General features: G+C 38.5%; 2 protein-coding genes and 1 pseudogene across 7 annotated transcripts; 2 read left to right on the top strand and 1 right to left on the bottom strand.

The window, feature by feature from the left end:
* Nucleotides 1–2,727: 2,727 nt before the first annotated feature.
* HSBP1L1 (heat shock factor binding protein 1 like 1) lies at nucleotides 2,728–11,537 on the bottom strand. The gene is made up of 4 exons (XM_072604032.1): nucleotides 11,245–11,537; nucleotides 8,386–8,452; nucleotides 6,781–6,875; nucleotides 2,728–4,618 (listed from the first exon to the last, which is right to left on the bottom strand). The coding sequence occupies exons 1-4, from the start codon at nucleotides 11,287–11,289 to the stop codon at nucleotides 4,613–4,615; spliced, it is 213 nt and encodes a 70-aa protein (XP_072460133.1). The 5' UTR covers nucleotides 11,290–11,537; the 3' UTR covers nucleotides 2,728–4,612.
* A 14,208-nt stretch (nucleotides 11,538–25,745) lies between these two features.
* Nucleotides 25,746–26,515, top strand: LOC140498319 (large ribosomal subunit protein uL30 pseudogene; annotated as a pseudogene).
* A 26,879-nt stretch (nucleotides 26,516–53,394) lies between these two features.
* On the top strand, nucleotides 53,395–237,014 carry SLC66A2 (solute carrier family 66 member 2). 6 transcript variants are annotated; one of them, XM_072604038.1, is made up of 7 exons: nucleotides 53,578–53,714; nucleotides 54,655–55,015; nucleotides 79,553–79,686; nucleotides 95,519–95,572; nucleotides 162,823–163,039; nucleotides 180,166–180,265; nucleotides 233,424–233,493. In XM_072604038.1, the coding sequence occupies exons 2-6, from the start codon at nucleotides 54,801–54,803 to the stop codon at nucleotides 180,236–180,238; spliced, it is 693 nt and encodes a 230-aa protein (XP_072460139.1). In that variant the 5' UTR covers nucleotides 53,578–53,714; nucleotides 54,655–54,800; the 3' UTR covers nucleotides 180,239–180,265; nucleotides 233,424–233,493. The 6 variants fall into 6 exon arrangements, with proteins under 6 accessions (XP_072460138.1, XP_072460139.1, XP_072460134.1 ...); XM_072604033.1 differs by lacking the exon at nucleotides 180,166–180,265 and having other exon boundaries at nucleotides 233,424–237,014; XM_072604034.1 differs by lacking the exons at nucleotides 53,578–53,714; nucleotides 180,166–180,265 and adding an exon at nucleotides 53,880–54,047 and having other exon boundaries at nucleotides 233,424–237,014.
* Nucleotides 237,015–248,150: the final 11,136 nt, after the last annotated feature.

Genomic DNA, 248,150 nt, shown 5'->3' on the forward strand with positions numbered 1-248,150 from the left:
CAAATAACTGGCTGGGAAAATGCCCCAAAAAGGGGAAAAAATAAGACTATGTACGGCTACTTTCTTGGTGAACAGATGTTTTCTTCCATCCTTTCCGTTGAGGAAGAACAATGAATACCATCAGAGGAAGAGCCAAAAGTCAAGGCTTCTGCATCCAAAACCTCCAAAATAAATATGAAGTGGTCTCAGGCCATGGAAGAGCTCAAAAAGGATTTTGAAAATCAAGTAAGAGGTGGAGGAAAAGTTGGGAAGAGAAATGCAAGAAAATCATGAAAAGCGGGTCAACAGCTTGCTAAAGATGATCCAAAAAATGCTGAAGAAAATAACACCTTTAAAAATATGCTAACTCAACTGGCAAAAGAGGTCCAAAAAGCCAATGAGAAGAATGCCTTAAAAAGCAAAATTAGCCAGATGGAAAAGGAGACGCAAAAGCTCACTGAAGAAAATAGCTCTTTAAAAATTAGAATGGAGCAGATGAAAACTAATGGCTTTATGAGAAACCAAGAAATTACAAAACAAAAGCAAAAGAATGAAAAATAGAAGACAATGTGAAATATCTCATTGGAAAAACAACTGACCTGGAAAATAGATCCAGGAGAGACAATTTAAAAATTATGGGACTACCAGAAAGCCATAATCAAAAAAAAAAAAGCCTAGACATCATCTTTCATGAAATTATCAAGGAAAACTGCCCTGATATTCTAGAACCAGAGGGCAAAATAAATATTGGAAGAATCCACTGATCACCTCCTGAAAGAGATCCAAAAAGAGAAACTCCTAGGAATATTATAGTCAAATTCCAGAGTTCCCAGGTCAAGGAGAAAATATTGCAAGCAACTAGAAAGAAACAATTTGAGTATTGTGGAAATACAATCAGGATAACACAAGATCTAGCAGCTTCTACATTAAGGGGTCAAAAGGCTTGGAATATGATATTCCAGAAGGCAAAGGAACTAGGATTAAAACCAAGAATCACCTATCCAGCAAAACTGAGTATAATACTTCAGGGCAAAACATGGTCATTCAATGAAATAGAGGACTTTCAAGCATTCTTGATGAAAAGATCAGAGTTGAATAGAAAAATCTGACTTTCAAACACAAGAATGAAGAGAAGCAGGAAAAGGTAAACAGGAAAGAGAAATCATAAGGGACTTACTAAACTTGAACTGTTTACATTCCTACATGGAAAGATAATATTTGTAATACTTGAAACTTTTCTCAGTATTTGGGTAGTTGGAGGGATTAGACATACAGATATACATATATATGTATATATAATATGTATACATACACACACACACACACACACACACACACACACACATAGGGCAGCTAGGTGGTGCAGTGAATAGAGCACCAGTGCAGGAGTCAGGAGGACCTGAGTTCAAATCTCAACTCAGACACTTGACACTCACTAGCTGTATGACCTTGGGCAAGTCACTTAACCCCAGTTGCCTCATTCTGGGTCATTTCCAGTCATCCTGATGAATATCTGGTCACTGGATTCAGATGGCTCTGGAGGAGAAGTTAAGCTAGTGACCTGCACAGCCTTCCTTCAAAACAAAGTCAAGTGCAAGTCATGTCATTATTTCTCTGATAGCATGGTCTTCAGCAACAAAGGATGAACACACAGATAGACAGGTAGATAGATGGATGGATAGATAGATGGAGAGATAGATAGAGAGATAGATAGAGGGCACAGGGTGAGTTGAATAGGAAGGGATGATATCTAAAAACAAAATTAAGGTATGAGAAAGGAATATATTGGGAGGAGAAAGGAAGAAATAGAATGGGGCAAAATTCTCTCTCATAAAAGGCCAGAAAAAGCTTTTTCAAAGGGGAAAAGGGGGTAAGTGAGAGGGGAAAAGTGAAGCTTATTCTCATCACATTTGGCTTAAGGAGGGAATAACATGCACACTCAATCTGGTATGAAAGTCTATCTTACACTACAGGAAAGTAGGGGAGAAGGGGATAAGTGGGGTGGAGGGAAGATAGAAGGGAGAGCAAATGGGAGGAGGTAGTAATAAGTAATCACTTTAAGGGAGGGATAAGGTTTAAAGAGAGAATAGAATAAATAGGAGACAGGATAGGATGGAGGGAAATACAATTAGTCTTTCACAACATGACTGTTGTGGAAGTCTTTAGCAAAACTACACATATAGCCTGTATTGAATTGCTTGCCTTCTCAATGGGGATGGGTGGGGAGGGAGGGAGGGAGAGAAGTTGGAACTCAAAGTTTAAGGAATGAATGTTGAGAATTGTTTTTGCATGTAACTGGGAAATAAGAAATACAGGTAATGGGTTATAGAAATCTATCTTGCCCTACAAGAAAAGAGAGAAGATGGGGATAAGGGAAGGGAGGAGTGTGATAGAAGGGAGAGCAGATTAGGGGAAAGGGTAATCAGAATGCACGGTGTCTTTGGGTGGGGGAGGGGAGAGATGGAGAGAAAATTTGGAACTCAAAATCTTGTGGAAATGAATGTTGGAAACTAAAAATAAAATAAATAAAAATTAAAAAAAATAGTTTGGCATTTTAGTCCATGTATATTGACTTTCTTAAAATTAGCTATTGGAAAAACATAGAGCAAAACTCTTTGTTGTCTAGATAGTAAATCCCCTGAATTCCTTCTTCATATTTCTTAAAGTGCCTTTGAGGTAAAGTCTTTAAAGCTTATTCCATATACTCTGATAATATTATCTTATATATAATAAACTTACTAACATAAGTTTAAGAAGACAATTTTATTTCTTATAAAGTAGATACAAAGGAAATATGCATTGTTATAAACATTAAAACATTGAAAAGCTATAAAGCAACACAGTTCTGAGAAACAATAATGTAGTACTTAGTACAATATAATATTTTCCCTGCAGTGTTAACATTTTTAAAACTAATAATCATCTAATCTTTTAAATTTGCATGTGGCATTTTCACATTTAAATGAAGTTATTCAAAATTAGCAGAAACATACCTACTAGATATATACTAAGCTAATTTTTTATCTTCTGGAATACCCTCTAAAGGATTTAAAGTTGAGGACATCAAAATAGCCTTTTCTCATGCAGAAGCCATATTTTTCTTCCAGTTCTGTTAATAGTTATGTCCTTTTATAAACCTTATTTGAAAAAGGGAGAAGGGAGTATCAGTTCTCATTCCTACTTATGGCAAATTTCTTTGAAATTTAAAATAGTATTTACCATGTAAATAAAATAGTTTTCATGATAATCTGGGGATACTTCTTCATTTCATAAATTCAGAAACTGACTTTGCAGATGTTTGTTTCCATGTTTCCAATAATTTCCCCACATATTTTTGGAATAGTACCAGCATTTCTAATGTCCAATTCTTTCTTCTTCATATAAAATGATGTTCATAAAAAATTTTTTTCAAATGTAAGTGTACTTTTTGAACACATTTGGAAAAAATAAGATATTTTAATTAAAAGTATGAATGTTATCGGATGTGGGTATGGTATAAACTGTCTCATACTTAAAACTTGTGTTCAGCTATAACTATAGCTACTTAAATAAAGTGAATCTGGTGATAAGAACTTCTAGGTTGCTTAAACAGCTTTAAATATTATGCACTACATGTGTTCTCATGCTTATAAGAGGACATTCTAATCTTGTAATAGGGTGCTAGGAAAAACAATTATTGTAGAAAGATCAAATTAGTAAAAGTGGGTACCATTGTATAATCATTTCAGATAATTACCCAACTGGATTTCCCATAAAAGTGGGTGTGTTGAGTTTAGATGAATGAATGAAGAAATGTAGAATGTCAGTACATAATAGGAGATTGGCTTAATTTGACAGTTTCTTTTTAAAAGACCTCATTATATTTTTGATAGCCCACGATGAACAATGTATTAGTATGTTTCAAAATCACTAGATAGAGCAGCAAGTGCTATTTCACTTATTCAATTGATTCCTTGAAGCTTTTGGACATCTTAGCCATGGTAAATTGGTAAATCATAACTCATTCTTCAAGATTCCATGCCCCCCCTCAGAAGATTAGCACTAAACTATCATGAGTATGAAAGGTAAGGATGTTATACCATAGAATAGAAAGTGAGCATCCATTTTTAAGAGACTGACTGGGTATCTCATTTAAAGATAATGACTTTTTTTCTGGGGGCCAAGGGTCTATTTGTAATAATGGCTTAGAGCTTTTCTTCAGCTTCCTCATTTGTAAAATAGGTATAATTATACTTATAGTACCTCCCTCACAGGATTGTGATGAGAAATAAATGTGATCATACATATCAAAAGCGCTCGCACATTTTTAAGCATTATGTGAATATCAACTATTATCTTTGATGAAAATATTTATGAATTGATAAAAGTGCTCCCTGAATGACATTTTTATAAACATTCTTATCAATCTTAAAAGGTACTCTAAGAACTAAATTTTTACAAACAAATCTAATTAGTTACAAACATACATACATTTTAACATACAAACAAACATACATTTAAAATAGTAGTATCATCATATTGTATGCTTATTTTCAAATTGCTTTGACAAGATTTCTTTTGTAGGAACAACTTCTGTGCAGCAGAATCTTTATCCATAAAGAATGCATTTTGCATCTTTTAACATTACAGTAATTCAGGTCTGTTTGGGAAAAGTTGAAATAGATGTTATTTACATCTTTTCATACATGGTTAAACTAAACATCTTAAAATTTAATTTCCAGGTAACTATATAATTAAGTTCAGTTCCTTGCACTAAATATTAAACTGCTGTGCTTGATACTGGGGGAAATACACAATTTAGTTAAGATTTCTTGTTTTTATAGAGCTTACAGCATCATGGGGAATAAGTCATATACATAGATAACTGTAATAGGGATAGGTACTCAACCTATATATCTATGGTGCAGTAAATTCTCAGATGAGGAAACTGTCTTTGCTAATAGCAGGTCTGCCCCTTATCTGCCTCTTACAGTCTCAGGAACCCAGAGTCCTAAAAGAAGATAAGTAACTTGCCAAGGATCACATATCATACTGGCATATGGATCAGAATTGGAATTCAAACCCAGGTGTTTCTGGTTCAGAGACTAGCTCATTATCCACTACTCATATACAATGGCTTTGGAGGAATGAGAATGAAGAATTGCTATGTGAAATCAATTTATACCATTCAGGTTGCATCTTTGTTGGTGATTATCTTTTCTGTCCCTCACCTTAGTGTGATCTTTTGAGACTTCAGTGTTAATATTAATGACCTTTTAAATAGCCTGACCACATAATTACTGTTTCTTCACTTGCAACAACCTCTTGTATTGCACTTCCATCACATCTTAGACTTAACACCTCTTGAAATTTTGCCACCTCCAAGAACCAGAACTTTAAAAGTCTACTCTCTGTATTGTCTGTTCTTATTGTTACCTCTGGTCCCTTGATCTATACTTATTCTTTTACACTCTTTCCATCATATCCAGTCTTGAGCCCATGGTCTGTCACTTTAATGCTTCTCTAGCCACTACTTTAGAATGCCCTTTCTCATTGACCTAGCATTCCTAAATAGCTTACCCCTTCTGCTTTGAGGTTAATCCCAGCTGTCTAGTTTTGTCACTCTTGGTCCCACTTTGTCCCAGGCTGCCATTGCCAGAAGCACTGATTTAACCCACTACACCTAACCACAGCTGGGCCCTCATTTTCTTCTGCCTCTGTTCCTACTCTTATTACTTATTTAATTTTCAAAAGTACCTATTTCATTCTTCCTTGTGTCTCAAACCCAAACTATACTCTTGCAGCAAATGACTTAACTACCTGACAAGTTTGAAGCCCTCAGTTCCTTCAAAAATTTTCAGCATCTTTTCCCCTCTGAAATTCTTTTCCTTACTAACACTAATCATTCTACCTGATTTTGTATGTGATTATAATCTAGTTATTTTACAGGAAAGTTAACACAGGCATTGAAAAATGGACCCTCTTGAATTCAGTATTCATGAAAATATTTGTAAGTTGAATTAGGAAAGCTGCCATCAAATATTACAAGCTAAGTCAGTAGCAAATATGCATAATTATTTATAATGAAACATGCCTGTTTCCAAGTATATATTTTCAAAGCATATTAATATGATGCCATAAGCTGAAAATAGGAAATTCCTCAGACTAAAAATGCCACACTAACAAGGTGGTCTTTAAATCTGTAGCAGAAAAAACTAAAACCATGGTGTATCCATCCACATACAATGGAAATTCTTTAAGATGCATCACAGACTGTATTATGGACCTAATTTATAAAGTTTTTCTTGAAGGTTACATGAATATATTCTCTCAAAACTAGCTATTTTTCTAAATACCTGTTCCAAAGTGATTTATCTGAGGGTTAAGTATGAAAACATTAACTCATTCCTGTTTAAGGAGAAAATAATAAGCACTCAAGTTCTTTAGGACAAAGTGACAATTGATAACTATAAGGATAAATCAGCACTGGAAATGTCTATAGCTTTATAACTTGAAATAATTACAGATTTCAAGATTTTTATTTTAGCATACAGGTGGTAATCTCAAGACTGTAAAAACAAATGTGTTGTCATTTTTTTTTTTTGGAGGGGGAAAGACAAGGTAATTGGGGTTAGGTGACTTGCCCAAGGTCACACAGCTAGTAGTGTGTCAAGTATCTGAAGCTGGATTTGAACTCAGGTCCTCCTGATTCCAAGGCCAGTACACTGTGCCACTTAGCTGCCCCTGTGATGTCATTTTTTAAAGAGAAAAACAAATAATGGCCTTTAAAAACATCAAACAAAAAATTTTAATGGTCCTTACCATTTGCTCTTTGTCTGTATTTTGGATTCCTGCTTCTACCATGAGATCAGTTACATTATTCTGTAAGTCATCAATCCGATTCCCCATTTCTTCCAGTATAAAGTTAAAGAAAATTGTATAGTGCAGATTAATTTCATTAGCGTAACAACTTCTCCATTAGATACTTTAGAGTAGTCCTTTAGTTTGCATATCTAATGTCGCCTTTGAACTGTTGGTCAAAAAACCCTCTTCAAAGGCCCCTTTTTTATTAGCGCTTTTAACAAATCCTGATAATTTGTTTAAATTATACAAGTTTAAAGCAAAGTAAGAAGACAAGTCATAGCAAATTAACTTACCTCTACTGTCTAATCTGTGGAAAGGAAAAAAAACCTTCATCTAATTTTTTCCCCAACTGATATTGCCAAATAACTGAAGCATAAGCATAGTCATTGCTATATTAAAAACTATTAAAAAGCTGAAATCCAGTGGATTTAATTTAATTGAATGGAGTCAGGAATAACATTCAGGGAAATAGGAATTAAGTATGGTGTGTTTTAATATGTAACTGTAAACATTTAAACATTCTGAAGACTTAATCTTTTTAACTAAATTATCTTGCCCAGTTGTGTGGGACAAAATCTGTCTCTTTTTATACAGCACATTTAAGTGTTAATTTCATTATGCCTTAGGATCAGTGTTTTTCCCCTTATGGAAACTAATTCCTAAATTTGCAGTATAAGTTAGTGAGAAAGTACTGTACAGATGTTTTGCACACAATATTCAAGATTTTGGTTTTTGAAGTGAGGCAAAATTTGTTTTCAGCAAATATGTTGTTTTTCTTCTGGTTTTGTACAAACTAGAAATAACCTGTTGTACTTGATTATTTCTAAGTCAAAGCCACAAGTAGAAAGAGTTGAAGCAAAATCAAAATTGTATTGTTGAAAATGTCTGATGCTTATTAGTGTAAATAATGGGATTCAGATCATACAGAACTAGGGATTTCTTTCTACAATACTTTATAAATGTAAGATCATAGGTTGATAGAGTTAAGAGACTTTTAGGTCTTTACAATCCAGTCCTTTCAAGACCTTGCCAGATTTCATGTCAGGGTCTCTGATTCCAAATCCAGCATTCTTTGTAGTGGACCACAATGCCTACTTACAGTTAACTTGGCACAGTGTGCAGGGTAGAGACTAGAGCTAGGAAGTTCTGAATTCAAATCCCTCCTCTGACCCATGCTAGCTCTGTAAAAAAAGGGCAAATCATTTAACATCCCTAAGTCTCAGGCAGCTGGTGGAAGGAATTTCCACAATGACAGAATCACATATCTTTGACCTATTGAGAACAATATATATAAATTTTTATTTTATCCTTGAAAAATACATACCAGCTTTTTCCACTTCTTGACAAAATATGAAATAATCTTCCATCCTATAGATGAATATTAATATATTTCCAGATATGCTACCAAAATGCAAATATGTACTTTGTATAAAAAATATGCATACTGGAAAAGTTATATGGAAAGAAAAAAAATGGCCAGAAATGTTGATCATGAAAACATTTCTTATTCACTATGAAATTTCAAAGTAATGCTGTACATTCTTTTAAAATATAAAAGGATATTTTTGAGAGTTATTGTCTCAGTCAGCGCTTGAAAGTGTACCTGAAGTTCCTGTAATAAATCTTCTGCCTGGAAAAATAAAAGATCATTGAATATAAGGTTTAATATACATTTCTGAATTTTGGGGTGAGATTTCCCTTGGGAAATTGTAAAACTTGTTTATTGATTCCAGAAATAAAAGCCCTTTTTCATATAAATAGTCTACTCATGCTGTTGTATGACTTAGTAACAGAATAGTATGGCAAATAAAGATTTAAAAATTACTCAGAGTGAAAGGCACAAGGTGCCTATGAGCAGGCTGCAAAATATTACAAGGAACTAAAAAGACTGAAATAAATAATGCTGTCAGAAATGTAGCTTTGGGGGGAAAAAAAGCTAATCACATGGCAAGAGGGAGGAGGGATAACTGGTGTTCCAGTTTCAGGAGAAATCCAAGAAGTGCTCCCTCCCAAGCATTTTTGATGGGTCCCCTTTTGGCAAACTGGAAGGACATGAACAAGAGTTAAATAGGATGGGTAGGCTTGGATGGAAGGAATAACATGTTGGTGAGATCCATTTAAATATTTGAAAAGACTTTAAAAACCAGTATTTGCTCTTTTGAACTAGATATCATCCATTTTATGATTGTGGGACACTAACAGTTGATACAGTAATTGGTGAGACTTTCAGCAGCTCATGGAAAAATCTTGTCCCTGATTGCCAAATTCAATTATATCTCTTAAACCACACTCTCTACATCTAATCACTACTACTTAAAGTGCTTACAACATTAAAATTTATAGCACCTGCTATCTTGTTTCAAAGATAAAAGTCAAATCTTATGAACAGGTAACATGTATTTGTGCTTTGGTCCTTTGTCTATACTAAATATTCATAAAGACATTGGACGTAATGTCATGTTAAGAGTTGTGCAGAATTTCCCAACTAAGAGGTTTATACATGTAATTATGACAGTAAGTGTATATCATACTGATCTCCCATTTGTTGATACTGTTCTTGGAATTGCAAACTATGTTCTCAGATTTTTTTACATAGGCTTGTGATTATCCATGCTTTCTCTATCCCTTAGGACCACATTAATGATCTGGCCACAGAACCAATTAGTTCCTGTTTGAAGGATGGAAAAGAATTGCCCTAAAAAACATTCATACCACGTTAAAAATGGAAATTATCTTAAATTTTGTATAGCCTACCTCTTTTCTCAGGTTTATAGATGAAGAGCAGGAGGCCTAAACAGATCAAACTACATGACCAAGGTCATACAATTTGTGGCAGTGCTAAGGCAAATTTTGATTCCTTCTACAATGCTCTTGTTAGTACATCATGCTACCTTCTTCCACAATATGTTTACTTTTCAAAACAAAACATAGATGCCTAAAAGTTAAACTTACTAACAAACTTCTCTAAGCACCAGAAACATCTCTAGCTCTAAAAGTTATATGAAAAACTGTTTAATTGAATTATTAACATCTTGTCCTTTTTTTCTTACTGCCAGGTTGTAAGATTTCATGAAAATGGTCAATAAGAGAGCATTTGTCTCATTGTCTTTAGGAAGAGGACACAGTCAGCACTCTACAGTTAAACCTGTTTCAGACTTGAATCTGTTAAACTTCAGATTGTACATCACTTTGGGGAGGGGAGGGGAGCGGTAATGTTCACTTATTTTTTGTAATTGCTCTATATACTATAAAGTCCCAGTAGGCAATTCATTTTGAGGACTGGTGAAATATCCACACTTTTCAATTTTATGTTACAATGTCCAAACTGCTGCCATAGTTAGTATTGCATTTAGAACCTAAATCTTAGTTGTCACTTAAAGGAAAGAGAAGAGGGAGGGTGTAGTTGGCAAAGCCAATCCAGTTCTGCTAGAACAGTCTCACAGAGCCCTTCAAATAATAGATCCTTTCATCTGGTTGCCTGTCTAGGGAAAAAATGCTGAATCACTGAATTGAAAGGGATGTTTAACACCCTCCCCCAGTTGTAAGATCATGAAATCATTTCAAGAAAAAGTTATGCGACCTAATTTTCAGGCAAGCTTTTTCTGACAACCATTCCTGTTATGAGAGGCTACCAGCAAAAGGTCCCAAACGCTAATGATGAGATAGGGCTGAATCCCGAGGGCGGAGAGGAGTTGGGGGTGGGGGTGGGGGGTGGAGCAACACGGAAAACCGTGATGAAATTGATTTGGGATCAGACGAGTTAACTCAGCTCTGCTTTTAACTAGAAGGATGCATCTTTGGGTGAGGGAAAACTCAGTTCTCTGGGCTTCACTTCTTAAATGTAAATACAGAGTTGAGTCAAAGGATCATTTCATTCCTTTGGGCTTAAAAGTTCTATGATAATGATTTTCCTTTTATTAAGAACCTCAGGTCCTATTTCCCCTCACCCATCCTTTAGCTCTAAGCTTTCAGATTCCAGTCTCCTGAACTAGAAGTAGGAAGGATAAGAAAAGACACGGTTGTTCTACTTTTCCTGTTAATATAAAAAGTTAAGCCTTTCTGCAGATTCAGATGCCCGGCTGAAAGATGCAAAATTTCCCAAGAAGGAGGCTCTCATCACCCACTGCATGCATATATGTATAGCTATTAGAGTAAACCGAAGAAATAAAAGGCAGTGAGCCCAGCTAGGCATTAGCCCTCACATCTGGGTAGGATTTTCGAGAAAGTCGAGAGCAGATAATTTCACTCTGCACAAACAGCGGGTGCCTAGGTCCCGGCTGCACAACTTTTTCCTTTAAAGACTCGGGAGTAGTACCGCGTTGCTATCCCGAATCCCGGGGAAGCCTAATTCCCAAGAAGAGGAGGGGACAAGGACGAGGGAAGAATGCGGCCGAGGAGTTGTGGGCGAAGTTCGAAACTTACAAAGTCGGAGAGCGCCCGCCCGCCCGGGGTATCGATGTCAGCCATCTGCCACCTCTCCCCGCGTAGGTAGCCCCCCTACAGGGCCGGCCCTGGCGGCGCCCGGCAGCCCAAGTGTATGAAGGAGACGGCCCTCGGAGCTCCTCCGCCAGAGCTAACACAGGCGGCGTCCCAAGCGGCAGCCTCCCACTCTCCTGCTGGTGGAAGGCAACACCCGCCTAGTCACATAGCACCCGCCAGCACTAACCGAGTCTGACAGCCCTCTTTGCTCGGCTGGCCCTCCTTCCTCTTCCTGGTAGAGTTGAGGTCATTCCCACTTACCTTATTTATAAATCCCAAGACGAAATAAGCCAGCGTGAATCTTAATGAGCTCTTCGAGTTCTATGAGCAAGCATGTCTATCTGTGCCACGATCGAATTTAAAAAAAGATTCTCGTTGGGAAAAGTCTCACCCAAACTCCTGATTTCTTCAAGACCCTACCTACTACAGGAGGTGTCAAGGAGTGATGACTGAAGGTGTGAGTAATAGCAGGGATGGGGATGCACCAAACCTGAAGCTTCTGGTTTACAAAGTAAAGTGCTAGTAGGGATCTGGATGTGCTCCTGATATTTTAACCTGCAGTAAAAAGAAAAAAAAAGAATTAGAACTCAGAAATTAAACTCCTGCACTTTTCACCTCAAATGACCCTTCTTTAATTCCCAAGCAAAGTTAAAGAGCTTAAAAAATAACAGTAAACAAACAAAAAAAAGAGGTTTTAAAGGAACAAATCCAGTGACTGGTTTATCTGATTTGGCTGATGAAATCAGGAAGGAGATAATCTCTAGAGGAAATGACTAGTCTGGTGAAGAAGGAAAAGATGACTGTAAGGGTGTAACTGGTTGTTACCTTGTATGTTTTCATTTGACTTACTGTATTGGGAGGAGTTGTTGTCTCCCAAAGCTGAATACGAGGCCCTCCCTTTCACAAAAACCAGGAACCCATCAGGTTTTGCAGCCTAACACTGAAACTTCTTTAATAACCTGGTGGACTGCCAAGTAATGAGCTGTGGTTTCCATTCTTACATCACAAATGATTAAAGATGTTACCTGAAGGGGGCTGGTAGCCTCCAAGAGTATGACTTAGTTTCTATTCAAAATGGGTGCCCTTTCTAATCTCCCACCTTCTCTGGAACCACAAAGCATTTCTTGAAGTGGGTTTGTTCAGATTTGTGTGTGTAATCCTGAGATCAGGAAATAGTCTCTTGATATTTGGTTGCTCTACTCTGCTCCCCTAAAGTATGCAGCCTGTATTCAATATTGTAATAGCACAACTACAGAAGCAATCAAGACTATAATCCAACCCCATGCCCTTCTTTACACATACTTGCAATTAGACCAGTCTCCAAATGCAGTAAATGGGTTTTTTAAAAATCTCTTCATGTACCTATTTTGAATTTCATTTGAGGTAATGTTTACAAGACTTGTAGAATTCTCTTTTTCTGTTAGTGACAAACTCTGGCAGATTATTTTTTGTGCTTAATGCATTGGGAAAGGAACAATTTGAATTGGTCATGAATATTCCATTCTCTGGTTCCTTTAATTAAAGAGGCCCCACTTGGTGAAGTAATTCTTATGGTATCTTATTGACTGGACCCTTATTTTCATTGAATTCCCTGATAACATATCACCCAAATTTGATTTCTTCATGATGCATAAATGCACTGTGATAGTACCAGTTTTAATCAGTCAGTCAACAAGATTTTATTAAGAGCCTATGTTCAAGCAGTTGAAATGTGGATTACAATACTGAGAAAATTGTTGTCTTTCTCACTTCTTGTTTTCCTAAGTAACTTTGGATATTTCAATAAGGGAAGAATTTAGGGCCAAACAAGAGGTAGAGAGCATTGTGAAATATAAAATGGATCATTTTGATTATATTAAATTTAATAACTTTTGCACAAACAAAACCAGTGCAACCAAAATTAGAGGGAAAATAGAAAATTGAGAAAAAAATTTACAGCAAGTATCTTTGATAAAAGTCTCGTTTCTCAGATATATAGAAAATGGAGTCAAATTTATAAGAATACAAGTCATTCCCCAATTGATAATGACCAAAAGCCAAAACTAGCACAGGCAGCAGAGAATTGACCCATGCTTTGTTGCATCTCAGCTTCAGAGGCTGCATTGAATGCACAATCATCTGCAAACAGAAAATCATGCACCAGCACTCCCTCCACTTTGGTCTTGGCTTGTAGCCTTTTCAAATTGTAGAACTTACCATCAGTACAGTAGTTGTTCTTGATGCCGTGTTCATCCTCATTGAAAGCATTTGACAACATGGCGGAAAACATCATGCTAAAAGCACGGGAGCAAGCATGCAGTCCTGTTTCACTCCATTGTTGACTCAGAAGGCACAGGGGCATTGTCCACCATCCAGAACCTGGGCAAACATCCATCATGAAATTGATGTACAATATTGATGAACTTCTCAGGGCAACCAAATTTTGACATAATTTTCCATAAGCCCTCACGACCAACACCAAGAAAACACAGGGCTTTATCAGCCACCATCACACCATCCATATGTGGAACCATTGATTGCAACAGATGGAGAAGTTTTGAATGCTGTGGATAAATTCACTTACTTTGGTAGTATACTCTCCAGGGATGTACACATTGACAATGAGGTTGATGCATGCATTGCCAGAACTAGCTTAGTGTTTGGGAGGCTCTGAAGAAAAGTTTGGGAGAGAAGAGGTGTTAAACTGACTACCAAACTGAAGGTCTACAGAGCCGTTGTGCTGACTTCATTGTTATATGCTCGTGAAACATGAACAGTCTACCAGAGCCGTACCATAAAACTGAATCACTTCCATTTCAACTGTCATAGGAAGATTCTGAGGATCACCTGGCAGGATAAGTTACCAGACACTGAAGTACTTGCCCAAGCTGAACTGCCAAGCATTCAAACTATGCTTCAGAGAGCACAACTCTGATGGACTGGACACATTGTTCAAATGCAAAATATACACTTGCCAAAAAGACTATTTTATGGTCAGAAGAAGCGACACAAGGACACTCTCAAGGTCCCTCTCAAGAACTTTGGATTTGACTTTGCGACATGGGAGACACTGACACAGGACTGCTCAGCGTAGCGTGCCCACATCAGAAAGTGTACTGAGCTCTTCGAGGAAAGCAGAATTGAGACAGCATAAAGTAAACATAGGATGTGTAAATTTGGGGTATCCACCCCAAATATTCACATAAACCTGTGGTAGAGCATTCCAAGCTTGTATTGGTTTGATCAGCCATAGTCAGAGACACTGAAATTTCACTTTATCATGGTGAGGTCATTTTGGTCCTCTTTGAAGATGAAGGACAACAACTGACCAATCAATGACCAAAGGATATAAATAGGCAGTTTTCAGACCAAAAAATCAAAGCTTTCTATAGTCAGACAAAAATCTTTGAAATCACTATTAACTAGAGAAATGCAAGTAAAAACAACTCTGAAGTATTATCTCACACCTGTCAGATTGGCTAATATGACAGAAGAAAGAAAATGATAAATGTTGGAGGGAATTGAGACACTAATGCATTGTCGGTGGAGTTGTGAACTGATCCAACAATTCTAGAAAGTAATTTGGAGCTATGCCCAAAGAACTATAAAATTGTGTATACACTTTGACCCAGCAATAGACTACTATATATAATAGACTACTAGATCTATATCCCAAAGAGAGTTTTTAAAAGGGTGAGAGGGAGACCTGTTTGTACAAAAATATTTATAGTAATTCTTTGTGTGGTGACAAAGAATTGGAAATTGAGGGAAGGCCCATCAGTTGGGCAATGACTGAACAAGTTGTGGCATATTATTGTGATGGAATACTACTATGCTATAAGAAATGACAAACAGGAGAATTTCAGAAAAACCTGGAAAAACTATGAACTGATGCAGAATAAAGTGAGAGGAACCCAGATAACATTTTATACAGTAATAGCAGTATTGTATTATAAATAACTGAATAACTTAGCTATTCTCAGCAATACAATGATCCAAACAATTCCAAAGGGCTTGTGATGAAAAATATGATCTGCCTCCAGAGAAGGAACTGATGGCATCTGAACACAGACCAAAGCATACTACTTTCACTTTCATTCATCCTTTCTTTTTTCTTTCTATTTTCTTAATTTTTTTTTTTGGTTTAAATTTTCTTCCACAAAATGACTAACGAATAAATATGTTTTACATGACTACACATATATAACCTATATCAGATGCTTACAGTCTTAGAGAGAGGTAACAGGACAAAAGGAAAAACGGAATTTGGAATTTAATATTTACAGCAGATCTTTTTGTGGTAGCAAAGAATTGGAAACCAAGGGGTGCCCATCAATTGGGGAAAGGCTAAAAAAATAATGGTGTGAGTGTGTGTGTGTGTGTGTGTATAAATTCCAAAGGACTCATGATAAAACATGCCACCCATCTCCATACCCCCTTTCTCTCTTTGTTCCTCCTTCTTTCCTCCCTCCCTCCCTCCCTCCCTCCCTCTCTCTCTCTCTCTCTCTCTCTCTCTCTCTCTCTGTCCCCTTCCCTTCTTCCAGTCAACTAAGTAACAATTTCTTTTGCATGATTACACATATTGCAATGGGTTTTGTTTTTTTATTGCCTTCTCAATGTGGGGGAAGGAAAAAAGGAAAGAATTTGGAACCAAAAGTAAAAGTAAAAATTTTTTAAAAGATAAAAACAATTTATGGTATTTGAAGATGATGGAATGCTATTGTGCTGCAAGAAACAATGAATGAGTGATTTCAGAAAAGCCTTTGGAACGCAGGTATGAACCAATGTAAAGTTAAGTGAGTAAACCAGGAGAACCATCTATGTGATAATAACAATGTTGTAAAGATGAACAAATTTGAAAGACTTAGTAGCTATACAATTACCAATCACAACTTCAAAGGACTCATGATCAAAAGTGCTATCCACTTGGAGTTAGAGAACTGATGGACTCAGAGTGCAGAGTGAAGATGCTTTCTTCTGATTTGGTTTGGGCAGGAGGGGAGAGGGAGGGTGTGGGGGAACATAACCAACGTGGGCATTTGTTTTGCTTGATTATGTTCACAACTCTATTTCTTACCTTCTCAAAGGGGGAGATGGGAGAGAAAGAATTCAGAACTGAACATTTAAAAATTGAATTGATTTCTTGAGACAGCATTGTAGAAAATACAAAGTCAATACTCTCTCTTTTAGAATTTTCTCAAAGTCTCATTTCTCTTTCTTACTTCTATGCAACCTTTCTGGGCTGACTCATGACTGAAAGTATTTCTTCCCTTCCCACCTCTGCCCCCTGCTGGAGAAAGAGAATCCTCAAAGAAAGATGTTGAAGAATGAAACTGGAATTCCATCCATGAATCAGGTCATAGGCCATAGAATGTTTACTTTGGAAGGCCGGGGAATGTTTCCATTTACAGACTGGTTCAGAGGAAGTTGAAATGACTTGCCTAGTGTCACATAGTTAATAATTTCTATTTTACCTTCTTATTTTATATATTCCTGTGCTTATTTTGTTTCACTTAAATTTTAGGATGATGAGACAAGCAACAACTGCCCCATCACCTCCTTAATATCCTAGTAGCACTAACCTCAGTATAAATCTCTAAAAATAAGGGACAAGGCTAAGGTAGAATGGAGCCAGGCCCAGTATCATGGAAGTGCAAGTCTTTTAACATTAATTTAGTTGATAAAATATTAAATTTCAGAATCTATGTGAGAGAATCAAAATATAATATGATGGGTAATTTCAACTGATTTATCGAAGATAATTTTAAACATTCATTATCTTTTTATTTTATGGACTTTAGATCTGAAAATAATTAAAAATAAATGCATTTTGCTTTTGTTTTTTTCTCTTTTAGACCTATGATTTTATTGGTGTGAGGTACAACCTCCTCTAAAAGATCTGGAACTGAAAGTCTTAGAGGGTTGCCTGGGGTATTAATAATTAATAATTAGGTGGCATGTTCATGCCCTTCTAGCTAGTGTGTATCACAGCCAAAACTTGGAACCCACATCTTTGTAAATTACTCCACTCTGTTAAAATCACACAAACATGTATGTGTGTATGTAGAAGTATAAGTACAAGTATACATCTATTTGTAGATATAGATAGGGATAGGAACTGAATCTATGATTTCATTAAATAAGGAAATCCTGGATAAAGAAGACTCCCTTTATCAATACAGTTTTGCACCTTCTAAAAAATTTAAAATTTTAGAGAATTTTCTAGCCTAGAGCACTGAGGCATTAGGGGAATTACTTGACCAAGACCACACACATACACACCCACACACACATACACACACGCTATATGTTTACATATGTACAGTTATTTAACTTTGAATTTGAAAGAAATTTTTATTTCATGAGGTTTTTCCATGAGTCTCCTTCCTTGACTAAATAGTTCAGGTAAAATGCAATGAGGAGCTGAATTAGAGAGGTAGATGTCAAAGACATTTTAGAAGTAGAGTTAACAACCCAACTACTCTGTAATACACTAGCCTTGCTATTCACTGCACAAGACAGTTCATCTCCTGATTCCATGCATTTTCACTGGCTGCCTCCCATGCCTGGAATTCTTTCTCTACTTCTCTGCTTCCTGGCTTCCCTGCTTTTTCTTCATCTTCTAAAATCCTGTCTTTTACAAGAAGTCTGTTCTGATTTCCCTTAATGCTAGTGACTTCTCTCTTGATTATCTCCAACTTAACCTGAATATACAATATCTTGTTTGTACATAGTTGTCTGAATGTTGTCTTCCCCATTAGATTAAGTTCCTTGAGAGCAGGAACTGTCTTTTGTCTGTCTTTGTGTCCCCAACACTTAGTGCATTGACTGGAACATAATAGGTACATGATAAATGCTTCCTGACTTGCTTGTCTATTTGGCAACTCTTTACATATAGGGAATGAGGAAGAGGGAAGAGAAAAAAATGACCCTGAGTGGTAGAACTGTGGTCAATTAGAATGAGCAGCTGGTTTCTGTAGGAAGGTGATGAGTTTAGTTAGGAATACATGAAGTTTGAGGTATTAATTAGATTTCCATATAGATATATCAAACAGGCAGTCAGAAACATGAACTTTACCTGTGCTAGGGTAGGTGCTACAGCAAACTAATACAATGTTACTAAAATTTCGATATGAGAACTTATACCTCAGAAGTCAGCAAATATAAAAAATTCAGGGACTGAGTTATTGTTTTGTTGATTGTGCAGTCTTAAGAAAGTAGTAGATAAAATGTGAATAATGAAGATTAAACTTTAAAATGTGTTTAAATAAAAACCCCTGTGAACTGGTAAAATAGAAGAAACACCAGGTCCAAAAGTGGGGCCTGAAATGAACTAGAGTCTGATCACAGTTTACAAAGATTATAACTGCATTTATTTCCTGAAAAGGAGTTTGCAGGCTGGAGTGGTGAGACAAGGTTCACATCTGCCAGGAGAGGAGTTGGAAAGGGTGAGGTATTTATACATTTTATGAAGTATTTAGGATTTATGGCTATTTGGATTAAGGAAGAATTGGGAAATCAGGCAGGAAGTGGGGGTCTAGGGAGAAAATATCTGCAAATACAATAAATCAGAAAGCAGGATGTTTGCTGCTCTTTAGATGAGTTAGGAGCTAAGATGTCTGCTTCCCCTTAAATAAGTCAAAAATTAAAAATGTTTGCTTTTCTCTCTGAGCTGGTCAAGGCTGGTTTCAGCAGTTGCAGGCATCTCCAAATTCAGCTAAAGATTACTTCGTAAAGGATCCAACAGGTATGTCAAACAGCCCTGGGCATCAGAGGTCCTCCTGATTGGCTACTTGTTGTGCTATTCCATTGTCTGGTTCCCCCGTGAAAAAAGAAAGCTCTAGCATATTTAATGGGGGTTAGCACAAGCATTACAGAGCCCATGTTCACAAGTGTATCAGGCTTACTTTTTTTTTTGAGAACCTTGCAGTGAGGGGAGGGAAAGATTGAATATCTTTTAAAATTTTTATTCATTTTGAACTTAAATACAAACAGATCCCCCAAAAAGCACAGCACAACAAAAAAAGATCAATATGAAACAATGAATCTCCATTTCATAATATTTACTTTAAAAAGACTATGTAATAAATACTACACATGATTTTCAAAGCTACCCTGCTTATCTGTGCTTGCTTCTGAGTTATTCTCTGCTGTTCACTTTTAATTTTTTTTCTCCCTCCCCACCACACACTAGAGAAGACCACTATGAGACACAGATATATTAAAGAAAAACGAAGTGGGGGTAATGGGGAGAGTAAAATACTAAAGAAACTAGGAAGGAAATGAGATTAAGAAGAGAGCTGTGTATTGAGGGAAATTAGATAGGGGAAAAGACACTTCTCTAGACTAAAATAAAGAAAAGTTAATGTATGAAATGGGGCAGCTAAGTGATGCAGTGGATAGAGCACTGGGTTTGCAATTAGGAAGACTCAAGTTCAAATCCAACCTCAGAAACTTCCTAGCTTTGTGACCTTGGGCAAATCACTTAACCTCTGTCACTGGAGAAGGGAATGGCAAATGACTCCATTATCTTTGCCAAGATAATCCTATGGACAGAAGTTTACCGGGTCATGAAGTCAGACATAATTGAAACAAGACTGAATGACATATGAAAGTGAAATAAACAAACATGAAATCAACATACACAATGACTACCATAATACAAATGGAATGACACTCAAAACTGATCAGGGTGGGTTCAGTGGATAGGAAGCACCCTGCATCTTGAGTGTGGTATAGGTCAGGGAAGAGGAACCTATGGCCTGAGAACTCATATGGCCCTCAAGGTCCTCAACTGTAGCCTTTTGACTGAATCCAAACTTTATAGAACAAATCCCCTTAATAAAAGGATTTATTCTGTAAACTTGGACTCAAAAGGCCACACCCAAAGATCTAAAAGGCCACATGTGGCCTTGAAGCCACAGGTTCCCCACTCCTGTTCTAGGTAAAGTCTCTCCAAGTCAGGCCAGAGCAGTACTTTTTGTATGAAATTGAGTTCTTTGAGAACAAGGTCAGCAATTGGATCTTGCACAGGTGTCAACCAATGGTTTAGCACTTAGGTGTTAAACAACAGATAAAGCCAAATTAGGGAATTCTGCCAGCTGAGTTCAGGAAGAGTTTAGTACACGTCTGTTTAAAGGGACCCTTTGTTTAACCTGTTTTCCCTTAAATAGTTCCACAGAATTCTTTGCCTTTTAGAGATAGGGACAGAATGGGTTTTGAGAAGTATGGGACTGAACTAGATAGGAATGAGAGTATGGGAGGAGATAGCTGGGCAAGATATGAATGATAAGAATGAAGGATGTTGGAGGTAGAGACTGGAGTGGGTTTGGCATGGATTAGATGTTGAATAGAAAGAATAATGTTACTGGAGGAATAATGTTCCATAGAGCTAAGTAGATTAAAGGTTCCAACTGGAATGTTGGCATGAAGTTATCCCTGCAAGGTACATCCTCCAAATCTGTCCTGCTGGTTCCCCTTGATCTAGCATTTCCTACTCCCTTTCTGATGATTTATATCAATATAATTTCCCCTTGCTTGCTGATTTTTATCTTCTACAAAAACAGCAAAATGAAGCAACTGGGGTCCATTAGAATAAGCTTTGTTGCTACTCATTAAATGCTGTTTAAACATTTAAAGTTTGAAGTCCAACACAAAACCCTGTTCAAAACACACAGGGACATGGAAAATAGCTGCTATAAAAGTATGTAATATATAACCTGATTGCTGCCATGGTGTAGTGTAATAGGCTAACTATACCTTATAAGTCCACTATTTTTCTCTCACTAGAAAGCCCAACCCTGAGCTCACCTGATTCACTCCTCAAGTTTCTAAGTGTCACTGCTACTTATTCCGTGGAGTTTCCAAACCCTTGTGTCTCCTTCAGGCAGCACTACACCCATTCTGTTGTCTAATCACAGCTCATTAGCTTCTTCAAGATTTCGACAAGATCTACTATGTAGCATTGAAGACAAGGGCAGTGAGGAGGATAGAGCACTAGGCCTGGAGTTAGGAAGACTCATCAGCCTGAGTTCAAATTTGACATCTGACACTAGCTGTGCGACCCTGGACAAGTTGCTTAATCCTATTTGCCTTAGTTCTTCATCTGTAAAATGAACTGGAGGAGGAAATGGCAGACCACTCCAATATCTTTACCAAGAAAACCCCAAATGAGGTGTGACGTTTAAAAAAGAGACATAATTTCTGAGTAGTTTAATAATTTTATGAACAAGGCCAGTAGGTTATCAATAAAAGGTCATTTGACCAACAATCATGGTGGGCAGGCTTACAGTTTATATACCCTTTGGAAGTCTAGGTGTTCAATGTGGGACTAAGAGTGACATCATGGCGAAAATATCTCTATGCTCAGACCACCTGCAGCCTTGGGCTATCTAGATAAAAGGATCTCTCTCCATTCAAACTTGAGTAGAAGAACACAATGGGCTTCCCCATGTTAGATTAAATTCCTTGTAAATTTGGGTGGGGGTCTGATTAAGATTCAGGAAAGTTAATTCAATCTTGTTATCAGTAATGTTCTTCAAAAGACTGAATTTTTTAAAATCAAAAATTTGCTAAAAGAGGAGAACTCTGCATCTCCCTAAGATATTGATTATTAACAATCATTTCTCTCAGAAGTCACAAAAGAGTCAGACATGACTAAAATGACTGAACAAATTGCAGACGATCCTACAGTGGAAAGAGGGCTAGAGTAGGAATCAAGAGACCTCAATTTAAGTCCCAGTTTTGACGTTAGGGAGCTGTGTGCTCTTGGGAAGTTATTTTCCCTCTCTTAGTTTCTATGTCTTTATAAAATAGGGATAATTTTACCTGTGGGACCTATTTCACTGGTTTCTTGTGTGACTCAAATGAGATAATATATAAAAGCACATCGATACTTCATAGTACTATATAGATGTTAGTTTTTACTGTTATTCATGTCATTCCTCTCATCTTTTCTGATGAAACTCAGATACAAATGGTCATGGGGTGAATTACCTTTTTGTTATTATTCTTTTATGTTCATATGTACTGCAGACTATTATAGTGTTGGATAAAATAACTGCTTTTTGTAACTGGAAATTTTGAAATGACCCAAGATTTTTTTTATAATTACCAAGTTTTAATTTCTTTGGAACTGGGAATTTTTGTCATTGGAAAGGGTTGAGATGTCAGCTTATTGGAAGCATCATTAAGAGAACTCTAGCAGCTGATACAACAATGGAGATAATATGCACCTCAGCCCGATTTGACAGGGTTTAGAATTTTTTTCTGCTTTGTTTATATATTTTTTAAAAATTTTGTTCCACATAACTTGGAGAGTACGCATATTTAATATGGTGACTTATTTGAAAACATTGTTTTAAAGTTTTTTATGAAGTCTCTGTTGGGGCAGTTGTTAGCCACAGTTCTGCCTCTGATTACGGGAAGCTTCTGATATCATTTATTTGTTGAATTTTCAAAAACATTTTGATGTTTATATTTGTGTTGTTGTCCATTTGTATCTGACTCTGTGACCCCACTTGGAGATTTTTTGGCAAAGATACTGGAGTGGCTTGTCATTTCCTTGTCGAGCTCATTTTACAGATACAAAAACTGAGGCAAACAGGGTAAATGACTTGCCCAGGGTCACATAGGTAGGAAGTCTCTAAGTTTACATTTTAACTCGGATCTTCCTGACTCTAGACTTGGCATTTTATCCACTGAATCACCTAGCTGCCCATCTGTAATATACGGATTTATCATCTATTATGAAAGTTGACAAAGTTCTAATGTATAATTCTAGCCACCAGATCGTGTTTTGTTATTTAATAAGGTGACAATTTGTACCCTGCAGTGATGTATTACCCAGTTTCCACCTTTTTCTTAAATAATCTACACTGACAATTACCTCATGCTAGATTGTCATTGTAAATGTCTTCATTTCTATAGGAAAATCTTCAAGGCCTGGTGCTTTTTTTTTTTTTTTTTTTGTCAACATGCTGTTGGATGAATTAATATGGGTATTTTGATTCTGTTCTTACATTTTATACATTTCATGGGCTTCATCCAAAGATATGTTACTTTTGGTTACATTTGATAAACCTAATGATGTTCATTTATTGTCAGTCTTTTCTGTAGACTGGTAAAATTATGTCTACTTATTCTTAAAAAAAAACCTTTTATGGAAGTTTTAACCTGTTTAAGAGACTATATTATTCTTTTTATTATTATTAGTCTTTGACATGGAAGCTTTGGTTTTGGCTATGATATTCCTGGGAGTTTTCATTTTGTGATTTCTTTCTGGAAGTGAATTCTTTATATTTTCACTTTGTCCTCTTCTTCTAATATGTCTGGGTATATCTTTTATGATTTCTTGAAATAGGATATCAAGGTCCTTTTTTGTAATCTTTCATTTGGCTTTCAGGGAATCCAATAATTTTTCCATTTTCTCTCCTTGATCTTTTTTCTAGGTCAGTTGTTTTTTTATATGAAACACCTTACATTCTTCTATTTTGTAAATCTCTTGACTTCAATATTTCTTGTCATCTCATGGATTCACTAATATCTGTTTGGTCCATTCTAATTTTCAAGAAATCTGATGAGCTGTATAAGGTTTTCTACCTCTCATACAAAGCTATTAATTCTCTTTCCAAGTCTCTACTCCAAAGCTCTTGTTTCTCTTCCAATCTTTCCCTCTATTGCTCTTATTTCATTTATATAATTTTTAACTATTTAACTCATTTCTTTTCTTCTGGGAATTCTAATTGATCTTGTAGAGAAGATGTATTCTTCTTTGAGGCTTTGCTTTTAGTTAATTTGGAGTTATTTTCTTCTTTTGGTTTGTGTCTCAGGCATTCCTGGCATCATAAGAAGTCTATATATTTGGTTGCCAATGTTTGCTGCGAGGGTGCATCCATGAAGTTTTATTGCATTTAGGTAAATGGAAGGTAGTATTGGTGATGAGAAGGTCATGAGATGCATGTCTTCAGTAGTAAGTGACCATTGCTATTGCTGTTTCCAATTCCATTCCTCCCTAGGACTCCCTTCTAAGTCTGGTAGTCTGAGCCTACTGTAGTATTAAAATCATCCAGAATTATAAGCTTGGCTTCTTTTGGCATATTGATGATAAGTGTCTCCATAAGGGTATGACAACTTCAGAAGAAATGCCAGGAGCAGAGCAGAGGTCTGTACACAACATTTGTAGATCTGATCGAGGTTGATACTGTTAGTTGTGAGGGATTATGGAAAATTATGTCAAAATTTGGTTGCCTGGAGAAGTTCAGCATCATTGTACATCAGTTTCATGATGGACAAGTTTTCGTGACTTTCCAGTCACCCATGGAGTGAAACAAGGCTGTGTGTTTGCTCCCAGGCTTTTTGGCATGATATTTTCAGGCATGTTGACAAATGCTTTCAATGAGGATGAACATGGTGTCAAGGTCATCTGCTGCACTGATGGTAAATTCTTCAACCTGAAAAGACTAGAAGTCAAGACCAAAGTGGGGGGAATGTGAGTAAAATGTCTGTTTTTTGTAACCAGACTACTGTTATTCAAATTTATTGTTTGTAGGCTCAATAAAAGTGTCTTTAAGACAATTCCAGTAACAGACAGAATTATAGAGAAGACACGTATTTCATCCTGCTTCCATGTTTTTCATTTTATTTTCTGGATGTCAGTATTTTGAAAGCTTTTCATTCAGTGAGTATTTGGTATGTCAGCATTTATTAAAAGCATTGTTCTTAAATCTGTTTTGGATCAATGTTATGTCTGTCATGATGCTCCAATCCAGTAAAGTTTATATGCTAGACTCTCCAGGATATTTGTGGGGTTGCTTTTGCAGGACAAGGATTTGTCATCTCTTTACAAAAGATAACAAGCTTCTTGTGCCTAATTCTAATGACCTGATTGTATTCCAGGTATCTTGTAGATACTAAATGTTTACAGCCTACAGTGATATGTTGCACAATTTCCTCTATTTCACTGAATCACTGTATCAATCATCAAGCCTATGTTCCTTAAGGACAACCTTTCAGTAATAGCAGTGACCTGATCCTGCATTGCTATTGTAAGTCTGTTTCTCAAAACACATACGCATGACTCAACCATTTTTTGACACCTTGTTGACATGATGTCAATTGAATTCATGTGGATATTGTTGATGAAGTTCCTTTTGATTCCACTCTTGGATTTTAACCATTTTGTAGGTTATGTGTGGAGATAAGCCACTTACTTTTGTGTTCAACAAAGCATTTTCTTCTGCTTTGGGAATTGAGGTCTGTTTGTTCCAAAAATATATCTGTAAATTTTTAACCTATCTGTCATGTGCTCTGAGAAGATCTTCCTCTTGGATGAGGAAGTATTCCTCTTTCTATAGCTGTCTGGGGACAATGAACCCTGTGTTTCATCAATAGTGTACACATTTATATTTGTACACCTGTTTGATCAGTTGTTATCCATCTTACATTCTTATAAGTATACATTAAAACTGGTATCACAGCCTGCTCTTTTTCCAGCTGGAATCATGGCAGGCATAGAAGAAAAGAAGAAGCTACCATCTGTTCCAGAATCCCTTCTGAAAAAGCAAAAGGCTTTCACAATACTGAAGGCCAAATGCTTCAAGAAGATAATAGCTATAAAAAAACTCCACAAAACAAAGAGAAAAGTTATCTACGAAAAAGCTAAAGCCTACCATGAGGAATACAGACAGGTCTACTGAAATGAAATCTGTTGGCTAGAATGGCATAAAAAGCTGACAACTATAATGTACCTGCTGAACCCAACTTAGCTTTTGTGATCAGAATCAGAGATAGCAATGGTGTTAGCCCAATGGTCCAAAAAGTATTTCAGCTTCTTCGTCTTCACCAAATCTTCCCTGGCACTTTTGTTAAGTTTAACAAGGCTTCGATTAACATGCTGAGGAACCATATATTACATGAGATTACCTAAACCTGAAGTCTGAGTGACTTGATTTACAAACGTGGTAATGGCAAGATCAAGAAACAGAGAATTGCCCTGATGGATAATGCCCTTATTGCAAAATCTCTTGGTAAATATGGAATTTTCTACATGGAGGACTTGATCCATGAGATCTACACTGTTGGCAAGCACTTCAAAACTGCCAACAACTTCCTGTGGTTCTTCAAATTATCTTCTCCATGAGGTGAAATGAAGAAAACGACTACACATTTTGTGGAAGGTAGAAATGCTGGCAACAGGGAAGATCAGATCAACAGGCTTACTAGAAGAATGAGCTAAAGGTCTCTACCGTCATTATTTTACTAATCGTCTGTTAATAAAGATGCCTATGGCAAAACAACAACTATAACAACTGGTATCACACAGGTCTTCATTGCTCTAAATGTGTTCTTTCCATTATACTTTGACTTGAGGATGCTGGTCATTCTCTTAATATGCAGAGTTTCTGATTTCCCTTTGATAAGCTCATTAACATGTCTTGCCTGGACATGACCATTATATTTATTTGTAAGTATAGCTTTCATCCATTAGTTTATTTTGGCCTCCAGAATTAAGTGCAAATTCTTTAATCTATCATCTTCCATGGTGGACACTACGAATTTCATACTTGGGAGTTCCAATGAGCTGGGAGTATTCTTTACTTTTTATGTATCACCAAGATACCAGTGGAATATAAGAATTATCTATTCCTTTTCATCACCACATGAGCAGCATATATTCTTTTCTAATTATAATTGTTTTGATTAAACTCTTCACTCCAATTTTTTGTAGTTACTTTTTTTTGCTATTTTTTAAAAATTCTGAATTTAACTAATGCCAAATAAAATGAGCATTTCTATATGCATAGTAGAACAAAAAAAGGATTGTACATAAAATTGGGAACTTTTATTATGTATGGTTTGCTTTTCTTTTCAAATAGTAAATTCAACATATATATTCAAATTTATTCTGCTTTTCTGGTGAGCCTTTATGATCTTCCTTCTGTTGTTTTCTATGCATTCTTCCTCCAATTACTTCAATGACTCTTCCTTCTTCCCTTCTGCTCTATTTTTCTCTCTCCCTCTTTTTTCTTTTCTTTCCTTCCTCCTTCCTTTTCTTTCTTTCTCTTTCCTTTCTTCATATTGTGAGGATTACATGAGATATTTATAAAGCATTTAGTACAGTCCTTGGCACACAGTAGATGCTTAATAAGTGCTCTTTTCTTTCTTTCCCACTCCCACACAATGCAGGGATGGGGGAGAGAACAATTCCTTGTAAAAAATAACAACATCTATCAATTACGTAGCACTTTACTATTCACAGGGCCTTTATATATGTATATGTAACATGCACATATACATACATATATAAATAATTTCATTTGATCCTCACAACAACCTTGTGAGGTAAATGCCATTATGTCTGTTTTACAGATGAGGAGGATGAATCTAGCAAAGGTTAAGTGATTTGCTCATAGCCACAAAGCTAAATATTGGAGGAAGAATTTGAACAGTAGTGTTCTCAACTGCAAGACCAGCGTGCCCATTGTTCTGCCTAGCTGTTTCAACATGCACCATCAAGCAAAACTAATTTTCCTATTGTGTATGACCAAAAATATATGTGTTATTTTGTATCTTGAATCTGTCATTTTTCCGTCAGGAGTCTGTTAGGCAACAAGTATTTATCGAGGGCCAGGCATTGTGGTAAGTTCTGTAGATACCATGAGAGGCAAAAACATGATCCCTGAGCTTAAGAAGGTCCCATTCTAATTGGTGAGACAACAAAAATTATATGTACGAGATACATACTTGTAAATAGAAGGTAAACTTAGAGAAAAGGAAGTAGCATTAGGCCAAGAGAGATCTTCTGCAAAAGATGGATTTTGAGTTATTTCTTGAAGGAATCCAGGAAAGCCAGGAGAAGAAAGTGAGAAAATAGAACCTTCCAGGTAAAAGACATTCTTCAACCACTTGATTTTTCCTCTGTGGATTATTTGGCTAAACTCTTTTGAGTAGTTAGAAATTTCATTCGTGAATCTCTATGATATTCCAAGGCTTGATGTAATCAACATAATGTCATTTATAAAAAGGAGTATTTGAAGGATCTCCTTGTCCTTAGGGAATCTTTCTTTTACTTTGGCTCTGTGTTGGATAGCCTTGAAGATAGTGGCAAGCCCTCCATTTTTAATAAAAATACAATATCAAAGACACAGTTTTCAAAGGATTATACCTTCATGATTTGATGGGAGGGAATGGGTGTATATAAAAAGAGCAGTACCATCTGTAATAACAAAAATCCAGAAACAACCCATGTGTCCAATAGAGAGTAGCTGATATAGTAAATTACTATAGAGAAATATTATAAGAAATGCAAATATGAAGATAATAAAGAAATGAGATACTTTATACGAAGTGATGCAGTGAAGAAACCAAAACCAAAACAATGTACATACTGATTATAATTGTGTGCTATAATAATAATAAAAGTTACCAAAAATAATACTCAGCAGAAAAAATGTTAAAGGATACATGGAAATATACTAGATTTTATTCAGTAGGATTCTGTTAAAATTTATACATGCATTTAAACATTAAAAAAAATTAAACTGTAGTTGATATTTCAAAATTTTAAAATTAATTATAAAACTTCCTTTAAATTTCTTTTTATGGGAGAGGGTCTTATTTAAGTATGCGAATTTTTTTTGATAGTTGCCATTTTTAGCAAAAAAAATTATTCAAAATTAACATACAAAGTTTCTTGTATGATTAGTTTAACCTTGGTTTTTTACCAACTGCAAGACCTTTCCCTTTATACTAAAGTGTTCCTTTTAGTGTTAGACCTTTATATCAATTCAGGTTTAATTCCATGGAATTGGCTGCCTTTCACATATATATGGAAGGTAATAAAAGTAGTAACAATGGCAGAAACTTTCCATTAAAAAGACTTTAGACAAGACTGGAGGATCAACTTAAAATATTCTAGTGTAAGTAAGACTTATGAGTATGACATAAGAAAATCACTCTTCACTTTTCTAATACCACACATATGCACTCTAGATCTTACCTTTGATGAAATAGTTTTCAGTCTTTATTATGCTCCCTATTTGACTCTACTTCCATTTCTCTTGCTTCCTTTCATTCCTGACCCTTTCAACCAGGGGTGTATTGGTAAATGTTTAGCAACAGGCTTTATGGGGGGGGGGGGGGGGGAAGTAGGCAGGATGCTCTTAAATTTAATCTGCATTAACATTTTCTACATCACTCTAAACAATTAAGAAAATAATATATCAACTCCTAATTTGTAGTTTTCAGGTTTCCAAGGTATAAATGCTCACTGAAAAGTTAACAGGTTCTTTAAACAGGTGATAGTTGGCTCCACCCACAACTTGCCTGTCAGCCTCATGTTTTTCCTGCTTACAGTGGGTTCCTGACCTCATTATTAATGTTGAGAGACTCCTGAGGAAAAATCTTTGAAGTGAAGACAAGCAGTCCCACAGCTGTCCACAATCAATCATTTTCTTCAGGTAAAACATGCCTGAAGAACATTTCATATGAAAAACATTTCATACTTGCCCAATGTGTTGATTTTTTTGCTTGATTATACCTTTTGGTTATGAAAGATGACTTTTTTTGTGGGAGGGAGGAAGGGGTAAATGGAACAGTGATAGTGATACCTCCCCAAAGAAGATAAATAAGAAGTAAAAGTGACAATGAATTGTTTAAAAAATACACAGAGTATGCAGAATGTGGTTTTACACACACAGAGACACAGAGACATCATACATACATATATATATACATATATATATGATATATGGGGTATATATATGGTGTGTTCAGGGAGGACCAGTACCAATACCTTTGGTGTGAGGGCTGCAGAGCCCCTTTTGTGACTCTTTCCACCTTTGGTGTCTACCTGTTCCACCTAACTCTCACCTGTGGCTTCAAGAAGCTGCAGCAAGCACAGTGGCCACATCCCGGTAAAAGTTTCCGCAGACGAGTCAAATCAGGTTGAGGGTAACCAAGGGTTCTCAAATCCATTGGTGAATTAGGGGGTGTCTACCCCCAGCATGCAAGGACTTCATCAGGTGGAATGGGTGGATGAGAACCATTTGTTCCAACAGCCATGAAGGCAGATAAAGCAGGTGATGTGGAGCACTTAGAGCTTGGTTAGACACCAAAGATGCCAACGTCAGCCACTGCATCCTGAGCCGTCGCCAGCTGTCTTGACTCTGTCCTGCCACTGGACTGTGATGACTCTGGAGGAGAGAGTGAGGCTGACAACTTCGTGCAGCTCTGCCTCACTTAAATCCAATTTACGCATGAATCAAAAGACATCACCCATACCATTTCACTATGATGCCTCAAAGTCCTGTGGCGATAGGCAAGTGATGAAGCAGCAGGTGCGGATACACTGGGAGCTGTACTCACAACCCTGCACACAGGCAGCCCAGGCCATGGGGTTGTTTCTCAGTGGAAGCAGCAGTGGGACTCGGCAGCCCCCTGGGTGTCTGAGCAGCCTTTTAAGGATCACACTGCTCACCTCCTGGTGTGAGGAAGGGGGCTAGAAAAGGTGCCCTAAACATTGCGTGCTTACGCAACCCTGGTCTGATTACCATGGCAGGCAGGGAATCCCACTATGAGGTCAAAACACAAAAAAATGTACAAAAACATCTGCAAAGATGATTCCACTCACCGTTAGCATGTGGAACGTGTGCACATTAATAGACAGCACAAAATCCAGTAGACCTGAAAGAGCTGCTCTTGTTGCAAGAGATCTCAACAGATATCACATCCAAATAGCAGCCCTGAGTGAAACAAGGTTGGCAAATCAAGGCCAGCTTACTGAAGTTGGAGCTGGATACACCTTTTTCTGGAGTGGCTGCCATGAAGGGGAGCGCCATGAAGCTGGCGTGGGTTTTGCAAACAAAACCAATCTAATCAGCAAGCTGGCACGCCTGCCAAAAGGAGTGAATGACAGACTCATGACAATGTGATTGCCATTCACAGGAAAATGCCATGTCACCATCATCACTGCCTATGCTCCCACCGTGACCAACTCTGATGAAGTCAAACACAAATTTTATGAAGAACTAGAGACCCTTATCATCAATGTGCCAAAAGAGGACAAGCTTATAATTCTGAGTGACTTTAATGCTAGAGTAGGCTCAGACTACCAGACTTGGAAGGGAGTCCTAGGGAGGAATGGAGTTGGAAACAGCAACAGCAATGGTCATTTACTGCTGAAGACTTGTACATCGCATGACCTTCCCATTACCCACACTGTCTTCTGTTTACCTAAATGCAATAAAACTTCATGGATGCACCCTTGTGGCAAACACTGGCATCTAATAGATTATGTGACTGTAAGGAGAAGAGACAGACAAGATATGAGAGTGACAAAGGCAGTGTGTGATGCAGAGTGCTGGACTGATCATAGACTTATCCTTTCTAAGTTAAATATTCTCATTCATCAAAAGTGCCGACTCCAAGGCAAAATGACTACCAAAAGAATTAATGTCAACAAATAGAGCTCTTCTCTGAGCGTGAACAGTTTGCTGCTGACATGGAGGGAAAGTTGAGCCAACACACAGTTGGCAATAGAAGAGCAGAAAAGGAGTCGGCAGCTTTCAGAGATTTGGTGTACAGCACTGCATTGGCTCATCTGGGTCAGAACACTTGCAAACACCAAGACTGGTTTGATGAAAATGATCGGGAAATTCAGAAGCTGCTAAATGAAAAATGAGAACACAGGATTTACCAGCAGGATGGTTCATCCATCTCTAAGAAGGCAGCATTTAATTCCATCAAAAGCAAACTACAAGCAAAGCTTAGAGAGATGCAGGATTCCTGGCTCAGTAAGAAGACAGATGAAATTCAGTTTTGTGCTGATGGTAACAATCCAAAGCACTTTTATGATTCCCTCAAAGCTATTTATGGACCAAAAACCTATGGTGCATCACAACTACTCAGTGCTGATGGAGCCACATTGATTAGAGATAAGGACATGATTCTAGAGAGATGGGCTGAACACTTCCATAGTGTTCTCAACAGACCATCATCAATCAATGCTGAGGCCATTGACCATTTACCTCAGGTTGAAGTCAATCCCTCCTTAGCTGAACTTCCAACTGAAGAAGAGGTTTTGAGGGCCATTAGGCTCCTTTCATATGGCAAAGTATCTGGTACTGATTCTATTCCAGCTGAGATTTACAAGGTAGGGATATTTACAAGGTATTTTGCTCATACAAAAGCTGACTGAAATTTTCCAGGTTATATGGCAAGAGGAGGTTATCCTCCAGGAGTTCAAGGATGCCTCCATTGTCCATCTCTATAAGGATAAAGGGAATAGATAGTCTTGTGACAATCACAGGGGGATCTCTCTCTTAGTCATTGCTGGCAAAATTCTTGCTAGAGTCCTTTTTAATAGGCTGATCCTACACCTGGAAGATGGTTATATACCTGAGAGCCAGTGTGGCTTCAGAAAGGGCCAAGGAACAGTCAATATGGTGTTTGCTGCCCAACAACTCTAGAAGAAATGCCAGGAGCAGAACAGAGGTCTGTACACAATGTTTGACACTATTAGTTGTGAGGGCTTATGGAAAATTATGTCAAAATTTGGTTGCCTGGAGAAGTTCATCAATATTGTACGTCAATTTCATGATGGCATGTTTGACTGGGGTTCTGGATAATGGACAATGCTCTCATGCCTTCTCAGTCACCAATGGAATGAAACAGGACTATGTGCTTGCTCCCATGCTTTTTAGCATGATGTTTTCAGCCATATTGACAAATGCTTTCAATGAGGATGAACACGGCATCAAGGTCAACTACTGTATTGATGGTAAGTTCTTCAGTTTGAAAAGGCTACACAAGCTAAGACCAAAGTGGAGCTAGTGTTGGTGCATGATTTTCTGTTTGCAGATGATTGTGCCCTCAATGCAGCCTCTGAAGCTGAGATGCAACAAAGTATGGATCAATTCTCTGCTGCCTGTGCTAATTTTAGCTTAATAATTAACACCAAAAGAATACCACCGCACCATCCATATGTGGAACCCTTGGTTACAACAAATGGAGAAGTTTTGAATGCTGTAGATAACCTTGGTAGTGTACTTTCCAGGGATGTACACATTGACGATGAAGCTGATGCACACATTACCAGAGCTAGCTCAGTGTTTGGGAGGCTCTGAAGAAAAGTTTGGGAGAGAAGAGGTATTAGACTGACTACCAAATTGAAGGGCTACAGAACCATTTTGCTGACCTCATTGTTGTATGCCTGTGAAACATGGACAGTCTACCAGTGCCATGCCAGGAAACTGAATCACTTCCATTTGAACTATCATAGGAAGATTCTGAGGATCACCTGGCAGGATAAGGTACCAGACTCTGAAGTTCTTGCTCCAGCTGAACTGCCAAGTATTCAAACTATACTTCAGAGGGCGCAACTCTGATGGGCAGGCTACGTTGTTCGAATGCCAAGTGTAGGCTTGCCAAAAAGACGATTTTAGGGAGAACTTGCATGGGGCAGGTGATCACATGGTGGCCAGAAGAAACTATACAAAGACACTCTCAAGGTCTCTCTCAAGAATTTTGGATTTGACTGTGCAACATGGGAGACCCTGGCACAGGACCACGTAGCGTGGCGTGCCCACATGAGGAAGGTACTATGCTCTTTGAGCAAAGCAGAATTGAGACAGCACAAAGTAAATGCAGGATGTGCAGATTTGGGATATTCACCCTAAATATTCACACGGACTATCTGTGCCCAACCTGTGGTAGAGCATTCTGAGCTTACATTGGTCTGATCAGCCACAGTTGGATGCACTGAAATTTCTCTTTACAATGGTGATTTCATTTTGGTCCTCTTAGAAGACAAAGGACAACAACCAACCAACCAACCAACCAATATAATAGATACAATATATAATACATATGTAATATATATAATATAGATGTAATATATTGTGTGTGTATATATATACATATACATATATGTATATATGTATGTCAAATGGTGGCCTTCTCTAGTGTAAGGTGGGGACAGAGGGAAGGAAATAGTTCAGAACTTAAAATGTAAAAAATAAAATGAAACAAAATAAAAATACACAGAACATGGCAGAAGGAAGTTCAGAAAGTTCCCAGACAAGTAGTATGTTAAACATGAAATATGTTTACAAAAATAACCCAAGATGTATCTAGTAAAGATTTGATTTTATATTCAATCAGTACTCTTTTTCCTGTTCTTTGCATGGGGAAATGTTTATGTCTTTTGATATTTGTCAAATTCCTAATAATAAATAGGAAAACAAAAAAATATTCTTCAGCTTCTTTAAAGAGTGTCAATATATTTCTGTTGTGCTGGTAAAGCATCATGGTTTGGCCTGGGAGCAAGATGAGGTTTTGTGGTAGAGTACAGAATGGTTATTCAATGAGTGAAGCTAGAACAGATTATGATCAAGAAAGAAAGCTTGAAAGAGCTTTTGAATGTTTGTGGAGGGCTCATAAGGAAGAAAGAGTGTCTAAATATGGGGCCCTTAGAGTGGATGTTGTATACATGGGCGATAAGGGCAGACAGAGGCAGGTACCCCTGCCTATGTAGTTGGAGAGAAATCATGGAGCCTAAATCCTATACTGTTCTTCATAAAGCAAAATCAGTATGTTAGGAACTGTGATGACCCAGCTCTGGAATTTTTAAATATCTGATTGGCACAATCGAGAGCTCTCAAGAACTTCCATTTGAAAAAGGAGGGAATTTAGAATTTATATAAACACAATTACATAAATTATATAATCATATGAACACAATTTATATAAACCACTTTTTACAGAAGCAAATGACAAATAATCAGAGGTCTACTAATTAATTGGGTCATGTCGATATAATTAAAATGTCAATGGTACCTAAGCTAATTTTCAGATTTATTGTGACAGCAAGGCATTATTTTTCTAGAACTAGAGGAAATAATAATAAAATTCATCAAGAAAAACAACAAATCAAAAAATCTCAGGGGAAATAATGAAAAAAGTAGGCATGGAGTGGGTCTAACAGTACTAGATCTCAAACTATACTATAAAGCAGTAATTATCAAAACTGTTTATTGATTAAAGGCATAAGGTCAGGTAACCAGCTCCAGAAACAATCAAACAGTACATAGACAAAGTCAAAGATATTATTTGATATGGTCCTGGTTTAGGGCAGTCCCCTAGCAGTTTATGTTTAATATTGGGACAAAATACAACATTCATGTGTCATTTACCACTTAGCAAAAAGAGATTAATCTAGACCTAGCAGAAAGATATTCAACAAGGCATTCAGAACTCATCAAGTTGAGGCTCTTTTGCTTGAATTACCCATTGTTTTTCACCAGTCAAACCTCAGACATGGCGTGAAGGTCTTCCTGTCTGTTTTATATTTGGTGGCAATGTTGACAGTCTGACTCTTTGGTACCTTGAGGTAATCAATTCTGGAAGATGGTTTCGATGCATTTTAAGGAAAAACTAATCTAATTTATGTGAGAGAAGGGGCCAGGATATTGTTCCCACCTCATTCCACCCTTTTATGATAAAATCCTTAAGGTCATCTAAGGTAGTATAATCAAATTCAAGTGGAAAAGACCACTGAATTCAAATAGAAAATAATCACTGAAGGCAGCATATTGACTTGGGAAATCACAAATCAGTGCTGTGTTGTATTATATTTTTATTTGTTTTGCTAAACATTTCCTAATTATTTTTTAATCTGGTTCCCAAACTAGGGAATTAAGAGCGGGAGGGGGCTGTGAATTTGACACCTCTTTTCTAAAGGACGTTTCAGCACTTAAATGATTCTAGGATTGTAATTGTTCAGCCTTACCTGATATAGGCAGCACTAAAGAAGGAAATGAAAAGCTAAAACAAAAAGATAGGAGAAATCAAACAGAACAATGTACTGAGGCCAGATCTCTGTGTTCTGTGCACGGTCAACCACTGTACCTCTCTCTCTCCCCTCACCCCCAGGATTGGGAGCCTCTAAAGACCCTGTTACTGCTGGGCCCTGACTCTGTCCTCTCATGCTGGGGCTGGCTAGAATGTCACTGCCTCTGACTGGTCCATCCCAGTTGATGATGTCAAACCTACCAAGATGGCTTAGGAAGCTCCAAAGGATCTTTGCCAATCATTGCAAGATTTGAGCTCCTCTTCTTGTCATCATTGTTTCTAATGAAGGAAATTCTTCCTGCAGCTAGTCAGCCCTCATTGAGGGCCCCGAGAGCTCCTATCTCAAATTCATAAGGCTGCCACCAAGACTAGGAATGTTTAGCTCAGGAATGCCCACTTATCTACGATGGGAGAGCATGACTAAAGTATGAGCTCAATAAAGACCCAGAGAGAGACAGAGACACAGAGAGTAGAATTTTTTCAAAAACGGAGTCAGCAGCCATGCCTGCCCTGGCCCATTTATCCATACCCCACTTTCTAGAGAGAACTCTGGTTCTTGGGAAAAATGAAACATTGTTCTTTCAAGTGCTTTCTGTAATGGTATGCAATGGACATGGTAAAATCATATGATATAATTTCATTTGTCCTCTCAAATGTCAATTCTTTAAAATATCTCAAGCAGTTCCTTCAACCTCGTTGTTAGACACACACACACATACACACACACACACACACACATAAACACACACAAATGTATGAGGATGACTAGGCAATCTGGGGATGTATGTGAAAGAAGGGTATTTGATTCCCCCCACACCCCCACCCATCCCCTCCAGAAGCTCAGAAAATATCTTTATTCCTCATGGCCAGCAGGAAGAAGAGTACTTTAGAGACAAAGATTGTCCCATGGGTACATCCATGGAGTCCCTGCTCAGCAGCCAGTTTAAAGAACTTATGGCCCAAAGGAATGATATCTGCCTGCCTGCTCTGAAGTGGACATTACCAAGAGAATGCTACACAAGCAATAATCTCCCCTTCATGAAATGGCTACCTCATCTACTCTACCTTTTACAACGATTAGGGTATGATCACACAGCATAAAAGTAGTACGCTCATTAAAACAGCAGATGTAATTGTTGTACCCTTCTGTCCTGTTTTATTTGCAACGATCATGTCCAGTGAAAACAAGGAAAGCCTCACCCACAATGAAGGAGATGGTGGACACACCCCAGCAGCTGGTGCTGACCCTGCGGAAAGTGGCATACCTCCTAACACAACCATATCTGCTGAAGAGTAGAAGAGATAGGAGGGGGAAAAAAAAGAAGCTTCTGAGGAGGAATCAGATGAGGAATATCTTTTGTACCATGCTGAATAAAAAGCTGAACTAAAAAAAAAAAAGGCAGGGGGAGGCATGATAGCTTATTGTCCAGTGGCTTGCTCACAATTCTTGGGGCTCACCAGACCCCAAATCCCTGTCCTGCCTGCTACTCTCCTTTGCATGGAGAAATTAGAGGAAATATACAAGACTTGTACATAATAAAAAAAGCACAACTGGGTTGTAATCTGCAAGATTAAAGGGAGTATCCCAATTAGTGAAATCATAAATCTATTGAAGTACAGTGAACTGCATATTTGCAGAGAGGGAGTAATCTCTAGATACTGAAGGTTATAATGCAAACATTTCTCTACATTTCACAGATGGTTGCTATGGTCAAGGTGAGTAGCGAAATCTCCTAATGTATCCCTAGGGCCTTCTTGTCATGTGAGTCTCTGATGTAGGGTTACATATAGAAAATAGATAGTAGATTATTTCACCCCTAGAAATAATGCTACTAATAATTATTATACCTGATTTTTATATAACACTTCAACATTTCATTTGGGTGGGGGTGGAGTAGGGTTTGAAACCCTACTTGAAGCTGGGGCAGTGACTCTGTACCTTGGAATGAGGAAGGTGATTGGATCTCTTGCTGAGAACTTGGGCTAGGGGTCTGATTTCTATTTGTGTATATGTGTATGTACACATGCATACATGTACACATATACATATATGTACACACATACAGTATCTATTGATACATTTCTATGTCTTCATAATTATATAAATTATTTACATACTGACTTATTTTAAGTATTGCTATATTGTTGTGTTCCTCCTTCATTTCTGAAGAAGACCACACCATGAGAGAAATGGTGAAATGACTTGCACTTGACTTTCTTTGGAGTGAGTGAGGGCTGTGAAAGGTTTCCAGCCTCACTTTCTCTTCCTGAGCCATGTGGATCCAGTGACCAGATATCAGGATGACTAGATATGACCCAAGATTCAATGCGAGACCTTGTCCGCTTTAGGCCAAGGCCTATTCATGTACTCAGAGTGAGGTAATACCCATTCAGTGAATTGGCCTGTTTAATAAGTAGTCAGGGGTATAAAATATAATACACATAGGTATGCATGTATGTATAAGTGTATATATACATATATATTCATACATACACACACATATATGTTAAAAGTGATTACCTAGAACTGGATAATGGGCAACAGAGCTGCCAGATGGTAACCAATCATGCTCCTGGTACCAGTTTAAGAGTCCCCTGAGACCTCTTTCTGACTCAGTGCTTCCTGCCCTCATGTTCAGCTTCAGCCCCTTTATCATTTCTGGGTGCTGGGATATACCTGGCAGGGTCAGTAGCTTGTGCTCCTTTCCAGCCCCCACCACAGTATCTGCAGATCTCTCTCTCTCTAGCTTCCTAAGCAATCCTCAACTGAAAAAAAATTTACTCACTGTGACTTTTTCTTGGCTTTGTTAATCAGAATTCAGTCTGACAAATTTTCTAGGTTGTTGTGGAGAAGATAATGCCAAGTTAATGAGAGTTGCTTTATTTGGGGAGGCTTGTTTTGTAGAAAGGCCCAAACCTTTTGTTAATTTCAAATGAGGCACTGAGTCATGAGGGTCGTGATGCCTTCTGGCTCTGAAAAGTATATATATATATATATATATATATATATATATGTACTCTGAGGTGAGGTTTTGCTTTGGGACTTACTCTTTGGAAGAAGGTTTGTGTGCCAGACGAGACTTCTGGGTAGCCATTAGGGAGCCCCCACCCCCACCTCCCCGATTTTGAAAACCCAGATGTTGGTGCTTCTCTCTCTGGTAACTATATATGTATGTAATGGTCAGACAGTTGGATCTGTCTGTTGATCTGTTATGTATGTATTGCTTATGGTCAGACAGTAGCCATGTCTGTTGGTCTTCATTTCTCTGCTCATATTTTCTCTGTTAGTATATGTGATTAAAGAAGATTGCTGACCCCTCAAAAGTTGCTTTACTTTTAGAAAAGCAGATATAAGAACCTGTGCTAGCAGGCCATCCTGGATGTGTCAGGGTACCTGCTGCTACAAGGTATGTTGAGCAAAATACTTTCTCTCAGTCCATTATCTTGACTGTACTTCAGCTCCCATGTTTTCAATGATCATCTCTATGCTAATGATTCTCATAATATTTATCCAACTCTTACTTCTCTCCTAATCTCCAGACTCGTATCTCCAAATACCTATTAGAAATCTATAAATGCACTCCTAGATTTCATAAGGGTCTCCAGAAACTTATTATCTTATAAGATCACAAATTCATAGCTCCTTAGTACCACTCCAGTGGAGAGTTCCTCTCAGATCTTCCATTTAAGGAGGTACTTAAGGATTTTCTTAATGCTTCAGGACCAGTACCCTCTCCCCTGCTTCTTTTCAGCTTCCTTTTATATGTTGTCTTCCCCCATTAGATTGTGAGGTCCTTGAGGGCAGGGATAATCTTTTGCTTTTCTTTATATCCCAGGTGGTTAATAAATACTTTTTGATGGACTAACTCCTGTGATTCCCTGAGAACTTTTTCAACTAAGCTGACTTGCTGGATCTATAGGTTGCACATAGAAAGCAGTTAGGAATAGCTACCCCTTTCTTCACAGGAATTGCTTCCCTAGCTGATGAGTTGGGGTGTGCTAGTGGTTTGAGGGATGCCACCATTCCCAAGGCTTTTGGGTTAATAATAATAATAATGTTAACATTTATATAGTGCCTACTATGTGCTAGGCACTATGTTAAGTGCTTTACAAATATTATCTCATTTGATCTTGATAACTCTGGAAGGCAGGTGCTATATTTATATATCCTCATTTTACAGATGAGGAAAGTTAGGCACACAGATTAAGTGACTTGTTTAGAGTCATACAATTAAGAAGCATCTGAAACTGAATTTGAACTTAGGTCTTCCTGTCTCCAAATCCAGCCCCTCTATCCAATGAGCCACTCTACCCCTTCCTTCCTTCAGGATCATGTACTATCTCCATTGGGTTCTGAAGCAGGGTAGTAGTTTGAATTGCCTGATATCAAAACTTGATCTTAAACTAGGACAAGGTTTTATGAGCCCAGTGGTTTACCTGTTTCTAGTAATAATTTGCATTTCCATAACTTTAAAGTTTGCAAAGCACTTTATATCATCTTATTTATTAATTGTAACAATCCAGTGAGGTAAATTCTATAGATGCCATTATCTCCATGTTACCAAGGAGAAAAAATGAGGCCCAGAGAGGTTAGGTGACTTGTCCATCACATAATGATAAAACCAGTAAGTTTCATGGAAGGTATTTGAATCCAGAATTTCCTGGCACTAAGTCCTGCACCCTCCACTCTTGTCATGTGAAATACAAAGTGTATAGTGGAGGCAGAGCTCTGTACCCATTTCTGTTTTGAGTGTCCTTGACCTGCCACCATTTACACATTCATCTTCATTCTTCCTCCCAATATTTGGGATACTATATATGATACTGCAACTAGATCAATATCAGTATCCGCTGGACTTGATGATCAGGTGTACTTAGCGTTGGTGGTTCTTGAAAGTGTCACCGCCCCTCCCCTCCTCGGCCATAATTGTTTCACAACCTTAATGATACTGTTGTTTTCTTTTTTGCTTTGTTCCATATTCTCACATTTGTGGCTTTTAATATCATAGTCTTGTCTTGCAATGCATCGTAACCTCAGATGTCTGGCTCACTGACAGATATAGACCTGCGATGAACTAGATTCATGGTCAGCAATGGCTAGCAGCAAACCTTTCTATATACTTTTCAGAGATGATGTATTGGTCTCTGTGTGGTAGGAGAAATATCTACCAGGGTTCCTACTAGCCTAGGCTAGTTTTTCTTTTTTTTCCTCTTTTTTTCTAAAAGTCAAAGAAGCTGTGAGTGCTAAGGTTTGAACTACTTGCATGACTTCTTGTATGAATAAGGGCATAGAAGAAGCCAGACCCTGAAATAGTGCCCATCAGACTTCGAAGATGTCACATTACATGTGAGTCATAGTACCCTGTTGGCTTCTATATGAAGGTGATAAAAGACTGCCTAACTGAACCAATGCTGTATCCTTGCTGAGCATCTTTTCCATGTTATGGAAAAGTGTAGCCCTCCTTTCATTAACTGTCAAGATGGTTTATGATTTTATGATATTTATTTATAATTTATAATATTATCATTTTATTCCATTATTGAACCTGAAGTAAAAGACTCACCTTAGGCAAGCCTAGCCTCCAATATTTTGACATAGTCAGCAGAGTTGGATGGAAATGACAACATGGTTCATACTGTCATTGAAATGGGAGAAGGATATTGCAGATATGGAGAATGAGATGATTAAATTGCCAGCCATGGCAGCATGGTATGCTATAATGAAGGCTTTCCTGGTGGCATATGAAGACTCCTCCCACAGGGACAAAGGGAATCCCCTTTCCCCTCTCCCCCACTGCAATGAGATGATTAGCTCAGTGAATGCAGAAAGAGGTCTTCACAGAATTTCTCTACTGCCTTATCTTTTGCAACAGATGCTGGAACATAAATTGCAATTATCTTCATGGTAGTCTTTTTACAAATCCTTATCATGGACACTAAAATAATATGATCAAATTTTCTGTGAAATAATGTTCAGTGTTGCCTTTAGAGCCATGACAAAATCAGCTCTGCCAATTCCTGTATTTTTCTCTCCAAAAAGTTCCTCTGAGCCATCCTTTTATTCAGTTGAAGCTTGTCTTTTGGTTTCAGCTATAGTAAGAATGTCAACATTGTTTTGATTCACTTCTTTCCCAATTATATCTATCATTAGTTGGTCACTGGATGGGGACCTCAGGTTTGGAATACCAACAACCAAGTTAATGTTTACAGATGGTTTAAAAACTGTGATTCGTTGCACCCTCTGTCCCTTTTCTGACCCTCTGTCCCCTATCATTGTAGAACTGGAAGGTAGCTACATAGGACTGAGATCCACTCTGTATTTTTCTTTGTTTCATCTGTTGTCATGGCAAAGGAGCTCATCTGCAAGTGGCCAGCCTATGAATAATGAGCCTCTTTGTATTTAGTTGGGTCCTGGGAAAGCAGGCATAGGATGTTGCTAGGACCATACTCACAATCTTTCCTGTAAGGTAGAACCTGGAAGAGCTTGCATTTCATGGAATAATCTTTGAGAAGTTGGGTTCCTTTCCATATTATGATGAAATATTAGAGTAGAAATTTATTTATACAACCCTTGCTGTAGTATTACTCTTCTCCAAAGACTCAAAGCTCATTATCTGGTTTTGATTTTAGGAGATGATCCCCCAAAGGTCAATTTTTATTTTTGGCCATTTTTCTCGCTAAATAAAGGTACAGTTCTTACCTAGGTTTCCCCCCACTTGTGGGTAACAGGGTCTGCATCTCTGCATAGGCTCTCTATGCATAATTTGAATGCGTAATTTGTTGTTGTTCATCCTTCATGGAAAAGGACCAATGACATTATGTAGTGCTGTCTTGTCTCTGTGTGAAGTGGATTTAAGTGAAGCAAAGTTATACATAATTTATGTATTTTATTTGGGACAGCCCTTTAGATTTTACCTTACAGAATATTCCTGAGACCTAGAGGACTGAAGAGATTCACAAGAGCCCCGGATAAGTATAGAAACATAAAGCACTCAAAGAGGGCATCCACAAACTACACTTCGAGGTTGCTGTCGGGTAACACTTTGTCATTTTTGGGACTCTCTTTCTCCCACAGTCTCCCCAACACTTGCAGTACCATCCTGTGGTTTAGACTGCCCCTGGGAGGTGAATATAGTTTGGAGATTGCTGTATCCCCTGCTCATCAAAACAGCAGTGGTGTAGTAACTTCAATTAGCTCTCCAAATAGGACCCTGTGCCAAAACCATGCACACCAAATACTTCTTCAAGGTGCAGGCTAGCTAAGGAAATATCCCTCATAATTGGGGTTCATAAACATTGTTTATAATCTAACCTCTCAGTCTGTGTGCAAACACATGCCAGTAAAGGGCATGTGTTTCTTTGTAAGACATCACCACTGGTTAGTTGCTGTCCTTCGTTCTCAAAGAGGATCAAAATGACATCACCATGATAAAATGAAGTTTCAATGTGTACGACTGTGGCTGATCAGACCAATACAAGCCCGGAATGCTCTATCACAGATTGGGCACAGATAGTCCATATGAATATTTGGGATGGATATCCCAAATTTGCACATCCTGCGTTTACTTTGTACTGTCTCGATTCTGCTTTGCTCAAAGAGCACAGCACCTTTTCTCATGTGGGCACACCATGCTGAGCGGTCCTGTGCCAGTGTCTCCCATGTCCCACAATCAAATCCAAAGTTCTTGAGAGAGACCTTGAGAGTGTTCTTGTATCACTTTTTATGACCACCATGTGATTGCCTGCCCCACTCAAATTCTCCATAAAATAATCTTTTTGGCAGGTATACATTTTGCATTGGAACAATGTGGCCAGCCCATTGGAGTTGAGCTCTCTGAAGCATAGTTTGAATGCTTGGTAGTTTAATTTGAGCAAGGACCTCAGTGTCTGGTACCTTATCCTGTCAGGTGATCTTCAGAATCTTCCTAAGATAGTTCAAATGGAAGTGATTCAGTTTCCTGGCATGGCGCTGGTAAACTGTCCATGTTTCACAGGCATACAACAATGAGGTCAGCACAATGGCTCTGTAGACCTTCAGTTTGGTAGTCAGTCTAATACCCCTTCTTTCCCAAACTTTTCTTTGGAGCTTCCCAAACACTGAGCTAGCTCTAGCAATGCGTGTGTCAACCTCATTGTCAATGTGTACATTCCTGGAAAGTATGCTACCAAAGTAAGTGAACTTATCTACAGCATTCAAAACTTCTCCATTTGTTGTAACCAATGGTTCCACATATGGATGGTGTGGTGGTGGCTGATGGAGCACCTGTGTTTTCTTGGTGTTGATTATTAGGCCAAAATTAGCACAGGCAGCAGAGAACTGATGCATCTCAGTTTCAGAGGCTGCATTGAGGGCACAATCATCTGCAAACAGAAAATCATGCATCAATACTCCCTCCACTTTGGTCTTGGCTTGTGTAGCCTTTTCAAATTGAAGAACTTACCATCAGTATGGTAGTTGACCTTGACACCACGTTCATTCTCACCGAAAGCATTTGACACCACCACTACTCTTGGGTTGGAGGAAGGAAGAGATCCTCTCCTTGCCCTTCTGTCTTTCATGTACTCTGGAAGAAGGCATAAAGGAAAGGATAAAGAGGGAAGCCCTAAACAGTGAGAGAAAGTGAAAATAAAGCTGAATGGGGTTTTGCAGCTAGCTTTTATATACCATTGGAATGGGCACTGATTCTCAGTCAGCCACTCATGAGGAAGCAGTCCTAGTCACTGGAACCAGCAGGCAAGCTCATATTTCATTGCCTCTATACATTGGTCCCTAGTCCATAATCTCAGCAAGTCGATTAGGGAACTCTTCTGACTAATTGTTGACACTCTTGAAAACATCTTTACTTAAATAATGATTTATTATCATTAATTATTAATGATATAACACCGCTATGGGCTCATTCCTCAACTCGCACCACCACCACCTCTCTCCAGGGGTATGGCAATTACTATTTTCAATGTTCTAAGAGTAACCCTGGGGGTAACTGTCTTCTTACGTATGCGCTTATGAACCCCTAAAAGTGCATTTTTCCTTTACAATAAGCCAGAAGATTCAGTTCTATAGTAAAGGCATTTATTTATTCAAATAGCATAACAAGAATAATATTTAAAAAGCATTCCTAATAGTTGTTACAAAGCATTTCTTCCCAACACCAGGGGGCATGCTCACCCTCAAATACATTCTGAGTCAAACAAGGGGGAAAAGTGAGCATAAACTTTAAGTATTATGGCAATGAGGCCCTTGTGCAGGGAATACATATGGCACAGCAACTGGATTAACTCATCAGGGCTTGTTGCTCATAGGGTATGACATCTTGGCTAAATGAGTCAATCAATAACTAAACATTTATTAACCAGTGTTCCAGGCATGGTGGTCAGCCAAAGGAAATGCTGGGTCTTGGTTGGAAAATAGCCAGGAAACCTGTGTCACTGGATCAAAGAGTATATGTTGGGGGGCAAGGTGTAAGAAAATTAGAAAGGTAGGATGAGGTAAGGTTATGAAGGGTGTTGAATGGCAAACAGAGCATTTTGCATTTGATCCTGGAAGCAAAAGGGAGCCACTATGGTTTATTGAGAGACTGTGTGTATGTGACATGATTGGACCCGTGCTTCACTTTAGTGACTGAAGGGAGGATGGATTGGAGTTGTGAGAAACTTGAGGGAGGAAGAACCACCAGCAGGCTATTATAATAATCCAAGTATGAGGTGACAATGTTAGAGTGGTGGCCGTGTCCGAGAGCAGGGGTCCGATCTGAGATACGATGCAAAAATGCAACAACAAAAAAAAGGCCTTAATAACAGATTGGAAATGGGCAAGGGGAATGAGTGAGAGATGGTGGGGAGACAGACCTAGGTTTTGAGCTTCAGGGACTGGGATAGTGTTGTCTTTTACAGTAATAAGGAAGGTAGAAGAGGTGAGGGTTTAGGGAGAAAGGTAATGAATTCTATCTTGGACATATTTAGTTTAAGATATTTACTGAATAGTACTATTCAGCACTACTACCTATTACTACATTTGCCCACTACTACTACCCATTCGAGATACGTGAAAGGCAGTTGGAGATGAGAAATTAGAAGTCAGAAGGGGGATGGGGAAGGAGAGGCAGATTTGAGAATCATCAGCATAGAGATAGTAATTGAATCCCTGGGAGCTGATGAGATCACCAAGTGAAGTAGCATAGAGAGAGAAGACAGAACCCTAAGGGACATCTGCAGCAGGAAGGCATGATCTGGAGGAAGATCCAGAAAAAGGACAAAGAAGGAGCAGTCAGAGGTAAGATGAGAACCAGGAGAGAAAAATCTAGAGAAAAGAATACCAAGGAGAACGATCAAGCTGCTGCTGGGATGGACAACGTGCGTCCCTAACAGACTAGGGGCACATGCGCCTTTGTAATTTATCCCCTTGAGGCAAATTCATTGTCTTGTTGGCCACAGCATTTACCATCTAGGTATTTAAGCTTTTCATTCTTTTATGATGAAGATGGTCTATTTTGCGTCGCCTTTACATTTTAATGTCTCTTTTTCAATCCCTACAGACCTTAGCTTTTGCTGAAGTTTCAAAGGGGCAACATAGTAGCAGATATAATTTTATCAGTAATGATAATAAATGATAGAACTGAGTTGAAAGGAATCTCAGAAGTCATTTAGTTTAGAATCCATTCTGTAGCATCTCTGACAAGAATTTATCTAGCCTCAGTATACAACCTATTTAGGAAGCAAACAAGCAGCAGCGACAATAACTTAATTCATTCTGTAGAGTCAATCATTAAACATTTATTAAAGTCCTACTATGTGCCAGTCACTATTCTAGGTGGTAGGAATACAAAGAAAGTCAAAAGACAGTCCCTGTTCCCCAGGAGCTCATTGTCTAATGGAGGAAATTACATCCAAACAATTATGTACAAATGAGATATACAGAGGATAAATTGAAGATAATCCACAAAAGGAAGGCACTAGCACTACAGGGCATTGGGATTCATTCAGATTCAAGTAAGACTCAGCATCGGAAGCTTTGTAGCTTCACTGAAGCTCCCAGAGGAAAATCAGAGCTTATGTTTCTGATAATCGGAGATGGAGGATCAGATTCCAGAGCAGTCTCTTAAAAAAATAATAAGAATTGAGAGCTGTAAGTACATGTGGTTAAGAGGAAATCATCTGAGAACAGCTGCTGCTTCTCTCCCAGTCATCGTACAGTGTTTTTTTTCACTGTATTTTATTTCCCGCACAAACATAGCACTGCATTTCAAGTTATTCCCTTTGGAAATGTTAAGCAGTGCCGAGTCAGGAATGTGCAAGGGCAGAATCATAACTTAGGTGAAAGAAGCAGGGTGGTTAGGTCTGGGTTGTTTTAAAGGGTTCTTCAGAATCTGAGAATCATAAAATGTGAGAATCATAGATTGTCTGAATTGGAAGGGACCTCAGAAGCCATCTAGACCAGCTTATACCCAAATAAGACAACACAGTTAATAGTTGTCTAGCTTCTTTCTGCTTGAAAACCTTCAATGAGGGGAACCCAGTAACTCTTAGGCATCTCTTTCTGGGTTTGATGAACTGTACATTTTAGGAATATTTTCCTTACACCAACCTTAAATGTTCCTTTTTTCAACTTCTATCCACTATTTCCAATTTTGCCAACTGGAGCCAGGAGAACAAATTTCAGCTTTCTTCTACTTGAAGAAAGCTGTCATGATCCTCTTCTAGAGAAGTTTTCTCTATTCAGTTCCTTCATTCAATCTTCATATGACATAATCTTGAGGCCTTTTCATATTTTTGCCCTTCTCCGGACATTCATCAGTTTATCGATATCCTTTTTAAAAGTAGTGCCCAGAGCTGAACACAATGTTGTAGGTGTCCTGTTCTTCCTTAAGCTGTCTGTACCCCTTTTTAGGAAGCCTACGAACATATTAACATTTGTGGTTTTGCTTCATCACACTGACTCATCTTGAAGCTATAGTCCACTACTAGCTCCAGATAATTTTTCCCAGAAGATTCATGCCTTCCCACATGGTACTTGTGAAACTAGAGAAGGTGTTGCAAAATAGCTTGCTTTATGATAGCTTTTGCTTACATTGTTTCACACCCTCCTTGGAAAATCAACAATGAGTAAGCAACCATAGATTCAGAAAAGATGCACAATGATAAAGGTAACTCCCAAAAAAACTAGTTAAGGCAACTTTTTTCTTTTTAAATCTTAGTTGGATATTTATGTTAAAGAAGTTTAGTTACATCAGGATGGTTCTAATGCAGAGCTGTAGTTTGATATATTGATTTTTTCTGTTTTTTACATCAGCATAGTAATCCCATGTATCCCTCCCAGTTTTAGTGAAGAAAAAAATGCAACACAACTGACTAATACAATGAAAAGGTCTGAAAACACATGCAATGTATAACACCTATGGACCTTCCACCTCCACAAAGGTTGGGAGTATCTTTTCATACTTCTTCATTTGAATCCCATTTGTTCTTTATAACTTTTTTGTAATGTTTCCTTTTGGATTTTTTGTGTCATTGTTCTTCTCATTTACATTGTTTCAGTTACTGTAAATATTTTCCTTGGCTCTGCTTAACTGTGTATCAGGTCATGTAGATCTTTTCATGCTTCTTTGTATTTGTCACACACAGTTTCTTATAGTACAGTAATATTCCATTTCATTCATGTACCACAATTTATTTTTATTTTGTGGCTGTTTAGTCATTTTTCAATTGTGTTTGACTCTTTGTGACCCCTTTTGGGATTTTCTTGGCAAAGATATTGGAGTGGTTTGCCATTTCCTTCTCTATTTTATTTCACAGATGAAGAAACTGAGGTAAATAGAATTAAGTGATTTGCCCGAGGTCACACAGCTAGTAAGTGTTGAGCCCAGATTAGAACTCAGGAAGAGGGATCTTTCTGACTTGAGGCCCAATACTCTATCCACTGGCACCACCTAGTTGCCCTACAGTTTTCCATTCCCTAATTGATGGAAATGACAGCGAGGTGATTGGAGTCAGGAAGACCTAAGTTCAAATTTGGCCTCAGTCACTTGTTAGCTGTATGACCCTGGACAAGTCAAGCGACCTTAGATTCCTCATCTGTAAAATGACCTGGAGAAGGAAATGGCAAACCACTCCAGTATTTTTGCCAAGAAGACCCCAAGTAGGGTCACAAAGAATTGAACAAACCTGATTAACAACTGATGGGTATCTATTTTGTTTCCAATTCTTAGCTATTACAAAAAAATTCTGCTGTAAATATTTCAGAGTATACGGGGACTTTTTTCTTATCCGTGGCTTCCTTGAGACCAGTAAAGGAGTCTCTGGTTCAAAGAATATGGCCATTTTAGTCACTTTCACATTTCACAGCTCCACCAAAATGTATTGGTGTCCCTACTTTTCTTTTTCTATTATCCATCACACACTGTTGCCATCTTTGGCCACTTTTGCCAATTTTCAGGGTATAAGGTGAAATCTCAGGGTTGTTTTGGTTTGCATTTCTATTATTATTAATGGTTTGGAACATTTTTTTCATGTTGTGAATTACTCTGTAGCTCTTTTGAAAACTTAATATCTTTTGACCATTTATCTCTTAGGGAATGACTATATGAGTTATTAATTGTTTATACATCTTAGACCAAAACTTATCACAGAAATTTGACATAAGATTCCCTCCCCCCAATTTGGCCACTTCTCTTATCTTAGATACTTGAATGTTGACTGTGCAAAAGCTTTTCAGTGCCAAGTAATCAAAACTATCTATTTTATCTTTTTTAATTGCCTCTATCTCTTATTTGGTTAAGAATATATCTTCTGCCCAAAGCTATGAGAGGTATTTCCATTTTAAGGTCAAGCGCCATTTAGAATATATTGTGCAGTGTGTTGTAAGATGTTGGTCTAAGTGTAATTTCTGACACACTGCTTTCCAATTTTCCCAGAAGTTTTCATCAAATAGGGAGCTTACCTTAGGTAATTTGCATTTTCCACTTTATCAAAGACTGGATTATTGAATCCTAACTGAATTTTCCTTGTCTAGTCAGTTCCATTGCTCTATCTCTGTATTCTTTAACCAATACAGAAGGTTTTGATGACTACTGCTTTACAATATAGTTTATGGTCTAGAAGTGCTATTTCTCCTCTATCCTTACTTCTTTTCTTAATTTCCCTTGACATTTTAGATATTTTTCCCCCAATTACCTTTAAATCTGGTTTGGGTCTTACTGAGAAGTGTTGTGGGCACCTCTACTCTAGACTATGACCACTTCTTATCAAAATTTGTTGGCCCTGTGTCCCTCAGTTTTAAGCTATGATTCCTGCTAACCCAGGTGACAGATGGATATTAAGATGATGATAATAACTAATTATAGATTTGGTCCTTTTCAGGAATTTGAAACAAGAGACTCAGTACCTTAACTGAAATGAATCTAATCATGGGATTTCAGATATTATAGAAGGCTGTCGGGGGAAATATTTTTGGGCACGAGAACCTTTCAGTGTCATTGAAAATCACACTTGCTGCATTACTTACTGCAAGTTATTTTGTCTCTTTGGACCTCAGTTTCCTCATCTGTAAAATGAGGGAGTTGGAGGAGATATGGCAATAATGTATAGGCTACTGCACATGGGTTCAGGAAGACTTGGATTCAAATTCCTTCTCTGATACTTACTAACTGTATGACCATGAGCAAGCCATTTAACCCCACTAAGCCTTAGTTTCTTCATTTGTAAAATGGGATAAATGTGTTTAGTGCTTACCTCATAGGCTTACAGGGAAGCTTAACTTAAACATTCTTAAACATGGTAATAGGTAAATCTCATTAAGATCATTATTAAGTGATCTCCCAGGATCCTTCTGGCTCTAACACTAGGATACTTTTAGTGAAAACATTGTGGAAGTAGTTTCTTATTAACACCTAAATATATTGTTAATTCTGTATGTCAGACACCATTTCTTTTGCTATTTACTTCCTCTGTAACTTTTGAGATTCTGATGTCAGTTGATTTTTCCTACCATGGGTTGGTGAAAGTTGTTACATAAGACTGAAGCTGCTCTCTCTTATTGCTGTTAGTCCTTCATTTAGGAAGAGACCCGTGATACTAGGAAAGTGATACCATGACTTGCAAGTGAACTGGATTTAAGTGAGGGAGGGGTGTGTGGTCATTAGCTTCACTTTCTCCTCCAGTGGCAGGATATGGACTAGGATGATTGGGGATGGCTGGGATGCAGTGGGAGGCCTCTTCAAGCTAAGGTTTTTCCCAGGTCTCAGTTTGACTGAGACAATGCCCATTTAGTGATTAAGGCTAGGTAAAAAATGAGGCAAAGAATGGCCTCTTTTACTTAGTTTAAAGAAAAATCAGTCTGGGAGGGAAAGACTGCAACACCCATGTGATACTCACAGCAGCTGCTATGAATATGCATGTGAATTTCCAGGGTAAATTCACAAAATATAAATAACTCTCCTACTCAAAGACAAAACTAAGACATTTATTTAGATACCAGAAAGCCAAATCCACCATGGCAACAAAGAGGTCTATCTATACATACCACCAATCCAGGGAGCACCAACATCCCCAAGCTTTCCCTCCCCTAAGCCTCCCCACAAACCAGTTCCCCTAAAGAAAATTCCTCCCTTTCTCACTCAGGCTAGCTGATGTTCCTCAAGCTCTGCCTCCCTCTCACTTCCTGCTCCATCCAACGGGCAAGCAAGCTCCTCCCACCAAACACTCCATGTGACTCAAGCCGGGCTAAAGCTCAAAGCAGGTCACATGGGCCTATTAAGGGGCAGGGAAGATCTTCAAATTCCCTTAACATCTCAAAGACACTCTAAGTTTCTGGCCAAAACAGAAACCATTGCTATTTACATCCACTCTGAGCCATCGGAACACAAACAATGACCAAGTGGGGCTTGGGCTGGGACCTAGGATTGGTCAGTCCATTAGTCCCAGAGTGATTTGGGTTTAAGGCATGGTCCTTAAGAAAGTGAGCTCTCTCATATAAATAAGTGTAGAGATATATATTCAAATTACAGGGTCTAATTAAGGAAGAATTTCCTAAAAATTGGAACAGTGCGTAGTCAATAGTCAATAAACATTTATTAAGCATCTACCATTTTTGAGGCAGTGAGCTAGGAAAACAAATGAAAAGACAATTCCTGACTTCAATAAGCTTAAAAATTTAATGAGTAAAGACAACACATGAAGCTACATCACCTGCCAGTATGACGATGCCCAAAAAGTGCCAACGCAGTACAGATGATGGGAAATGGGGAGAAGACCATATTGGGCCCCCTCCTTAAATGGAGGTTTTGGAGTTCATGGCTCTGCCCTCCAGTCAGAAGCTCTAATGAGAGAGACAGAGTACCGATTCTATATTTTAGGACAAAGAGGTTATCCTCCGTAGATACTAGCCTGGGGACTCTAGGCAAGGTGCTTTACACCTCTCTCAGCCTCAGCTCCCTCATCTGTAAAACTGAGATAACACCTCCTAGGATCGTTGTGAGGAAAAGTGAAAGACTTTGAAGTGATTCTCCTAAGAATCAGGCTGGGAGAACTAGAGGGGGTTTTGGAGATCCTATGGTCCAGTTCTCTTATCTGTAGATGAGATAACCGAGACCCAGAGGGATAAATCGGATAGCACCCTTCAGCCCCGCAGCACTAAATTCCAGCTATCATTACGGTCCATCCCCACTTGAACAGCATTTGGCTTCAACTTTCACATCGCCTGCTCTCGTGAAGTATGCGCTTAATACAAGTTTGCTGAGTGGACTGAATGTATGTATGGTCTTAAGCAAGTCACTTAAGAACGTCCTTATCTGTAAGCATTTATTAAGCGCCTACCAGGTGCCAGGCACTGCGTTAAGTAAGCACCGGATACAGGACCTTCTTCGTGTTGGGGTGGGGGAGCGAGGACGGGGGTGGGAGGAAGAAGTCCTTTGCCCAGTGGGGAATCTCCCTCCGGGAGAGCTCCCGGAGTCCGGCCGCTTCGGCCGTCCTGGCCCGGGCTCTCGGCCCCCTCCGGGTCTGGGACGCTCGGCTGCCGCTTCACAGTCACCCGTGTCACACGCCGCTCGGGCATCGCGCGAGAAGGTTCAGGTTCGTCCTCCAGCCCGCCGGCCCCAGGCACAGAACGCTCACCGGGAGAAGGTGGCGCCAGCCCGGGCTGGGCAGCAGCCGAGCGCCGGCTCCCCCGCCCCGCCGAGGCGCACGCCCTCGGTGTCCTCGCCCCCGCCCCCTCACGCGGCGCTCTCTAGGACCCAGCGCGCAGGAACCGGGGGCTTTTCGATCCTCGCCCGAAGGTGGGCGGAGTTTCGGGTTCCCGTGAGGCCGCGGGAGCTGGGCTCCAGTCCTCCCTGCGCGATGTTGCTGGCTCGTGGCACCAATCGCGGGGCCGCGGCCGAGGTAGGTGGGGAGGGGTGGGGGTAGGGAAGGAGGGGGGCGGTGCGCGGGGCTGGGCGGGGCCGCGGGGCTGGGCCGGGCGGGGGCGCGGAGATGGGGGGGCGGCGGCGGCGGCTGAGGTGAGAGCCGCGGGCAGAGGGCCGGGGCCGGGGCACGGCAGGGGTCGGGGCACGGACGTCCCGGCTCCCGGGCGGCGGCGGCGGAGAAGGGGCCGTGAGGTGAGCAAGGAGGAACGTGCTCTGCGGGCTCCGGGCAGAGGGGCGGCGGCGGGCTGGAGGGGGAGGAGGAGGAGGATGGAAGGAGGGACGGATTGCGCTGCAGCCGCTGCTCCAGAAGGTGCCTCTCTCCGGATGGGTGCCTGCAGTGTCCCCCTCAGCTGGCCCGAGGCGGGGCTCCGGTGCGCGGGCGCGCGTGGGTCTGCAGCCCCCTCCCTCCACAAAGTTTTTTCCCTCTGCCCTTCTCCTTGCTTTGTCTCCCTCCCCCGGGCTGGAGGTTCTCCGGGAGAGCTGCCGCAGCAGCTGCTGGCGGGGCCCTGGAGGACGTGGGGGAAGGTGGGCTTCTCTAGCGACCGTCCCCCTCCCCTGCCCCTCGGACACCGCAGGAGTCCTCCCCGGAGCCTCCGCTTTGGCCGGGGGGCGCGTGTGGGAGCTGGTGGCCCTCCCGCCCTCTGCCAGGCCGGGATCAGGTTCCCCCCGGGGTGGTGGGGTGGCTGGCTCCTCAGCACTAATGAGGTCAGAGGCGCCCTCGTGGCGTGTTTAACCGCGGGGAGGCCGCGGGCGCCCCCCCCCCCCCCCCTTCGTTCATTCATTCATTCTCCAGGACGAGGTGTGGCTGCTGCTTGCTGCATGCAGCTCACCTGGGCGGCTTTGCCCTTCTCCTGGCTGGGGACACACAGGTGGAGGACCCGGCTGGGTCGGCTCTCTCGGCCGCTCTTCTCCCTGGGGAAGGAAGTCGGGGTGCCCGGGGTGGAGCCCGACTTTGATTCTGGCCTGTTGCTAGTGTGGAGAGAGGGGAAGGTAGAAGCCACCTCGTGTGTGTATGTGTGTGTGTGTGTGTGTGTGTCTGTCTGTCTGTGTTGGGAGGGAGGGTTGGAGTTGGGTCCTTGTGGAACTCCTCTCAAGTTATTTATTTACGTTTCCCTCCTGTTTTCTCTGGTAGCCATCCGTCGGTGGAGGATTATTACAGCAGGATGACTCCAGCTGTTGGGAAATAACTGAGCAACTTCTGAAGTGCCCTGGCCTCGGCAGTAAGGGAAGGGGTCTTGCAATCTCCTGGACAGTAATTTGGGTACTTCAAGGTCACCCATGATCTTCAGGATGGAAGCAGATGGTCTGGACTGGCTCTTCATCCCTTTACACCAAATAGTGTCGTGGGGTGCCTCAGGAGCCATGGTGTTTGGAGGCGTTGTGCCATATATACCCCAGTACAGAGACATCAAAAGAACTCAGAATGCTGAGGGGTTTTCCACTTACGTGTGTCTAGTGTTATTAGTAGCTAATATTTTACGGATCCTGTTCTGGTAAGTCTAGGTTGTTTTCATAGCTTGTTTGTGTAAAACTGGGTTCTTCCATTTCATTGTCCTGTTTGAATGGAAATATGAAAGGGTGTAGAAACTGGATCAATTTGTCTTTTATTTTCGTTAAGCTCCCTTTTGGCTCCCTCCAGAATGTCTGTGACTAGTGAATTGTGCTTTAAAGCTATTTTAATCTGTAGTCAAGCCCTTCCTGTGTCTAAAATTATCTGAGCCCAAACTAGCCACTCATATACTTTGGGTCTGAGTTCTTTTACTTCAGTTAGTTTCTGTTCAAGGATATCAACTTGAATATTATTAGACAAAGACATAGAGAACTGAGCAGGTAAATTTGCTGCTGCTGCAAAAAAGAAAAAAAATGCATCTCAAGTCCAAATAATAATGACTTTTGGATTATCTGTCCTGGATTATTCCAAACTATGGAAACTTCAATTAATGAAGGTGGCTTGAAAGAGTTTTAAATGATTCTTATAAGAATCATAGACTGAGAACTAGATGGAGCTTTGGAGATCATCTGGTCTAATTTTCTTATTTTGTAGATGAGAAAACTGAGGCCTGGAAGGATAAATAGATCATCCAAAGGTCATGCATCTCTTTCATGAAACAAAAATTAAATGAAAATATCTAGAGGTATGGGCAGCAATGAGGTTCATTGGATAGAGTGCTGGACATGAAGCTTCATCTTCTTGAGTTCATACTGGCCTCACCCTTATTAGCCATCTGATCTATCTGGGCAAATCACTTAAACTGTTTGCCTTACTCCATTAGAGAAGGGAAAGGCAAACTACTCTAGTGTCCTTATTAAGAACCCTCCTGGACAGTATTGGCCTGATATGGTTCATGGGGTAATGAAGGGTTGGTACATGACTGAACAACAACCACCACAAAATCTAGGGGAAAAACAGATAAAAATAAGTGGTGGGAATATTCTGAGCTCAAATGATGGAAGACTTTGCCTGTTTTGTGTGCCTTCCCTTAAGGGATAGTTTGCTGTACTCATCTTCTGAGTTTCAGGAGTCTGTTTCAGGAGGGATTTTAAAAGAATGCCAGGAGCCCCTAAGAGTGACTGTCCTTGTTCCATTATTTTGATAGAGAGATTGAACCTTCTCAATTTGCCTAACTGGTGCTTCCTTTAAGTACATTCTTATGAAAGTCATGCGATTTTGGGAGGGGCATGGCTGCCCTGATAATGATAACTCAGTACAGGTGCTTGTTTTTGTACAACATAAGTGAAATCTACATTTTAAAGATTCCTTCCCTTCCTTTCTTTTTTGCTCTATTTTGACTGTGACCAGAGAACAATCTAACATTGAAGTAGTTTCCAATTAAGGTTAATGTTGAAAGGAAGCAGCGGTCCAAAATGTAATTGTTTCTGATAATGTTATTTACTCTGAGTTTGTTGATGGGGATTGAAATAAAAGGTGGTTTAACTATAGGGGAAAACAGAAGGGAAAGAATGGAAGACCAGACAACAGTGACTATCCCCAAATTTAAGTTATAAGTTTTATTCACCTGAACAGTCAGTTTTTATCACTAGTAAATAAATTTTTTTAAACTTAAACAAGGAAAGCACTTTCATAAACTATGAACTGGACTATAATAAGACTCCTTGAAATATTTTAACTGTTGTCTAAAACAGAATTACTTCATGAAAACTAACCAACATGTCAGTTTTAACTAAATTATTATTTGTCCCAAGCAGTTCCAGAACTGTTCATCATAACACAAAATCCATGTGTTCCCTTTTACCTACAAACAGCCTGTAGCAAAGTTCTAAACTTGTAATTCTAAAACTGGAAGGATAACTAAGTGAAGTCTAGGGACTTGAGATAGCTAAAAAAAAGTGAAAAAGCATGGGAGGTGGTGTATATGTAAAGGCTGGAAATGGAGGTAGGAAGAGATAGAGCCATCAATAAATAACAAAGGCTGTCTATCACAATCTAAATTTAACATCAGTCACTAAAGCCCTCTTAAATGCAAGGATTAATGAGCATAATCCTTGGATAGTAACATTCTGCTGCTTAGGACTGGGTTCTAATATTAAAGAGGGATGTGGGTTCATAAGTCCTCCGAGACTAGATTTGTAGCATTATTTTGGTGACTCAATAGGTGTATCTCTTCGAAGGCTTTCAGGCCTACTGAATGTGTTGTGGTCATACTATTCATTACATGCCAGTAGAGAAATATTCATTTTATTTGGATCCGTTCTTGCCATACAAGTTTAAATTATAAATCCACTGAATACCAGAACTGGTTGGTGCATTTATGCCTACTGTTTCCATAACTCTTTGAAGAGTACATGCCATCAAGTTTTTAGTCTCCCAGTCAGGGGAAGAGAAGGGAAGGAGAAAAAACCAAAACAAACATTTGTTAAAGGCCTACTTTGTGCCAGGCACTGTGCTAAAAACTCTTTACAAATTCTATGTATAACACTCACAATCCTGGGAGATAGGTGCTATTATTATCTGCATTTTAGAGTTGAGGAAACTGAAGTAGACTGAATTGATTTGTTCAGGGTTACATAGCTAATAAATGTCAGTTGATGTTAACAGTAGCATCTCTGTAATCCTACACATTTTGAAAAGGAAGCCAATACCTGCTTTATAGGCTCACCCTGCATGTTACCTGTTTTTTACTTTTTTGTTTTATTTTGTTGGGGTACAGTCTGTGTCAAGATAGACCTGAAGTCTGCTGGAATTGGTGTCATGAGTAAGATTGTATTGGAGTTCTAAATTAAGAAGATATTCTTGGATAGTAAATAGAAGATTGTAATGAATCATAATCTGCTTTCCAGTGCCTCAGCATGCTTCACTGTCAGACTGAAGTTTTGGAGCATTTTCCTTTACATTACTGTGGTCATTACACACACACACACACACACACACACACACACACGTAATATATATATATATATATATATATATATATATCTCAATATCAGTTTTGCTTACTTCACTCTGTCTTAGTTCATGCAAGTATTGTCAACATTCTCCGAATTCTTCATATTCATAATTTTTGATGTTTCATATGATATTTCAACAATACCCCTTTCCATTCATATACCATTGAGTGTTCACCATTCCCAAGGATAAACATTCATTTTCCTTTCATTTCTTTGCTGTTGTTATGAAGACTACTACTAATGTGTGTGTGTGTGTGTGTGTGTGTGTGTGTGTGTGTGTGTGTGTGTGTGTGTGTGTATCGAGAATGGGGAATAATTTAAAACACTTAGGTTCAGAACTTCTCTTTGAATGTCTTCACAAGCTAAAAATAGAAGTGCTCTTTTGTTCAGAATGGCATAAGATCATGTATATTCAAGTTAGCTAGAAATGAGCTTTTCTAGTTGAGAGGATGTAGGTGCTGGATACTCAGTCTTTTATAGAATAGGTTAAGCATCATTTATATTGATCATGTTTCTTCCCTGATCAAGAACTTTACATTGTCCAATTTTGACTAAAGTCTTTTCTAGCTTAAACATTTTCCGTTTTAATTAAATGTTTGTCATTCTACCTCAGCCTCCTCATTTACACTTGAAGGAACCAAGGACTGAGAGGTCATATGTTTTCTTTAAGGTTTCACAACTAGTTAGCAGTAGAACATGTGCTAAACTCTCAACCCCACCAATCCAGTGTTTCCATTCCCATTGAGTGAGATGTTCATCTTTTGCTTCTGTTAATCAGCAATCTAATCTTGGGTTCCAACCAGGCAGTCTCCCTATATGATTACTAATTTTTGAAATTAGGGGAGTATCTGGAAAATTATAGAATTGGAGATAGAAGAATGTTATTTAGTATTATTATTTGGTCATGTGTTTTCTGTTTGTTTTTGCAAAGAGGTCAGATGATTTGCCCAAAGCCATATAAGCCAGTTTGTAGCAGGGTTGGAGTCCGAAACTCTGGATACAGGTCACTCCTCACTTTTAATTTATAATAATGTTCTTAACTTTTTTTTGGGGGGGGTGGGGGTGGTATTTTGAATCTTGGAAGTCCATTGAAATCCATGGACCCCCTTCTCAGAATAGTATTTCCAAAAGTATTATGTAAAATACATAGGATTATATAGGATTATATTGAAATACACTTATTTTTTTTATTTTAAATTTTAATTCAATTTTAATTTGACAGGTAAGGGAAACTGAGACTCAGGCACAGGGTTAGTAATTGGCAAGACTAGTATTAGAACTTATTCTACCTTAATTGTTAACCCTCTCTATATGGTAACAAACATTTCTGTTAGGAAAGGAATAAGGAAATCTATGCAAATAAATATGGTTGTCAGGAAGGTAGCTACATTTGTTACAAAAATATAATGCATCTTAACGCTAAATACCATACCTCTTTGCATTTGTACAGCATTATTTCTAAAGCGTTTTCATATAAAATTTTTTTTAAAAGGTCATAGACCCCAAATTTAGAACTCCTACAGTATAACTTTTTCTTTACCTGTAACACACTTTGTTCATTCTTCTGTGAGTTGTTGAACTTCAAGACTGACTCATTTTTTTTTCAGGATATTCTTTGTCATTAAGCCCACTCTTGTCCCTTCATTTAGTCTTTTTCCTCAACTCTTCCTAATTGGTAGGATGTCGTTTTTCATTTGTTGTACTACTTTTTACTTTTTCTTTTGTAGTTTTGAGAGTTTTGCTTTCCTTGACATAACTGAGAGGAAGGGAGGAAATACAGGCCTGAAGAGCTATGTCTGTATACTTGCCTCAAAGAGCTTTTGGTTTCCTGCAGTGCTAGTAAGTGTTGATGAATGAATATTGAAGTCGTTTGCTGGCAAGAATCAACTGGTACCTTGTGAATGTTAGAAAGAGTCCACTCTCTAAATCACATCACCTTCTGTTCCTGTGGAGCAGTTATTTACCTGAGTTGCCCAGCTTCCTACTCCCCCAAATCATAACTGCCTTAGGCAGACCAGTCTTCTAACTGGATTGTAAACCTGGGTCCTGCAGTGACTATGGTAATTAGTGCTAAGGTGATTTGAATAAAGTCAGAATAGTCACCCTCATTTTTAGTTTTAGATGCATTTTATCATAGTAAAAAAAAACATTTTGTGCCTGTGCTTTCTAGAGGTTATTTTTCCTTAGCATAAATCAAAGCCCTTCTCTGCCTGTATTTGTAGATTGAATGCTTTGGGATTTTTTTTGTTTTTATAAACTTTCTTTAAAAAAGATTAGTTTTATTTTTAAACATTATTGTCATTTAATGACATTAAATGAGGTTAAATGACATTGAACCTCTTACTAATCTTTCCCTCATGTAAATAAAAGGAGGCAAAACTAAGCAAAGTAGGCAGAGTCATTGACTACATCTGACAGGTTATGCCATGCTCTGAACCTGTGGTGCTTTGTCCCTCTTCAGAGAGGGAATGGGAAGGGGATGTGGCTCAGTTCTCTGGTGTCAAAACTAGAAATTGCATTGCTCTAAATTCTGATGTTTTTAGTGTCCCCCCCTTGATGTTATCAGTAATTTTGTATATTAGTTCTTGTTTGTGATTACTTTGCTCTACGGGAGGCCTAACATCATGCCAACTTGCTTGACTACTTGTCTGCTCTTCTCATAATAATATTCCAGTACTTCACATACCACAATTTGTATAATTATTTCTCAGGTGCCTACTTGATTTCCAGTCTTTTGTTAACCCCAAATTTTTTACCTTTCTTTTCCTAAACATTTTTTTTTTGGATACTCTTCTGTTTTTCCTTTAGCTTTTTAACATTTTCTCTCAGCTGTAAAAAACTGGCCAGCCACTGGGACATATGGTAGAGAGTAGGGCTTAGGTAGATATCAAGTGAAATGAATTGAAAGGGAACAGCCATGCTTCTCATGGCTAGGGCCACATGTAATCTTAGAGAATTGTTTCAGGAGTCAAAGTTCTATCTTCGTTAAATAGGCAGACCTCTTCTCACTGCTTGCCAGTGAAACATTCCCTAATGTCTTTTGCCTCAAAGGCTATGTCTTAGTAGCTGGGTACTGTGTTCTCCTGAAAAATCTACTGATTTGGCTTTTATTTACTTTGGCAGTGAGTCTTCCTTTTTGTCATTTTTCAGAAGACTGTCAGTGACCATTTATTTTTCTGAAGTGCTGTTTGTTTATACTGCTGGTGTGTGGATACCCTACACAGTTGCCCTCCCCAAAGTGAAATGGTTTCTGCCAGGGCTTGCTGGGAGGAAGGAAGGCGCAAGGGAATCTGATTTATAATGCTAATCCTCCCTTGGCAGTTGTAGAAGTTATGTGACAACTTCAAACTCGCAAATTTTCAGGGTTCTGTGTGAGTAGGATTCAGGTTAGTCAGATTGAGAATGTTGGCGAACATTCTCATTTTGGTGAGGTTGAGGATTCTGGCAAATTCAGTTATGTGGTATTGCTAAAGCACATGTTTGATCTTGCCAGTCTCCCTTCCCCCATGCTTAAAGAGTTCCACTGGCTCCCTATTGCCTCTAGGCTATAATACATACTCCTCTGTTTGTCATTTAAAGCCCTTCACAGTCTGGCTGTAGTTGTCTTTCTGGGCATCTTTACTTGGTGTTCCTTCTCAGTGTCAAACTGTGTTACCTGTCAGTGTGCTTCTTCACAAGCTGCCCTTCATGCTTGGAATTCATTCCCGCCTCTCTTTGCTTCTTAGTAGCCCTAGCTCCAGCCACTTCTGCTTGAGCCCTTTTTTGATTTTCATGCCTTCCCTACCTCAAATTACCTTGTGTTTGCTTTATGTACACTTTGCATGTGTTAAATGCTTTCTCCTCTGATGGAATGTGAGCTACTTTAGGGTAAGGATTTTCTTGTTAGTATCAGGAACAGAAAGTTCTTAATAAATGTTTGATTGTCTTGCAGCATCAGGTTTAGATGCCCTCCTCCTCCACCCCGCACCCCTTGAATTGTTAATTTTATTGTCCTTCTGACATTTTGACATTAGTTTTTTTTTTTTAAAAGAAACCCTCATCACTTTGGGAACTTTTACTCTTTTTGATTATTCTTGTTCTAAGCTCCATTTCTTTTAAGATCCCTTGCCTATACTTTGAGAGTTTCTGCATTTTTTTTCCTTTTTTTTAGTGTTTCCATTGCTCTATTATGATGGGAATTTTGAGGAAGTAGTCTCTTCTGTCCAGTCAGTCCTTCCTCTTCTCGGAAATCAGACAAGAATTGTCTGACTTGATTATTAGTGCTTTTAAAGTTACTTTTTAATGGAAAGGTTCACAGAATTCACTTTTTAAAAAATCCTGTAGGCTTTTAAGTAAATATTAACTTAAATCTTATAGAATTTGGACTTGTGTGATTTTTGACTTATTTTACACCCTGTCTTAGCTGTCTGCTCTACTGATACTTTTTGTGTAATGTGTTTTAGGGGAGACAATTCTTTTGTAGCCTTTATCCAACAGGTAGGATAATGCAGTTCGACAAACGTTTATTTCTTTTTCTTTTTGAATTGGCCAGTTTTGCTTTACTGTTTTACCTTGTAATGAAGGAAGGTTCTAGAAGGTGTGGGAGTAAGAGATATTATTGTGATTTAAAAAACAAAGATATTAATAAAAGTAAAGTATATGCTACTCATTACCCTTTTACCTATTTTGGTCTTTATTTTTTAAAAGAATTAATTTATTTTTAGTTTTCAACATTCACTTCCATAAAATTTTGAGTTTTAAATTTTCTCTCTCCCTTTCCTCCCCTTCCCCAAGACGGCATGCAGTCTGATATAGGCTCTACTTATATATTCATATTAAACAAATTTTTACATTAGTCATTATGTAAAGAAGAATTAGAACTAATGGGAGGAATCATGAGAAAGAAGAAACAAAACAAAAGGTGAGCAAATAGTATGCTTCCATCTGCATTCAGACTTCAGATTTCTTATTCTGGGTGTGGATAGTATTTTCCACCCTGAGTCTTTTGGAGTTGTCTTAGATCCTTGCATTGCTGAGAAGAGCTGAGTCTGTCAAGGTCAGTCATCAAACTATGAGGCTGTTCCTGTGTGCAATCAAGAAATGTTAGACAAATTACCTATTTAAGGGTTCTGAGGATTAAAAAAACCCCCCAAATATCCTCAAGGAGCTTACTTTCTTTTGGTGGGGAGTGAATGCCACAAGTTCGTGGATATGTGTATTATGATGCAATTTGAAGAGGGAGGGAGGACTGGTGCGGTATAAGGTTTGTTTTATGGATGAGGCACAGAGAGGCTGAATCTTGCCATCTTTTTTTGAATGAAAAAAATTCTGAACTTAACAAATAAGATGAACATTCCCATAAATGTTGTGGAACAGAGGAGGATCACATGTGAAATTGTGAATCTGTTTTGTAGAGCTTGCTTTTCTTCTTAGGTATGTAATTCAACCTGTAATTTCAGAGTTGTTGTGCTTGTTTCTTATTCTTTCTAGCCCTTCTCCTTTTCTCCTCTCATTTTTTGAGGGAGGTCATATCCTTTCTGTTCCTTCTTCCAATTGAGGGATGGGGAGAAAAGTAAAAACAATATACTCAGTATGCATAGTCAAACACAACAAACTTCCACATTGGTGATGTCTAAAAATCTATTTATTTTGCATTTTGACTCTCTGACAGGAGGTCAGTATTCTTTTGTTTCTGCTAATTTCACTCCCATCAACACACATATGTCTTCCTGGGTATCTCTGAAATTATTTGTCTGTGATACAATAATATTTCATCATGTTCACGTTTCATAATTTGTTCAGCCGTTCCCCATTAACCTTTTAGTTTTCAGTTCTTTGCCATAGTACAAAAGAGCTACTATCAGTATTTTGGGGTCTTTTTTTTCTCTTTAATCTTTTTAGAATCTTTTTTTAATTGTGTACAACTTGGGTCAAAAAATAAACACATTTTAGTAACTATTTGGGCATAGTTCCAAATTGCTTTATAGAATGAGCAGACCAATTCCCAAATCCACCAGCAGTTCATCAGTGGGTCTTCCTCAACCCCACAGTTCCATCATTTGTTATTTTCCTTTTTTGTTGTCTTTTTCTATCTGATGGATCTGAGGTAGGACCTCAGGGTCTCTATAATTATCATTTCTTTGATTACTGGTCATTTGAAATACTTTCCATATGGGTTTTTTTTTTTTGACATTTTATTTTTTTAAATTTATTTTCAGTGTTCTACAATCACTACCATATAACTTAGATTTTTTTTCCCCCTCCCTCTCCCCTACTTTCCCCCTCCCTCCCTGAAACAACATACAATTCTATATAGGTTCTACACAGACATTCCTATTAAATACATTTTCACCATAGTCCTGTTGCATATAAGAATTAAAGTGAATGGGAGAAATCATATAACAAACCAAAACATAACACAAAAGAAAATGATCTGCTAAATTCTGCAATTGAATTCCATAGTTCTTTCTCTGAATGTGGAAGGTATTTTGCCTTAAAACACCATTGGGAATTTTTTAAGTCCTTGCATTGCTACGAAGTTCCAAGTCTACAGAAAAAGCTCTCGCACACTGTGGTCGTTGCTGTGCACAGAGTTCTCCTGGTTCTGCTCCTTTTGCTCAGCATCAGATCATATAAGTCTTTCCAGGCCTCTCTGAAGTCTTCCTGTTCATCATTTCTTATAGCGCAATAATATTCCATTACATTCATATGCCATAACTTATTCAGGCATTCACCAGTTGATCATATGGTCTTTGATACCTTGGGTTTCTTTCTTTGAAAATTCCCTACTTATGCTTTGATTATTTTGGAGAATGCTTGCCTCCTAATTAGATATTCTGGACTTGCTAGTTCTGACTGTATCTTTCAAACCTGAACTGGAATTATTTTACCAGTTTTGAGTACTGTAGATAAATGTGATCCTTTTAGATGAAGTATTGCAAAGAAAAGACAAAGTAGAAAGTTCCTGCAGGGATGAAGTCCTCATCCGAATGGTTGAAGACTTGACATGTCTTTGAAAATTTTTAAGAGATTTATGTATATTACACATATATATTATGTATATTACATGATTTCTAATTACTTGTTATAACAGCGGAGTAGTATTATTAAAAAATCACTGGACTTCACATTAGAAGACATGCTGTTGAGTCTATGCTCTTTTATAGCAGAAAGATTTTGGACAAGCAACTTAACTGAGTCTCTTAAAATAGTTGTAACGTTTGAACTACCTACCTTACAATGTTCTGTGATGGTCAGAAAGAGATAATGTATTTAAATGCTTTGTTATAGCAGCTATATTAATCTAAGCTTTTCTTTAATCATCATTGTATCATATTGCCTTTTTAAATTTTGGGAGGGACTTTAGAATTCATTTTAATACCCTATTACAGATGAGGAAACTTGAAGCCCATAGTTTTGTGACATGCCCAAAGATTGATTTATTACTTTTTTGTCATGTGAGGATTGTAGTGGATAGAAACCTAGAAACCAGGAATACTTGTGTTTAGCTTTTTCACACATATTGGCTGTGTGACCCTGGGCAAGAACCTTTCAGGGCTCTAGGTTACTCTCTAAGGCTAAGCTGGAGAGGAGGTGTTGACTTGCATTGGTAGAGGAAGTTTCCCTCTCCCCACCCTGCCCAAGTTACTGAAATCAGTGTGATTATATTATTTGTAAACATCTAAGTGCATTTTAGAGTGATTTTCTAAACTTTATCTTTGTCTTTTTTTGAAAGCTCTATTCTAACTTTTATTTTCACTTTAACAAATTTATAGTGGAAACCTTTTTGATATGGTTGTAGTTCCACTTCAGTGAAGAGCAGAAAATGTTTTTTCTAGGTAGAGAGCATGATGAGAACTTGAAGTTTTTATTTTTGTTTTCACAACTGACTAGCAGGCATTTTACTTGATAGCCTGAGTTTCCCCATCTGTAAAATGAATGAATGAGTTAGACTAAATGATCTCTTAGTTCTCTTTCCAGCCTTAAAATTCTATTACTCTTAAATTGTGATTGATTTGGAATTCCATAGTCCAGTGATTATCACTTACTTTTGGCCTAATATTTATTCCTAGTTTCTAAGGTAGCAGATAAATCCCTAGGTGCTGAGCAGTAGCATCAATGGATCAGATTTTTATTAAATCAGTCAACACTTAATGAGCATTAACTACTTACTGTGTGTTAGGCATTGTTCTAAGTACTGAGAATGTAAAGCTTGCTCCCAAGCTCATGATGGGGAAAACAATACCCGAACATCTATGTAGAAAGAAGATATGTACAAGGGTAAATTGAAAATAAACTCAGAGGGAAGATTAAGGAGGACTGGGAAAGACTTTTATTCAAGAGAGGACTAGCTGAGACTTGCAGGAAACCACCATGTGTTTTGTCAAATTTGAGGAATAGCAAGGAGGCCAGAGTCATCGGATCAAAGAGTACATAGAAGAGGACGGGAAAGTTAGGAATAGGCCAGATTATGGAGGCCTTTAAAAGCCAAACAGGAGATTTTTATACTAAGGCTTTCTATGTGATCCTCAGTATTGTATTAAGTACTTCAAGGATTTCCAAAGAATCAGGACTTGAACCCTTCAGGGAGCTTTTAGGCTAGTTGGGAGAAGACAATACTGCCACATGACACCATTATTTCAGTTCAGGCATTTATTTTGTATTAGGTGCCAGGGATACAAAGACAGAAATTTAGATTTTATTAGACAACAGATGAGCACTGAATGTATTCATGATTATAAATACAAGGGAACCTAAGGAGATGGAATTTATTTGAGATGAATTTAAAGGCTTAAAGTGAGTTTCAAGAAAGGGACTTCACAAGTACAAAATGAAAAAGGCATGGTTAGGTAGCAGTTTGTCTGAAAAAGATCTGGAAATCATAGTGTACAGACTTACTATGTGTCAGCAGTGTTTTATGTGCGATGAGAACCTAAAATGCTACCTTGAGTTGCATTAAGAGAAAATATGTTCTAGGAATCCAGAGGTAATAGTTTTTTTATACTCTGCTCAGGTCAGACCAGTCTAGAGTTTTGTGTTTACTTCTGAGCACTATGATTTAGGGAAGGATGTGAAAAAGCTGGAAACTGTTGAAAAGTACCAGGATAGTGAATGGCCTTGGTATCATGCCATATGACTGCTGGTTGAAGAAATTGGGGATATCTGACTTGAAGGTGAGAAGACTTAATGGGGACATACATGCTAACTGTCTTAGGGGTTAGATTTGTTTAGCATCAGAAATTAAATCTAAGGGTCCTGGTTGGAAGTTGTGAAGAAGAAAATTTTGATTTGATGTAAAGAAAAAAGTTCTCACAATTCATGTTATCTTAAAGTGGAATGTACTCTCTCAGAAGGTAGTAAGGTCTCTTCCTTAGGAGACTTTAAAATAAATACTTAATTATAAATAGCTTCTGAGTTCTCTTTCAACTCAATAATTCTGTGAACTTCAGAGGAGAGAAATATTGGAGTAGGCTGAATTAATTTAGGGAGGTACACGAACTGTACTGTAAGGAGGACAAAACCCTAGAGGACATATCTGTTCTACTTGTCCTTGAATCAGGTGGGCTATCTAGATTTTTTAATTCAGTTATAAGAGAGGCAGCCTGGTTAGTGGATAGTAGCTGGTCTCAGAGTCAGAGTTCAAGTCCAGCCCATGACTGATTTTGTGACTCTAGACAATCTGTCTTAAACTAGCAATTCCTTAGGGCAATTCTCTGAGACCTTATGTTGCAGAAAGCTAACTGCACTGATAGAGGGAGTTTTGAAATCTACTAAGTGTGGTTTAATTCAGTAACAAACATATGTTGGTGACTTTTCATGTTCAGAGCACTGTATTAGTAGTGCTAAGGAGGGGAATACCACATTAAGGTAAGATATGGCCCTCATGGGGTTTACAGGTTGCTGTCATTTTGATAGTAGAATGCCCAAGGTGAGCAGTGATGACCTTTTGATTCACATAACACTTTGTACCTCTTTAATTGTATCTCTTTTTGACTGTGTCATTCTTTTACGAGATGAGGAGATAAGAAGCTCACTGAAAGAACTCTCTTTATCCAAGTTTTGCATCTCCCTTTGTGCCAAATGCAGTTCTCTGTGCAGAGCAGGAACTTGATAAATTTTGAATGAATGTATGTTTGTGTGATAGTCACTTTATCTTGCTCTTTCCACTCATGCTTTATGGAGTTCTGAATAGCTGCCATTGCTTGGCAGCTTTACCAGTTGTTTGTGTTGTTCAAGCTGGAGGCAGCTGTTCATAAAGTGGTTTTCCTGTGTATGTCTGTAATTCACAGGAAGTGACTTCAGGAGTTTGGCCTTGTTGGTCAGAGGTCAGAAGAGACTTCTCTATTTTAAGTATCCAGTTGCTTCCTTTTCTGTTAGATAAAAGGGGATCTTGAGGAGGATAGAAGTCATGGAAGAACAGATGACTTAAGCAGGAGAATTAGGGTCCAAGTCTTAATTGCCATTTACCATATGATCTTAGACAAGTCATCTCACATTTTCAAAACTGTTTTCTTTCTTTCTTTTTTTTAATGTGTAATTTATTTATTTTTCAGTTTTCAACATTCACTTCTACAAGAATTTGAATTTGAAATTTTCTCCCCATATCTCCCCATCCGCCGCCCCAGGACAGCATGTACCCCAACTACCCCTCCCTCCAGTTTGTCCTCCTTTCTATCACCCTTCCTTCTTCTGGGCCTCTCCCATCTATTTTCCTGTAGGGCAAAATAGATTTCTATCCCCCATTGCCTGTACATCTTATTTCCCAGTTGCATGCAAAAACAATTTTTAACATTCATTTTTAAAGCTTGGAGTTCCATATTTTCTCCCTCCCTTCTCACCCACCATCATTGAGAAAGCAAGCAGTTCAATATAGGTCATACATGTGTAGCCATGCAAAACATTTCCATAGCAGTTATGTTGAGAAAGACTAACCACATTTCCTTCTGTCCTATCCTGCCCTCCATTTATTCCATTCTCTCCCTTGACCTGTCCTCCCACAATTATTCCCTCTAATTTCCCTAATACTGAGAAGGGTCTCATGAGTTACAAATATCATCTTTGCATGTAGGAATGTAAACAGTTCAACTTTAATGAGTTCCTTATGGCTTCTCTTTCCTGTTTACCTTTTCACAGTTCTTTTGATTCTTGTATATGCAAGTCAAATTTTTTTCAGCTCTTGTCTTTGCAACAGGAATGCTTGGAAGTCTGTTATTTCACTGAAGTTCCATTTTTTCCCCCTGAAGTATTAGACCCAGTTTTTCTTGGTTTTAATCCTAGCTCCTTTGACCTCTGGAATATCATATTCCAAGCTCTTTGATCCCTTAGTATAGAAGCTGCTAAATCCTGTGTCATCCTGATTGTATTTCCACAATACTTGAATTGCTTATTTCTGGCTGCTGGTAATATTTTCTCCTTGACCTGGGAACTCTGAAATTTGGCTACAATATTCTTAGGAGTTTTCCTTTTGGAGTCTCTTTCAGGAGGTGATCGGTGAATTCTTTCCATTTCTCTTTTACCCTCTGGTTCTAGAATATCAGGGCAGTTTTCTTTGATAATTTCTTGGAAGATGATGTCTAGGCCTTTTTTTTTGATCATGGTTTTCAGGTAGACAAATAATTTTTAAATTATCTCTCTTGGATCTGTTTTCTAGGTCATTGGTTTTTCCAAAGAGATATTTCACAGTGTCTTCTATTTTTTCATTCTTTTGGTTTTGTTTTATAATTTCTTGAGTTCTCATAAAGTCATTAGCTTCCATCTGCTCCATTCTAATTTTTAAAGAGCTATTTTCTTCAGTGAGCTTTTGGACCTCCTTTTCCATTTGGTCAATTCTGCTTTTTAAGGCATTCTTCTCCTCATTGGCTTTTTGGACTTCTTTTGCCATTTGGGTTAGTCTATTTTTAAAGGTGTTATTTTCTTTAGCATTTTTTGGGTCTCCTTTAGCAAGGTGTTGACTCGCTTTTCGTGATTTTTTTGCATTGCTCTCATTTCTCTTCCCAATTTTTTCTCCACCTCTTACTTGATTTTCAAAGTCCTTTTTGAGCTCTTCCATGGCTGAGACCATTTCATTATTTTTTTAGAGGCTTTGTATGTAGGAGCCTTTACCTTGCTATCTTCCTCCCGTTGTATGCCTTGGTCTTCCTCTAGTTGTATGCTTTGATCTTCCTCATCTGAAAGGATGGAAGAAAATACTTTTTCCCCAAAAAAGTAACCTTCTATTTTTTTCCCCCTTTGGGGCATTTTCCCAGCCAGTTACTTAATTTTTGAGCCCTTTGTCAAGTGGAGAGTATACTGCCCCACGCTTCAGAGGTTTTGTGCAGCTGTTCTCCAAGATATCTCTAGGGATATGTAATTTTTCAGTTCCTCCAATATGGTATGATCTGAGGAGAGGTGTTTACTCCTCTCCTGACCTGCACTGTGGTCTGTGAGCAATCCCAAGCACTCTTTTCTGCTGTGGAATTGCAAGTAGGACTCTCTTTCTACAGCTGCCACCAACTCTGCACCTCAGTGCTCCTTCTCATCCCAGGACTGCCACTCAGGACTGAGACCTAGATCAGCTGCTTGATTTCCCTGCTGAGAGCTCCAAAAGTGGCTGCTGCTGTAGAGCCATCTCCCTGAGACTGGGGCCTAAGCACTTTCCCCTCTCACTCAGTTGAAAGAGCTTTCTCACTGACTTTTGAAGCTGTTTTTGGCATTTGCAGGTTGAGAAATCTGGAAACTGCAGCAGCTGCCTGTGATTCAGTGCCTTGAAGCCCGCACCAGTTCTGTCTGTGCTCCTCTCTGAGCACGGAGCAGTAGACCCTTCCTGTTAGCCTTCCAGGTTGTCTTGGGCTGGAAATCTGTTTCACTCTGTCATTTTGTGGCTTCTGCTGCTCTAGAATTTGCTTAGAGTCATATTTTACAGGTATTTTAAAGTCTTTGGGGGGAGAGCTAGAGCAAGTCCATGCTTGTACTCCACCATCTTGGCTCTACTCTCTCTGAAAGCTCTGTTTTCTTGTGGAAGAATTGGACTAGGTGATTTCTAAAATCCCTTCCAGTTCCGAAATGCCATGATTTTTCTTTTTTTTAAATTTAATCTAATTTTATTATTTTTTTTAATGTTCTACAATCACTACCATAAAATTAAGATTTTATCCCCCCTACACCTACCCCCCACTACCCCCCTCCCTCCCCACAACAGCATACAGTTCTGTATAGGCTCTACATATACTTTCCTATTGAGTATGTTTTCACTATAGTCATGCTATGTAGTCGAACTAAAATAAATGGAAGAAATCATATAACAAATCAAAACATAATACATAAGAACACCCACACACACAAACATGATCTGCTACATTCTGCGAATGACTTCCATATTTCTTTCTCTGAGTGTGGAAGGCATTTTGCCTTAGAAAACCACCATTGGGATTTTTTTTTTTAAGTCCTTGCATTGCTATGAAGATCCAAGTCTACCAGAAAAAATTCTCACACACTGTGGTTGTTGCTGTGCACAAAGTTCTCCTGGTTCTGCTCCTTTCACTCAGCATCAGATCATGTAAGTCCTTCCAGGCCTCTCTGAAGTCTTCTTGTTCATCATTTCTTATGGCACAATAGTACTCCATTACATTCATATTCCTTAATTTATTCAGCCATTCCCCAATTGATGGGCATCCCCTTGACTTTCAGTTTTTGGCAACTACAAAGAGTGCTGCTATAAATATTTTTGTACATGTGGGACCCTTTCCCATTTTTTTGATCTCCTGGGGATATAGTCCTAGTAGCAATATTGCTGGGTCAAAGGGTATGCACATTTTTGTAGCCCTTTGGGCATAGTTCCAAACCGCTCTCCAGAGTGGTTGGATGAGCTCACAGCTCCACCAACAATGAATTAGTGTTCCAACTCTCCCACATCCTCTCCAGCATTTATCATTTTCTTGTTCTGTCATGTTTACCAATCTTATAGGTGTGATGTGGTACCTCAGAGTTGTTTTGATTTGTATCTCTCTAATCAATAGTGATTTAGAGCAATTTTCATATGATTATAGATATCTTTAATTTCTTCCTTTGAAAATTGCCTGTTCATATCCTTTGACCATTTATCAACTGAGGAATGACTTGTATAGTTATACATTTGAGTCAGTTCTCTATATATTCTAGAAATGAGGCCTTTATCCCCAAGCTTAGCCGTAAAAATTCTTTCCCAATTTACTACATCCCTCTGAATTTTGGTTGCATTGGGTTTGATTGTGCAAAAACTTTTCAGTTTAATCAAAATTATCCATCTTGCATTTCATAATGCTTTCTGTCTCTTCTTTAGTAAAAAATTCTTCCCTTTTCCATAAATCTGATAAATACACTATTCTTTCCTTCTCCACTTTATTCATGGTATCAATCTTTATACCTAAATCATGTACCCATTTGGACTTTATTCTTGTGTGCGGTGTCAGGCATGGGTCTATACCTAATTTCTGCCACACTGTTATCCAGTTTTCCCAGCAATTTTTGTCAAACAATGAGTTCTTATCCCAGAAGCTGGGGTCCTTGGGTTTATCAAACAGGAGGTTGCTATATTCCTTGCCTACTGTGTCTTGAGTGCCAAGTCTATTCCACTTGTCTACCCCTGTGTTTCTTAGCCAATACCAAGTGGTTTTGATAATTGCTGCTTTATAATACAATTTGAGGTCTAGTAGCGCTAGGCCACCTTCCCAAACATTTCTTTTCATTAGTCCCTTTGATATTCTGGACCTTTTGTTCTTCCAAATGAATTTTGATATTATTTTATCCAGCTCTAGAAAATAATTATCTGATAGTTAAATTGGTATGGCACTAAATAAGTAAATTAATTTAGGTAGAATTGTCATTTTTATTATATTAGCTCAGCCTACCCATGAACAACTGATGTTTTTCCACTTAAGTCTGACTTTATTTGTGCAAAAAGTGTCTTGTAATTGTGTTCATATAATCCCTGGGTTTGTTTTGGCAGGTAAACTCCTAAGTGTTTTATAGTGTCTACCCTAGCTTTAAATGGGATTTCTCTTTCTATCTCTTGCTGTTGGACTTTGTTGCTAATATACAGGAATGCAGAAGATTTGTGTGGGTTTATTTTGTAACCTGCAACTTTGCCAAAGTTGTTTATTATTTCAAGTAGATTTTTACTTGAATCTCTGGGATTCTCTAAGTATATCATCATATTATCTGCAAAGAGTGATAACTTAGTTTCTTCTTTGGCTATTCTTATTCCTTCAATTTCTTTATCCTGTCTAATTGCTACAACTAACATTTCTAGTACCATATTGAATAATAGTGGTGATAATGGACATCCTTGTTTCACCCCTGATCTTATTGGGAATGCATCTAGCTTATCCCCATTGCATAAAATGCTTGCTAAAGGTTTTAGGCAGATACTGCTTATTATTTTATGGAAAGTTCCCTTTATTCTTATGTTCTCCAGTGTTTTTAATAGGAATGGGTGTTGTATTTTGTCCAAAGCTTTTTCTGCATCTATTGAGATAATCATGTGGTTTATGTTAGTTTTGTTGTTGATATGATCAATAATGCTAATAGTTTTCCTAATATTGAACCAGCCCTGCATTCCTGATATGAATCCTACCTGATCATAATGTATTAATCTTGTGATAAGATGCTGTATTTGTTTTGCTAAAATTTTATTTAAAATTTTTGCATCTATATTCATTAGAGAAATTGGTCTATAATTTTCTTTTTCTGTTTTGTCTCTTCCTGGTTTGGGTATAAAAATCATATTTCTATCATAGAAAGAATTTGGGAGGACTCCTTCTTCCCCAATTTTCAAAAATAGTCTATATAGTATTGGAATTAACTGTTCTTTAAATGTTTGATAGAATTCACTTGTGAATCCATCTGGCCCTGGAGATTTTTTCCTAGGGAGTTCATTGATGGCTTGTTCCAATTTCTTTTTCTGAGATGGGGTTGTTTAAGTATTCAACTTCCTCTTCTGTTAATCTGGACAATTTGTGTTTTTTAAAATATTCATCTGTCTCATTTAGATTATCGAATTTGTGGGCATAAAGTTGGGCAAAGTAATTTCTAATTATTGTTTTAATTTCCTCCTCATTGGATGTGAGTTCACTCCTTTCATTTTTAATATTAATAATTTGATTTTCTTCTTTTTTTAAATCAAATTGACCAAAGGTTTATCAATTTTATTAGTTTTTTCATAAAACCAACTATTGGTTTTATTTATTAATTCAGTAGTTTTCTTAATTTCAATTTTATTAATCTCTCCTTTGGTTTTCAGTTTTTCTAATTTGGTATTTACTTGGGGATTTTCAGTTTGTTCTTTTTCTGGCTTTTTCAGCTGCATGCCCAAGTCATTGATCTCCTCTTTCTCTATTTTATTTATGTAGGCATTCAAAGATATAAAACTTCCCCTAAGAACTGCTTTTGCAGTATCCCATAAGATTTGGTATGTTGTCTCATTATTGTCTTTCTCTCGAATGAAGTTGTTGATTGTTTCTATGATTTTCTTCTCTAACCCATTCCTTCTTTAGGATTAGATTATTTAGTTTCCAATTGATTTTTGGTTTATCTTTCCATGGCCTTTTATTACATGTAATTTTTATTGCATTATGATCTGAGAAGGATGTATTGATTATCTCTGCCTTTCTGCACTGGATTATGAGATTTTTATGTCCTAGTACATGGTCAGTTTTTGTAAATATTCCATGTACCACTGAGAAAAAGGTGTATTCCTTTCTATTCCCATTCAGTTTTCTCCAGAGATCTATCATATCTACCTTATCTAGAGTTTTATTTACCTCCTTAACCTCTTTCATGTTTATTTTGAGGTTAGATTTATCAAGTTCAGAGAGGGGGAGTTTGAGGTCCCCCACTAGTATAGTTTTGCTGTCAATTTCTTCCTTCAGCTCCCCCAACCTCTCCTCTAAGAATCTGGATGCTATACCACTTGGAGCAAACGTTTAGTAATGATATTGCTTCATTGTCTCTGGTGCCTTTTAGCAGGATATAGTTTCCACCCTTATTCCTTTTGATTAGATCTATTTCTGCTTTTGTTTTGTCTGAGATTAGGATTGCTACTTCTGCCTTTCTTACATCTTACATGAAGCACAATATATTCTGTTCCATCCTTTGACCTTTATTCTATGTGTATCCCGCCGTTTCAAATGTGTTTCTTGTAAGCAGCATATTGTTGGATTATAGCTTTTAATCCATTCTGCGGTCAGTCTCTGTTTTATGGGAGAATTCATTCCATTCACATTCACAGTTTTGATTACAATCTGTGTATTTCCCTCCATCCTCTTTCCCACCATTTGTGCTTTTAGCTCTCCCGTCTCCCTTCCCCTCATCAATAGTATTCACTTTTCACCACCTCCTCCTGCAGCTTTCCCCTTCTTCTTTTAGCCCCCCTCCCTTTTACTCCCCTTTACTCTTATTGCTTCTTCCCTCCCTTTTAGCCTCCCCCCCCTTTCTTCCCCCTTCCCCTCCTACTGCCTATAGAGCTAGTTAGGATCATCTACTTAAGTTTATTGTTCCCTCCTTGAAATAAATGAGAGTACCTCTCAAACAATGCTCATCTCCCTCCCCTCATTCCCTCTACTATAATTTTGTACTTCTTCCTGTGATGCAATTTGCCATTTTCTGCTTCTTCCTTTTCACACCTCCAATTACATTCCCTTCTCATATGTAAATCATATTTTTAACATGACATCATTTACTTTATACCCGTTCCCTCCATGTATATCCCTTTTATATTTCATAATAGCTGCACAATTCTCAAGATTAACAGGTATCATCTTCCCTTATAGGGAGGTAAACAGTTTGCCCTAATTGAGTAACAAGTTTTTGTTTCTGTTTTTCTTTTCCCCACTGTTTACCTTTTTAAGATTCTCTTGAGACCTGCATTTGAAGATCAAATTGTCTATTGAGTTCTGGCATTTTGGTCAGGAAGTTCTAGAAATCCCTTACTTCATTGAATGACTTTCTCCTTGCCTGAAATGATATGCTGAACTTTGCTGGGTAATTGATCCTTGGTTGTAGTCCCAGCTCCTTTGCCTTACGGAATATTGGATTCCAATTCTTTCGATCTTTTAATGTAGAAGCTGCAAGGTCCTGTGTGATCCTGACTGTATGTCCTTGATATTTGAATTGTTTCTTTCTGGCTGCTTGTAGTATTTTCTCCTTCACTTGATAGCTGTGGAATTTGGCAACAATATTTCTTGGGGTTTTGAGTTTGGGATCCCTTTCGTGAGGGGAATTATGGATTCTTTCAATGACTATTTTGCCCTCTGAATCTAACACTTCTGGGCAGTTTTCCTTAATTATTTCCTGGAAGATATTGTCCAGGCTCTTTTCTCCATCATGGGTTTCTGGCAGGCCAATAATTCTTAAATTTTCTCTCCTGATCTATTTTCCAGGTCAGTTGTTTTTCCAATTAGATATTTTACATTTTCTTCTATCTTTTCATTCTTTAGATTTTGGTTGACTGATTCTTGCTATCTCATTGAGTCATTAATTTCTACTTGCCCAATTCTAATCTTTATCAAATTGTTTTCTTCAGTTAACTTTTGCATCTCCTTTTCCATCTGTCCAATTTTTCCTTTTAAGGAGCTATTTTCTCCAGTTAATTTTTGAACTTCCTTTTCCATTTGTTCAATTTTTCTTTTCAAAGAGATGTTCTCATCAGTGAATTCTTTTTTTATAATTTTAAAATCATTGGCCAGTTTTCTTCTATTTCCTTCTTTAGCTGTTCCAGGAGAGCTGCTTGTGCTTGTGAGCAGTTCATAGTCCCTTCTGAAGTTTCAGATGGAAGTACAGTCTCAGCTCTGACCTCTTTGGTGTTTGTGTTTTGGTCCTTATCCCCATAGAAAGATTCTATGGTTTTTTCACCCTTCATCTGCTTTTTCTTGTCCATGATGTTGACTGAGTGTTGTGGCTTCTGGTTCTTTCAGTCAGAAGGTATAGAACTTTGTGTTGAGCTGATGTGTGAAAAAGCTAAAAGCAGGTTTTTGTTTTTTTGTTTCCCTGATCAACCCTGGGGTTAGCTTGTTAAGTGTGGGGGAGGAGTGGTCTGGTCACAGAAGATCTCCTCATCTGAACTGAGGCAAAGGCAAGCTCAGGGGATGGTGATCCCAGCTTACTTATTGTCTTCCCATTTCCCCTGGAGTGCTGAGGCACTCCTAGATGCTAATCCATGTTCCCACCCATCCTGGGGCTCCTCTCCTGGTGCTGAGGCTTGCCTGGGTCCTAGTGCAAGTTTTCTCTGCCCTCAGAGTTTCCTCTGTCCTTCTGGTTTGCCTCCACCACAGTAGGAGGATTTCCCCTTAGCTATTTTCCTAGCCTCAGGTGTTATGAGACTATTGGCCCCTTCTGCTGTTTCTGCTGATCCAGGATTTTTCTGGGAAAATATTTTATGGTTCTTTCACAGTCATCAAGGGGAGAGGAAAGAGCATTTACTGATCACTCTGCCATCCTGGCTCCGGGAAGTTCAAGTAGGTGACTTTACCGATGTTTAATCTTCGGGGTGAAAGTCTCGGGAGCTGCTGCGCTGATATCTGGCACTCAATGGCTCTCACTGGCTGGGCTAGGCTTGTCTCCGGCCCTTGGGTGCTGCTCTGCCAGTTCAGCCTGCTCGGGTTTCCTGAGACCCTTTTGCTCCGCTGCGCTAGACACGCTGAGTTGTGCGCTGGTGGCTCACCCCCGCAGAACAGATCCTTCCCGTGGACCTTCCAGTCTAACCTGGGCTCTGAATCCGTCACAGTCTGTCTCCCACTGGATTCCTCACCTCCAAAATTTGGTCAGATTCTCCTTTCAGAAGTATCTGAAGGAGTTTGTCCAAGAGCTTAGGTGAGTCGTTGCTCTCACTCTGCCATCTTGGCTCCGCCCAATTGCCACGATGTTTCTAAGCAAAGTAGGTATAGGGTGGTGCTCTTGGAGTCCAGAAGATCCAAATTCAAATCGTGTCTCAGACACATACTAGGTGTGTGAACCTGGGGGGAGTCACGTAACCTGTTTGTCTTAATCCACTGGAGAAGGAAATGGCAAACCTCTCCAGTATCTTTACCAAGGAAACCCTACGGACAGTAAGGTCAATGGGGCCATGCAGAGCTGGACACAACTGAATGAAACCACCACAAGAACAATAATAACACTTTATCAAAGAGTTTATTGTGTCATAAGTCATGCCTGAGACTGGATTGTGGACAGTACAAAACTATGTATTTACTTTTATATACTGTGTTCAGTCATTCAACAACCATTTACTAAATGTTTACTATGTTCCAGCACTGGAGACAGACAAAAAAGCATAAACAGCCCCTACTGTCAGATTGTTCATATTTTTATGGGGGAGACAATATGTATACCTAAAGGTACACATAAAATACATGCAAACAAGGTGGTAGTGGTAGGAAGGCACTGACAGCTGTGGGACCTGGGAGAGACCTCTTCCAGAAGGTGGCATTTAAGCAGAGTCTTGAAGGTAACTTGGGATTCTCAGAGGAAGAGCATTCCTGGAATGGGAGAGGAGTGGGGTGGGGCAGCCAGGGCCTTGTCGAGGAGAAGGGAAGACACAAAGTGTTGTTTTCAGAAAGTAGCAAGGAGGCCAGGGGAATCAATCATGTAGGAATACTGGAAAGACAGAAAGTGGCCAGGTTGTGAAGAGCTTTATATACTCACACCTACAATCCATATCTAAGGCTTCATGAATCAGTAAATGAAGTAGGATTTTTTTCTTTCTGTCTTAGTTAGATGGAAACAGATATGAAGGAATATAAGGCATTTAATAATAACAATAGCTAGCATTTATATGCCATTTTAAAGTTTGAGAAACACATTATTTTTTTCAGCCTTGCAGAAACCCTGTTAGGTAGATGTTAGAGGTATTATTATTTTCGTTTTACACATGATCAAATTGGGGCCTAAAGAGATTAAATGATTTACCTATGGTCACACAGCTAGTAATAACAAAAGAAATTATTTTAACCTAGGTCTTATAGATACCAGGCCCAGAACTCTTACCTCTTCTGGCATGACATAGCACAAAGAGAACTAGTTCTGGAGTTAGAGGAGCTGAGTTGAAATCCTGATTCTGCTGCTACCTGTGTGACCTGGGGCAAGTCATTTAACCTTGTTACCTCCTCTGCAGATGTTCCCTCTTTTGTAAAAGGGTGAGATTGGATTAGATGGTCTGAGGTCTTTTCCCAGTTTTAAGCCCAAGTTCCAAGTAAATCCACTAATGAGGCAAATGCAATATATCGTTGTTAGGTAGGGCTTCTTAACCTATGGTTCACAAGCACTGGAAGGATTCTGGGAGGTGGGAGAGGGGGGTGTTTGTTAGATGGGGAAAAATTCATTTTTATTTTCACTAACTTCTAAGTGAAATTTAGCATTCCTTCAATTATAAATGTAGGCAAATTACAAATACTATTCTGAGGAGAACATAGGTTTTCCCCAGACTCTCAGAATTATCCATGACACAAAAAGGGTTAAAAGCCCCTGCTCTAAGGTTTACCTAAGTGTTCTTACCAAAGCCTGTGCATCACTGCTGGTGGCCATCATAGGTACTGTTGTTAATGAAAAAACTTGGAAATAGGGGAGGGTAAAAAAAAGGGGGATAAAGGGTTGCTTGTGACTTGATGCCTCCTGATGTATTTTCTTTATCTCCCTAGGTTTGGAAGGCATTTTGAATCTCCCCTTCTGTGGCAAAGCATTGTTATGATCTTTACTATGTTACTGATGTTGAAACTCTGTACTGAAGTTCGAGTGACAAATGAGCTGAATTTAAAACGTCGTTCCTTTGCAGGTTGGTGATTAATAACTAGTTATCATTGCATTTATATATAAGAATAATCCTAAATTAGCATATAAAACATTTCTCATTATCATCTGGATTACATAAGAATTTTTATATGTCTTCTTGGAAAGGTCACTTTCCAATCACTGACTTAAAACGTAGGTTGGATATTGGCTAAACCTAACACCTCTTCAAAGGACAATTATGTCCGAATTCTGGGAAGCTCAGCATGACATGTAGCCCTAACTAACCTTTGTTTCATGAAAATTCAGGACTAGAAAAGGGAGTGTGTTACTTTGCAGCTGTTTTTTCTGGCCAAGCTTGTAGGTCAGCAAAGGTTGTTGACCAAGCAGACTAAGGAATGATGATTTAATATCTCACTAAGCTTAGGTGCAGCTTGTAAATAAAATACTTCCTTGACATCTCACCCTTGACTGTTTAGCCTCTGTTAATACAATCTTATTCTGTGCTTGTAGGTTGTGTTGTGTGTACGCAGGTAAATCCATGGTTAAAGTGGAGCTAGGGTTAACTATTTATTTTTTTGGACTGTGGTTTTACTTTAGCAGGAGCACCTGGTAAGAATCTTCCTTTACCAAAGTATATTGACACCTGCTCTGCAGCTTATTATAGGAACAGGGGTTCTTAACCTGAGGTCTTTGAACTTGTTTTAAAAAAATATTTTGATAGCTGTGTGATTGGTTTCCATAATCTAAATATGTTATTATGTGCATTTTAAAAATACTAGGCTTTATCAGACTGCCAAAATGGTCCATGATACGCAAAAGAGATCTTGGGGTATTAGAGATTAATTGACTTACTCAGGGTCACATAGCCAGTGTGTCAGAAGCTGGATTTTCACCCAGGTTTTCCAAACTACAAAACTTCAGGGCTAGTCACAGGTTTTAAAATTTTAACTTCAGCAAATTATTGCTGCTGTTGTAGTCCTGTAAGTGGAAAGCATTTTTCTTTATGAGAAGTCTTGGCTTCTCCTGTAGAGTTACGAAAAAGTCTAGACTGGTTTTTCTTGACACTTGCAGACTACCGTCTTTATTTATCCCTTCTATGTTTTTGCCATATTCTGAGATTTTTTTTTTCATATGATATGGATCTTAGATTTTAGATGTCCTCAGTAGCAAGCCAACTCTTCATCTAACGTATTCCTTCTCTTAGGTATTTGAGCTTGGAATTGTCTGGGGTGACTTTCTGCCTGGTTGTCCCTTAATTTCTGTTCCTAACATTCCTGGTCTCTTCAGCTGACCTCACTCTTTATTTTTTTTTCTTTCCATGCTTTTTTTCCATTAAGAGAAATCTTTGGTCTGTCTAAGCTGTCCCCATTTTAGTGGAAGATAGGGTAGATACTTGATGAATTCAGTGTCCTTTGAACTATTAATGATAGCAATGATTGTCATTAATTCCCTATAATATTTTCTGCTGGTTTTCAGCAGGCTAACTGATTGGTTAGCAGCCTCTTTTTTTCCTGTTTTTTTTAAAATAATGACTTTTGTTTAAAGTTGTACAAGATGAAAATAAGCTCAACCATGTCGCATTCTACCAAGCAAGCATAAAGGGCGAATGAAACTTCTCATTATTTCTAATCACCTTTTAAGTGATTTATGCTTTTAAATATCTGCCTTGATAGTTTTTATTTTCCTTATGGACTTCCATTTGCCCCCTTTTTTTTTTTTTCTGTTTTTTCATTTCAACCTGTTCCATAACCTTTGTGGACTTTGTGGGACTGCTCAAGACGCACTGGGTTCCCAGCCAGCAGTCACGTAACTGACTGAAATATCATCAGGTTGCCCATTATCGGGGCGGCAGGGGTGGTGGTGGAGAGAAGCTTTTCTACTAGTAACAAATTAGTATAACCATGGGAAATAACACAAAAGCCTTAGTTCTGTTTTTATCCAGTGACACTAGGCAAATTGCTTTCTTTTCATGTTGCCCACTGTATCTGAAATGATTAGAAACAGACTCTCATTACCTTTATCTGAAACGACATCCAGGGTTTAATAGCTTAAAAAAACCAAAGAAGCAAGTTTCTGAAACGAAATAGAATGCAGCAAGGTTAGACATTTACATGACATTAGACATTATTGAACTGCTTGCATATTGCAGGAGACCCTTAGCCCTAAGAGTTGATTGCCCCTTGTACACTTGTTTGACACTTGGCATGTTTTTCAGCTAGCTGCTTCTAGGTTGCAAAGCTGGGCATGAGTGAAGGCAGAGATGACTTGACATTTATAAAGCAGTATGTACTTTTTTTTCTTGTTTTCTCTCAGCAGAGTAGATTGTTGAAAAACATATATAACAAGAAATTAGGTGATTGTCTATATCAAACTTAGTTTTTATCACTCACTTGCTACTTCAGAAATGATTCTTTAAAGAAGAGGTGTTGTGTTTTGATTCAAAACAAAAACTAACATTGGTGATTTATCTTTGTTGGCAGGTGAACTGTCATACTGACCTAAATATATTCAGGACTGCTGGGGCAGATATGTCACTCAATCACAAGCAGATATATAACAGTTATGGAATATTTTGACCTATGAACTTTTTGTTATTTGTATGAATTAATACAAAACTTGGAATTAACTCCTAAACTTACTTTCTATTAAAAAATTTTGATGTACTGAATATCATAGGAAAAACATGTTGAGCACTCCAATTTTGCGTCTGAATTAAATCAGCAACTATTACTTGATTGTCTATTTTGTAAAAGAAGCACGTAGCTCATAGTGGATTCCAGAGAGAAACAGAAATGTGTCAATATAGAAAATCAAAGGAAAACACTTTATTTTAAAGTGAATACAATGCAGTTTGATTTTAGGCTAACCTTTCTTTTCTAACCTGTGTCCTCTAAAGTACTGAGTTCGATGAACTCATCAGCATCAGTTTTCCTCTCACATGTTTCCACATCTCTTTGAGAAGTTTGCCAGCTCCTGACCCATTATCTGTCTTCTATCTGGATGAGCCACAGAAGATTGGCTTGTCCTTAACCTGAAAGGTGAAGCTCTTGTTAAAGTGGATGCAAGCAGGAGAACAATTTACCAGGAAGCTGCTGGAGCCACTTACAGCTAAAGACTTCCATAGGAAAGTCAATCTTTCTAAAGAAAAGGGCAGGAGGGGACGCTTAAACATTTGAGGACAATTGTAACTTTCAGTTTTATAGGTGACAAGTTTGCTTCTACTCTTCTTTGAAAATCATATTGTGAAAGGATAGACAGCTTGAAGTTGAACAGAGCAGGAGTTCTTAACCTTTTTTGTGTTTTCGATGCCTTTTTCAATCTGATGAAGTCTCTGGATCTCTATTAGAATAATGTTTTTAAATGTGTTAAAGAAAATACATGGGATCATAAAGGAAATAAGTTATATTGAAGTACAATGATCAAAATGTATTTTAGAAAACAATTTCTTGGATTCCAGGTCAAGAACTGCTCTAGATGTTTCTAATGGTATAAGAGGACATGACCAGCTAGTCCTACATCACAGAGATTCTTGTTTTCCTGTGCCTGCCTACAAAATTTGTCTTACCATCAACTGAATTTGCTGTTGATTGTCCCCTGTCAGTAAGGTTTTAAATTCTAGGCTGAGACTTCAGAAGATTCAAAAGAAAGAAGTTTAATAATTGGGTAGAATGTTGGCTTTAAAACATCATTTCATGTACTCCCTTGACTTTTATTTTTAGTGCCAGGGGGAATTCGGTCAAGGTCCTGTGTGTTGGTGGGTTCTCCACTACATGGACTTGTACAGCTATCAATTGGGGAATAAATCTCCATGTGGTTAGTCTTTGTAGTGGTATTTGCCCTCTTGATTTCTTTCCAGGAGCTTATTAGACTGAGAGCAACTGCATATAACTGAAAGGAAATGATAATAGAGTTTATCTTTGAAATTGTCTTCAGTCATTATACACAGTATTGGTTCCAACATGAATTTGGCCCCTCCTGCCTGAACCATGATGAGTTACTGAGTATGAGAAATTGGAGATGTATTGTTTTGGAGAGGAAAAATTTGCTGGAGATAGAAAGAAGTGGGGGAGGCAGGGAGGTAGAGTACCTATTAATTGATGAGATTTAACATTTTATTACCTATATCTTACTTCCACTTCCTTCCTAGGTATTGAATTATAATTTTCCATTACAAGAAAAATTCATGCATGTTCTGGAAGGGAGAAAAATTTAATGTAGAATTTTAATAGCATGCACATATCCTAAATTTCCTCCATATGTGTGGTTCAAAATGGTGTTTTTCAAAGTGGTCTTCTTGAAACAGCAGGCTCTGCCTTTGCTGCTAGAAACTGAATTCTGACCCAATAAATTTTTTTTTGTACCAGTGGACCATCTTCTTTAGAGCACTTATCTCTCTTCTCCAAGGTGAAATATGTTTAGAAAAATACATTAGAAGAAATTTGAAATCAGTCTTTCTCTAGTCTTATTGTAACTATTTGGAGGAAGGAAATAAAACTAATATTCTATTTGCTCTATTGGGTTTTACAGAACAATGTTAGGTGTTTTAAAAAAAAAAATCTGAAGGATACCGCTCTCCCCCATCTCTGTGGTCTCTTTAAAGTTCACATCTAGTTTCTTCCTGCTTCTGTTGACTAGTAGTTAACTTAGAAAAATGTTGTGGGTCGCATTTTTCAAATTTCCTGTTTATCTACATTTCCCACATGATTTCTTCTAGGCTTGGGCTTGTATCACTTATGTAGTTTGTCTGGAAATAAATTCAATTCATCTTTTTCTGATGGACTGAGAATTTTTAGGAACAAACCAGTCTTACTTGGATGAGAACATTTAACTTAGATCGTCTGTGATCTAAAAGTTTCCATCAACATCTTCAAACAAATCAGCATAGAAGAAAATAGGAGAAAGAAGGAATTGTCTGATCAGTATAAGGAATTAACCTTAGTGCCTAGGTCAAGCAGTCAAGAAGAAGGTTAAATGTATTCATCACACATGAATTTACGTATATGAAGAATATCGTGTTCTGTTACTTCCATGCCTAGTTTTGGACTAATTTCACAGTCCAAATAATTCTTAGAACCATTTTTTCCCTGTTTATAAAGTAAGGAGGATGATCTAGGATTTTAGCATGGAATGGAAAAAAAAAACTTGAAGAAAATTGAAATGGTATCTTTTATCCTATGGGATTCGTTTTTGTGATTCCAGGCTGGGATAATCTTCTAGTCTGTGGGCTGGTATGGCTAACGGTAAACAGGACTGAGCATAACAACCAGCAGGAAGCATTTCTTGGTTTGAATTTTCCTACAACTAGAGCATACATTCCTTTCCTTGTTTTCTGAGACATGGGAACAAAAAACTTCCCACAACTCTATCAGACTTTTATGTGTGAATGTATTCTTTCCCTCTCGCTCTTCCTGTATACTTTCCTCGCTTGAACTAATTTGAGGGAGATTGAGCAGATGTGAAGCTACTTAGTTTCATAGTCACATATAGAATGGGAAGAACATTGCAACCAAAGGACCTTGCGGGATCTGAGTCGTAGCTAATCTGCTCTGCAATAGTGGTTCCCATCATAGTTTGGTTGATTCTCCTAAAACAGTTTTGGCTCTTTCCTGAGTGGAACTTTGTTGATAAATCTCAGCTTTGTGATAGGAAAAGATAAGTTCCCTCTATTTTTATTTTCTCACAGATCTTCTTGGAGGTGATACTGTTCTTTTTCTGGCTACCAGAGAGGCAGTAGATTATTAAATGTCAGTCATTCTTCTTTGCCCTCCTTCCATTAACTTTTAAAATTTTATCAATTTTATTTTTCATTTCTGAATATATCCTTCTCTCCCTCCCATTTCCAATGAATCTTCCCTTGTAACAAGATCTTAATAAAGAGGAAAAAAAAATCAACACATATAACAGCCAACAGTTCCTGCATCTGAGAGCATATGCCATTTTCAAAACACATAGTTTCCCCACATCTCCAGGAAAGGGAGGGAACTGCATCTTCTCGTTTCTGTTCTAGGACCAAGCTTGATCACTCTGTGTACTTTTATTCTTAATATTTACATTGTTGTAGCCTTTGCGTGTTTTGTTTACTGTGGTTTACCTGGTTCTGTTTACTGTGTCAGTTCATATAATATTCCCTTGCTTCCCCGAGTCCTTTATATTCATCTTTTTCTTTGTGGCATAGGAATATTTATTTATCATTGTTTGTTTCACCATTTACAAGTTGATTCCTAACTCCTCTTTTTTTTTTTTAAATGAGACAGTCAGGAAGAGGAGTAATAATATTCATTATGTATAACTGTGTGTAAGGACTACCTTGTTCTTTCTACTTGCATGATTTGTTTGGAACACTCATTGTTTTCTGAACATTAGGCATTTAAGGTCTGTGGCTCTGATCCCAGGGCATCTTCAAATCTCAATAAATGTTCACACACACACTGCACCTCCTGCACGCCGCGCCCCCCCCCCCCCCCCCCCCCCCTTCCCCTTACAGCAAGGATTCTTAATCTGGGGTCTGGGAGAGGCTTCTTCTTCTTCCTTATTTCAGTATATTTGGATTCCATTGTAGTCCTAGGTTTTTTATTTTTTGGTAAAAAAATCTGAAAAGAGGTCTCTGAGTTTTACCAGACTGCCAAAGGGGTCCCTGGCACAAAAATGGTTAAGAAATCTTGTTCTAGAGCCACTATCACGTAACTCAGGTTGAGATTTTTCTCACCCTTTTAGATTCCTTTGACTAATCTGTTGAGGACAGAACAAATGAATAGAAAATTGGTCAGAAGATAGGAAACTGGACATAGAAGAAATAAAAGCTAAAGGCCCAGATAATTATATTTTTATAATCATGGCAAACTTTATAAGATAATTTTTAAGATTGCAAGGTGCTTTATTTACAAAGATTATATCATTTTATCCTCACAAGATTGTTAGGTGTTGTTATTGTCCTAATTTTATAGATGAGGAAACTGAGGCAGGCCGAGGTTAAATGACATGCCCAGGGTGACATAGCTAAGTAAGTGTCCAAGGCCGAATTTGAACTCAGATTTTCTTGACTCTGGGCCCAGTACTCTGGTCACTGCCCTCAGCTCTGGACTGGTAGTCTGGATACCTGGTTTGTTCTGGTTGTATGTCAGTAATTCTCTTACATCAGATCATCTCTGAGTTACTGTGTACCTCTATGACTTTATATCTTTATGTTTCATTTATTGGTTCCTAGAGGGAGAGAGACAGCTGATCATTGGATAGAGTGCTAGGTTGGGAGTCAGGAAGACCTGAGTTCTGATCTGGCCTTGGATACTTAACTAGCTGCATGACCTTGGGCAAGTCACTCAACCTCTGTTTGCCTTAGTTTTCTTCATTTTACAAATGAGGATGATAATAATAATACCTATTTCACAGGATTTGTTAATGAAGAGCAAATAAGATAATATTTATAAAATAGTACTCAGTACCTGGCACATAATAGGTACAAAATAAATTGTTCTTCCCTGCCCTTCCCCTGTTAATCAGAAACCCAATAACGTAGGAGTTTTTGTAATGTTCAGATACAGCACATTAATCATTGAGAGAAAGGGAACCCAAGCGAGGAAAGGAGGATATTTGGGTATGTGTTCTACTTTTTTTTTTTTAGTTTTGGTCCCTTCCTGAAGGCAGAACCCATCAGAAGTCATTTAGTGAGTGCCTGCTCTGTGTGTTGAATGCTGCTGTAGGAAATGGTAGTTGTTAAATTTGGGTTTGTCTTTGCTTAGAGTTATTTGCTAAAGAAACTTCATTTCAAAGGCAGCCAAATCTAATATTGTCTTACAGAAATGATGCATAACTCTGGTCAGACATTTTCTTTATGGTTCCAATAAGTCTGAGTTATTGCTTTTAACTTTTTTCGTTCTGTTCTTCTCCACAAACAAAATGAAATAAAACCCAAATACTTGTGTTGTTTCCAGCTTGGTGCTTTTTGCAATACGGTTAATTTTAGGACTGTGGCTAGTATTTCTTTGTAAGTTATTAGAATACTTCAAATGAGGTTTTAGAGCAATAGGTGTGCGGGAGTGGAGAGATGTGTTTGAGCTCCTCTCCAAAAAATGATACCAAGGGAGTTCTAAGGCAGAATTTTCTAACCTTTTGTATCCTGGATCCCTTGAGCAGTTAGGTGAAGAAGCATATGGACTCCTCAAAACAATGTTTTTAAATGCATAAAATAAAATACTTGAGATTACAAAGGAAACCAATTATATTGAAATTCAGTTTTCAAAAAAAATTTTTTTTTTCAGTTTTCAGAATTTTGGGAAAAAGAAACATTCTCCCTCCACCCCCAGACCCAGGTTAAGAACCCATGTTCTAGGGTATAGTCGATTCACTGCTAAGACTGGATTCTTCCCCAGTTATTACTAATTCTCTTTTATGTACTTAGTCTTCAAAGATGGGCATTAGACTCTGGCCCATAGACTTATTAAAATAAATAGGTAGTATTTACCCATTTACAACTGGCATTTAGTTTAATGTGTCCTTGAAAATAGTTTTATGGGGCCAATTTTGTTAATTTATATCAGATTCTATATTTTGCAAAGCACTTTCTTCACAACATACCTGTGAGAAGTAGTTAGTACAAATATTTTTATCCTTACTTTGTGTGATGGGCTAGGTGCAGGGGTAGGGAACCTGCAGCCTCAAGGCCACATGTGGCCCTGTAGGTCCTCAAGTATGGCCCTTTGACTGAATCCAGACTTCACAAGACAAGTCCCCTTAACAGAAGGGTTTGTTCTGTAAAACTTGGGCTCAGTCGAAGGGCTACACCCAGGGACCTAGAAGGACCTACCCTGATAGGGTCCTTAGTAAGTGGTAAATCTAGGTTTTTTGAAGAGCTCTCTGTTTTGATAAATAAATAGATGCTTAGACTTGTGGAGGAAGAGAAGGCAGTTTGTACTAAGTGGGTGCTGGAGGTCACCTGCCTCACCAGCTCTCATTGACTAGTAATGTGCCTGCAGTAGTTTAGAGGGAGGAAGTTGCTATGACTGTAGCATTGTAACTATTTCACTTAGGCTGTCAACCTTGTATTTATACAACTGGGGAAACTGAGGCACAGGGAGATTAAAGGCTGTCTAACTAATGGAGATAGCTTGGTGAATAGCATGCTGAGCCTGGAGTCAGAAAGACGAGTTCAAATGTGGCCTCAGACTCTTAAAGCTATATAATCTTGGCAAGTCACTTAACCTCTATTTATTTCATGTTCCTTATCTATAAAATGGATATAATCATAGCACTTACCTCCCAGGGTTGTTGTAAGGATCAAATGAAATAATATTTGTAAAGTGATTGGTAGTATAGTGCCTGGTGTATGGTAGGTGTTACGCAAACTACTGCTACTATATAAAATGCTGCTAACAACTTACCGCCACCACCGCTGTTACTACTGCTGCTCTGATGAAGATGACGTCTCCAGAGTATAGCCTTTTTTCCCACTCTGCCATGTTGCTGCTGTCTCTCAGATCTTTATTCTTTACAAGTGGGTATGTGGTATGTTCAGGGAAGACTAGCATCTCTGATGTGAGGGCTGCTGAGCCCTTCTCAGGGCTGTTTTCTACCTTTGGTATCCATCTGATTCACCTAACTCTCACTTGTGGCTCCAAGAAGCTGTATGTAGCATGTATAGCGGCCACACCCCAGTAAACCATTTAGACAGGCTAAATCATGATGAGAGTAACTGAGGGTTCTCAAACCCATGGATGAATTAGGGGAATGTTTACCCCAAGCATGTGAAGACTTCCTCTGGTGAAATGGGTGGTTGAGAATAGATTGTTCCAGTGGCCACGAAGACAGCTAAAGCAGGTACTGTTGAGTGCTTAGAGCTTGTTTAGATGTGGAAGATGCCAAGGTCATCCACTGCATCCTGAGCCATCACCAGTTGTCTTGAGTCTGTTCTGCCACTGGACTGTGATGACTCTGGAAGAGAGAGTGAGGCTGATGACTTCGTGCAACTCTGCCTCACTTAAATCCTAGTTAGGCAGAAATCAAGAGACAACACATGCCATTTTACCCTTTTTACCCATCTCAAAGTCCTGTGGCAACAGGCAAGTGATGAAGCAGCAGGTGCAGATACATTGGGAGCTGTAATCACAATCCTGCACACAGGCAGCACAGGCCATAGGATTGTTTCTCACTGGAAGCAGCAGTGGGAATCGGCAGCCCCCCTGGGTGTCTGAGCAGCCTTTTAAGGATCACACTGCTCACCTCCTGGTGTGAGGAAGGGACTAGAAAAGGTGCCCTAAAAATTGTATGCTTACTCAATCCTGGCCTGATTACTGCAGCAGGCAGGAATCCTACCCTGCAGTTGAAACACCAAAAAATGTACAAAAACTTCTGCAAAGATAATTGTTCTTTCCATTGTTACATGGAATGTGCACACTCTTATAGCCAACACAAAATCCAGTAGATCTGAAAGATGAACAGCTCTTGTTGAGAGAGAACTCAGCAGGTTTCATATCCAAACAGCAAAAGAAGGCTGGCAAATGAAGGCCAGCTTACTGAAGTTGGAGCTGCATGTACGATTTTCTGTAGTGAACCATGGTGAAGGTGAGCACTGTGAAACTGGTGTAGGTTTTGCAATCAAAACTAATGTAGTCAACTAGCTTGTATGCCTACCAAAAGGAGTGTACAAAAATCTCATGACAGTTGGATTGCCACTTGTAAGAAAATACCATGCTACCATCAACCTTGATGAGGTCAAAGAAAAATTTTATGAAGACCTGGAGACCCTTATCATCAATGTGCTAAAAGAAGAATAGTTTATAATTCCTGGTGACTTTAATGCTAGAATAGACTCAGAGTATCAGACATGTTGGGGAGTCCTTGGGAGGGATGGAGTTGGAAACAGCTACAGCAGTGGTCACTTACTACCGAAGATTTGTGCATCTCATGACCTCATCACCAATGTAGTCTTCCATTTATGTAAACACAATAAAATTTCATGGATGTACCATCGTAGTAAACTTTGGCATTTAATAGACTATGTGATTTTAAGGAGAAAAGATAAGACAGGATGTGAGAGTGACAAAGGTAGTATATGGTGAAAAGAACTGGACTGATCATAGACTTTTCCTCTCTAAGCTAACTATTCACATTCAACAAAAGCTGTGGCCCCAAGGCAAAATAACTACCAGAAGAATTAATGTAAATGGATTAGAGTACTTCTCTAAGTGGGAAGAGTTTGTTGTTGACTTGGAGGGAAACACACAGTTGGCAACAATGGAACAGAAAAGGAGTGGGCAGCTTTCAGAGATTTGGTGTATTCCACTGCATTTGCTCATCTGGGTCAGAACAGTTGCAAACATAAAGATTGGTTTGATGAAAATGATAGGGAAATTCAGAAACTGTTAAACGAAAAAAGAGAACTCCACAGGGTTTACCAGCAAGATAGTTCATCTCTCTCTGAGAAGGCAGCATTTAATTTCATCAGAAGTAAAGTATAAGCAAAGCTTAGAGAAATGCAGAATTCTTGGCTCAGTAAGAAGGGAGATAAAATTCAGTTTGATGCTAATAGTAACAATCCAAAGCCCTTTAGCCCTGAAGGCTATTTATGAGCCAAACATCTATGGTACATGTCAGCTACTCAGTGCTAATAGAGCCACACTGATTAGTGTTAAGGACATGTTCCTAGAGAGATGGGCTGAACACTTCCATAGTGTTCTTAACAGTCTGTCCTCAATCAGTGCTTAAGCCATTTACTGTTTACCTCAGGTTGAAGTCACTCCATCTCTAACTGAAGTTCCAGCTGAAGTTGCCGTTAGGCAACTTCCATGTGGCAAAGCACCTTGTGCTGATTCTGTTCTAGCTGAGATTTACAAGGTGTGTGTGTGGGTGTCCATTACTCATATAAATGCTTACTGAAATTTTCTGGGTTATAAAAGCAAGAGGAGGTTATTCCCCAGGAGTTCAGAAGTTCAAGGATTCCTCCGTTGTCCATCTCTAAAGGTAAAGGCAATAGATTGTCCTGTGACAATCACAGAATGTGGGGCAAGGGTCTCTCTCTTAGTCATTGCTGACAGAATTCTTGCCAGAATCTTCCTTAATAGACTGATCCTTCACCTGGAACATGGTAACATACCTGAGAGCCAGTGTGACTTAAGAAAGATTTGAGAAACAATTGATATAGTGTTTCCAGCCCGATAACTGCAGGAGAAATGCCATGAGCAAAACAGAAGTCTATACACAATGTTTGTAGATCTTACCCAAGGCCTTTGATACTGTCAGTCATGATGGTTTATGGAAATCTATGTCAAAATTTGGTTGCCCGGAGAAGTCCATCTGTATTATACGTCAATTTTACTATGGTATGCTTGCCCAGGTTCTGGATAGTGAATGACGTTCTTGTGTTTTCCCAGTCACCAGTGGAGTGAAACAAGGCTGTGTGCTTGCTCCCATGCTTTTTTAGCATGATGTTTTCAGTCATGTTGTCAAACAACTTCATTGGGGACAGACACAGCCTCAAGGTCATCTGTTGCACTGATGGTAAATTCTTCAACTTAAGAAGGCTACAATCCAAGACTATAGTGGAGGGAGTGTTGGTGCATGATTTTTTTGTTTACAGATGATTGCGCACTCAGTATAGACTCTGAGGTTGGATCTATTCTCTACTCCTTGTGCTGATTTTGATCTAATAAAACCAAGAAAACACAGGTGCTCCATCAACCAGAATCACCATCCATATGTGAAACCATTGATTACAGCAAGTGGAGAAGTTTTGAATTCTGTGGATAAGTTAACTTACCTTGGCAGTATACTTTCCGGGAACATACTCTTTGATAATGAGGTTGACACATGCATTGCCTAAGCTAAGTGAGTGTTTGCGAGGCTCCAAAGAGCCTATTAAGGAAGATTTTGACAAGAATTTTGTCAGCAATGACTAAGAGAGAGACCCTAGCCCTACATCCTGTGATTGTCACAGGAGACTCTATTGCCTTTACCTTTATAGAGATGGACAATGGAGGAGTCCTTGAACTCCCGGGGGATAACCTCCTCTTGCCTTATAACCCAGAAAATTTCAGTAAGCATTTGTATGAGCAATGGACACCCCCACACACATACCTTGTAAATCTCAGCTGAAACATAATCAGCACTAGGTGCTTTGCCACATGAGAGTTGCCTAATGGCAACTTCAGCTGGAACTTCAGTTAGGGATGGAGTGACTTCAACCTGAGGTATTGGGAGAGCAGAGGTATTAGACTGACTACCAAACTGAAGGTTTACAGTTATTATGCTGACCTCATTTACATTGCCTGTGAAACCTGGACTATATACCAGCACCATGCCAGGAAACAGAATCATTTCCATTTGAATTATCTTAGGAAGATTGTAAAGATCACCTGACAAGATAAGATACCAGACCCTGAGGGCCTTTCTCCAATTAAACTGCCAAGCATTCAGACTCTACTGCAGAGAGGGCAACTCCAATGGGCTGGCTACATCGTTCAAATGCTAAACGTACGCTTGCCAAAAAAGACTTTTATAGAGAACTCACACTGGGAAGGTGCTCGACATGGTGGTCAGAAAAAACAATACAAGGACACTCAGTGTCCCTCTTGAGAACTTTGGAATTGTGTGACATTGCAGACACTGACCCACGACTGCTCATGCAGTGTGACATGCCCTCATCAAACAAAGTGCTGTACTCTGTGAGCAAAGCAGAATTGAAGTAGCTCAAAAGAAACAGTGAGATGCACAGATTTAGAGAATCCACACCAAATGTTCACGTGGACTATTTGTGCCCTACTGTGGTAGAGAATTTCAAGCTGTTATTGATCTCTTCTCTTCAAGTTACACTGTAACTTGAGTCTAACATAGTGCTATCATTTTGGTCCCCTTCGAGAATGAAGGACAATAACCAACGAACCAGCTCTTTATAAGTGCTCAGCTGTTGATTTATAGTTATTTTGTTACTTGAGTCTATTCCTTGATATTCCTGAAGGCCATAACAGATGAGTGTCTTATGGAGTAGATGGAGGAAAAAGCATCAGGAATGGGCTTCTTGACTTCACTTAGAGAATGTATCGGATGCTCACTGCAGTAGTAGGAAAGATGAAAATGAAAAGTTGTGTTTTATAGTGAACTGGGCAACTTGGGACATTTCTGTAATTATAATAGAATCTTCATCCAGGGAGAAGGAAGGAGAAAATAGTTGACATTTTTAGTCGGGAGAATGACGAGATTTTCTTTCTGAGGTGACATATTCCATCATATCTCTGCATTTCCTTTTTTTTTTTTTAGGTTTTATTGATATGTTTTATTTTACGTTACATAAATTTACAGATTGCTTCTACTTTGTGGGAGGTCTCTTGTAACAAAGTAAACTAGCTAAGTAAAACTAACAACATGGTGTTCTGCTCTGAAAGTGCATGCAGCACTTCACGTCTGTTAACAACCCTACCATCTCTCATTTTTTTTTTAATTAACAAAATTCTTTTTTCTTTCCCTTGCACTTCCCAAATATGTGTGATTAAATACAACAAATTCCTTTAACAGCTGTATTAAAAAATTTATATGTCTCATTCTGTAGCTTTAATCAGTCATGTTTCAGTGATGGATATAGCATGTTTCTTTATTGGTCCTCTGAAATCTCTAATAGTCAGTTGTATTGATCATAGTTCTTATTTTCCAGTTATTTGTTTTTTATAGCATTGTTGCTATTGTATAAATTGTTCTGGTTCCACTCATTTCATTTTTCATCAGTTTATAAAGGTCCTCAGAATTTTTATTTTTATAATACTGATTTTATGGCATAAATTGTTCTCCTGGTTCTGCTCATTTCACTCTGCTTCAGTTCATACAAATCTTTCCACATCTTTTTGAAATCATCTATTTCCTCATTTCTTGTAGCACAATAACATTCCATCACATATATATATATATATATATGTATATATAATTTATAACTTATTCAGCCATTCCTCAGTTGTTGAAGATCCTCTTAGTTTCTGGCCTTTTGCTACCACAAAAAGAGCTGCTATAAATATTTTTGGATATAAAAACCCTTTACTTTTTCTTTTTTTGGGGGGGTAGGGAAGAAGGTATAGGCCTAGCAGTGGTATAGGTAGCTCAGAAGGCATAGATAGTTTAGTAATTTTCTATATATAATTCCAGATTTCTCTCCAGAATGTACTTATTGACAGGCCCTCTAATGGTGCATAAATTTGCTTGTTTTCCCACAGACTCTCCAACATTTATCATTTTTGCTTTTTTTGTTATTTTTGCCACTCTAGATTTAGGTTGGATGGACTCAGAATTGTTTTTATTTGCATTTCTTTAATAGTGATTTGGAGCGTTTTTTCACACGGCCATAGATAGCCTGCATTTCTTCCCTTGAAAATAGCCTGTTTGTATCCTTAGACCGTTTATCAGTTGGGGAATGGGTCTTTTTCTTACAAATTTGAATCAGTTTTTTATATATTTTGAGTATGAGATCTTTATCAGAGAATCTTGATGTGTTTTTTTCTCAGTTTGTTTCACTTTTAATTTTCTTTTCTCTTAACTCACTGAAGAGTTAAGCTAGGTAACTTTATTTTCATTTCAGACTGTCAAATCTGCATTAGGACTTTTTGCTCTGTCTTTCCCTTTCAGTGTTGGAAGATGAAGGAATGAAAGTATAGGGGAACAGGTGAGGAGGGGGTGGATGGGTGTTGTGTGTGGGTATGGAATAAGGTGTTTGGAGTGATGGGTCAGTGAGCAGGAAAGATAATTCTACAAAGTACAGAAATCTCAAGAATTATGGCTTGGTTCTGTTAGAGTATTCAAGAGAAGAAAAGGGTGGGGACATAAAACCACTTACTTGCCTCTCAAACTTGTCTGTTTTTTTGTCTTTTCTTCCTTTTTTGTTATTTTTTTTAATTTTTAAAATATAGCTGCAGATAGTAAGGATGAAGAAATCAAAGTTCCACCCAGGCGATCCTATCTGGGTATGTATGATGCAAACTCATGCTGCATGAAAATGCCATCTGAACACATTTTGGTTTTCATTTCTATTAGACTGCTTTTTTCCTGCTTACCAGTTCCTCACCTCTAGCTTCTCCTTCCCAAGGCATTTCCCCATTTCTATCATTATTATTTCATTTCTATTTGGTTTTTCTGTTATTCTAGATATGGTTGCATGCAAGTCATTTCTACCAAGAATCCAGTTAAGCCAATTTGCAAATTTATCAACTTTTAACTTGACTCTTTCAAGCATGAAGTAGTTCTATAGAAAGACCTGTTTTTCTGTTTATGTGTGGCTAATGTTCTTTTGATGGGGGGTGGGGGTTGGAGGGTTGTGGAGCATTGGAATGAAGATAGGATTATTGATGATATTTCTTTTTGTGGGTTTGTCCTTGTCCACGTTTACCTTCATTCGTTTTCCATATCTGGTTTGCCAGAAAGTATTGAATTGGTGTACGCCAAAGTACAAGGTTTACTTTTATTCTCCTTTATATTCTTTTATAAGCTAAGATGACAGCTTTATATCATTCTTCAGGATGAGTGCAGTCTGCTTGGGTTTTTTACTCTCTGTGAAATTCCCTTGCACAAGCACTTAGGAAAAGGCAGTGGTTTTTTGGTTCCAATTTATTCCTTACCCCTAATTTTCTTTTTCTTTCCTCAGCACTTTCTTTTTCTGTTCCTGGGCATTTGAAAAAAATAGCATTAAAGTACTTGTGAATTTGCTGATTATTAAGTGCACATTTCTTCCTTCCACTTCCCCAACTTTATTCTCCTAGAGACTACCATCCTTGCCTCATTCATACTTCAGATTCTTTATGAATTGAAGTTTGCTTGGTCTGGTACAAATAGGCTGAAATTTACACTTGGTACCTGTATATGATACTACCTACCAAGCCCAAAGGAGAATTTTTTTTTGGAATTTATGACTTTCAGTAGTCCTAATTCCTAAGGAGAAAGATACATTTGGGAATATAAAGTATAGCATAATATAGCAGAATACCTTTTCTCAGATTCTGTCTAGCAGGGTGAACTTGTTTTACTGTAAAGAAAAAATGTAAAATTCTAAAGAAAATGTGAATGAAAGATGATTTGTACTTTTCAAGCCCTACAAATAGCATATTAGTATATATTGACTAATAATATAATTTGCAATGCTCTTTTTGCTTTTGTTATTTCTTTCCAACTTTCTTTCTTGGTATTTTAACTCAAATAGATTGTTTGTCTCTTTATAATCTGTTTGTAATCCTTGTGAGTTTGAAAATTTATGTGTAAAAAGTAAGAAATCTGATTCTAACCTATTGACTTTTTTTTTTTTTTTTTGCTATCCGCTAATGTTTCATCATTGAGGATATTTATAGGACCACAACCTGTTGAGTTTTCTTAGTAGGAAAGTAAGCTTTGGGATCTAATTAGAGGGCAGAAATGATAATTGTCTTCTTTAAGCATTTATTTTCTGCCGAAATTGATTTTTGTTGAATTAAATGATCTCATTCAGTTCATGTATCTTGTAAACAGAGAGAAGATGAAAGTGTATTCCAACTTAACTCTTCTAGCTGCTTTGTTAGTTTCCTGCAGTTTTCTTGATTTCATTGTGTGGTTTCTTAACTCCCTAACTTAGAGATCTGATCAGGTTATTCCACTCCTCAGAAATCTTATAAGATTCCCTCTTGGTAATGAAATAATCCATTAGCCTGTCATTCAGTGCCCTCTGCCCCTCCATAGTCTGGCTCTACCCTACCTTTCCAGCTTTGCTTTGCACTCATCCCTTCCACGTATTCTGTATCTTCTATATTCTGTATTTGTGCAAAATGAGATTGCTCACTATTTTTTGGCCATAGTCCAAGCTTCTTTCCCCAGCCTATGGGGAAATCATACCTGTGGAAATCATACGCATCATATGCATCTGTCAAAACTCAGGTCACATGTCACCTTTTCAGTGAAGGCTTTTCTGATTTTTTTACTCCATTTTTTCCAAGATAGAAATTGTTTTTCACTCCTTGGGATTCTTGTAGTACTTTGTACCTCTTCTATGTATTTGTGTACTTCGTCTTCCTTGATTGTAATCTTCTTGAGGGTACTAAGTGCCTTGACTTACTATTTATTTATGTTGAATGAATCTGTGATTTAAGATAAAATGAACATCCTCTAACCAGAATTTCACTGACTTGAAAACTAGACTAATATAAGAATAGATTGAATCTTCCCTTTTTTTGTGAAATAGAAAAAGTAACTTTTGTAAACTGTCCTCCAAACTTAGTGCTTAAAAACATCCTGAGGAGTAGGATTGATGTTTTTTCATTATGGCCCTCTTTTGGGGTAGAGGTGGAATTATTTTTTAATGACTGTTTTACCTTTAACTTAACAAATTTTTTATGTGTTTACTGTTGAATTAGAGACAGCATGGGTTCTAGTGGCATGCCCTCCACTTTGTGAACTTTGCTTAGTGCAGCTTTTCTCTAGTTTTAAGTCTCAAAGCCTTTCCCAGAATTTGATGTCGATTTGACTAATGCACATCTTGATCTCAGAGGTCCATATTTTTCAAAGTCATGATTCCACCTATTTCTCAGTGCCTCTTACCCTTTTGCATCAGTAGTTATAATCTGAATTTGTTCTGTGTCCTTGTTATAGGGTTTGAAGTATGTAAGAATATAAATGCCTATGTATACCAAAGGTTATAGCCTTTTAAGTAAATTATGGACTCTCCACAAAATCTGAAATGTTTAAGGTAGTAAATTCTTTGGGGGCAGGGAAGAAGTTTGTAAGTTTGTGTGTAATTTATATACCTTTTATCTTTAAAGATAGGATATCCTTTATGGGGTGACCTTGTGTATAGTTACTTGTCCATAGCTGACAAGTAGGGAAGTATATTGATGGTGGAAGAATGAATTGTTAAAAATGAATAGAATAAGTTAAAATAGGCACATTTTTCTAAACTTCACTGGTAGGCTGCTTTAGGGGTTTTAGAAATATGTATATAAAATTTCTCCTGAAAGCAGGAGAATTGAGTATTAAAAACAAGGGGATAGCATTTTTTTTAGTGTACATGCTTACTTTTGAAGATTGTCAAAGTCACCAAATGGATTTAAGAAATAGTCTTTCCTAGTTAGTAGAGTGGTCACTCATTTCATTTAGAGTGTTACATGGAAATTTAGAGTTAGAAAGAACTTGAGAGATTATTTAAGGGACACATCAGTGGTGTTATAGAAATAGCATGGACATACAAGTTCAATGGCCAGAGTTTTAGTCCTATCTCTCCTAATTAGCTTTGTAATTTGGAATTACAAAGAACTTGTTAATTTTACCCCTGGAAACCACAGCTTCCATATCTAGAAAGTGAGAGGCTTATATTTTCATGCCTAAGCATCCACTGTGCTACCTTACTGCTGGTTGGGAGCCTGCCTGCAGGCACCCTGCCAGTGAATTCTGATGGTTAGTGGGAGCATCTGCTAGGGAGCCATCCCATTATCCTAGCCAGCCCCCTAGTGTTACTGTTTGTGTTCATAGCCATTAATTGCACTTGGAGTCTTGTGGGAGTGAAGAATGTTTAGTTGGTTTTTTTTTTTTATACCAAGAGATACCTTCTATTTTGAATAGCTTGTGGCCTTGTAAGGCAGGTATTTTGAAGAAAATTTCAGGCTAATAAAAATAATAAAAATAAAAATAAAGTATTCTGTATGCAATACATATGCAATGTATTATAGTATATAAATATTACATATGGAATGTATAAGATTGCCAGATTATGAGTTGGAGATGGAATAGAAGCATCTATGAGTTCCTGTTGTCAGTTCTTTAAAAAAAAAAAGTCACTTTTAAAAATACTTTTTTGGGGAAAATTCTCATATGTTGAAAAACCGCTTATCACAATGACATATGGGCAAAGGACAGTTTCTGTGTTATTTGTGTTTAATAGTTAGCATTATGTGGTTATATAACCAGTTAAATAGCAACAGAGCAACTAGTACTGGGTTTCTTGCATCTGTTGAAAAAAATTGTGATCAATTTTTGAACTGGAATGAACCTTACACTATGTGTTTTATAATTCAGAGTGCTCTAAGTCAAACAAAACTTTGGACTTTCCTCATCCTTTATCAGGCATTCATTTCCTGGCAGTGTGAGTTCCTTCTGTTCTGAGGGAACAGGAAAAGAAGTGTCTGGAGATTTAGAAACCTGTGGTTGATTTGATGAAGTTAGAGAGAGCTTGGTAACACAATGGGTGGAGCCAAGGCTTAGAATCAGGGAGACCCAAGTTCAAATTCTGCCTCAGACACCGAACCTGGGTCTTTTGTATCCTCTTGATCAGTAAATATAATCATGATTGAGTGTTCACTCAGGGTTAGGTGTTGTCCTGGGCAGGGTACTGATGTCGCTCTGCCCTCTACAAGCTTTTGATCTAAGATGAATACATTGGGCATGGAGTATATGGCATGGGAACTGTCATTGTAAAAATTTAAGTAAAAATTATATTATGTGTACCAGAGTTAAGAGAATTTAATGATGATAATAAATAAAGGAATTTGGTTAAAATTGGAAAAGCTATTTTTGGATCCTATGTTTTTATATTCTGTAATCACAGGTATCTTTCCCTCAAGTAAAGAAGCTCATGAGATTTTTTGGGAGGATTTAATTTAAAATCAATACAACCATTAACAAATGTGAACTTAGCACATACATTTTTCTACAGTGGTGTGTGCCAGTGGAGTGAAAACTCTGTCAAGTCTCACCTGAATGGCTATGGGCCCAGGAATAGACTCTCTCTGTCCTAGACCATCTTGTTTTAACCTTGAAGAGGCTCATCACCAGATGACTGGCGCTTAGGTTATGTCTTGTTGGCCAAAGAAATTAATGAAAGATTATCTCCTAAGTATAGCAGTGATTGTAGTTCTTGTCTGTGAAGGAAGTACTCAAATTCATGAGATCACAGCTCTTTATTGAAGCATTTAAATATTTGTTCACAGAACCTTATCAGTTATAAAATTACTTTCCGCGTATATTCTCGTTTGATCATCACAACAATTCTGTGAGGTAGGTGCTATTGTTATCTCCATTTTACAGACTGAGGAAACTGAGGCTAAGAGAGGTTAAATAACTTGCTCAGGGTCACACAATTACTGTCTGAGGCAGTATTTGAACTCAGGTCTTTCTGATTAAGTCTCACATTATTCACTGCATCACCCAACTGTCTAAAGCACATATCATTGATTTAAATTTTTATTTAAATTTACAGATGAATATCAGATTACTTATTATCTTAGGGAGAGAATTTAGAACTCAAAATTTAAAAAAATGAATGTTAAGAATTGGTTTTACATGTAATTGTGAAAAATAAACTATTAAAATAAGCTTACAGATGAGGAAACTTAGATTTGGAGAAGTAATTTTACTTGTCTAAGGTCACATACCAAGTATCAATCAAGACTAGAATCCAGGTTTTCCCCTTATCCACTGCCCATTCTGTGATATCATATGATAAAGAAAAAAAATACAGATCTTCTTGGTTATATTGCTGCCTTTTCCCCTTCCTCCCCAACTCTCACCACAGAGGATATGACCCCATTAATCTATTGCTAGCCACATTCTGAACTCTGCCTCAGCTCTGCTAGAACAGCAGAAAACCATGGGTTTTTCCTCTAGAAAGGATGGAGAGTAGGGAGAATTTTGCAGTGACCTATTGTAGTACACTGTGGCCAGGACTTGTGTATAAATGCTTCACAAGAGAAGGAGCAGGTCCTGGGGAGCAGCTGGGATTTCAAGGGGGAAATTGTTAGGCTATGAAATAGATAGGATTAAAGACACATAGGAATTATCGGATTTGGCTTACCCAGTGCCCTTGTCAGGTAGGCAGTTAGAGCAGAATGTTATGCATATTGGAAGGTTTTTGTGTTATTGATGTCGTTCCTGTGCAGAGAGCATCCACTGAGACTGACTTCTCAGACCTGGCTGATTCTCTGCTTTGTGCTGGACACTCACCTCTGTTACCACTAAAGCCTTCTCTCCTTGGAGAAAAAGAGAGAGACAAGGGAAGTCCTTGGCACTCACCTGAACCAGAACTATTAACATATATCCTAAGCTCTGTTTGACAACTGTATTCTTAAAAGCTAAGGAAACCTTCTTTTGTATTCCTTGCCTGTGTTGTAAGTAAATCATATTGTCCTTGATATCTAAAGTTAGGACTGCTGTTAACAGCCCTCCACTATACATGGAAAGAGTTTGTCATGTTTCTTCTTTCTACCATGGCCAGGTGGTTGTTATCTGTGCTCTGAGGGAATGCTGGCCTCCTTCCTGAAAGAGACTTTGGAGAGGTGTGATCAGTGCTGTGAATCAGTGCTTTTCCACTCTGGAGATATCAGGGAGAATGAAATGTTCCTTTAAAAAAAAAGTGGAAAGGGGGCATTATTGTGAAAACTAAGAACAAAGGATTAGGGGACAGGGAATCCTGATCTATGTCAGGAGGTGGAAGAATGTGACACAGAGTTGGAGAAAAGGAAGAAAGAAAGATGACAACATTTGGAATGAGGAAGTTCTTTGCAAAGAGAAGGGAGGAGTTGCTTGTCCTTCTGAGAGTGATTAGGCAGATTCACCTGTTAACTCAGGTGAAAGTTCCTCTCAGGAGAGTCAGAGGAAGAAAAGACAAGTGATGATGGTTGGTGATTTCCTGCTGGAGATGTGGTAGGGAAGCAACTAGGTATCAACCTGGTAACAACAGAGGGATCTGCTTCCTTTCTGTCTCTTGATGTGATGTGTCAAACCTCATGTCTGCCACCTGCTTATGGCAGTTCATGGGTGCACAGACAGTACTGTGCAAAGGAGCCTGAACATTGCTGAAGATAATTAAGTCTTGAGTAAAAGATGAAGGAAAATCTTAGAAGAACAGATGAGTATTTTCATTCTTGCTGCTGATTGAAAGCAAGGACTTGAGAAAAAAAGGCAAATTTAGGGTTAAGTAGATGCTGTCTGAGAATTTGGATACTTGGATAATCTGGAGCAAAGCTTAAATTAGAAGAATGCTGGGCTCTTGGCCAGTGATGGAGTGTACCTAATAAGAGCTGGACAGATTGTATTTACCTAGAGGTTTATAAATCTAACCAAAATGGCTTGAAAAAAAAAAAAAAGGATGGAGGAGGGAAAAAACTGCCTCTGAGTTACTTCCAATTAGATACCATAGTGCGGGGGTGGAGAACCTGTGGCCTCAGGGCTATAGGTTCTCTACCCTTGCTACAGTGATAACTTGAAGAAGCAGCTACAGTGTATGTAGAATACTAGTACAGCTACCCAAAAATACTCCAGAAACAAAATCCAAGAAAGTAGCCACTAATAAAACCCATGGACCACACAAAAAAGCTGCACATAGTATGGGTACACGTGTAGACTGAGCTTATAGCTCATAACCCAAGAAAACAAATTTGATATCTCTGAGACTTGGTGGGGTAGAACTCCTGATAGAAATGTGAATCTGGAAGAAAGTATCTTCAAAAGAAACAAGTAAAAGCATTGCCTTATAAGATCATATACTCCTTTGAGGAAATTCAAGAACCAGAGAGGTAAGTATTGCAGGTCTTATTAAGCTAAAGAGTGATAGAAATGGGAACAGAAGTAATCATTATCATAAGGATATATATACACACACACACACACACATATACATACATATACATATATATAGTGTGTGTGTGTGTGTGTGTGTGTGTGTGTTTTCCTTAGAGCTCTTAGACAAAGAGAAAAAATAGATGGGCTGAGAAAATGGATCACAAGCCTGGCTTGGATGCATGATTCAGTAGTAATGGGAGAAGTTCCTATTATTTTGAAATTTTCTGGAGCTTTCTGCTAAAAGCAAAGTGGCTAATAATTCCTTGGCTTACTTTAGTGATGATTTCATCTGTCAAAGGTGGAGAACCAATGATCTATTTATTACCAAGATGGAGAAACTAAGTTGCTGGGGGGGGGGAAATGATGGGAACCAAGGGAGTGATAAAGGAGAGGAAAGCTGGGCGTAGTCTGATATACATTCTAGGCTTTGGGAGAAAATAGGATTTTGTGGCCTAAAATTCTTTAGGGAAAGATGACCTGGAAGAATGGAAATCTCTCAAGAAGACAGTTCTGAAAACAAAGAAACAGTTCCTGTGAATAGAAAATAGGGAGAATCTTCTAAAGAGACCAAGAAGAATATATAGGGAATTCATACTACTGCTTAGGTGTTAAGAAGATGTACAGAAAATGCAAGAAAGGGCAGAGAATGGATGTTAAATATCATAGCCCTATAAAAGTTTGGCAGGAGTTCTAAAGCTTATAAGTAGCCAAAGGTGATGAGGGAAGCTAAGGTGAGCAGAATGATTTTGTGCTATAACCAAGGAGAGATGTGACTACTGCTTATCGTGGATGGGTCAGTGCATTGGATGGTGGAATGAAAATGGAGCTGCTTAAATTCCTTCCAGCTCTAGGTCTTTGGTTCCAAGCTTTAATTTGCTTGTTTTCTTTGACAGGCAGTACACTCATTGGATTGTAAAAGACAAAACAAAAATGGCTAATGGGGAGTTGATAACCTACAGCAATTAAGGAGGGTAATAAGAGAGTACTTAATTGACCTTGATGAACTCATCATCAGGCCCAAATGTACCACATCTGGGGACACTAAAAGAACTGGTGAATGCTGTTATTGAGTAACTATTAATGATCTTTGCAAAGTCATGGAGAGACTAGGGAAAGCGTTGCAAGACTAGACTAGGGCACAAGTCCCAGTTTCCAAAAGGAGATCAAGCATGGAGTCTCCACATCAGAGGCCAGCGAACTTGATTTCTATTTTTGGTAAAATTCTTGGATGTCATTAAAGGAATGATTAGTGAACATCTGGAATATCTGGAAAAGAAAGCCATCATTACAAGGGACCAGCATGATTTTGGCAAGTCAATTTAACTTCATTTCCTTTTTTTGAAAAGGTTACTAAGATTAGCAAAGTCAGGGGTTTGTTATAGATAAAGTTTGCCTAAATCTTAGCAGAACATCTGACAAAAATCTCTCGAGCTTTTCTTTTGGAACACACAGCAGTATGGTTAGGTAGATTTAAGAATTGGTTAAATGATTGGGCTATAAGAGTCATTAATGGGGCTTTAATGGAGTGCCTCAATGATCTTTTAATGTTTTGAAAAGTCAGGAAGTAAATCCAAAAAAGTTTCAGATGTTTTTGTGGACTTCATGCTCCAATTCAAAATGAGTCTGTAGTAATAGGGCAGCAAAAAAAACCCTGATATGATCTTAAACTGGGACCAAGACACTGACCCTACACCAGGCTATCATTAACTCAAGATGATTACAGTAGCCTCCATATACCTCCCAGACTCAAGTCCTTGCCCTGTTAAATCAATCTTCCTCACAGTTTCCAATGTAATAGTACTTATGCATAGATTTGACCATTGCTTCTTTACTCTGCAAACTCCAATGCCTCCCTGTATATCTAGGATCAAATACAAACTCATCTGTTTGGTGTGATAAGCCTGTTGAAACCTAGTTCCACTCTACTCTTCCATCCTTCTTATACATTAAATCGTTTGATGTGTTCTGTAGTCCAGCCAAACTGGTTTTTGAGCTGTTCCTCACCCATGGCATTTCCTGCCTCCATGACTTTTCATTGGCTATCCTCAAGGTTTGGAATTTGCTCCCTTACTCCACTTCGTATAGTCCCAAGTTAATTTTTTTAAATTAAATTTTGTTTGTTTTACCTCTGGAGATGGGTAGAATACTTCAGCGTTGATCCTCTGGAATTGTGGTTGATCAGATTAAGGGTTTCAAAGTTACATATTCTTATAGTGTATTTACTGTATAAGTTCTATACTTTTTTCTGCTGACTTCATTCTGTGTGTTTGTATAAGTCTTCTCAAATTTCACTGCACTTGTCTCCATCATAATTTCTTATAACAACAGTAACATTCCATTATGTTCATGTACCATAATTTGTTTAGCCATTCCTCAATTGATGGGCACGTCTTAGTTTCCACTTCTTTTGCCACCACAGAGAATGTACTTACAAATATTTTTATACATATAGGTCCTTTTCTTCCTTCTTTCATCTCTTATAGTCCAAGTAGTATCATTAAGTCAAGGAGTATGACTTTAGGGTCGTGGTTCCATATTACTTTCCAAAAAGACTGACCAGTTCATTTTCTGTTGACATGAATCCCAAGTTATTCTGAATGTTCAGCTCAAACACCTCCAAAATGAGGCCTTTGTGAAGGAATGAAATTAAATGAAGCCTGATATCCCCTTTCTGTTCCCCTCGCAGTTAATTCTACTCCCTGTCACCTTGTATTTTGTGTATGTACTTTACTTGTTTACATTTATTCTTTTCTGATAGAATATTAGTTGTGTCAGGGAGAGACAGTTTCATTTTTGCCTTGGTCACCCAGCTGCTAGGCTTTGTTCCCTTAGGTCAGAGGGCCAAGGCTAGGGCAGAGACCTGAATATTTAACTCATTTCTCAGGACCAAGTAAGAGACTAGAAGCAAAAGGAAGAACCAGGATCCTGCTGAATGCATCCCCTGACTCTTAATAACTATTTGTTGAATGTATTTTGCTTAACAAATGTTTCTTCATCCATTCGTTGGCTGAGGAGATGATAGTCCTATCTATGATAATCTGCTTTGGTCAGACCACATGTAGAGTCTTGTATTTAGTTCTGCTTGCTACATTTTAGGAAGGAAATAGATAGAGAATGTTCAGAGAATGGTTGTCTGCATGGTAACAGGCCTTAAATACTTTCTGACAAGTTGAAGTGACTCTGGCCTTGTTTATCCTGGAGAAGATGGATATTGCAGTCAACTCCACTTTGAATTAGTGTGACCATTTCTAAATAGCTATTTTCACTCATCGAGATCACAGTGATTCTGTCACAAAAAGAGTGATGGAGCTGTAGTGGAAAGAGTACTAGTTTTGAAAGTCGGAAGACATAGGATCAAGTCATGACTGCCACTTATTGGCTTTGAGTGACCTTGGTCAAAACTTTGAATCTCAGTTTCCTCATCATTCAAGTGATTATGGATTCAGGATTGTTGTGATAAAATGCTTTTGCAAACCAATAAAGCCCTAACTTCTTTAGAACTCCCATAAAATCTAGAATGATTGATGACCATTAGCAACACCTTAAATCCTTAGTGGAGGAATATTAGAAAAGCCTTCAGAACCCACTCTAATAATTTAGTCTCTTATGATGATATTTCAGGCACCATTAATGAGGTTGGAGACATGTTTTTGAGCAGGTAGTTCTGCTTGGTGTCTCTTTAATTGCAACACATTAGGTAGTTATGTACATAATGGTGAGGGAAAGGGGATGAATGAATCATCAGTTCTCTCTGAGTAGTGAGTACTAGTTATAGGATAAAAAACATAAATATATTGGGAGGAATGTATCGGACAAAATTGAGGCTTAAATTTAAAAGAGCTTTTCTGTGTGTATTTGCCTCTTGTAGCTGTATTTCGCTAAGAAATCCATCTTGGAGAGTTGGGAGTGGATCTCTTCATGTATGTGGGGTGATGGGGATAAGAAATTATTTTTCTCCAGGCGGGAGGAATGATATTCCAGTCTAATAGTTTAGCTCTGTAAGCCCTGCAAGGTGTGATAAGATAGATCCATTTCAGGTGTTTTTTGGAATCTAGGAACAATAGAAGAAGCTTAACGACTTAGCTGTTCTCTTGCCAGATGTCTTGTGCTTTGAGGTTTGGATTTAGTTTGAAACATTTTAAAAAGAGTGAAACTTTACTTTTTATAGAAAACCATTTTGTGGTTTAATAGGTTACAGTGGCCAGAAATATGATTCATTTATTCCACCTGATCTTTTCTTTCATTTTCTTCTACTTTTTCTCCTTTCCTAGAAATTTCTCTTTCCTTCTTAGAATTAATCTGTAAGTTATTTGTTCTTATGTCTCCTCTCACTTCCAGATAACAAATCTTTGATTTTTTTTTTGTTTTAAGTTAAACATAATTCCATTGCCTGGCTCCTTAATTACCTGTTTATGTCTGAAAGCAAATTCCTGGTTATTGTCTGCCTGGAATGGAGCCCTTGGGTTGAAATAGTTGTCATTTTAACTATGTTTGTTGTCCTCAGCATTTCATAGGAAGGGCAGATTGCTCTCCCTGGAGGATGAATGGTTCGATTTTTTTTCTGGGTAGTTGAAAATGGAAGCTTCTTTTTAATTAGCAATGTCTCTCTTTCTAAATGTCTTTTTATCTTGCTGTATCCTTTTGCCCTTTTTTAGTACCTAATTCTCCTCAAATGTACCTCAGCAATCTGCCCTGCTCCCATCTCTGCTATCCTAGGTATGTTAAATTGTATTTTTTTAACCATTCATTTTTTTAACTTTTCTATGGCTTACGTTCACACTATTAGATTCTTTCTAAATTTCACTAGTAGGTTCATGTTAGTGATCAAGAGTACTTTGTTTCATTTTTTTAAGACTTCTGTTGGGATTGTTGTCACATTGATTATCTCCTGTTATACTTTTAGCCTCAACTATCCTACTTCTAGTAAATATTATAATTTATTTCTTTTGTGGATTTTTGTCATTTCATGGCATAATTGGTGATTGGCAATTACTGTAGGATTCGTTTTAGAGAAAATTTAGTAAATCTGTTGGATTGATGGGATCGAGTCCCATTCACCTTCTTTTCCCCCTTCCATTTGGTATTATAACTTTGATAAGAATGTATCCCTTCCTGTGCCCCTCATACTGTGTTCCTGACTGCATACTACAAGGAGAAGTAGAGCTATGGCAGGCATCTGCTTTGTTTTATTCACTTTGATGGTGAAACAAGGTCATCTTCATTTTAAAAACAGCATAGAATCTTCTCTGAATTGCTGTTGGAGAAAAAAAAAGCTAATAATAATAGCTGGCATTTATAGAGCACCTGCTGTGTGTCAAGCACGAGCTGAGCAGTTTAAAGTGTTGCCTCATTTGATCTTCACAGTAATCCTAGATGGTGAGTGCTGTTGTTATCTCCATTTTACAGCTGAGAAAACTTAAGCAAGCACAAGTTAAGTGACTTGCTCATGGTCACACAGCTATTAAATATCTCAGACTGGATTTGAACTCAGGTTTTCCTGGGCAAGCCCAGCCATTTTATCCATTGTGCCACCTTGCTGCCTCAGATTCTGACATAATTCTCACTTAATGTACTCGCAAATGGCTTCGCTATTTTGTTTGCCTTTTTTTTTTTTTTTTTTGGAGCAGCCATTTAAAAAATACTATTGCCTTACCATAGAACCCTGCCTTAAAACCAAAAAAAATTCAATCAGAACTGAATGGTTTTGGGACCTTGGAGGCGTCATATTCAGTGCTCTGAACCCTGGCACTTAGCACAGAGCCTGGCACATAGTAAGCACTTAATGCTTGTTAAGTCACTGTCTCCTGTCTCTTTACTGTCTTGGATTTCATCTGAGTTAGTACTTAATAACATTTAGTACTGTAATTTGCTTTGTCATAGACATTCTTCTCCTGCTTTCACTTTCTTCACTCTGCATTAGTTTATGTGGGTGCTGTGTTTGTGTCTCTCATTTCTTAGAGTGCAGTAATATTCCATTCCATTCACATACCTTAATTTGTTTAGCCATTCCCTAACAGATGGGCACTCATTTTGTTTCTAAGTGTTTTTTGATACTACAAAAATTCTAATTTTAACATTTTTTTGTGCTTTTTCCTCCCAGCAGCTATGTAACATACTCTTTTTTCCCTTGTAAAGATTATGTTTTTGGGTAAACATGAAAAGCCTGACCAGCTTTGCCACATGGGGTATTCTTTCAAGTGAGGCTTGCTGATCTTGAGAGCTGTGGTGCAGCCATGGCTGGGAGGGGATACACACGTGAAACTTACAGGGAAGCTTTGCCCTTCGAGGAAAGAAACAAGTGAGCACCAGCTATTTCCATTTTAGGCAAAACAGGCTGAAAGACTCAGTTTGACACTTGGCCACAGCACATAAGGCAGTGACATCAAGAAAGTATTCACTCAATTGAAGGATTTGACCAGAAGGGTAAGGGTTTAGGGAAACAAGGGAAGAACCATTTCTTAGAATTTACTTGTCTTCGCTAAATGTCCTTAGAAAAGATTTTTTGCTTGTAATGGTGTAGGTTAGCCACATGAGGGTACTCTTGAGTTTTCAAGGGGATCAGAAAGGGTGATTAATAGCTGAAAAAAATTTTCTCCTCCAAATAAATATTGAACTATTAAAATGATCATTTTGATTTTAAAAAGCCATTAGCAAAAGGTTTAGACTACTTAACAAAGCAGAGTAGGAAAATGCCTATAGTTTGACCAAGCATAGCTCTGTGATGAGTAGATTACTACTGTGCCTTTTTTTTGGTAGTGAAAAGTACTGAAAGAGCCCACTTATCTTTTTGGATATTCTTTCTTCTCATACTAAAGATCATAGACTTTGAGCTAGAAAGGGAAGGGACCTTAGTATTACAGTAGGTAGAGCCCTGGGCCTGGAGTAAGGAAAACCTGAATTCATATCTATCCTCAGACACTTAATAGGTGTGTGACCCTGGGTAAATCACTTAACCTTTGTCTGTTGCAGTTTCCTTGAACGTAAAATGGGGACCATAGTAGCATCTGCCTCTCAGGGTGGTTTTGAAGATTGAGTGAGATATTATTTGTAAAAATGCTTTGCACATAGTAGTTGCTTAATAAATGCTAATTTCTTTCCCTTTGAATTCTTAGCATCATACATTTAGAATGGAAAAGGACCTCAGAAGTAATTTAATCCAACCTTCTCACTTTCCAGATGAGGAAACTGAGGCCCAGAAAAGTTAAATGACTTGCCCAGAATCACCTAGCTAGTAAGTATCTGAAATGAGAGTTAGGCTCAGATCTTCCTGATTCTGAGTTCAGTGCTCTGTCCACTGTAGTAGACTGTTTCAACTCATCTCTTTTAACCTCCTTGTTTTACCAAGTGAAAATCTAAGTAGAGAGAACAAGTGTCTTGGTCAAGGTCTTAGTGCTAGTTAGTGGAGGGGCCAGATTCAAACCCAGATCCTTTGACTATAAATCCAGGGTTCCTTTTTTACAACACCCTACTTTTTGTTAGGCCTGATTCTTGTCATCCTTCCCTTGTTGTTGGAGACAAAATAGGCAAGGAGAAAACAGTGAGAGAGATTTTAGGTCAATAGTTTACAAAACTATGAGAATCCCTTTTGAAATGCCAATTTTGTGGACTTCAGTGTGATAGATATACTATTTAGTATCATTGATTTGGGATGAAAATCTGTTTATGAATTCAACAATGCATTTACATTTGTCAGTCAAAACAGCTTCTGCATTTGAGATATAAGTAATGCATATACATGCATGACATTATTCAGTCTATGGAAGGCTTGCTTGCTTATTTATTGTACTGAGTCATTGTATATTTTGTTGGAGCTAAATAAAGAATATGATGATAAATCTTAATGTGAATATGGATGCAGAGATGCCTCGCAATAATTCCAACTTCATTGCCCACAGTAGAATGTATTGTTCTGCTACTATTTGGTTTTAGCAAATATACTAAAATTGGAAATATAAAGGGGAAAAACAGCATGCTCCTCCTGGTACAGACATGGCAGGAAATTTGAAATGTTCTAGCTCCCTCTTTTAAATCAAATGTAATTTTTTCTGCTGAACTTTCATAGCATTTGTAATTATATGCATTTGTGATAACTAATTTTGTATTTAAGAAGATGGACTGGTCACACAAATAAGGAAATGCGGTTAAAGGGGTGTGAAGTGACAATTGATGGACAGTCCTTACATGCCCCTGTTTTCCTTAATAGTGGCAAAAGAAAGGAAGGAAGGTACCCAGCATAGTGAGTAGCTCCTCTGTAGCAGACTTATGGAAGGAAGGACATGGATATGCATTGTCCAGGATGGTCTTTGGGCATGGTTGGGGTTCTTGAACAGAATAATTGGACCAAGTGACTTCTAAAGTTTCTTCCAACTCCGTGTACGTGGCCCTACGATTCACATATTATTAATGAGATTGTAGATTCACTTGTGTATATGTCTTATCCCTTCTACTAGATCTGCAAAGTCTTTGGGGTTATAGGATAGTGTTTTCTATATCTTTGTATTTCCCCTTAGTGTGTAGCACAATGCCTTGGACTCAGTGAGGATTGGATAAATGTGTGCTTTTTTTTTAAATTAAATTTAAATTTGTTTATTTAAGTTTTCAACATTCATTTCCACAAAATCTTGGGTTGCAAATTTTCTCCCCACTTCTCCCCTCCCCCCACCCCACAACGCTGAGCATTCTAATTACCCCTATCACCAATCTGTTGTCCCTTCTAACATCCCTTCCTTCCCTTATCCCCATCTTCTCTTTTGTCCGGAAGGGCAAGATAAATTTCTGAACCTCATTACCTGTATTTCTTATTTCCTAGTTGCAAGAACAATACTCAACAGTTGTTCCTAGAACTTTTGAGTTCTGGCTTCTCTCCATCCCCCACCCTCCCCACCCATTCCCTTTGGGAAGGCAAGCAATTCAATATAGGCCATATCTGTGTAGTTTTGCAAATGACTTCCATAATAGTCATGTTGTATAAGACTAACTATATTTCCCTTCATCCTATCCTGCCCCCCCAATTCTTCTATTCTCTTTTTTGATCCTATCCCTCCCCAAGAGTGCTCCCTCCTCCCACTGCCCTCCCTTCCATTATCCCCCCCACCCTGCTTATCCTCTTCTCCCCCACTATCCTGTATTGTAAGATAGGTTTTCATACCAAAATGAGTGTGCATTTTATTCCTTCCTTTAGTCAAATGTGATGAGAGTAAGCTTCATGTTTTTTCTCTCACCTCCCCCCTTTTTCCCTCCACTGAAAAGTCTTTTACTTGCCTCTTTTATGAGAGATAATTTGCCCCATTCCGTTTCTCCCTTTCTCCTCCCTATATATTTCTCTCTCACGGCTTAATTTCAGTATTTAAAGATATGATCCCATCCTATTCAATTCACTGTGTGTGTGTGTGTGTGTGTGTGTGTGTGTGTGTGTAATCCCACCAACTACCCAGATACTGAAAAAAGTTTCAAGAGTTACAAATATTGTTTTTCCCTGTAGGAATGTAAATAGTTCAACTTTAGTAAGTCCCTTATGACTTCTCTTTGCTGTTTATCTTTTCATGCTTCTCTTGATTCTTGTGTTTGAGAGTCAAATTTTCCTTTCAGCTCTGGTCTTTTCATCAAGAATGCTGGAAAGTCCTTGATTTCATTGAAAGACCATTTTTTCCCCTGAAGTATTATACTCAGTTTTGCTGGGTAGGTGATTCTTGGTTTTAATCCTAGTTTCTTTGACTTCTGGAATATCATATTCCATGCCCTTCGATCTCTTAATGTAGAAGCTGCTAGATCTTGTGTTATCCTGATTGTATTTCCACAATACTTGAATTGTTTCTTTCTAGCTGCTTGCAATATTTTCTCCTTGGCCAGGGAACTCTGGAATTTGGCCACAGTGTTCCTTGGAGTTTCTGTTTTTGGATCTCTTTCAGGAGGTGATCGGTGGATTCTTTCAATATTTAGTTTGCCCCCTGGTTCTAGAATATCAGGGCAGTTTTCCTTGATAATTTCATGAAAGATGATATGTAGGCTCTTTTTTTGATCCTGGCTTTCAGGTATGCCCATAATTTTTAAATTGTCTCTCCTGGATCTATTCTCCAGGTTGGTTGTTTTTCCAATGAGATATTTCACATTATCTTCCATTTTTTCATTCTTTTGGTTTTGTTTTGTGATTTCTTGGTTTCTCATAAAGTCATTAGCTTCCATCTGCTCCATTCTAATTTTTAGATGTTCTATGGGTTGTGGGTTCGGAGCTATGTGTATGTACGTCTTTCTACTCCGCCATCTTGGCTCTGCCCCCCATTCTAATTTTTAAAGAACCATTTTCTTCATTGAGCTTTTGAACCTCCTTTTCCATTTGGCTAATTCTGCTTTGTAAAGCATTCTTCTCCTCATTGGCTTTTTGAATCTTTTTTGCCAATTGAGTTAGCCTATTTTTCAAGGTGTTATTTTCTTCAGCATTTTTTTGGGTCTCCTTTAGCAGAGTGTTGACCTGTTTTTCATGCTTTTCTTGCATCTCTCTCATTTCTCTTCCCAATTTTTCCTCCACCTCTTTACTTGATTTTCAGAATCCTTTCTGAGCTCTTCCATGGCCTGAGTCCATTGAATATTTATTTTGGATGTTTGGGATACAGAAGCCTTGACTTTTATGTCTTTCCCAGATGGTAAGCATTGTTCTTCCTCATCTGAAAGGATGGGAGAAGATATCTGTTCACCAAGAAAGTAACCTTCTATAGTCTAATTTTTTTTTCCCCTTTTTTGGGCATTTTTCCCAACCAGTTACTTGACCTTTGGGTCCTTTGTCAAGAGTAGGGTATACTCTGGGAATCTCAGTTCTTCCAAGGTGGCCCAATCAAGCATGTACTGGCCTGGATGCAGAGAGGGATTTTGTGCCCAGAATCTTAGTTATCTCTCCACAGCCACCTGGCCTCCAGTTCCCAAGTCAGCACAGGGGGCTGATTTTCAGATAAACTGGATGGGCAGGGCTGCTGTTCAGTGTGAGACAAAGACCAACTCCCCTAGGGCCTCCATACAGGGCTGAGGCAAGGCTCAGCTCTTTGATGCCCCCAGGGGCTTTTACACTCTAATAATGGTCCAGCTGCTGCACCTACCAATGTGACCACCTGCCTATGTGGCCTCTGTGGTGGCTGCCTAAGGCCGGAGCTATGGAAGGCCCTTCTCCCCTCCTGGCCAGCTGAAAAAGCCCCGTCACTGACCTTTGGCGCCTGTGGGTTGAACCTGCAGCTGCTGGGACTGGGGATTCTGAGACTGGAGATTCTGCCCCCAAGGGCTGTTCAGGAGCCGTGCGGCCAAGGCTGGGCTGGCCTCTGTGCTCCGCTCCTCATCCAGTGCAACAGACGTTTCCTGTGGGCCTTTCAGGTCACCCTGGGCTGGAAATCTCCTCCACTCTGTTGTTCTCCACTTCTCCTGCTCCAAAATTTGTTGAGAGTACCTCTCTACAGGTATTTTATGGGCTGTGGGGGGAGACCCTGTGTATGTGTGTCTCTCTACTCCACCATCTTGGCTCTGCCCCCTAAATGTGTGCTTTTTAAAAAATTACTTCTTGACTTTCTAAGTGACAGTAAGAATGCCTTTGGTATTCTGAAAGAGATAAATCAAGGATAATCTAAAGGGTGGGAAGCTTGCTGTCTGGAAGCCACATGTGGCCCTTGAGGTCCTCAAGTGCAGCCCTTTGAATCCAAACTTCACAGAACAAATCCCCTTAATAAAAGGATTTGTTCTGTAAAACTTGGACTCAGGGTAAAGGCCACACCCAAGGACCTAGCAGGCCACAGGTTCCCCACCCCTGACTTGCATTTTCTATTGACACTTCATGTAACTCAAACCAAGAAACAATTATTATTTTGTGGGTGATGAAGAGAGAAAGGAGTCCAAGTTGAAAAGTATCTTGAATACGTAAGCATAGATGCTGATGGTATAGACAGAAAGGTAGTTTTTAAGTTGAATGAGTTCCCAAGTAATAGCTTTCATCTTAGTATAGTCTAATATCATTGTGATAATATTTGTACTGCTTTTGTGTGTGTGTGTGTGTGTGTGTGTGTGTGTGTGTAATGTACAGAAAAAATTCACTAAAAAGAACCAGGAGTGTCTTTTTTTTTTTGCAGCTAGCTCTTGATGCTCTTTGGGAAATATGCTCTGCCAATTAAAAAAATTCTCTACTAAGTGACCATTTTGGGGAGAAGTGCTGGTGACATAAAGTAAAGCTTTTAACTTTTCCTATGAAGTTAATTAAGGGTGACATTCGAGAAGATAACCTAAATTTTTGGATGCCGTAGCACTGTATTTAAAACTTAAAATATGCATATCCTGCTGTTTGCATGTGGTTTAAATAGGATTCACCCTAAGCAAAATTATGAAATCAGTGAAACATTTCTGAGTCCTTTCTCTGGTCCTTCAAATTTCTTAAGGTGATTTGTACTTATCTGGCCTTCCTCTTCTGATCACTCATCTCCCGACTCTGTTTAGTTAAATGTCCATAAATTTGTGAATTGTATATATGTAACAACAATGAAATAAAAACCCACCTCAGCCTTTTATATTTTGATGACTTTTGTCAATGTTCCATCTCCTCTTTAAAGCGGGTTTAGGGGGACCTTCTTTGCCTTTGTCATTAGAGTTTTGGCCTTTAAAAACTTTTTTAAGCCTTGTCTGATCATTAAGCCAGAACTGTAGTCACTGCCCTCCTGACCCTCTTTGGTCTCTTAGTCTGCTTAGCTCACCATGATAGAGGTCTGCTGTATTGGATCTCATTGCTATTTCTCACTTCTGCTGTCACCACTGCAATTGTGTGCTCTAGTCTGGCATCTCTCATTATCCCTGTTTTTCTTCATTATTACCCCATCTGCTACACATTCCAGATCACAAGAAGAGATTTTCTAGGGTTTATTTGTAAACCTTTTCCTTTATAAATATATACATTCATTAATAATACATCTGGGCCAGAAGCGCAGGGAAGGGGAGTTGCTGTGGTTTCCTGCTTCAACAGTGCTTGAACGGAACCCGCTGCTCAATTCCCAGCCCCAGCCGCCCTTAGCCACCTGTCCACCTCCACTAACCAACACTTCATCTGTCCTCGCATTCACTCAGCAGCTACCCCGGCCTCCGCTGGTGCCATGACCACCTCATCCCCCTCTCAGGTGCAGCAGAACTACCACCAGGACTCAGAGGCCGCCATCAACCGCCAGATCAACCTGGAGCTCCTCCTACGTCTACCTGTCCATGTCTTACTACCTTGACCAAGATGACGTAGCACTGAAGAACTTTGCCAAGTACTTCCTTCACCAGTCCCATGAGGAGAGGGAGCATGCTGAGAAGCTGATGAAGCTCCAGAACCAGTGTGGGCCGCAGCTTACTGCAGGACATCAAGAAACTGGACTGAGATGACTGGGAGAGTGGGCTGAATGCAATGGAGTGTGCTCTGCACTTGGGAAAAAATGTCAATTGGTCGTCACTGGAATTGCACAAGCTGGCAACTGACAAGAATGACCCCCATTTATTTGATTTCATCGAAACCCACTACCTGGACAAACAGGTAAAGTCCATCAAACAACTGAGTGATCACGTAACCAACCTGCACAAAATGGGGGCCCCGATTCTGGCATGGTGGAATATCTTTTTGACAAGCACACCCTTGGAGACAGTGACTACGAGAGCTAAGCCACACCTGGCTTCCCCCACACCTGGGAACTGTGGGTGTGACTCCTACTGTCTTTCAGTGCATGCATATTTTGGTTATCTTACCTTTTCATAATCTGTACCAAAAAACTACCACCATTTACATCCCAATAAAGTGACTTGGTACTGATGAAAAAAAAAATAATACATCTGGATAAGGTAATTAGAAAAGCATTTGTAGGACAACTCTTCACTCTCAGAGTAATAACTAAATAGTTAAATTCTCTTTTACCCAGGAACCCCAAGAGTCTTCTCCTCTGAGTTTGATTTTTTTTTTTTTTGATTTATTAAGGAAGCCATGCTTTGAGTAACTTAAATTAGCCTATTCATTGAATGGGTGTATCTCACTCAAAGTGAGAATGTGATACCACCTAATAGCCTTTCAGTGTGATAGCCTGAAAGGGCCAGTGTCCCATACTGCATTCTTGGCCATCTCCAGTCGTCCTGATGAATATCAGACCACTAGACCCAGATGGCTCAGGAGAAGAAAGCGAGGTTGGTGACCTTGCACAACCCTCCCTCACTCAAATCAAAGTCAACTGCAAGTCGTGTCATCATCTTGATGTCATGGTCCCCTTCACGAACAAAGGACAAACACAACAACAAATTCATTGTCAGAGTGTGACTAGCCAGTCCTAGTATGTGGGCTTTCTAATCTGATTGTTTAAATTTTCTCAACCTCATCTCAAGATTCGTGGTCCTCTCTAGATTGGGAAGGAGTCACTCTTTGGGGATGATATAAAAGCATATTTCCCTTGCATCCCTGAACACCCTCCTTCACCTCATCTTCCCTCCACCAGATGGAATGCCTCTGCCTAGATTTGATAGATTGACTTTACCTTATCATTGGATAATTCCAAACTCACACTAAAATCTTCTTCAGGAAAATAAATACATGTATAATGTATGTATATAATACAAATATATAGCATATAATATATGTATATAGTAGAATATGTATATATGTATGTATATGCACATTTATGTAAATATGTATATAATAGAAATATATAGCATTTTGCAGACCTTAAAGTTTTGTATACTATCAGCTAAAGCAGTGAGGCATTCTGAGGAAGATAGAGGAAACATCTTGTGACAAGCAAGCCAAACCCACCCTCAACCTCCCTTCATACACTGATGGAGATAGCCTACAACCCTGAACCTAAGAGCCTTGGGAATAGCAGGAGGCGTCTCCAGTTGTGAGTGCCTTCTTCTCTGAGATTACCTTCCATCAAATGAGGCAGAGATAAGTGAGGTCAAATGAGATAATGTATGTAAAATGTTTTGCAAGCCTTAAAGTACTATATAAGTGCTGGTTACCATCATCATCATTGTTCTCAAGGGTAGGCACTTTGTGTCTTTCTTTGTGTCCTTTACCCTTTTCCTAGACCTAGTGCTTGGCACTTAGTGCTTAATGAAAGCCTATTTGATTTGTCTGATTTTTTTTTCCTCTTGACGTCTCCTTTAGAATAAATGTGAATAATAGAACTAAATTTTTAAATCCACTTGATGTTCTCTGAAACAGAATTTCATTTTCTGAAACAGAATTCCATTTTTTATGAACTTCTTTCAGATACATCTTTATCAGAATTCTACATCTTGCCCCAGAAATTGTAGGCTTATTTTAACTAAAAGCACATATATCAGTTGTGCATATTTTAACTGTGTTAGTCATAATGATCAGTCATTCTCTAAAACATTCTTGGAGCTTGTGATTCAAATTTATTCTGTTTATCTTTGCAAAGAGCATATGAAGTCCTTGGGTTCTGACAATAAAACATTGCTTAAATCAAGTGTTTTCACTGAAATCCAGACTTTTCAGAATTTGTTGTCTTTCCTAGTTTACCAAATCTTAAGAGAATTACCCTTTTTCATTTTCTCCTTTTAAAAAAAAAAAATTACCTGGTGTTTTCACTGAGGCTGGAGAATTAACAGTTTTACTCCACTGTAGAACTAGTCTATTAATCTGAATAACTCTTATTTTATTCTTTCTCTTCCTTATCTCCTCCCTCAATCCCTTGTTCCCTATATCATTTCAGCATTTTTTTTAGGTTAGTCTTTTCCTTTTAAACTCCTGGGGAAACCTAGTTCGTTTTTGGACTCCTCTCGTTATTAGGAAGTTTTCCCTTACGTTGAACTGACATCTGTTTCCCTGAAGCTTCAACACATTTGTCTTTTTAGTTCTACCCTCTGTGGCAAAGCAGAATAAATCTAATCCAATCCTTCAGGCTTTTGGAAATCACAGTCACATTCTCTAAGTTCTCTCCAGGTTAAACATTCCCAGTTCCTTGAATGCATTCCTTTCAACCAACTTATGAAGTCTGTTGGGCAGCAGTAAAGAGAGAAGATTATTTTTTGAAGGAAGGGGTTACTCAATCTCTAAGACTGACCCTAACACATAAAAGCCAAGAACTTGGGGATCCTTTTTTGCAATGGCTTAAGTTTAAATTATGTGTTTCTGTATTATCAATCAGCTAGTAAACCCTTTTCCTACGTAATATTTAAACTATAACTAGACTTGCTCTTTCTTAGTTCTCTTACTCCCTCATAATTCTTATCTTTAAATTATCATATTCCCTCCAGTTCTTATTTTTAAAAAATCAGCCACATCTGAGCACTTGGTTTCCCATATTTCCTAGACTTCCGTCCAATCCTTTTGTGCTTTTGTTTATGGCTGAATAAATTGGTAAGAAGGACCCTTTTCTTGACTAAGCAACTGGAGCTTCTTAGGTTATGTCTCTGTCTGTTGCTGTACCATTCTGCCTTTATAGAATAGAGTGGGAAAAGGAGAAAATCTGAAGTCCATATAGTCCCTGACTTACCCCATTTATGAATGACCAGCATATGAATTTATGAATGAGTGACATACCTCCGTGTCCCCACTTTCTTCTTCTGAATCTGCGTAACTACTCTTCTACCTCTGTTGAGTCCATTGCAAAAAAGAGACATTATTTTTAGATACTCATTTACCTCCTTTATTCACTTGAGCCTTGCAGAAAATTCAGCTGGAGAAATTTTTAGAGGTCCTGCCTTTTCTCTGCTATTTCTGATGCCTGTTCTCATCCAATAAACCCTACCAGGAATTCAGGAAAAATAGCATATAGATGGTGCTGAGATTATATATTCCCCAACCTTTGTATTCTCAGTCATGGGTATGGTTATAGCTCTATGCTGAGCGTAGTAGGGAGGGAAAACTGCTGACTGACCAGCAGATGGTTGTTATAGTCTAATAAGAATTGTTAAGACATTTCTAAATGACACACATGGCCAACTTCTGTTTTTCTTCAGAGTACATTTGTACACTTGTCTTACTGAATAGGTGAAATTCCCCTTGCTTTAACTTTGCTTGAAGAGTTCATTCACTGTATGCTGTTTGGCTACACAACTGACCTTGGGCTCTTTACCTCCCCTTAGAACTTGTTCTTGAGATGTAATAATTGATGTGTTAGTGTGAGTATTGGTTTGATTTCTGAGTGACTATTTTATTGAGTCCTTAAAGATGAGAAACTATGAGTAACTGATAGGTAATAGGAATCATTGGTTTTTAACTCTCAGTCAGATCTCGTGATCTGTTTCCTTAATGCTTTATTTGCCTTTCCCCTTGTTCATCTTTTAATGAAGCTGGGGGGAAAAAAAAGAATTAAGTAACTTGGAGTAATTAGGAAAAAAGTTCCTCAGAGTAGATTCCCCCTACCCCTCTTATTGTAATTTATTTGAGTACAATATACTCTTTATGAACACACCTCAAGGGAAGACAAATCCTTGATGGAAATCAGTTAGTGTCATATTACAGTGTATGGGCCATAAGCAGTCGCTGGTGAATTAATAAGTTCTCACAAACCTGCCTTTCTGTTGTTGGAATAAATAGGTCAGGTATAAGTTTCAATCTGAGATTTTCCACATTTTTTAAACAACCCAGAATAAAATAAGGCCATAAATAAGAAACTTTAGATGAGAAATCAACTTTTTAAACTGAAAGGGTTTAACTTGTTCCTTTCAGTCCCCTCCTTTGCTAATCTTTTTTGACATTAAAATTTTTTCTTTGCTCCTCCTCTTCTTGAAAAAAAGACTCCAAACCTTCAGCTTCCAATTTCCTTTCAATAATTAGTCTCATTAAAAAATTTTTTTTATCAATTTAATTCTTGATTCTCCTGGGAGTACCTCATAATAGTCATAAAAATCCTCCTTTTTCCTTTTGAATTATAGATTTTATTTTTCAGTTAACAAATATTTATTTTCTCTTGCCCTCACCTCCATTGAAAGGAAAACTAGTCGGTGAACATTTAACATTCTGCTAAACACTGGGGATGCAAAGAAAGGCAAAATATAATTCTTACTCCAATAGGGACGATAGTATGCAAGCTATGTACAAACAAGATAATATACAAGACAGATTGGAGATAATCATCTGAGGGAAAGCATTAGAATTAAGGGGGATTGGGAAAAGGCTTCCTATAGAAGGTAGGATTTTCCTTGGTACTTGAAAGAAGCTATGTGGTTGAGATGAAGAGAGTTCCAGGCATAGGAGAGAGTCAGTGAAAATGCCCAGGGTTTGAAGATGGATTGTCTTGTGCAGAAATCAAGGAGACCAGTGCCATTGCATCGAAGGGTACATTGGATGGGGAGTAAGTAAAGATGTTAGGAAAATGAAAAAAAACCAACACCAAAATCTGGAAAGGGAGGAAGGGGACTGATTATGATGGTCTTTGAACATCAAATAGAGGATTTTATATTTGATGTTGGAGGGTGATAGGAGCCCCCCAGAGTTTACTGAGTGATAGTGTGTCTGTGACTTGGTTAGAACTGTGCTCTAGAGAGATCACTTTTATTACCAAATAGAAGCTGGAAACAGTGGGTGGAATCTTTTAACCAGGAGATCAACTTGCAGGCTCTTGCAGTAGTCCAGGCATGAGGTAATGACAAAACCTTTTTAAGAAAAATGCCTGTTAAGCAAAACCAATACCCATATTATCCGTGCCCATAAGTGTATGTTTTATTCTCTATCCTAAATCCATCACCTCTCTGGGAAGTCCTCCGCTTATTTGCATGGCAGTCTTTTTATAGTAGTATGTATGGGCTGTACCAGAAGGTTTAAGTTACTGAGGTGATGTGATGGAGTCAGTAAAATAAATCATGTAGTCTGTTGCTTAGAGGGACTAGGTAAGGGTCAGATCAGTTGGCCATCTAGTAGGTTGGGCAACTTTCCATTCTCATTTTTATATAGTACTTTCAGGTGTCCAAAGTGCTTTCCTCAGAACAGCCCTGTGAGGCAAGTTCCAAAGCTGGAAGCCCTAGAAGTCATCTTGTTGGATTAATCCTTCACTTCCCCCCCATTAATGGATGGGCAAACTGAGGCTCAAAGCTGTACAACACATTTTAGAACCAGTGCTAGATCACAGCTCTTTGGTCAGTATTCAGAGTTCTTTCCATGATGCCCTACTTCTGGACTTACTCTAATAGAAGGTACATCACTTTTTTTTTTTTCTCAGTCAAGGTGGCATAAATTATTCCTCAATTGAGGTGAATGGATGAGAGGCTCTTTGTAAGAGGACCTCACTCCTAAATGTGGGGATTTGAGAATTACAGATGCCTCCTTTTTAGTATCAGCACTTTAGAAGCAGTGCTATTTACAGCTCACCATAGCTTCCCTCACTCCCCGCTAAGGCAAAGGGGAATTGACAGTAACTTGTTTGGCAAGCCTGCAGAGAGCTAAATACTTCTCATTAGCCAGGTGCTAGTGCTGCCTTGTTACAGGTATGTCACTTCTGGGCCTGTGACTGTGCAGCTAGGCTCTGCTTGGGGTGCCTTCATTGCAATTCTGTGATAGCCTTTTAAGGAGAATTTGTCCAGAGCAGGAAGAAGAGTAGAAAGAAATAGACTATTGAGTATTCTTTTAACTCTAAACTAGAGAGTATATTGAAGTGAAGACCCACAGTATAAATGAGGTTATCCCAAGTGCTCTGATAGCTGGATGTACAGGTTATTGGCACTAGTTGGACGAGATGACTTCTGACCTTCTCTGTAATTGTGGGAATGTAGAGAAGGCACTGCTTCAAGTGGTAACTATTTATTAGATATCTTGTAAAGGGAACTCTGATTCAAGTAAAAGTTGAACTAGAAGGCCTCTGGGGTCTCTTTCTATTCTTTGATTCTGTGTTCCTATTAATTGGATGAGAGGAAAATGGCCAAAATGTTACCAAAATATATACAGACAGTAAATATTAATCTCCTGCTTTGTGCCAGGAACTGGGTTGATAAACATGATCTCTGTATCTCTCTACTCTCTCTCCCTTCTCTCTCTTTCCCTTTCTTTGTCTCTTTTTGTTTCTTCTCAGCTCCGTCTGTCACCTGTACTCTCTCCATTCTCTTCTTTCTCAGATGCATGTTTTATTCATTCATGCTTTTCATTCTTTTCTTTAAAAACTGTTTATTAGACAAGCATTTGTTTTCTCTTTCCCCCTTTACCCCCAATTTAAAAGAAAATAAAAAGGAAAAACAGTAGCAAATATGCATGGTCAGGCAAAACAAATTCATATGTTGTCCATGGCCAAAAATGTATTTCTCAGTTCATGTCTTTCCTGAATCCATCGCCCCTGTCAGGAAGTGGGCACTAGAAATCATCTGCCCTCTGGAATCATGGTTGCTCATTTCATCCAGTAAAGATTAAGTCTTTCATAGTACTGTAACTACTCATTAGAACCTATTATATGTAAATCCTCCATTGCCGTATCTAGATATATATTGGTCACCTGCATTTTTAGGGGTTACAGAGGACTCTAGCAGGGTCTACAAAACTTGAAAAGTTTAAGGTATAAGTCTGTCTGCTGAGGACCAGCTTTTTGAAGTACTAGAGAGTTTCACCAGAGGGTAGTGATTTTTTTTTTTTTTTGCATGAGTCAACCCATGAAATAACTCTCAGGTTTGTGCTTCCACACTAATGGTGGCAAAATAGTAAGAAAAGAATAAGTAAGAGAGTAAGAAAGCAGATGAATAAGAAACACTTTTTTTAAAAGCTACTTTCCAAATAGCAAATTAATGGTATTTTCAATGAGTGCTCTCAATCCAAAAGTCTAGTTAACACACTATTAGAAGACCTGAATCATAGCCATGTTTACATTATTGCTTTAATTGAAACCAGGAAACAAGAAGTCACAGCTAAGTGGAAGGCTGACTAGCAGACTCTGCTCCAAGAAGTAACTAAAGGAATTGATGACATTGGTTTCATTATACCCTCATAAAGCGATAAGCAGCATAGTTGAAATGTGAAAAAGATTGAGTCTGCTTCTTCAAAGTGTAAAAATAAAGTGGATAAAAGCCTTCTATTGCTTAGATTATGATCTATAGTTAGATCTGTAGTCTGTGTGTCTACATTGGGCAAGTACTTTGACTAAAGGATGAGCTACGCCTGGGATTAGATACATAGGTAATCAAACTTAACTGCACCTGTAAAATTGGACAGTGATTTCAGGGATCATACGTGCCTTGCTTCTGTTGTGGCAAAAGCCTGTGTCTTAACTTCTTTAACATTCTAGTGAGAATGTGTGGATGTTAACCATAAAATTTCAGTCACAGAAGAGGTAAAATGACAACTTACCAGGAGAGGAAAAGATATGTGGTGACTATAAACAAGCTATATACCCTGTTTGCAGCTTTGATGCTTGTGAGAAGTGACATAAAAGACATTATCAAGATTATGTATGACTGGAACAGGAAGGACTAGTGATAGAGGGTGAAGAAAACTTACTTTTTAAGGAGACTGTAGGTCTTTTTTAAGCTTTAGTGAACAAAATGCCTGTTTGAATTTATAAATGATTCATTCATTTAATGACTTCATGTTAAGTGCCCATGAAGTACACAGAGAGTACTGTGCAAGGTGCCAGACAAATGGACAATTAGAAAAGGCACTCTCCTTGGCCTTATTTAGATTAATGTTCTAATGGGGATAAGACACAAACATATCTTGTATTTAGATATGCAAAAGAGCTGGGATTTCATGGATGTAAGGGTCTGAACTCTGTTGAAAACTTCCACCAGTAAATTACTACCTAAGACTTTATGGATTTTAGGGAGTAGCTTGAGCCATACAGAGGTTATGACTTGACCCAGGGCCACACAAATAGAAAGTGTCAGAAGCAGGTTGCCTCTATCATGTATCAGGATATATTAGAGTTAAGGATCATAAGACTAGGATATCAGTGTATGAAGACAGGGAGGAAGGCTATTCTATGTATGAATAAAAATAAATGTAAGGTAAAAGTTGACCAAGTTATTTCCTCATTCATTAAACTCAATCTTTATTTACTGGCTTCTTCCTATTGCCTATAAACATGTCCAGATCTCACCCATCTTTTAAAAATCTTCACTTGATCTATCATCTACCTCAAGCTTTTGTCCTATATCTTTCCAACTCTTTCACAGCTATATCTAGTCTTTGAACTTTGCTTCCTCACTTCTCACTCACCTTTGCAGTTTAGCTTTGAATCTCATCATTCAACTGAAACTACTCTCTCCAAAGTCACTAATGTTGTCTTGGTTGCAATAGTCAAATTCACTGGCTTTTCCTCAGTCCTAATCCTTCTTGATTTTTCCAGCATGTCATCTTGATCATTCTCTCCTCCTCTGTCTTTTCTTCTCTCTGGGTTTTTGTGACCCTATTTTCTCAAGGTTCTTCTCCTTACTTTGGTTGGGTGGCACAATGAACTGAACACCAGACTTAAAGTTAAGAAAACCTGAGTCCAATTTCCGTCTCAGATACTTACTAGCTGTGTGATCATGAACAGTTTATTTTCAGCAGCAGTTTCCTCATGGTAGCACCTTCCTTCTGAGGCTGTTGTGGGGTCCAAATGAGATGACACATAAAGGACTTTTCAGACCTTATAAGTGGTACCTAAATGCTGTTATTCCCTTTAGTGTTTCTATGACTTCTATCACCACTGCCTCTACCCCTGCCCTCATTCTTGCCTGTTCCTTATCTTGCCTTCTAACTGTGAGTGTATCTCAAGGCTCTACTCATCTCTCTACTCTTTTTTTGATGTGTTCATCCATTCCCTTGGATTCAGTTATCTTGTCTACACAGATGAATCCCAGAGCCAACTCTCCTCCTTTTTCAGTTTCATTTCTGCTTTACCAGATGCCTAGTGGACATTTTCATTTGAATGTCCTCTGGGCATCTCAAACCTAACACATCCAAAATGTTATCATGCTCTTTTCTCCCTAACTCAGTCTACTTCCTAACTTTTCTCTTTCCGTCAAGTGTATTATTGTTTCCAACTACTCAGTTTTGCAACTTTGGAGTCATCCTTGACTCCTGACTCTTCCTTACTCCATACACTCACTTTTCAGCTGAAAAGTCTTGTTGATTCTACCACTATCATATTTCCTGTATATGTCACCCTTTCTATACTCAGATTCACCAACCTGAGCCCAGGTCCTCATTGTTACTTGACTGGACTATTAAAAGAGCCTTTAAATTGATCTCTCTTAACTTCCCTTCCCCAGCGTACCCTCCTTGTAGCTGCCAAAGTGATATTCCTAAAACTGAGGTCTGACCATAGTTCTTCTAGGATCAAATATGAATTCTCTCTTAGTTTGACAATCAAAACCTCTTACACCTGGGTTCCATTCTGCCTTTCTAGATTTATTATATATATTTTAACTTCATAATAATACTACGACAACTCTGACCTAGTTTTTGTTCCTTTTCCATGATACTTTACGTCTGCTTTCTATGCCAAGAGTGCACCCCTTCCTTACTTAAACTGCTTAGAATCAATCCTCTAGCTCACTTCATTGTTTATTTTTATTTTGGGGGAGCAATTGGGATTAAGTGACTTGTCTAGGGTCACTCAGATAGTAAGTGTCTGAGGCCAGATTTGAACTAAGCTTCTCTTGACTCCAAGGCTGGTGTTCTATCCACTACCACCTAGCTGTGCCTCCATAGCTTCAAAGCTCATCTGAAGTGCTACTTCCTACATGAAGCTTTGCCTGTTTGCTAGTGCCACCCTTGAAATTATCTTTTATTTTTTTATCTATATTTTACATTTGCAAGTATATGTTTATATTGTTGCCCCTTACAGAATGTGAAGTACTTAAGGGCAGGAGACTCTTTCATTTTTGTCTTTGTATTTCTAGTCCTAAGCATGTAGGAAGTGTTTAATAAGTACTCTTGATTTATTGAAATCCACCTTGTTTATACTGGTATATGTTTAAGGAATGTATGTCATTATGAATTGAAATTTGTATTTTTTTTCTTTTTTTTTTTTTAGAGTCTTTTTTAAAATTAATTTATTTAACTTTTAACATTCATTTTCACAAAATTTTGGGTTCCACATTTTCTCCCTTTTTGTCCCCTCCCCCCACCCCGAAACACCGAGCGTTCTAATTACCCCTGTCTGCCAATCTGCCCTCCCTCCCTCCCCACCCCTTCCCTTTGGAAGGCAAGCAATTTTGTGTGTGCGCGTGTGTGCGTGTGCATGTGTGTGTGTGTAATCCCACCCAGTACCCAGATACTGAATTGTTTCAAGAGTTACAAATATTGTCTTTCCATGAAGGAATGTAAACAGTTCAACTTTTGTAAAGTCCCTTATGACTTCTCTTTGCTATTTACTTTTTCATGCTTCTCTTCATTCTTGTGTTTGAAAGTCAAATTTTCTTTTCAGCTCTGGTCTTTTCATCAAGAATGCTTGAAAGTCTTCTATTCATTGAAAGACCAATTTTTCCCCTGAAGTATTATACTCAGTTTTGCTGGGTAGGTGATTCTTGGTTTTAGTCCTAGTTCCTTTGACTTCTGGAATATGATATTCCACGCCCTTCGATCCCTTAATGTGGAAGCTGCTAGATCTTGTGTTATCCTGATTGTATTTCCACAATACTTGAATTGTTTCTGTCTAGCTGCTTGCAATATTTTCTCCTTGATCTGGGAACTCTGGAAGTTGGCCACAATGTTCCTAGGAGTTTGTCTTTTTGGATCTCTTTCAGGCGGTGATCTGTGGATTCCTTGAATATTTATTTTGCCCTCTGGTTCTAGAATCTCAGGGCAGTTTTCCTTGATAATTTCATGAAAGATGATATGTAGGCTCTTTTTTTGATCCTGGCTTTCAGGTATGCCCATAATTTTTAAATTGTCTCTCCTGGATCTATTCTCCAGGTTGGTTGTTTTTCCAATGAGATATTTCACATTATCTTCCATTTTTTCATTCTTTTGGTTTTGTTTTGTGATTTCTTGGTTTCTCATAAAGTCATTAGCCTCCATCTGTGCCATTCTAATTTTGAAAGAATTATTTTCTTCAGTGAGCTTTTGAATCTCCTTTTCCATTTGGCTAATTCTGCTTTTGAAAGCATTCTTCTCCTCATTGGCTTCTTGAACCTCTTTTGCCAATTGAGTTAGCCTATTTTTCAAGGTGTTATTTTCTTCAGCATTTTTTTGGGTTTCCTTTAGCAGGGAGCTGATCTGCTGTTCATGCTTTGACTGCATGTCTCTCATTTCTCTTCCCAGCTTTTCTTCCACCTCTCTAACTTGATTTTCTATGAGCTCTTCTATGGCCTGAGCCCATTGAGTGGGCTGGGATGCAGAGGCCTTGACTTCTGTGTCTTTGCCTGATGGTAAGCATTGTTCTTCCTCATCAGAAAGGAAGGGAGGAAATGCCTGTTCCCCAAGAAAGTAACCTTCTATAGTCTTATTTCTTTTCCCTTTTCTGGGCATTTTCCCAGCCAGTGATTTGACTTCTGAATATTCTCTTCACACCCACTTCGCCTCCTGATCCTCCCAGCCAGCACTTGACTTTTGGCGGGGGGCAGGGCTGCTATTCAGTGTGAGATTAAGTTCAGGTGGTCAGGTCGGGGCAGGGCCGCCTCACGGGCTCAGTTCCCTCAGGAGGTTTATGCAGAGACCTTCAACAATGGATCCAGGCTCCTGCCTGCTTGGGGAGCCTCGGTCTGCTCCCGTCTCCGCTGTTGCCTCCCAAGGGGGCCTGAGTTATGGGGGCACCCCACTTCCCTTTCGACCCACCAAAGAGACCCTCTCACTGACCCCTGTCACCTGTGGGTGGAGGGACCCGCGTGGCCGCTGGAGATTCCGTCCCTGAAGCCCGCTGGGATCTTTTCCTCTCGGTGCCGGGGCTGCAGCAGGGCTGTACTCAGCTCCCAGTCCCAGCGCCCAGTCCGCAGCGCGAAGGACCTTTTGCGAGAGGTTTGCAGGTCTCTCTGGAACAGAAATCTCCCTCCCTCCAATGTTCTGTGGCCTCTGGGTGCAGAATTCGCCGTGTTACTTTTTTGTAGATGTTCTATGGGTTGTGGGTTCGGAGCTGTGTGTATGTGCGTCTTTCTACTCTGCCATCTTGGCTCCACCATCCTGTATTTTTTTCTTGGCCATTAGGAGAGAACTCTGTAGAAATCTCCTTCAGTATAGCTGTAGGCTATATCCTTACTCTCATAAAATAATTTCTTTTTGTCAGGAACCTAATGTGAAATTGGCATGCCCATTTTCCTCTCCACAGAACGCTATCTTTAATTTATCATTTGACAGGTGACAGTAAGAGGAATGCCTTGTTAATGAAGGTGACAGATAGAAGAAAGCCAGCAGTAGACAAGATCTTGTAATGTGCAATGTGTTGATTTACTGTTTAAATAATTAAGTAGAAGGACAGTGGGAGATGGCATTTTTAGTAGCATACCTGTTTATTTATTTATTTATCTTTATGCTTATAATTAATTTGTAATTTTCTACAGTCACTTCCATAGGTTTTAAATTTTCTCCCCCTCGCTCCCCCCTCCCTCCCCAAGAGAACATGCAATTTTATATGGGTTCTTTATATATATTCTTATTAAACATATTTTTGTATTAGTCATGTGGCATAGAAGAATTAAAACAAATGGGAGAAACCATGAGAAAAAACAAAACAAAATATAGCATAAGAGAAAATAGTCTGCTTCATTTTGCATTCCAATTCTATAGTTCTTTCCCTGGATATGGATGACATTTTGCATCGAGTCCTTTGGAAATGTTTTAGGTCCTTGCTTTGCTGTGAAGGGCTAAGTCTATCAGAAACTGTCCTCACACACTGTAGTTGTTACTGTGTGTAATATTCTCCTAGTTCTGCTCATTTCACTCAGCTTCAGTTCACATAAGTCTTTCCAGGATTTTCTGAAGTCTGCCTGCTCATCATTTCTTATAGCACAATGGTATTCCATTGCATTCATATACCACAACGTGTTCAGTCATTCCCCAAATGATGGGCATTCCCTCGATTTCTAGTTCTTGGCCATCACAAAAAGAGCTGCTATAAATATTTTTGTACATGTGGGTCTTTTTCCAATTTTTATCATCTCTTTGGGATACAGTGCTAGAAGTGGTATTGCTGGGTCAAAGGGTATGCACATTTTTGTAGCTCTTTGGGGATAGTTCCAAATTGCTCCCCAGAATGGTTGGATCAGCTCACAGCTCTGCAAATGATGAATTAGTGTTCCAACTCTTCCACATCTTCTCCAACATTCATCATCAGCATACCTGTTTTATTACAGATAGGTAAGCAAGAACTAATGTCTACCTCTGAACAAACTTTTGCAGTGGCATCCGGTAGTGTGTATTGAAAAAAGACTTTGGGGACTAGGAGCTTTCTCACTTAGGCCATCATCTGTACAAAGGAAAAAATACTGGACAGTTTTATGTCTGTATTGTTGGCTTTTAAGAAAATATTATTTAAAAATTTGCTTGCATTAATCAGTTAACTTTTCCCTCCCTACACTTCTTAACTGCTTCTTTTTCTTGATTCTTTTGCATGGATCATTTACCTTGTTTGAATATTTCCCCTGAGTTGCACGGCCTGTATTTACAGGCCTCAGGAGTCCCTGAGAAGTCTGGGCCACTAAGCCAAGTTTCCAGAGAGAGGCAGGCTGTCATTGTTTCTGCTCCTTTTATCTTCATGACAATCTGAGAAAGGGAGACACTATTGATTTAGCCTCCCCTGAAAAGATGGGGTCTTTTGTGGGAATGTCTTAACCCTCTGCCTTTATTGAAGCTTCACATAAAGAAAAATTCTTAGTAATACTAAGTAGTATTCACTTTCTTCACCCTCAGTGAGAGGTGAAGGATGGAAATACCCCTGTACCTAATATTGAAGAGGGACCTGCATCTTTCATCTATTTCAATGCTTTCCTTACTTTTTCTGCTCAAACTTTTGCAAACTTTTGCTTTTTACCTCTTTTTAATGCCTCTTCCTCTTTAGATCTCCAGTTAATTTTTTTTAAAACCTTCATAAGATTCAAAGATCTTTATAATTCTCCTACATGATATATACTTTTGACACTACCTATGAGTTACAGCAGATGTGCAGTCTGATTTTAGCCTCATTTTAAATTGTGTGAGATTCTACACCAAATATTTCATTTTCTAACTTATGCTTGGAAAAAAAATAACCCCAAGATTGGAAAATATTATACAAAAACTGACATAGCAGTGGCCAAGTGGTTTTTTAAATATTCTTTCTTCTTCAAACTTCTTGAAAGGACCTCCAGCCCTCTTCACATATTAATAATGGCTGCTGATTGAACCATAATGTGACTGTTGTGTTTTGAAGTAATAATTATTTGATAGATGATTAAATTTGGTGTCCCTTCAGAGTTTTCTCTTGGAACTAATGTGTATAGAAGATAAACCTTGGGAGGTGATAAATCTGTGTCCCTGCTTCTGTAGTAGGTCTCTTTCATGTTTAATCCATTAGTCTCAAGGACAACTGCCTACCAGGAATGAATGATCATTAAGAGAAATCTGATCAAATGGAAAAACAAACCCTTAGGAAGCCTCATTGAAAAAACATTAATTATGAACAAAAACAAAAACACTGTGGTGGTTGCTTCTTAGTCATGCAACAGAGTCAGAGCTTCTATCATCCGTCAACCAGATGTAGGGTAGAGTAATTTACCTGTGCCAGGAAGTTATTGAAATCCTGAACAGTCACACAAAGTATTCTTTTTTATAGGTTTAATAAGATAAGACTCAATTAGTATATACTTCATTTAGTTAAATATAGGTATCAGATTGAATATTACTCACTTACATCTACTGGATCTTATTCTTTGCTATACCATTTCATCTAATTCTGAAGACTTGAGATTTGCCAAATAACAAGAATGTTAAATTGGTGGTGATCGTGACAAGTAATAAGCATTAAAAAATGAGTTATTTTATTGAGTTCCTGCTGTGTGCCTAGGTTTGTATTGGGAGCACATGCGCATATACACGCACTCACAAACACACACACATTCCTTTCTCACAAAGAACTTAAAATTTTTGCAACATGTTTGGTTTTTCAGTGACTCTTGCATTTTCTTCACTTCTCCCTTACTTGCAACCCCATAAAAAGAACAAAATCTAAAAGTAGAGTGCTTTGGAAGAAAGAACTCTATTACCTAACTTTAGGAAAAACTGCCATTTAAGTTTAGATTCTGTCGATTTTCTTAATGTTAAAGCTAAATAATTTCTCCCTTTAAGGTACAGGATTTATGTCAATGAAGATTTCTATTTTAAACTTTTAATCATTACAAATGTGAGTTATTCATATTTTCCCTATGTAAGTAAATTCAGAAAACTTGACAAAGAGGGCTTGTTGACTTTTTTTTTTTCATGTTGGCACTTAGAAGTTTTCCCTTCCCTTAGAAGTTTTTTGGGGATTGAATTTCACAAATCTTTAGTAAGTACCTTCTGTATCTAAGGCACTATGCTATGGATAGAAGGTAAAAAAAAGCAAAGTAGTAATGTTACTCTGGGAATTGATATTTTACTGAGGAAGATATGCTGGAAAATAAAGGCTCCAGTTTATTTTAGTCTGAATTCCAGAAAACCCTAACTTTTTGGTTAGGTTTCAACTTGAAATAATTTGGGTTTATACTGTGAGAAGTACTAACTGTTTTTGTGACTTTATATCAAAATAAGATTTTTAACTTATAAATGAATAATTGGTAATATGGAGAAGGAGAGGGAGAGGGAAAGAGAGGAGAGTGTTAATTTAAGTTTAAGAAACTTAAGAGTCCATAGACCAAAGGGCTGAAGATGTCTTCTGTGACATTTTGAACACAGATAATATCTCTGTTGCACCAGCTCGCAAAACTGCTCATGATAATAGTATTGTTTTTCTAGTGAAATTTCCAAGGTTAGAAAGGATGGTAATTAGAAAATGAATTTTCAGTTTCCCCTTAACCTTAACTCCCTCCCCCCAAAATGCAACCTATAAGATACTGAATTTGATGAGCCTTTTCTTTCAGAATTTATTGTTGGCAATGTGGTAATAATGTGTGGCTGAGTGATTCAGTGGAAAAAGTACCAAGCCTGGAGTCAGAAAGACCTGAATTTCATTATAGCCTTAGACACTGCCTAGCCTTGTGACCCTGGGCAAGTCACTTAACCTTATCTGCCTAAGTTTCTTCAACTGAAAAAACAGAGATAATAATAGCATCTACCACCCAGGGGGTGTTGGGAAGATCAGATGAGATGGTGTTTAGTACAGCGCCTGTCACGTAGTAGACATGTAATAAATGTCCTCTCCCATCCTTCCTCTCCCTTCCTCCCTTATTCTTCCCGTCTTCTCCCCTCCTCTTCCCTCCCCTTCCTTCCCCTTCCCTGCCCTCCCCTCCCCTTCCCTCCCCTCCCCTCCCCTTCTTTTCCTCACATATGAAGTGCAATACTCAGGAAGGCTGAAAGCAAAACAGAAATGAATCTTTTCCCCCCTTGTGTTCTCATCTTATAAAAGATTTATACATTCAACATTCAGATAACATTTATGAATCTCCTCCTGTGTGCCATACACTGTGCTGTAGTCTTAATAGAGGGAGATCAAGCAATGGCACTAATGCCTGCTAATGATGATTAGAATTCAATTTAACAAATGTTTAGTTACTAAGATACACAGATATGCAAGTCACTTGTGCTAGATGCTGTGGCTACTAAGAAAAAAACAGCCATCAAGTAATTTGAGAAGCAAGTTAGCATTAACAACTGATATTAGAGAAGGCAATGTAGAATAAAAATACATGAAATGTAGTTATTCCAGGGATGTGATTCTTTACATTCACTGCAAAGCAACATGCTCAGATGGTCTATAAAATAATGATTTTTCTGTTTATTTTTTGGGTATGTTTCCATGAACTTTTTTTTTAAGGCTTCTCTGAGGTTACCCTGTGAGTCATCCTTTAGTAGTTCATTGAATGGTATTGAATTTCTCTACATTGCCTCTGATGTACATGCTGTGTGAATCTGAGCAAATCATTTAACTTTGTACTCTGAACACCTCCCTTAAGACAAATTTGCAGAGAAGTTGCTGGCTGGTATTGGTAGAGGGAGTTCATAATAACAATGAAATCATATGTCCAGTCCTTGTCCTTATTCCTGCAACTTTTAAAATGTTTTTCATGTTTCATTTATAGCAAGAAACTCAGTATGACTGTAATTTAATTATTTTACTACTAGTGCATCAAATTTGTCATTGGAGAAGGATCTCTTATATTGAGTTTTAAGAATTAAATTAACATTTGTAAGCCATTTAGATGAGCACAGACAGGAACTGAATAGGATGAAAAGGCATAGATAAGTAGCATTTTAATTTGGAGGAGTGAATACACATATCCGTGAGATCACAGATACATTGAAGAAATGTCATAGGTCATCATGGCCAACAAATTCATTGCTTTATTAAACAGACTTTTAGAAACTTCTCTGTTCTTATTTAGCTAGGCTGGTCATTGGATAATAGTTAATGGTCAAACACTGGAACTGTAAGCCATGATTTTCCAGTTTGGTTGGGTCTGCCAGAGCTTTCTTTTCACTGGCATAGCCTCAGAGATTTGTGCATCATCGAACATCCCAGTGAGACACAAGATTAGATATTTTGTGAGGATGTGTACAAATATAACATTGTATAAATTATAATACAGGTAGATAAGAGGGCTATAAAATTCTGTTAGCTCAGTTGAAGGAATAATAACCACTTCCCATTAAAATCAGAGCAGATGACATGAAGAGGTGGTATTTTATACGGGCATTTAAAATAGGTACAGATATGAGACATCCTGCAGTAACTAAAGGTATAAGGCATAGTAAGCAAGTAAATGCCAAGGAGAAGTGTAGGATGATGATAAGGGAGAATTTGAATGTGCCACTGAGGTTATGAGCTTGGGTTATGGAGTGAGTTGCAGAGCCATTGACACAGACAAGCCACGTCAGTAATAGAATTCAGATTTGGGATAAAAATAAGACTCTTAGGTTAGATATGTTGGGACATAAAGGTGATCATTGATAAGTGCTTAGAAGTGTTAGTCTGGAGCTCAGAAGAGAAGTGAGAGCTAACAATATTAATTTGTGAGTTTTCTGAATAAAAGTGAGGATATGTTGACTAGTTGAGTTCACCAAAGGGGAGAATGTAGATGGAAAAAGAAAAGAAGACTAAAGAATAGTATGTATATATTTTAGCTCACATTTAGATAGTATTTTGAATTTTTTTTTGGGGGGGGACGAGGTAATCAGGGTTAAGTGACTTGCCCAGGGTCATATAGCTAGTAAGTGTCAGAGGCTAGATTCGAACTTGGATCTTCGTGACTCCAGGGCCAGTGATCTATCTACTCTACCATCTGACTGCCCCTTATTTGAAATTTTTTTTAAAACTTTCTCTTAAGCATACCTATGGAGTGTTTGGTGTAAATGTTCTTGCCATTCCCTAGAAGCTTGATCCTAGAATCAGGAATACTTGGATTCAGGTCTAGTTTTGTGACTCTGCAAGCAACTTCAACTTCTAGTACTTCCTAGTCAACTCTCTCTTTTTGTAAAATTAATTTATTTGTTTTCAGTTTTCTACAGTCACTTCCATACGTCTTAGGTTTTCTCTCCTTCCCTCCCCTGAGACAGCATACAGTCTTATATGGTTTATGTACATACATCCTTATTAAGTACATTTTCACATTAGTCATGTTGCATAGAAGAATTAAAATGAATGGGGGAACCATAAGAAAAAGCAAACCAAAACATAACACTAGAGAAGATGTTCTGCTTCATTCTGCTTTCCAATTCCACAGTTCTTTTTCTGGATGTGGATGGCATTTTGTCTCAAGAATCCTTTAGGGGAGGAGCAGAGTCAAGGTGGCAGAGTAACAGCATGGACTTTCTAGAGTGCTGCCCCCAAGCCCAGCCAAATACCTGTAAAAAATGGCTCAAACAAATTCTGGAGCTGCTGAACCCACAGAATGACGGAGTGAAGCAAATATCCAGCCCAAGACAGTCTGGAAGGTCACCAGGAAGTGTCTGTCTGGGAGCAGAGCGCAGTCCAGCATGGGCTGCATCTGCACAGGCAGAACCTGAGCAGGCCTTGGGAAGAATGAATCTCTCATACCTGTGGTAGTTTCCAGACTTCTTGACCCCAAAACACTGAGGACAAATTGGAAGGTCAGTGAGAAAAGCCTGTGGGACCAGTGCAGGAGAGTGGAGTGATCTGGCCCTAGCCCCAGGGAGGAAAAGGGGGAGGGGGTGGAGGAACCTGAGGCAGCCACAGCAGCAGCAGGGGCAGCTGCAGCTACTGTTTCTGGAGCTCTAGGCCCACAGATTGTGGGGGGATCAAGTGACTGACAGTACACCTCCCACCCCCACTGGAAGCAGAGAACTACCTTGACAAAGAGCTCAAAAGTCAAGTAAGGCTGGGGAAAATTAGCAAAAACTGGAAAAGGAATCAGAATATAAAATCTTACTTTGGTGTCAAGGAAGACAAAAACATGCAAATAGAAGAAAGCAAAGTCAAAGCTCCTCTGTTCAAAACCTCTGAGAAAAGTATGAATTAGCCTCAGGCCATGGAAGAGCTCAAAAAGGATTTTGAAAATCAAGTAAGAGAAGCAGAGCAAAAATTGGAAAGAGAAATGAGAGTGATGCGAGAAAATCATAAAAAATGAGTCAACTGCTTGCTAAAGGAGACCCAAAAAAAATGCTGAAGAAAATAACACTTAAAAAAATAGACTAACCCAAATGGCAAAAGAAATCCAAAAAGCCAATGAGAAGAATGCCCTAAAAAGTAGAATTGGGCAGATGGAAAAGGAGGTTCAAAAGCTCACTGCAGAAAATAATTCCTGGAGCCAAGATGGCGGAGTAGAAAGATACACATATGCTAGCTCCGAACCCACAGCCCATAAAATACCTGTAAAGAAGAACTCCCAACAAATTCTGGAGCAGCAGAAGCCATAGAACAACGGAGTGGAGGAGATATCTATTCCAGAGAGTCCTGAAAAACCCACGCGAAATGTCTGTAGCGCCCCGGACCCAGAGCAGAGCCCAGCCCTGCCTTGGCCATGTGGCACTGAGAGGAACAGATCCGAGCAGGCTTCAGGGATGGGATCTTCAGCGGCTGCGCAGGTCCCTCCACTCACAGGTGACAAGGGTCAGTGAGAGGGTCTCTTCAGCCAGCCGAGAGGGGAGTGGGGTGTCCTCATAACTCAGGCCCCCTCAGGGGGCAGCGGCGGAGGCAGCAGCAGACAGGGGCTCCCAAAGCAGGCAGGAGCCTGGATCCATTGTTGAAGGTCTCCTCATAAACCCCCTGAGGGAAACTGAGCCCTGTGTGGCAGCCCTGCCTCCACCTGAGCACCTGAACTTAATCTCACACTGTATAGCAGTCCTGCCCTGCCAAAGTCCTAAGGCTGGGGAGCAGCATTTGAATCTCAGACCCCAAGCGCTAGCTGGGTGGATCTGGAGGCGTAGTGGGTGTGGAAAGGAAACTCAGAAGTCAAGTAACCTACTGGGAAAATGCCCAGAAAAGGGGGGAAAAAAATAATACCATAGAAAGTTACTTTCTTGGTGAACAGATATCTCCTCCCATCCTTTCGGATGAGGAAGAACAAGGCTTACCATTAGGGAAAGACACAGAAGTCAAGGCTTCTGTATCCCAAACGTCTAGAATAAATATTCAATGTGCTCAGGCCATGGAAGAGCTCAAAAAGGATTTTGAAAATCAAGTTAGAGAGGTGGAGGAAAAACTGGGAAGAGAAATGAGAGAGATGCAAGAAAAGCATGAAAAGCAGGTCAACATCTTGCTAAAGGAGACCCAAAAAAATGCTGAAGAAAATAACACCTAGAAAATAATTCCTTAAAAATTAGAATGGAGCAGATGGAAGCTAATGACTATGAAAAATCCAGAAATTATAAAACGAAAGCAAAGGAATGAAAAAAATAGACAATGTGAAATATCCCATGGGAAAAACAACTGACCTATTAGATCCAGGAGAGACAATTTAAAAATTATGGGGCTACCTGAAAACCATGATCAGAAAAAGAGCCTAGACATCATCTTTCATAAAATTATCGAGGAAAATTACCTTGATATTCTAGAACAAGAGGGTAAAATAAATATTGAAAGAATTCACTGATCACCTCCTGAAACAGATCCAAAAAAAAAAAAGCTCCTAGGAATATTGTAGCCAAATTCCAGAGTACCCAGGTCAAGGAGAAAATCTTACAAACAGCAAGAAAGAAACAATTTGAGTATTGTGGAAATACAATTGGGATAACACAAGATCTAGCACCTTCTACATTAAGGCTTGGAATATGATATTCCAGAAGTCAAAGGAACCGGGATTAAAACCAAGAATCACCTACCGAGCAAAACTGAATATAATACTTCAGGGGAAAAAATGGTCATTCAATGAAATAGAGGACTTTCAAGCGTTCTGGATGAAAAGACCAGAACTGAATAGAAAATTTGACTTTCAAACATAAGAATCAAGAGAAGCATGAGAAGTTAAACAGGGAAGAGAAATCATAAGGGACTTACTAAAGTTGAACTGTTTACATTCCTACATGGAAAGATAATATTTGTAACTCTTGAGACTTTTCTCAGTATTTGGGTAGTTGGAGGGATTATATACATATAGATAGAGGGCACAGGGTGAGTTGAATAGGAAGGGATGATATCTAAAAAGAAAGGTTAAGTGTTGAGAGAGGAATATATTGGGAGGAGAAAGGGAGAAATGGAATGAGGCAAATTATCTCTCATAAAAGAGGCAAGAAAAAGCTTTTTCAATGGAGGGAAAAAGGGGGGAAGGTGAGAGGGACCAACTACCCAGATACTGAAAAGTTTCAAGAGTTACAAATATTGTCTTTCCATGTAGGAATGTAAACAGTTCAACTTTAGTAAGTCCCTTATAACTTCTTTTTGCTGTTTACTTTTTCATGCTTCTCTTCGTTCTTGTGTTTGAAGGTCAAATTTTCTTTTCAACTCTGGTCTTTTCATCAAAAATGCTTGAAAGTCCTTTATTTCATTGAAAGACCATTTTTTCCCCTGAAGTATTATACTCAGTTTTGCTGGGTAGGTGATTCTTGGTTTTAGTCTTAGTTCCTTTGACTTCTGGAATATGATATTCCACGCCCTTTGATCCCTTAATGTAGAAGCTGCTAGATCTTGTGTTATCCTGATTGTATTTCCACAGTACTTGAATTGTTTCTTTCTGACTGCTTGCAATATTTTCTCCTTGACCATGGAACTCTGGAATTTGGCCACAATGTTCCTTGGATTTTCTCTTTTTGGATCTCTTTCATGCGGTGTTCTGCGGATTCCTTGAATATTTATTTTGCCCTCTGGTTCTAGAATCTCAGGGCAGTTTTCCTTGATAATTTCATGAAAGATGATATGTAGGCTCTTTTTTTGATCCTGGCTTTCAGGTATGCCCATAATTTTTAAATTGTCTCTCCTGGATCTATTCTCCAGGTTGGTTGTTTTTCCAATGAGATATTTCACATTATCTTCCATTTTTTCATTCTTTTGGTTTTGTTTTGTGATTTCTTGGTTTCTCATAAAGTCATTAGCCTCCATCTGTTCCATTCTAATTTTGAAAGAACTATTTTCTTCATTGAGCTTTTGGACCTCCTTTTCCATTTGGCTAATTCTGCTTTTGAAAGCATTCTTCTCCTCACTGGCTTTTTGAACCTCTTTTGCCAATTGAGTTAGCCTATTCTTCAAGGTGTTATTTTCTTCAGCATTTTTTTGGGTCCGCTTTAGCAAGGTGTTGATCTGCTTTTCATGTTTTTCTTGCACCTCTCTCATTTCTCTTCCCAGTTTTTCCTCCACCTTTCTAACTTGATTTTCAAAATCCTTTTTGTGCTCTTCCATGGCCTGAGCCCACTGAATATTTATTTTGTGTGTTTGGGATACAGAAGCCTTAACTTTTATGTCTTTCCCTGATGGTAAGCATTGTTCCTCCTCATCCAAAAGGATGGGAGGATATATCTGTTCACCAAGAAAGTAGCCTTCTATGGTCTTACTTTTTTTCCCTTTTTTGGGCATTTTCCCAGCCAGTCACCTGACCCCTGGGTCCATTGTCCAGAACTGGGTACACTCTGGGAATCTGTGAGATCTCAGTTCCTCCAGGGTGGCCCAATCAAGCGTGTACTGGTCTGGATGCAGAGAGGAATTTTTGTGCCCAGAATCTTAGCAGATACCTCTCCACAGCCTTTGGCCTCCAGTTCCTAAGTCAGCACTGGGTGCTGATTTTCAGATAAGCTGGATGGGCAGGGCCGCCATTCAATGTGAGACCAAGACCAGCTCTCCCAGGGCCTCCACCCAGGGCTGAGGTAAGACAGCTTTTCAATGCTCCGTGTGGGGGGGAGTGGTTACAATGGAGCTTCCGTAGGGGCTGCTGTGCAGACTCTGTGGCCGCTGGCTGCTGTGCAGGCTCTGTGGCCGCCTGTTGCTGGAGCTATGGGAAGGCACTTCTCCCTTCCTGGCCTGCTGATAAAACCCCATCACTGACCTTGGGTGCCTGCGGGCCGAGGGATCTGAGTACCCGCTACTGCGACTGGAGATTCCACCCCCGAGGTGTCCTCCTCCCAGAGTCTCATCGTGCTGCACCACGCTCAGCCAAGGCTGGGCTGGGCTTGCCACTTGGCTCCGTTTCCAGCGCAACCGACGTTTCCGTAGGCCTTTCAGGTCACTGTGGGCTGGAAATCTCCTCCACTGTGTTGTTCTCCACTTCTGCTGCTCCAAAATTTGTTGAGAGTCCCTCTCTACAGGTATTTTATGGGCTGTGGGGAGGACCCTGTGTAAGTGTGTCTTTCTAGTCCCCCATCTTGGCTCCGCCCTCCCCTTCCTTTTCTTTCCCCTTTCCCTTTCTACTGCCTATAGGGCAACTTAGATTTCTATACTTAACTGAGTTTATTTTTCCCATCTTGAACCAAATCAGATGAGAGTAAATCTCAAACAGTGCTCATCTCCCTCCCCTCTTTCCCTTTACTATAATATCTTTCTGTGATGTAATTTCCCTTTTTCTGCCTCCTCCTTTTGACATTTTTTATTATCACATCAGTTAATATATACCCACTCCTTCTGTCTGTATATGTCCCTTTTAAATACCATAATATATACAATTCTCAAAATTAGCAAGTATCATGTTCCCTTATAGGGATGTAAACAATTTGCCCATATTGAATAACAAGGTTTTTTTTTTTGTTGTTTACCTTTTTATGCTTCTCTTGAGACTTTTGTTTGAAGATCAAATTTTCTATTGAGCTCTGATCTTTTCATCAGGAAGGTCTGGAAATCCCTGATTTCATTGAATGCCCATCTCCTTGTCTAAATGATGCTCAGTTTTTCTGGGTTATTGATCCAGGCCTGTAGTCTAAGCTCTTTTGCCTTACAAAATAGAGTTTTCGTTTATATGAAATATAAATTTTCCTCTTAGTAATTTGTACTCATTCCTGATTCTGCTCCTTGGGCCCAATAGTATAAGTTTAAATCCTCTGTTACGTAGTAGCTCTTCTCTTATTTGGAGATAGCATTGATGTGTTCCTGTAATCTTCTATCTAAGCATTTATGTGACAGGTACTATGCTAAGCCCTGGAATCATCTGATCGTCATATGGCTTGGGCTCAAGGCCCTTTATAATCTATGTAGACCCCCTTAACACCCTCCAATTTGTGTGTCCTTTTAAAATTGTTGTGCTCACAACATTACATGGTATTGTGTTGTCATCTAATGAGGGAACCTCTTTATTCCTGGGAGTGATGCCAGTCCAAATCAGTTCAGTATAGCATTAGTTGCCTTTTGTTGTTTTTTGTTTTGTTGTTGTTTGAGGCAATTGAGGTTAAGTGACTTGCCCAGGGTCACATAGCTAAGTAAGTATCAAATGTCTGAGGCTGGATTTGAATTTGGATCATGCTCTGCTCCAGGCCCTTTGCTCTATCCACTGCACATAACAGCCCCTATCATTAGTTGGTTTTTTTTTTTTTTGGAGGGAAGTTGCCACATCACACTGCAGACTCCAAAAAGAAGAAAGACATTGAATTTGGAGTCAGAGGACCTGGGTTCAAATCTTGATTCTGTCACCTATCACCTGTGTGACCTTGGGCAAGTTGTAACGCCTGAGCCTCAGTTTTGTAAGTTTTTGTAAAATGTAAGGATTGAACTAGTTGTCTTCTAAGGTCCCTTCTAGTTCTAAGTTTGTTTCTTGCTTTCTTCTTTTTTGTTGATCCATATGCATTATTCCTATAGCCAGTACTGCTTCTGTCCCTGCCTTGGTTTTACCCCAAGATTGATTAGAGAACATGCCATAACATTTTTGGTATCTTTCTTCCTACTATTGCTATTTCTTAGTGGTCCAGAGCTAGATATATTTTGTGGATTCTTGCATCTGCAGAGTGATTTAACTGTGAGAAATCATACTTCCTAGTTTTGAACAAAGGCTAATTTTTTTTTTTACTTGCCTCAAAACTCAAAGATTATTTTAAGAGAACCAGTGTCTTCTGGTAATTATACTATTGCTGAAAGTAGATAGTGGACCTCTTTGATGATTAGGCAACAGGATCTCAAGAGGTGAATATATTGAGTAGACAGGTGTGTGTATGTGTGTGTGTATGTGTTTAATGGGCCCCCTTCTCATCAGGTAGTACAATATCCTCAGCATAAAAATTACATTATTAGCAAATAATGTAAATTCTCATGCTCACTGACTTTGCATTGCCCTCTTCTGCATTGAAAGAAGCCTTTTGCCCCTGTAAATGTGACTTTGCATGCATAGAGGAGACAGTCCCACTCAAAATATCTCCTCTGTCAGTTATTATTAAAAATTGACATGTGATGCTTAGAATCTTCTAAGCATTAATTTAGTAGTAGTAGTAGTAGTAGTAGTAGTAGTAGTAGTAGTAGTAGTAGTAGTAGTAGTGGTGAAGGAGCAGGTGTTTTAGAACTCAATTTGTTAAACTCCTGTTTCTTACCAACCCCCTCCCTTCTGAGAAACTGGTTGACTTAAAGACACCTGCTTAGTAGAAAAGGGAGATAACCCCTGTTTGGAAGAAAGGGTATAGTTTTACAAAATTCTCTCTTTACTTTCTAACAAATAAAATGGGATAGCCGAGCTTGATATGTATTTGGTAGAAAATGTATATGTGTGTGTCTGTGAATATATGTATATGGATACATACAGATACTATAACCATTTTCTTTACAAGTTAATAGAACTGTGCTTACAGTCCTGAAATATGTAATGTCTCACTGAGTTTTTTTCTCACTTTTAAGGATAACAGCAATAAAATGGCTCCCCTCATATATATGTGTATATATATATGTGTATTATACACACGTAGATATCTATATATAGACATATATACACAGAGATATATATCTCTTTGTTTATACACACATCTATATCTGATCTATTGGGGGGAGGAAGAGTGTGTGAGAATGAGCCCAAGTGCTAGGTGGTGCAGTGGATAGAAGGTTGGCTCTGGAGTTAGGAGGACCTGAGTTTAAATTTGTCCTCAGACACTTACTAGCTGTGTGACCCCAGGCAAATCATTTTACTCTGTTTGCCTCAGTTTCTTATGAATCAGAGATGGAAATGGCAAACCACTCCAGTATCTTTGCCAAGAAAACCTCAAATGGGGTCATGGAGAGTCAGACATGACTGAAACAGCCCAGCAACAACAGCAAACATATATAGACTCATCTCTGAGCTGAAGTGTCTTATCTGATAGTTTTTTCTCTTTCAAAAGCTAAACTAAGTCAAAGCTCAGGAGTCAGAGACTAAATGATCATTTTTAACTCCAAGGATCCTTAGAATAAGGGGATTACTGGAACACTTAATAGAAACAAGGTATTAAAATCATCAAATGCAAATAATTTCTACATTTGATAATTTCATGTAAAAGAAATACAGAAATGTATTCATAAAACAGCTTTGCAAAGTTTCTCAACCTAATCAGTACTTCTGTACCAGGGAATAACCTGGCATACCACTTGTGAAGGGTAGTACCAAGTGGTGAGGCAAAAAGGAACTGCCACAGAGCCTGTTAGAAGCCTCAAAAGCTGTGGCTAATATCCTCGAGCATCTCTGCTGTTGAGTGGTGAGCATTAAAGGTATTAAGAGGGCAGCAGGAGGCCTGAGATAGGGATGAGTTGATCTGGTCACAATGCATCCTACATGGTACATTGAAATTTGTCATTCCTTTCCTATAACAAAAAGAACTCCTCTCTTTTTGTGGTGGCAGAGAAATAGAAACTAATGGGGTGCCCATTAATTGGGGAACAGCTGAATAAATTGTGGTATATGAATGTAATGGAATTCTGTTGCGATCATTTCCAAGAGAAACCTAGTAAGACTTTTATGAACTGATGCAGAGTTAACCAGGAGAATAATTTGTACAATAAAAACACTATAAAGGCAAACAACTTTGAAAGACTCAAGAACTCTGATAAAAGCAGCAAAGAGGCATGATTCCGAAGGTCTCATAATGTTTTCTCCATCCAGACAGAGAGGTGATGGAGTTGGTGTGGAATGGGACACACACACACACACACACACACACACACACACACACACACACAGAATATTATTTTGCTGGATTATGAAAGTTTGTTGCAAAAGTTTTGTTTTCTTTTTTCTTCCCCAATGGATAGTGTTAGGGAGTGACAAAATAAATTTTTGTTAATTAAAAAAATTGATTAAAGTAGTGATTTGTAAATCTTTTGTAAAAGAATTACTATAATTGTTTTTGTAAACATCAGTTCTTTTCCTTTATCTCTTTGGAGTATAGGCTTCATAGTAGTATACCATAGTGAGTCAACTCACTACACAGTTTATACACAGTTTAGTGATTTTGGGGCTTAGTTCCAAATTACTTTGCAGAATGGCTGGATCAGTTCACAACTCCAGTCCAATAATGAATTAGTGTGATAGGAATGATTTTTTAAAAACTGACTTTTAGCAAATTGGTTATTTCATTTCTCATCTTCTAACAGAGAGTATCTCTGATATGGACAGTTTAAAGGAAAACTGGTTAGAGGAAGATTAAAAACTGGGAAACATTTTGACTGAATGCTACTTTCTGATTAAAATATTTTTAAAAACTGAAACAAAATCTATTGATTGAGGACATGAATGGTACAAGCTGTGGTTTATAAATAGAATGGAATGTTAAACTGAAACAAATTATGACTATGAAGAATCCAGAAAAGCATAGAAAGAATGATATGAACTGATGTAGAGTAAGCAAAATCCGGAAATGATATACACAATGGCAAAAAAAAATAGAAGTATAAAGAAAAACAGCAATAAAAAACCAAACCTGGATGCTGTGAAATTATAATGCCCAAGTATGACCCTAAAAAGGAAGTGTGAGAATGCTTATTTCTCCCTATTTTGAAGAAGTGGCGGACTATGGATTTAGAACACTACTTACAATGCTAGGTTTGGTTGTTGTATTGGTCAATTTTTCTAAACTGCTTTTTTCTTTTTGTTTTTATTCTTTTAAAAATTATAATATATAATTTATTTTTTTTCAGTTTTCAACAATCACTTCCACAAGAATTTGAATTCCAAATTTTTCTCCCCATCTCCCCCCCCCCACCCCATCCACTCCTTTTTCTAGTTTATCCTCCCTTCTATCTCCCCTTCTTCTTCTATACCTCTCCCCTCTATTTTCTTGTAGGGCAAAATAGATTTCTGTACTACATTGCCTGTACAACTTATTTCCTAGTTGCATGCAAAAACAATTTTTAACATTCATTTTTAAAGCTTTGCATTCCATATTCTCTCCCTTCCAGGGTCCCTCCCCATTCACCCTCATTGAGAAAGCAAGCAATTCAATATAGGTCATACACACATCTGTAGCCATGCAAAACACTTCCATAACAGTAGTATTGAGAAAGACTAACCACATTTCCCTCTGTCCTGTCCTGCCCTCCATTTATTCCATTCTCTCCCTTGACCTGTCCCCCCACAATAGTGTTTGCTTCTGATTATCCCTTTCCCCAATTTGCTGTTCCTTCTATTATCTTCCCTCTCCTATCCTCTTCCCCCCTGCCTTCCTGCAGGGTAAAATAGATTTCCATGCCCAATTGAGTGTGTTATTCCCTCCTTAAGCCAAATCCCATGAGAGTAAGGCTCACTTATTCCCTTTCATCTCCCCCCTCTTACCCTCCATTGTAAAAGCTCTTTCTTGCTTCTTTTATGTGAGATGATTTGCTAGTCTACCTCTCCTTTTCTCTTACTCCTAGTACATTCTACTCAACAGTAAATTTTATTTTTTAGGTATTTTGCCTTCCTATTCAACTAACCCTATACCCTGTGTCTGTGTGTGTGCATATATGTATCTATTTATCTCTATCTATATATCTACATACATACACACACCCATATACATTTACATGCCTAAACATACACATACGCACATATACACATGCATTCTGATGCACACCTACATATACATAACATGCAAATATATGTATGTGTGTGCATATACACACATATATGTATGTATGTATATACACACACGTATAAAAGGATGGAAGAGAGTATCTTTTCACCAAGAAAGTAACCTCCTGTAGTCTTATTTTTTCCCTCTTTTGGGGCATTTTCCTAGCCAGTTACTTGACTTTTGAGCTCTTTGTCAAGTGGAGGGTGTCCTACCCCAAGCTTTAGAGGTTTTGTGCAACTGTTCTCCAAGATATCTCTAGGGACCTGTAAATTCTCAGTTCTTCCAGCATGATATGATCTAAGGAGAGGTGTTTACGCCAATCCTGGCCTATACTCTGGTCTGGGAGCAACCACAAGCACTCTTTTCTGTCCTGAAACTGTGAGTATTATTCCCTTTCTACAACTGCCACCAGCTCTGCCACACCAGTGCTCCTCCTCAGGACTACCACTCAGGACTGAAACCTAGATCAGCTGCCTGATTCCCCCACCATCTGTAGGTTGAGAGCTCCAGATGTGGCCACTGCTGCTGCAGTCATCCTGGGACTGGGGCCGGCCCACGCTCCCCTCTCACCCAAGTGAAAGAGCTTTCTCACTGACCTTTGAAGCTGTCTTTGGCATTTGTGAGTTGAGAAATCTGGAAACTGCAGCAACTGCCTGTGATTCAATGCCCTAAAGCCTGCTTCAGTCCTGGCTGTGACAGTGCAGCCCGTGCTAGGCTAGGCTGGGCTGGGCTACACTCCGCTCCGAGCCTGGTATAATAGACCCTTCCTGTAGGTCTTCCAGGTTGTCTTGAGCTGGAAATCTGTTTCACTTTGTCATTTTGTGACTTGTGCTGCTCTAGAATTTGTTTAGAGTCATTTTTAACAGGTATTTTAAGGGCTTTAGGGGGAGAGATTGAGCAGGTCCATGCTTCTACTCTGCCCTCTTGGCTCTGCCCTGACTTAAAGTATACTGACAGTAGTTCTGAATTAAAAAGAAATTTAACAGTGCTCTAGTTTCTTAAATGATTGGGAGTTCAACTTGCATTTTTTTCCATCTTGAATATTATCATTTTTATTTTTTTTAAATAAAATTTTAATGATTTGTATTTCTTTCTTATGCCACCATATGTCCCTCCCCTTCCTCCTCCCAAGAGAACCATTCTATGTAACAAACAATATTTTTAGAGAGAAAAAATATTTGTGTAATTTATAGATAAAAAAGTTTTCACAGTGAAAAAATGTGAAAACATGCAAATATACATCTCCCTCATCCTTGAAGGAGTGGTGGGTTGGGGGTGTCCTCATCGCTCTTCATTTGAGTCTTGATCATTTTTAATCTAATTACATTCACTTTTGATTTTTTTTGTGTGTTCTTTCATTTACATTGTTGTAGTTAATGTGTGAGTACTTATGTATATGTATTTTTTGACTCTGCTGATTTCACTCTGCATCAGTTCATGTCAATCTTTCCATGCTTCTCTGAATTCATCTTATCATTTTTAATTGTTTTATTATTTTAAAATTTATTTATTTTTAGTTTACAACATTCAGTTCTACAAGCTTTTGAATTCCACATTTTCTCCTCCTCCTTCCTCTTACCCCTCTCCAAGATGGCATGCAATCTGATATAAGCTTTACATATACATTCACATTAAACATTTTCACATTAGTCATGTTGCAGAGAAGAATTATAACCAATGGAATGAACCATGAGAAAGAAGAACAGAACAAAAAAGAGAGACAGTAAATAGAATGCTTTGATCTGCATTCAGACTCCATAATTCTTTCTCTGGATGTGGATAGCATTTTCTGTCATGAGTCTTTTGGAGTTGTCTTAGAACCTTGCGTTGCTGAGAAGAGCCAAGTTTATAAAAGTTAGCCATTGCCAATGGGGTTGTAATTGCGTACAGCGTTCTCCTGGTTCTGCGCTCCTCTCACTCAGTATCAGTTCATTCAGGTCTTAACAGATTTTTCTGAAGTCTGCCTACTTACCATTTCTTATAGCGCATTAGTATTCCATTCATATGCCATAGCTTGTTCAGCCATTCTCGTATCATTTCTTATACCACAGGAATACGAATTCCTTTGTGTTCATGTGCCACAGTTTGTTTAGCCATTCCTCAGCTGATGGGCATCTACTGTTTCTAATTCTTTTCTATCACAAAAAGTGTAGCTGTAAATATTTAAATGTATATGGGGAATTTCTTATCAGTGATTTTCTTGGGGTACAAGCCTGGTTATGGTTTCTCTAGTTCAAAGGGTATGGACATTTTAGGCACTTTATTTGCATATTTCCAAATTGCCTTCCAAAATGATTGTACTATTTCTCAGCTCCACCAACAATGATTTAGTGTGTCTGTCATTCTACAATCCTTCTGTTATTGACTCATACCTTTTTTTTGGCCTTTCCTCCTCCCAGGGAGTCTAAAGTGAAACATCACTGTTATTTTTTTAATTAACATTTCTCTTGTCATTAGAGCTTTGGAGGATTCTTTTATATAGTTGCGAACACTTTGTAATTTTTTGGAAAACTTTTTGCTCATATCTTTTGACCTTTGACATTTTCTTACAAGAAATAAATATTATTCTGGATAAAGTACATAGGAGACCAGTAGACTAATAAGTATGGGAACTAATGGGAAGGAGTGTATGTATGTACATATATTGATGTATATATACACACATGTATGTATGTATGTGTATATCTGGAGAACTTAAATGCTAAAGGAAACATGGTTGTGGAAGAAGTTTTCACTGGGATAAAATTAGTAAATAAGATTAACCTCATACTTAATTGGGAGCAAACTGCATGTGAAATGAGCTTCATTCATCTTTCAACTGAAGCATCCATGATGATACTTCCACTATCTTTAAAAGTGTCCCCGACAGCATTGCAAACTTTTAGAAGAGAATTATGCTTTCAAAGAATCCAGCTTGCTCTGATGAATTGGGTTGTTTGAAAGATTTAATAACTAGTTCTTTTTCTTTCCTGTGGTTCAGTTGATGTTAATAACTTTTTGTCAGTTTTCATCTGAGTAAAACCAAATTTGTGAAAGGCAGCAGTTCCTACTTCCTATCCTCAAGTCATCTTGTTTTCAGTCAGGTCAGTTTTAATTCATCTGCCCTTTGTCATTTAAGATTCTTCAAGCATAAATATCTTGGTAACTGCCTGGATGGAAGCTCATTTCTGTTTAAGTTTTCATTTTTCTCTAATGCCTAGACACGACACTTAAAAGGCCTTGGTTTGTTTTGACTTAATGAAGGTTTGAGCCTGTGTTTCTGAAGCAGTATAAACTATAATAATCTTATCTTTAATCTCTTTTATTTTAGATTAGGGTTACCATTCATTTGAGAATTTGATGAGTTGGGAGATAGGAGACTTTTCCCATACCTTAGATCAACCTTAATCTGGGAACCCTCCCTCTAAACTGGTAAAGGGAGGTTTCCAGGTTTCTCTGCTGTAATCTAGAACACAGCTAACTACAGCAGATGTCAGTGTTCTCTGGTGAATTATATGAATTGGAACTGGGTTTGTGATCTTTTTTGTAGAGGAGTATAAGTTTATAAACTTTACCAAGAGCTTTTGTCTTATTTTTAAGTATCAGTATGTTAAAGAAACCTTTAATTGTTTTTTGGGAAAAGTGTGACAAATTCTAGTATACTTATGAAATTTCACATGTTCTTATGCACAAGTACAAATAGCTGTGCTGAATGTAAATAAAAACTTTTAAACAAATTATTAATGGTAACAGAATCTAAGAGACATCTTATAAAACTATCACTCTTTCCAGATGATATGATGGCATACCTAAAGGATCCTAGAGAGTCAAAAAAAAAAAACTAATTGAAATAATTAACAACTTTAGCAAAGTTGCAAGATATAAAATAAATCCACAGAAATCATCAGCGTTTCTGTGTATTGCCAGCAAAGTTCAGCAGAAAGAAATACAAAGAGAAATTCCATTTTAAATAACTGTAGACAGTATGAAACACTTGGGAGTCTTTCTGCCAAGATAAACCCAAGAACTGTATGAATACAATTACAAACATTTTTCACACAAATAAAATCAGATCTAAACATCTGGAAAAATATTATTTGCTTACAGGTAGGCTAAGCCAATATAATAAAAATGACAGTTCTTCCTAAAGTAATCTCCTTACTCAGTGCCGTACCAATCAAAGGACTGAAAAATGATTTTATGGAACTAGAAATAATAGCAACATTCATTTGGAAAAACAAAAGGTTAAGAATGTCCAGGGAATCAATGAAAAACAAAATGTGAAGGAAAGGGGCCTAGTCATACCAGATCTCAAAATGTGTTAAGAGGTAATTATCAAAACAATCTGGTACTACCTAAGAAATAGAGTAGTGGATCAGTGGAATAGATTAGGTATACAATACATTGTGGTAAATGGCCATAATAATCTAATGCATAATAAATCCAAAGATCCAAAATTTTTGGACAGAAGTCATTATGTAACAAAATCTGCTGAGAAAACTAGAAAACAGTATGGCAGAAACTAGGTATAGATTGACATCTCACATTGTATATCAAGAAAAAGTCAAAATGAGTACATGATTTACATATAAAGGGTGATACTATAAGCAGATTAGTAGAGCTTGTAATAGTTTACCTGTCAGATCTATGGATAAGGAAAGAAGTTAGGACCAAACGCGATATAGAGAGCAATATGAAATGTAAAATGGACAATTTTGGTTATATAAAATTAATTTTTTTGTATAAACAAAACCAATGCATTCAAAATTAGAAGGAAAGCAGAAAAATTGGAAATATTTTTTACAGCAAATATCTCTGAGAAAGGCCTCATTTCTCAAATATGTAGAAAATGGAGTCAAATATGAAAGAATACAAGTCATTCCCCAATTCGTAAATGGTCAAAGGATATGAACAGGCAGTTTTCAGACAAAGAAGTCTAAGCTGTCTGTAGTCATATTTTAAAATGCTCAAAATCACTGTTGATTAGAGAAATGCAAATGAAAACAACTCAGAAGTACCACCTCATATCCATCAGGTTGGCCAATATAACAGAAAAGGAAAATGATAAGTATTGGAGGGGATGTGGGAAAACTGGGACACTAATAACTGTTGGTGGAGTTGTGAATTGATCCAACCATTCTGGAGAGCAATTTGGAACTATACCAAAAGGGCTATCAAAATGTGCATACCCTTTCATCCAGCAATGCCTCTGGTAGGCCTGTTTCACAAAGAGATTTTTTTAAAAAAGAGGGAAAAGAAATTATTTGTACAAAAATATTTGTGGCAACTCTTTTTTTTTTTTTTGGTAGCCAAGAATTGGAAATTGAAGGGGATTCCCATAGGGGAATGGCTAAACAGCTTGTGGTATATATGATTGTAATGGAATATTAATTGTGCTAGAAGAAATGATGAGCAGGATGAGTTAAGAAAAATATGGAAAGACTTACCTGAACGGATACAAAGTGAAGTGAGCAGAACCAGGAGAACATTGTACGTAGTAACAATATTGTATGATGAAGAATTGTGAATGACTTAGCTATTCTCATCAATACAATGATCAAAATGATCCCAAAGGACTCATGATGAAAAATGCTATCCACCTTCAGAGAAAGAACTGATGTTGTCTAAATACAGACTGAAACATGTTATTTTGCACTTTTTTTGAGTCTTCTTGCACAAAATGACCAATATGTAAATGTTTTACATGATTGCATATGTATAACCTATATCAAATGTTTACTTTTTCAAAGAGGAGGGAAGTGAGAGAGGGAGGGATAGAATTTAGAGCTCAAAACTTAAAAACAATACCCCAGATATTAAAAATTGTTTTTACATGTAATTGGGGGAAGATAAAATATTATTAAAAATAAATATAAGACCACCTGGTTGTTATCCTTGGTCTTTGAAGAGGACCAAAATGACATCACCATGATAAAGTGAAATTTTAGCGTGTCCATCTGTGGCTAATCAGACCAGTACAGGCTCAGAATGCTGTGCCACAGGTTGGGCACAGATAGTTCATGTGAATATTTGGGGTGGATATCCCAAATTTGCACATCCTGCATTTACTTTGTGCTGTCTCATTCTGCTTTGCTCAAAGAGCACAGCACCCTTTCTTATGTGGGCACGCTATGCTGAGCTGTCCTGTGTCAGTGTCTCCCATGTTGCACAGTCAAATCCAAAATTCTTGAGAGAAACTTTAAGAGTGTCCTTGTATCGCTTCTTTTGGCCACTATGTGATTGCCTGCCCCATGTGAGTTCTCCATAAAATAGTCTTTTTGGCAAGTGTACATTTGGCGTTCGAACAACGTGGCCAGCCCATCGGAGTTGTGCTCTCTGAAGCATAGTTTGAATACTGGGCAGTTCAGCTCAAGCAGGGACTTCAGTGTCTGGTACCTTATCCTGCCAAGTGATCCTCAGAATCTTCCTAAGACAGTTAAAATGGAAGCAATTCAGTTTCCTGACATGGCACTGGTAGACTGTCCATGTTTCACAAGCATATAACAATGAGGTCAGCACAGTGGCTCTGTAGATCTTCAGCCATGTTGACAAATGCTTTCAGTGAGGATGAACACTGCATCAAGGTCAACTACCATACTCATGGTAAGTTCTTCAATTTGAAAAGGCTACAAGCCAAGACCAAAGTGGAGGGAGTGCTGGTACATGATTTTCTGTTTGCAGATGATTGTGCACTCAATGCAGCCTCTGAAGCTGAGATGTAACAAAGTATGGATCAGTTCTCTGCTGCCTGTGCTAATTTTGGCCTAATAATTAACACCAAGAAAACACAGGTGCTCCATCAGCCACCACCACACCCTCCATACATGAAACCATAAGGCTACAACAAAATGGAGAAGTTTTGAATGCTGTGGATAAGTTCACTTACCTTGGTAAAGTACTTTCCACATTGACAATGAGGTTGATGCATGCATTGCCAGAGCTAGCTCAGTGTTTGGGAGGCTCCAAAGAAAAGTTTGGGAGAGAAGAGGTATTAGACTGACTACCAATAAGACCACCTAGAGGAAAGATGAATGGTAAAGATACGTTATCGTCAGGGCCTTTTAAACTATGTATATATGGTCTCAAAAAAAACCCCATCTAAAGCAATAAATTAGTATTAGGTTTTCATTGGCGTTTTGAGTCATCCTTGGCTCCTTGCTCACACTCACCTCATATATCCAATCTGTTGTCAAAATTTATTGTTTCTACCTCTATAGAATCTTTTTGTATATATTCTGTTCTTTCTTTTCACATAGCCACCAACTTAGTATAGCCTTTTTTAAAAACATCTTTCAGTTGGACCACTGTAATAACTTCATTAATCTCTCCATGTCAAGTTACTTTCCATTCTAATTCATCTTCTACTCAGCTGCCAAAATGATTTTCCTAAAGACCAGGTGTGTCCATGCCATTTCTTTCCCCTCACACCATCATTAAACTCCAGTGGCTCCTAGTTAGCTCCAGCATCAAATATAAAATCCTCTGGTTTTTGAAGGCCTTCTAAACCTAACTTCTTCCTACCTTTGCATTTTTCTTAAACCTTACTCCCTTTTACTTACTCTATGATCCAGTGACACGGGTCTCTTGGTTGTTCCTTGAACAAGACACTTCATCTCTCAACCGTGTGCTTTTTCACTGATTATCTTACACACTTGGAATACACTCCATTCTTACCTCCAACTCCTGGTTTCCTTCAGATCTCAGCTAAAATCTCATCTGCTGCAATAACCCTTTCTCAATCTCACTTAATTCTAGCACCTTACTGCTACGAGATTATTTCCGTTTTATGGTTTGTGTATGTGTTGTCTTTCTATCCTATTTGTACATAGTAGTTTGCATATTGTCTCTTCCAGTGAATTGTAAGCTTCTTAAAAGCAGTAACTATTTATTGCCTTTCTTCGTATTCCTAGTGCACAGACCCTAGCACGTAGTATTGCCTTCTCAGATGGCTTGTTGATTGCCTTACTGACTTCTCTATCACTCATACCTCTATCCCTTCTGAATACAAATATCTTTAAAGTTATCAAAATAAGAAAATTGCAAATACATTATACTTTCTCATTTTAGAGAAGCATATATTGCACAAGTAGTATATATCTATTTCTGTCTCCTGTAAGATATAATGTTCACTTATCAACAAAATATAATATGACAGTCTCTAGTATATCATGTATAATATGGATAGGGATGAGGAGAGGGACTAGACCTGTAATTTTATTGGTGCAAGATAAGAACTTATAGTCTTAGAGATTTGCCTACAGCAGTGGTGTACTCAAACAGCAGCACATAAGGATTCTTGGAGGCTGCATATTACTTAGAAAACCATAAAATAACATTATCTCTGTTCTATTGTATTTTTATTTTGTTCACTATTTCCCAATCTGATTTTATTGACCTAGAGAATCAGTGTCACACAGCCAGTAATGTTAGAGCAGGACTTCCTCACTTTGAGGCCAGATCTCTGTCCACTATACAACACTGCCTCTCCAATAACTAGTACAACTGTATAATATGAACATATCACACACATATATGTATATTTGTATATAATATACTTGTCATTAAAATGAGAGAGATGAGTAAAGTTTATTTGAGGATTAAGAGAAGGCTTTGATAACTTTCTTCGAAGAATTCTAGATGAATTTAATGTAAATTGCACTTGGAACTTTTTTTTCCTTGTCCAGGTTTACTTGTGATATTTCAAAAGCACAAGCATAAGTTGCTGCTGAAAAGAAGTAAGACATTTGCTGTTTGTGAATCAGAAAGGAAAACAAGGCTTATTGAAAGGGATTGTTAATTAGAGGTTGTGAAAATGTCTCATATGTTTTTCTTTGATGAGACAGAGATAGGGGCCTCCTTTTTTTTTTTTTAAAGGTAAACATTTATCAAGTTCCATTATTAGCATCTGTTGTGAAAATTGGGTTTATAGACTATAGCCAAATAATGTGTTTGAATTTTTAACATAATGGAGCAGGGAATTCTAACCCTTAGAGATCCTTTGTATCACATAGCAATTTGATTAAAATTTCAAAATATATGTTTTTGTCTCTCTGTAAGCTGCAGCCTTCTTATAGTTCATGTTCTTGACAGTATAATACAGGTACTTTTTGTTCTTTTGGGACTTTACTGCCAGGCTAAAACATTTGTTCTTCCCTCATTTTGTTAATAAAGAAACCAGCATTCTGAAGTGTCTTGTGTTTAGGTCCAGTGTGTGTGTAACTCAGTCATGGAAGTTCTGCTACCTCGTTATGTCATGAGCCAGTCATGTAGGGAGCAGAACAGTCATCTTTTCCAGTTTCATCGTACATACCTAAAAATGTAGGTCCTGTCAAGTAGCACAATCTTTTAGTACATATCTATGCATATATAAAAAGAACCTTGAATCTTCTTTTGCTTCCTTTTAATCTTTCTTGCCTATATCCCTTTCTCTGAGGGAAGGAAAAAGGCCCAAACCACTTCTCTCAATGAGTGATAAGCAGAGCTCAGACTGTCATGGCATTTGGCACTAATTAAACTTTCAACTTGTTCATTGTTCTGCCTGGACACTGATTCTTGTTCAGGATTCTTGTTAAATGTCACCAAATAGTTGTACTCATTTGTGGGTTGTTAACCACATTTTTATTTCCTCAGTCTCTTAGGCCTGACTTTCTGGTATTTTAAACAAACAATTTGATTCTCCATCTTGGTGACATTCTTGTTCTGTGTGAACTTCAAAAAATTTCTAACATTCAGATTTTACCTTTTGATTTTCTTTTCATAGGAAAGGAAAGGGCCATGTAGAACCTGATCAGCTGTGGTGTAGAAATGATAACTTTCAGGCCCTGTTTATACTGCATATATGTGTTTATAGCCACTGCCTTTGACTCTGAAAGGTTTCCTCATGTACAAAATTGGGATAATACTTATCACTTAGTTTTAGAGCACTGAGGGAAAATTGATTAAGAGTGAACTTGCCTTTAAGGACTTTGGAAATTTGAAGTATTTGGAATTTAGTGTCTTTTATCTTGTAAGTGATCTGTTCTATGAATCCTTGCTACAACAGAGGAACTACAGCCACATAACTACTTTTTTGAATTTCTAATTATTGAGAAAACCATTAGCATAATTCTTAAGTTATAAAAATTTTAAAGCTAGTAAGTGAATTTTTGTCATGAACTCTTACTCCTTAGCATTCACATCCATATAAGCTCTTTCATCCATTAACCTTTTTGCTTGGGATGAGTTACTTCCAAGCAAGTAGGAAAGAATGCTAATTTTTCTTTGTTGTGCTCCAGACTTTCCAGGAAAAGACTGGTAGCTTTTTTTTTTAAGAGAAAATGTGGGCGGATCATTTCTTTTGTGCTCCTCTTGTGCTTATTAGGTATTGTATGTCAGCTTAATCACATGGGGACAGATTTTGTGCGTGGTTTTGCTGTTTCAATTTTGGTTAAATTTACTTTTGTTTCTCATTTTGTATCTCATTGATAACCTTTTTGAAGGCTTGATGCAGCCAGGTTGTGTGGCAGACTGAGCATAAAAAAAATATGCCAGGAAATCTATCTTGCCATCTTAGTGTATACACAAATGGAATTGTTCTGACAGTGTTTCATCTTTCTGTTACAGTATTGCCATTCTAGCCTGAATAAAAACAAACAAAAAAAGTTAGCTCTTAACTTCCTTGTTACCAGATTTGATTTTATTGTGGGGAAGGATTGGAATGGAGGAATGGTCTGGTTTACTTTTCTGATCGGGTGTGCCTTATACCCTGTAATAGGTATCCTCTTCTCTCACCTCTCAACAATTCCCTTTATCCCCTAACTCTATTCTTCTGTAATCACAAAGGCAACTTGTACAGAGAACACATTCAGCAACTATGGCTAAGAATGCGATTTTTTCTGTCCCCTTAGCTAATTTTGTTCAAAAGAGCTTGATGGGAGAGTGTCAGCTGGGCAGAACCAGCCTCTAACCTATGGCTGACTGGACCAGAACAGAGCAGGCTAGAGACAGGAGAGTCAGGAATCAAGCAGAAGTTTAATCTCAAAGTGAGGGAAACGACTTGCAAGCAAGAACACATATGCCAGAGCTGCACCCCTAGTCGGGGGTGGAGGGGCGCTGCTTTAGTGTAAGCAGATCCAACGTTTATACTTACGGCCATGCTATGAGAGTTAACAGCGAAAATAAGACAAGTTTGATTCAGATCAGAACTTCATGACTGGAGCATGGGTACTTGTCCAGCATTTGTCTAAATTCAGAGAACACCTGGTGCTTGTCAAAGCAATGCAATAATTATATGAAACAATTCTGGGATTTTGCCAGAGGGTGAGTGCAAAGGATTGTTGTTATGCCAAGCTCAGGACACAGCTTGCTTGCTGGACTTTAGCTCTGGAAAGCTGTGTCTCCTAATATCTTGACAGGAGGGAGATATGTGATTCCCTAAGCCTTTCTGTTTACTGTCCTATTAGCTATGTTGTTTATAACCTTCAGTATGTGCCTTTGGAAGCGTTTGGGAGAGTGGATGATTGGTTTGTTTGAAACTGCTTGGCAAAATCTGCCTGTATGACACACACGAGTTTAATCATCAGAATGGAGACCAACGAAATTATAGTCCAGGAAGAAAACACTGGTGGTAAACGACATTATCTACTTAGTAGCTTTGCAGCAGACTCTTACATGTATACCTATTCAATTTCCATTCATTCTGAAGAGGAAATGAGGCACTGATGCTGCTTATGGAGGAGGTCTGTTTAGTTTACATTTGGGACAGTACTGAGGATGCCACTTCTCATGCCATTATTTAATCAGTGTTTATTGGCTGATTGTCATATATCACTCCTGAAACTTGTAGCCTTCCTTCCTTCGTCATGAGTACCAAAGTTCTGAAAGGAATGATGGAACAAGTAGATGGCAAATATGATTCTTTCCTTACACCCATCATTGATTGATTTAATGTAACTTTGGGCAATAAGTCCTCTATTAAATTTCTGCATGTCTTACTTAAAATAAAAGATATAAACACAAAACTTTTAAAAAAAGTAAAAAGTTTCTCTTTCTCTCCTTTAAAGGGAAATGCCTTTTAAAGATTCATTATTTAACAAGATGCTGTCTTTACTACAGAAATCTTATCAGTCAACAAGCATTTATAAAGCTTCTACTACATGCCAGGCTATAAGGAAACTAAGGCAGGAGTGAAGTAGTCTCTGTCATCAAGAAGCTAACATTCTATCGTGAGAGACAAAAAAAAGATGTTCATAATCTTTAACAAACTTAAACCTACCCCAGGACTTCTGGGATAATTATAGTTACTATAGATGATGTCTATATTACGTCTAATTATAGATGAAGTAACTTCTGGGGAAGGAGAGATGCTGATATCTGAGAGGCAACCAGGAAAGGTCTAATATTGGTGTCACCGGACCTGAGCTTTGAAGAGAATTATGTGCCCTTTTTCCACTGTTATTACACATTATTTATTTCCATGAACACTACAGCCTGGTCATATTGACCTACTTATAATTCCTCATTCAAAATGCTCTATGTCCAGTCTTGGCCTTTGTGCTGATTCTTCACCTAATGCTTGGAATTCTTTCCCCTCACCTCGACCTCTCAGAATAAGAGACTTCCTTTGAGATTCAATTTAAATTCCCCCTTCTTTGGGAGACCTTTCCCAGTACTTTGTTGTGTAAAGTTAGCTTGTACTTGCTTTATATATATCTCGTACGCTAACGTCACTTCACTCTCTCTTCACTACCTGTTCTAATCTATATCAGTCAAGATTCTCAAACACAATTTATTATTCTAAATCCTTATTTAATTTACAGTAGTAAATTTGTATGTATCATTTGACCCATGTACCCTAAAGAAGATCAAAGAAGGAAAAATTCTTATGTGTAAAGATTTCTTTTTGTGGAAATTAAAAAATTGGAAACAGTAGGTGCCCTTCAGTTGGGGAATGGCTGAACAAATTTTAATATATAAATTAATGCAATATTATTCTGCCATGAGATATTATAAATAGGAAGACTACAGAGAAACTTGGGTAGATTTTTGTTTTTCCCAAAGTGCAGGTCTGACCATATTACGCATATCCCTCTTCACTTTGATAAAATTCCAGCAGCTTCCTGTTATGTCTAGGATCAAATATAATATCATCTGTTTGACATTTAAAGCTCTTCAGAAAATGTCCCCATTGTACTTTTCCTACTTATTAGATACTCTTCCCTTCAGTGCATTTACGGTCTAGCCAAGTTGGCCTTCTTGATGTTCTGCACATATTCATACTGCCTGTTTCCTGCCCCTTAATGGACTCCCTCATCCCTTCCAATTCTTAGAATCCCTATTTTAATTCCAGACTCACCTCAAGTGCCACAGCTTCTGCAGGAGGCCTTTTCTGGGCCTTCCCTTAAAGTCTTTTTCCGCTGAAGGATACTTTGTAAATGTTTTGTATATATTAATATATGTATAAGTTGTCTCCCCCTTAGAATGTTTGCTCTTTCAGGGCAAGATTGTTTTACATTGTTTCATTTTGTTTTTTGTATCTCTGGCACCTAGCACTTTGCTTTGACACATCAGAGGAACTTAACAAATGTTTGTTAATTGAGTCATTTATGAATTAATGTGGAGTAAAGTAAATGGAGCCAAGAAAACAGTATGCACAGTAATGATAATAGTGTAAAGGAAAGTAGCATTGATGCACATTAGAATTCTGATCACTAGAGTGACCATTCTTGACTTTAAAGATCTGACATCCCTCCCTTTTCTTGGAGAGCAGGGGATGGACTATAACTGTAGGATAAAGCATATGTTATCAGACATGACTAGTTTTGTTGGTTTGATTTTTAAAAGAAATGTACCTGTTTGATATGAAGGAGAGTTTAATAGTCATTAGGAAGTGATAATGATGTAAAGGCTAAGAATGTTTTGATATAATTTAAATTTAGAAAAAAAATGGTGGCACCTAATTGTCAGTTTTAATCAGATGTTTTTATCAAAGAGACAGCATGGTAGAATGAATAGAGAACTTGGAATTAGGAAAACCTGGGTTTAAGTTCTACCTCTGACACATACTGGCTTTGTGACCATGCACAAGTCACTTAACCCTTCCATGCCTTTGATAATTCTCCATAAAGGCTCTAAGTTGGAGGGAAAGTTTTGACCTTCATTAGGAGTTTCCTCACCTGAGAGTTGCCTTAGTAGCTCAAAAGAAAGATGACATTGCACAATTTTAGAGACATCTGCACTCCAAATATTCATATGGATTATGTGTGCCTAACCTGTGGTAGTCTTCTTGTATTGGTCTGATTAGCCACAACTGGACACACTTACCTTGACTTCAACATAGTGATGTTATTTTGGTCCTCTTTGAGTATGAAGGACAAAAACCATACCAACAAGATCACAGGTCTATCCCGTATCGTACCAGTTTAGTCCAGTCCATCTGACCAGTTCTCTGTCATCTTTGCTGATTCCTCATCCAGATCACACCATCTAACCATAGTTGTCCTTCAGGCCATTGCCCTGGACCTTCTATACTACTTCATTTGGTGATCTTATCAGCTCCCTTGGACTTTATTACTATCCCTATCCTAATCATTCTGAAATGTACCTATCCTGCCCCAGCCTCACTTTTGGCCTCTAATCTCCCATCTCAAACTGGATATCCAGTAGACGTCTTAAACTAGACATGTTCAAAACTGAACTTATCTTTTCCTCAAACCCTCCTCCTCTCCAAATTTCCATATTACTGTTGAGGGTACCACTGTCCTTCCAGTCTCTAGGGCTTGAAACCTAAGAGTTATCTTTGACTTCTCGCTCATCTTTCCATATTCAATCTGTTGCCAAGGCCTGGAACATCTCTTGAATATATCCCCATCTTTCTTTTGACACTGCTCCTGCTGTGATAACAGGCCATCATCACCTCCTATCTGGATTATTGCAGTACCCTGCAGGTAGGCTTGCCTCAAGTCCCTCCCTGCTCTAAACCGTCCTCCATTCAGTTGCTAAATTTTCTTAAAGTGCAAAAAGCTGATTTCTTAAAGTGCAAGTCCAATCATATCATCCCTACTCAGTGAACTCTAATGGCTCCCTATTATCTCCAGGATCAGATACAAAATATTCAGTTTGACTTTCAAAGTCCTTCATAATCTACCCCTTTCCTACCTTTCTAGTCTTCTTATTCTTTGACATGTACTCTTGGATCCAGTGACACTGGTGTCCTGCTGTTCCAAGAACAAGACATTGCATCTCTTCAATTTAAGCATTTTTTCTGGCTGTCTCCCATGCCTGGAATTATCTCCCTCTTCATCTCTGCTTCCTGGCTTCCTTGACTTCAAGTCCCAGCTAAAATCCTATCTTCTACAGGAAGCCTTTCTCCATCCTGTTTTTATTCTAATACCTTCTGTTAATTATTTCCTATTTATCCTGTTTGTATCTTCTTTGTACATACTTACTAGTTGTCTCTGCCAAGAGACTAGTTGTCTCTTGAGGGCAAGGGACTGTCTTTTGCCCCTTTTTTGTATCCTGAACACTTAGCACAGTGTCCGGCATATAGTAGGTGTTTAATAAGTGTTTGTTGACTGAGTTTCTAACTCTGTAGCCTCTTGGTGGCTTTGTGCCTGTCACCCACCTTTTCCTCCAGTATCCTTTTTCTCTATCTTCTGGCCAAGTCATTCTGCTTATTCTTTCTCAATACATGACTTAGATTATGCCCCATTCCTTTGTTCATGCCCTCCTTGTCTTTTTGCTGTGGTTTTTTAAAAATCGCATCCTTCCAGAACTAGTTAAATACCTTGTGTAACCTTTAGGAAGTTTTCATAAATACTGTTCCTTTTCGATCATATTTTGTATCCCTTGAGTACATTTGTATTAACTTGTCAAGATGTTCCCCCCAGCCCCCAAATAGATTTAGGGCATCTTAAATGTTGAGGCTATGATTTCTGTTCTTTTGCTTTCTCCTTATAGTGCTTAACATAGTGCTTTGTTCGTTGTAGGCACTGGAAAAATGCTTCTGAACAAGATTTGTGTTGACATTCCTCATATTTAAGGGTTCACTACTTCTTAAAGAAACTGATATAGCTGACCAAAAGAATTGAACCTGACAATTAATAGCATATGAGAGAGTAATGTTACCACTATGGTTTTGGCGTGAAAATCCATTTGTCCTGTCAACTGAATAGAAAATCAAATGTATGTGTGTGTTTATGTAATATATTATGCAATTGCTCATTGAAATCTTATGTTGCCAAGAAACTCAACTACATAGCAGATAAAGATTTTCTTTAAAAGTTTTACATTTTCTTCATTCTCTCCTTCTGTTGTCAGATTTTGATTTGCACTATTTCTGGCACTGGAGCAAGTTCACCGACTACGTGCAGTGTGTGTTGACTTTTACGGGAGTGACTGGATATATCACTTACCTCTCTCTTGATTCTGCTCTGTTTGTGGAAACACTGGGGTTTCTTGCTGTATTCACGGAGGCCATGCTGGGTGTGCCACAGCTCTATCGGAACTACCAGAATAGATCCACTGAAGGAATGAGGTAGGAGAAAAGGTGATCTTGGGCTGTCACTAACCATTGTTCTTTATGTTCTCATTGGGAGGTACTCTGTTTTATGTCTCCTGAAAACTCCTAGGAAGTTATATATAGGACACATTTTATAAATCAAATTGTAGTTTACTTTTCCTGGCACTTTTAATTTTAAAGATGTTTTATCTTTTATTTTCATTAGCACAGTCTAGTCCTGGGGATAGGAAAGGTAGGCAGCATTGCAACATACAGGGAATGTGTAGTCCCAACAAAGGATGTGGTCTAATACTACATCTAAAAATGCACAAATTTTTCCTGCCAGATAATCTCTCTCCATGGCTCATCATTAATTTTTGATAAATCAGATCACATGATAAATGTAAAGCCTCTGTAGAGAATTAACATAAAAATAAGACCAAGAATCATTCTCCAGTAGGCAAATGGCCAAAGGATATGAACAAATAATTCTCAAAAATATAACTAGAAAATATTAACAATTATTTGAATGATTGTTTCAATCACTAATGATGAGAGAAATACTAGACCAAGTAACTCTAAGGCTTTACTTCACCTTAGCAAATTGACAAAGATGAAAAAATGGTCTGTATTTAAGGGACTGTGGAATGATAGGTAGATGAAGACATTGCTAGTGGAGCTGTGAATTGTTTCATTTTGGAATTCATGTTGGGGTTGCGCTAAAAAAAGTGACTAAAATGTTCACATTCTGACCCAAAGATCCTGCTGCTAGGCATAGTACTCCAAGGAGGTTCTGAATATACCAAGATATTCATAACAGCACTTTTTGTGGGAACAAAGAATTCAAACCGAAGTTATTATTGTTTAGTTGTTTCAATTGTGTCCAATTCTTCCTGACCCCATTTGAGGTTTGCTCGGTGAAGTTAGTGGTGTGGTTTTCCATTTCCTTGTCTTGCTCATTTTACAGATAAGGAAACTGAGACAAACAGAGTTAACTGATTCCAGCCAGAGTCACACAGCTAGTAAGTGTCTAAGGCTGGATTTAAACTCAGGTCTTCCTGGCACTCTGTCTTCTGTGCCATCTTGCTGTCCCTCAAACCAAAAGTAGATGCCCATTGACTGGGCAATGACTAACCAAATTATGATATATGAATGTGAGAGAGTCATATTGTATTCTTTTAAGTAGTGATGAATATGAAGAAAGTAGAGATGAATGGGAAAATTTACATGAGCTAATGAAGAATGGCATATTGGAAAGGGCACTGACTAGGATTTGGGCTCAAATACTGCCTCCTGTGAACTACACTAGAGGAATGAGGGGAAAAAAAATGAAACTGAGTGGTCTGTAATTATATGTTATGACCAAACTTGGCTTTGGAGAAGAGATTAGAAAATGTGACTCCTTCCCCTCTCTGCAGACTACAATGATAAGACTTTGCATGTATTGTCAGATGTGGTTGATACTTTGATTAGTTTTACTGAACTGCTTTCCACTCCCCACCTTTTTATCCTTTATTACAACAGATGTATCATGAGGTAGAGGAGGCAGGAATATATTTTAAAATGAAAGTGATATAAAAACAAAAGATATCAATATGTATTTTTTTAATTTTGAAGCTTCCAGTAGAAACAGACAGGTATAATTTTCAAACCTCTCTTCAGATAGACATATGCCTTGGATGAGCTCTACAGATTAGATAAACTATCCTTTGAACTTCAAAACTCTCCGCTTTATATCTCTACTTGGCCTTTTGATCTATAAACAAACTTTAAGGTATTCTTTCACTAATGAATTTCTTCTCTAAAAAAAAATTCTTCCCCTCCTCCCAATAATCTGTAGGGAATCTTTTTGCAAAATAAGAATCCTTTTGAAGTACAAATCATCATACAGTGTTACAGTTGAAAGGAAACTTAGTTTAGATCGTATCATCTAGTATAATGTCTCCTCAGTGTATGAATTCTTTTAGTGGTATGTCACTATTTCTAGCCATCTAGCCCTTGCCTAAATGCTTTCAGTGGTAGAGAATTCACTTACCAACAAACTAACACTACCTTTAGGAGAGACTGTGGCCATTGTTTACCTCACTCATGCCTGGACCCCTTCCAGAATTCTCTTCCTCCTACTCAGACATCTTGTCTGCTTGAAAAACCTTTTCCCCATAGCATGCCTGTTCTCACTGATGACTGCTTTCTCAGAAGGATCCCACCTGTGGTTTACCTCATGCAGATAGTCCTTCCAGAATCCTTTTCTTCCTCCTTCACACTTGTCATATTGCCATCTCATCTTTTTTGGAGCTATTTCTATAAATTTTATCTCCTTGAGTAGATTATAAGCTTTTGCTAGAGCGGGGATTGCAGTTATTTTTTTCTTCGGTGTATTCTTTTCTCACCCCAGTATATTCAGTAGATACCTACTCAGTAAATACCTATGAAATGAAACAAATCTTATTTGGGTTTCTTTCCTAATGTCTCTATCAAATATAAATCAGGAGGATACTGCATAATGGATTAATGAAATCTAGAAATCCTTCCTCCATTTCCCCTCACAAAACAAAATGATTAAAAAAAAACCTTACCTAAAATAAACTCCCCCTAGAAACATGAGAAATAAACATTTAGATAATTTGGAAACTGATCAAGAGAAAACCTTGTTTTTCAGTAGGTGGGTGGCAGAGTTTTGTAATTAGCCTAATGAAGGGAGTATTGAGAATATTACATTCGTCTGAAACGTCCCAACAAACCACTCAAAATGTGTGCTACTTTACATAGCTACAACTTAGCTTTTGTGTATTTCTACTCAAAATTTGTCAGAGTGAGCTTCTTTGTTCTCAGAGAGAGAGTGGGAGTGATAAGGGTATTCTATGCATAATTCCTTACCCTGGAAGTATTTGGATTTTGTAAATGTAGTGTTAGAATAATTTTTGTGGTGGATTTAGGGAACATCATGTTTGGGGATGATTTTATATTCTTAATACCTGATTTGATGATGATAATAAAGTCATATCCATTTGTCATGGGATGATTATCCCAACGTCTCATTTCATAATCTTTAGCTTTTGTCATTTCTTTGTTCTTTATCATGCTGCCAGGGGTAGAGCAGTGGATTTGGGGAGGGTGGGGTGGACCAGTGTCTGGGTTTCAAGTTTTCATTCTGTCTCTGCCCTCTGATGCAATAGACAATTGGGAGTTAGCTGTTTAGGGATCAAGGTTCTCCAAATAATTAATGATAAATTTATAACATAATTGCATATGCTTTATAAAGGCAGCTTTCTTGTGAAAAGACACATATATGTACCTACTTCTTTCCTTTCCCTATTCCTTCATAAAGCTCAGTCTTAAGAGTCTTTGATTCAGTTGACTTTAGTTCAATGTATTTGTATCTCAAAACTGAACAGTTTCTATGAATTTTGATACTAAGTACTCTTCACAGGAAACTGGTGACTATTTGACTATTTGAAACTGACTATTTAAAATGTCAAATTACCCTAATGGTTCATTTTTTATTTGCTAGCTAGGGTTGGGCCACCTTACTACTGTTGCCCTATTCTATTTAAGTCAGTTTAGCAAGTTTTTTTTTCTTTTTTGGTACCGACTAGGTACCAGGTATTATGTGAGGTTCTGTAGGTAAAAAAAGACAAAAATAAGAAAGATTTCTCCCCCTCAAGGAGCTTACATTCTCTTTGCCATGACTATTTAGTCATGAGTAATGCTGAGAACATTGGTACTCATCCACATAAGCAGGGGAACAGATCATTTACTATTTTTAACACTTCATTTTGGATGTCAGCAGGGGTTGTTACAACCATTGTGATTCACAGTTGCCATTTTTCAATGATGAAAAGCTGAGTTTATGAAAAATACCAGGCATCCTTCTCCCACTGATAAACTCCAAACTATAGGCATGTTTGTTTGACTTTAATCATTTAGGTGGTTTTTTCTTTTCATTTAATAAACATGATATTAAATATGATTAGAAAGGAATTTTATTGCTAGAATAGTTATCTTAAATTACTTACCAGTTCTCTTCAGCATCTGGAGACTCAAAGCAAACTACATTAAGATGGTCCTACACAGTTTGGAATCCCAGGCAAGAAATCTGTCTAGATTTTTTCAGTGGTAGCACTAATTTGAAGAAAACTGCAGCCGTCAGTAGAGGCCAAAGCTCATCTTTGTCAAGGAAATGATTGCTTAATTTAATCAGCATTAAGTCCAGGATCCTATTAAGATGCTGTTTATCCTTGTTACAAAAAAATGAATAATAATTCACTGCTGTCGCCGAGAATTAGGCTTTGATAATGATGTAACTCATTTAAAATTTTCCTTAAAAATAGTCATGTTGAAGTAAACTTCGGGACTCATTGGTCAAAGACTTCTGTGCAGATTTACAGTGACATATTCATCTACTGTTAAGTTCTTATCAAATGACTTCTCCCTTTAGAAGACTAGCATTGTGAGAACAGTAGAGTTCATCTGCTTGATAAAAATCTTGAACCATATGTTAATTAAACACTAGAGGGTGCTAATTAATCAATATAATTTAATTTATAGCAAGCAATAATTATAATTTACTCTGGGTATTCCAGCTGTTTTCTTCTTATTTTATTTGCATTCCATTTAGATGACAGGACTATTGGTAGGTCTAGTTGGTCCCAGAATGATTTAGGAATGGCAATTCCATTTCCAATGCTGATTATAAAAAACAAATGAAAGCAATGGAACTCTTTTATCAGATTGTCATTCTGGTTTGTGGCCTATGTTATATTTGCCTTTAGTGACTATGGTTATTGGGAAAGACATGAAATGACCCCTAGCATAACCCAGTGGGCTACATTACAGAGGAGATTTATGTAGAAATTGACAAAACTGATTTTTGTAGCATGAACATTGTCTTTTATAAGCAATGATTGGTTCTTTTTGTGAATCTTTGGGGGAGGAGGAATTTGGTAATGGGAGGGAAAGGAGATATGTTAAAAAAGGAGCCTATTTATGGTTTTTATCTTTTTGGAAGAAATCTATTCTGGGGCACCTCCATGCTATTATGAGATATAAAGGGTATTTGAAGACTACGCCAGTGAATTATATACAAGTCCTATCAAGTTGAAATGTCTTGAATATATGCCTCACAATGTAGAGTACAGTGTATTGGTCCGCAAAGGGACTAACAGGACGGAGTTGGAGAGGCTTGGTCACAGGGGTGGTAAATTTGGGGTCTTATCAACTCTTAAAAAGCATTTACTGACTTATAAAGTTACTGTGATTAGAATTTGTGGAGGGAGTGCCCAGAGTGAAGAAATTCCAGCTAGCACAAAGGACTGAAATAATTTTTTGATCGCTTAGTTACTCTTGTCTGGCTATATTCTCTTCCTCTCTCTTCAGTGACATCAGAATTTTTTCACTTCTCAACTTTAATTTAGTATACAGGTCTCTCTCCTTCTGTGTCACTTTCTTTGACTCCTCATCCTTCCTGATCCCTTAGAGTGAGGGTTTCCAAAGGTTCTGTCCTTAGCCTGGTGTCACCAAGGCAGTATTTACAGCACCAACAGCAGTGGCGGCTGTGAATAGTTCAGAATAGCAAAATATAACAGACATGCCATATGGAAGGCACCAAAAAAACATTTGTTCAAACACCAGAAAGTTGAATCCCAATACCAGAAAGCCAGATCCGTCATAGTAACCAAGAAATCAATAGACATTATCACTGCAGGGGATACTGCCATTCCCAAGCCTTCCTCCATCACTCCTCCCACCCACTTCCCCACCTTCCCACAACCAAACACTCACAATCCTATCTGTCTGCCTGCCTGTGTCATCTCTGTCATTTCTTTCCAGCTCTGCCCCACCCTTCCTGTTCCACTCGTTCAGCAAACTCCTCCCACCACATGTGACTTAGTCTTTCATGTGATTTAAGCAGGTCACATGGACCTATTAATGGATGGGAAAGATCTTCAAATTAAGCAAAAATACATTAACAATATAAGCCCTCTTTTGATAAACTTCTCTTTCAAGCTATTTCATCCACTCCCAAGGCTTCAATGATCATTTCAGTGAGATGACTTCTGAATTAATAGCTACAATTCTGATTTTGTCCTTGAGCTCCATATATACATATATAACTTCCTTACTGCATAGCTTCACTGGGATTTCTCACTAGTGCCTCAAACTCAACAATTCAGAATGGAAAATATTTAACCTCTTCTTCCTCTTGACTTTTCTATTTCTTTTAATTTACTTGTACTCAAAACTTTGATTAATCTTTATCTCTTTCCTTGTCATTCATTCCTCACATCCAGTCAACCGCCAAGCTTCATCAATTCCACCTTTGCAGTATGTTCATATGTATGTGTATGTGTGTGTGTGTATGTATATGTATATATTCCCCTCTTTCTATTCCCTCTCCCACTAACAATGGTGCAGACTCTTGTTTTCTCTAATTTGGACTATTGCTGTAGCTTCTTAACTGGTTTTCTTGCTTTTCATTCTTTTCCCTTGCTTCTCCCAGCCTTCACGCCACTGTTAGACTAATTTTCAGTTTTAAAGAAATGGCTAACAATTAGTCATTAGCAAATATTTAATAAGTGCCTTCTATGTTCAAGGCATATTAAGTCCTGGGGAAACAGCCCTAAAAATCAAACAGTGTCTGCCCTTAAGAAGCTTATAGTTTACTGGGAGATATAGCAAATACAGAGATACATAAATTTCAGATAACTTGAAGCAGGATTGAATACTAACTATTGAGGGATATAAAGACATGATTATGCCACTGTTTTGTTCACAACCTTCCAGTGGCTCCATACTTTCTTACCAAATAAAACATAAACTTTCAGTTTTGATATATAAAGTCTATAGTCTCTTTGCATGCCTTCCTTTCAAGCTTCACATGCTACTCTCTTTTTAGGAAAAGCTAGGTGGTACAGTGGATAGAGTGCAGGACCTGGAGTCAGGAAGACCTAAATCATGCCTCAGACACTTAATAGCTCTGTGATCCTGGGCAAGTGACAACTTTTGGTTGCTTCAGTTTCCTCATCTATAAAATGGGGATGATAATAATAATACCTGCCTCCTAGGGTTGTTAGGATCAAATGAAATAACTGTAAAGTGTTTAGCACAGTGTTTGGCACATGATAGGTGCTATATAAATGTTAGTTATTATTCTTATAATTTATGCTGTAGATATGCTGTAGAATGTATTCTTCTATACACATTTCAAGTTTTTCTACCTGTATTTGTTCACAGTACTCCATAAGCCTGGAATGCCTTCTCCATAATTCCTTGTATAGCTCCTACCTTTTGAAATCGTACCTCTCCCAGTTTAACTCACTCAGTTTGAATGACACTTCCACCATTTCCTCATTCTCCCTGCCCTCTGAGTTGGAAATATTTGAGTAACTTTGTGTGTACTTCTCATACACTTAGCATGCTTTATTTTGTATTAAAGTTTTTAAGGTGCATTTCACACTCTGTTTCTAAGGCAGGTCGGTCGCAAAGTGGATAGAGTACTGGTCTTTGGAGGCAGGAAGGCTTGTTTTTATGAGTTCAAATCTAGCCTGAGACACTATCTGTGTGACCCTGGGCAAATCACTTAACCTCAATTGCCTCAGTTTACTCCTCTGTAAAATGAGCTGGAGAAGGGAATGGCAAATCACTCTAGTATTTGGGAGATTTATTCTATTAAATTTTAATTTAATAATTTTTAAAGAGGTGCTTGTTCTGGGGGCGGAGCCAAGATGGCGGAGTAGAAAGACGCACATACACATAGCTCCGAACCCACAACCCACAGAACGGCTAGAGGGGACCAACTCACGGTGAATTCTGCACCCAGAGGCCACGGAATATTGGAGCAAGGGAGATTTTTGTTCCGGAGAGACCTGCAAACCTCTCGCGGGGGGTCCTTCGCGCTGTGGACTGGGTGCCAGGACTGGGAGCTGAGTGCAGCCCTGCAGCGGCCGCGACACCATGAGGAAAATATCTGAGCGGGCTACGGGGACGGAATCTCCAGCGGCCATGCGGGTCCCTCCACCCTCAGAGGGACCTGCAAACCTCTCGCAAAAGGTCCGTCGCGCTGCAGATGAGGAGCCCAGCCCTGCGGCGGCCGCGGCTCCGAGAGGTACAGATCCGAGCAGGCTTCAGAGACGGGATCTCCAGCGGCTGCACAAGCCCCCCCCACCCACAGGTGACGAGAGTCGGTGAGAGAGTCTCTTTGGTGGGTCAAGAGGGGAGTGGGGTGCCCCCATGGCTCGGGCCCCCCGGGAGATAGAAGCTGAGAGGCGGCTGCAGACAGGGGCTCCCCAAGCGGGCGGGAGCCTGGATCCATTGTGGAAGGTCTGTGCATAAAACCCCTGAGGAAACTGTGCCTGAGAGGCGGCCCTCTGACCATCTGAACTTAATTCTCACACTGAATAGCAGCCCTGCCCCCGCCAAAAGCCCTAAGGCAGGAAGCAGCATTTGAATCTCAGTCCCCAAACGCTGGCTGGGAGGACCAGGAGGCTGAGGTGGGTGTGAGGAGAATATTCAGAGGTCAAGCCACTGGCTGGGGAGAATGCCCAGAAAAGGGAAAAGAAATAAAACTATTGAAGGGTACTTTCTCGGAGAAAAGACACCTCCTCCCTTCCTTTCTGACGAGGAAGAACAATGCTTACCATCAGGCAAAGACACAGAAATCAAGGATTCTGTGCCCCAGCCCACCCAATGGGCTCAGGCCATGGAAGAGCTCAAAAAGAATTTTGAAAATCAAGTTAGAGAGGTGGAGGAAAAACTGGGAAGAGAAATGAGAGGGATGAAAGAGAAGCATGAAAAGCAGATCAGCTCCCTGCTAAAGGAGAACCAAAAAAATGTTGAAGAAATTAACACCTTGAAAACTAGCCTAACTCAATTGGCAAAAGAGGTTCAAAAGGCCAATGAGGAGAAGAATGCTTTCAAAAACAGAATTAGCCAAATGGAAAAGGAGATTCAAAAGCTCACTGAAGAAAATAGATCTTTCAACACTGGAATGGCACAGATGGACGCTAATAAGGACTTTATGAGAAAGACAGATATCACAGAACATAGCGAGAAGATTCGAAAAATGGAAGATAATGTGAAATATCTTATTGGAAAAACAACTGACCTGGAAAATAGAATCAGGAGAGACAGTGTAAAAATTCTGGGACTACCTGAAAACCATGATCAAAAGAAGAGCCTAGACATCATCTTCCATGAAATTATCAAGGAAAACTGCCCTGAGATTCTAGAACCAGAGGGCAAAATAAATATTCAAGGAATCTGCAGAACACCGCATGAAAGAGATCCAAAAAGAGAAACTCCTAGGAACATTGTGGCCAAATTCCAGAATTCCCAGGTCAAAGAGAAAATATTGCAAGCAGCTAGAAAGAAACAATTCAAGTATTGTGGAAATACAATCAGGATAACACAAGATCTAGCACCCTCTACATTAAGGGATCGAAGGGCATGGAATAGGATATTCCAGAAGTCAAAGGAACTAGGACTAAAACCAAGAATCACCTACCCAGCAAAACTGAGTATAATACTTCAGGAGAAAAAATGGTCTTTCAATGAAATAGAGGATTTTCAAATTTTCTTGATGAAAAGACCAGAGCTGGAAAGAAAATTTGACTTTCTAACACAAGAATGAAGAGAACCATGAAAAGGTGAACAGCAAAGAGAAGTCATAAGGGACTTACTAAAGTTGAACTGTTTACATTCCTACATGGAAAGACAATATTTGTAACTCTTGAAACATTTCAGTATCTGGGTACTGGGTGGGAGTACACACACACACACATGCACACACGCACACATACATAGAGACAGAGTGCACAGAGTGAATTGAAGAGGATGGGATCATATCTTAAAAAAAAAAATGAAATCAAGCAGTGAGAGAGAAATATTGGGAGGAGAAAGGGAGAAGTTGAATGGAGCAAATTATCTCTCATAAAAGAGGCAAGCAAAAGACTTATTAGTGGAGAGATAAAGAGGGGAGGCAAGAGAAAAACATGAGGTCTATCTCATCACATTCCACTAAAGGAAAGAATAAAATGCACACTCATTTTGATAGGAAAACCTATCTCATAATACAGGAGAGTGGGGGACAGGGGCACAAGCAGGGTGGGGGGGAGGATGAAGGGGAGGGCATGGGGAGGAGAATGCAATCCGAGGTCGACACTCATGGGGAGGGAAAGGATCATAAGAGAATAGAAGTAATAGGGGACAGGATAGGATGGAGGGAAATATAGTTAGTCCTATACAACACAACTAGTATGGAAATCATTTGCAAAACTACACAGATTTGGCCTATATTGAATTGCTTGTCTTCCAAGGGGAAGGGGTGGAGAGGGAGGGAGCTAAAGAAGTTGGAACTCAAAGTGTTAGGATCAAATGTAATGTTCTTACCACTGGGAAATAAGAAATACAGGTTAAGGGGTTAAGAAAGCTATCTGGCCCTACAGGACAAAAGAGAAGATGGAGACAAGGGCAGGGAGGGAGGATAGAGGAGAGAGCAGATTGGTCACAGGGGCAATAAGAATGCTTGGGTTTGGGGGGGGGGGGATAAAAGGGGAGATAATTTGTAACCCAAAATTTTGTGAAAATAAATGTTAAAAGTTAAATTAAAAAAAAAAAGAGGTGCTTGTTCTGCATTTGAGAATGAGAATGTCATAGTTTAAAAGGAGGTCATCATAAGTCTTCTTGGTTTTTACATAATGTGGTTCTAAATTATCCTGTTCATCTCCTTTGAAAAGGTAATAAAACAAAAGTGAAGATACCAAGAGGATGCAGTTGTATTAAGAAATAGAATCAATTGAGTACACCAGGCCTGTACAACCTTGTGGCCCATGGGCTGCTTATGGCCCACAGGTATGCCAGAGAATTTTGGGTGGCCTGTGAAAAATGTAAAGGATGTGTGCGGGCCACTTGAAATCCTTTGGTGTGCCATAAGCAGCCCACAAGATGCAGGTTCTGCTGGCCTGGTGTACATCATTACTTAAGCAGATTGAGAAGCTCATTTAAACCATATTCTTGCTTTTAAAACTCAGCTAATAAGGAGACTTTGCTTAGAGGTGCCTAGCCATTAGTTAAGAAATGTGGATGAGAGTGAGTTATGTGAGACATATACCTTGAGGGAGAGGGCTCTCCATTTCCCTCTTCTGAACTCTCCAAAGACATCTTATTTGTTTTGAAAATGAAAACTACCAACATGACTTGGTGAGAGTGCAGTCATTGATGCCTGCAGCATCTCTCCTGTGCTTTTTCCATTTAAATGGCAGAAGAGACATCAGGTTTCAGGAGCAGCATTGCAGTCCTAAAGAGAAGAAAGAGCAAGCATTTGTGTTTTTCATCTTTATTTCACTTTAGATGTGGTACTTCCTAGGCCATTATGTGTTTGCAGTTTGATTGTAGGTAGAGTGAATCAAAGAATGTTAGAATTGGGTCCAGTCTCTTCATTTTATAGAGGAGAGAACTGGGACTACATGCAAATTCATGGTCACATATTTAATTCTAATACCTAATGGAAATTTGACTCTTTTTTCATACTTTCATAAATTGCACCTTTGGCAAATAGCAAGAATAGCACCTTTAAATGTGAGAGAGAGAGAGAGAGAGGAGGTTTAGAGAGTGAGGAGTTCACTTGTGCAGAGGGGGAAGAAGTACTTGCTAACTGGAAACCTCTCAACTAATTATTCTTGTTAAAGAGTTGACAAGTTAATTTGTTTCTGCACTGTTGAAGATGTGTAAATTCTTTCTGGGACCTCTAAATCCCAGCACCCTGAAAAAAACTTTGATTGCTCCCCCCTCCCCCCTTAGTTATACTCTGATGACAGAGCCCGAGGTAGGTCTCTAGTTCAGTGTTTTTTCTACCATACCATGTTACTTTCATTCACTGTGAAATCCTGAGGTACACATTTGCAAATCATAATGGTGTGGTAGGTGGTAATTTGTGCCCTTGCTGCATATTCAGGCTATTTGATGGCTATGTATAGGTAACTCTTGCACCTGATAGATAAATTTTGCAGGCTAGGGGAGTTGCTGACACTTGACTTGTATTCATCAGTTCTTTGCCTGAAGTTCTTTAATTTACAAATCCAGGTAGTCACCAGGTTATGGGTAATGTGTGTTCTGAATATTGCTTTCTTATCTGATTTAGAGCTTCAAATGTGCATATGGAACAAATCTCCTTCATTTATTTCTCACCATATGTTAATTTCACACCTCCATTCATCTGTTCAGGATATGTACTTCCCAGCAGTTCTGAGTTGGAGAAAAAGAATATTTGTGTCCAGTGATGGGGATAGGAGTGGAGAAGTATAAACTCAGACATTGGTAATAATGGTTTTTATGAGTTGTTATAAGTTATTGGGGCCATTTGTGTTGAGGGAATTTCAAAAGAAGGAAGAAGTTGGGTAGTTTCTTAAGTTTCACTACCACCACCACTTTTTTGTTATAGAGAGGTGAGTAGACAATGTTTTACCCAGAAGCAGGAATTTTGAGATAAGAAGAGGAGGTGAAGGTTATATATGACACCTAGTACTCTTAGAAGTGTGAAGTGTTTAGACAGAATCATAAAATTTTTTGAGTTGGAAGGAATTTTAGAAATCGTATATTTCACTGCCTCATATATGAGTCTTCTAATATCTCTGAAAAATGGTCAATATAATCTTTGTTTAAATACTTGTTATTTTGTAAGGCAGCTTATTCTCTTTCCTAGTAGGACCATAGGTTAATAAATTCAGAACTGGAAGGAGCCTAAATGTATCTGATTTAAAGTGCTTCCCTTGCTTCCCTCTGTACTGAATTTATTTTACAGATAAGAAAACTTGAGGCACAGAAAGGTTAGGTGATTTCTTCAAAGTCACACATGAAGTAAGTGGCAGGATCAGGATTTGATTCCAAATCCAGCATTTTTTGAAAATTAATTAATGTGTCTTTAGTTTTCAGCATTCACTTTTATAAGATTTTGAATTCTAACATTCCCCCCTCCCCCAGCTGGCATGCAGTCTGATATAGGCTATACATGTACAATCATATTAAACATGTTTCCACATTAGTCATGTGAATGAAGAATCAGAACAAAGGGGGAAAACCATGAGAAAACAAACAAACAAAAAGCATAAAAAAGAGAGTAATATACTTCAATCTGCATTCAGACTCCATGGTTTTCTCTGGATGTGAATGGCATTTTCCATCATGAGTCTTTTGGAATTGACTTAGATCATTGCATTGTTGAGAAGAGCTAAGTCTATCAAAGTTGGTCATCTCACAGTTGTTGCTGTTACTCTGTATAGTGTTCTCTTCAAATCCAGCATACTTTTGATTTCATCATGCTGCCCCTAGTACTGATTATTAAGAACTTCTTTCATAAAGAAGCCCCACTTATCCTCGTACTATCTGCTGGAACTTCAAGTTTGGAGAAAACTTTGTAAGATCCTTTTGGTGAGATTGCAGAGGTCACTGCTTTCCTTCTTTTTGGGTGTCACAGGCCCCTTATAGTGTAATGAAGATTGTTTCTTGAACATACAAAGGGTCCTCATGCAAAGTTTGACATTGGACTCAGCTTTTTTTTTTTTTTTTAAATCATTGGACTTTTTTGTTTTTGAAGGACTTTAAAGATGGAGATGACCTAAATTTGACACTGTTCAGTTTCTTTTGTCCTGTTTTTGAGGTCAGAGTTTGGAGAGCAGGTTCAGGTGTGAAAGAATTCACTTAGACCTTCTCTTTTAGCCAGTGAGAGCTTTTTTATTTTATGTGGAAAAACATCATGGGTCTCCTCAGCAAGAAAGCTAAATGAGACTTTGATATTTGGGGGAGTTGGGCTTATACAGAGATGTTCAGGATGTTGATGTAATTTTTAGGGTTTCTTATAGGGATTGGAGATTTAGGGACAGAATAAGTACAAACAAGGTAAGAAAGGTGGTTGCTTACAAGATAAGGAAAAATTGTCATGACACAGGATAAGGAAGGTAAATGCTAAGATGGGGAACACAGGATAAGGGGGACAAAAGTAATTCTTTTGGTACAAGTTGTATGGTATTTCAAGATAAAAGGGAAAGGGCATTAAGACACCCTCAAGTTTCAGGATGGTCTTACAGAATGAGCCTCAAACCCCCTCAGGGGGCCTGGGAAAGTAACCCTTAATATCATTTGTATACAAATCACCAGGATGTCCTCTGATTTTAGTTCTGGATTTTAAATGGCATTGCTTTTCTACAAAAGAGGTTTCAGTCTTGTAGCACAAAAGCACTTACTCTTAAGTCTTAGAACTGAACGGAACCTCAGAGTCATGTAGTCCAGACTTGCCTTCTGGCAAGTAAGGTATTATCCATATGTGAAAGGTGAGCTGACTAAAACTCAGACACATTAAGTGTATTATTTGGTGACTCATTGGCTTTTGAAAGAGGGATTGGATCTGAGGAAAGATTTCTAGGGGAAAATAGCATTTCATCTGGCTAGCTTCATTGACAAGGAGCTAGTCTTTGCTCTTTTAATTTAACCTTTAATTCTGTACACTTAGGGTAATGTTTTTAAAAAGTAGGGGACAATAGAGTGCTGGTAGCATATATGGTTTCACTCTTTTACTGTGTCCCTCTGTCTTCTTTTTTCCTCCCCTATTTCCTCCTCTCTGCCTCAAAGCTATTGGGTGCACAGGAGTGAAATGAATAATTTTGTATGAGTAGCTGGTTTTATGGGTAGGTCATTATCTTAGATGTTTCAGTTACTTTCTTCCTGAGTGGAAGTTACAGGCTTTGGAGAACTGAAGACTTATGGTGGTAGTAGAAGAATGTATTAAGGTAGCACTTTGTAGCTCTAAATGCTTTGTTGTGCATTATTTCCTCTGATCTTCACAACAGTCCTCTCAAATATATAGAATAAATTATCTCCATCTTTTATAGAGTGAGAAACCTTCAGCTCTTGAGAAGTTAAGTGACTTGCTGAAGGGCATATAAGTAATGAATAGTGGACCTGATACTTTAGTTCCAAAACTAAATTGAGTTTCATGGGAAAAGGACTTATTTCCATTTTGTAATGACAATTCCAAGGTTGTAGATTTTAAAAAATATCAACGATAAATCCTTTGGGTTTATTTGTCTTCCCAGAGACTTGAGTGGTGTGCAGCTTGATGATGGCTAAAGGTCTTTAGGTAATAAGTTCAGTCTGGTCTCAGTTCTACTTCATATGACCTTTATATATGTTGTATAATCCTTTTAAATGAGCATCCCTGTTAATGAGAAAATTTGGGGTCATCAATAGAATAAAATCTTTGCAAATAGTATTCAAAAGCAACTATTTTTTATTTTGTTACTAATTGCTGAGACATGTCAAAGTGTGTTGGCAGGGTAACAGCGTGAGTTCTGTAGAATCAATGTATATTACCTGATTTTATGAACAGACTATATTCCATGCCCTTCTCTGCTTATGGATGTCCTACCCTTTGTGTTTTCAAAGTTTTTTTCTCGGTGTTTACCTTTTATTTCTTATGTAGCCCTCTGGAAAGTAAGTGAATAAAGGTTGTGTATTGTCCTCCTTCATACAAATAAAATGGTTGTATTGCTCTTCAGAGGTTCCCAAAATGGGCAGTACCTCCCCCTGGGGGTGCTGGACTGATTAGAGGTGATGTTAGTAGCCTTGGGTACAGTTGGGGGGCATTGAATAAAAATAAGGGGGGGATGGAAACATAAGGAAAGAAGAGAAGAAAATTTTGAAAAGCCATTCATACATGTTTTGTCTATTGTGTAAGAGTTAAAGTCATTGTGATTACGTTATTTTCCAAATAAACACACAAAATGCAAGTTGCAACTAATCAGTGGTCAAGTCCACTGACAGGTCTTAACAAACAAGTGTTGGCAGGCAAACTTGTGAGGAAGTCCAGCATGTATTGGCAGGAATATGTACATCTAATGACTTCTTTACAATATGATACTATGCTGTTATGCAATACAATATTGTGTCATGAAAATTTCAGTGCAGGAAAACCCCACAAATTTACAATAAGTTATTCAATTGAGGATATCAATTGAGGAAATAAAAAATTATTTTTTTAAGTGACAAAATTTAAAAATTATTTTTTTAAGTGACAAAATTTAAAAAAAAACTATTAAAGAGTTAAGGAAAGTGGATTTCCATGGGGTTGCTGAGTAATTGGTTTTGTTTTTTTTTTGTTTTTTTTTTTTTTTTTTGAGAACGGGGCAGTAGGCCAAATGAGTTTGGGAACTCTGCTCTAAATTCAAAGATACCTAAGACAGGAAATAATGAGTCTGTTGTGAATCCATGTCTTAAAAAGGAGAGTTGAAGGCACTGAGAATATTAAGATTGGAAGAGAAAAGATTTATGGGGGAAAACGATAACCACCTTTAAGTATTGGAAAGGCTATCAGGTAGAAGACACTTTGGGAGAGATGAACAGCACAACAGAGTTGCAGAATGGTAAATTTGGGCTTGATTTCAGGGGGAAAACCACCCCAACAGAATTATCTAAAAAATGGAATGGGCTGCCTTTAAGAGGTAGTAGCTTCCCTGTAATTGTAGTTTTCAGCACAGGCTAGAAGACCACTTATCAGCACACTATACCGGGTTTTCTTTCTTTGGGGTATAGGTTCAACTAATTAGCCACTGAGGTCTCTTCCAACCCTTCCCCCACAAAATTCAATAATATGTTGACCAGTTTGCTAGGAAATGGCTTCCATTTGCCTTAATGCCTGGAATTCACAAAATCTCTTCTGTGCTGAATGTTTTATTGTATCAGAAGCCCTGTAGGTGAAAAGACTAAATTGTAATAAAATTTTCCTCCTCACACATGGGAGCTAAAATCAGATGTTCATAATGTCCTAATTTGATACAGGCTATTTTACGTAGAATTGTATAATGTTAAATTTCTCCAATTTTTAATTCATAAAATGCAACAATACAAACACATTTAGCAAATGCAGCAAGTATTTTAAACACAGATCAATTAACTATAGTGTAGGGGATACTACCATGGAGGAAAGGGGGAGAGAGATTTGAATTCTGATTCAGAGTTTACTTAGCAGTATCACCATATTGCTCCTGGGCCTGTGCTAGCTGAGATCACTCACTTAAGTGATTCTGGCTTAGGAGAGGAGTAAAATGCTATAAATTCAATAAATATACATTTACTTATGATAAAAGATTAAGAAGATATAATTTCTGCTTCCCTAGGTTTCCATGTGTGCCACTGAAAACTCTGTGGGTCAGAGGAACCTCCAAGAAGGCAGAGGCAGGCAGGTTCTGATAAACTTTTTGCACCAGCTCCTAACAGGTTGTGCTTTTTATGTCTTTAGGGATAAAGTAGAAATGCTTGATACTAATGGTTCAAGTCCTAGTCCCTAGTCCCCACAAGAAGGTGACCTCCTTGTCTCCTTTTCTTCATCTGTAAAATATGGCAAATAATACTTGTGGGACGTATACATCTTGGGACTGGTTGTTGTGAAGATCAAATGAACTTGGTAAACCTTAAAGTGACTTGTAAATGTTATCTATTATTATTAACAAGAAAAACAATACCACCTCATTTTTATCTAATGGTTAGTTAAATGGAAGGGAGAAAAGAAAAAAAAAAAAGAAGAGGATAGAGTTGCTCGAGAGAGAGGAAACACAGAAAGAGGGAAACTGTAGTACTCTGCCAGAAGGGCAGGGAGGATGAGTAGGCAAAGTGTACCACTATGTGTCCCTTGAGACATCAGGGTATTGTCTCCACCTATCACTTCTCCTTAAAAGGCTAATTAGTTTAATAACAATTGTTGACAGCTTTAAAGCGCTTTTAAAAAAAAAATTAGTAATAAATAAGGCTTCAGAGCCATTACTTTTAATGACTTAGCCACAGCAACCCTAGGGAGAAATAACTTTTCTGGGTTGCAGAGGCAGTATTGTTGTCTGGATTGAATGAAATAAAGCAGTACTTTAGTGATTTCCCCGTGGTTACTCTGACTTAATTATATTAGGGATTTTAATAACCTTAGGTCTAGATGTGTAGGAATTTTGGTTTTCATTTGGTGGGGGCACCATCCTATGAGACTCCCCAAGAATTGGGAGCATGATCATATAGACTGAATTCTAATTAACTGCAGGGAGAAGTGTAAGAGTTGTCAAAGTAGGACAGAGGAGATTTACTTGACTGTAGTTCTGTTTATAATAATTGGTCTTCATTTAAGGCATCAGAATATGGCTTGTGGTTCTGGAGGAGTGACTCTTTCCCCTTGTAATTTCTGTTCATTCAGCACATTCTTGTGAGAGGCTGAAGATTAAATGAAAAGTCTGTCTTGTTGAGTGTGATAGGATGTGGTCTTCTTTTCACTCAAGAGGTTTAGCTTACTACAGATGTCATCAGCAGAAGAAGATGTGCCTAATCCTGTGCCTTGACTGGTAGAGTATAGGAGATCATAAAGTATCTGTTAAGTGAATGAAGTAGAAATGTTAGCAGACTCATTTTTTTGTTCAAACTTTCCACTCAGTCACCTTGGTTATCTCTTATTCTTTCTCATGTATCCTCTCCATTAGGCCCTATAAGTATATAATTGCTTCTAACTTAATAGACCATATTTTCCTTCATTTTGAAGGCATTGAAACTTTATTCCCATGGGATCATCAGCACTAATATTTTGTGAGTCAAAAGATTGCTTAGCAAAACAAGAGACCTTCAGTCAGTAGTGATTTGGATATATTTATAACCCATCCTTTTGAGTCTGATTATCCTGCAGGATATGAAACAGTAACCTATAATCTGATGTTTCAGATGGACAGTTCCAAATTCTATCCGCATGGAACAATGGAAAACATTCATTTTAAGCCCTGACAGGTCATGAGATTATGGAGGTTTAAATGAGATCATCCTTATTGCTTTGGCTTTTCTTCATTTTCCTTCAAGTTGGCCTGGACATTAGTATGTAATAGTTTGTGACCTTGAAGATATAGTGGTATCATCTATTAATGCTCTTGGGAATGTTGGCTTTCAGATGGCATGAATGTTCTCTATGTTGTCTTTTCCACTGAAGTAGTGGCTGAAGAGCAAGTAATGGAAATTGGAATGATGTCACATGAAGTTCTTAAGTAGCCTTTGAGGTCTCCTGGAGCCTGGAGGTACTTTGAAAAATGAGTGCAAATGTTTTAAATTCTATCCCTGTATTTGGAAAGGTAGAGAGGGGAAGAGAATTCTGAATGTCCGTATATGAATATAGTCTTCAGTCTGAATGAAGGATAATGTAAATTATTAGGAAGATTTGTCTAGAGAGAAAGTTAAATGAGGAAATGAGCCTAAATGAAATTACCAGTTAGCTCTTGGAAGCCTCAGTTATGCTAAGATTCTTAAATGCTGTTTGTGTTTTCTGTTGCTGCTGGTTCCATAGCCTAGGGACTGATTGTTTTCCCTGATTCTTAAGTATGTTGCCTTGTATGTAGGTTGTGTTTTGGATTTTAAAGAGTTAAATATACCCTTTTGAGTGTTTTACTTGAACTTGTTCCTTATCTTGAGGCAATTGTGATGAGAACTGAAGATATGGGAGTAAAGCCAATTTTCTTCTGGATTGCTAGCTCATTAAGGTGCTTTGTGGGAAATCTTTGAATAGTCTAGTTCTCATTCTGTAGGTAGTCATAAATCATGTTTCCTTTTTTTAAAAAAAATATTTTATTTAATATTTCACTTTTTCCAGTTACAAGTAAAAACAATTTTTTTAAGATTTTGAGTTCCATATTCTCCCTCTGAGACAGAAAGCAATTTGATATAGGTTACACATGTACAGTTCTCTCATGTTTTCTTAAAATGTCAGCGTATGAATATAGTCCTGGGAGGAGGACTTTGGCTAGATGTTATGATATGCGTGAAAGGTGACAGCAGGGAAGCATTTCTTGCCCCCTGAAAACCTAACCACTAATTTGAGAAGACAGAGAGATTAAAATTCAACCGAGTAATAATACTGACCTCAAGTATAATTGAAATAGCAAATCATTAAAATGTTGAAAATGATACTAGAGACTGTTATTAAAAGAGTTTGAAAAGATCTTTCCTTATTCTACACAAACAGACATAATTTTTGATAGTGTCTTGAACCACTGAGAAGTTCAGCTTCTATTCCACTGAACAAACTACCTTCTACTCAAGGCCTTCCCTGATCTTCCTACTGATAATGCCTTGTTTCCCTGACTACCTTTATTGATATGTATTTATTCTTTTTATTTTACGTATACTTTAACAGGTACCTGTTGTCTCCCCCAATAAAATGTATACTCCTTAAAAGTAAGAATTGTTTCATTCTCTGTGTTGGCATCCTCAGTGCTTAGCATGGTGCCTGGTGTGTGACTGATGCTTACTAAATACTTGTTGATTAATTATTAAGCCTTTCCTTTGTTAAGGGCACTGTGCTATCTGCGCTTTGCACATGATGTGCTGCTTAAACCATCACTCTAGAAGCTTTCTATAGCCTCCTGCTGTAGGTTATTTATGCATTTCACTTTTTAAGAAAGTTGAGTAATTGGGGCATCTGTATCAGTGAAATGAAACCGAAGGTTTGTAACTATCTTTACTAATTAATGCAATAAATTCTGCAAACAAATTCTACAAGAATATTTGCATTCAGCCCCCTTTACTCCGCATTAGGTTTAAAGAATATATTTTTAACATAATTATTTTGTAGGAATCAGGGAGGAAAGATGAGAGGAAAAGTATAATTTAAAAATAACTGCCAATTTATATCTCACTAATACAATACAATGAGACAGGAACACATTTAAGATTTCCCTCAAGACCATGTACAGGCATTAGAATTAGATCTTGTGAAAGAAATTTCACTTAGGTTGAGGGCTGACAATCTTTTATTTTTCATTTTTCAGTTAACAAGTATTTATTTTCTCTTCCTCCAACTTTTTCCCCTACTAGGAAAAAAAGAAAAACCAAAACCTAACAAATTCCCCTGCTGGCCATATCTAAAAATATATATCCCATTTTGCATATTTAATCTACTTCTCTTATCAGGTGAAGCAGCTAGGTGATGTAGTGGATAGAATGCCCAACTTGGAGTCAGGAAGACTCATCTTTCTGAGTTCAAATGTAGCCTCAGACACTTACTAGCTGTGTGATCCTGGGAAAGGTACCTTAACCCTCTTTGCCTCAATTTCCTCCTCTGTAAAATGAGCTGGAGAAGAAAATGGTGAACCACTCCAGTATCTCTTCCAGGAAAACCCCAAATGCAGTGATAAAAAGTTGAACACGACTGAAAAAAGACTAACCAACAATCTCTTAACAGGAGGCAAGTACATTTTGTGTCTTTGGTCCTCTGAAGTGATGATTAGTCCTGTTTATCAGAGTTCTTAAGCTCTTCTGAGCTCTACTTCTTTACAGTACAGTATATACAGTTATGCTGTAGTTTTTCTTGTTCTGCTTATTTCACTCTGCATGAGTTCATAGGTTTTCCCACATTTCTCTGACACTAACCCTTTCAGCATTCTTAGGGTACCTTAGTAATCCTTTACATTTATATACCCTAATTTGTTCAGCCATTTCCCAGTTGATGGGCATTTTCATTTTCCCCTTTGTTCCCTGTCCCCACTTCCTAGTTCTTTGCTAACACAAAAAAAGCTGTTATAAATGGTTTATATGGATCCTTTTCCTCTTTCTCATATGGCCCTAGAAGTTGTATAGCTGGGTCAAAGGGCATGCATAGTTTAGTAACTTTTTGAGCATTGGTCCAGATTGCTATTTAGAAAGGTTGAACTGATTCCCAGCTCTACCAACAGTGCAACACCTGCTTTCTTTTGCCCCTCTAGCATTTGTCATTTTCCTTTTTTTTGGTCATATTTGTTAATCTGATGGGTGTGACGTTAAACCTCAGAATTGCTCTAATCTGTGTTTCTCTAATTAGTGAGTTGGAGCATTTTTTTTCCTAATGTTGGTTACTAACTTAGATTTCTTCCTTTGAGGACTATTTATTGTTTGGGGAATAGTTCTTATTTTTATGAATTTGAATCAGTTCCTTATATATCTTGGAAATGAGACTTTTAGCTGACATTCTTTTAACAGTTATATCCTAAGTTGCTGAATCTAATTAATAGGGCAATTGTAGTGGAGCTACAGGTAGCTGAGGCTCTCTTCCACTTCTATATTTGCCAAAAGAAAACTTCAAAAAACACACCCAAATATAACCACAACACAAGATAGCACTAAGAAGTGATCTGCTTGTATGTTGAGCCATCACCCACCTTTGTTAGATATTTGCCAGTTGTCAGCCCTGCCCATCTTCCACATACATGTTTCTCCACAGCCCATTGCCATACTACCGTAAATTATTGCCTATGTTCCCTAACATACTGGTACAGGTTGCTGATCTTTTAGCCTAGAAGATAGAAAACTAAAACGTGATGGGAAAATAACTTAATAGTGTAAGTGCTGCCATTGAACTGTAGTGCTACTTTAATCATATGAATGGTTAAAGGAAAAGATAGAACACACTGAGTCCCTGTCTTTAAAGAATTTATAGGTGAAAGGGACATAAATCCACGATAAAGGTTATGATTAAATGCAAGTATGAATTGAGTAAATTATAAGTACTCTGGAAATTAAGGAGTGAGTGATCGGTGAGTAATTAAGGAAAGCTTTATGATGAAAAAGAATTAGGTCTTGAAGGACTGAAAGGATTTTGTTAAAGAAAGGCCAGGGGAAGTATATTCTAGGAAGGCTGAGCAGCATGAACAAGATGATTAGGTTTGAGAATAAACATATTATGTTTGGGGGTTAGTGAGTAGACCTGTTTGAGAGAAACAGAGGACTCAGTAGTTGTGAGAAGGATAGGTTAGGGTCAATAACACTATAAGAGTCTGTGGTTTAGTTGATATAGATATCCCCTCCCTTAATGCCAGTTAAAACTCAACCTCATATATAATCTTCAAGAGTTGCTATGGCCAAAAGGTTCATCTGTTCAGCTAATCCAGTGGTGAGCTATACTCTGTTTATCAAGTTGGGTCTTTAGGCAGCAGACATACAGTCTTTCATCAGGGTGTACTTAAGGGTGTACCATTCTTTTCAAGAACCCAGGGTCCACCTTCAAATCACAATAAAGCATCACAGTCAAAATGTAGTGAAGGAAGACCACACACATTTGAATATCAAGCTAAAGAGTTTGAATTAGTAACAACAATAAATAAGAATAACCCTCCCATTTTAAGGTTTGCAACATGCTTTCTTAGCAACAGTTCTTTGAGGGGGTGTTTCTGAGAAGTTAAGTGGCTTGTGTAGGGTCAGAGAGCTACTAAGTATTACAATGGAATTGGATTCCATGTCTTCTTATTCTTAAATGCAGTGTTCTGTCTCCTACATCATGATTTACCTGACTGAAAGGTTCGAAATTTGTCTTTAATCCTTTGAGAAGGGATCAAGAGACATTGGTGGAAAAGAAACAAGAATGGATAGAAAGGGGGGGTCAGAATAAAAAATTAATTCCTAGTTAATCCTAACTGGGAAAATAAAGGCTTTGTTAGAAATAGAGAACTTGGAAGCAGTTGGGTTTGAGCCACAAAAGGATTACATCATTTGTGTAATTGAGTGTGCCTCTTAGGGTGGATCGCATGGGTCTCACTTCATAGGATTAAAATGCAAGTTAGTTTGTTCTTGGTGACAGCTGTTAGAATGGGCAAGTGGTCAAATTGCCTGAGGGGTTGGGACAAGCAAGATAGGTCAGTTTTGGACCAAATATGATAACACAACAGGTAGCTTAAGGAAAACTCTAAGGACTGCTTTCTGTCCCTAACTCTTGCTTGGCAGGAAATGGATAGCTGATTTTGGGGACAAGGTTTCTTTGACCTGGTGAAGGGAGATTTTCTCTGCAGTGGAGAAGAAATGGACCTTAGAGAAGAATGATAATGAAGAAGTTTTTATTTTTTATTTTTTTTGACAGTTCATATCTTTAATAACTTTTTTTGTTGTGTGTGTGTTTGCAAACTTTATTCTTTTTTTTAAATTATTTTTTAATGTTTAACAATCACTGCCATACAGTTGAGATTTTATCCCCCCCAAACCTACCCCCCACTACCCCCCTCCCTCCCCACGACTGCATACAGTTCTGTATAGGTTCTACATATACTTTCCTATTGAGTACATTTTCACTATAGTCATGCTATGTAGTCAGACTAAAATAAATGGAAGAAATCATATAACAAATCAAAACATGATACACAAAAACATACACATACACAAACATGATCTTCTACATTCTGCGAATGACTTCCATATTTCTTTCTCTGAGTGTGGAAGGCATTTTGCCTTAGAGAACCACCACTGGGATTTTATTATTTTTTTTTTTAAGAAGTTCTTGCGTTATTACAAAATTCCAAGTCTACCAGAAAAAACTCTCGCACACTGTGGTCGTTGCTGTGCACAAAGTTCTCCTGGTTCTGCTCCTTTCACTCAGCATCAGGTCATATAAGTCTTTCCAGGCCTCTCTGAAGTCTTCTTATTCATCATTTCTTATGGCACAATAGTACTCCATTACATTCATATACCATAATTTATTCAGCCATTCCCCAATTGATGGACATCCCCTTGACTTCCAGTTTTTGGCAACTACAAAGAGTGCTGCTATAAATATTTTTGTACATATGGGACCCTTTCCCATTTTTATGATCTCTTGGGGATACAGTCCTAGTAGCGATATTGCTGGGTCAAAGGGTATGCACATTTTTGTAGCCCTTTGGGCATAGTTCCAAATTGCTCTCCAGAATGGTTGGATGCACTCGCAGCTCCACCAACAATGAATTAGTGTTCCAACTCTCCCACATCCTCTCCAGCATTTATCATTTTCTTGTTCTGTCATGTTTGCCAATCTTATAGGTGTGATGTGGTACCTCAGAGTTGTTTTGATTTGCATCTCTCTAATCAACAGTGATTTAGAGCATTTTTTCATATGATTATAGATATCTTTAATTTGTTCTTCCAAAAATTGCCTGTTCATATCCTTTGACCATTTATCAATTGGGGAATGACTGGTATGATTATACATTTGAGTCAGTTCTCTATATATTCTAGAAATGAGGCCTTTACCCCCGAGCTTAGCTGTAAAAATTCTTTCCCAATTTACTACGTCCCTCCGGATTTTGGTTGCATTGGGTTTGGTTGTGCAAAAACTTCTCAGTTTAATGTAATCAAAATTATCCATTTTGCATTTCATAATGCTTTCTATCTCTTCTTTAGTAAAAAATTCTTCCCTTCTCCATAAATCTGATAAATACACTATTCCTTGCTTCTCCTGAAGAAGTTTTTATAGTGGTTGTTAGGAGATAAAGAGATGGACATAAGGGAAGATCTGGGCAGGGATGATTACAAAATGTTCTGTGAGGGTAGACCAGTGGAAAATAGGTTAAGTACTCAAGACACAGTAGTCAATGAATATAGCAATCTACTGTTTGATAAACCCAAGGACCACAGCTTCTGGGATAAGAACTCATTGAAAGAGAAAGAATGTGAAAGTAAAAATGAAGGAGTTGACAACTGATTGGCTAGCTCTATGTTTGGGGTAAGGGAGAGGGAGGAAGCAGTGCTAGTGCCATTAACAGAAAGAGGTTAAGGACAGAGTAGATAGAGTAGGGGAAAATGAGTTCCCTGGTAAATCATTTTAAATTATTAGTGATCTTAATTCTCATTTAAAACTAACAACCGGCTTTATTCTGTCAATTGGATAGAACTGGCCTCTAACCTGTGAGTGATCAGAACTGATTAGAACAGGTTATAGACAGGAGAGTCAGGAATTAAACAGAAGTTTAATTTCTTTTTTTTTTTTTTGATATCGATACTTGCTTCAATTTTCTTTTTTTTTATTATTTATTTATTTAACTTTTAACATTCATTTTAACAAAATTTTGGGTTACAAATTTTCTCCCCTTTTATCCCTCCCCCTCCAAACACCAAGCATTCTAATTGCCCCTATCACCAATCTGCCCTCTCTTCTATTATCCCTCTCTGCCCTTGTCTCCATCTTCTCTTTTGTCCTGTAGGGCCAGATAACTTTCTATACCCCTTTACCTGTATTTCTTATTTCCTAGTGGCAAGAACATTACTCAACAGTTGTTCCTAACACTTTGAGTTCCAACTTCTTTACCTCCCTCCCTCCCCACCCTTTCCCTTTGGAAGGCAAGCAATTCAATATAGGCCAAATCTGTGTAGTTTTGCAAATGACTTCCATAATAGTTGTGTTGTATAAGACTAACTATATTTCCCTCCATCTTATCCTGTCCCCCATTACTTCTATTCTCTTTTGATCCTGTCCCTCCCCATGAGTGTCGACCTCAAATTGCTCCCTCCTCCCCATGCCCACCCTGCTTATCCCCTTATCCCCCACTTTCCTGTATTGTAAGATAGGTTTTCCTACCAAAATGAGTGTGCATTTTATTCTTTCCTTTAGTGGAATGTGATGAGAGTAAACTTCATGATTTTCTCTCACCTCCCCTCTTTATCCCTCCACTAATAAGTCTTTTGCTTGCCTCTTTTATGAGAGATAATTTGCCCCATTCCATTTCTCCCTTTCTCCTCCCAATATATTTCTCTCTCACTGCTTGATTTCATTTTTTTAAGATATGATCCCATCCTCTTCAATTCACTCTGTGCATTCTGTCTCTATGTGTATGTGCGTGTGTGCATGTGTGTGTGTGTAATCCCACCCAGTACCCAGATACTGAAAAGTTTCAAGGGTTACAAATATTGTCTTTCCATGTAGGCATGTAAACAGTTCAACTTTAGTAAGTCCCTTATGACTTCTCTTTGCTGTTCACCTTTTCATGCTTCTCTTCATTCTTGTGTTTGAAAGTCAAATTTTCTTTTGAGCTCTGGTCTTTTCATCAAGAATGCTTGAAAGTCCTCTATTTCATTGAAAGACCAATTTTTCCCCTGAAGTATTATACTCAGTTTTGCTGGGTAGGTGATTCTTGGTTTTAGTCCTAGTTCCTTTGACTTCTGGAATATCCTATTCCATGCCCTTCGATCCCTTACTGTAGAAGCTGCTAGATCTTGTGTTATCCTGATTGTATTTCCACAATACTTGAATTGTTTCTTTCTAGCTGCTTGCAATATTTTCTCCTTGACCTGGGAATTCTGGAATTTGGTCACAATGTTCCTAGGAGTTTCTCTTTTTGGATCTCTTTCATGCGGTGTTCTGCAGATTCCTTGAATATTTATTTTGCCTTCTGGTTCTAGAATCTCAGGGCAGTTTTCCTTGATAATTTCATGCAAGATGATGTCTAGGCTCTTTTTTTGATCATGGCTTTCAGGTAGTCCCGTAATTTTTAAATTGTCTCTCCTGGATCTATTTTCCAGGTCGGTTGTTTTTCCAATGAGATATTTCACATTATCTTCCATTTTTTCATTCTTTTGGTTTTGTTTTGTGATTTCTTGGTTTGTCATAAAGTCATTAGCCTCCATCTATTCCATTCTAATTTTGAAAGAACTATTTTCTTCAGTGAGCTTTTGAATCTCCTTTTCCATTTGGCTAATTCTGCTTTTGAAAGCATTCTTCTCATTGGCTTTTTGAACCTCTTTTGCCAATTGAGTTAGGGTAGTTTTCAAGGAGTTATTTTCTTCAGCATTTTTTTGGGTCTCCTTTAGCAGGGTGCTGACCTGCTGTTCATGCTTTGACTTCATGTCTCTCATTTCTCTTCCCAGCTTTTCCTCCACCTCTCTAACTTGATTTTCAAAATTCTTTTTGAGCTCTTCCATGGCCTGAACCCATTGGGTGGGCTGGGACACAGAAGCCTTGACTTCTGTGTCTTTGCCTGATGGTAAACATTGTTCTTCCTCATCAGAAAGGAAGGGGGGAAATGCCTGTTCACCAAGAAAGTAACCTTCTATAGTCTTATTTCTTTTCCCTTTTCTGGGCATTTTCCCAGCTAGTTACTTGACCTCTGAATATTCTCCTCACACCCACCTGGCCTCCTGATCCTCCCAGCCAGCACTTGGGGTCTGAGATTCAAATGCTGCTCCCCAGCCTCGGGGCTTCGGCAGGGGCAGGGCTGCTATTCAGTGTGAGATTAAGTTCAGGTGGTCAGGTCGGGGCAGGGCCGCCTCTCAGGCTCAGTTCCCTCAGGGGGTTTATGCAGAGACCTTCAACAATGGATCCAGGCTCCTGCCTGCTTCGGGAGCCCTGGTCTGCCGCTGCCTCAGCTTCTGCCTCCCGAGGGGGCCTGAGTTATGGGGGCACCCCACTCCCCTCTCGACCCACCAAAGAGACCCTCTTACCGCCCCCTGTCACCTGTGGGTGGAGGGACCTGCGCGGCCGCTGGAGCTCCCGTCCCTGAAGCCTGCCCGGATCTGTTCCTCTCCGTGCCACGGCCGTGGCAGGGCTGGGCTGGGCTCTGCATCCGCAGGGCGACGGACCTTTTGCGAGAGGTTTGCAGGTCCCTCTGGAACAGAAATCTCCTTCGCTCCACTGTTCTGTGGCCTCACTGCTCCAGAATTCGCCGTGAGTTACTTTATACACATGTTCTATGGGTTGTGGGTTCGGAGCTATGTGTATTTGCGTCTTTCTACTCCGCCATCTTGGTCCAGAAGTTTAATTTCAAAGTGAGGGAAATGGCTTGCAAGCAAGGAGAGATCTAGACACATGTGCTGGGGCCCCACACCTAGTAGGAGGACCCAAGGCAGGATGGGGAATTCTCAATACTTAGACCAGTGGTTGTGCAGTAAACTGTAATCCTGACAATGAGGAGTAAAGCAACAATGTGACAAATTTGGTTCCTAGTAGGACTTCATGACTAAAACTTGTCTAAGCTCAGGGAACAACTGGTGCTGGTCAAGGCAATAACTGATTATGTGATTTTGTCAGAGGTGAGATCATCCAGAGGGTGAGCACAAAGGATTGTTGTTATGCCAAGCTCAGGGCACAGCTTGTTTGCTGGGCCTTATCTCTAAAAAACAGAGTATCTCATAATATCTTGACATTTCCCCCTTTTGGCCAAAGAGAGGGAGTGTGAAAGAACCTCTGCCCTTCTGTCTAATGAAGGAGAGGCGGTATGAGCCAAGATTCCAGAAGAGGTCAGTTGAGCCAGTATGAGCATTTTTATTCCAGGAGATCAGTTTCTTGAGGGGACCTTTTAGAAAGTGTGTCCCAGGTATCACTGCTAACCATTGTTTGCTTGCAAGCAGAAAAGAGAGTGAGGGGGGGCGTTCTAAAAATGTATAGGGAAAAAATGCCAACACACACATGAATCAGGGATGTGATGGTTGGGCACAGAACAAAAGGAAAAAGGCAGGGTGGGGGGGATGACTAGGACATTATACTCAGCTCTTCTCTGAAATCTTGGGACAGTTGTCTCATCTGGATGTTGGCTGCTTCTGGTCCGTACTAGACAAACTTTGAGGTCCCTGGAGTGTTCTGCCATCCACTCAGGAGCAATGACTTTCTTCAAATCATCCAGGAATGCACACCACAAGTTTGGCAGCTGTGGGAGTAGTCAGAAGGACCTGATAGGGGCCCTTAGAGAAAACTCCTTGCATCAATCTTTGAATCTGAGTTTCTGGTCAGCTTAACATAGGTCCTCAGTTAAGAGTCTCTAAACAACACATAGAGATGATCCAGTTTCCCAACCACACAGGGCTAGGGTCAGACAATGCAATACAATTTTTCACAAATTCATTATCATTGCATAATTACAATATCAGATGCCGATCAGACTACTTAGAGGACTTATGACAGACTAGTTCTGATAAGGGATATTTACATGTCACTAAGGTAACCAAGAAAACTTAAACATAAACATTTTGAAATGAAAGACCAAAGCAATCCAGTAGTTATCACCAATATTAACTGACATCGTCTCCCTGTATCCTAGTAACTCATTCTCTACATGCATTTAATCAGCACATTTTGATCAGCACATACCCGGATGTCTCATGTACTTATCTGGTTCCTAGATATCTTTTTTTGGACAGTAAGTTTTTTCTCAAGACAGCTCTGAAGAGTACCCTGCTTCTCTGTTTCCAAATCTAGAAGTTCCTAGATAATGCTGAAACTCAGACAATTTCAGTTTATGTACTATTTGCTGTTTCTATTCTTACCTAAATCCTGTACCTGACATAAGAATCTTTTAAAAATTGATGAGTGTCCCAACTGCAAAATGAACTCTTCTGACTTTTAAAATTATCAGACAGATACTTTCATAATGGGAAAATAACTTCACTTAATTTAGCATTATCAATATAATTTATGTGTAAAATCCTTAATCCAATTTTGATAACTTATTAGTAAAATATACTCAGAGCCTGAATTTCCATGACAAATAAATTTGGTGTCTAGGCTCTTTTTTTTTGATCATGGCTTTCAGGTAGTCCCATAATTTTTAAATTGTCTCTCCTGGATCTATTTTCTGGGTTAGTTGTTTTCCCAATGAGATAGTTCACATTGTCTTCTATTTTTTCATTCTTTTGGGTGTTTTTGTAATTTCTTGGTTTCTCATAAAGTCATTAGCTTCCATCTGCTCCACTTAATTTTTAAAGAACTATTTTCTTCAGTGAGCTTTTGAACCTCTTTTTCCATTTGGTTAATTCTGCTTTTTAAAGCATTTTTCTGGGGGCAGAGCCAAGATGGCAGAGTAGAAAGATGTGTACATACTTTAGCTCTTCCCCCAAAGTCCATAAAATGCCTGTAAAGAAAGACTCTCAACAAATTCTAGAGCTGCAGAAACCACAGAAAGATGAAGTGGAGGAGATGTCCAGCCCAGGGTGACCTGAAAAGGCCAATGGGAAAGGTCTGTCTCACCGGACTCCAAGCAGAGCCCAGCCTCGGCTGCATGACTCTAGCAGGAGCAGGACCAGGGCAGACTTCAGGAATGAAATCCCTGGAAGCAGCAGCAGTTTGCAGATCCCTCAACCTATAGGAGCCAAAGATCAGTGAGAGGGCTTTTTCAACCTGAGTGAGAAGGGAACAGAGTCCACCCCTGGCCCCACTGCAAGGTGGTGGCAGAGGCTGGGCAGTGGAGGCTTCTGGAAGCATAGGCAGGCAGGCAGGCAGCCAGCACCTGGCACCCATTGTTCCATTGTTGGAGCACTAAGCATAAAGCCTCTGGGGGAATTGAGTAGCTGGTTTGAATCTCAGCCCTGAGTGGAGAACCCACCCCCACACGTAAAGCCCTTGGAGGAAGTGAGCAGCTGATCTGAATCTCAGCCCTGAGCAGGGTTCTGTGGTGAGCAGGAGCACTAGGACCCTCTTCTTGACAAAGGATGTAGAAGTCAAGTAACTGGCTGAGAAAATGCCCAAAAATAAGGCCATAGAGGGTTACTTTCTTGGTGAAAGGTATTTCCTTCCATCCTTTCAGATGAGGAAGAACAAAGCATACTGTCAGAGGAAATCAAGGCTTCTGCATCCAGTACCTCCAAAATGAATATACAATGGGCCCAGGCCATGGAAGACCTTGAAAAGTGAGTCAGCAGCTTGCTAAAAGAGACCCAAAAAAATGCTGAGGAAAATAACACCTTTAAAAATAGGGTAACTCAATTGGAAAAAGAGGTCCAAAAAGTCATTGAGAAGAAGAATGTTTTAAAAAGCAGAATTAGACAAATAGAGTAGGAGGCTCAATAGCTCACTGAAGAAGATAGTTCTTCAAAAATGAGAGTGGAGTTCAGGGAAGCTAATGACTATAGGATAAACCAAGAAGTTCCAAACAAAACCAAAGGAATGAAAAATAGAAAATAATGTGAACTATCTCATTGGAAAAACAACTGACCTGGAAAATAGATCCAGGAGAGACAATTTAAAAATTACGGGACTACCTGACAGCCATGATCAAAAAAAAAGAGCCTAGACATCATCTTTCATGAAATTGTCAAGGAAAACTGTCCTGATATTCTAGAACCAGAGGGCAAAATAAATATTGAAAGAATCCACTGATCACCTCCTGAAAGAGACCCAAAAAGAGAAACTGAAAAGAGTATTGTGGCCAAATTTCAGAGTTCCCAGGTCAAGGAGAAAATATTGCAAGCAGCTAGAAAGAAACAATTTTAGTATTGTGGAAACACAGTCAGGATAACACAGGATCTGGCAGCTGCTACGTTAAGGGATCGAAGGGCTTAAAATATGATATTCCAGAAGTCAAGAATCACCTGCCCAGCAAAACTCAGTATAATACTTTAGGGGGAAAAATGGTCATTCAGTGATTTAGAGGATTTTCAAGCATTGTTGATGGAAAGACCAGAAAGGAAGAGAAAATTTGACTTTCAAACATAAGAATCAAGAGAAGCATGAAAAGGTAAACAGGAAAGAGAAATCATAAAGGACTTTCTAAAGCTGAACTGTGTACATTCCTACATGGAAAGATAATATGTGTAACTACACACACACATACATAGACGGGGAACACAGGTTGAGTTGAATCAGAAGGAATGATATCTGTAAAAAATAAAATTAAGGGGTGAGAGAGGAATATATTGGGAGGAGGAAGGGAGAAATGGAATGGGGCAAAGTATCACTCATAAAAGAGATCAGAAAAATATTTTTCAGTGGAGGAGAAAAGGGAGGATGTGAGAAGGGAAAAGTGAAGCTTACTCTTTTTGCATATGGCTTAAGGAGGGAATAACATGCTCACTCAATTTGGTATGAAAATCTATCTTACACTACAGGAAAGTAGGGGAGAAGGGGACAAGTGGGGAGAAGGGGACAAGTGGGGTGAAGGGGATGATAGAAGGGAGGGCAAATGGGAGAAGAGAGTAATTAGAAGTAAACACTTTGGGGAAGGGACTAGGTCAAAGAATAAATGGGGGACAGGGTAGGATGGAGGGAAATATAGTTAGTCTTACACAACATGGCTATTATGGAAGTCTTGTGCAAAACGACACATATATAGCCTGTATTGAATTGCTTGCCTTCTCAGTGGGGATGGGTGGGGAGGGAGGGAGGGAGGGAAGTTGGAATTCAAAGTATTAGAAACAAATGTTGAGAATTGTTATTGCATATAACTGGGAAATAAGAAATAGGTAATGGGGTATAGAAGTCTATCTTGCCCTACAAGAAAAGAGAGAAGATGGGGATAAAGGAAGGGTGGGGTGTGATAGAAGGGAGGGCACAATGAGGGAAGAGGTAATCAGAATGCAAGGTGTTATGGGGGAGGGGAGAGATGGGGAGAAAAATTGGAACTCAGTTTTGTGGAAATGAATGTCAAAATATAAAAATAAATAAAACTATAGAAAAAAAGAAAAAAGCATTCTTCTTTGGCTTTTTGGACCTCTTTTGCCATTTGGGTTAGTCTATTTTTCTTTAATTTTTAATATTTATTCATTTATTTTTAGTTTTCAACATTCATTTCCACAAAATTTTGAGTTCCAAATTTTTTTCCCATCTGTCCCCTCCCCCCACCCCAAAACACCATGCATTCTGATTACTCCTTCCCCCAATCTGCCCTCCCTTCTATCACATCCCTCCCTTGCAATCTTAAAAATGGTAGATCTTCAAACCTCCAAAATAGGCTAAGATGTATTTAGCAGTTCTACAAACTTTGATTATCTGACTTTTTTTCTTTTTACCTAATGTCCCACAAAAAGCCTAAAATGGGAGTAAGTTCTGTTTACTGGGACAATTGCTTCAAGTATGGCAGAGGGTTAGATCATCCAGAGTAGTGAGCACAAAGGATTATTAAACCAAGCTCAGGGCACAGCTTAGCTCTGGAAAACAGGATTATCTCCTAATATCTTGACAGTTCTATTTAGATTATGGATTTAGCTTTATAGTCATAAGAGTCAAACAAGTAACCTCTGGGGCTTATGAATGAATTATTAATCATGTTTCTACATAGTCCTGATTAGGGAACAGAAATTAGTTATCTCAGAACAAATTGGTCATGAGACAGCTATCTTAATTGAAATGCTGAGAAGTGTATCTAATTTTGAAAAGACACCTGTCTAAATCATGGGCCTCTTAAGTTACTCCTTTGTGGGCCACATGATCAAAAATCTATATTCATGTTGGCCACGTGAATTTAATTATAATTACATTTAGCCTCAGTTGCAATTACTAATTGATCTAACACTCCTAGTATGACACCTTGTTTTAGTCAATTATGCAAAGGTAACAGTGGGCAGATCCTTCTAGTTTATGTTAATTAGCTAAAATTGTATTCCCTCAAGGCTCTCTCCTGACCCATCCTCTCTTCTCTTAAGTTGCAAAGTTCTGTTATTTGTACCTTAATTATATACTTTATATCTGGTACCTTTTCCTATTTTCTTCTTAGACTGGCATTCCTGCCAGTGTTTCCCCACATCAATCCATCTTCCACACCACTTCCAAGTAATCTTCTTAATGCAGTGTTATGCTTGTGTCACTCATTCTTAGCAATTTCATCAGCTCTAATGGGTTCAACTATCATCTCTATGTAGATAACCCCCCATTTATATAGCCAGGCCCTATCCTGAATTCCAGTTCAGTATCACCAAGTACCTCCTAGGCGTTAATCCTCAAATTCAACATGACCAAACCCAGTTCCTTGCCTTCCTCTCACATGCTTCTCCCTTCTCATGTTCTTTCTGTTGAGGGCACCATCATCTTTCCAGTCACACAGATTCACAGCTTCAGAGTCTGCTCAACTCTCCCCAGTCCCTCACTCCTCATCTGTCAGTTGGCAAATCTTATGTCTACTTCCATAACATTTCTTGCCTCCATCCCCTTATTCACTCCTACTGTAGTTCAATCCCTAATCACTTCTTACATGGATAATAGCAGTAACTTCCTAACTGGACTCCCTACTTTCAATGTGTTCCCTCTCTTCTCTGTATTCCATATAGCTGTCCAATTGACATTCCTAAGGTTCAGGTTTCTCTCTATCCCTCCCTGACTTGAAATTCTTCAGTGTTTCTCTTTTGCTTCTAAGGATAAAATAAATACAAATTCTTTATCCTGGAATTTCTTATTTCCTATTACTCCCTTTCATGTATTCTGTTCCAGCCAACCTGGTCTACTTGTTTTCCCCAAACTTGACATTCTCTCACACATCTCCATATCTTTGTACAGGCAGGATCATCCTTACTTACAAGTTATTGAAGTATTGTAAATAATCTACAGAAGTGTTGGCCATAGCGTTATATTCCTGTGTTGTAGGCTGAGGATCTCCTGAGCTCTAGTGTTCTGAGCTATAGGTGGGCTAAGCCCAGGTTTGTGAACTAATTGGCATTAATGTAGTGAGTGTCCAGGAAATGGAGAGGGAATTGGGGAAGGCCACCAGATTACTTAAGAAGAGGCAAACCAGCCCAGGTTGGAAAAATGAGTTATTGGTTAAAATACTGATCAGAGTGGACTAGGTTCCTGAGTTGCTGCTACATTTCCAGCCTGACAAATTTGGAAAACTCAGTGTTTAAAACAAACAAAAAACTATAGAAGTGAATATAGCCAAGTAAGACACTTCTGAAAGTAACATTGAATTTAGAGGGCTGTACTTAAAAAGAAATTTATGGTTTTATGTATAATCCTCTTTATTGGCTCTATTTGTGTATAGAAATGCTCATTTTATTTAGTATTTGTTAAGTTCAGAATAAAAAATTAACATGATTATTGAACTTTTTTTTCTAAAAAATTTAAGGTGAGGTCTGTTGGGTAACATTTGGATATTGATCAGTTGGTGTCTATGTATAGACAGTTGGTCTATACATAGAGCATGACATTGAACTGGCAAAGTGTAGTGTGTTCTACAAAGAACGAAAATCCAACTGTGAGATTTCTCAGGATGTTATTCACTTTTTTTCTGTTCCTTTCTATTTAAAAATACTTTTGTCTTTAGTCACTGCCCTTCTTTGGAATATATAAATGTGAAGCATTTCTGTAATCTTGTAGATTAAAACCTCTTGGTCTATGTGAGTACAGTGTGATTTATTATTTGATTTAATTACCAACATCCTTCACCTCTTGCATCCTCCAAATTATGCATGCATATGGAGGTGAAAGAGTTGATCTGGGGAATAGCATACAGCAAGGGATGTCAGGAATTTCTGCTCTCCCTTCTGCAATGTCAGTGCCATTGAAAGAGCAGACTGAAAAAGGCAAGGTTGAGAGTGAGAGTCCAGTGTGCTAAAAATGTTTTGCTGAAATAGACAGAGTGCTACTTCAAGTGATGACTTAATGTTTCTACTTGTATCCCCTCCTGGATTCCTCATTGGAAGGTGTTATGGTATATATGGTAGATGAAATGGGATCAGGGCATGTAGAGAGGAGGGGCATGTGTGTGTCTCTGTGTGTATGAGTGAAGAGACTCTTTATGATGTTATCTGTCATATTGATTTCCTCATGCTTAAAGTTTTTGACTGGTTGCAACAGAAGTTGAGGAAATCAACTTCAAAGTTGCTGCTGTCTCAGATCCTTCAGCAAATTAATCATCTTTCATCTATGAATAACCAGTCTTTTTTTTTTTTTTTTAAACTGTACACTGACTAGAACTGCATGCCTGACTTACAGTAGGGGTGTAATTTCAGCAGCCCAATGCCTGACTTCTATTTTTATTGAAATGTTCAGGCATGTGTGTGCAAACCACTGTGGTATTTCACAGCGGAAGTTGCTGTCTGGTGCTTGTCTTCCCCCCTCGCTCCTCCCCCCGACCCTTGCTGGTATCTGCCACTGTGCATTTTCTTATTAGTAAGAGTATAAACTGTCTGAGAATATTGCTTTTTGCAGAATGAGAGGGGAAAGGAATAAAGAAAAGGAAAGCATACTTTTAAGTCATCTTTGCTCTGAATATTCTTAGAGTCAGAGCTGTCCTGTGGGTTGCCAAGAGATACAGTGATTTAGATTTGATGATATTGAGTTAAATCAAGTTAGTTTATTTAGTGACAGACCTAGTTTCATCATTGTTACTAATAATCCTATTCTTTGCACTTTAAACATCAGCCAACTTTTTTTGTATTCCTCTATTGGTGTCTTCTGTAGGCCATCATAATTCAAAGCAGGCTTAAGCTGCAAGGCACTAAAATAAATTTGCTATCACAACCTTGTACTGTTTGTGAGAGTTTTTTTTTGTGTGTGTTTGTGAGAGCTTTTTTTGTTGTAGTAAACCTTAAATCCATTATCTTGGTCTTTAAGCATGGAATGGATTTGAAAATTTTGATTTTTGATATATGGGCTTTTGAGTGTGGTCTGGTCTGGACATAACTGCTAGAACAGTGCAAAAGACCTAGCCCTCTGCTTTCTCTTAGTCAGAAAACCAGGACCTGAGGAGTAATATTTCTCTTCTGAAGGACTGTAACATATACACAAGTCTGTTGTTTGCCTTTGCTAAGGGTGAACATAAAACCAAAGACGAAGAGACCTGAGATCTTCCTCTCTCGGATCAGTGGTTGCAAACTTTTTCTATCCCTCAAATCAGACTATTTGTCCCTGACTTTTCTAAACTCTTAATTTCTCTATTACCTGGAGCCTTTTTCCTATGTCCTGAATTCCTGACCCACTTGAGGTGGATGATGATGACTATAAAACATGTTCTGGTTTCTAAAGTGGTTTCACATTATTTTATTTCTTTATTGGAAAAAAGTTTTATTGATGACTTCTGTTTATATGAGAGTCTTCTCTGGATATACTGCCTCATCTAATCACATTGAACCTGGCCTTGTAAAAATAATAAAAAAAATTAGCAAAAGTAACTTGCAGCGTGTAATGCCAATGCGATATTCATAGCAGCTGCTGTGAATATACATATGTATTTCCAGGGTTGAACCACAAAATATAAGCTCTCTTTATTCAAGACCAAACCAAAACATTTATTCGGAACATCACTATTGAGAAACCAGAAGGCAAAACTTAATAAAGTCACAGAAATATTTGTATACATCACCAATCCAGGAAGCCCCAACATCTTAAGTGTTCTTTCTATCCAGCCTCCCTGCAAACATGCCTCCCTGCAAGCAGGTCCCCCATGTGAGATTTTACCTCTGCCAGTTCCTCTCTCTCCAAACAATGAAAGATACGTGGTTTTCAAACAAAGACACGGCATCTGATTGGCTTAACACCGAGAAACTGAAAATCTACCTGCCTCAGCACTTAAATTGGAAAGGTGTGGAAATCCCCATGGCCCAGAGCCTTATTGGCCATGTGTCAGGTTTCTTTGTTACTCAGGATGTGTCACAGTTGTGAACTGGGAGGGAGCAGTTTTGTTGAAATGACAAAGGAAGACTTATCCAGTGGTGTGAAAATTACTTGGGACAATCCTTAGTTTGGATATGGCTTCATTTTTTTGTAACTTCAACAGTAATGTATATGATGTATATGTTTTAACGGATACTAGTCTGATTTAGAACATCAGACCTTGACCAGATGAAACCAGATTGAGCTGATTTTCCCACCCATAGGGGAAGTGCTAGTGTTTTTTGTACTCTATATGTCTTACATTGCCTTCTTTTTTTTTTTTTTTTAATTTTATGGTTTTGAGGAATGAATCTTACTCAAAGGAAACCATGCAAAAAGTGTACCTGTTGAAAGAGCACACTTCAGTGACTGTTAGAGATATTGAAGCTATTGTTTGTATGGGAAGTTAGGTATTTCAAGGATCATTTAAGCCCACAATGGAAATGGATCAGTCATATTGATCCTGGAAGGGGAATGGGAATACTCCTTTTTCTCCAATGTCATTTCCAGAGTCCCATTACCTCCACTCAGCAGCTTTTCCGCCTTTTAATTATACACAATTAAAATTTCCCACCTAATCCAAATTATATTAGTTATACTGTAGTGACCTCCAGGTCATTTGTCCCTTGAACTCTTAAGGAATTCATCATCTGGCTCACCATCTTCCATTCCCCTCTATCTCCTTCCCTCATACTAGAGGACTTTAATTTCGATGTTCCTTCAGTCTTCCTAACCTCCCAATTCATCTCTCATTCCTTTCCATTCAGTGACCTACTCCTTCATTCCATCTCAGTCACACATAGGCAGACTGGCTGCACAGCTCTGCCTCATTTAAATCCAATTCATGAGTAAGTCAAGAAATCACCAAGATTATACATAGGGTCAAGATTGTACATAGGAATGGCAATACCCATTTTCCACATATGTTCCACTTCTGAAGAAGAAACTGACATTTCCCTTTCTGACTGTAAACTTCTATCATGTCTTCTCTCCTCATGCTTCACTCCTCCTAAACCTGTTCTTTTTCTCATTTAGATGTCCAAACCCTCCACCCTCAGCATTTCCTTAGGGCGTAACCTCTTTGACTTTACCCCTTCCCTTTTCTTAACTCAAAAGTTGGCCATTTCAACATACACTGACTTCTGCTCTCAGATGTCTTTTCCCTTTGTCCTATCATGACCTTTCATTTGCTGAGCCTGAGTTCTGAATTACTCTTGCCATGGATTCTTCTGTTCCTACTTATAAATTTCTGAACATAGAGAACTCACAGCTTTATTGACTTAGTATTTTAAAAATTCCTTTTATCTAATTTTAAAGTGGACCCTCACTATCACAAAGCAATTCTTCTATTCCTCCCTAAATGATTTCTTATCTCCACACAGAAGCTATTCCAAATGTAATTTGTCTTCCTCAAGTCTCTTATGCCTCTTTCCTTCCCCACTCTCAACTGAAGACCATGCTTTTTATTGAGAAAATGGAGACTATTTAATGTGAGCTTTTTCTTCTCCCATTCTCTTCACCCTGAAACCTTTCAACATTATCTGCCAATATCCAGTATCTCTTCCTTTACTAAGAGTATGGACTTTTTCCCAGCTGCTGTCTCTCCAGTGAGATACAGTACTATATTACTACTTACCTATTGGGCATTTCAAGTTGGATGTCCTGGATTCATTTTAAACTCCAACAAAACTGAACTCATTATCTTCTCCCCAAAATCCTCCTTTCTCTCATACTTCCTGTTTCTTTTGAAGTCCCTAGCATACTTCCATTCTCATGTTTGTAACTTTGACATTATCCTAGACTTGTCACTCTTCTTCATGTAGCTAGTCAGTTGCCAAATCTTGCCATTTCTACAACAGCTGTCAAGTCTACCCTTTTCTCCACTCACACATGTACCACCTTATTTCAGGCCTTTATCAACTTTGACCTTGATTATCGCAACAGCCTTTTAATTGGTGTCACCCCACTCCAGTCCATTCTATGCACACTGCTACCAAAGTGGTTTTCCTTAAATGCATGTCTGACCACATGACTCCCTCATTCAGGGAAATCCAGTGACTTCCTATTGCTTTAAGGATCAAATATGAACTGCTTAGTTTAGTTTTTAAAGCCCTATACAACCTGGCTGTAGTCTATCTTTCTAGCTTCATTGGGCATTACTTATTTTCCTCCACTCTGCAATCCAGCTAAATTAGTTCATTCTCATTCATTCTCTCTCTTTCCCTCTCTCTCTACCTCTCCCTCTCCCTCCTTTCATCTCCCCAAACTGATAGTGCCTGTTCTCCCTTCCAAGCTGCTTTCTAGTTAACAGTTTCCCATTAGCATGTAAGCTCCTTGATAGTAGAGATTGTTTCTTTTGTGCTTGTATTCTCAGCACCTACCACAATGCTTGGCAAATAGCAGATGCTTAATAAATATTTGTTGACTGTTGATTAAATGACTTGTAATATTCACAATAAATAATATTCACAATATTCACAAGTAGAATTTGAATGTGTGTCTTCTGAACTCCAAATCTAACCCTCTATCCCCTATGCCTTATTGCCTCTCATTCTTCTAGTGAAGGTCTAAGTGGAAAAATAAATGAAATTCCAAATATGCTTAGATTGGGCTCAAGGAAGAATTTCTTTTATCAAGAAAAATCCAGTTCGGTTATATAATGGGTCTGTTATTAAAGGTTCCCATGGAAATTTTATAAATATAAAAGAGTACCAACCTTTGATTAGATCAAAGGAAAAGGGGGAAAAGAAAAAGAGTAACCTAGATTTCTCACATCAATTGTCTGTAAAAAGGAGAGCGTAGATGTAATTTCAGCCCATTAATGGATCAAGAGAGATTAAATTGGCAATCTTTCTAAAGTGGGCTGAACTTATGAATTGCTTTCGAATCATTTTAGAAAGAGTAAGGTAAAACAGGGTTCTGAGCAATTAGAAAATGATGGAGACCTTGTCTTTGTAACTAGGCATTTACAACCAGTAAGGGGATTTTTTGGCAAACAGAATGTAATTACTAAGACCTGGCAATTACGGCTCAGCATGTCCCTTTTCAGTCTCTTTTGAAATGACAATGCATTGAACGTTTGGAAGGAAATGAAACCATGTATGAAGGACACTGTGATTTAAAAAAAAAATATAGGGCAAACTAGTTTCTCTTAAAAAATATTAAGTGCAAAATAAGTGAGCTAAATGAAGTTCTGTCTGAATTTACCAAATAGTGTGGTTCACTTCCATAGTGAAGGGCCTTCGCTTTATCAAAAGTATCACTAAATCTGTGGGAAGAACATGATAATCCGGTATGTATTTAAATATGATAGCATAGACTTTGGAGGCTGTTGTTTAGAGCCATTTTAAAGTGAGATTGCTCTTCCCTGATGGCTATGTTGTGGTTCTCTCCCGCCCTTTGTGTTCATCATATTCTACATTTACATGACATCCTATCATTGACTTAGATTCCTCGTTACTTCTAATAGACAGTAGATAGATTTAGATATTTCTGTGTTTGGAGACATAGGAAATCTTTGTTATGCCATAACTTGGTAAGTAGTATTGTAGGAAGGAAGAAGTGAAGGTTCTATCAGGTGAACTTTCACATTTCACAAACAGGTATATTTTAAGAATCATTTTGTAGGGAGAAAATATGACTATGTGTCTAGTTATATTGGGGAGGCGGAAGAGAAAGTGTTTCTATGTTGTTTGGTTTTTTTTAATATAAGACCACTCAATTAGAGAGTTGTAGTGAAGGAGGCAGGGTTTTCTTTGTAGAGGGTCCAGCACATCTCTGAGGGTCAGGTTCTCAGAGCAGCTTTGGAGAAAGAAGGGAGGATAACAATCGTAGCTAATCTGTTTCTTCAACCTTTTCTGTTGAAGTCAGGGTGTGAGAGAGTAGGGAGGAAAGGGGAGTCTTGAATTTGACCATTGCTTAGATTAGATGTTTCCATTTTTTATTCAGTTCAGCAAATATGAAATGCCTTTAGTGTGCATTTTGCTTTATTTTAGAGGCCCCATTGATTTATTCCTAGATTTTGGTTGAGACTATCTCATTTCCATATTCTTTTATAAGCTAAGTTTGTTACTACATCACTCAAAAAAGTACTGAATATTGGATACTAGAGGACCAGTACTAGTAGACAGGACTCTTTCAGAATTGATTTTAATAGTAGTGTTATTCTGGTGCTTCAGGACATTTGTATTTTTAAAAGCAAATATAAAACCACCATATTTTAAAGAAGCTGTGGATACTGAAATACATTTTTCTTGCTAGCAAGCAGTTTGTTTGTGCCCTGGACAGTAAGTGACTGTTATTAAATTGGCAGCTCGCTGTAACTAGATCAGCTACTGTTCAGAAGGGAGAAAGCCACTTGTTTAGGAGGTCGGTTGTCACTAGTTACTGCAGTGACTGTTTACACTGCTGGGTTGTGCTATTTTGGGCATGAATCCTCTTCAGCCTCTGGCTAGCAGCTATTTCAGAACAGAAGGAGCGCACAGCTCCTTCCTTTTTTCTGTATGCCTGTCCACGTTCTTTTTCTTCTGGCATCTTTTTTGGAAGTTGCTTGCTAGGTTTCCATGTAGCTATATGGTCACAGACAAGTCATTTAACCTCGGTCTCAGTTTCCTCATCTGCAGAATGATGATAGTATTTCTTGATTTACTGACTTCATGAAATATTTGTAAAGAAAAGCACTTTGTAAACTTTAAAATAATTATTATAAATGCAGGTGCATATTATTACTAGTAGAAGTAAGTCCTTATAAAATCTATCTTTTTCAAACTAATTTTTTGCTGTCTCTCCTCCTCACCTGCCTTTACCCCCACAATGATTAAGTAAGAAAATCAAAACCCCTGCTATAAACATATATAGTCAAGCAAAACAAATTCCTCCATTGACCATGTCGAAAACAACCCCAAACCAACTCAGTCTATACTCTTGAGTCCATCTGCTTTCTCTCAGAAGTTGGGTAGCTTGCTTCTTCAGTCCTCTGAAATCATTGTTGGCCACTGAATTGACCAAAATGCTTTTTCTTTCTTTCTTTCTTTTTTTTTTTTTTTCTTTTACAGTGCTGTTGTTAGTATGTCAGTAGTCTTCTGGTTCTGCTCATTTCACTCTGCATCAGTTCATCAAGTTTTCCTGGGTTTCTCTGAAACCATCTCCTTCCCCTTTTCTTATAATATAACATTACCTAATTGGGTACCTTCCTCCTCCCCCCTCCTTTTTTTTTTTTTTTTAAGATAATTTATATGTATTTAACTTGTGGTAGGCTGTGATAGTGATGACTTCCTCTGATTACAAGTTAGATTTATTCCAGGTGAAAATCTTTTTTGAAAAAGAATAGGCATTGACTTTATTGGTCTATTTTCATAACCTTGTTCTGTCTTTGTCTATATAGAAACTATAGAAAACTTCTCAGTGAGTAATTGTTTCCAAAACCATTTTAACTTAAGACATCTGGAATTGTCTCCCAAGGATGGCTTATAAATTTTATAATTCTTAAACTTTCCTGTCAGTGTTGTCCACTTGGGAGATGACTCACACACTGGACAGGAGTGGGATTATGGTATCCCAAAACACTAGACTTTATTTCTCACCTTTTGTTAGGTTTTGTATTTTTCTTATGAGAAGAAAAGGTAGAGGGTCACAGACCAAAAAGGGATTCTGGTTGGCAGTTTAACTTTTGCTTTCAATTAAGTATCCTGAGTAGCAGCAACTGAAAATGACCTGTTTTCCAATTGAATTGGAATTTTTCCTCTTTTTTTTTTTTTTTTGCTAGATATGAGCAAAGAGCCTTGCTGGGTTTAAGTCTCAACTGTACTACTTGTGAGCTATATGATTGTGGGCAAGTTGTATAACTTTTCTGAGTAGTTTTCTTGTTTGTAAATTGGGAATAAAGAAAGGCACGGTTGTATTGCACTAGATAGAGAATTGGCCTGGAGTAAAAAAAAGCTACCTTTCTGGTCTTCTGACACATATCATGAGACCACCAATAAATCACAATTTCTCAGTGTTCTTAAGACTATCAGTTGCAGTTGAATTGTCAATTTACATCAGTAGAGGATGCTCTGATATCAGTTCTCCTACAGTGATATCAATGACATTGGCCATTCCTCTCCACCCCATCCCCCATAGTAATTATAATCCTTGTTTTGTATAGCCCAGTTACACCATTATAAATCCTACAGTGCTATATAAATTTGAGATGTTGGTTGTTTTTACTATTTAAAAAGTGAGTTTTTATTGAAATCATTTTTTTTTTAAATACTCTTTTTTTTTTAATTTATTTATTTAACTTTTAACATTCATTTTAACAAAATTTTGGGTTCTAAATTTTCTCCCCTTTTGTCCCCTCCCCCCCCAAACACCAAGCATTCTAATTGCCCCTATGACCAATCTGCTTTTTCTTCTATCATCCCTCTCTGCCCTTGTCTCCATCTTCTCTTTTGTCCTGTAGGGCCAGATAACTTTCTATACCCCTTTACCTGTATTTCTTATTTCCTAGTGGCAAGAACATTACTCAACAGTTGTTCCTAACACTTTGAGTTCCAACTTCTTTACCTCACTCCCTCCCCACCCCTTCCCTTTGGAAGGCAAGCAATTCAATATAGGCCAAATCTGTGTCGTTTTGCAAATGACTTCCATAATAGTTGTGTTGTATAGGACTAACTATATTTCCCTCCATCCTATCCTGTCCCCCATTACTTCTATTCTCTTTTGATCCTATCCCTCCCCATGAGTGTCGACCTCGAATTGCACTCTCCTCCCCATGCCCTCCCTTCCATCATCCCCCCCACCCTGCTTATCCCCTTATCCCACACTTTCCTGTATTGTAAGATAGGTTTTCCTACCAAAATGAGTGTGCATTTTATTCTTTCCTTTAGTGGAATGTGATGAGAGTAAACTTCATGTTTTTCTCTCACCTCCCCTCTTTATCCCTCCACTAATAAGTCTTTTGCTTGCCTCTTTTATGAGAGATAATTTGCCCCATTCCATTTCTCCCTCTCTCCTCCCAATATATTTCTCTCTCACTGCTTGATTTCATTTTTTTAAGATATGATCCCATCCTCTTCAATTCACTCTGTGCATTCTGTCTCTATGTGTGTGTGCGTGTGCATGTGCATGTGCATGTGTGTGTGTGTAATCCCACTTAGTACCCAGATACTGAGAAGTTTCAAGAGTTACAAATATTGTCTTTCCATGTAGGCATGTAAACAGTTCAACTTTAGTAAGTCCCTTATGACTTCTCTTTGCTGTTCACCTTTTCATGCTTCTCTTCATTCTTGTGTTTGAAAGTCAAATTTTCTTTTCAGCTCTGGTCTTTTCATCAAGAATGCTTGAAAATCCTCTATTTCATTGAAAGACCAATTTTTCCCCTGAAGTATTATACTCAGTCTTGCTGGGTAGGTGATTCTTGGTTTTAGTCCTAGTTCCTTTGACTTCTGGAATATCCTATTCCATGCCCTTCGATCCCTTACTGTAGAAGCTGCTAGATCTTGTGTTATCCTGATTGTATTTCCACAATACTTGAATTGTTTCTTTCTAGCTGCTTGCAATATTTTCTCCTTGACCTGGGAATTCTGGAATTTGGTCACAATGTTCCTAGGAGTTTTTCTTTTTGGATCTCTTTCAGGCGGTGATCTGTGGATTCCTTGAATATTTATTTTGCCCTCTGGTTCTAGAATCTCAGGGCAGTTTTCCTTGATAATTTCATGCAAGATGATGTCTAGGCTCTTTTTTTGATCATGGCTTTCAGGTAGTCCCGTAATTTTTAAATTGTCTCTCCTGGATCTATTTTCCAGGTCGGTTGTTTTTCCAATGAGATATTTCACATTATCTTCCATTTTTTCATTCTTTTGGTTTTGTTTTGTGATTTCTTGGTTTGTCATAAAGTCATTAGCCTCCATCTGTTCCATTCTAATTTTGAAAGAGCTATTTTTCTTCAGTGAGCTTTTGAATCTCCTTTTCCCTTTGGCTAATTCTGCTTTTGAATGCATTCTTCTCCTCATTGGCTTTTTGAACCTCTTTTGCCAATTGAATTAGCCTATTTTTCAAGGTGTTATTTTCTTCAATATTTTTTTGGGTCTCCTTTAGCAGGGTGCTGATCTGCTGTTCATACTTTGCTTGCATGTCTTTGATTGCTCTTTCCAGTTTTTCCTCCAGTCCTCTAACATAATTTTCAAAATTTTCTGAGCCCTTTTTGAGCTTTTCCCAGGTCTGATCCCATTGAGTGGGCTGGGATACAGAAGCCCTAACTTCCGTGTCTTTCCCTGATGGTGAGCACCGCTCTTCCTCATCAGAAAGGAGGGGAGGAGAAACCTGTTCACCAAGAAAGTAACCCTCTATAGTCTTGGTTTTTTTCCCTTTCCTGGGCATTTTCCCAGCCAGTGACTTGACCTCTGAATATTCTCCTCACACCCACCTCGCCTCCTGATCCTCCCAGCCAGCACTTGGGGTCTGAGACTCAAATGCTGCTTCCCAGCCTCAGGGTTTTGGTCGGCGGCAGGGCTGCTATTCAATGTGAGATTAAGTTCAGGTGCTCAGGTGGGGGCAGGGCTGCTTCACAGGCTCATTTCCCTCAGGGGGTTTATGTGGAGACCTTCAACAATGGATCCAGGCTCCTGCCTGCTTGGGGAGCCTCGGTCTGCTCCTACCTCCGCTGTTGCCTCCCGAGGGGGCCTGAGTTATGGGGGCACCCCACTCCCCTCTCAACCCACCAAAGAGACCCTCTCACCGACCCCCGTCACCTGTGGGTGGAGGGACTTATGTGGCCGCTGGAGATCCCGTCCCTGAAGCCTGCTCGGATCTGCTCCTCTCGGTGCCGGGGCCACGGCAGGGCTGGGCTGGGCTCTGCATCCGCAGCGCAACAGACCTTTTGCGAGAGATTTGCAGGTCCCTCTGGAACAGAAATCTCCTTCGCTCCACTGTTCTGTGGCCTCTGCTGCTCCAGAATTCGCCGTGAGTTCCTTTTTACAGATGTTCTACGGGTTGTGGGTTCGGAGCTATGTGTATGTGTGTCTTTCTACTCCGCCATCTTCGAAATCATTTGTTTTTATACCACCTATTTTGCCCAATGTATTCTTCCCCTTCCTCTTTAGTTAGGTAGTACACTGGGTAGAGAGTTGGACTTTGAGTTAGGAAAAAGACCTGAGTTCAGATCTTGAGCAACTCATTTCTCTTTTCTCATCTTCAGTTTTCTTATCTCAAAAATCAGAATAATAGTAGGATATACCTTTCAGGTAAGTTGCGAAGATAAAATAAGGTAACGTTTGTAATCGGGAGGCTGTATGGAAAGAGCACTTTCTCTGAAGTTAGAGGATCTGGGTTTGAATCCCGTCTTTGAAGCTACCTGTGTTTGACCTTAGGCAAGTCCTTATCAGAATAATAGTAGGATATACCTTTCAGGTAAGTTGTGAAGATAAAATAAGGTAACGTTTGTAATCGGGAGGCTGTATGGAAAGAGCACTTTCTCTGAAGTTAGAGGATCTGGGTTTGAATCCCGTCTTTGAAGCTACCTGTGTTTGACCTTAGGCAAGTCCTTTAACTTCTGTAGACCACAGTTTCCTCATCCATACCTACATTGCAGGTAAGTGGTTGAGCTTGGAGATAGGGAGACCTGCGTTTAAATCCAGCTTTAGACACCAGCAGTGTGATGCTGGACAAGTCACTTAACTTCTGTCTGCCTTAATTCACTGCAAAAGGAACTGACAAAAACCACTCCGGTATCTTTGCCACAAAAACTCTGTGGATAGTGTTGGCATACTATGATCCATGGAGCCAGAAAGAATTGTACAGGACTGAACAATGAAACAGCATTTGTAAAGTGCTTTGCAAACAATAAGTACTTAAGTATTGCTATTGCAGAGGAATTCATTCTGTAGGATGATGTGTAAGTTGGAGTGCATTTGCACAGTGTTCCTTAACATGACCCAGTATGTTACCACAAATATTCTTCTAGTATGATTATATGGTTGTGAATCCCAAGTAATTAAAATCTATGGAAGCTCAGTGGTGAATGGAGGTAGTTATAAATGATCTACAAAGAATTACCAATAATGGATTAATTGTGTGAGAAAACTTGGGAAATATATTGAGAATGGATGTGGAACTATTGATACATCATAAAGGAGGGATAATTATCAATTGCCCCAATACTGCATTGGTAAATGAGAAAACATCTCAAGGAAGATCTCTAACATTTTGGGTAGCTTCTTTGTATAGATCTTTGAGAGAACATTAACATGAGTAAGGATCACACTGGATGAAATAGTCTTGAATAAGTTTTGTTTCACAAGATAAAAGTCTCTATGAGTGAGGCCATGAATTTGATAAATATGTAATATTTCTAGTTGTCCATTAGGTAGCCATCTAGATCAGGTTGAGGTGGGGTATTAGATTGATAATAGCTGACACTTGTGCTAGGTTAAACAGTTTCGTAAAGTATATTTTTATGTATATTTATTGTGTATATTCTCTGATATTTTCCCCCCTCAAACAACCCAGTGAAAGTAGTTGCTGTGATTATTCACATTTTACAAATGAGAATCCAAGGCTGAGGGAGGTTAAGTGATTTGTCCAGGGTTTTACAGCAATTTACAGCTATATTAGGGCTGACTCTGGTCAGTAGACCATAAATCTTTTGGACTTTTTTAGAGCCAAGGTTGGTTGGACAAAGTCCCTGTGGTTACCATTAAATTCATTTTTCTCATTACTTGTCTCTACCATCTTTATTAAGCTGTTGGCAGATTTGATTGTCTGCTTTATTTATAAAAAAAATTAAAAAGAATCCTCTTTATTTTGGTTTGCAGCTTCTTTTAATTAGCTCTTTTAAGCTCAAAGGACAGCATGGTGGTACAGTGGATAGAATCCTGGGCCAGAAGATTCATCTTTTTGAGACACTTTGAGTTATGTGACCCTGGAAACAGTTTTCCTCAGTTTCTTCACCTGTACAGGTGATCTGGAGAAGGAAATGGCAGATCACTTCAGTATGAGGAAAATCCCAAATGGGGTCACAAAGAGTCAAACACAACTGAAAACAAAAACAAAATTAACACCAATAACTGTATTCAGTGAGACTCAACTCAGTTGACAGGATCAGGTGAATGACTGAACAAATTGTGGTATATAAGTTAATCAATCACACTGAGTAATTAAGTACTTCCTTCTTTTTGGTACAGATGGGTGATACATTAGCAGACAAGGTTGCTTTGTGAAAATTAATTTTATTTCACTGTTTTTTCTTGGTTATATGAAAAGACTTTTTTTTTGTGAGCTGGGGGGTTATATTCAAAAGGATTTTGGTATCAAAATCAAAGGCACCAATAAAGCTTTCAAAATTTTTATTAAAAATATGTGTCATAGATAGAAGCCTTCTTTCTTTTCGTATTTCCTAGGTATAGAGGCATTGTAAGCCTGGTGAGTTTCTGTTATCTGAGATTGTCAGGAGTTTTTAAATTTTGTGTCACTTTGTTAAAACATCCTCCTTATTAACTTTATTCTCTTTTCCTCTAACATCCACCTCAGTTATTGCTGATCATCAGTTATTGTATATTGATTGGTATCTTCCCTACTATATAGAGACTTCATTCATGTATTCAGAAACCTTTATTGGACACTTGTTCAGATTTGCAGCTTTCTTTTGTTGTTTTTTTTAGATTTAAATTTATTTATTTATTTTTAGTTTTCAACATTCATTTCATAAGATTTTGAGTTCCAAATTTTTGCTCCATCTTTCCACTCTCCTCTACCCCAAGATGGCATGCATTCTGCTTACCCCTTCCCCCAGTCTTCCCTTTAATCATCCCCCCCATCCCCTTGCTCTTTACTTTCTTGAAGGACAAGATAGATTTCTATACCCCATTGTCTGTATATTTTATTTCTCAGTTGCATGTAAAAACAATTTTTAACTTTTGTTTTTAAAACTTTGAGTTCTAAATTCTCTCCCTTCTTTCTTCCCCACCCCCCCCTCCACCCCTGAACAGGCAAGCAATTCAGTTTAGGTTATACACATGCAGTTAATCAAAACACCTCCATGATAGTAATGTTGTGAAAGACTGACTATATTTCCCTCCATTCTATCCTGCCCCCCAATTCTATTTCCTCCTTTGACCCTATCTCTTTTCTAAAGTGTTTGCTTCTGATTACCTGCTCCCCCAGTCTGCCCTCCCTTCTATCATCCCCCATCCCCTTTCCCCCTATTTTCAAAGATACCCAATTGAGTGTGTATGTTATTCCCTCCTTAATCCAAATCCAGTGAGAGTAAGGTTCACTCATTTCTTCTCACCTCCCCCCTCTTTTCCTCCATTGTGAAATCTTTTTTCTTGCCTCTTTTATGTGAGATAATTTATCCCATTCTATCTCTCCCTTTCTCCTTTTCCCAACATATTCCTCTCTCACCCCTTAATTCTATTTTTTAGATATCATCCCTTCATATTCAACTCACCCTATGCCCTCTATCTATCTGTCTATTTCTTCCAACTATCCTAATACTGAGAAAGGTCTCATTAGTTACAAATACCATCTTTCCATGTAGGAATGTAAACAGTTCAACTTTAATAAGTCTCTTATGATTTCTTTTTCCTATTTGTTTTCATGCTTCTCTTGATTCTTGTATCTGAAAGTCAGATTTTCTGTTCAGCTTTGGTCTTTTCATCAAGAATGCTTGAAAGTCCTCTATTTCATTGAATACCCATTTATTTCTCCTGAAGGATTATATTCAGTTTTGCCGGGTAGATGATTTCTTGGTTTTAATCTTAGCTCCTCTGACCTTTGAAATACCATATTTTAAGCCCTTCAGTCCCTTAATGTAGAAGGTGCTAGATCTTGTGTTATCCTGATTGTATTTCCACAGTACTCAAATTGTTTCTTTCTGGTTGCTTGCAATATTTTCTTCTTTATCTGGGAACTCTGGAATTTGGCTGCAATATTCCTTGGAGTTTTCCTTTTAGGACCTCTTTCCAGAGGTAATTGATGGATTCTTTCAATTTCTATTTTACCCTCTGGTTGTAGAATATCAGGGCAGTTTTCCTTGATAATTTCATGCAAGATGATATCTAGGCTCTTTTTTTTATTATGGCTTTCAGGCAATCCAATAATTTTTGAATTCTCTGTCCTGGACCTATTTCCAGGTCATTGGTTTTACCAATGAGATATTTCACATTGTCTTCTAGTTTTTCATTCTTTTGGTTCTGTTTTATGTATTCTTGATTTCTCATAAAGTCATTAGCTTCCATTTGCTCCTTTCTAGAAAATTTTGAAGGAATTATTTTCTTCAATGAGCTTTTGGACCTCCTTTTCCATTCGACCAGTTTTGCTTTTTAAGGCATTCTTTTGCTTTTTGGCTTTTTGGACTTTTGCCATTTGGGTTAGTCTATTTGTAAGGTGTTATTTTCTCCAGTATTTTTTTGTGTCTCCTTTAGCAAGCTGTTGACTTGTTTTTCATGATTTTCTTGCATTGCTCTCATTTCTCTTTCCAATTTTTCCTCCACTTCTCTTACTTGATTTTCAGAATCCTTTTTGAGCTCCTCCATGGCCTGCAACCAATTTATATGCCTCTTGGAGTCTTCCCTCATCAGCTGCCTCTTAGACACCTCAAAATGGGTATCTTGTAAGCATCTTCTACTCAGCCTGTCCAGAACTGAATTTTCTTTCCCTAGTCCCCTCCTCCTAACTTCTTTATTACTGTCAAGAATACCACCATCTTCCTAGTCACCCAGACTCACAACCTTGCTATTATCCTAGATTCCTCACTCTCAACTCCACATATCCATTATCTGCCAAATCTTGTCATTGCTATCTTCACAATATGTGATGTCTTCTGTACATCCCCTCTCTCTATTGACACTAGTACAACCTCATTTTCAGACCCTTATCACTCTCTGGCCTGAGTTACTACACCAGCATTCTAATTGGTCCCTCTGCCTTAAGTCTATCCCTGCACCAAATCCTTCTCCTCTCAGCTGCCAAGATGATTTTTCTAAAGCACATTTCTGATCATGTCACCCCTACTCAAACTCCAGTGGCTGCCTATTATCCAAATTAAATATTACTTCTGGCAATTAAAGTTCTTCATAACTTGCCCTCTTTCTATCTTTCCAGTTCTCTTATTCTTTACTCCTCTCCATATACTCTAGCTACAGTGGAACTTGGGGGTTCTCAAATATGATATTCCGTCCCTTGACCCATGCATGACTTAGTGCCTTTCCCTCTCAGGTTACCTTCTACCTACTGTGTACATAACTTGTACATACCTAGCTCTTTACTTGTCTCATTATACTATGAGCTACGTGAGGACAGACACATTTTTTTACTTTTTTTTTTATATTTCCAGTGCCTGGCACACATAAGAAATAAATATTAATAATCATTTAATTTTACTTAATAAATTTAATAAATTTACTTGACCAATTTGAAGAAAGTCTTACTAAAGATTATGAATGCAGTCTTAATTAAAAAAACAACTGAAGGAATCATAGTCATAGATTTAGAGGTATAAGGGTCCTTAGAGGAATTGTGTCCAACTCTCATTTTACAGATAAGGAAACTGAGGCCGAGTTTGAGGTTGTGATGTGCCCATATGAGGCAGAATTTGAACTGATGTTTTCCTGATGCCTAGCCTGGTCTCTAGCCACTGTATAATTTAACTGCCTCTAGGGTGGTTTCATTACTGTTTCCTCACTTTTATTTACTTAACTCCCCCTCTTCCTTCAAGATACAACTCAAGCACCATCTTCTACAGGAAGCCTTTCTTGATCCCCCTGACTTCTAGTACTCTGCGTCCAAAATGGGAAAGCAAATAAGCATTTATATAATACCTATTATGTACCAGGCACTGTGCTAAGTACTTTTACAAATATTATCTCATTTGATCAACTTACCTTATCTTTTAACTACTTTCTATTTATTTACATTTATTATCTGTATCCTCAGTGCCTGACACATAGTAGGCATTTAGTAAATGCTTATTCACTGATTCTGAAGAGAGAGGTAGATTTTGGGAAGTAAACAACTAGTTAAGAAGATAGTATATGAGAAAGAATTTGGATTTCTGGACCACAACTTAAAATATGAGATTGACAGTCTTTTGGTGAAGGATGGAGGAATATTACTAAGAAGAGCTTGCAAGACTATTTTTCTAACGATGATGATGATGACAACTAAATAGAGTATGAGCATGCCTTGTTGTGGATTTAAAAGAATACATGTTGTGAACATTTTATAATGTGGGAAAATCATTTGAAACATAAACTACTCTTTAATAAATGTATTTGCTGAATAAATGTATGTTTATGACTTTTCTAATAAGACACTTTTTTCTAGAGTTTTGTATATCTAATCAAAGGTTTTAAATGGAAAAAGGAAAGGTGAGGTTCAAAGTGACATATATATATATATATATATATATATATGAAGGTAGGTAATCCAAGAAATAAGAACCATGTATTCAGTTTCCTAAACTTGAATATACAAAGTATGGGCAATGAACAAGATGAATTAGAAGTCCAGATGCAAGGAGGCAAATATAACCTTATAGGTATTACTGAGATTTGAAAGGATGAGACCCAGGAATGGACTGTGACTTATTCAGAAGAAATGAGGCAGGTTAAAAGGAGGGGAAGAGGGCTGTTTAGCATTCATTCCTTTTTTGGTTAAAATATTCAAGTCTTAATTTATTTCATGTAAAATTTTTGAACAAATCACTTCTTTATCATCTGAAATCTGAGAGGAAAAAACTTTTATATGTAATTCAACAAAGTAGATTTTGCTGGTTTTTTTGGGTATGATTTTCATATAGTAATGAACTGTTGTTTTTGAGAAAATGATGGCTACCTTGAGATGTGGCGAGTGACCATTCCCTGTCTTCTAGAGTTTGCAAAAGAGATGAAAACTGGGCATGGTCTTGACATGCAACCTAGATTTGAGGAGAACAGCTTTCAGAATTCATAGGAAATAAAGGTAGTATTCCATAGACATCTATAGAAGACAGCCCAGGAGGGATAAAAAATAGGAATTAAATTCTGACTTCCAAAGGGAAATAATTCTGATAAATGAAAAGTGGGAGTTGTCAGAAGGGATAAGAATGCACAGGGAGCTCACCAACTAATGTAGATTTTAAAAGTTATGTAGAGAAGATGGGAGCAAGGGCAGGTAACAGAAACTGAAGCAAAAGCTAAGCACTTACTCATAGTTTGTGGACCCTCTCTTCTAGAGTAGCAGTTTCAATTGTCATTCTTCCTTAGCTAACTGATGGTGGACTAGAGACTTCCATATTACCCTCAATCCCCCTGCTCATGGCCCATGTTCTCTTCCTTGGCCTAGTTAGTTATTATATTGGTTAGTTAGAAAGGCAGTTAGGTATAATGAAATGAGTGCTGGATTTTGGGGTTAGAAAACCTGATACTACAATTCTTATACTTTCTAGCTTTATGATCATTGACAAATCTCTTAATTTTCTTTGTTTCTTTGTTTCTTCATCTGTAAAAAAAAAAAAGAGAGAGAGAGAAGGAGGAGGAGAAGGAAGAAGAAGGAGATGGAGAAAAAGAAGAATTATTCTTGGATTACTGACTTCATGTGTTATTGTAAAAATCTTAAATAAAGCACCAAGGAAAATGGGGGTTATTATTGTTACCAGTACTGTTGTTATTATACAGATCTGTACCCTCATGCCTTATTCCCTCAGTGCCCACTAGTTTAGTTTCCCAGGCACTGAAATATCACCAGATGCCTGCTGGACAGAGTGACTCTTGGCTTTACTCAGTTTTGTAATTAAAAAATTAAAGCTGTTGATTCCAAGCTCAGGAAGTTTGGTTTGAGTTCCTTTTGATGAAAACATTTGAAAACTTTGTAGTATAATCTGGTGCTGGGAAAATGAATGCCTAGTAACTACCAAGTGAGATAATTCTATTCTGAGATTTCTAGCTACTAAATGTGAATTTGTCATGATAGAAGCTGCTTTGGTAGCGTTTTGTTTGAATCACAAAGTGCCTATAATTTGAGAGTTAAGTGACTGCTAAATCTGCCTTGGTTTGCAGTCATAGTTTGAACATTGAGGAGAGCTGCAAAGATATAGCTAAATGTCCATAAGAGCTCCCCCAACAATTATATCTTTCTTTTTTAATGATTTGCATTCATCTTTTGTTCTCTATACATTTGCTCTGTTCCGTGTACATGGGCTACGGGCTCTTTCATAATTTAGTTGTCTGGCAAGATTTAGAAATGACTGGACATTAACATTAAATTACGACTTAAATTACAGCTCAGGCCACAGACATAAAAAAAAAAAAAAAGACAACACTGGATGAAAAAGGAAAATGAGCAGCCAAAATAATGACAACTTTACTTAACACAGTTGAATAATGCAGAGATCCAGTTTATGTGAGCTGAGGATTCTTTGGAGACTGAAAAAGAAATGCGGAATGTTTATTTTTGTATGAATTGATGTTAATCTTACCTTTGACAGCTGAATACATCAGATATCCTCATTTATCACTTACCTATAAACTTCAGAGTGTTTATCATCACAGAATTGGTAAATTTATTCTCTAGAATTTTTGAGCCATGATGGTGATTTGCCTTAGAGGAAACTTTACTATAATAGATGTTTACAGGGGGAGAAGGAAAGTATTAAAGTCGTGGCCTTTAACCACAAGAGTTTTAATGTGAAAAATGTCTTAATTTGAGTGTTTTTGTGGGGTGAAAGTACATAAGTATCTTTGAAAATGAGATCAGATGAGGTAAGATTTATAAAGTATTTTTCAAACTTAAAAGCCTATATAAATGTAAGCTATTATTAATTAATATAGATTGTAAAGATAGAGGAAATGAAGAAGCATATCTAGTGTTCTTGTGCTGCTTTTCTCTATGATGTCTCTTATAAAATTAGAATCTGCACAGAATAGCAGTATACCTATTTCTTTGCTTCGCCCACTTCTTTACTGTTATTTGCCCTGAGAGATGAAAGAGATAGAAAGAGATAGAAGTAAATGAGGGAGAGTAGAGATTAAATGTAGGAAAGAGGTTTTGTTTTTGTGTGTGTGTGAAAATTGACTAGATATAAAAGGACTAGAAGAATTTCAATTGTGTGGCAATAAATTTTTTAAAATTATGAACATGTCAAACATGCACATTCTTTTTTTGGGTATCATTACAATTTCTGTTTTGCAACTCTTCCTATCCCCATTGCCCCCTAAACCTACTGCTTGTAACAACTAAGTACAGAAAAAACAAACTAAATTTATACATTGATAAAGTTGACTTGATAGTAGTAACTGCTTAATTTGGTGGGGGAAAGTTCCTATTGAGTATCAATATACTGAAAATGTAACTCATTATCTGCCTAGAGTTCACCCATCTGCCAGGACATGGGAAGCATGTTTACCCATCATTTTCTGAAGTTCTGATTAGTCATTGCATTGTTCAGAATTCTTAGGTTTTTCAAGTTGTTTTCCTTTACACTATTTTCATTGTATAGATAGTTTTGAGTTTATATCAGTTCATATAAGTCTTAATTACAAGTTCATACAAGTTTCTCTGAAGCTTTTTCCCTTTTGTCATTTCTTACAACATCATAATATTGCATTCATACCATAGTTGTTCAACTGTTCCCAATTATTGGCATTTTCTTTCCAGTACTTTACCATAACCCATATGAAAAATGTTGCCATAAATATTTTTGTAATCTAAGATCTCTCTTTCTCTCTCTGATCTCTTTGTAGTGTATGCCTAGTTGTGAGGCATTGCTGGATCATAGGGGCTGCCCAATTTACTTACTTGGCAGGGGAAAGGGGTGTAGTTCCAAATTACTTTCCAGAATCAGAAGGCTATTCTAATAGTCCAGGCTAGAGGTAACGAGGGTCGTGGTGGCTTAGTAGAAAGGAATGAGAGTAAGGGTAGATTCTCAATCTTCTAGGTTGGAGGTATGGGGTAGGAGGAAAGATAGGAAAGGGATTTTTAAAACTTTTTTAAGGAATTGTTTTCTTCTGTCAATTTTTGTCCTTCCTTTTCCAAGCTGCTGACTCCTATTAGACCTCTCATTTCTTTTCCCAATTTTTCTTCTGCTTCTCTTATTCAACTTTTAAAATTCATCGTGAGCTCTTCCAAGAAGTCTTTTTGGGTTTGAGACCAATTCATATTTTCTTTTGAGATGAGGGTATATTGACAATGTTGTCCGCTTCTGAGTTTGTGTTTTGATCTTCCCTGTCATCATAGTAACTTTCTGTGATCAATGTTGCTTTTGCTTCTTGCTAATTTTTTGGCCTATTTCATGGCTTTTAAAGTTGAGCCCTCCTGCTAGAGCACAGGGAACACTGTCTCAAGCTTCTTGTGCTTCTTGACCTTCTTCGAAGTCAGGAGCCTGGTCACTGGTTTTGTGCCCTGATTTCTCAGGTTCTGATGGCTGTAGGAGTTTGGCAGCTTACCTCGTGCTGCGTAGAGGTGGTGTCTGGCATGTGCTGAGGCCATGTGAGGTTTTTCTGTGTTTCCTTGAAGCTACACTGAAGCATGTGGAGGTCCAGCTGCTGGAGGATGCCTTCCTACCTGGGGTGTGCCAAAGCACACAGAGGTCCAGCAGCTGGAAGATGCCTTTATGCTGGGAGCTGCGTTGAAACACATGGTGGTTCTTGGTGCTAGAGTCTGCAGGTTCCATTAGCTATTTTAAGGCATGTGGGGTGTCCTGGTGTTGGTGATTGCCTGCTCTACCACACTAGGGCTCAGGATCTCCTGCTGGTTTGATGAGGTGGGACTTACTGCCTTGCTGGGATGCTTCCTGTCCTGGACTATGCTCCCCTTTTACCCAAGTGATATGGACCTTTCATGATGATTCTCCAAGTTTCCTGAGCTAAAATAGACTGTTCCATCCCAACTTTCTATTGGGTTTGCTGTCCCAGGATTTGTTCTGGGATGCTGTTTTGTGGTTGTTTGGAGGTAAATATGGGACAGTTACAGTGATTTTCTGCTTATTTCACCATCTTGGCTTCTAGAAGTTAGGATTTTAAAAAGTTAACCATGATAATCCTTGGAAATGAAAAGAAAACAAATTACTCTAAATAAAAAAAATTAATAATTAAGGCAGGGCAAATCTTAGGATTGAGTTGAGTATATGGGTCTGTCATTGATGAGCTCTGTAATGTCCATGGAGGTATGATGAGGTTTGTGAAGGGAAGGCCTTGAGATCATTTATCAGGATCAGTGAAAAGAACTAGGAATGTTTAGTCTGTGGTAGAGGTGTGAGTATGTGGATAGTGAGAGGGGAGAGGCAAGGAGGATATAATAGCTGTCTTCAAGTATTTGAAGGGTAGTTACGTATAAGAAGAATTAAACTTGCTCTGCTTAGCAGTGGATGAAAGTTTTAAGGAAGCAGATTTAGACTTGGTATAAGGAATCAGAGCTAACCCAAAGTAAATAGGCTGCCTCAGGGTAAAACTAGTAGCTAGCATTTTGAGTTTGATTGGTATGGCACTGAATAAGTAAATTAATTTAGGTAGAATTTTCATTTTTATTATATTAGCTCAGCCTACCCATGAGCAACTAATGTTTTTTCCAGTTATTTAGATCTGGCTTTATTTGTGTGAAAAATGTGTTGTAATTATGTTCATATAGTACCTGGGTTTGTTTTAGTAGAAGAGTCTACTAAAGAGTGGAGTGTAGTAGACACTCTACGCTAGAGACTCCCAAATATTTTTTAATGTCTGTAGCAACTTTAAATGGAATTTCTCTTTTTATCTCTTCCTGTTGGCCTTTGTTAGTAATATATAGAAATGCTGATGATTTATGTGGGTTTATTTTATATCCTGCAACTTTGCTAAAGTTGTTTATTATTTCACATAGTTTTTTACTTGAATCTTTAGGATTCTCTAAGTATATCATCATATCATCTTCAAAGAGTGATAGCTTTGTTTCTTCTTTGCCTATTCTAATTTCTTCAATTTTTTTCTTCTCTTATTGCTAAAGCTAATGTTGCTAGTAGTACCATATTGAATAATAATAGTGATAGTGGACATCCTTGTTTCACCACAATCTTATTGGAAATGCTTCTAGCTTACCCCTATTACATATGATGCTTTTGCAAAGGCTTCGAAGTTCTTTATAACTTGTCTCACCCCCCCACCCCACCCCCAGTCTTCTTACACCTTACATCCCTACCTACTCTGTGATCCAGGGACGCTGGCCTTCTTGCTCTTCCTTGAGACCTTCCATCTCCCTACTCTTGGCATTTTCACTGGCCATCCTCTGTGTCTGGAATGCTCTCCCACCTTATCTCTGCCTCTTGGCTTCCCTAGCTTTAAGTCCAGCTAAAATCCCACCATCTATACCACACCTTTCCTGATGCCACTTAATGGTAGTGTCTTACCTGTCTGTCTATTTTGTTTGTTAAGTAGTGGTTTGCATGTTGTCTCCTCTGTTAGACTCTGAGCTCTGTGAGAACAGGAACTTTGTTTGGCCTTTCTTTGTATTCCCGGTGCTTTGTACAGTGCCTGGCACACAATAGATACTTAATACATATTAAGTTACTGTTATCTCATTTTATCCTTACAAGAACCTTGAGAGATAGGTGCTATTGTTCTACACCAGTTTTTACAGACCAGAAAGTGGAAACCAGGAGTGGTTAAGTGACTTGATTAACTTCACAGTTGGAAAGTATCTAAGGCAGGATTTGAACTCAATTCTTCTTTACTCCAAGGCCACATAGCTGCCTCTGAAAAAAAAGATACCAAGTGTCCCCACTCTACACTAGAGATCTTCAAGGAAAGGAAGGCCTGTCTTACTATAGGGAGGATTCTTATTTAAGTATATCCTATACTAGTTGACCTTTGACATCCCTTCCAGTTTTGGGCTTCTCTGATTTTAATTTTGGGGTGTAATTTGAGGGGCGAGTAAAAATCCTAGAGAAGTAATATTTTAAGTCTTATTAGATAGCATTTTAAATTCCTGTAAATTTTTGTCAGTAGTTGGATTGGCTAGATGGTAGTAACTACTTATTTCAGTGGGGAAATGTTTCTTATTGTGTATTGGTTGGGATGCGTACCTTGAAGCGTAAAGTTTTATGTCTCTTGAGGATTTAACTTCCTTGAGACATGATTTTATGTAACAACAAGGGTAATCCTTGCTGCTGTGTATTCTGGAATGATTCATCTTCAGGCACTGACTGGCAGCCTGTCTGTTGGCAGAGATGCCACCAAATATACCCAGGTCTTTTACACCTTTACTTGTGAGTCCCAGTTGCTTCTTTGTGATTGTTGTCTTTGTGACTGCTATGCAAATTTGGCTTTGTGCCTTCTAAAAGTAGAGAGACCCCAGCTATAGAAAGCACCAGCTAACACAAGGATTCCTGCCAAGTCTGTCTTGTTTCATGGGTGATGTTGTTTAGCAGTTGGCTGGTGGTGTGAATGTATCCTCTTTGGTTTATTATTTGCCTAATTGCCTACATCTTCTCTCTTGGGGATATACTTTGGTTTAAGCCCCACTTTGAACCCTTATGTTTGTGTTGTTCATGATGCTTCTTGTGGGATCCAGTTTATAGTCACAGCTGTTGGTTTTATTAAATCTCAGTAGGTTGTTTTATCCCATTTCTGCAGTGTTCTGTTGGCCATTTTCCCCTAATTTTGTTCTCCAATACAGCTGCATAATTCTGCTCTCAATTCTAAAGCTGTTTGTCTTTTCTAATGTGACTGGTTCTACAAAGAAATTCCCTTCAGAAAAAAACAGCTGGAATGGTATTTGTTGCCATTTTTTAAAAAATGGCATTGTCACTGAGGCACATAGGCTGCCTGGGATAGTATCCCATTATCTCAGCTCCACCCTACTCTACTCTCTGTCCCAGGTCCCCATACTTAATTTTAAAACAGCTAGGTTCAGTTCTGTATTCTTATATTCTTGAGAAAAGATTTTTTTGCTCCATTTTATTATTTAAAAGGTGCAACTTGTGAACACAGTTTTCCTTATTTGAATTTCATGATCACCTAACTGAAAATCTCAGAGTGTAATGATCTAAATACTTGACAGAAGCAGGGTCAGGTTACTGTCAGATGGCAAGATGCTGCTTTGTTAGGAAAAGCAAGGAAACTAGCATTCCAATGAGAAATTGCCACTGCAGAATTCCATAGTAGGCGAATAGTTGACCTGGGTATATAGCGCTCTACTGCTTTATGGACACTGAAAGTCCCATATACTGGTTGAAAGGGAGCTTGTCTGTTACCACATGAAGAACATTAAGCTGATTCCCAGGTGGTGACTGTATTAAAACCATTTAAGCCAGTGGACTTCAAGGGGTATGTGACCAGCCAGTTGGAGGATGTGGTTTCCATGTGACTACCCTGCCCATGACAGCTAGTTTGTGATACAATCATACTTTCAGTTGTCCCCAACTTTTTCTTACTTAGGCTTCCTCCTCTCATTGTATAAGTTTTCAATTTTCCATCTTCTGAGCTAGGAGTAGTCTTCACAGGACACTTAGAACCTAACTACTGGACCTCCATAGCAGTAGCTGCCCAGGTGCCATTGGGAAAAGTCTCCCACCTTCAGCACACCAATTGCTGATTGCACAGTGACTATGTCAGGCATTCTTCAGAGAACTCTGAGGTGATTACAACCCTGTGTCTCTGATCCCTTTCCATTTTAGGTGGAACAAAGCGAGTCTCACAGGATGAGCTGGCATGGTTTGCTTATGTTACGTATCTTAGATCTCATTGCCTTATTTTCCCCCCAAACCCACTACTTTTCTGAATTTTGCAATTTTTGTTGAGGGTTACAGCCATGTTTCCAGGCACCCAAGTTTGTTACCTAAGTCAGTCAGTCAATAAAGACGTATTAAGGGTTTATTTATTATGTACCAGGCATTGTGCATTCAAAGAAAGACAAAAGAGAGTCCCTGATCTCAGAGAGCTTAGTCCCATGGGGGAGGCAACATACCAACAATTATTTACAAACAAGCTACCTTCAGGATAAATTGGAAATAATCAGCAGAGAGAAGGTAGTAGAAGTAAGGGGGTTAGGAAAGACTTCCTGGAGAAGGTAAAATTTTAACAGATTTGGAGGTGGAGATGAGGAAGGTTAGAGTTCCAAGCATGAGGTACAGCCAGTGAATAGTCCCAGAGTTGGCAAAAAGAGTGTCTTTCACAGTGTTACTGGATTGCGGAGTAAATGAAATTGAATAAAGTGTAAGAAGACTGGAGAGGTAGGAAGGGTCCAGGTTATGAACAGTTTTAAAAGCCCAATCAAGGATTTTATATTTCATCCTGAAGGTGATAAGGAACCAGTGAAGTTGAATTGTGGTCAGACCTGCACTTTAGGAAAATCACTTTGACAGCTGAGTGGAGAATGGACTGGAGTGGGGGGAAGACAAAGAGATACCGAGAGACAGATGAAAGAGACTGATTCATGGCAGGGAAACCACCAAGCAGCATATTGTATTTATCCAGTTGTGAGGTGATGAAACTCTATACTAGGGTAGCAGTGGTATCAGGAAAGAATTGTTCAAGGTAAAATTGAGATGCCTTGACAACAATGTAGGGTTTCTATTGTAGTAAGAAAAGAAAAAAATAGAACCCCCCCTTCGTTCAAGGGAGTTCTATATTAGAGAGGTAATTATATTGAGGGGCAGTTAGGCTTGGAATCAGGAAGATCTGTGATCCTGGCCAAGTCAGTTAACCCCATTTGCCACAGTCTCCACATTTGCAAAATGACCTGGAGAAGGAAATAGCAAACCACTCCAGCATCTTTGCCAAAGAAAACTCCAGATGGAGTCATAAAGAGTTGGACATGACTGAACATCATCAAAAATTGAAACAGCTTCAATAAGAGATTGAGAGAGAGACAGAGTGAGGAGCTGAGATGACACGTAGGTTTTGAGGCTAAATGACTGAGAAGTATGGTGGTGCCCTCAATAATAATGAAGTTAAGAAGGCAGGGAGGTTTTGGGGAGAGGTGTATGTAGAAATAATAAATTCCACTTCAGATATGTTAAGTTTAAGATGTCTGTTGGACTTTGGTGTCATCCAGCTCCATGCTCTCCCTTACACTACATAGCCAATAAGTTTCTAAATCTTGTTGTTTTTGCCTCCACATCTCTGTCATTTGTCACTTTTGTACCCACATAACCACTACTTCTCTTTGCCTCAATTCTTTTTCCACTCCATTCTATCCTTTTCACAACTATCAAAATGATTTTCCTAAAACCCAGGTGTGACCAGGTTGCTCTCTTACTTAATAAACCTTAGTAGCTCTTTATGTACTCTAGCATCAACTATTACTTCATTTTAATTGTATTCATTTTACATTTTATTTTTGGGTGAATTTTTATAATGTATTAGTAGTACATGCATATAATTGATAAATAAGTAAATCTACTCATGTTGACAGTGTATTACCAAGAAAGTTTGGGGACTATTGTTTTTGAGCACAGATATTACAGTTACTATTGTTTTAAAGACAGTCTGCTTTCTGTTCCAATCATCTGTGTCTGTGGTGGAGCTAGGAATTCACAATGATTTCTTCAATATAGTGGACAAGCAAAATATTTTTGTATTTTCTGTCAACCAGAACTCACTTAGGACGTTTTCTTTGGTCTATGCCCATGTTACATATGATTAAAAGAGCAGCTCTGTTAGTCACATGGAATGAAGACTAGAATGCAGCTAGACTAGAAAAGTAACAAGTGCTTTGTCTTCTGATACAGGGCTCTGGGGATGGTGGCATCACAGGCAGAGAGTGCACAAGGTCATGACTGTGTGATACATAAAGTCATTTCTGAAGCAGGAATAATGTGTGCCTCTAATGCATACCAATAAAACTGACTGTGAAGTGAGGTTTTATAAAGCAAATCTTGTATTTTTCCATTAGCTTTAATTACAAAAGCAGATACTTCTTCCCGTAAGGGGAAAAAAGTCCTGTAGTAGACTGAATTGCTGTCATTTGATGAGTAATCATTTAGGATGGTGGACTGCTCTATAGCATGTGACTGGCACTTTATAGCTCCTGTATCTCACTTCTGCCACACACCTTGGGCAATAAGTTTTTTGTTCATTCTTAGGATTCCTTGACTTAATTCTCACTATTATTAGAAACATATTGTTTCTCCTCTTTTGGCTGGGGAAGATAGGTTTCAATATCATTACTTCTTTAATATGTATCTTCCTCTAATTCAGGGGTTCTTGGCCATTTTTTGGTAATAGTATAGTGGGATCCATTTGGAAGTCTGGTGAAGTGTATGAAAGCCTCAGAATACATTTAAAAATGTGTTCATTTAGCTGAGATTTGGAGGTGGAGATGAGGAAGGTTAGAGTTCCAAGCATGAGGGACAGCCAGTGAATAGTCCCAGAGTTGGCAGAAAGAGTTTCTTTCACAGTGTTACTGGATTGCAGAGTAAATGGAAGGGAATAAAGTGTAAGAAGACTGGAGAGGTAGGAAGGGTCCAGGTTATGAACAGTTTTAAAAGCCCAATCAAAGGAAATCAATTATATAGAATTGCAGTTATCAAAAAGACTTAAAAAAAAACCCCTCAGATTCACAAACCTCAGCTTTAACAACTTCACTTTAATGCAGAATATGAAAAGATCTTAAGTCCAAAGTCTTAGGTTCTGTAAAACACCCCCTCTGTTTCCTTGATATTTAAAATCCTATATATATGTTGATTTTCTTTAGAACAAGGGTGCTTCTTTCAGACCATTTGAAGAGATCTTCATGTCCATGAAGAAAATAAAGTACTTTGTATCCTAGTTAGGAAAGTTTTTCTCTGACCTTATGAAACATCTACCAAGCGAGACCATATGACTGATTAGGTGCTCTGCAGAATGTAATAAAACAGAGTTTTTCCTTGGTAGGAGCTTAAATTCTGAATTAAAACTTCTGGGGTCACTTTTGTGCCCACTTTTTTATTCACTGTGAGTTAGTCTCTGAGATTTGATGATTGCTTGTTTCCAGTTTAAGAAATATAAGGAGGTGCCTGTGGGCTTAGTTTCATCTATTTGGATATATTCCATTTATTCAGCATTTATTAAAGCAAGGAGCTTCCAAATTCCTAAGCATATTATTCTAGGGACTATGCAAGGCCCAGCCTACCGTTCTCTTCTTCTAGGGAGAGACTGTATCCTAAGCTCTTTCCAAATTAGAAGCAATATGATAAAGTGGGATACAGTGTTAGACTTGTCATTAAAAAACCTTAGGATTCGAATCCTGTCTGTGGCACTTATTAGCTATGTAATCTTAGCCAGTCTGTTTAACCTTACAGACTCTTACTTTCCACATCTATTAAATGAGGATAAAAATGCTTGCATCTCATTACCCTGATAGGGTAAGAGCCCCACGCTGTAGTTCTTATTCTCTAATCTAAACTGTTTACTTCATTCTTCTTTCCCAACTTTCCCCTTCCCCCACACACATCATACTTTTTTGAGCTATTGTTTTCTTGGCATCTCCCTCCCTTACACCCTTCTCCTGATAGTCTACTCTATACACTTAAATGCTTGTTAAATAACCCATCTTTATCACTTGAATTACTTCATACCTTCAGTGTAGCACAGATGTCGCTTCTGTGAAACCTTTCCTAGTTCTCTTTAGCCTCCGTCATGTGGGACCTCGCCTTCCCTTGGCTCCATATAGCATTTTGTAGGAGTCATGCACATCACAGTAATCATTCCTGCTGCCTATTGGTGTACTTATTTGTCATTCCCTTATTGAAATTAATGGAAGGCACAGCACTTGTCCTCAAAAAGCTTACAATTTACTAATATTTTGAGAAACCTACTAAGTGCAAGATACCATGTGTTTGTCCTTCGTTGCCGAAGAAGACCATGCCATCAGAGAAATAATGACATGACTTGCACTTGACTTTGTTTTGAGTGAGGGAGGGCTGTGCAGGTTACCAGTCTCCCTTCTCCAAAGCCATCTGAATACAGTGACCAGATATTCATCAGGATGACTGGAGATGACCCAGGATGAGGCAGTTGGGGTTAAGTGACTTGCCCAAGGTCGCACAGCTAGTGAGTGTCAAGTGTCTGACACTTGAACTCAGGTCCTCCCGACTTCTGCTCTGGTGCTCTATCCACTGCACCACCTAGCTGCCCTGCATGATGCTGTATTAGGTGCTGGAGATACAAAGATGAAAATTAACATTGCTGGTTCCCTTGAAGAATTCATTGTCAAATTGTGATAATGGTGGTTGTATGCAGGTAGAATATGATGAAGTTGGAGGGGGGACAGCAATCAAGAAAAGTGGAGGTTGCTTCCATAGTGCCTATCAAGGTATCTTGCATATAATAGGTACTCAGTAAATATCTATTGAATTACTATTGAATATGCATTAACTAATGTTGCAGTTTATAAAGATATCAAATCATGAATTAGACAGAAATAGCACCTTCAGAACAACTGTATTTTTTATAATTAAATTTTGTTTTTCAATTAGCTAGTATGTATTTCTAGTATGCATTCCCCCCCCCCCCCCCCACTTCCACCAGGCTTCCTCTCCTCCCGTATTCTGCACCCCCCTTACAAAAGAAAAAAAAAAAGAAAAGAAAAATCCTTGTAACAAATACACAGTCAAACAAAACAAATTCTCATATCAGCAAAATTTAAAGCTGTACAGCATTCTACATTTTTCGTCCTTTACCTCTGTTTGGAGATGTGTAGCATGATTTCTTCCCAGTCCCATGGAATAATGGTTGATCATTTTGTTGATCAGAGCTCTTGTTTTTTAGAATTTTATCTTTATATATATTTTTTACTGTAAGAACTCTTATTACAGTATAAATTATTCAGGCTCTGCTCAGTTCACTCTGGATCAATTCATACAAGTCTTTCCAGGTTTCTCTGAAAGTACCAGAGACCAGTTTTTTGGTTTTTTGTGGGAAGGGAGGGGTTTGTTTTATAACACTAAGCACTTGATGTAGTGCCTGGCATGTAGAAAATAATTAATATTTATTGAATTGGACTGGACATAGTAATGTATAAGTTGTTGTATTCTTATGAATAGGGTTTGGGGATTTAGAGATTGTTTATTCTAGTTCCTCTCTTTTTCTTTTTGTCTTTTTTTTTTTTTTTTTTGATTGAATAAAACTGAAGCTCAGGGAAGGAGGAATGCCTTGCCCAAGAGGACACAAGGAAGTATCAGAGCCAGAATTCAGACTTGTATCTTCTAGACCCCAAATCTAGTATTCTTTCTTCTATATTTTCAGTAACCTTGTGTATGTTTGTTAACATAAAGGACTAAAGGAAAATTACAAAAAAAAAAAATTTGGTTTTTAATTCCCAACATTAATTGAACCAGATTGTGATTGCCTGTTGGTTATATGATGCCTTTTCCTCTCCCTGCATACTTCTATTATGGCGGGTTTGGTGCCAGTAAATGTGTCCAGTCTCTTTTTTCTGTGGTACAGTGGAGTAAGGGATGCTGCCTGGAAAGAGAAATTGCTCTTCCTTCCTTGCCCAGCCTGAATTCAATAAGTAAAAGGCAGCTCTTACCAAATCTCTTTAGCTTTTTAATGGAATTGTATCTAACTTAAGTATATTTCAGATGAAAAAAATGAGGCCGTTTATTTTCATTTTCTCACTAAGCTACTTCTACTAAACAATAAATTTATATAGAACCAATGTTTTGTAAATGACATTTGGGCAAGTAAGGAGTTCATGCCATTTATAAGGCATTTATTTGTAGTGGCTGTGGAAATGGAATTGGAGTCAGGAAGACTTGAGAGACACTTACCAGTTGTATAACTGTGGCAAGTCACTTGACCTCTGTTTACCTCGGCTTTCTCATCTGTAAAATAGCTGAGGCTTCACACTACTTCTTTACCATCTCCCCAATATGCTGCTGTAAGGCTACCATCCTCATCTCTCTCCCACTGAAACCTTGAACTTCAACTTTCTCTAGACCTACACAGCACTCGTTGGGCAATCCCCCATGCCTTTCTGACTCTTCTTTAAGGGTTAGAATGTAAGCCCCTTGAAGGCAGGATCTATCTTGCTTGCTTGAATTTGTATATTTTTTGCTTAGCTCACTGCCTCATGCATTTTTTGTTTTTCACTCATTTCAGTCTCATCACCCCACTCAGGTTTTTCTTGGCAAAGATATTGGAGTGATTTGCCATTTCCTTCTCCAGCTCATTTTACAGATGAGGAAACTGAGGCGAATAGGGTGAAATGACTTCCCTGTGGTCACACAGCTAGTAAAAATATCTTAAGGCTGCATTTGAACATCTGAACTTCCTGCTGGTGCTGTCTCCGGTGTCACCTTGCAGCCCTCAGGCATAGTAAGCACTTAATAAATGCTTTTATCTATCTCAATCTAAGTTTGTCTATATTATCTACCTATGATAATGAGATGGGTGGATTTGATTCCATCTTCTTTATCTTAAGTCTGTGATCTCTGGGCTCGTAGGGGAAACTGTTTAGCATAGTTGAGAGCTGGCTTCTGAATCAGAAAGGTAAGGCTTCCATTATCACCTCTTGACACATACTGTCTTTGTGAACCAGGGTAAGTCACCTAACCTCTCAGTGTTCTGGGTGCTGCACTGCTTTGGTGCAGAGATGGAGGACAGTGTGACAAACTCCTCCCAAAGCCCCTCTTTACAAAGGGCTCACAAACTTCCAGATTATTCTTCGTTTTCCATCAGCTACTCTGTTTGTTTTGACTCCAGGAACATCCAGCCCCCTATGCTGGGCACCCCCTCTATCCCACCAGAGCTCTTTTGTGTGTTGTCTTTCCCCATGAGAGGACTGTAGTAAGTTCCTTGAAGGCAGGGACTGTCTTTTCTTGTCTGTCTCCCCAGTCTTTAGCACAGGCCTGTCACATAGTAGTAGCTAAATAAATGTCCATGGACTCTTGACTAGTGATTCAAGAATTGGCTTTGGAGTCCCAAAGACCTAGGCTCAGATCCTGCCTCCGACACTTACTAGTTGCATGAACATTGGCAAATCAACCTTTCAGTTTCAGTTTCTTCATCTGTAAAATGAAGATAATAATAGCACCTATCTCACAGGGTTGTTGTGAAGATTGATGAGATGATATGTGTATAATGATTCGCAAACATTAAAGTGCTGTATTAACATTAGCTATTACCAGTATTATTGGACATAATTATTGAATATATAACCAAGAGGGGCTTCCAAAAGATAGTTACCCTAGGATCTTCACTGATATCAATGTTCATTGATCTCTCTTGACCTGGCTGGTTCAAGAGGACTTGCTAGATAGATAAGGAGAGGCTTTAAACTAGCCTTAATAAGGAAAACAGAATAATGTGCACACAACACATCAGGCAAATTTAGGTAGAGTTTGGTGGAATTACAGCCCTAGGAGGCCTGGTTTCTAGTTCTGTATTTGCCACTAATAAGTAACTTTGTAATCTTAGCAAGAGACAGTGTAGTTCATGAATAAAGAGCCAGTCTTGGAATCAGGAATTCCTGTGTTCAAGTGCAGCCTCTGACACATACTGAGTGGGCAAACCTAGACATATCACATCACCCTTCTGTGCCTCAGGCAACTCTCTGAGGTTCTGAATTGTTGAGAACATGCTTGTCTATACAGAAAGCATTCCTCTCTAGGAGTTACCTATATTGAGGAAATGGGTCATATTTTAATAAAAACAGCAACTCCAAATTAAATATTTCTCTGGGCCTCATGTTCCTTTATCTATAAAATGAGAGTGTGGCATTGAATGATTTCTAAAATCCTTTGGGGCTTTCAAACTCTGTGAAGCCAGGCTACCAAGCAGTTTGTAGGAATGTAGGCTCCCCTGGTGTAAAATTCTAGCTATTCCCTATTTCATTGGGCAAAAGCCTGATTATCCCATGAGGTCCTCTGTATGATGTTTGAACAATGAGAAATGAGATTCCCCTTCCACTGTAGTCGCTAGCCTATACACAGCATAAGAGTGTGATTCAGTGGAGAAGGCCTGGGACCAAGTAGCCAGGCCTCTGCCGCTGCTAGTCATGTCACTATCCAGTGACTTCTTTGGGGCTCAGTTTGGACCTGACCTTTAAGGTTCTCTCTTAGTCTAACTTTCTATAATTCCAGTATGGGCTCATATAATCTATAAAAGGAGCACCTTGCCTGAATTCTCTGGATTCAATGGAAAGCATAATACTTTGGACTCAGAGAGCCCTGTGTTTGAATCCTGGCACTGCCCTGAATGTACTATTGCTTGACCATGGATAGGCCACTTGATTTCTGAAGGAATGAAGGGAGCTGGACTAACTCTTGGGGTCCTTGCAGGTCTGAATCTGTGATCCTAAGTTCCCTATGAATTCATAGATTTTACAAAGAAGAGTAGAGGAATTTAAATTTAAAGTGAAGCTTGTTTTATTAAAAAGGAATCCCATAGTGTCTTTCTGTATGTCTAGCCAGATAGTCTTTCTTATTTGTCTTTCAATTGTGTGTCGTTTTCCTTACAGCATCAAGATGGTGTTAATGTGGACCAGTGGTGACACCTTTAAGACTGTCTACTTCATCCTGAATCAGGCCCCTTTCCAGTTTTCCATCTGTGGTTTGCTGCAAGTGCTGGTGGACATGGCCATCCTGCTTCAAGTCTACCTGTACACCTACTACCCCCAGAAGCCAACATCCCATGCAGCACACCCAGTTAGTGCAAAGGCCCTCTGAAGGGAGAGAGAGAAAGGATGCCTGCCATGATTTGAGGGGGACACCAGCCTGACAGTTCTGCTTTCCTCAGCAAGCACCTGGAGATACAGCTGCCTCCTTCCAAACAAAGCAAAAGAGCACTGGGAAATGTACTGGGGGCACTGGTGAGGTTGTGTGGGATTAGGGGGAAAAACATGAGGAAAAGGAGGGAGGAGATGAATGTCCAGTATCTTGAGGGTTCCCTCTAATAATCTATTGTATTTCAGTCTTGCTAGTCAGGGAGGATGTTGAAAAGTCTTGGTTTTGATAGGTTTTCCCTTATGCATCCTCAAGGGCCTTATTCTTAATAGAATAGCATCAGTATATTATTACTATGTATGCATGCTCATAAATGAGCATTTATATGGAAATGTATTTTATATTTCAAGGGCTGGGTTTTAATTTTTTAAATGATAAAAAAAGTTTTCTACCCATTACCCCCCCCTTAAAAAAACCTACCATCCACAAAAATATCTGATCTGAATTCTTAACATATTTATAAATATTATGCACATTGGAATTTAAGTGTAGAGTACTCATTAGAAAAGCTAGTTCTCTTGATGTGCTGGGGAGCAGCCACCATAGCCAGCAAAGCCAGATGAAAGAGAGAAAAAGAAAAATGATCTCAGTTTTCAAGGGGAAGCAGTTAAAATTCAGTTTCAAGTTCACATCTCTAAGCACAGGTTATCTCTCTGTCAAAGGTTGAATCCCCATTTGGCACACAAGCACTAGTCACCTTTTAAAGGCAATATGCTCTAATTTCCTTTACTGCTGGACAGGATAGGGAATTGTTTTGACTTCCTGGAGACCTTATAGTAGCTATGAAGGTTGCTAAGGGTGATGAGGAGTTGCCTTCTTGGGTCTGAGTAGGAGCAGAGGAAGTTGATTGCCTCCTGCCACAGGCAGCGACAAGGAAAGATTGGCAAAAGAGAGGCAAGATTGGGTAAGCTTTGCCAATCCTGATCATGGCTTATTCGAAGTTGGGGCTGCTGCTACATGATGGCAGCCCTTGAGTGGAAGGAGATCCTGTGATATAATAGACAGTAGGAAAGGAGGAAGGCCAGAAATACTGACAGAGTGGCCAATAATTCCTAGGTTGAAAAATCAAGACACATAGATCTTCTTTACTTAAAAAATAGCTCTGTTAGCTCACTGTCCATGCTGACAGAATAACTAATGCAGTGCCAAACAGTGATCAGTTGTGACCTGAAGGAAGAGAACATGGATTCCCTGTAGTATACAAGGGAAATACTGTCAAAATTGATGGCTGGACAATTCTTCTCTTGTCTGCAGCTCTTCCAAAGGGATTCAGTATTAAGTGCAGGCCAGAAGGATCACTGAGAAGGTTAGTGAGGGACAAATAATTTTATGTACCTGGACTGTGTGTGTATGTATGTATGCATGTATATGTATACATGTATCTATATATATATATATATATATACACATATATGGAAAAGAAGTTCTACATAATGAGTTTTATATATATATATATATATATATATATATATATATATATATATATACACACACACATACATACACACACATATGTATTTATTTGGCTAGTGTTGGTGTTGATTTCTGAGAGCTTGTGTTTGGAATGGAGCATTTCCATGGATTTCTGATTTGTAATTTTCATCACCAATTACCCTTGGCCTCTACCAGTTGTTCCCAGAGGCAGGCATACCTAATGAACCTTTGGGTGCCAGGATGCACTGAAACTTTTGGGCATTGTTGTTTCTTTGCTGGCCTTGTCCCTAAGACCCACTTTATTTACTGCCAGACTAAACACTGCTGTGGGTATACATGAGGATTTCCTTACTTCTGGAGTCCCCTCTGGGCATTTGACAATCCTTTTTTAGGTCAGGAAGAGCTCAAGGGATACAGCATCCAATGCCTTGCTTTGTACTAGGTGGTGTTTTGCACTGGGTCTACATGCTGGCTGATGCCATGCTCTTTTGAACTAGATTAAGGGGCATACTTTCAATAGTGACAAAGAAACACTGAGTACCTACTGTGTGTGAGGCACTGTGTCTGCAGACCTCTTCTGTTTGAATGTTAGTCACTTAACAGAGAGAGAGTCCACACAGTTCCAGATGGGTTGACTCTTGTGTGACTTCATTCTCTGGTGAAGCTTGACCTCAAGGCTCCTATTTCCTAGGAGGGCCAGGGGAATCCATACCTCTTTCTCCTTGGAGACATAATGGCTAAATCCCATCTTTGGATGTACTTGCTTTTTTTTAGGTCTGTTTTCTTTCTTTTTTCTGCTTGACATTACACACACAGACGGGCACACATAGCATGTTATTTGTGTTCTTCAGGAAAGTCCAGTGGCACAAGCTACTGGGAGAGGGGAAGCCTTAGACAAAGCCACAGTCTCACTACAGTCTAATGTCAGGAATGAACTCTGTGCCAGTGACACTCATTATACCTAAAACTCAGGAATGCTGTTCTTTCAGTGGCCTGGCATGGAGTGCTGTGGGCCCAACTCCACTGATTTTGTTTGGTACCGTATGCTCTTATGCCCAAAGTGACCTTAAAAAGATGGCATATGGGTGGCACGGTGGGCCAGGAACATCTTTGCCTGCCCAGCTTCTTCCTTATTCCAGTTCTGTTCTCCTGACTAACCTGATTTCTCTACTTCCAGGTTAATTTACCTTCCTACCATGGCAGAATCCACCTGTTTGTGTACACACTGTCACCCTGTGTTTTGCTGCCTGGCTGTGCAGAGTACAGCCAAGTATTACTGGTTGACAGTCCTTACCTAGAATTCTTGTTATGTGGCCATGTCATAGCCAGAATTTAGTTCTGGGCTATTTTCTATTCTGTTCAACCCCCAAAAGACTAGTTATTTGAAGCTCACGAAATAGGTAAAACACAAAAGACCAAGTGTTCTAAATACCTATATCTTGCTAACAGGTAATACTAAGAAGAAGATGGCAGTGGTTTGGTTTTTTGGTTTTGTTTTTTTTTTTTTGCTTTTGCAGTGCAGAGGAAGTGTTTTCTGTTGCAGATACTAACTTGTCTGCAGTCTGAACCAAAGCTCTATGGACAAGTGTGTTCTTTCCAAAGGGGCTTCAGGGTCCTAGGTGCCGGGGCAGTGGAATAGCACTTGAAGTATGTACAGGGAATGAACTCCCTTGGACATTTGACCTGTAAGATGCTTTAAGAATGTTACTAGGTTTTACATAATAATAAAATAATAAATGTAGAGAGATGTCTGTCTATAACAGTAAATTGCCTCAGAGCTAACATGTGAGTGACGTCAGGCACTTTTTTGTTGACTATACGATACACATTCTGAAGTGTTCACAGTATTTGTTGATTTTGGTGACTTTAAATAAACACACACATGAATTCAATGTGGGGCTTTTTTAAGTGAATTTCAGGTTCATATAACTTTTAAGAGTGAGAAAAATACTTCTGAGATCATTGAGTCACTCTATAAAGATGGCTTCAAAGGATTGTGACTTGCCCTTGTTCCTCTCATCCCTTGGACTACCTACTCAGCTCAGCCCTCCCCACAGCTTTTCCACAAAGGGTCAATACTACTCTGTCAATCAACAAACATTTATTAAGCTTCCAAGCATTGTGTTAAAGCACTGGGGATACAAATAAAAGCAAAACTGGATGGGTCCCTGCCCTTAAGAAGCTTACATTCTAATTGTGAACAAACACACAAAACTTTTTTTTATATATGAGCTATATCCTTTAAAAGTGAAGGTTGTCTCCAAGGGAAGACACTAGAAGGGTGGGGAAACAAAGTGGAGGAGGTCTCTTGGCAATGTTATCTCCCTATCATTTCTAGGTAACCAAGATTTTCTCTCCCCAAATCCTTAAACTCCAAGGTTGGAGCACCTCTGCTGTACAAGCCACTATTCTGGGACACCCAGTTGTCTCCATGGCTATACATTCCTTGAATTGTCATCCTTGTGTATTGCACTCATTTTTATACTCATCTGGTGATAGCCAATTTATTAATGATAAGTCCTGGAAATGTGTGTGTGTATGTGAGATCTCTCTGTCTCTCCCCATCTCTACCCCTCTTCCTTTCTTTCCTCTCTTCCCCTCTTCTTGTATACATTATTAAATATATACAAGGATGATTTGGAGGAGAGGAATGAGGATATCTAATTTAATGAAAAATTTTGATCACATACCAGGTATGAGGAATGGCATTCTTTGGAGTTTACAATCCTGGACAATGAGGTAGGGAAATATTTATTTTTCTTTGAATAAAAATGAAAGACATCTAATTATACATTTACACTGAAACCTACCATATGCACTTGTAGTATCCATACACAAAACCCCTTTTGCTGAGATATCAATACAATTTTTAACTGGGAAATGCTACTGTCCTGAGTGTAATTCCTTTGGGGAAGTCAACCAATCCACAAACATTTATTAGATGCTTACTATGGGCCAGACACTGTACTCAGTTAAGTGCTGGAGATACAAAGACAAAAAATAAAACAATTCCCTGCTTCTAAGAAATTTCCATTCTAGTGGGTGAGAGATATCACATATCACTAGATATGTACTGAATGTATACAAAATGAATACAAGGCATTTTTGGAGAGTATAGGGACCCAGGTTACCCAACTGTGCAAGTTACATAGGTTTATTATTTTTGGCCCTAGGTTGCTCAGCCTTGCAAAAGGAAGACAAGATCCTCTGTGACCCCTTCAGTGCATGTAGTGGAAGGAGTCAGAAAGCAGCTAGGCTTGGTTTAGGATGACTCTACCTTGTGGGTTTTAAAAGGAATGTGCCAAACTGGATGGAAACTGAATACAACAGAAGGCTGGTATTTTGTTTTTCTGTGTGACTCATTACTAATTCTACTTGTTAATTACTCACTGAGATCTGCTTGAGGATGAAGTCTGACAGACAGGACTCTAAAGCGTTATAGGTACAAATCATACTTGTCAGATTTTGATGAACTCTTCCCAGAAGCCATACGTGACTTATGTCTTGCACTAGAATTATGCATCCTAGCACATTGTCACAAGTGCATGCCTCCCAGCTAGGCAGTCAGATCTATGATAGCCAAAAGGCAGCACCATATCACCATTGGTTTTCTAGTATCTATGAGAAAAGTGGAGTACAGAGGCAGTAGCCTGAAGAAGGAAGTTGGGATTTTAGAAATATTTGTTAAGCATATAATATGTGCCAGGGACTCTGCTGATTGCTGGGGATACAATGAAAAGCAAAAAAAAGTCTCTGCTCTCATAGTCTAATGGGAGAGCAACCTGAAAATAAGTGTATGCCAGTAAACTATATACAAGTTAAATTGGTGATAATAAAGGGAAGACTAAGATAAAGGAAGACTAAGAAGGCTTCTTACAGGAGGTGAGATTTTAGCTAGTACTTGAAGAAACCAGGGAAACCAGGAGGCAGAGAGAGAGGGAGGAAGGGCATGCCAGGTTTGGAAGGTATGGAATTTTTCATTGAAGGATCAGCAAGGAGGCCAGTGTCACTGGAGGATCCCATAGTATAGTGTAGGGAGTAAGGTATTAAAAAACTGGAAAGGAAAGGGGCCAGGTTGTGAAGGACTTTGAATGCCAAAGAGAGGATTTTATATTTGTTCCTAGAATTGATAAAGAACTATTGGAAATTACTGAGTAAGGCCCTGTACTTCAGGAAGATCACCTTGAAAGCCAAGTGGAGGTGGACTGGAGTGGAGACAGATGATGTAGGCAGACCAGTCAGTAAGCTATTGTAATAGTCCAGAGGTGAGATGAAGAAGGCATGTAACATGGCAGTGGCTATATTGGAGGAGAGAAAGAGGCATTTATAGGAAATATAATGAGGAGGTGGATGAGAAGTCAAGGACACCTAGGTTGTAAACCTGGGTGACTGAGAGGATGGTAGTGTCCTTCACAGTAAGGAAACTACTGGCATTAAGGATAGGGCAAGGCTTCCTAGAGAAGGTGGGGATTTTAGCTAGGACTTGAAGCCAAGGAAGTCAGGAGACAGAACTAAGAAAGGAGAGCATTCCACATATGGGAAATAGCCAATCCAGAGATGAAATGTCCTTTTGAGGAATAGCAAGGAGACCAGTATCACTGGGTCACAAAGTAGTGAAGAAGATAAGGTATTAAGAAGACTGGAAATTGGGGGGAAGGAGGGTATAGGTTATGAAGGGCTTTAAAAACTAAACAGAATTTTATATTTGATCCCGAGAGTGACAGGAAGCCACTGGAGTTTACTGAATAAAGGAATGGTATGATTAGACTTGTGTTTTAGGAAAATCAATCTGACAGATGAGTAGTGAATAGACAGGAGCAGGGAGAAGGGAGTCCATGTGGAGCCAAGATGGTGGAGTGAGAGCAAGGCCTTTCTTGCACTCCCAAACCCCTCCAAATACTTGTAAAAAATGATTCTAAACAAATTCTAGAGCTGCAGAACTCACAAAGTGACAGAGCCCCAGACAACCTGGAGGATCGACAGGAGGTGTCTCTTGCATCAGACTGGGAGCAGTGGAGCAGAGCACAGTCCAACATGGGCCCTGCTGGTGCAGACAGGGTCAGAGCAGGCCTCAAGACTGAACTGCTGGCAGCTGTTGCAGTTTCTGGACTTCTCAACCCATAAAGGCCAAAGAAGGCATAGAAGGCCAGTGAGAGAACTCTGTGGGACCTGGTCTGGCTGGAGTCCAGCTCCAGTCCTAGGGCAGAGGAGAAAGGGGTGGTGCCAGTGCTGGTGGAGGCAGGAGCAGCAGCTGCTGGGGTAGCTACTTCCAGAGCTCTGGGCCCACAGATGGTAGGGGATTGAGCAGCTGATACAAGACCCCTGAAGCCTGGGACAATCCACCCATCCCTACCTTCACCCCCACTGAAAGCAGAGTCCTACATAGAGAAAGAGTTAGTTAAGTCAAGTATTTGGTTGGGATCATGAGCAAACAGCATAAAAACCTCAGACTATAGAATCTTACTTTGGTGACAAAGAAGATCTAAACATACAACCAGAAGAAAACAAAGTCAAAGCTCCTACATCAAAAGCCTCCAAGAAAAATATGAATTGGTCACAGGCTATGGAAGAGCTCAAAAAGGATTTTGAAAATCAAGTAAGAGAAGTAGAGGAAAAATTGGGAAGAGAAATGAGAGTAATGCAAGAAAATTATGAAAAACAAGTCAACAGCTTGCTAAAGGAGACACACACAAAAAAACATACTGAAGAAAATAATACTTTAAAAAATAGATTAACCTAAATGGCAAAAGAGATCCAAAAACCTAATGAGGTGAAGAATGCTTTAAAAAGCAGGATTGACCAAAAGCTCACTGAAGAAAATAATTCCTTCAAAATAAGAATGGAGCATATGGAAGCTAATGACTTTATGTGAAATCAAAATATTATAAAACAACCAAAAGAATGAAAAACTAGAAGACAATGTGAGATATCTCTTTGGAAAAACCACTGACCTGGAAAATAGACCGAGAAGAGAGAATTTAAAAATTATTGAACTACCTGAAAGCCATGATCAAAAAAAGAGCCTAGATTTCATCTTTCAAAAAATTATTAAGGAGGGGCAGAACCAAGATGGTGGAGAAGGATGGACCGGCTATAGTTCTGCCCGCAAAGCCCATAAAATAACTGTAAAAAATGACTCTAAACAAATTCTAGAGCAGCAGAAGCCACCAAATGAGAATGAAAGATTTCCAGCCCAATGCAGCCTGGAAGGCCTACAGGAAAGGCCTATCATACCAGGCTCAGGGCAGAATGCAGCCCACTCTGGACTGTGCAGCATGGCAGGGACAGGACTAGAGTAGGCTTCAGGGCGTGGAATCCCAGGCAGCAGCTGCAGTTCCCAGATTTCTCAACCCACAAACGCCAAAGACAGCTTCAAAAGTCAGTGAGAAAGCTCTTTCACCTGGGTGAGAAAGGAGCAGGGTCTGGTCCTAGCCCTAGCCCTGGGCCCAAGGCAGCAGCAGCTACTGCAGCACAGCATCCATTTTAGGAGCTCTCAGCCTAAAGACCCTGGGGGAATTGAGCAGCCAGTGTGGGTCTCAGTTCTGAGTGTCAGTCTTGGAGTGAGGAGGAGTGCTGGCCTGGTGGAGCTATAGGAGGCTTTGGAGAGGATCCTGGGCAGAAAAGCTTGTGATTGCTCCCAGACCAGGGTGCAGGCCAGGAGAGGAGTAAATTCCTATTGCTTGATTGTGAACTTACAGTACCCACTGTATTCCCTACTCTTGACAAAGGACTCAAAAGTCAAGTAACCGGCTGGGAAAATGCCCCAAAAAGGGGAAAAAAGACTGTAGAAGGTTACTTTCTTGGTGAACAGGTATTTTCTTCCATCCTTTCAGATGAGGAAGAACAATACATACTATCAGAGGAAGACCTAAAATTCAAGGCTTCTGCATACAAAACCTCCAAAATAAATATGCAATGATCTCAGGCCATGGAAGAGCTCAAAAAGGATTTTGAAAATCAAGTAAGAGAGGTGGAGGAAAAATTAGAAGAGAAATGAGAATGATGCAAGAAAATCATGAAAAATAAGTCAACAGCTTGCTAAAGGAGACCCAAAATAATGCTGAAAAAAACAATGCCTTTAAAAATAAACTAACCCAAATGGCAAAAGAGGTCCAAAAAGCCAATGAGAAGAAGAATGCTTTAAAAAGCAGAATTAGTCAAATGGATAAGGAGGTTCAAAAGATCACTGAAGAAAATAATTCTTTAAAAATTACAATGGAGCAGATGGAAGCTAATGATTTTATGAGAAACCAAGAAATTACAAAACAAAACCAAAAGAATGAAAAAATAGAATACAATGTGAAATATCTCACTGGAAAAACAACTGGCCTGGAAAATAGATCCAGGAGAGATAGTTTAAAAATTATGGGACTATTTGAAAGCCATGATCAAGAAAAGAGCCTGGATATCATCTTTCATGAAATTATCAAGAAAAACTGCCCTGATATTCTAGAACCAGAGGGTAAAATAAATATTGAAAGAATCCACTGATCACCACCTGAAAGAAATCCAAAAAGAAAAACTCCTAGGAATATTGTGGCCAAATTCCAGAGTTCCCAGGTCAAGGAGAAAATATTGCAAGCAGTCACAAAGAAACAATTCAAGTTTTGTGGAAATACAATTAGGATAACACAAGATCTAGCAGCTTCTACATTAAGGGATCAAAGGGCTTGGAATATGATATTCCAGAAGTCAAAGGAACTAGGATTAAAACCAAGAATCGCCTACCCAGCAGAACTGAGTATAATATTTCAGGGGAAAATATGGTCATTCAATGAAATAGAGGACTTTCAAGCATTTGTGATGAAAAGACCAGAACTGAATAGAAAATTTGACTTTCAGACACAAGAATAAAGAGAAGTATGAAATGGCAAACAGGAAAGAGAAATAATAAGGGACTTACTAAAGTTGAACTGTTTGCATTCCTACATGGAAAAATAATATTTGTAACTCGAGACTTTTCTCAGTATTTGGGTAGTTGAAGGAATTATATACATGTAAACAGAGGGCACAGGATGAGTTGAATAGGAAGGGAAGATATCTAAAAAAATTAAGGGGTGAGAGAGGAATATATTGGGAGGAGAAAGGGAGAAATGGAATGGGGCAAATTATCTCTCATAAAAGAGGCAAGAAAAAAGCTTTTTCAATGAAGGGGGAAAGGGGGGAGGTAAGAGGGAAAAAGTGAAACTTTCATCACATTTGGCTTAAGGAGGAAATAACATGCACACTCAATTTGGTATGAAAATCTATCTTACACTACAGGAAAGTAGGGGAGAAGGTGATAAGTGGGGTGTGGGGGGATGATAGAAGGGAGGGGTAATTAGAAGTAAATACTTTGGGGGAGGGACAAGGTCAAAAGAGAATAAATGGGAGGCAGGATAGGATGGAGAGAAATATAGTTAGTCTTTCACAACATGACTATTATGGAAGTGTTTTCCATAACTACACATGTATAGCCTATATTGAATTGCTTGCCTTCTCAGTGGGGATGGGTGGAGGGGGAGGAAGGGAGAGAAGATGGAACTCAAAGTTTTAGGAATGAAAGTTGAGAATTGTTTTTGCATGCTACTGGGAAATGAGAAATACAGGTAATGGGGTATAGAGATCTATCTTGTGCTACAAGAAAAGAGAGAAGATGGGGATGGAGGAAGGGAGGGATGTGACAGAAGGGAGGGTATATTGGGGGAAAGGGTAATCAGAATGCATGGTGTTTTGGGGTGAGGGGAGGAGAGAGATGGAGAGAAAATTTAGAACTCAAAATCTTGTGGAAATGATTGTTGAAAACTAAAAATAAATAAATTTTTAAAAAAGGAAATTATTAAGGAAAACTGCCCTGATATTCTAGAACCACATGGTAAAATAGAAATTGAAAGAATCCACCGATTGCCTCTTGAAATCCCAAAAGGAAAATTCTTAGAAATATTGTCACCAAATTCCAGAGTTCCCAGGTCAAGGAGAAAATATTACAAGCAACCAGAAAGAAACAATTCAAGTATTATGGAAATACAATCAGGATAACATGAGATCTAGCAGCTTCTACATTAAGGAACTGAAGGGCTTGGAATATGATATTCTAGAGGTCAGAGGAGCTAGGATTAAAACCAAGAATCATCTACCCAGCAAAACTGAGTATAATATTTTAGGGGAAATATGGAATTTCAATGATATAGAAGACTTTCAAGCATTTTTGCTGGAAAGACCAGAGCTGAGTAGAAAATTTGACCTTCAGATGCAAGAATCAAGAGAAGCATGAAAAGGTAAGCAGGAAAGAGAAATCATAAGGTACTTATTAAAATTGAACTGTTTACATTCCTACATGGAAAGATGATAGTTGAGAAAAGAGTTCAGTCAGAAGCCTCTTGCAGTAGTTGAGGTGTGAGGTGATGAGGATGGTCTTAGTATCAGAGAGAGAAGAGCATGTTCAGGAGATCTTACAAAGTTAGAAACTACAAGACTTGATTTCTAATTGGCTATGGGGAACAAGAGAGAGAGAGGATGGCTATCATGTGGAGTAGCTGTTAGATCTCTTTGGCTTCCTAGAGCAGAACCAGGTGCATTGAGTGAAAGTTAAGTGAAATTTAGGCTTGACCTCAGGGAAATTTATAAGACTTAGACCTGTCCCAAAGCAGAAATGACTTACCTCTAGAGGTGGCATATTCCATCTCCATGGAGGATGTTAAGAAGCAGCTGGGTGACTGCTTGTCAGATGTGTTACAGTGGGTTGTACTAGATGGCCAATGAAGTCCTATCCAATTCTCAAATTCTGATTCAGAGACCTGACTAGAAGAGTCTTCTAGTGAGTCCAGCTTCATTGTACAAATGAGAATACTGAGGCCTACCAAGTAAAGTTGCCCTTGGGCACATAGTACAATGACTCTTATTCATATCCTATTTTGGAAAGGAAAGTTTACATTTTTGAAAAAAAAGAAAGGGCAAAGACTTTGTAGATTAAAAAATTGAAATTTCCTCTTGTTTCTTGAGTCATAATTTAAATCTTCCCCCCTTATTTCAGGGTAAAATGTCTGGTGATTGGAAACCAATCCCCATTGCCCTTCAACATTAGTTATTGGAGTATTTCTAGAAAAAACTTTCTCCTTTGGGGTTGAGGGGGCAAGAATGTCAAACGAGCTTTATTGCTTAAGATTTCTGTTTTTCAGTGCCTGGGCCTGGGGCAAAGGGTGGCAAGTATGTGTTCCACTTTCCCCTCAAGCTGTTGGATCTGTGACCAAACGGAGTTGGCAAAGGGCCACCTGGGCCCTGCTAACCTCAGCTTTTTCTGCTCTGGTGAGGACTGAATCAGATTAGGAAGAGAAAGCATTTTCATAGCTAGATTCTTATTAAATTTCCCAAGTATTTGAAGATAGAGAGAGAAAAGATGAAGAACATGGATTTTAGGGCTGAACAGGACCGTAAAGTCACCAAGCATTTATTAAAAGCTTATTTTGTGCCCACCACTGTCCTAAAACTAAAATATGGAGAGGGGAAAGAAAAATAAAGCCAGTAAAAAGAGCAACAACAAAAACAGCCCAATAAAAGCCTCTGCTCTCAAGTAGCTACAGGCTAATGGAAAAGACAAGCAAACAATTATGCAGAAACACAATTTAAAAAAAAAAACAGGATAAATGAAATAATCACAGAGGGAAGGCACTGGTATTAAGAAGGATCAAGAAAGGCTTCTTGTAGAACGTAGGATTTTAGCTAGAACTTAAAGGAAGGAAGCCAGGAGACAGAGGCGAGGATGGGGAGTATTCCAAACATGAGGGATAGCCAATGAAATGGAGTATCAAGTGGGAGGAACAGGAAGGAAACTCATGCCACTAGATCCAGGAGTATTTGGAGGGGAATGAAGTGTGAGGAGACTGCAAAAATGGAAGGGGATTGGGTTATGAAGGGTTTTAAAAACTAAACAGAGAATTTTATATTTGCTTCTAAAGTCACTGGAGTTTATTGAATAGAGCCTTGGAATACCCATTGGAAGGGGATCCAGTGAAGGAGACTTCATTCATACAGGTTGGAGGAAAACCAGGAAAGCAGTGTCATGAAAACCTAGAAAGGAGAATATCAAGGAGAAAGGGATGATTGATGATGTCAAAGGCTGTAGAGGTTCAGAAGGATGAGGACTAAGAAAAGGCCTTTACATTTGATGAGTAAGAGGCCATAGGTAACTTTGGAGAGAGCAGTTTCTAGTCCACCTCCCTTATTTTGCAGGTAAGCAAGTTGAGGATCAGAGAAATGAAGTGTTCTTCCTAAAGTAAATAGCAGAGGAATTTGAACTTGAGTACTCCAAATCCTTTTTTCTTCCAGTTACACTAAGATGCAATCCAAATATGAACACTCCTTCCTAACATTTCAGAATCCTCCCTCACTAATTCCCTTCAAACAATCACATCCAATCCCAATTCCTACTCACCCACCTTCCAGCCACTTCCCTCATAGCCTCAGAGTTGTAGCTTAAGGTGCCCAAGCCCTGTTGTTTATTAACACCATTGAGAGCAGGATCAAGGTAAAACAGGGAATTGGGCTTGTGGCAGTTCAAACTTCCCTTCTCCTGAGGTTGAAGCTTTTGCTGTTTCACTGCTTTGACATTTTCCACACCACTTCTCAGAGTTTAGAAACAAATCACTTTCTGAACTTACCACCATGTCCTGAGGGTTGGTCTTCCAGATTTGGAACTCTGTGGCTGTAGAAAATCATTTAAAGGAATCCAGTGATGAGTGGTACACAAAACAACCTAATCTGGCCTGGGCAGCTTCATGTCTTAAGAACAGAAAGTTCTTCCTTACTTGATTTCCCTCCTCTCATTTTCCCCTGCATCAGAAGGGTGACTCATTTTTGTTTCTAGAATGATAAAGATTGCTTCCAAATGTGTAGGACAGACTTCCTTGTTAAGGGAGGCCAGGGCTTTATGCGAGACATTCAAACCTCTCAGGCAATATCTACTGAAAAAGAAGAGTGAGGAAAAGAGCCCAAGGGTGCCTGCTTTTGAGCTTATGACGCTTGGCTTGATTCCACATTCGATGACAGTAGATGTCTTCCTTCTAATGTAAAAGTTAGAGAGATGTACTTAATTTTTCTTGAATCTCCGACAGAGCTGTTCATGATGTGTGTCTTTAACAGGGCCAAACTGGGTAACTTCACAAGGGTATATGGATGCAGCTTATGTAACACCCTGTAGCTGTGCCTTATTGCCTTATGGCCTTTTTGATGACAGGCACTAGAGGAACATTTAGTTGGTTCATTTGCTTCTAAATGATCACAGGGCATCCATTGTTTCTGTGGCATGCCAAGACTTGGAGCTCTCCTGCCTCAAATTGCCCCTCTTCTTCCCCTCATCAGCCCCATTGTTTACCTTCAATGTAGGAAAATAGTGCTAGGATATTTTTCCTTTAAACTTGTAAGAAAAAGGTTATTTTAACATTTCTCTAGATCCTGGAATTCTTATTCATTTGAGAAGGGTTGTTGGAAGCTGCGAAATGAAGGTGACATCCCATGACATGGGAGGTGTAGTAATGTGAGTGCCTGGGAAGATTCAGAAGTTGAAAGAAGGAAAAAAGAAAGAGCCAAGGGTGTAAAACAAAATAAGGAGGGGAGGGGCTAAAAAATAACCTGCTTCTCATTCAATTAATAGACCCGTTCAGGAGATTTTTAATTCTGGAAGGAGGTCTTGTGGAATTGCTCCTCTACTCTTCTGTCATTTGGAGCCGAGGCTAAACACTCTTCTCTGTGTGGTGGCAGATCTCAAACCCTCTCTTGACTCTCAAAGTCTTCCTCCTCCCACTTCACCCTCTTGCATGGAGTTTCAGGACTTCTTGAAAATCTAAGATATATATATATATATATATGTATATATACGTATATGTATGTATGTGTATTTGATGATTGGCAAGAACTTCATGAGGGAGCAACCTGAGTGAGTTTGGATCATGGCCATTTTAAAAAAGGCTATTTTCATTTGGAAAAGCTACACATCTTTCTCACATCTAATGAGTTTTGGGCACATCAGCGGCCCATCTTTGCTACCTCAAAGA

The sequence above is a fragment of the Notamacropus eugenii genome, chromosome 4 (genome assembly GCF_028372415.1).
Source record: "Notamacropus eugenii isolate mMacEug1 chromosome 4, mMacEug1.pri_v2, whole genome shotgun sequence".
NCBI lineage: Eukaryota > Metazoa > Chordata > Mammalia > Diprotodontia > Macropodidae > Notamacropus > Notamacropus eugenii.

Coding starts and splice junctions, on each gene's coding strand:
- HSBP1L1 (XM_072604032.1), bottom strand. CDS start 11,289: ATGGCTGACATCGATACCCCGGGCGGGCGGGCGCTCTCCGACTTT. Junction 8,453..11,244: donor GGCGGGCGCTCTCCGACTTT/GTAAGTTTCGAA, acceptor TTATTTTTCCAG/GCAGAAGATTTATTACAGGA. Junction 6,876..8,385: donor TGAGACAATAACTCTCAAAA/ATATCCTTTTAT, acceptor TTAACTTTATAC/TGGAAGAAATGGGGAATCGG.
- SLC66A2 (XM_072604033.1), top strand. CDS start 54,801: ATGATCTTCAGGATGGAAGCAGATGGTCTGGACTGGCTCTTCATCCCT. Junction 55,016..79,552: donor ATTTTACGGATCCTGTTCTG/GTAAGTCTAGGT, acceptor TTATCTCCCTAG/GTTTGGAAGGCATTTTGAAT. Junction 95,573..162,822: donor ACCCAGGCGATCCTATCTGG/GTATGTATGATG, acceptor TTCTGTTGTCAG/ATTTTGATTTGCACTATTTC.